We start from the raw sequence: 288358 nt of genomic DNA, 5'->3' as shown, positions 1-288358 counted from the left end.
CTCAGTCCCTCACGTTCCAAATCTGTAAAACGGAGCTAACAATCCTTCCTTTCCCCATTTAGATTTTAAGTGCTGCCGGGCACGGGACTGTCTCTCACTATGTGTACAGACAGTGCCTAGCACAATAGGCCCCAACCTTAGATATAAATAATCATAGGCACCACCTACTATCTGCAACAGCTTGGGCAAACAGGTGGGAGAGCTGAGTGACCCTGGGGGCCAAACTGAGCAGGAGCTGCCAGGAGATGAAGAAGGGATCAGGAGGACTAAGGGCCCAATCCTGCATTCCCAGTACACCCTAAAATCAGTGAGAGTTTTATAGGATAATTAATAGGCATGCAAGAAATGCAGCTCCAGGCCTTAAATGCATCCTCAGAGAACGTTCCCCTTGTAGATGTCCACCAATAACAACAGGGAACCAGCTGAAGGTACAGACTTTATTTCTTGAGACTTAAAACTCTCTGAAGTCTCCTGGAAATGGAGGCTATTCGGAGGGTTGATAGTACAATATACTGTGCTTCATTGTAGTTAATGTTCTTGTTCAACGTGTTCTCATTCTCATAGGCTTAAAACCAATGAAAAATCATAGATTCACGAAATGTAAGATCAGAATGGGCCATTATGATAGACTGATCTCATGTATATAAAGGCCAAAGATATTCACCCTGTGATCACTGCTTCAAGAGTAACTTCTTGTTCAGCAAGACCCATCTTTTAGAAAGACCCCCAGTCTTAAAATAGTCTTTCCTGTTGAGATTTGGAGGGAACCCCACTTTTCCTAATATGTATATACTGGCTTTGAAAAGTGGAAATTTTCAAGGGTTATTTTTGTTAGCTTGTATCATCTTGAAAGCTTAGTTTGTGCATCATAGGAATTATTTGAAACATTCACGTCTTTTGCAGTTAGAAGACAACCATTTAATCCATTACCCCTGTTTGTTTCTGAAGGCCTGTTTGTCCCTAGTGATTCAAGGGAGATGTTTGCATGGCGTTTTTCACAATGTCTCCTCCTTGCATCCCAAAGCTGTTAGGGCCTTACCATATTGTAATAATAACACCTACAACTTTCCACGTGTAGATCTCAAAGTGCATTACAACGGAGGTCAGTATCATATTTTTTTACTGATAGAGAAACTGAGGCACAGAGCGATGAAGTGACTTACCTACGGTGGCCCAGCAGGCCAGTAACAGGTCTAGAACTAAAACCCCAGTCTTCTGTCCACTAGGCCACACTCATGCTCATTGAGCATTATATTAATTGCCAAAATTCTGGGGCTAGGCAAGTTTATATAAAATAGAATTTTAAACAACTTCTTATTTCTGAAAAAGATGTTGCTAAAACACATCCACTCGACTCGAGTTTGGACACAAACATCAAACACAAGCGATGTCACCATGAATTGCCCTGGGGCATGAAATGTACAAACTTGGAAGCCCAGAGAAGCCTTGTGTTATCTCTGGCTGAAATGCTTCCAGTAGCATGAGAGCTGTAAACCGTCCTCAGGAGCGGAGGAAAGTAACTGCCGAGGAGCAGTGGGACTCAACCCGGAGCTGTGCTCCAGCTAGGCATAGCCCAGCATTAGGCAGGGACGTAGACCAGATAAGGGGCAAGGGAAGTGTATGCATGATTGCATGGAACCAGTGACCATAAATTCAGGGGACAGAGGTCATAGGGAGGCATAGAAAGTATAGCGCCTGTTACAAGCTGCACACTGCCAGCCATTTGGGCCCTGATCCTTCCAAACAAGTCAACGGAAATGTTGCCATTGACTCAACTGGAGAAGGATCAAGTGCTTGCAGCGAACAAGAATTTATCAATCCTAGAAAACGTATATGCTACATTTCGTTGAGCGCCATCTACCAGCCCCTTATCGATTAACAATCCCTGTATATCCAGACATCTCTTTTGCCGAGTACTCTCCTAACTCTGTGCCTCAGATTGAAATACAGCCATGCAGGGGCTGTATGGCTGTCCTGAACGCTTGTCTGGGCACTGGGAGTGAGTCTGTCCCCCAGCCTGCATGTAGTTCGCTGCAAAAACAAAGTTATTGAGCGAGGGCTGTGAAATTTACCCTCTACTTACAGCAAGGAACGGGCAGCTTTACCATTACACCTATTTTTACCCTCTCTTCCCCCACCATCGCCAAAGCTAGAGGATGCTTCGCTACCATCTCCATGAACTTCTGACAGCTGTGAAATAGAGGTACAGCGATCCCTGCTAACGGTCAGACATATCTCAGTGCCTGCAACTGGGTTAGCACTGTGAGGGCTTTTGTTTAGCCTTGCCTGAGGCCAGGCTATGGAAACACATTAAAAAATGTGAGACATTTAGCTGGCTAAATACACTAAAAGAGGGTCAACAAGCTTATTTTTGATACATGGCTCCTGCTTGTTGGATCACAAGAGCTGAAGCTACTCTAAGGGCCAAATTCTGATTTTGCCACACTGGTGTAAATCAGGGGTAATCTCATTTACTTTCACCAGCGTTACTCTGTATCTTTACTGATGCAACCTGGAACAGAATGTGGCCCTAAAAGGTCTGAGATGAACTTGTTGAATCTACATTAGTGCTCTCAGCCTTCAGAATACTCCTTGTGTGTAATGTGTTCTGGTGACTGAGTGAACTATACAATTACATTTATGGAGAGCCGTAGCCTGCGTATCGGGGAGCAGAACCTACAAGAGCATCCATAGTCATAGTCATCTGTGGTTCAAAGAACAAGGTCATTTATACACATGAAGTCTTATATGATAATGCTTTCATAAACCCAGTGAAAATGTACAATACAGCTCTCATCTTTTAAACTGCATTTCAGTTCTGTCCTATAATTCTGAGCCTGTGTGCGTAATACCTAAATAGCCCCCTAAATAAAAATACTTGAGTGCAAAACTCATTAAAGCTATCAGTCTCCATTCACAAGCCTCTACATTCAAACATCACGCTCAGCACCAAACTGAAACATGCTCAAATTCCTTATTTCCATACTAGAACACCAATCAGAATGGACACATCAAATTCCTCTGCATTACAGGCAGATGTACATCTTCCAGCTCTGACCATGTACATCTTCCAGCTCTGACCATGGCTGGATGAAGATCAATCCTCTATGGCTTTGTGTGTGTAGTATAAAATGGATAAATGGATGTGCACACAAAAAGCAGAGGCTAATGTTCCGGCTGTTGCATGTGGATGCTAGGTAGAGTGATGCAGGCAGCAGGAAAATAAATCAAATATGGCTAATTTTAAAACGTCTCCTGTGCCAAAGTTTATAAATATCTGATCAATGAGATTGGTGCCAACAGGCAAAGGGTTCACTTTTCTTCACTAGCAATTCCTGTCTCAGACCTATCAAACTCACTACACCCAATACTTACATAGGCTTGCACTTATACTTACATAGTATTCATCCACAAAGGGTAGCATGTGAGTTCTCTGTTGCAATATTGATAATCATTGTGTAATGTGTGTATGGGTAGTATTTAAGGAATAACGCAACTATATTGAAAATTATGCCTTATGTTTGTGGAGTAAAAGTTAGTCACCAGGGAATCATATGTCTCAGTGATGGGCCATTGCAGTGGGAGGGAGTTGTCACCCCTCCCTGGTCAGCCAGTGACGTAATGCAAAGTTCAATTGTCTGCCCTTGTTCCATCCCAAAACAGTCAATGGAAAACCAAAGACAACTGCAAACAGTCAAAACCACTGGGAGATAAAAAAGAAACATTATAGCAGACAGGGGATTTCCCTGCCTGTGGAGAAAGACAAAAGGCTGATTCAGTATATCACAGGGTGGAGAAACACACCCTGCATCAATTCACTGAGAAAACATCTTGTGGAGTGAGGGTGTTTCATGAAAGTTTGGCTCCTGGTCCTCGTGAAGCCAGCCAGCTCTGCAAACTAACTGAACTGTGGGGAAAACCAATTTTATTAGATAAGAAAGGTAACCATTAATAAGTGTGGGCCCTAGTTTGCATTTTATGATTTTGTTTTATATTGTAACCATCTGTTTCCCTCACTCTCTCTTGTGTTTCTAATGGAACCTCCACTCCCTCCCAAATAAAATTTCGTTTGTTTTGTTATAAGTGCTCATAAATTCTGTGCTTTATACAGGAATGGTGAACTAAGGTAAAACTGGTAAATAGGGGCACACTGCTCCTTCGGGGGCAGAGGAGCTGGGATTCCTGTGAGTAGCCAGTGTCAGGGACTCAATATCACAAGGGAAAGCTTCAAGGGGATTAAGGAACTGGGGCACACTTCTTGTTAACCCGCAAGACAAAGCCAGGGCTAGCATAGTCCACAGGAGAGTGCTTGAGTGTCTGAAAAGCTGGCAATGTTAGAGAGCTAGCACCCATCCACCACAGGCAAGACTTTCTCTCACTAGAGGCAGGGGTGATAAGGTGACTCTCAGTTCTGGGTGTCCTGAGAACTGTCACAGAGATATTATGGAAAATTCAATTGGCTCGTGAAAAGCGAGTATGTTAAAACTAGAATGCTTTAATTTGAATAGATCTGATTCTCCACTTTCTCACACTATTGTAAATCAAGTGTAATTCCATTGAAGCCAATAGTTACAGTATTGTAAAAACAGGCTGTTATAGTCTTGGCCTTCACAACATCCTCTGGCAAAGAGTTTCACAAGTTGACTGTATGTTGTGTGAAGAAATACTTCCTTTTGTTTGCTGCTGCCTATTAATTTCATTTGGTGACTGCCTAGTAGTTCTTGTGTTATGAGAAGGAGTAAAAAACACTTCCTCATCTACTTTCTCCACACCAGCCGTGATTTTATGGACCTCTATCATATCCCCCCTTAGTTGTCTCTTTTCCAAATTGAAAAGTCCCAATCTTATTAATCTCTCCTCATACGGAAGCTGTTCCATATCACACTAATCATTTTTTTTTCCCTTTTCTGAATCTTTTCCAATTCCAATATATCTTTTTTGAGATGGGGCGACCACATCTGCACGCAGTATTCAAGATGTGGGCGTACTATGGATTTATATAGAGGCAATATGATATTTTCTGTCTTATTATCTACCCCTTTCTTAATGATTCCCAACATTCTGTTTGCTTTATTTTACCCGTGAGATTATTAGTATTCAGTTTAATAAAGGTAGTGACTCCATCCATCTAAGCAGATAATCCAAGAGTGTCTATGCAAGGGTATGTGTTAATGCCTCTGTCACTCTACACAGCAATGATTATCTGTGTGGAAGTGTCATCCACTGGTGTAACTGGATGGATGCAGAATGCCCATATTCTCACATGAGTCTATGTGCTGCATGAACCTAGGAGAGGCCAAAAAAATGGCCTGCCAGAAGATTAGTTAGAGTATGAATGTTTAGTAGTTGGGATCCTATTTAAATAAACAGAATCTCTCTCTCTCTCTTCATGTAGTCAGACATTAAACAAATAGGAAGTGACTAAACTTTGTGATAGATTTGTTCCTGTGATGCATGAGATGTCATACTCTAACATGACTAGTGAATTCCTTTAGTCAATGTATTGCTCAAACAGACCAAGCTATGAACCAACATGATATTACAGAAGGCAAGTCCACTACTTTTCTGCAGTTTTGATGGTTCTTTTGCACTAAGCTAAGAGGACAAAGGTGTAAGTAAAAAAAAAATGTTTAAAAATGACATGAAGGGGTTTGGCCTTCAGAATCTATGAATAATTCTATAGGAGAGAGGATCATGTCCTTTAGCTCTTTATAGGAAAGCCGAGTACTGTAAACCTCACCCCAACTGGGTCTCATTCACCATTTTTCGTCATTGGGAAACCATTATCTTGCAGGACCTACAATTTCACCTCCTTCTGCTTCCATGACGGCTAGCAGAGCTCCATGCACAAAACTGTGAGGGCCATTCCAGCTGCATCATATTTTATGTGGTTGATTTATCTATCCATTCTCACAGACTTATTGAACTTAAATTGGCTTGCATGGTTGTGCTTCCCCCAGCCATATACTAGATTCTCCAACAGGTAATTTTTCACTTTGCGTTCTCTTGTCACACAAACATAGCTCTCCACTTGCACTTTTCTGGCTTAACTCCTTGAGTACCGATGGATGCCCGGTCATCACTCAGCGAAGTACTGCTCATACAAGCCTCCCCTATGCACTGTTCCTAAAATATATCCCCCCTTAAAGGCATAGCTTTGGGTCATGCAGTTGCCAAGGCTTTAATGTATGCCATATACATTCTTGTTTTTTCCCCCTGGAACTAAGAAGCACTGACCCCATGGTATGAACCTTGTAAAGGTTATGCCCTTTGTTGTGACTGGTTCCTGGAGCAGGATTTTATCCTTTCACAAGAGACCCTTGATTTTTGTTGCTGTTTGTAACCGAGGGCTTGGAGGGCTGGGCAGCCAAGTGGTTGGAGCGCTTGACTTCCGGCCCTCTGCTTGGTCGAGGTGCCTAAGTCTTTAAGGCAGGGGGCGGGGGGAAACCCAGGCCCTCTCACTCCACCGGGTCCCAGCCTCAGGCCCTGTGTAAGTCAACCCCTGAGTAGGGGACCTCCCAGCATAGAGTCTACTGCCCTGGGCTACTTCCTATCGTTGTCCCTCCAGTTTGGGGCATGGCCCCTATCGTCCAAGTCACTGGGGTGGCTTGTCTCTAGTAGCACCTCCTCGTGAACCTTGGGCCAGAGGCACTGGAACAAGGGGGGGCCAGAGGTCCATGGCCCCCCTCCCACTTTTGACTGATCATAAGGATGAGCGGTGGGGGGAGGGGCAGAGAGGAGCGAGCAGGGGGCAGGGCTTCAGGAGAAGGGGCAGTGCGGGGGTAGTGAGGACAGGGCCATGGTTTGGGCTCTCTCCACTTTTAGGGTGCTTCTGCCTTGGGCAGCATCCTGCTGCAATCCCAGGTTCCTCTGGGCAGGGCAGCCATACGTTTGGCGGGGTCAGAACCCCACAAGGTCTCTGTGCTTCAGTCACCTGGTTATCTCTTAGGGTGGGTGCTCCTAACTCTCTTCGTCAGTCTCCTTTAGGCAGGAGATGGTGCTTATTTCCTGGTGGCCGCCTTGGCTAGCAGGCTAGTGACCCTTCCCCTCAGGTACAAAGGCAGCTAGCTCCTGCCTCGTCACCAGTCAGCACTGACCTGAGCCAGGTTCTTCTCTCCTTTTCTCCCCCACTCCAGGCCTGGCATTGGCTGCAGGTAGCACAGTGCGGGGCTAGCTGGGCTCAAAGGCTCTCTTTAACCCCTTCCGTGCCAGTGGGTGGTTTCTCTGCTTCATCACACAGTTGCTGACTTTACTGGCAGTTTTATTTGCAACAGCAAACCATAGGCGCCGATTCTGTAGGTGCTCCAGCCCTGGAGCACCCACAGAAAAAAATTAGTGGGTGCTTAGCCCCCTCTGCCCTTCCAGTGCCTCCTACCCGCCGGCCGCCCTGCCAATCAACTCCTCCCCCTCCCTTCCAGTGTCTCCCACCCGCCCTGGATCAGCTGTTCCACGATGTGCAGGAGGCCCCGGGGAGAGGGACAGGGCATGGTCGGGGAGGGGGCAGAACTGGCCGGGAAGAGGCAGGTCAGGGGTGGAGTGGGGGTTGGAAGAGGCGGGGCATGGTTGGGAGCTTGGAGGAAAGGGTTGGGTGGGGGTGAGGTCTGGGACGGAGCTGGGGGGTTATAGGCCCCCCCCTAAAACCTATAAACCAAACCACATTCCAAAACTCCCTTCTGTAAACCACCCTTTCACTAACTAGGATACAATGCAGGCAGAAGCCCAGCAGCAGAGTGGGGGCTATCCAGTTTATTGCACCGACTGTTGCATGTATGATTACCTGCCCTGTGGGCGGGTGGCGTATGTGTGCAGTCGGTGCAAGGAGCTCCTGGCCCTCAGAGACCATGTACGGACTTTGGAGGCCAGGGTGGCGGAACTGGAGGAGCTGAGAGAGGCAGAGAGGTATGTTGATGAGGCTTTCCGGGACACTGTAGAATTGTCCCACCTCCGCTTAGACAGCACCTGTGCTGTTAAGGAGGAAGAAGGGCCCAGGGAAGTAGAGCAGTCAATGGGAGCAGAGGGAAACTTTCCCGTAGTTGGGACCCTCCTTCCAGATGGTTCTGGGCTTGCCTCTCGCACTGAGGTTGCCTCTCCGGGGGAGGGAACTCCAGTTTCTAGGAAAAGGCAGGTGTTAGTAATGGGAGATTCGATTATTAGAAATGTAGATAGCTGGGTCTGTGATGACCGGGAGAACCGTATGGTGACTTGCCTGCCTGGTGCGAAGGTTGCGGATCTCTCGAGGCATCTAGATAGACTTATGTGTAGTGCTGGGGAGGAGCCGGTGGTCGTGGTACATGTAGGTACCAATGACATAGGGAAGGGTAGGAGAGATGTCCTGGAAGCCAAATTTAGGCTGCTAGGGAAGAGACTGAAATCCAGGACCTCTATGGTGGCATTTTCAGAAATGCTCCCAGTTCCACGCGCAGGGCCAGGTAGGCAGGCAGAGCTTCAGAGTCTCAATGCGTGGATGAGACGATGGTGTAGAGAGGAGGGGTTCACGTTCATTAGGAACTGGGGAAACTTCTGGGATGGGAGGAGCCTATACAGGAGAGATGGGCTCCACCTAAACCAAAGTGGAACCAGACTGCTGGCACTAAACATTAAAATGGTTGTAGAGCAGTTTTTAAACTAGGAGATGGGGGAAAGCCGACTGCTGCAGAGGAGCGTGTGGATCGGACACAGACTTCCCTTAGGGGAGAGTCTGATGATAGAGAATCTCCAGGTTATAGTCAGGAGCAGAGGACTGAAAAGTATAATGTAAGGGCCGGATCAGATGATAAACAGCCACATAAAAAAGAATCTGGCACATCAGAAAAAGACAGGCTAATAAACAGGGACAGGTTTTTAAAGTGCTTGTACACAAATGCCAGAAGTCTAAATAATAAGATGGGTGACCTAGAGTGCCTTGTGATAAAGGAGGATATAGATATAATAGGCATCACAGAAACCTGGTGGACTGAGAGCAATCAATGGGACACAATCATTCCGGGGTACAAAATATATCGGAAGGACAGAACAGGCCGTGCAGGGGGAGGAGTGGCACTATATGTTAAAGAAAGTGTAGATTCAAATGAAGTAAAAATCTTAAGCGAATCCACAGATTCCATAGAGTCTCTATGGATAGAAATTTCATGCTCTAGTAAAAATATAACATTAGGGATCTATTATCGACCACCTGACCAGGACAGTAATAGTGATGATGAAATGCTAAGGGAAATTAGAGAGGCTATCAAAATTAAGAACCCAATAATAGTGGGGGATTTCAATTATCCCCATATTGACTGGGAACATTTCACTTCAGGACGAAATGCAGAGATAAAATTTCTCGATACTTTAAATGACTGCTTCATGGAGCAGCTAGTACGGGAACCCACAAGGGGAGAGGCGACTCTAGATTTAATCCTGAGTGGAGCGCAGGAGCTGGTCCAAGAGGTAACTATAGCGGGACCGCTTGGAAATAGTGACCATAATACAATAGCATTCAACATCCCTGTGGTGGGAAGAACACCTCAACTGCCCAACACTGTGGCCTTTAATTTCAAAAGGGGGAACTATACAAAAATGAGGGGGTTAGTTAGACAAAAGTTAAAAGGTTCAGTGACTAAAGTGAAATCCCTGCAAGTTGCGTGGGCCCTTTTTAAAGACACCATAATAGAGGCTCAACTTCAATGTGTACCCCAAATTAAGAAAAACAGTAAAAGAACTAAAAAAGAGCCACCGTGGCTTAACAACCATGTAAAAGAAGCAGTGAGAGATAAAAAGACTTCCTTTAAAAAGTGGAAGTCAAATCCTAGTGAGGCAAATAGAAAGGAGCACAAACACTGCCAACTTAAGTGCAAGAGTGTAATAAGAAAAGCCAAAGAGGAGTTTGAAGAACGGCTAGCCAAAAACTCCAAAGGTAATAACAAAATGTTTTTTAAGTACATCAGAAGCAGGAAGCCTGCTAAACAACCAGTGGGGCCCCTTGACGATGAAAATACAAAAGGAGCGCTTAAAGATGATAAAGTCATTGCGGAGAAACTAAATGGATTCTTTGCTTCAGTCTTCACGGCTGAGGATGTTAGGGAGATTCCCAAACCTGAGCTGGCTTTTGTAGGTGACAAATCTGAGGAACTGTCACAGATTGAAGTATCACTAGAGGAGGTTTTGGAATTAATTGATAAACTCAACATTAACAAGTCACCGGGACCAGATGGCATTCACCCAAGAGTTCTGAAAGAACTCAAATGTGAAGTTGCGGAACTATTAACTAAGGTTTGTAACCTGTCCTTTAAATCGGCTTCGGTACCCAATGACTGGAAGTTAGCTAATGTAACGCCAATATTTAAAAAGGGCTCTAGGGGTGATCCCGGCAATTACAGACCGGTAAGTCTAACGTCGGTACCGGGCAAATTAGTTGAAACAATAGTAAAGAACAAAATTGTCAGACACATAGAAAAACATAAACTCTTGAGCAACAGTCAACATGGTTTCTGTAAAGGGAAATCGTGTCTTACTAATCTATTAGAGTTCTTTGAAGGGGTCAACAAACATGTGGACAAGGGGGATCCGGTGGACATAGTGTACTTAGATTTCCAGAAAGCCTTTGACAAGGTCCCTCACCAAAGGCTCTTACGTAAATTAAGCTGTCATGGGATAAAAGGGAAGGTCCTTTCATGGATTGAGAACTGGTTAAAGGACAGGGAACAAAGGGTAGGAATTAATGGTAAATTCTCAGAATGGAGAGGGGTAACTAGTGGTGTTCCCCAAGGGTCAGTCCTAGGACCTATCCTATTCAATTTATTCATAAATGATCTGGAGAAAGGGGTAAACAGTGAGGTGGCAAAGTTTGCAGATGATACTAAACTACTCAAGATAGTTAAGACCAAAGCAGATTGTGAAGAACTTCAAAAAGATCTCACAAAACTAAGTGATTGGGCAACAAAATGGCAAATGAAATTTAATGTGGATAAATGTAAAGTAATGCACATTGGAAAAAATAACCCCAACTATAAATACAACATGATGGGGGCTAATTTAGCTACAACGAGTCAGGAAAAAGATCTTGGCGTCATCGTGGATAGTTCTCTAAAGATGTCCACGCAGTGTGCAGAGGCGGTCAAAAAAGCAAACAGGATGTTAGGAATCATTAAAAAGGGGATAGAGAATAAGACTGAGAATATATTATTGCCCTTATATAAATCCATGGTTCGCCCACATCTCTAATACTGTGTACAGATGTGGTCTCCTCACCTCAAAAAAGATATTCTAGCACTAGAAAAGGTTCAGAAAAGAGCAACTAAAATGATTAAGGGTTTAGAGAGGGTCCCATATGAGGAAAGATTAAAGAGGCTAGGACTCTTCAGTTTGGAAAAGAGAAGACTAAGGGGGGACATGATAGAGGTATATAAAATCATGAGTGATGTTGAGAAAGTGGATAAGGAAAAGTTATTTACTTATTCCCATAATACAAGAACTAGGGGTCACCAAATGAAATTAATAGGCAGCAGGTTTAAAACAAATAAAAGGAAGTTCTTCTTCACGCAGCGCACAGTCAACTTGTGGAACTCCTTACCTGAGGAGGTTGTGAAGGCTAGGACTATAACAATGTTTAAAAGGGGACTGGATAAATTCATGGTGGCTAAGTCCATAAATGGCTATTAGCCAGGATGGGTAAGAATGGTGTCCCTAGCCTCTGTTCGTCAGAGGATGGAGATGGATGGCAGGAGAGAGATCACTTGATCATTGCCTGTTAGGTTCACTCCCTCTGGGGCACCTGGCATTGGCCACTGTCGGTAGACAGATACTGGGCTAGATGGACCTTTGGTCTGACCCAGTACGGCCTTTCTTATGTTCTTATGTTCTTATGACCTCCGGGGCCCAGAGGAAGCCGGGGCCAGTGGATACACTGTCTGAGTAAGATACTTCTCTGTTGACCATGGCTAATGGTCGAAAAAGGCAATAAGGGAATGTTAGTTCAAATCACTACCTGCTGCAAACGGAGGCCTTTCCTTTCAGTGTTTTTCCTCTTGAATTATATGAACAGTGATAACTAGATCCATTGAAAACACCCCAGCTTGCTCTGTACCAGAAGATCTATGCCACAATTCAGTGATCCTTCATTTGGGAAAGGTTTTCAAGAACTGGGGGCAGTTCATTACTTTCATGCCACTCTAATACATACTTTGCTGGGATAAACATCTCCGTCATGGAATCTGTCCACTACTAACCTCCAACACCACTTAGCCCCAAAGGGTTTGGAGACAATGGGCCAGATCCTCAACAGGTGTAAAGTGGAAGAGTCAATGGAACGGCACTGATTTACAACAGTAGAGAATCTGGCCTGGTATGTATGCACTGGCCGTCTGTGTTATCTCGTATCTGCTTAGTAAAATATCCCTCTAGGAATTCATGCTAGGGCTCCAGCTGTCATGCCTCCATTCCTCTCATTCATCCATACAGTACTTTTTTTCAAGGTGATTTAGGAGCTCTGTTATCTCCTTTGCTTTAGCTTTCTTATTCATTCTTATCTGCCCTAGCACCAGCTGTCTCACTTCCCTCACAGTCCCTCAAGCTTTTGTTAATATAATTTAAACACTCCTCCACCCCAGCCTGTTTTCTTTCTTCAATTGCTGCCTTCCATCTTATCTCCAAAGCCTTTTAATTCCACCCTTATTTCCTTCTATAATTCATTTAGCTCAAAGCCTCAGTGTGACTGCTATTCTCAGTTCGTTCCATAGACAGTACCAATATTTTTATTCCTTCACATGTAGTGCCAGGCAATAGCTATACTTCCTCACTGCCCAACTTTATCCAGGACTTGTCATCATGTCCCATTTGATACCTTCTTTATTTCTCTTTCCCCTTCCCCTCACAACCTCCTTTTCTTTGTTAAATGCAGTTGAATGACTTCACGAAGGCACCAAACACTCCAATTTCTTTCCAAGCAAGAATCTTTGTTGTGATTTACAGCACTTTCCAGATTAAGTGCTTGATCAAAAGTGACCTGAATGCCTTTTACTGGTGAAACTCAAACACTTGAGAGTGTAAACATGCAGCTACAAGGTTTCATCCCATTCTGGGTGTTGCTGCTAAAAATACTGCAGTTGGTTCTAGGCTTTAGGGACTAGCGAACAGAATTCCAAGAATGGGTCAAAAAAGATACAAAGGGGGAATTACTAGGCCCAACGGCAAATTACACAATTTAAACCTTTTAAAAACAGGTTTGTTTAATGTATGGCTCTGAGGCAACGTATAAGTCTGATGCCGTACCCCGATTTCCTACAGAACCCTGATTGGCACTTCCCATTATTTTACAAAGGACACAGACTATAGCCACACATCAAACATTAGGGGGTTTTCATTCAAAACAAAGTTCAAAATCTTCCTTTGTACTTGTCATTTCACATTTTTTCCCTTCCAAATTTAACTCCCAAGCTACAAAGAACACTCTGATGTAGGGCTAGGAGGCTATGTGGATGTAGGACACAGAGCCGAAGTAATTCTGATGGAAGTTCTGTATAATGCCAATCTGCTTTCCTTTTCAGTAAGGCATTAACAACAACTGTTTGCTAGTTTGTTAGGCACAAAGATCGGAACATCTGGTGGTGGGATGATGAATGCTTAAATGGTAATGTGTGTTATGCTCACTGGCTTTTTGCAAACTGTATATATGACAGTAGAGCTGGGTGAATACTGCAAGAGACACCGCCATTAATATTCATTTGAATTTTTAAAACAATTTTTCTTTGATTGTGTTTGCATCCCTTTTGGGTTTGCTTTTGAGTGAATGCTCTAGTAAATGAGTTTCCTGGCAGGAATGTTTTCTTTAACGGTGAATATTATTGCAGAATATTGAGAGAAAGTGAACTTCAGGTTCATAACTGTGAACATTTGCACCAGAAACCCAATTCTAAGAGTTATGCTCATCCAATTTGGAAACAAGAACATAACGTGATCTCTGTACAATGAAAACAGCACATAATTTGAATGTCAAATATCAAATACTTGCAACTGTTCAGAAGAAATCCAGAGACAAGAAATATTTGCACACATTTTTTGGCATGAATGTTTAGTAAATTTGAGATCTGAAGAAGAGAGCTCTGTATAAACTTGAAAGCTTGTCTCTCTCACCAACAGGTGTTGGTCCAATAAAAGCTATTACCTCACCCACCTTGTCTCTAACATCCTGGGAGCAACACAGCTACAACAACACTGCAAACAGTACATTTGAGTAAAAAAATCAATCTATTCCTGGGCAATTTGCAAACAGAAAGACTGAACGTGAATAAATTACTCATGAATTCAACAAGGAGTCCTTGTGGCACTTTAGAGTCTAACAAATTTATTTGGGCATAAGCTTTCGTGGGCTAAAACCCACTTCATCAGAGGCATGGAGTGGAAAATACAGTAGGGAGGTATAAATACACAGCATATGAAAAGATGGGAATTGCCTTACCAAGTGGGGGGTCAGTGCTAAGCCAATTCAATTAAGGTGGAAATGGGCTATTCATAACAGTTGACAAGAAGGGAGGAAAAATCACTTTTGTAGTGCTAATGAATTCAATGAATCAAGGTGGCCCATTTCAAACAGTTGACAAGAAGGTGTGAGTATCAGCAGGGGGAAAATGAGTTTTTGTAGTGACCCATCCACTCCCAGTCTTTATTCAGGCCTAATTTGATGGTGTCCAGTTTGCAAATTAATTCCAGTTCTGCAGTTTCTCGTTGGAGTCTGTTTTTGAAGTTTTTTTGTTGAAGAATGGCCACTTTTAAGTCTGTTATTGAGTGTCCAGGGAGATTGAAGTGTTCTCCTACTGGTTTTTGAATGTTATAATACTTGATGTCATATTTGTGTCCATTTATTCTTTTGTGTAGAGACTGTCTGGTTTGGCCAATGTACATGGCAGAGGGGCATTGCTGGCACATGATGGCATAGATCACATTGGAATTATTTCCCTGGCCCTAGCAGATAACTACTTAGGGCTAGTCTACACTGGCAACGCTAAAGCGCTGCCGCGGCAGCATTTTCACATGGCTTGTGTAGTCACAGCCCACCTCCACGAGAGGCATAGCTCCCAGCGTAGCTCCCAGCGCGGCTCCCAGCACTGGTGCACTGTATACACTGGCGCTTTACAGCACTGAAACTTGCTGCACGCAAGGGTGTTTTTTCACACCCCTGAGTAAGAAAGTTGCAGCACTGTAAATTGCCAGTGTAGATTTTTAACATCCTACATACACACAAAAAACCCCTGAGTCAGCATTGATGTAACTAGGATATATGCTATATAATCTGCCCTTTTACTGAAAAGGCTGTGACTTGCCTTCAGTGCATGGTTTTAGACATGCTGAGCAGTGCTGCTTACAAGCTAAAACTACTGCACCCCCCTACGGACATAAACAGCGGTTTCCTAATTATAAGAAGCTTGAGAAAGAATTTGGCTTGAATGGTTTATTTGTGAAGTTAGCAAATTGGTGATTGATTTTCTTATCTGCACCAAACCCTTTCCTTCCATAAAACGTCAGTTATTTAGAAGGTCTTGAAGGCAGCAATTGTTTCATACCATAACAAAGAGCAGCACACCAGTGACTGAAGTAGTGGACATTTCCATCAAAGGGAAGAACTAGTCAGGATTTCATGGACAGCACAGAAGATGGTAACATGAGGATGTGATTTGTGGCTAGCTGAATAAATTCACAGAGAGGCATCAGTAAAGCTTTTAGCTTGCATGCTTGTGGAGCTGAAACTCCCTCTGTACATTGTAAGTGTTTAATTTTAAAGGTCCTCCAGGGGTCTGGCCTCTGGCAGCATGACTAAAATGAAATGTTCTGGTTCAGGATTAAACAGAACAGAGAGGGGGAGGGACAATAAACAAAGCACCTTAAAATTCCCTTAGGGGAGATACACCCAGTCTTTCTGACACTATTCCAGCCTGAATAACTCAGGCAACTAATTAACAGTCCACTCAAATAATTAACATCTGTGAAAACAGACTGCTTTGCCTTAGGACCATTGAGCCACAGATTCAAAGCTGAATGGGACAGTTTATAAGCTCTTGACAAATGCTCATTATCAAATGATTAAGCTCAGTTATTACACATGCGGGTATTTATTTCACCTTTGGAGGCCAGTGTGATATTTTTTTTTAATATTGTCATCAGATAAAATCTGAGGAGTTATATAGAGGATGCTAATAGGTATTTTAGACCACTAATTAATAATAGAAAGAGACGAACATTACTCTGCATTGGTTTCTGGGGCTGTCTAAACAGAACTGGATTCTGATGATCGTGTGGAAAAACAACATGCAGGAGGAGTGACCTGCAGAAAGCAAGCAAACATTGTACATAAATATTTATGTAGGAAGGTTATATAAAAGATTCCTCACTGGAGCATCTGGGACTTCACAGTGATTAAACAACAGTAATCAATATGACCCTCTTCAGAATCCAGGAGACCCACTGCTGCATTGGACTAATGCCTGAACCCACACGCTCAATATCCTGGCCGCCTCTTTTTGGACCCAATCCTGAACTCGGACAAAACTCACTCTGGGACTGGGCCTTTCACTAAGAAAAGCCTGAAAAGAAACATGCATAGCTTATGCTGTGCCAGAAGTCTGTCAAAAGTGGACTCTAGTGAATGCAGGGACAGATGGTATTTAACTCTGTTTAGTCTGCCTCGCCAAGTTACAGTGAGGAGATCCCACATACTATGCTGATGGGTGATTTAGATGTGCATCTCAATCAGAATTGGGAGTTAGATCATTCCCTCTCATAGTAAAATCCCTGGAAGGGGACAAAGCAGAAGGAAAGTCCCAGAGCTCCCATCATAGAATTCTTCCTGAATCATTCTGTCAGGGGTGAGGTTTGTCTCTCCACAAAATGAGTCCATCCCATTCCCAAACCTTGCAGATCTGTGTCACACACTCTCAAAGAAACTGCGAAACCACCTGATCAGCATCCTATACAACAAACAGGGAAAGATTAAGAATGAGCTCTCAAAACTGGATACTCTCATAAGAAACCAACCTTCCACACAAACTTCCTCATGGATAGACTTTACAAAAACTAGACAAGCCATTTACAAGACAAACTTTGCCTCTCTACAAAGGAAAAAGGACACTAAACTATCTAAACTGCTACATGCCACAAGGAGCCACAACAGTAGTTCCCTTAACCCACCCAGCAATATTGTTAACCTTTCCAGCTATACTCTTAGCCCAGCAGAAGAGTCTGTCCTATCTCGGGGCCTCTCCTTTTGTCCCTCCAGACCCACGAACATGATACAGTTCTGCGGTGACCTAGAATCCTACTTTCGACGTCTCCGACTCAAAGAATATTTCCAACATACCTCTGAACAGCATACTAACCCACAGAATCCCCCCTACCAGCACTACAAACAAAAGGATTCTGCGTGGACTCCTCCGGACGGTCGAAACAACAGACTGGATTTCTACATAGATTGCTTCCGTCAACGTGCAAAGGCTGAAATTGTGGATAAGCAACATCACTTGCCCCATAACCTCAGCCATGCTGAACACAACGCCATCTACAGCCTCAGAAACAACCCTGACATCATTATCAAAAAGGCTGACAAAGGAGGTGCTGTCGTCATCATGAATAAATTGGAATATGACCAAGAGGCTGCTAGACAGCTCTCTAACACCACATTCTACAGGCCATTATCCTCTGATCCCACTGAGGATTACCTAAAGAAATTACACCATCTGCTAAAAAAACTCCCTGACAAAGCACAGGAACAAATCTGTACAGACACATGCCTAGAACCCCGACCAGGGACATTCTATTTGCTACCCAAGATCCATAAACCTGGAAATCCTGGACGCCCCATCATCTCAGGCATTGGCACCCTAACATCAGGCTTGTCTGGTTATGTGGACTCTCTCCTCAGACCCTACGCTACCAGCACTCCTAGCTATCTTCGAGATACTACTGACTTCCTGAGGAAACTAGAATCCATCGGTGATCTTCCAGAAAACACCATCCTGGCCACTATGGACGTAGAAGCCCTCTACACCAATATTCCACACACAGATGGACTACAAGCTATCAGGAACAGTATCCCCGATAATGTCACAGCTAACCTAGTGGCTGAACTCTGTGACTTTGTCCTCACCCACAACTATTTCACATTTGGGGACAATATATACCTTCAAGTCAGCGGCACTGCTATGGGTACCCGCATGGCCCCGCAGTATGCCAACATTTTTATGGCTGACTTAGAACAACGCTTCCTTAGCTCTCGTCCCCTAACGCCCCTACTCTACTTGTGCTACATTGATGACATCTTCATCATCTGGACCCATGGAAAAGAAGCCCTTGAGGAATTCCACCATGATTTCAATAATTTCCATCCCACCATCAACCTCAGCCTAGATCAATCCACACAAGCGGTCCATTTCCTGGACACTACTGTGCTAATAAGCGATGGTCACATAAATACCACCCTGTACCGGAAACCTACTGACCGCTACACTTACCTACATGCCTCCAGCTTCCATCCAGGACACACCACACGATCCATTGTCTACAGCCAAGCTCTAAGATATAACCGCATTTGCTCCAATCCCTCAGATAGAGACAAGCACCTACAAGATCTCTATCAAGCATTCTTAAAACTACAATACCCACCTGCTGAAGTGAAAAAACAGATTGACAGAGCCAGACGAGTACCCAGAAGTCACCTCCTACAAGACAGGGCCAACAAAGAAAATAACAGAACACCACTAGCTGTCACCTTCAGCCCCCAACTAAAACCTCTCCAGCGCATCATCAGAGATCTACAACCTATCCTGAAAGATGATCCTTTACTCTCACAGATCTTGGGAGACAGACCTGTCCTCGCTTACAGACAACCCCCCAACCTAAAGCAAATACTCACCAGCAACCACACATCACTGAACAAAAACACTGACCCAGGAACCTATCCTTGTAACAAAGCCCGATGCCAACTCTGTCCACATATCTATTCAAGTGACACCATCATAGGGCCTAATCACATCAGCTATACCATCAGTGGCTCGTTCACCTGCACATCTACCAATGTGATATATGCCATCATGTGCCAGCAATGCCCCTCTGCCATGTACATTGGCCAAACCGGACAGTCTCTACGCAAAAGAATTAATGGACACAAATCTGACATCAGGAATCATAATACTCAAAAACCAGTGGGAGAACACTTTAACCTGTCTGGCCATTCTTTGACAGACCTGCGGGTGGCTATCTTAAAACAGAAAAACTTCAAAAACAGACTCCAACGAGAGACTGCTGAGCTGGAATTGATATGCAAACTAGACACAATCAACTCAGGGCTAAATAGGGATTGGGAATGGCTGAGCCATTACAAACATTGAATCTATCTCCCCTTGTAAGTATTTTCACACTTGCTTCTTATCAAACTGTCTGTACTGAACCATCTTGATTATCACTTCAAAAGTTTTTTTTCTCTTACTTAATTGGCCTCTCAGAGTTGGTAAGACAACTCCCACCTGTTCATGCTCTCTGTATGTGTGTGTATATATATCTCCTCAATATATGGTTCACTCTATATGCATCCGAAGAAGTGGGTTGTAGCCCACGAAAGCTTATGCTCTAATAAATTTGTTAGTCTCTAAGGTGCCACAAGTACTCCTGTTATTTTTGCGGATACAGACTAACACGGCTGCTACTCTGAAACCTTGCAGATCATGGAGGACTGTGGGGCTGACGGCCTAGTAACTCCATGACAATCCTGAGACCCCAGTGCCGCCCTTCACTTCCTGGCACTGTGACTCCAATGGAGGTGTGGCCCTGGTGATCTTCACAGTTCCCCACGAAGAGGCTGAGGGGCACCACGGAAATGGTTAATGTTCCCAGGACCACTCCGTGGGGTGGTGGGAAGGTGAGGTGCATGCACCCCTCCCCCAAGCACAGCTATGCTCCCTTCCCCACGTCTGCTGCATAGCTCCCAATCATGACAAGAGCACAAAGGATGTGCGTGTGGGGTTGAAACAGTGCCACAGAGCCAGCAGCCTCCTTGCCCGAAGGGTGGAATACACACCTCAAGGGCCACACATGGATCTCAGAGGCATGATCTCACCCTGGTGTCCAAAGATAGGCAGCTAAACTAGTGGCTTGTTTTTCAGTGGGGCTGAGAACCTGTAGCTCACAATGACTTGGGTGGGACTTGTGGCTACTTAGCACTTCTGGCAATTAGGCCACTTATTTGGGTGCCTAAATTAGGCTTTAAGAGGAAGGAAAGTCTTGAGGCTAAGACACTGGAAAGGATTCTGGAGAGATCTGGGTTCGGTTCCTCGTTCTGCTACAGATTTCCTACATGGCCTTAGGCAACTCACTTAGTCTCTCTGGGTACGCCCACACAGCATGGGACAGCTCATGCTCTACAGCTCTGCGGACGGATGGGCTTTAGAGCCCAAACTGCAACGTCAAAGTGCTGTCTATATCGCTCTTTGTAGAGCACTAGCCTGCCTCTGCCTTGGTTTCCCCTTAGAATCAGCCACTCACTGGCTCCCAGCTCTATTACATCACTGCAGTGACCTGGCATTCCCACTAAGTCCAAAACTCCAACCATTCTGGGATTCAAATCAAAGTCCATCGCAAGTCTTCTGCCCCAAACTCTTCCAGTGAATGCAGCCCTCCTTCTGAAGGTCTGTCCTTTTTCACATTGTCATCAGCCCTTCCTCCGGGGCTCTTGTCCTTTCTGGGCTCTAATGAGCCCCTTCTTCAGTTTGTATACAGTAGTCACTGCATCTCCTTGCAGGGTGGCTACGGGGAGAACCCACAACCACTCCCTAATAAGGGTTCCCAGCCCTTCCGTTCCCAGGGCCTCTTTATACACTCCCAGTCTGGCCTCCTCACTGTCTCTTTCCTGGCTAGGCCTCCTGCTCTTAATAGAGCATGCTCTCCTAGGTCTGGTCTCCCTGGAGTCTCCCTTTGACCCCAGCAGGCCTAAGTTTTTTATCACATGCTCTCCATCATGTGGTCCTTACACTCATTCTCTCCATCTGCAGAGCTGGGCGAACCCTGGAGCAGGATGCCACTGAGCCCCGACCCCCTGAAAGGTGTCACCTTGTAACACCAGGTCACTAATATAGACTCAGAGCCTTTAAGGCCAGAAGGGATCATCTAATCTGACCTCCTGCACATGCCAGGCCACAGAACCTCACCCCCTACTCATAGAATCATAGACTTTAAGGTCAGAAGGGACCATTATGATCATCTAGTCTGACCTCCTGCACAATGCAGGCCACAGAATCTCCTTCCCTACCCCAAATATGGCGATCAGCTAAACCCTGAGCATGTGGGCAAGACTCACCAGCCAGACACCCAGGAAAGAATTCTCTGTAGTAACTCAGATCCCACCCCATCTAACATCCCATCACAAGCCATTGGGCATATTTACCGCTAGTAGTCAAAGACGAATTAATTGCCAAAATTAGGCTATCTAACTTCAAAACATCCAGCTTTGAAAAGCAGGGCCATAATGTTTGTATAGCATTAAAACAATAGAAAAGACTATAAGTACTAGAGTCACGATTCAGACATAGTGGAGAGGGCTCCCTGGTTATAGGACATCAGGCCCTGGGACACGTTAGAGCAGAAGGATCTTTATGCTAATGGAGGGTTGGACATAGCTTCATTATGTTCTATCTCACCCTGATACATTCCCAGTCCACTCTGACACATCCCTTCTCACTGGGATGAGAGGTTCCGGCTAGAGAAAGAGGTGATTACTTGTACCTCTGCCAGTTATACACTAATGGAGTTTTCCCCTCTACCTGGAAGATTCTCCACTGAGAATTTCCAGGTGGTTTAAGGCCACTTTGTGCCGAGTAGTGGAATGGAAAATCTGGCCTACATGTTAGTGTTGCTAAAATACATGGCAATCTACAGCTGACTGGGAATGTCAATTCTAATATTCTGAAGTGTTAAGGTTACATTCTGGGCTCAGTGGAAAGATAGCCCAGTGGATTTTGCTCAAGTTGACTAGTAACCGAGAGTACATCTATGGTTGCTTTCACAGTACCATGCAAGGGTTAACGGCGGCAATTTCAGCATGTTGTTGACCTCTCCCTTCTACACACCTGAACAACTTGACAGATGGGACCTCAGGTGTTAATGGTTTAATGCTTCATGGGCAAATTTAAATAAAATTATAGCCTGGTAAAAGAGAGCGTTTAGACGGGCTGTCGGATCACGTGGAGTTATGCCATTAAGACTTTATTAATCAAAATGGATACACAGCCTTCCATGCCGTAGCCGACCCGAAAGGTCAGAGATGTGGATTCAGCACTCTGCCAATCTGTTCATCACTGTAAACACATGGCCTCCTCCTGGGCACCGTCTTGTGGTCTCAGGGCAGCCCTGCAGTTGGTCCTTTGCCTCAGTTTCCTTCTTCATTCTTCAGATCAACTCGGTACAGCCTTTGGAGAATATAAATAGCCCTTTTTATGGGGTTAATTTATTACCAAGAGTCCCACTACCATGAACCAGAATCCTCCCAGCACAGTCCAAAAAGTACATTTGTCCCAACAGTCCAACACCAAGTACAGCTCTGGCATCTCTCACCATGCCTCACCCCAGCTGCCAGGTAAGGCTCCCACATCTCTCACCATGCCTCACTCCAGCCCCTCTAGCTAGGGTGTTTTTCCACCCTGTTTCCTTCCCAGGTAAGGTTCCAGCTCTTGCCTGGAGACATCAGCGGGCCCACCCCTCCATCATTCCTAGACTTCAGCCCTCTGTGGTTTTCCAGCTCCAGCTCTCCAGCTCAGAGAGCTAGCAGGCATCTCGCTGTGCTACTATCAGTCATCTTTGGCTCTCTGGCCTGGGGAAATTTGCAGGTGACCTCCTGACTGCCTTCTGCTTTCTCTTTCTTTTCTTAATTCTGGGTTCTAAAACTCTCTCTCTCTAAGTGCTCTCTTAATTTTTCTGGATTCTGAATTCTCCTCTCAGGCTTCTGAACTCATTTATAACTCTTAGGACAGCCCCACCCTCCTCAGTACACCAAACTAGGGCACACCTGGACTGGAACAGCAGGCTTGAGCCCCATTTCATTTATGAAGCCAGCTAACCTCTTACAACCACCAAATTGTCTGGGGCGTGGGTTTTTTTTTTTTTTTTTTTGCTCTCACTCTCCACTGAGGTGGGCAAGACAACACCACTATTCTATTCTTTCATTAGGGCCTGAGGAAACTCCCACTGAAGTCAACAAGAGTCTTCCTGTTGACTTCAATGAGAATTGGACTGGACTCAAAGAGAACTCAGTTCTTCAATCTGCAAATAGATACGGGAACATCAGAGAACTTTACATTACCTTAATCCTGCCCTTTTTATTTTCAGATCTCCTCCTACTCCAGAAGATGCTCAAGAATATAAGCAACTAAAATTCTTGTGTTCAACCTTCCTGCTTGAAGCTATACATCCCTTCTGCAACTTACTGAGTCTTTGTTTAGCCTTGACAGAGAGGCTAGCACTGATATTTTTTTGCTGCATGATACAGTTTTTAACATATCAAATAATCCATTGTAAGCAAGCTTAGCAATACTTCTAGCATGTGATGTACATATAAGCTCCAGCTTTGATAGAATGTACTATATTGGCATCATTGTCTGCTTTGATATAGGATGTATGTCAAGATGCTACATCTCCTAGAATATGGTGACATTACTATAATATTTTAAAGCATTTTATGAAAACTACATCGCTCCAGTGTTTCTTCTGTTTGTATGTTGGTGTTATTTTACTTTTGACAGGAAACTGCTGGCACTTACTCCTTACCTTATCAAGTAAACACAGATCTGTGTAGCATAGGGGGAGTACATTAACCTACTGCCTTAGGGTCTTTGCTGCAAATGAATATCATTCATGCAGCATCATCTGGCACTGAGACTGCATTTATAGTGAAGAAAAAGCACATACTGTTTTGGTCTTAAAAGATTTGTCTCCAAATGTTTTGGGGAAGTTCAAAGGCAGAACTCAAAGCTAGGGCTGGTCAAATATTTGCCATCAAAACTACTGTTCAATAAAAGAACTGAGTTTTCAACTAAACAATTTTTTGGGGGTTGGGGGAGGAAGTGTCTCCTTTTTGCAGAGAATTTCAATTTTGCTTTGAAAAGAGGAACACCCAAAACCCTAAACATTTCAGCTGAAAACCAAACGATTTTGATTCTGAAATGCACCAGCAGTGCCTCATAGGTTGTTGTTTGGGGATGCCTTATGCTCCCATTTTCCTCTGCAGGCCAGGCTCCCCCACCAGACTTCCTCGCAGCTGCATTTCAGAATCAAAATATTTCTGGTTTGGGCTAAAATATTTCAGTTTTCAATGTTTGGCTCAACGTTTTCCACTGGCGGTGTTGGGTGGGAAGGAATGTTTTCCATCTGGTTCTGCTGAAAACCTCTGAACGTCTCACCATCAACAAAAAGTTGCCTTTCACAGTGGGATGCCATTGTTACACTTGTTAATATGTTATATCATCATCTTGCTTCAGCATAGCTCAGTGGTTTGAGCATTGGCCTGCTAAACCCAGGGTTGTGAGTTCAATCCTTGAGGGGGCCATTTGGGGATTTAGTTGGGGATTGGTCCTGCTTTGAGCATGGGGTTGGACTAGATGACCTCCTGAGGTCCCTTCCAACCCTGATATTCTATGATAACTACATTTTACTCTCTGATATTCAAGGTCCGCTCCCATTGGCCTCACAGGTAGCAGCATGTACATAGCAGATTGCACAATTTGATTCATAAAGCCCTGCAAAATGCAGGAATGGACCAGGTCAAAATGCCTTGATAAAGGATGTGCTGGCAGCTCTGTATCAACAAAAGAAATCTGGTTGTGAATCTTACATCCAGCATAGCTTTTAACTGAATTGAAGTTGTCAGCTTGTTGTGTTCCCTTGAGAAACAGTCAGTGGTTCAAATGTGTTAATCAGTAAACTCAGCAATTGTAATTTAAGTCAGTGGCACCACACAACATCCACTAAAATCAGTGTTGTAACTGATGGGTAGTGAAAGGCCTTTTTGGTTGACAACATTATTTTAAATCCTGTCAAATGGAGCCAACGAAATGTAAAGGATTGTGGAGATGTGTCGTAAGGCTGAAATTTGCAACCCATCCCATTGTATATGACCTATCTTATTTGGTTATATATTATTCATTACTTCTAGATTATTCTAGCCTGCTGGCATTTGGGCAAATTGTATATTTAAACCGCTGGTGCAGGAGGGTGTATTTTACACTTGTATTTTGTAAGCTTTGACGTATGAAGAGAAAATTGTATCATTTTAAGGGCTCTTGCATAATGAGACAACCAAGATGAAAAATGAGCAAGCTTGTCACGACGTAGTCAGCACATTCGTTTTTGCTATGAAAACCAATTGAGCAGCTAATTTTAAAGTAAATTGCCCTTGCTTCTGACGAGAAGATGTTTTGACATTTACACTGGCAGTTACCCACTTAGATGGGACTATTTTGGTGGTATTTGAGGGTAAACCAAACCAGGGATTTCAATGGCCTTCTAAATCTAATTTCTACTAACATGGTAGATGCCCTTTGGGCATCGAACCAGAGGTAACTCATTATTTTTGGTGTCGAGTAAGCTTCAGATACAAACATCAGCTTGTGGAGTTGCCAGAGGCAGAATGTAATGTGCATCATAAAAAATTAGGTACCGTAAGGAAAAGGGTTTTCTGCTTTGACTATAATCTTTTTTTGTTATTGACAAAAGCAGATCCTTAAACACTTCAGGGTGAATTTTCAAAAGCTCATCACTGACATAAATCTGCTCCCATTGAGGTCAATGGGGGCTTTGCCCTTGATTTAACTGGGAGCACAGTTAGTGCTTTAGAAATTCCAATCCTTCTGCTTTTATACGGCAACCCATGGGTATTGGGTGGAGACCTGAGTTCAAATGAGCTTTGACTTCTAAGTATAGAAGCTAGCATGCGGACTGACAAATAACCAAATAAAACCTTGGTGATGGCAATCGGAGTGTCATCTTCTTAGATCAAGACTGAATTTGTCCCTTAAGTTGTAAGATTCATAGTGTAACTCTGCACTCAAGAGATAGATAACTGGTTATTGTGACGGGTTGGATCACAGAAACCCCCTTGGGAGCTGCCACCCAATGCGCCAAGACTACCTCTGCTTCTGTTTTCCCTGCCAGCTCAGGACTCCAGCACCCTGTCTTGCTGAATTAGACACTCCAGTCCACTTCAGCACAGACCCAAGGTCTGAATCACTTGTCCCAAAGCTGCAAGTTTATCTGAAAACAGCTCATAGAAGTGTGCTTGTCTTTAGCACTCAGATGCCCAACTCCCAATGGGGTCTAAACCCAGATAAATCCGTTTTACCCTGCATAAAGCTTATGCAGAGCAAACTCAAATTGTTCGCCCTCTATAACACTGATAGAGAGATATGCACAGTTGTTTGCTCCCCCAGGTATTAATACACACTCTGAGTAAATTACTAAATAAAAAGTGATTTTATTAAATACAGACAGTAAGATTTAAGTGGTTCAAAGTAGTAACAGACAGAACAAAGTAAGTCACCCAGTAAAATAAAATAAAATGCGCAAATCTATGTCTAATCAAACTAAATACAGATAAGTTCCTCACCAGTTCCAGAATGCTCCCTTTTACAGGCTAATCTCCTTTTAGCCTGGGTCCAGCAATCTCTCACAACCCCTGTAGTTACCGTCCTTTGTTTCAGTTTCCTCCAAGTATCCTGGCGGGGTGGAGAGGCTCCTTCTTTAGCCAGCTGAAGACAAGATGGAGGGGTCTCCCCCAGGTTTAAATAGACTCTCTCTTGTGGGAGGAGACCCCCCTCCTCCCTCCTATGCAAAGTCCAGCTCCAAGATGGAGTTCTGGAGTCACCTGGACAAGTCACATGTCCCTGCATGACTCAGTCTTTACAGGCTGAAGCCATTGTCCACATGGTATCTTGCATGTCTCCAGGAAGACTTCTTATGTGGATTGGAGCATTCCAAGATGCATTGTTCCCCAAGTGTTTCCTGATCAGGTACTTAACCTGGCGAATTCCTTCCTAAAGAAGCTGACCAAATGCCTCCCAAAGCTTACTTAGAAACCAAGCAAGCATACAGCCCATATTCTTAACCTCAAGTAGAAAATGATATATATATGTACAAATAGGATGAATAGATATAGTAGACCATAACCTTTACGGAGATATGTTACCTGGCACAGGCAGCACAAAACATATTCCAGTTATGTCATACATACATTTATAAGCACCCCCTCCCCATAAAGCCTTATGGGGTACACTGTCACAGTTATATTAGAGGAAGGAGGGGTCTTCAGATTTTGCACTTGATTCTGCCTCATTGTCCTCTGAGGCTGTTGCTTCTGTTTTAAAAAAAGAAGTTCTTAGGTTTGTGCGGGAAATGCATGCACACAAACATCATTAACAAATGCTGTCTCCTGTGAAAGTGTTGTGAAAATGTATCTGGGAATATTATCTTATAGCTTAGCTTGGTGTCTCCTTCTCAGTGAGTATGATCTCGCTTTTTGACTCTGAAATATAACAATGGATGGAATGTTAAAGATGTTTACATGAGCTACAACTGCCAGAAAAAATCTGGTTAATATTAGATTTCTACTTCAAACAACAAGACATGTATGCAAGGCTCAAGGAAAGTAAAATGAATAGCATTCTTCACGTTCATGAGGGAGGCTGTTGGTCCACTATTTTCTTGAAGGTGATATTCAAGGCACGTTGAGGTCTGTGTCATGCTTGGCACACGTTTGCAGGATCAGGCGTGAAGCAAATCCGAAGCCGGACCAGGGCTGCTCACTCAGATACAATGACCCACTCTTCAAGCAGAGCCTGCAGTAACTCATCCCTCAGGCATGCTGCAGCAGCCTATCCCTGCGCAAGACCCAGGTCAGGTGACCCTAGACACAGGTATTTCACTCTCAGCACCAGAGCCACAAGTTAGTCTGTGCAACAGCACCACTTGGCTAGGAACCTTCCTGCAGCCTAGCGGTGTTACAGACTCCCTAGGCTTCCTGCCCTTGATCCTGTTCCTGCCCCAGTCTTTCCTGAACCTTGTCCCAGTCCGCTTCAGCCTTGTCTATACCCTATTCTGACCTCACTCCAGCCCTATTCCTTACACACTGCAGCCTTGAACTCACCTCCTGACCTCAGACCCTGGGATGGACTGCAAACCGACTTCGACCTTCAGCCTGCACCTAGGCTCCAGTTACGACCCTGATTTGCTTTTCTACGGACTCTGACCCTGGTTCTGATCCGCAGCCTGTCCCTTGACCCCAGTCCCGCAGCTATGTCCAGCTTCGACCCTTGGTACCTATTCTTGACCACTGCTCCAACCACCAGGCCTTACAGCCTAGATCCCAGAGCCTGACATCAGAGCCTTAGTATCAGGGCCGGCTCCACGTTTTTTGCCGCCCCAAGCAAAAAAATTTTCCTGTGCCCCCCCGGCCCCGGCCCCGCCCCAACTCCGTCCCTTCCCTGCCCCATTCCCCAAATCCCAGGCCGCGCCGCATTTCCCCTCCTACCTCTCCCTCCCTCCCAGGCTTGCCTGGGAGGGAGGGAGAGAAGCGGAGCGGCAGCGCACTCGGGGGAGCAGGTGGCAGTGGAGCGGAGGTGAGCTGGGGGGGGGAGCGGTTTCTCTGCCCCCCCCCGGGTTACTTCCTGCGGCCCTCCCCATGCCCCCCACCGCCGCAGCTCACCTCCACTTCGCCTGCTCCCCTGAGCATGCCGCCGCCGCTCCGCTTCTCCCCACTCCCTCCCAGGCTTGCCGCAAAACAGCTGATTCGCGCGGCAAGCCTGGGAGGGAGGGGGGAGAAGCGGAGCAGCGGCGCGCTCGGGGGAGCAGGCGGAAGTGGAGCGGAGGTGAGCTGGGGGCGGGGAGCGGTTCCTCTGCCCCCCCCAGGGTTACTTCCTGCGGCCCTCCCCACGCCCCCCCCCCCCCCACCACAGTTCACCTCTGCTCATGGCCGGCTCCCGGCTTTTTGTGCCACAAGCAAAAAAACAAAAAAAGGAGCCAGAGTGCCGCCCCTTGGAAAGTACCACCCCAAGCACATGCTTGGAGTGCTGGTGCCTACAGCCGGCCCTGCTTAGTATGCAGGACCTTTCATACTGTCCTGTTGTTAACGATTGTACAGTCCATGTACGTACATTGACCAAACCGGACAGTCTCCACGCCAGGGGTAGGCAACCTATGGCACGCATGCCAAAGGCGACACGCGAGCTGATTTTCAGTGGCACTCACACTGCCTGGGTCCTGGCCACCGGTCCGGGGGGCTCTGCATTTTAATTTAATTTTAAATGAAGCTTCCTAAACATTTTAAAAACCTTATTTACTTTACATACAACAATAGTTTAGTTATATATTATAGACTTATAGAAAGAGACTTTCTAAAAACGTTAAAATGTATGACTAGCATGCGAAACCTTGAATCATAGAATATCAGGGTTGGAAGGGACCTCAGGAGGTCATCTAGTCCAACCCCCTGCTCAAAGCAGGACCAGTTCCCAACTAAATCATCCCAGCCAGGGCTTTGTCAAGCCTGACCTTAAAAACCTCTAAGGAAGGAGATTCCACCACCTCCCTATGTAACGCATTCCAGTGCTTAAATGAGAGTGAATAAATGAAGACTCGGCACACCACTTCTGAAAGGTTGCCGACCCCTGCTCTACGCAAAAGAATAAATGGACACAAATTAGACATCAAGAATTATAACATTCAAAAACCAGTCGAACACTTCAACCTCCCTGGTCACACAATTACATACCTAAATGTCGCAATTCTCCAACAAAAAAACTTCAAAAACAGACTCCAACGAGAAACTGTAGAATTGGAATTAATTTGCAAACTGGACACCATTAAATTAGGCTTGAATAAAGACTCGGAGTGGATGGGTCATTACACAAAGTAAAAACTATTTCCCCATGCTAATTTTTCCCCCCTACTGTTACTCACACCTTCTTGTCAACTGTTGGAAATGGGCCATCCTGATTATCACTACAAAAGTTTTTTTTCTCCTGCTGATAATAGCCCACCTTAATTGAGGAGTCTCATTATAGTTGGTATGGCAACACCCATTTTTTCATGTTCTCTGTGTATATATCTTCTTACTGTATTTTCCACTGCATGCATCCGATGAAGTGGGTTTTAGCCCACAAAAGCTTATACCCAAATAAATTTGTTAGTCTCTAAGGTGCCACAAGGACTCCTCGTTCTTTTTGCTGATACAGACTAACACGGCTACCACTCTGAAACCATTCATAAAACTGTTTGTGAACAACTTGCCAGACAAGTAATATTTTTTGAAGAAATTCATACGTCAGATAATATATTATTAGTATTATTTGTATTATGATAGCACCTGGCAGCCCCATTGTGCAAACAGATGAGAGTCTCTGCTCCAGAGCTTTCATTCTAAATAGAAATGGCCGATAAAGATGGGAGAAAGGAAACACTGGCCTTATTTTACAGCTAGGGGACCGAGGCACAGTGGTTGCTCAGTCTGACCCCTAAACTTTGGGCCCAAATTGGCTTAACAAGGTAGCTTCACCAGAGTGATAACTGGGAGGTGACGTACAAAGATTCAGTCACAGTTGTGCTAGAGGAGGCAAAGGTACACGGTAACTCTAGGAGTAGCCAGATCTATCCTAGCTCAGGGCCACCCAGAGGATTCAGGGGACCTGGGGCAAAGCAATTTCGGGGGCTCCTTCCATAAAAAAAAGTTGCAATACTATAGAATACGATATTCTCGGGGGGCCCCTGCGGGGCCCGGGGCAAATTGCCCCACTTGCCCCCCCCTCTGGGCGGCCCTGTCCTAGCTGAGGAGGACAGAGTCAGGCACCAGGCCTCCAGGGGCCTGTGGCAGGAGAGCCTGAGGGAGAAACCCCTAGATGGGCCAGGAGGAAACACTGACCAATCGGGAGCCAGCAGTTTGGTTAAAAAGGCTTGCCTGCTTCTTCTTAGTGGCAGAGCTGGGGAAGACTGGGATGGACCAGGACCAGGACCTCCAGCTCAAGTGCCTCCGAGCTAGGCCCGAACCTGGTCAGGGCCTTGCCTTCAAGCTGCATTTGTAGTTTTGTTTTGTTTTTATTTTAAGGTGCAGACAGCCAAGCTCTGAGGTTGTTATTTTGTGATCTCTCTGTTTAGAGACTGACTCTGAGCTTACAGCTCAGCCCACCCTATTTCAAGCAGGCAGCCCCAAACCTACAAGACTAAGGCAGGGAATGCCTGCAGTACCAAGCTCGGTCCCAGGGGGTCACTACAGAGCAGACCCACTTGCCCCATGAGATCAAAAGGTGTGTTGCCAGAGTAAGGGAGATATGATCCATCAGTCCTGGCAAGTAACCTAACGTGGCAAAACGTGTCCATTTTGAAATTTTAAATCAGCTACTAAGCTACTAGAACAGGCAAGAATGGAAAAGCAGGAAGAGAAAGAAAAGGGGAGAAATGAACTACAAAACAGCAAGTGACCAAATGGATGACAAAATTATACTGTAAACAGCAACATCTGGCAAAGGCTAATTAATAGCTTTAGATATTGTTTTCATTTCTATAGAAGCCTTCCTTGATTTATCTTACTGGATCAAATATTTTTCAAGCTATTCTGTCTTATCAATGCTGCCCAAGGTAATCAGAATTCTTCTGGCAGAAGTACAATGTAATGAAATGGCAAATATTGCATTACGAACCCCTGTAATGGAAGTAAACATCTTTCTCTTGTGCAAGCAGAAAGCAATATCGCACAGAATTTCCCCCTAGGAATAGCTCACCCTCTTGCAATGCAAAGTGTTTTGAAAGCATTCAGTTTGATCTCAAGGGTTTTGTTGTTGCACAATATACATAAATCAGACACTTATCCGAGTTTGTGTATATGTTTAATATTGGTTATTTTAATTCATTCATAATTAAAAAAATGATTCTCACCATTTTGAAGAACACAAACCTTATTTTGTTTTAGAAAAGTAAACAGATTTGCAGCATGTTCACAAAATACATAATATGGCGTCTGATCCAGCTCCCCTTGAATTTGGTGGAAAAACTCTAATTCACTTCAATTGGAGATGGATTAGGGTAAATTTTTTGGAAGACTTTAATTGCCTAGGTCACTTTTGAAAAGGGGATGTAGGGTCCTAAATCACTTAGGAACTTTTGAAAATTATACTGGGTCCTTTAGTTTCATGATTACCATTGGCTGCCCTATAGTCAAGGGAGCTTTATTCTGTAGCCACATGTGAAATCTTTGTACCAGTCAATTAATCATCATTTTGCCTTTGGAGGTAGATAACATTGATTTAGTTGGGGATGGGTCCTGCTTTGAGCAGGGGGTTGGACTAGATGACCTCCTGAGGTCTCTTCCAACCCTGATATTCTATGATTCTATGAACATAGCAGGGATATTCCCAGTGTTTCCTACACTTAGTATAGGGGATCCCACCAGCACCACTGTAACATTTATCCCTTGTCACAACTTTACTGATGACCATTGTACAGAATTACCGGGACAATCTGTACATAAGTGGGGTCACATAGGCTTGTTACAAGTACTTACAGTAATAACTATTTCAGGCAACACCACCATGAAGTTTAATGTAAAAGTGGATGGACGGGGTCCTCATGGTTACAAAACTGAGGAAATGTCATTTTTATATGTCATATTCCAATTAGACAGAGTGATCTGTGATGTATTGACATAAATTGGAATAAGATTGTAAAAATGCTAGTTTCCCCATTTGGCTTTCTCAGAAATATGGGCTGTACCTCCTGAGAGTAAAGAGTGTTTAAAAACATTTAAATAAAATCAATAACACAACACTACAGGAGAGGGAGACAGTAAGATCTGTATTTTAACAAGATATTCGTTAGTTACCTTCTGATGTCAAGTTGCTGAACTTCCCCTTTGTAAGAGAGCCTTATTAGAGACTACTAATCTGCCAACCCTCTTAGCTTTTGGGTCATCTGCAATGTCGTTAGTATTCTACTCTTGCCTAGAAACCAAAGGAGAAATGTAATTAAAATGCAATGTGACAATGCATATCAGATAAAAAGGGTCCCTTCTGCACAAAATCTTTGCTAAACTCATGTGCATTTCTTTGCTTATCACTTACTTATGTTGCTATCTAACATTAATATTAATAAAACTAATATTTAAAAAAGGAGGTCAGAACTTTTGCAATGTGCTATGCCAATCATATTTTAATTATTTTTCTGGTCATTAATGCCCTATGCTATTGGTTGCCCCATTCTATGATTTCAATGATAAAGGAAATCATCTAGCTATTAGTTACATTTAGGGCCTGGATGCTCTGTGTAACAGCGCGCTGGTCCTGAGCACATGTGTGGCCCAGTGCACCTGTTCCTACTCGAGCCCTTTAAAGAAATTGCTGTGAAGTAAAGGAAACAGGAGTCATGGGAGTGACAGTCATTTAACCAGCCAGAGTACGTAAGGAGAGCCAGTAGCTCAGTGAAGAGAAAGACTCTGAGCGAGAGTTTCCAAGCACACGGTCTGAGGAAGGAGATGAGCAGGAGCGGCTGCTGAGACCCTGGATAGGGGGTTTATCTATTGGGGAAGCTGGAGGAAGGCTTGTAGAGCAGTGGTTGCCAACCTTTTTATGCACAAGATCACTTTTTGATGTTAAGATCAGCCCAGGATCTACCCCGCCCCTTCCCGAAGGCCCCGCCCCGCTCACTCCATTCCCCCCTCTCTCCTTCGCTTGCTCTCCCCTAGCCGCACTCTCTTTCACTGGGCTGGGGGCAGGGGGTTGGGGTGTGGGAGGGGGTGTAGGCTCTGGGGTGGGGCCGAGGGGTTCGGAGTGTGGGAGCGGGCTCCGGGCTGAGCCTGGGGCAGGGGATTGGGGTGCAGGAGTGGGGGGTGCAAGCTCTGGGAGGGAGTTTGGGTGCAGGGGTCATATGGTCACACTGCACCTAATCTCATAGAATCCACTGGACAGTTCATGAGTTTTACTTTTTATTAGTGTCATTGGTGGTTTATAGATCCAAAATCCTTCAGGGATTGTCACAAATCAGTGTCACATTCTCAACTGTGGGGTGTGCATTGGCTGAGCCTGGGGCAGGGGGTTGGGGTGCAGGAGGGGTGCGAGGTGCAGGTTACCACAGGTGGCTCCCGGTTCCTGGCCAATGGGAGCTGCGGGGAAGGTGTTGGGGGTGAGGGCACCATGTGGAGCCGCTCCCCCTCTGTCTCCGCCTAGGGGCCGAAGAAACATGCCAGCAGCCAGCCACTTCCGGGAGCGGCATGGGGCTACGGTAGGCAGGCAGCCTGCCTGAGCCCCGCTGTGCCGCTGGACTTTTAGCGGCCCAGAGATCGCGACGACTGGCAGAGGCTCCAGGATCGACCGGTCGATCACAATCGACGGATTGATAACCACTGTTGGTCCCTCTTTTTTTTGCTCGGGCTGGGGGAATTAGAACAGATGTCCTGTTGACTAGGGGATGCGGAGGGTGACTGGAGCCCAGGAGGCTGGGAGGCTGAGCCCATTGGAAGGGCAGAAGGTGCCGTGGAAGAGCCTAAGGTGAAAGATGATTTACTTGTATCTTTTGATCTGTGCACAACACTTGTGTTACCATTATTGTTGGTTTTTTTTGCTCCTGAAGAACTGATCTCTGTGGGCTAGCTGGAGAGTTAAGTCACTTCAGTGATGTAGCATGCTGAAGGCTCCTGCATAGGAGCACCAGGGGCCTATCAGCCTGGGATCAAGAGGAAAACTGAGGCAACAATAGGCTTGCTGCCCGTTGAGGTAAGTCCCTGCTGCACTCCACATGATTGGCAGAAAATCTCCTTATGCTGTCTCCATTGGAAATTCGCTGTGTTTCCATGTTTATAACTGTAAAGGATATTAATAAATGATGATGTAGCTGAGTGATCACATTTTTAAATGCTGCTCTTGCAGCTACCGTGCTGGCACTCACCAGGCCTGGGTTTGGTTCCTGGCTCTGTCAGACTCCCTTTGTGATCTTAGGATTTTCAAAGGAGTCTAAGGGAGTTATGCGAGCAACTCCCACTGAATTTCAATGGGAGTTGGGTGCCTAATTCCTTTTAAAGTCCCTGCTTTAATCTTTCTGGTCCCAACTCAAGAGAGCAGTTAAGCATGTATTTAAACCCATCCCTGTTCAACACAGCACCTGAGCTCATGTCTAACTTTCATGGAATATGAGCATGTGCTTAAATGCTGACCTGGATAGTGATGTGTCCCTGAATCAGAGCCTGAGCAATTTCTAATATGTAAAATAGGGATGATCATACTTTCCTACTTCACTGCGGAATCGTGAGGATATATTCACACATGATTGTGAGATGCTCAGATCTGGCAGTACTGGGGACCCTTACAAGTATCTAGGTTAACCTAGTTTTCTTCCTGGGGACAGATCATAGATCAAACATCTGTAGAACACTTAGAATTGGGGATTTGCCTAAATAGAAAAAGCAGAATCAGGACACTAATGTTTTGCTCTTTCCTTTAAGGGCATGATTGTTGAGAGGGATATTTCATAACAAACGGTGGAATGGTGATTACCTGTATCAGATCACAATATGCAAGGCATGGGAAGCCATAGAGGTTATAAATGATTACTGACAAGACTCCTGAACTCATGTGAGGCTTTTCAAAAACTCACAAAGACCTACCAGTTTGAACACGTCATCTCCTTGCCAAAATACCCACAGACTAATGGGATGGCAATAAGAGCAAGTAAGACAATGACTGATCTCTTAAAGACAGCACAACGTGATAAAGATTCATATCCAGACCTACTGGATATTAGAAATATACTAACAGAAGAATTGCTAATGGACCGACGGACATGAACTTTCTTTCCCAACACCTTAGAAACTCTAACCTAAGCAAATACTAGACTTAAACTTCACTGGAAGAAAGGAAAATCACAATAATATTACTAAGACAGACATAAAACTACCGTTCACACTTATAGTGTGGTAACTAGAATCCCAGAGACTAGACAACCAGCTGGAAGCCAGCAAGAGTTGTTACCACCCTAGCAGAGCCTGGATTTAGAGTGTGGAAATAGTCAGAGATACCAGAGAAATGACTGAGATTTAATTGAAACACTTGATTCCTGTTGCTACAGGTGCGAAAGGTGAAAACTCCATTAATGAAGAAGCAGACGAGGGAACAAAAGCCGTGGGATCAGTGCCAGCAGAATCATCACAGGCAATAGTGATGACCAGCACTCACCATGGGCATAGACGGACAGAACCAACAAAACCCAGGTCGCCCAAATGCAAGCCACAACACAATCACTGTCTTGGGCGGGATAGACAGACACCAGGATCTAGCATCTAATTTCCAATGGAGATATTGCTTCCTTTGAGGAGAGAAACTGGGACCTGAGGACAAAATGTCTTTGGGGTCTGCACTACCTACAAAGCTAGTTATTGTATCTGTGATGTTAATTCTCAGACAGCACATACTTACAAACCCGAAATAAAGAAGCTACAGAGGGAGATTGCAAGGATAGGGCTCCTGTTGCTAGTTTGTGCATGGCTATGCTAATGCATGTTTTGTGCCTCTGAGTGTGTTCACTATGAACAAGAGGTCTAACTTGTTGCATCCCAGCCCAGAATTTACTCCACCTCTCATACGTTCCACTCTGGGACCTGCATTGGGAGGCTGTATAGGGCTGTTTATAGCAGCTCCAGGCTGTGTCTGCACAGGAGAAGTTCTCTTCTGGCCAGGGGTGGTGTACTAATGGCTCCTATAAGCTGCTGGAGCAAGTGCCATAATCTATCCATCAGTGATTCTGGAAGCCTGGAGAGACTTCTATCTAGCTGAGTGATCATATGGTTGATTAGAAAGTGCCAGGCCTTCTCTCCTGATAAAACTGATGCCCAGTTGCTTATTAAATTTTCCAGAGAGAAGCAAGGCAGACAGTCAGCAGGCTGCATAGCAATATGTAAAATGTTTTAGGCAAAGACCCAGAGCACAGAGCAGTTTTTCTTAAATTCCAGCAAAACTGCATGGAACTCACTAATGTGTCTTGGAAGGGTGAAGTGAATACAAAAGATGAGCTGAGTAGATCCAGCTGGTATTCAAATCCATGTTTCCAGGGAGGAGAAGTGTCTCAAACACAGCACTCATGCTGCTGAGCCAGCTCTTGAGGTAGTAGCATTACTACATTAATAGCGGTGACTTAACTGTAAAAAGGAGATTGCGAACAATATGGTTAAGATTCTAGTTCTTTAACTCTTTGGGACCTGGCCATTGTATGAGCCTTACAAATGTTACCAGGAGACAAAGGACACTTTACCAAATCATAAGGATGCTTTAAAATATTACAGCTTCCTCAATTCTGAGAAATCCTAACCCAGGAACTTTGCTATCTGGCACCGTCAAACATGAGGTGTGACATGAGGATAATTTTCTTGTCCTATTGTTAACACAACCATTTATTTCTCAATCCCCTTCTCCTTGGGTCAAAGCCTGTTGAAATCAATGAGAACCTTTCTACTGACTCCAAAGGGCTTTGGATCAGGTCCTTAGTCTATGATATCCTTGAGCCATGAATTGTGCCTTCTACTCTTTAGAAAGCATCCAGCTCACTGTGGGTGTTACTGGAAATAATTAATAACCTACACAGCATACGTCAGTGCCACACTTTCGCAGTGTAGTGCTGGACATGACCCTACCTTTGTAAGTTTTCACATGGCATTTCCAAATAAATACCTTCATGATCACATATTTAACAATCAAATGTCTGCACATTTTTGTCAGGTAGATTTAGAAACTCCACAACATTAACGTCTTCCCTCAGAGCACCATCCTTGTCTCCATGGATGTCACCTTCCCATACACCAACATCCCTCACCATGACAGCATCACTGCCTGCCTCAAATACCTACAAGATAATGGACAATGCTTGGAAATCCATCCTAAACTCATCCATTTTCTCTTCACCCAAAACAACTTCACAAGTAACAACAAACACTTCGGCCAAACCATGGGAATAGCCAGGGGCACTAGGATGGCTCCCTAATATGCAAACCTCTTCCTGGCCACCTCAAGGAAGAATTTCTGGCAGAATGTGGCACAAAACCAATGATATACCTGAGATTCATCAATGATATTTTAATCCTTTGGACAGATGAGCTAAACTCCCTCATAGATTCCCACCACAACTTCAACAGCCACCCCCCATCCATCAAACTCTCTCTAGAACACTCCCACAGAACCATCAATTTATTGGACACCACAATTAGCTTCAACAATGGAACCCTACAGATGACTATATACAAGAAATCCACAAATCCACAAATCCACAAATCACCTATGATGGGGTGCCTGCCTCACACTGGGTTCTCAGGTGTTAATAGAGCCCTAAGGATACGCAGGAGGCAGCCAATCACAGAAGGGCTTATAGGAGCAGCCAATCAGGGCCAAGCAGGCCCATATAAGAAGAGCTGTAGTACAGAGCAGGGGAAGTCACTCCCTGGAGCTTGAGGAGGGATTTGCCTTGCAGCAAGCACCCTGGACAGAGCAGTGCTGCAGGCAGAGACCCAGGTTGCTAAAGGCAGCTCCTGGTGAGATGCAGGAATCTGCAGGCTGAGGTGCTGGTCTACGGGGAAGTGGCCCAGGAAGGTCTACAGAGGAGTCAGAGAGGATGCAGTAAGTGGCGGCCATCTACTGGGTCCCTGGGCCAGGACCCAAAGTAGTGGGTGGTCCTGGGTCCCTTCTGCCCCCACTCGCCATTGAGGAAATGGCTGGGCTGAGGGACAGCGATACTGTGTCATGAAGGGGACGCCGCGGTCCTGGGAGTGACAGGGGTCCCTGGAGCAGAAGTGATGGTGGCAAGACATCACCAGAAAAGGGCACGCTGGCACACAGAGATAATCCCCAGGACAGCCAGCAGGAGGCGCCACAGTGGTGAGTCAAACCCCATCACATCGCCATACTGACCTCCACAGATCCAGCAACCACCCAGATGCACCAAGAAGTCTGTTATCTACAGCTAGGAGCTCAGATACCACCGAATTTACTCTGAAGAGAAAGTCTGGGATACACACATAAACACTCTTAAAACCACCTTCACTAAACAAGGACACTCCACCAGAGAAGTAGGATCACTTTATAGAATGGTCACTCAAATAATCTGGGAGAACCTTCTTCAATACAGAAAAAAATCCACTGACTGCACACATGCCTAGTTGTCACCTCCTGTCCCACACTAGGACCCCTATGGGGTATCATCAAATAATTAAAACCCATATTTGATGGGGGGGCCACATTCTGAAAGAAACCTTCGGGCCCTCTTCTGACTTTCAAACAACCCCCTAACCTCACCCAGCTCATCAATAGAACCAAGCTCCACACAGACCAGGACATACCAACTCAAAGCAGCATCAGACCCTGTCAGAACAACAGATGCAAATCCTGAAGACATATCTTTACTGCCATGACAATCAACACCTCCCAACAACAAACCCTCAAGATATCTGAGTCCTACACATGCCTATCACAACATGTGGTATACCTCATCCAGTGCATCAAGTGTCCCAACAACAACTGTTTGAATCAAACCAGACAGTCACTATGCTCTTGAATGAACTCACACAGAAAAATGACAAAAGGCAACCTATCACCCATGGGCAAACACTTTTCACAAAGTGATCACACCATATCTGACCTCTCATCCTCAAAGGAAACCTGCACAACGCTTTCAAAAGATGATCCTGGAAACTTAAATTCACAACTCTACTAGATACTAAAAACCATGAACTTAACAGAGACACTGGTTTATGGTTCATTACAGCAATTTGTGACACATCCTACTGTTTGCTAATCCTTAATTGCCTACTTCATTATAACTGGGCTCCTACGGCATATGTGAACCTCTTATGCTTAACCATCTGTTCCACCTTGTATTTAGCTTGGACACTCTGGTACCTTCTCCAGAACTGAGGAAATGCTCTGTAAAGCTCAAAAGCTTGTCCCTTTCACCAACAGAAGTTGGTCCTATAAAATATATTTCTTTACCTACCTTGTCTCTCTCATATGTGTCAGTCAGTTTATTTCAGTGACACTGCTTAAGATAAAAAGCAACAGAGAGTCCTGTGGCACCTTTAAGACTAACAGATGTATTGGAGCATAAGCTTTCGTGGGTGAATGCCCACTTTGTCGGACGCACTGCTTAAGATAATTGCAGATGTCTGCATGTGTACTGTGTCTTATCTTTCTTGGTCATAATCACTGTGTTCTGGTTATTTAATATTTTCCAAGATGAATGGCAGGAAGTTAGGACTCTTTAGAAGTGGCATCCATAATGTTGTTGTAACCATTCATAGGTTTGTACTATGCTCCTCACAGCTGACTGCCAGGGGGTTTCATCTTGCAGAGTGCTGAGCCCTTTATCTTCCATTGTACTAAGGGAATTCTCCCATTGATCTAAGTGAACTGTTGGCAATAAAGTTCTGTGGAGGATCTCTTCTCCCTGACAGAGCAGAAATCCTTCCTCCGTCATAAGTACTGAAGGCATCTTTGTTAAATATAAGACGTAACATTAACTCTCTCTACTGCTTTTCGTAATATAGTTCAGTACGATTTTACAAACAATAGTTTTGCGGACATGAACTTGGTGTCAACATCACAAAACTCATCAATTATACACACACACACACATACACACACACACACGACTAGACATTCTGATATTATTGGGATCATGACCGTCCCAATATTAGGGGCTTTGTCTTATATAGGACTCTATTCTTTCCCACCCCCAGTCCCAATTTTTCACACTTGCTGTCTGGTCCCCCTAACACACCCCTACCTCCAGAGATTCAGCATGGAATTACACATACCAGCTGTATTTAGAATCTATGTGGATTTAGACTGTTAAGATATAGGCCAAACTCAGGAAATTACCTTGCTAACAGCTCATTGACTATTTCCATATATGGTATTTATCACTGTTGCCACAAACGAATTCATGGGAAATTTAATTAAGTTCTCAAGAAGAAACAAATGGCTTTTTATCTATTAAACACATTGGCCAAGTTTATTTCTGGCATATTTCCTTGTCGCATAAAGGTTTTCCGTACATTATTTGCCCCTGAGTAATCTTGTTACTAAATTAAGCCTGAGGTCTACATTAGCTCACTGTGTACCATAGAAAATGTTGATAACTTCAATGCACTGCACCTGCAACAAGCGATGCTTTAAATATTTAAAAGCCCTGGTTCTCAAATAACACTTGCGGAGAGATATTTATTTATTTATTTCCCCCCTGTGGATCTTCTACATCCTGAAACAGATGTATCCAAATTATGCAGTCAGCAACACGCATCTGGGCAGCTTCTCCTGCCCACGATGTATACAAACATTCTTGAAAGAAATTCCTGAAATAAAGAATGGAACAAATAACAATAACTATCAATGAGACAGGGCAAGATGAAACAATCAGTGGGCAGTAGAATGCACATTTTCCCCACATCCAACACAGCGATGTGTCAAAAGGCATCATACAAGATGCAGGATAGGATGGACCTATTTTGACAAAATATTGGCTTCTCTCTGTTGCTTGTTTAGGCAGGGATAGAACACAGCCATGAATCTAGAAGAGTTTAGTTATATGGGAAAGACAAGCAATAGTGATATCTAATGCATTTTAATAAATCTTGATGCATATGCATACAATATATAATCTGACTGGAAGAGGTAAGAGGTGAATTTAGTTTAGTAATATATATCGAGATGGCACTGTACGCACAGGAAATATTATTGCCCAGTTCCAATGTGGGCCAGCAACTTCCTGTTCCTTTGATTATACAAACTAAGCCCGAATATTGGCAGCTGTTCCACATGGGGAAAGGGCCTCCATTGATTTCACTGGAGTTCCACATGGGCCATAGGTTTCAGAGTGGTAGCCATGTTAGTCTGTATCAGCAAAAAGAACGAGGAGTACTTGTGGCACCTTAGAGACTAACAAATTTATTTGGGCATAAGCTTTCGTGGGCTAAAACCCACTTCATTGGATGCATGGAGTGGAAAATACAGTAGGAAGACATGTATACATAGTACATGAAAAGATGGTGGTTCCCTTACCAATTCTAATGAGACAATTCAATTAAACTGGGCTATTGTCAACAGGAGGAAAAATCACTTTTGTAGGGGTAATCAGGGTGGCCCTTTTCAAACAGTTGACAAGAAGGTGTGAATAACAGTAGGGTGAAAAATTAGCATGGGGAAATAGTTTTTAGTTTATGTATTGACCCATCCACTCCCAGTCTTAATTTGATGTCCAGTTTGCAAATTAATTCCAGTTCTGCAGTTTCTCGTTGGAATCTGTTTTTGAAGTTTTTTTGTTGAAGAATTGCTACTTTTAAGTCTGTAATTGAGTGTCCAGGGAGATTGAAGTGCTCTCCAACTGGTTTTTGAATGTTATAATTCTTGACATCTGATTTGTGTCCATTTATTCTTTTGCGTAGAGACTGTCCGGTTTGGCCAATGTACATGGCAGAGGGGCATTGCTGGCACATGATGGCATATATCACATTGGTAGATGTGCAGGTGAACGAGCCCCTGATGGCGTGGCTGATGTGACTAGGTCCTATGATGATCTCACTTGAATAGATATGTGGACAGAGTTGGCAATGGGCTTTGTTCCAAGGATAGGTTCCTGGGTTAGTGTTTTTGTTGTGTGGTTGCTGGTGTGTGGTTGCTGGTGAGTATTTGCTTCAGGTTTGGGGGCTGTCTGTAAGCGAGGACTGGCCTGTTTCCCAAGGTCTGTGAGAGTGAGGGATCATCCTTCAGGATAGGTAGATCCTTGATGATGCGCTGGTGAGGTTTTAGTCGGGGGCTGAAGGTCATGGCTAGTGGCGTTCTGTTACTTTCTTTGTTAGGCCTGTCCTGTAGTAGGTGACTTCTGGGTACCCTTCTGGCTCTGTCAATCTGTTTCTTCACTTCAGCAGGTGGATATTATAGTTTTAAGAATGCTTGTTAGAGATTCTGTTGGTGTTTGTCTCTGTCTGAAGGATTGGAGCAAACGCGGTTGTATCTTAGAGGCATGTAGGTAAGTATAGCGGTAAGTAGGTTTCCAGTATAGGGTGGTGTTTATGTGACCATCACTTATTTGCACTGTAGTGTCCAGGAAGTGGATCTCTTGTGTGGACTGGTCCAGGCTGAGGTTGATGGTGGGATGGAAATTGTTGAAATCCTGGTAGAATTCCTCAAGGGCTTCTTTTCCATGGGTCCAGATTTTGAAGATGTCATCAATGTAGCGCAAGTAGAGGAGGGGCGCTAGAGGACGAGAGCTGAGGAAGCGTTCTAAATCAGCCATAAAAATGTTGGCATACTGTCACACACACAGAGATCAGCTTGCTGGATTGGGGTTTACTTTAGCACATCTTTACCCACAAGTAAATGCTGTCCTGGTATATAAAGTGTTAACGTTATGGAAGGGATGGGAATTGGTCAATTTCAGGGTATGTGCTGGGAGAAGAGGCACCTGATAATACTATGTACACTGCAACTGACACCTTTGGAACTACCCAGAAACTGAAGACATGATGACTGGACAGTGTCAGATACCTGTCCCTCACAGGCATTCTTCCCTGTAACATGAAAGTGGCAGCCTGCTTGGTAAGTGGAGTATTTTGCTGCGAGTATATTAAACCAGCGTCCTATGACCTGTGTTGGTTGCTGCTGAGTTTCCAAGTGCCGTTTAAGGTGCTAGATTTGACTGATAAAGCCCTAAATGACTTAGGTCCTTACTACATGAGACCCTGTGTGAAACTGCCACAGCTGAGACTGGCAGAAGTGCTTGAGCAGAAGCCCTATTAGAGTAATAGAGGAGCTACTGGGTGGTATTTTTTTTATTATTATTTTTAGGGCCTTGATGAATTGGAATTCAGTCCCTACCCTGCACCCTTTTGGTCTAAAATAGCCCGAATCTGATGACCTTTCAGGGTCTTTGCATAGCTCATCCTTCTCCCCAGGCAGTTGAGAATGGGAGATGAAGGGGATGTCCTGCTGGACAAATGCACTGTATCATCAGGTCACATCATAATGTGATTATGTGTCAGGGGTCTTAAAATATATTTCCAAACATCTAATGTTCTGCAAGTCCCTTACTGAATTTTGGACAGCCCTATTAAATTCAGAACTATCCTATAGAATCTGAAACATGTTATTTACTGAAAGCTAAGATTCCTTTTACAAATTCAGTAGCTCTTGTTAATTCCCAGTGGATGTTCAACTGTTTTACTTCTTTGGTCTTTCTAACACAGATATGTGTTTCTGACCCATCTATTATTCATAAACCGTTGCTTTGTGTGGTGAGGACTTCATGCTGAAGGATATTGACTTGGCGTAAATCTCGTGGACATTTTAATTATTTCAGTTTGAGCTTGGATAAATTAGCCAAAAATCAGCTGTACAGCCCGTACTACAGTAGCCGCTTGATTCAGAATAAGGCCTTAAAATGAAGATAATGACACAACTAAAAAGATCAGGGCATAAAAAGGTTAATTCCTTGCAGAGCGGGAGCTCCTCTTATATTTCTGGACCATTTAAATCCTTGCTTTTTTAGGACAAAATAATCACCTATTTAAATGAGAAAGCGAACACATGGTAAAATCTCAGATTGTATCCTATGATTTGGAAAGTGCCATCCAATCCTGATTGTTAGGATAGCTCCCAGAATATTCAGTCATATGGAAGAAAATCCAACATTGTGCTGCCCACAATCTGTCATACTTAATTACCTTTATAATGACTTAGTCTGAAAATATTTTGTTTGATGTTTCCTTCTAATCATCACACTCTCCTGGTTATTTTACAGTTTGGCTGATATTTGCAAAACCATTTACTTTGAGCTCGAAAATCTTTTGGAAAGTGATTTAAATACAAAGTAAAGGGTGCAAATCTGTCAGACTTGTTTGTTTGTTTGGTTTGGTTTTCTGTTTTTTTAACATGAAACCACTTTTAGATATTGCTGATCGATTTTCTTGAGCTGTATCCTAAACTGGCAGGGTAGCCACGCTGAACTAATCTTTAGTCTGTGCTGCCCTCTGCTGCTAAGATCACCAATTGGCAATTATTTCCATGTATGTAATGTAGAAGATGGAATGTTTCTCACCTTTATATTTAGAACAGTGGTTCCTAAACTGTGGGGTGCAGCACACTTGCTGGCTGGCTACGTTGTGCTGGCTATTTCTCCTTTTTTGCATTCAAAGACAGCTAAAACTATATTAAATACTTTCCCCCTATCTGTTCCCAAGTAAACAAAGGTTGTAGCTGACATATGGATGTCATTCAGTGACCCAAGAGTCCAAGCAATCACAAATGAGAGGAAGGAGAGGTGTCTGCAGGACAATCACTCTCTTAAGTGACTGAACTATGAAAAGCTTGGAAGCCCTGGCATGGAACATATGTGGTGTTAGTAGTTAGGGGACCAGTTTTCTCTAATTTAAGGCAGTTGAAAGCTAGAGTCAAAGGCCAAATCTGGACCTTCATTTCCCATTCTGAACTGCCCGGCAGGGAGTCTGGGCTAACTAAGGACTGCAGGATTTGGACCCTGATATGCAAACTAAGTCGCAAATCCTGCAAACATTATGGGTACGTCTACACAGCACACAAAACCCCCGTGGCCGTGAGTCTCAGAGATTGGGTCAACTGAGTCAGGCTTGTGGGGCTTGCGCTGTGGGGCTAAAAATAGCCATGTGGCAGTTTTGGCTTGGACTGGAACCCATGCTCTGAAACCTGGTGAGGGGGGAAGGTCTCAGAACCCCGGATCCAGCCCCAGCGGGAACATCTACATGGCTCTTTTTAGCCATGTAGTGCAAGTCCTGAACACAAATCAGTTGGCTTGGGCTCTGAGACTCAACCACGGGTTAGTTTTTTTTGCTGTATAGATGTAGCCTTAGACAAGTTGAGCTCAGCGGAACTACTTGCCTGCTTAAAGATGAGCATGTGCATAGTGCTTTGTTGAATGGAAATAGGCTTATTTGCATGCTCAAAGCGTATGTGCACTTGGTGTGTCTTGTAGAATTGAGGCTTATCTCCCTCTATGTACTCTTTATGGCACTTTTAGGGTGTGGGTGGGGTGGGATGCGGTGTGGGGGGGAATGGCTACATTTGCTACATCTAAAGAGAGAACTCAAAACCTCAGCACTGAGCATCCTAGAAAGTAGGGAAGTTCAGACATGAACCTCTGGATTTGTTAAGCTGTGGGCCCACTACAACTGAAGCCTCTAACGGCTCTTGAAATCATTCTAAATTAGAAGAATGGCACCTTTGTATTTGAGTTGAAAGTCATTTTGAAGCCACTACACAACCCTGCTCTGCCCCATAACTGGCTGTTTTCATCCAGAAGAATAGAAAATTGAGCATTTCAATGAGGGCCAGACCCAAAGCCTATTGACTTCAAAAGCCTGATTTGACGTCACTGGGCTTCGGATCAGACCCTGTCCAGAGTAATCTGCACTTGAAATGACTGTACCCAAACCCGTCTTTCAGTAAAGATAATGGGATGCCACAGGAGTGAAATACCAATCATCTAACTATACACAGGCAATTTGGGAATGGAGCCTGCGTCTAATACCAACAAAAGCAAATGTGATGTGGAGATGTTGCCTTGGGAAAGAAATAGGGCCATTTACATGAATGAGAGCTTCAGGAGCATTGCAAATCTTAAAAACTGCAGACAGCTTTTCCCTTAAAGACCGTAAGAAGGAGAACTGTTAAAAAGGGGATGGGACGTGACAGAGATCCAAGTCCCACCTCTCCAAGAATAAACAGCGATGAATATCTGATGATGAATTGCACATGAATAGAGAGATGCTTTCTGTAAGGTTGCCAAGGTTCTCCTGCTCTCTTGCACACATTCTCTTTGATATGGATAGCCCAGCTATTTTCGATGGGAGCAGAGTGGGTGCTGTGTTTGGGTTACTCTGCTGCTACCAAACAGATGAAGTGCTTGTAGTAAACTATCTCCCTCCTCCCCGAATTGGCAGCTTGGCAGCCCCAAAGCTGGAGGCACTCAAATGCATTTGGCCCAAATCCATCTTGCATGTTGCCTGACATTGATAGTGGAGCAGATGAACATGAGTAAAGTCTCCACAAAACCCACTTGTTTCAAGTGTTTTCCTCCAAAGCTTGCTCAGCAAACACACCTGTCAGCCTGGTTATTGTTTGGTGTTGCTCTTCCCCTTGGACTGTCCAGGAACAGTCTTTCCATTGAGTCTCCCCCATGAGAGGAGGGGCTAGTCTGAAAACTCGACCATATTGGGGTCTTGTTTCCTCATCTCTCTGCAATAACTCTCATTCTAGGATTTTTTTCAGAAGCCAGTATTAGGCAGAAATGTTAGGTATATAGAGAATATTGGGAATGTACGATATCATGGGGCGTGACTTCATCAGATCCCAGAAGACAGGGTAGGTAAAGCCTACTAAATACCAGAAGAGGAAAATTCCAGCCCCCCCAGCACCCTAAGGAAAATGACGACGACAAGAAAGGGGTCTTTAAATGAGCTGTTCTTTTAACATTTAGAAAGATGTAGGAAATGAATGGCTGCGATAAAAGGATGTGAGATTAAGTGTAGAATTCTGCCCTAACCTACCCTTCCTGCAACCTCACTGATTTCAGGGCACAATTTTAGCCCATCATGTCCCCACCCCACCTCCTTCTTGATCTGTCCCAGCAGGACGGCTAGACACTCTAGCATGGGTACTCTGCCTTTCATATTTGGAAAGCTCCTAGCATATTGGGGGTGCTATCAAAAAGCTCCTAATGTACACAATCCTAAAGTTTACTTTTGTGGGCACTATAAGGAAGAGGAGCTAGTATGCTGACCTACTCTTACATCATCTTATTCAGCTTCAGCACCCAAAGCATGTGATTATTAGTAATCTGGTGAAAAATGTAACAAAGTTTGCTTAAAAATAAAAAAGGAAGTTACAATAAATAAATTGCCTGTGAAGAAGGCAATAAAATTTCTCTGGTTGGAAGCAGGACTCAGTTTAAAAACAAGTGGGTCCAAAACAGGACGTATTTAATATTTTCCTTAATACGTTGTGCCATTAAAGTTTCAACAGCTGGAGGAAAGCAAAATGATCCCAATAAAAGAGCACATCATAAGACAAGACGTCTCGACGCGTAGTGTCACCTCATTGCTTCTGCCCACACAACTTCCCTTTCTCAAGTCACAATGTTAAGAGAGATTTGTTTTCCTTTGACTTTCTCAACAGGACATGGTGAGCTCATAAACAGGAGATTTTGCTGTGACTGATTTTGAAAATTTGAACACAATCCATCTTCATTTGTGCTTTCTTCAACAGATTCCATTAAGTGAACCCCTCTTTGCTAAGCTAATCATTACCAGCTTTCACGTCTACTTACTGGAAAAGTTCTTATGCTGGGGGGCTGATCATGAAAAACACTGACCCCAGGAGTAATCCTTATTCATACGAGTAATCACACTGGCTTCACTGAATCCAAGGGAGATCAGCAGCTCACAGGATCAGGCTGAAAATTCTGAAATATTTTGTTTTGTATTGAAAATTGTGTGAAATAAGAGAAGATAATGCTAACAGCCCAGAAGGATGTTTATAGCAACAACCATATCTAACCCTGCTTAGAACCTCCTCCATTCAAATAAAATAGCCCAAGCAGAACTTTCTACATCCAGTGAAGAAATGGGAGTCAGAGACTCTATGAAGTCCACTACAAACGTTGCAATGGCCGATCTACTACCGGGAGGCAGCCCAGAGGCAGTTAGGTACAAAACCCTAAGACAGAATTTGCCAATGACAGATTATTTTAGGACAATAATTCCCCATAGAGCATGCATCGCCTCTAATTATTCTTATGTTCTTGCACCAATAGCAACCAAGTTCTTATGAAAACAAACCAGTTTCATAATAGATAACATCCTATACATGCTGACTGTGCACTATGGATTGATGTGATAAACAATGGTGCTTCCGTACCAGAGGGAAGGGGCACATTAGAAATGCCAGGATGGATAGGATATGAGTAAGGCTACGTTTATGTCACAGAGGTCATGGAAGTCACAGAATACGTGACATTCTCTGCTTCAGTCCCAGGGGCTGTGGGACTGTGGAGCTGGCAGCCAGTGGGGGTCTGACAGGGTTCCAGCGACAGGTGACAGACCCCTAAGGGGGCCCTCCTCAGGGTTCCAGCAATGGGCGACAGCCTCGCATAGGGGGAGGGGGGGACACCTCGGGTGAGCGGCTGGGGGTGTCCCATTTTCTCTTTGGGAAATATGGTCACTCTGCAGCTCCCAGCTGCTGTGGGTGGAGGGGGGCCCCCTTGCAGCTTCCAGCTGCCAAGGGCAGAGGGGGAACCTCACAGCTCCCAGGCACCACTATGGCGGGGGAAACCACGGAGCCGCAGCAGCAAAAGTCACAGACGGGTCATGGTTTCTTAGGGTGACCCGATGTCCTGATTTTATAGGGACAGTCCCGATTTTTTGGTCTCTTTCTTATATAGGCTCCTATTACCCCCCGACCCCCGTCCCGATTTTTCACACTTGCTGTCTGGTCACCCTACGGTTTCTGTGAATGTTTGTTTATTGCTCGTGATCTGTCTGTGACTTTTACTAAAAAGAACCATGACAAAATCTTAGTCTTAGATATGAAGTATCACATCACTGATGTCTCAAAGTGAAAAATGAGGGCAGTTCAGTCCAAAATATGACTAGAGAGGGAGTCAGAATAAACTTGACTCTGAAAGAAAATTCCCTAAAAGAATCTCTTAAAAACACTGGAAAACAAACAGAAATATAGAACTTCAACACAAATCAGAACACTAAAATCAGGACAATAAAACTGAACTAAGACTACCCTAAAAGAAAATGTATATTAAATGGGAGAAAATGAAAGTCAAATTAGCTAAACTGCTAAGAAAGCCAACACACAACTCATAAAAACAGAAAAAACTAACAGAGAAATATCCAAATAAAACAAGTGTCACCACCTTCGGGCTCATTCCAATGTGTACATTCATGGCTTCCCAACCCACACACCATGGTAGAAGGTTCTGAATACTAGCTTCATGATAGGCTGACCCCATTCAGTAGAAAAGTCTGCTTGCCACAGAAGACAAAGAGCTGTTTTTTAAAAAGCTCCAGTGGGGAGATGTAGGGTTGCCAAGAGATACTTATTGAATGGAGTGTCCCTGCAAGTCTTGATTCTTGGCTTCTCCATATACGGCCGCACCCACCCTCCTGACGCCATGCAGTCTGTAGGTATTATGCCAGCTCTAGGGCTGTGGGGAGAGGGTGGACTAAAAGCTCTGCAACTAATATTACAAGCCCTTATGGAGCTTGAGAGCTCAGAAACAAGTTGGGAATTTGAGAAAAGGAAAACTTAAGCTGTGATGGTAGGAAATCTTGTTCTCTATCCATTGTCCAGCAGCATCTGGAGGTGGGGAAGGTTGTGCCCTGCATTATTGTGGTGTTCTTGGCGGTTGCCAATCTCACATTACTCATGTTTGGAGGTTCTCCAGTGTTAAAATCCAGAGGGTCATCTCTCCACCCTCAATGTCCTTATTTTGGTGGGGTAAGTAACCTTTCAGAAACACAGTGTTCTAATTCCCTCTGCCTGGTCTTGAAATAGCGCCATGAACCTGTGAGGTCCCAGTACCTTTAGTTTGGGGCCCATTTAAAAATTCTTCCCAGGTTCACTGACTGTTCATCCTGCCCTTGGTGGAAGCTTCTACAGTGAGCCCCGAGAAGCCACATTTGTGAGCCCCACTGCTGCATTGGCTATGACTCCACCCCTGGGAAGTCCATTATGCTAAAGGGAAACATCTCCCCCACCCTCTAAGAATATAAAGCAGTCTCATGCAAGCCTTTAGGGACCAGAAGCTACAAGCGTGATAGAATCATAGAAATGTAGGACTGGAAGGGACCTTGAAAAGTCATCCAGTCCAGCCCCCTGCACTGTGGCAGGTCTAAGTAAACCTAGACCATCCCTGACAGGTGTTTGTCCAACTTGTTTTTAAAAGCTTCCACCCTGGGAAGCCTATTCCAGAGCTTAACTAACCTTATAGTTAGAAAGTTTTTCCTAATGTCTAATCTAAATCGCCCTGACTGCAGATTAAGCCCATCACTTCTTGTCCTGCCCTTAGTGGACATGAAGAACAACTGATCACAATCTTCTTTATAACAGCCCTTAACATATTGGAAGGCTGTTATCAAGTCACCCCTCAGTCTTCTTTTCTCAAGCCTAAACATGCCCAGTTTTTTCAACCTTTCCTCATAGGTCAGGTTTTCTAAACCTTTGATCATTTTTGTTGCTCTTCTCTGGACTCTTTCCAATTTGTCCACATCCTTCCTAAATTGTGGTGCTCAGAATTGGACACGGTGTTCCAGCTGGGGCTTCACCAGTGCTGAGTAGAGTGGGACAGTTATCTCCTGTGTCTTACATACAACACTCCTGTGTCTTACATTTCACCCTCCCTTTTCCAGCCGAGGCGAATTGGCCTCATCTCCCTGCCTGACCTCGGAATGCACTCAGATCTTCAACGAGGCACCATGAACACCTATTGGTGGGCTAGCAGGCTTGGCCCATTTACAGCATATGTTAGAATGTTCTTTACCTTCCCTAGTGGAAATTCCTATTGAACCCATCAGAATTCTTCACCTGGTCTGTTCTATGTTGCGTTAGTAGTGGAGAGAGAGTTGGCTTCCGAAACAGTAGCCCCTGGAACTGGTAGATTGATAGACCCATTCCAAAACCTAGTAGCCAACTGGATCCAACAGGAAACATGTGTTTGAATATTTTTCAAGTGGAATTTTAAGTTATCTTTACATAAATAACAAAGTAAAGGACAAGAAAACAAACAGCAATATCTGCATAGTCTTCAGGACTCTATAATATGGACAAGGCATTACAGGTTCCACCTAACATAACACGCTCCCCTCCCCTCCCCTCCCCTCCCAGTGCTTTGTCCGGAGGCGTCTTTGAATAACATGTGATCTTACATACCATATGGGCTGCAATCCCAGCAAGTAAAATTGACTGTGAAGTTCCTTGCTTCTGTGTTCTTGTACCACAGCTCTACGGGGATTTGAGGAAGTCAATGCACAGTGAAATGGGTACAGTATTCTATTGTCTATGGAAGAGACTAATGTGTCTTAAATGACTGCACGTAGGATAGACTGTAAATAACACATCCAAGCACTTACATTTAACGTGTGTTTGTTTACTATTATAATGCAATTGCTTATAAAAACCCACTCCAGATTTTAAGTGAAGAAAATTGTAGTTGTCTTTTTTCTACTGTTTGGTTATTACTAAAAAGCACTTTAATTTATCCAAATAATGCCATAGCAAGAATGGTGCATCAATGTAAGGGATACGTGGTAGAGGTGGTGGGGTGATATCTAGAGTGATCTGATACTTCTGCTGAAACAGTTTAATGTATGGTAGTTTAAAGTGCTCTGCAAGGGATAAGACATTTAAAAATAAAGCTGAAATAATGTCTCTAAAGTTCAAGCTCTAGGGCAGGGGTAGTCAATTATTTTTTGTCAAGGTCCAAATTTCTTGGTCATGGTACAGTCAAGGTCCAGACTCCAAGAAAATCATTAAAAAAATTAACAATAATAAAATAATAATAGTAATAATAATTAATAAGAAAATAAAAAGATTTCGGGGTCCATTCAAAAGCATCTGGTGGTCCGGATTTGACCCGGGGTCCACCTATTGACTGCCCCTGGTTGAGGGGGTGTATTTGATCCTATACAATTTGCTCTGATGAACTGCAGATGGAAGCACTCCAGTTCACCTTCCTTTAGAGTGACATTGCAGAACAAGCTGCTGGCGTCAACCCGTGTCACATGAATTATATTTAAACCGGGCAATATCTGGCAGTGAGGACTGCAAGCCTCCTGATCAAAAATTCAGCGTAAAAAGGAAATGCAGTGGTTTTGTTGTGTCCCGAATGTCTTTTAAAAAAAACCAGAGTCTAAGACTCAAGAACAAACTATTTCTTTAATAAGTGCTGCACAAGCTTTCCAGTGTTCACACTTTGCAATGATCTCAGAAAGAATCTCCCCTGGGCTCTTTAGTGGGGTTTAAAGTGAACTTATAGTCAGCATAGGACTATGAGCCTAATTCTGGCAAAAAACCTCCCTGACTTAAAAGGGAGCAGGACTGGCCCTATGGCTCCCATTCAGTAAAGCATTTAAGCATGTGTTTAACTGCAAAGTTCATTGAAACCACTGAAATCAATGGGACATAAGCACATGCTTAAAGTTAACCATATGCTTAATGTTTGGCTGAATAGGGATGGGCTGCTCATTTGGGGCTGATAAGAATAATAGTGTGGGCTTCCGTGATTGTTTTCATTCAGTGATTTCCAGGTCACATGTATTGAGAGATTTATTTTTTTCTGTCAGCTTCACTAAGGCGTCCTAGGATCTGAAGTCCACCAATGCGGGGCCACTTTATGCCATGGTTATTAATGAAAAATTGATAATCAGCTTTGCTGATGATTTTTGTTGGTGATGCAGGAGCCAGAAAAGAATTCTGCTCACTCATCATTAATGGCCCTAGGCGCTACAGTTATTCAAATAACTAATAAGCATAGTTTGTTTCTCCACTATCCTAAGAAAGGTGCCATTTTTACATAGTTAAATTTTCTGAATGTAACTACATTCTTAAAGGAAAATACGTGTGTGTGTGTGTGTGTGAGAGAGAGAGAGAGAGAGAGAGAGAGATCATTTTCAGGTAGAAAAGTGATGTTGCCAACACTCTTCCTCTGTGAAGGGCCCATGGAGGAATAGAGTGAAAAGTTCTGATTATTTGCTGCGTGTCTTATGACGAGTTTTTGCTACAAGTCAATTAAAATATTGAGAACACAGATGTGATACCTACATTGTTTGCTGAATACCAAGAAGTGCGAGCTGCAGCAGATTTTGCTAAGTATGGATCGTGCATAGAATTTATTTTATTTTCTACTGGTCTAAAGATTGACATAATCTCTCCAGGACCTCTTCAACAGCCTCATAAAGGAATAACCACTAAGGGTACGTCTACACTTACCTCCAGGTCCGACGGCAGGCAATCGATGTTCTGGGATCGATTTATCGCATCTTGTCTAGACGCGATAAATCGATCCCGGATCGATCCCGGAAGTGCTCGCCGTCGACGCCGGTACTCCAGCTCGGCGAGAGGAGTACGCGGCATCGACGGGGGAGCCTGCCTGCAGCGTCTGGACCCGCGGTAAGTTCGGACTAATGTACTTCGAATTCAGCTACGTTATTAATGTAGCTGAATTTGCGTACCTTAGTCCGAAGTGGGGGGGTAGTGTGGACCAGGCCTAAGTCTGTTACACACAGTGTGCACATTGGGGTGGGGAGCCTAGGCAATGAATTTGTAGTCCTGTTTCACACTGTAACTAGCTGGTAAAAGGAAAACACAAGGGTGGGAAGAGGGAGGAAAAAGGTTGCATCCGGATTCAATGTCTTATTATGGAAATGGCTGTTGTATATTTTCTATGGTCTCCAGCACTCATACACAGGGTGCTCTTTTATCCTGTCCTGCCATGTTAATGGTGCTAACATCTTGGAGAGCAGACAGCATAAACTCTAAAACTTTCTTCACTCCTGTAGCTCCTCACAGAAGAAGATAATTCATGTTATCCAACATACCCAAACAAGCTACCAAATCAAACAGTCCAGGCCATTCCAGGCATTTTGACTGTCTCATTTTCACATGCTGTCGCATCAAGAGGGGTGTGGAACGTTAAGTCATATGTGCACTTATTTATTTTATTCATTCAGCAGTTTAAAATCTTGTCTGTGATGTGCTATTCTTTAGCATGCAAAAAGAAGCCCCTTCATATCAGGGCTTATTATAATACTGCCAAAGAAAATTTGATAGTCTAAGCAAGCAGTACTGTAGATAGTTGCTGACCTGAGAATAATTGGTCATCAGGCCACCTGTTATACGTCAAGTTCATATTAACAATCTTAAAGGTAGAGACCTTTACATAATAGTGGTTAGTACGATGACAGGATAGGAAGCAGCAGCCTCATTCTCAGCACACTCAAGGGCTCTGTAGCAAAGACTGTGAAAATTAGGGTTCAAACCACAAAATTCAAACTCAGAGTTTATACATCTCAAAGCTCAGAGGGTTCAGATCAGGGAGTTGGGTTCAGAGAATTATAAGGACAGACGGGCCATTTATTAAATTTGGACCCAGGGTTGGATTTTGAATACAGCTCCAGCATTCAGGTCTGTTGAAGTCCGGGCTTTAGGTTCAGTCCAACGTCTAACTAAGATACAACTGAGTACTGTTATTATTTTTATTTATTATTATTTGTTTTGCAGTAGCCCAAGTCGTGGTCCAAGACCCTGTTGCGCTAGGCACTGTACAAATACAGAGCATAAAGACAGTCCCTGCCCTAAGGAGCTTACAATCTAAGTATAAGACAAAAGACAGCAAATGGATACAGACAGGGAAGTTCAAGGAAACAATGGGATAATACCAGTGATAGGCTGTGGTCTAGGTGCACCAGCTGCCTAGCTGTTGGCAGGTGTTTGGTAGGCACATTTTTGTACTGAACATTCAAACTCCATCACTGGAGTTTCCATTGGGAAAAGGAGTGTTCATTATTCATGGCAGTGTGAATTCTCCCACTTGTATTCCAACTGACCTAACCAGTACTGCACACCTGGATCTTAAAATGTATCCCTGACTTGTGAAACCGGTGCCCTCCTTCAAAAATCGCTGTGGGGCTGACACAAACCCACCTCTGGTATTTCAAGTAGCCTATAAGCCTCTCATTGGTTTTGTTTTGTTTTGTTTTCTTCCTGTCAAATCCTCTTGTCTTAGAAACATAACTCTTGTAAATATATAATTCCAGGTAGATAGAGGGAATTGCCACAGGCTTCACTCGCCTCTTGTCAGATCAAACAGCAGCCTGCTGAGAGAAGAGTAAAAATGTGTTAAAACTGGAAATTTTCCTGACCTAGAAATGTATTCTGAGTAAAACCACTCCCTGATCCCTTGCGAAGAATTTTGAAAATAATTCTCTGTATAGACAATTCCACTTAGAAATCTTGGGCCATGGCCTTGCCCATTGGGTACTCATTTATACCCAGGCGACGTGAATGTAAAATGCGACTAGCCTCTTCCTCTGGGTCTCATTTGCTGCTTTAAAAAAATACCCAAACATCCAGATTGTTACATTAAAAAGAGATTGTTGTAGTTTAGGATTTCTGTGGCCCTGGCTGCTTCTCTCTCATCTCAAGGCAAACTTCATTTGCAAATTCAACACCATTAATCTGGGCTTGAATAGGGACTGGGAGTGGCTGGCTCATTACAGAAGCAGCTTTTCCTCTCCTGGAATTGACACCTCCTCATCTATTATTGGGAGTGGACTACATCCACCCTGATTGAATTGGCCCTGTCAACACTGGTTCTCCACTTGCGAAGTAACTCCCTGCTCTCCATGTGTCAGTATATAATGCCTGCATCTGTAACTTTCACTCTATGCATCCGAAGAAGTGAGGTTTTTACTCACGAAAGCTTATGCCCAAATAAATCTGTTAGTCTTTAAGGTGCCACCAGACTCCTTGTTGTTTTTGTAGATACAGACTAACACGGCTACCCCCTGATACTTGACATCCCTGGGTTGTGACATCACAATGAGTTGCTGTGGAGATGTTGAAAAGGGAACAATAAACAGGATTATGATTTCAGATGGGCAATGAGGATCTTGATCCTCAACACTATTTGGGCACCTAACTCCCATTGATTTCAATGGGATGTAGGTGCCTAAATACCTTTGAGGATCTGGGCCTTAGACTTTCAGGAAGGGTTCATCTTCAATCTGTGCATGTACAGGACATTGCACAATGCTCAGTGGGGCCCTGATCCCTGACTGAACACTGTAGGTCTGCAATCTAAATAATATCATTGTTTATTATTTTGAACTTTTAAATAAACAAAGATGCTGTTTTTCTATGACTATCACCAGTAATGAAACACAAGGGATGGCGCACAGGACATATACAATCTATCCAAAGAACTGCTTCTAAGGAGAAGTCTTTTCAAAGATTTCACTGAAAACATCTTTGGTTCTTCATCCAAAACTGTTCTGGAGCAGGTCTCACCTTCTGCAAACAGATTTTCAGGTACAGATTTAGACCTAAGTGTTGTTGGTGTTAAAATGACAGAGTTTATCATGAAAGCTAAGAATAAATCATTTGAGAAAAGAACTCCATAGGGTGATTGGGATAAACCTGATTCAGCTGGCTGCTGTTGGCATGTGGCTATCAGGCAGCAGGCCAATCAGCTCTGTCATTGGAAACACTGAGTCAAGTCTTCATTCCTCTGTGCACTTTGCTCCTTGAGCTTGTTATTTGGAGTTCTTACGGCTTATGAAGGCCTCTCACCTTTTCTACTTGTACCAGTTTAACAAAATGAATTAAAAATGGGCAAGAGTGTGGCTATTTTCTTATTTAAATTCAGTCTACATAAACTGGTGCAAACACATAGTGTAGACACACGTAACCCTGTTTAACCCTTGCTTAACTTGGTCTAGCTGGCACTGCAATTTACCAATTTAAGCTAAACCAATTTAAGAAAAGGTTAAACCAGTTTAAGTGGGTCTATGCTAGACATTTGCACCAGTTTAATTTGACTGGTTTGAAATCAAGTGATAGGATAAAAATTGTGATGGCAGAGTTGTATGGCTATCTGTGTTTTATAGCCTGCAGAAGTCTCTTCTCCTCGGATAATGGCCTACAGGCAGGGGCTCTCGATATTTTCCATATCAGGATCCTCTTTTTATACTGGGAACCCTGTCCCCAAAACCCTCACCAGGATCTAGCTGGGATCTCCTTCCTTTAGACTAATGGGGAGGGCAGGGAACAAACTTAAAGCTTCTCTCTCTTTTCTGTTGTTGTTATAGTCAGAATATAGCTGTTTGTATTACTCTGGTTCTTACAGTAGACCCTCAGAGCTACGAACCCCAGAATTATGAACTGACAGTCAACTACACACCTCATTTGGAACCGGAAGTACGCAATCATCAGCAGAGACGAATCAAAAAAGCAAACACAGTACAGTACAGTGCTAAATGTAAATGACTAAAAAAAAAAAGGGAAAGTTTAAATTTTTTGTTGACGAGGTAAAGAAACTATTTCTGTGCTTGTTTCTTTTAAATTAAAATGGTTAAAAGCAGCATTTTTCTTCTGCATAATAAAGTTTCAAAGCTGTTATGAAGACAATGTTGAGTTGTAAACTTTTGAAAGAACAACCAAAATGTTTTGTTCAGAGTTACAAACATTTCAGAATTAACAAACAACCTCCATTCCCGAGGTGTTCATAACTCTGAGGTTCTACTGTACTTGTTTTAAATCAATAATCTGAGGCAAAGCAAACAATTGGCTCACTCCTGTCCATGAATCTGCTCAGGGGGATATATAAGTAAATAAAGAATTAATCCTGGCTTCAGCTAGCCTGTAGCCTTTTTGTGCAACATGGCTGCAGGAGCAGCTGCAAAGATCTATATTTTCACATATGACATTCCTTGTATATTATGCAGGATTAATATAATTCCTACAAAAAACGGAACAACGGTATGTTGATACCACTATCTATCATGCTGAGCAATGTTGTCTCATCATTTCTTTGTGCTTCCCAATCAATCTGTCTCTTTCCACTTGCCTCTTGTCTAATAGTTAGATTAGTAAGATCTTCGGAGCGGTGACTTTCTTTTTGTTTGTATGACACCTAGCACAATGGGGTCCTGATCCATAAACAGGGGTCCTAGGCACTGCTGCATTTCAGATAATACCCTAATGCCACAACAGCCTCAAAGATGCTTATATTTATTCATGCAGCAGTCGTCCCCACCTTCCCTGGACCACTGGAGAATGACGTGGTCTAGTGGGTTGACCATTGAACTAGGAGCCAGGAATGTCACAGTTCTTTATGTTGCCTCTGACACTGACTCCTTTTAATGGCTTTGGCCAATTCAATGCACTTCTGTCTTGGTTTCCCCATCAGGAAACTGCTTCACAGACCATTGTGAGAATTAATCTTTGTAACATACTTTAGCCCAAACCTGCAAACAGTTAAGCACGTTAGTTACGTGGGAGCACGCCCATTGTCTTCATGCGATTAAAATGGCACATGTTTAAGAATTTACAGGTTCAGGCCCATAGTGCAAACTCTGCATTAAGCATCAAGAGATCACTGTTTTATTCCCAGCTCTGGCACTGATTTACTGCTTGACCTTGGGCAAATCAAGTATACCCCTTGTTCCTCTATCTGTCCAGTGGGGGGCAATAATTCTTAGTTATCTTCCTAAAACATTTTGAGATTTATGGCTGATAAGCACTAAGCATTAGATTGTTATAAGTAAATCCAAATAATATGTCAATAGAGAATTTTTTGCATCTGTATCGCTACCTACTATTGTTAAAAATAATTCTATGTATTTTATGGTGATCTAACTGCAGTGTTTTCATAGTATAATTCACCTCCGGGAATCTTGTTTGTTCAGTGGTATGCTCAAGTGTAATTATCCCGCTCAGACACAGTAGAAGCATTGTGCCTTCCCCCTGAAAAGCTAACTACCAGGGAACTATAAAACAAATAACATCTGCTATACGAAGGGAACACGACTCAGCAAAACAGCATAAGATTCCTAATTATCCAGGTGCAATGAAAAATTGCCACGCGTTTGAAGGTAAAATCGAAACCAAGTGGCAGAGGAGAACGTCCTGTTTGCGCATCAGAAAATACAAGAATACGCTTCCTCTGGCATTATGATGAGTCAAATGGAGATCCTAGTGTCCTAGACAGCCCAGATTCAACAGAGGAGGATGACTTTCCATTACTAGATGAAGAAGTGGAGACAGCTGTGAAATCACTCAAGAACGGAAAGCCTACAGGTATTGACAACATCGCAGCCGAACTGATGAATTTTCCCCCCTACCATGTCAATTGGTATGGGGCCTCTTGTCCCATGGAGAAACAGTGACTTAGAAACAGTTGATAAAACGAACCAGCAGTCTCTGGGTGACTCAGGTGGTAAATATTACAAGTGGTTCAAGAGTAGGTTGAGTTTTATTTGTTGGGATTTTTTGTGTTCTTTTGCCAAAAGCATCATTAGGGATCCCAGTGTTAAATCAATGTAGGCCACCAGCCCGCTAATACAGGATTGCTCCCAGCAGGAAAGTCTTCCAATCAATTTAAATGATACATTAATTAAGTGCCTTTACTGTTGAAATCACCACTGAGGGATAGGTTCAGGCAAAATAAAATAAAATAAAAAAATAAATAAATAACAATAATCATACTTAAGGGCCTAGTCCTGAAGTCCTTACCTGGTCTCACTCAGACAAAACTCTCATTGGTTTAAATGAGCAAAAGGGTGGATTCTTCATGCTGTTATGGCCACAACATCTATCTCAAAAGGGCTGCAAACCCAGTAGAACTAGTCAGCAGTGTAAGGGAATCTCTAATTGGCTTAGGTCAAATGTTCAGAAGAACATAGGAAATCAATGGGATCTTGGGCTTCTAAGTGAAAAGTTTTGAAAACTGTAGGCACAGAGCCTATGTAGTGTCTTCTACGCCAACGCCCCTTGCAGCTCCTGGTGTAGGGAGTGTGGCCACAAAGTCTACGTTTTCTGGCTATTTCTAGCTGCCAGAACAGCTCATTGGGACCACTGCAGGGCATCACTGAGAACAGCCCTGAAGCTATTCTAACTCATTGGGGACAGAATAGGCCCACCGCTCCTCCTGCATGTCATAAGAGGCGACTAAAAGAGGGCTGCCTAGAGATGGATGGGCTCTGCCAGGTTAGAAATTTGCCCAAGACACACCATATGATGAGCAAGTCAACCAAGTCTATACCGGATTGGTCGCAGCCTGGGTTAATAATGACCGTGCCATCTGTCTCCCACCAGGGCGGACGCAACAAGTATACTACTGGTGTAACCCCAACGAAGAGAATCCGTGGAAGAGATAACATCACCATAGCCACATGGAATGTAAAGACATTGAGACGAATAGGGAGGTTGAAAGAACTCACGTACGAAATGGAACAATACACCTGGCACCTCCTAGGAATCTATGAGGTCAGATGGAAGAACTTTGGAGAGGCACTAGCGGAAGAAGGCCATGTACTCTATTACACAGGAGAGGACTAACATGTCAACTGCGTAGGATTTCTTGTGCATAAAGATATCAAGAATTCAGTATTAGGATGCCACCTAATATCCAGCAGGCTTATTTCCATCTATCTAAAAGCAGTATCATTCACTATCACAGTGGTACAAGTCTACACCCCTACAACAGACTATGACGATGAGGAAATTGAAGATTTTTATAATCAGCTCCAAGACATCACCGATAAGGTACACAAAAAAGATATCCTGATTCTACCGGGAGATTAGAATGCTAAAGTGGGTACTGAAGCACAGGCAGATTGGAGAGATTATTGTGGCCCTTTCTGTAATGCAGTAACCAATGAGAGAGGACTGAGACTTTTGGAGTTTGCCAACTATAACAATTTGGTTCTTGCAAACACACTAGGAGTGCATAAAGCATCCAGACGATCAACGTGGCATGCACCTGATGGTCTACATCACAGTCAGATCGACTACATCATGGTGCAAAACTGATTTCGTTCTGGGATCAATAGAGCTAAAACAAGGAGCTTCCCTGGTGCTGATATTGGAAGTGATCATGACCTTGTGATGCTAAACTTTTGGCTGTGGATAAGGAAAATCATCAGGCCAAAGTTGACCAGAACCAAGTTTGACTTGGAAAGACTTAGAGACCAAAGCATTGCAGAGTCGTTCCAAGCAGTGATCGGCGGAAAATTTGCCCTGCTGCTTGCTCTAGAGGAAGACATAGAAACAATGACCAACCATTTCAATACTGTAATGAATGAGGCAGCAATGGATATCCTTGGGAATCACCGTAAGAAGACAAAACCTTGGGTCACAAATGAAATACTACAAATGTGTGACATTGGAAGAGAACTCAAGAGAGACAAAAACAGCACTGAGGGAGTTGATAAATACAGAGTGACTGGCAGAAAGGTCAAGAAAGGAATGAAGGTAGCCAAAGAGATATGGATCGAAAAACAATGCTCTAAAATTGAAGTGTATCAATAATAAAAATAGCAAATGAGCCTTCCAGATTGTAAAAGATCTGATGAAGAAAAGACGGACCAAAGCGAATGCAATTCAAGACAAAGAAGGGAACAGTCTTACAGAAGAAAGGGACATCATCAACAGGTGGACAAACTACTGCTCTGATTTATACAATCACCAGACAAATCGAGGTCCTGGACAGTGTCTAGTGTTCTAGACAGCCTAGATTCAACAAAAGAGTATGACTTCCCAATACTGAGTGAAGAAGTGGAGATAGCTGTGAAATCACTCAAGAACGGAAAGGCTACAGGATTGACAACATCGCAGCCACACTGATGAAATTCAGAGGAGAAATAGTAATAGATGTACTCACCAAGATCTGCAACAAGATCTGGCAAAACAGTGAGTGGCCCTCCACTTGGACACAGTCACTAATCCATCACTCTGCCAAAGAAAGGCAACCTGCAATTGTGTCAAAATTAGCGGACCATAAGCTTAATTAGCCATTCCTGCAAAGTGATGTTGAAAGTCATATTGAACAGATGGAAGCCACAAGCGGAGAATATCATCGCTGAAGAACAGGCTGGCTTTCGTGCTGGAAGAAGTACCACAGAACAGATTTTCAATCTTCGTGTTCTATGTGAGAAGTACTTACAACACCAGCAGGACATCTACCACATCTTTGTTGACTTCAAGAAGGCGTTTGACAGAGTATGGCATGAAGCTCTCTGGGAAACCATGAAGAAGTACAATGTTGGTCGTAAGCTTATTCTTACCATTAAACAACCATATGCCACGGTCAGCAGTGCGTCAATGTCACAATAGGAGAGTGGTTTCACATCACTGTTGGGAGTCCGGCAAGGCTGCCTTCTTTCGCCCACACTGTTCAACATCTACTTGGGGCGCATAATGACAGTTGCCCTAGAAGATCACATATGCAGAGTCAGCATTGGCGGGTGAACAATCTCAAATCTTTGGTTCACTGATGACATTGACAGCCTGGCAGGCAGCGAAGATGAACTTGCGAACCTTGTGAAATGACTGGATGAAACCTCTGCAAAATATGGCATGGAAATCAGTGCAGAGAAAACCAAGCTGATGACAAATAAACATGAAGGGATCAGCTCACATATCACTGTCAGTGGACAAGGGCTGGAGACAGTGAAACAGTTCAAGTATTTGGGGGCAATCATCACTGATGAAGGATCAAAGGCAGAAAGTCTGGCAAGAACTGTGCAAACAACAGCAACAGTGGCAAAGCTAAAGCCAATATGGAGGAAGAAGATCTCCCTGGAATCCAAATGGAAATTGCTGCACGTACTGGTCATCTCCATTTTTCTGTATGCGTTGAAGACATGGATCCTTACGGCAGAACTTGAACGGAAAATACAGGTATTAGAGATGAGATGCTTCCGTAAAATCCTGGGCATCTCCTACTTTGACCACGTCACTAATGAAGAGGTCCGCAACATCATCACCCAATGCGCTCAGTCATATGAAGACCTGCTGACCATGAAGAAGCGCAAGCTGAGTGATACGGCCATGTAACAAGATCATCTGGCCTATCCAAGATCATCCTCCAAGGGACAGTACAGGAGAAGAGAAGAAGAGGTAGACAGAAGAAGAGATGGATTGACAACATAAAAGAGTGGACAGGAATGGACTTCGCAGAGACTCAAGCACTGACACACAATCATCAGGGGTGGAGACATTTGGTTGACTGCTCATCAGTGATGGTGCCCCAATGACCAATGCGGTTATGGGAGTGATGATGATGATGTATAGAATGCCTTCTATTCCAGGAACTCAAAATACTGTCCAAAAATTAAGTTAAGATTTACAACACCCTGTGAAGCAGGTAAGTGCCATATGCCCTTTGTTATAGAGGAGGAAAACATGAAGAACAGAGGAGTGAGGTTACTTACACACCCAAGGTTTCACAGTGAACCCAGATCCTGACTACATCTTGTGCTTTAACCACTCAGCCATGCATCCCAGAGGTCTGAGTCAGCCTTAATCTTCACCCAGGTCTCAAACTGAACCTGACCCACTAGTGAGATTAAGAAAAGATTATGTATACCCCAAACTTCATTTCACTTCCCTCCCTCTTCAGAAGCAGACCCGCTCAGCTCGGTGATAGGAAAGTTTCTATTGGGCCTTGCTACTTCAGCATATTTGGGTCTCAGCAGAAGCACTCCCGAGTAGCTCCAGAGTGCTGCTATGATTGATGAAAGAGTTGCAGTAGCAGGGTCCTCCGGAAATGAGACAAATTTTCCCCATCCAGAGAGAGGAGTGAGTCTTGTGGCCTTACCTTACCTCCCCAAATAGGACCTGCCGCCAGAAGTGAGTGAATCTCTCAGCCTCCCCGAAAAAGACCTACTACTGCGGGATGGGAGAATGTAGATCATGGGGATCTTCTGCTGGCGTGATGGATCATTAATGGTTGGAAGAGCCAGAGATTGTGGGAAGGAGAAAATCCTAATGTTTTTATTAATTATTATTATTAGTTATTTTATTATTATTTTATTTACTGTAGTGTATAGGAGTCCAGGTTATGGACCAGGACCCCAATTGTGCTAGGCCCTATACAGACATAGAACAAAAAGACCCTGCCCCAGAGAGCTTACAATCTAATGGCCATGGGTAGGGGCCCTCAAAGGGATCAGAGGCTACCACTTTGATAGTCAGTGAGTTAGCTGGCATTTTAATGGAAGCACCTTGTGGAGTTAATTCTGTGAGGTAGTAAAAATCCAGGTGCCTATAGCATGGTTATAAGGAGAAAGACCCCTATCACACTGGTAAAGGGAAGCCAGGTTAGAACCTTGATAGCAACAGATTGTGGCCAGACAATTTTAGCCAGGGTGTGGTAAAACCCTTAGTAAATAATTTCCCCACCCTATCAATTTGTGTGACTTTGGAAAATTGTGTACCCTGCTGTTTCTAATCCTCCAGGAGCCAACCTGCTGCATTCTCAACACTGATCCGTCCGTGAGCCATTATTGATTACATCAACAGGAAGCTCTGAGACTACCTCTACGCAGCACTTCTACGATCTTGGGAGGTGTCTCAGGGAAGCTATTCTGTTAAACATGTTTCAGAATAAGATAGAAAAAGGGAACCCAATCCCCTTTGTTTTTAGCCGCAGGGTGATTTAAAAACAAAATTAAATAGATATTTGGAAGATGACCCCCACAATAGCAGCACGATCTGAAGGTGGCTCAAATGTGAGTCTCCTCAAAGTTCTTTTTCTGGCCAGCTTTCCACTCCTAAACACGCTCTCCTACTCTTATTTTAAATTCACACATTTTAAGGTCAGAATGACCACTATGATCAACCAGTGTGACCTCCTGCATAACAGGCTCTAGAGTTACTCCAAGTGGTTCGTACAGCAAGCCCATCACTTTTGACTGAGCTAAAGCGTATCTTTCAGAAAGACATCACATCTTGATTTAAAGACTTCAAGTGATGGAGAATCCATCACATCTTTAGGTAAGTTTTTCCAATGGTTAATTACATTCACTGTAAAAAAAAAATTGCTCCTTAATTTCTAGTCTATTTAGATTGTAAGCTCTTTGGGGGCAGGGACCTTGTCTTCATTCATGTATAGCACTGGCCACACACCAATGGTGTTATATAAAACAAAATCAATCATTATGCTGGGCCTCAATAGGTTGACAGTGTAACAATACGGGGCATGAAAAAATCCACTATAAATAATTAAAACCTAGTAGTTTCCTAAATGCTTATGTAATTGTATAGCACTGCTTTTAAACCAATGGCAAGCATTGGTTTAAATCTGAACGTATGTGACATGTCATACTGGTTTTTATGAGGAATCTCTTAACTCTGTGAACTCTACCACAGGTGCCGGCTTCCTCCGGGCCCCGGGGGGGTGCTCACCCCCCCCCCCGCTCCACCCTAGGCCCCACCCCCACCCAACCCTTTCCCCCAAGCCCCCACCCCTGCCCTTCCTCTTCCCGGTCAGTTCCGTCCCCTCCCAAGTGTGCCCTGTCCCCGCTCCTCCCCCTCTCTCCCGGTGCCTCCTGGATGCTGCAGAACAGCTGATTGGTGGCGGATGGGAGGCACTGGGAGGGAGGGGGAGGAGTTGATTGACAGGGCCGCTGGTGGACGGCAGACGCTGTGGGGGAGGACGGGAGCTGGCTGCTGGTGGGTACTAAGCACCCACTAATTCTTTTCCGTGGGTGCTCGAGCCCTGGAGCATCCACAGAGTCAGTGCCTATGAACTCTACCGTTGAGGCCTATCCTGCCAATCACAAACATGCTGGGAAGGGATCACCTACACCTTGTTCTCAACCAGGGGTCTGGAGACCCCTGGGGGGCCACAAGCAGATTTCAGGGGGTCCGGCAAAATAAAGCAGAGAGCAGGGCCAGCGTTAGACTCAATGAGGCCCAGGGCAGAAAGCTGAAGTCCAGGCTGAAAGTCGAATCCTGGGCAACTTAGTCCCTGTGGTGTGGGGCCCTGGGCAACTGCCCTGCTTCCTACCCCCTAATGCAGGCCCTGCAGAAAAACAGTTGTTGTGGCGCAGGTGGGCTGTGGAATTTTTATAGCCTGGGAACCACAAAAGAGCCTTAAAACTACCTTTGCCCCGGTCTCTATTTCTTCCCTAAATGCACTTCAGTCGGAGGGCAGAACCAAGCAGCTAGCCATCACATGCTGGAATGGCCTTTTTTCCTTCGTCATTTACAATTGTTGACACTTGTGCTAGGGTGGCATTGCATGCAATGAAAGCCAACGGAAGAACTTTTGTGAGCCTAAATAAGCATTTCATTTCATTGAGCTTAACTGAACATTAACCACATTGTACTGCAATACAATGCTTTACTTGGGGTCAAGAACCCTTGCTAAACTAGCTAACTAGGTATGCACCTGACAGGGATTTTGCCTTTATCTTTATCCCATTCATTGTCTCAATGAGATCTGCTGTACTTCCTTGCCTAAAAATCCAGATAAAATATTTGAAAAAACACTGACAAGAGTTTAAAAGCCAAGAAGTTTGTGAATTAGCCTGAAGGTAGCGCGCAGGGCCTAGAAGCCAGAATTAACGATGGCCCTCGATAAAGGTTTTAACGGCACTTTTTTTCGGGATGACATAGGTAACCTCATTTGTGGTTTCACTCCTCATGACTAATGGAGGACCCCCCCAAATTCACAAGGATGTGACCTTTACGCAGCGCCAGAAGGCGCAGTCAACAGGCCAGGCGCCAGCCCCACAACATTGGCAACTTGAAACTCAAGATGTTAAGCGTTGCGTCCTCATCCTCATCATGGTTTGGCTTTGCTGCATCCTCGCGTCACAACATCGTCGCCTGGTGATGCGATGACAACCCCCGATGGCTCTTTTCTGGGGGGGGGCCCTGAAAGTGACCCGGGGGACCCCCAAACCAAAACGGAGGCAACCCCTAGGATTCTGGAAGTGGTGAATCTGGGGCCTGATGAGAGAAATTGGGGGCCCAGCCCCTCGTGTTCTCTGGGGCCCTCCCCTTGCACTGGATTTACACAGACCTCACAGGCGTTTTGGGGGGGGGGGGCTACAATTGTCCCCTGCCCACCGGCCGTGGGTGGGATCCCGGCTGGGAGAGGCGGGCTGGCACATTGCAGCCGGGGTTGAGGCGCTGGCGAAGGGACCGCCCTGGAGCTCCCCGCGCCGGGCCCAACACGTGCGGGGCTCCCGGGGGCGGGGGGCAGCCAGGGCAGGGCCCCCGCCACGGGCAGACCTGGCGCTCGGGCTCCGCACCCCGGCAGCCGCCCGCCGCTTCCTCCTGCCGGGCCTGGCGGGAGTTGTAGTGCGCAGGGCCCCGAGCCGGCCGGGCGGAGGCGGGCAGCCCGGCCCCCTGGCGGACTACAAGTCCCAGGCAGGGCGGGTGGGCGTGTGCCGGTGGCGGTGGCAGGGGCAGGCCGCGCACTCGCACACGCCGCCGGGCAGCGCCGGGGGAACGTTGCGCCTCTCGCTCGCTCGCTGCCGGAGCCGGGGACGATGCAGGCGGAGTCGGGGATCGTGGCGGACTTCGAGGTCGGCGAGGAGTTTCACGAGGAGCCCAAGACCTACTATGAGCTGAAGAGCCAGCCCCTGAAAAGCAGGTGGGTGAGGGCTGGGGGTGCTGCCAGGGCAGCGCGGTGCCCCTTCCTCTGCCCCCTGCCCCACTCCTTCTCTCTCTGCCCCCTGCCCGTGTTCATCCCTCTGCACCATTCCCCCCTCTCTGCCCCTTGCCCGTGTTCACCTCTCCCCCTGCCCCATTCCTCCTCTCTCTGCCCCCTGCCCGTGTTCATCCCTTTGGACCATTCTCCCTCTCTCTGCCCCCTGCCCGTGTTCACCTGTCTCCCTGCCCCATTCCCCCTCTCTCTGCCCCCTGCCCGTGTTCATCCCTCTGCACTATTCCCTCTCTCTCTGTTCCCTTCCCCACTCCTCTTTCTGCCCCCTGCCCGTGTTCACCTGTCTCCCTGCCCCATTCCTCTTCTCTCTGCCTCTTGCCTGTGTTCATCCCTCTTCCCCCTGGCCCATTCCCCCTTTCTCTCTCTCTCTCTCTCTCTCCCCCCCCGCCCCATTCCCCCTCTCTCTGCCCCCTGCCTGTGTTCTAGGGTGACCAGTCAGCAAATGTGAAAAATCGGGACGGGGGTGGGGGGTAATAGGAGCCTATATAAGAAAAAGACCCCAAAATCGGGACTGTCCCTATAAAATCGGGACATCTGGTCACTCTACAGTGTGTTCATCTCTCTGCCCCTTTTCCATTCCTCCTCTCAACCTGCCCTTCTGCCTCTGCCCCCTTTCCATTCCCCCTCACTCTGCCCCCTGACCCATTCCATCTCTCTGCCCCCTGACCGTGTTCACCTCTCTGCCCCCTTTCCATTCCCCCTTTATCTGCCCCCGCTCTTCTCCCTCTGCCCCCTTTCCCTCTGCCCTTTCTCTGCCCTCCTTCCTTTGTCCCCTTCTCTTCTACCTTTCCCTCTGTTCTTCTTTTATTCCTCTTCTCCTTAATCTGCCCTTCTCTCTCCCTCTTTCCTGTCTCCCATGCCTCTAGGAGAGATTCCCCCCCCCCCCCTTGGCCCAGATAGGAATGGGGAAAGGCTGCCCCTCCCCTGGCAGTGCCACTGTGGTGCTGCCTGTGCCCCGAAGCTGCAGGGCCTGTCTGCATTTGGGCGCGCTGGAGCTGGGCGCATGAATGCGTAGGCTGTCACTGACACCCAGCGTGGGACACTGTCAAAGCAGGGGAGATGTTGCAAACAGCAGCCTGCTAATTTAGGGGCGAGGCGGGTTAGTGAAGCCAGGGGGTGTCACAATCTCAGGAGGCTGTTTGTTGTGGGATGATGATGGTGGTTCGCTGGTGTTTAAACCATGTCCCTGATTGAAAAATGTTACCGAGGGAGTAATCGGGCTGCCATGTGTCTGCTGTTTGTATTCTGTGCTGCTGAATCAGCCCATTTGTAAACGTTAAACAAAATATATTGAAAGGAAACATCCTATGCTCTTGGGACCATAAAAGCAGCTATTTAGTTCGTGTTTCCTGTAATAATAGCAGTTTTGTTTGGCGTGTGTTTGGGGGAGGAGGGAGGGCCCAAGTTCTGGTGTGGTATTATGTTTGTAAAGGGTATTGTTGGGCATTATCCAGCCTTGGCCAAAGGATATCACTGTCATTCTTGGAGAGGCCCAGACTGTCACTAAAGCTTGACTGTACATAAAGGGTATAGAAGACAGAAAGTGAGAGCGAAATCTGCACGTTATCGCTCAGGGCTTGCAGTGCTCTAAACAAGTGAATACGTTGGATCGTTTGAGTGTTCCGATGAGATCACCTACATAACATTGCATTAGTTTGTGGAAGAGTGAGGGGAAAACTCCGTCAGGTAAAATAAATGATCACGTACAGCACTGAGGGAGAATCGCTGTTTGTGCTGTTTCAGAACCTGCAACATCTATTTCTATGCCATGCTAGCTTGATAAATGCTAGCTAGTCAGAACAATACACTGTTTCACACTTTTACACTGAAAACAGGTACAGAACAGAATTTGGGATCTAGTCGATGCTAAATTAAAACAGGTGTTGCAAGGCTTGTGGTTTTTTTGTTTTGGAGCAAGCCCTTGCTACTTGAAATTAACGAATGACATATCTGTTCACAAGTTTTAATTCAAGTTCTTGCAATGGTGTTTACCACAGTTATCTGCTATATTGTCATCTCGATCTGTTGTGTTATTTAGACAGAGGCTCCCGCTTGTTCAGCGTATTTCTACTCCTCTTACGCTGTATAGGGGCATTTGTTCCTTCTAGGGAAGTGCTGGAAAAAGAAAACAAATGCATCTAGCACTTCAAGTCATCTGTGCCTTGTGGGCCCTGCATGTTTTACTCTGTCAGCAATGTCTTTTTTTTTTTTTTTTCCTTCTCTGGACTGTCTTCCAAGGTGCTTTGTCAACAACAAACCTTCCATCCTCATCACAATGCTCTCTGAAGCACAGATGGCAAAAACATTCTATCTAATTTATAGACAAGCTTGTTGATAGCATATCTTTGTTTTAGTTATTTTCAGTTTTTAAGTACGATCCCTATGCCACTGTCTTTGGGCTCATGTATGGAGTTAAAATAGTGCATGGTGCATACAGCAAATATTAAATAGTCACCCCATCTTTAGTAAGTCTATAAATAAGTTCCCCAGCCCTCATCAAAAGTCTTAAGTATATAGATAGATATTGTACTGTGCCCTGCAGGCTTAAGAAAAATTGAAGCTCTTTTGAGCCAGTGAAGGCCCTGTAAAACCCCCTGGCACTAACACCCAGGCTTTCAAATCTGGGGTTGCTTGGGGCTTGTCTTCATTGCAGTTAACTTGAGTTATAACTCAAGTGTTGCCCTGTCCACATGCAAAACCGCTTAGCTCAGTGTGGTGATGCTTTTAACTCAAGTTGGCTAGCCCGTCAAGAAGTACAGATTTAAATTTTTTATTAAAGTTAATGTTTAAAATTAAATATACACAAGTGAAGAGGGAAGGTACTGTACATCTGGGGTCCGGCTTGAGTTCTGAGGGATTACAGGTATCTGTTAGAAGGATGAAGAGATACATGCATATCACATAACCAGCATAGACCCAATTGGGGTGTGGGAGTTTTTAGAGCGTCAGTGGATAAGTGGGCTCGGGTACGCCTCCCATGGAATGTATTAAAAGTCCAAGTCAGTATCGGTGTAGCTGGTGTTAGCCTAACACCCTCAGCTGCTAACTCGGCCACTGCGTGCAGCTTGTGTTATTTTGCAGCATGGCTGCTTTCGCAGAGCTAAGCTAACTTGTGAAGAGTTAGGGTGACCAGATGTCCCGATTTGATAGGGACAGTTCTGATTTTTGGGGTCTTTTTCTTACATAGGCTCCTATTACCCCTCACCCCCGTCCCAATTTTTCACACTTGTTGTCTGGTCACTGTACGAAGAGTTCACTGTGCAGTAAAGTCATACCTGTAGTGTGAGCACTATAAACCGACTGCAGTGGTGGTGCATGGGGAGAGAAGTGTTTCTCGTGTAGCTAGGACCCAAACAATATAGGGCTTCAAAGTTCAATATCCACACCTTAAATTGCACCTGGAAGCCAGTGCAACCTACAGGGTACTGGTGTTTCTTATGATTAGGGCTCCGTGTCTGTCATGGATGTCGCAGAAATCATGGCTTCTGCAGTGGCTGGTGTGGCTGACCCCAGGGTTTCCTGAGCAGCGGCCGACGCAGCTGGCCCCTGGGACCACCTGAGCACTGGTCCCGGGCTGGCGGGAGCAGTGGCAGGTGGGTGGCCCCTGGGGTGGCCGGTGCCGCTGGCTGGCCTCAGTGGCCCCCCCAGGGCAGTGCCCCCCTTCCCCCAGAGCAGCACCCTCCTTGGCCCCCAGCTACAATTTAATCATAGTTATTTTCAGTAAAAGTCATGGACCGTGAATTTTTGTGTATTACCCATGACCTGTCCATGACTTTTACTGAAAATACCCATGATTAAATCATAGCCTTACTTATGATCCGTCTCCTTGAGCAATCATGTGGCCAGTAATCCAGTCTGTTAGGCTATCAGAGCAAGGAGCTTCTAAATCAAGCTCCTAAATCAAGACAAATGGTTACCACCACCCCGTTTTGCTCCCCTCAGGCACAGATAAAAAAAGTGTTTTAGGCCTCTGGGATCTAGATGCACCCTATATTGTGAACCTCTGTGAGGGTTAAGTTGACAAACCCACGCAGGAATGATGACCATATACTCAGTGGCTTCCTGAAACCAACCAGGATTATTTCCAATGTACCTAGATTGAGCCTCAGACAGTTTGCTGTCACATAAGCACAGGTTCTTACCTCATCTGAGCCGCGCACCTGGAATGCAAACACTGGGCCCTGTCCGTGTCCAAAGAAACCGAGATCGAGTCATTAAATCATAATGGTGGTTCTGCAGTCCGGACCACATCGCCGTGTTCCCCAGCAGCCTCACGGACATATTGAGCAGCAAGGGTGACAGAATAGAAACTTGCAGTGTCTCTCACCTCCCCCACCCCCCACCCCATCCCTCCAACAAGAGAGAGCCCTCAGATGGAATAATAATTACCTAAACTGCAGTGACAGGGGAAGAGTGGACATTGTTGACATTGACACAGCTAGCCCAGCTTATACACACCACTGTATCACCAGTGTGTAGCCCTGGACGCCTGCAGTATGCAGGGAGCCCAGTCTCTGGTGAACTTCAAGTCCAGCCCAGCTAGGGTCCACAGCCAGGTTAATAAAACCTGGAGGATGATAGCAACAAAGGATGCTGCTAGAACCAGTGAACTGACCTGTTTCCATTAATAGGGGAACCAATGAGATAGCCAATGAGACCCTCTGCTGTTTCTCTGCTCTGCCCATGCCTGAAGCCTGACTGGTGGTTATCAAGGACAGCTGAGAACATCAAGAGTCCGATTCTCTTTTCTTGGTCATATTAGTGTAAATAAGGAGTAACTGCCCTGAAGTTCATGGAGTTACATTCTCTTCTCAACAACCTTACCCCAAAAGACATTTAAGGAATCGAGTGATAATGAGATGATGATGAACATCAGCGGATGGTTTGTTGAACAAGGGCCTATATGGCCACTTGGTTGAGCAGTGCGGGCACACTGCCTTTCCTTGCTAATCTCCACTAACAGGACTCAGTTTCTTCTGTTTGTTTGTTTGTTTTGTTTTTTACTAGCTCTGAGGGGCACAGAACACTTTCAACTTGTGAGCAATCTGAAGTTGCACACCTTCAGCCTCAGTCAGGGGTACATGGCATTTCTGCCCTCCAGCTCCAGACATAAATGGAATAATAATACAGTGCTTTTCATCAGTAGATTTCAAAGCTCCTTCCAAAGGAGATTATCATTATCCCCATCTTGCAGATGGGGAAAGCAAGGCACAGAGGGGGGTGTCATTTGCTCACCCTCACCCAGCAGGCCAGGAGCAGAGCCCAGGTCTCTGGAGTCCCAGTCTGGTGCTCTGTCCACTACGCAATACTGCCTGTCTTTATTCACATGGACAAAATCAATCCTGCCCAAAGATAGGGAAATCCTTGACTGAACCAACCAGTAGGCCTCTCATTTCTGCCTAAAGGGGAATTACTTTTTCTCTGTAGTCTCATTGGAATGATGAGGCAGAACCCCATTATCGACCCTCACCTCACATGGGAAATCCACCCAGCATGATATATTTAAAAAAAATCCAACTGCCCCTGCCCCAAAAGACTCACCCATAACTTCATTGCCCAATTTAACCCAGCACTTGCAGTATTGATCTCCCTCCTTCAAATTCTATTATACTGCATCTTCCACCCAATTCACCTGTCTCCCATTTTCTTCTTCTTTTCTTTTATGCACACTCCTGTTTGATAATTCAAGGTTTCAATCCAAAGCTGCAGGGGATCCTCTAATAAAATCTCTTTGCTCTAAATGCTGTACTAGGCCATGCCACAGTAGAATGCTAGAGGCCAATGAAAAATGTAAGTCCAGCAAAAAAGTCCAGTAACAAGGACTGAAAATACTATGCTGGGCTAAGATACAGTGATTCCAACCTAAAGTCCTAAGGGACCTATGAGAATTTAGCCTTTCAGACTGGGAAGTGCTAGACATGTTTAAGGGTTCTCTGGAATTGGTTGTGGTTGAGCTTAAGCCTTTGGAAACTAAACAGTTCTTACACGCACCGTAGTTTCTGCATAGTCATTTTTAGGTGTGAGAGAGAACTGGGATATGTGAATAAATCAATATGACAAGGATTTTTAATACCTTTATTTTATTTATTACTAGACTGCAGAATGTAAGATGAAATCTTGCCCTCCCTAGCACATATGCAAACCCTTTCAGTGAGCATTACACATGCAATACTGAAGGCGGATTTGACCCTTTGCTGTCACTGGGAGGCTCTGCATTTAAATTGGCTCACTTTGTGTGATGGTCTAAGCTTATTGTTAATACAGATGTGCTAAGAATAGCGAAAACTGGTTGGGTTGGTTCATTTGCTTCTCCTTTTTCCTCCCAGTAATATAAACCCATTTGGGTTATATGCTTGATATAGTGAAGGCCTGCAAATTGTCAATTATTGTAGCTGACCATTTCAATTTTACAAAAAATGCATTCACCAAGAATTACAAGCTAATTTTTTTTACTATTTATGCTACTGCACTGCTGATCTTTTTCAGCTTAAATTTAATTTCACTAATGTAAATCAGTACCTCCGATCTAGCCAGCATGCAGGTCTTCACTTATTTTATGCCATCTTGTGCTGCTCTCAGAGTTGGAGATTGACTGACTGGTTAAATTAATTTTCCTTCTCTTAGAATACTATATATTAGCAAGGGTAATATCTAATGGGGGGGGGGGGGCGGGAGGGAACAAACCCTCGGTGCACATATTTTTGCAGAGAATCCTAACTCTGAAACTGAACTGGACTGTTCTAAAGTTCTTTACTATGCATATGATCAATCTAATTTTGTAAATTAATTTTGCAATGTGATTTAGATTTTAAACTCGATTATGTTAGGATTTTCAATATTGTGTTTGTTCTTTTTTCAGATTACTGCTATTTATGGATCTTATTCAAGGGTTTTATATTCTCGTTGAGTTCTGCAGTGCAGTTTGTTCAGACTGTTTATATCTGTTCCAGTTGTGCAAGAAGTGGAAAATATCCTTTATTTAGAACAGGTCACATGTGCTTACATCAAGGAACAGAGTCTCAATGTTTTAAAAAAATGTATCTTAGAGGAACAAATTTAAAACAGTTTCTGAAAGGTTTTTCCTTCTCTAGAAGATCAACATTAGCATATTTTTAAGTAACAACAAGAAAGTATAGCAACGGAGTGTAAGTAAAGGAAAACATGCAGGGTGAAATTTTCAAAAGCACTCAGCATTGGAGTGTGGTCTCATTGATTTCAGTGGGAGCAGAGTTAGGCCAGTGCAGTGTATCTTTGAAGACTCCACCCCCCCTTTAACATTTTTGTGAGTGAATAAATTACCTGATGTTTATTCAACACCTCAAATTCACATTACTACAGAGAGAAACCTAGCCACAGATGATTACAGTACCTGAAATGTCACTTTATTATTATTATTATTTATTTTTTTTGGAAACACAACAGAAATAAATGTACCCTAATAATAATATAGTACCTAGCTTTATATAGTGCTTTTCATCAGTAGATCTCAAAATGATTTACAAAGGTGAGTGATTGTAATGGGCATGGCTCTTATATGAAAATGTAGGGAAAGCTAAACCATCCAAAATATTTCCTCTACAGGGAGCTGGTGGTGACGCTTCTATTTAGGTAACATTTTCCATTGTAAAAGATTCTTGTGCTCTTCTCTCTGCGAAGCTCTCACACCTCCATTGTTTGCTGCAGCCCTTTGATAATTGGCATGGGGGACAACCTTGGGATACAAAAGTGCCTTTTCTTTGTCCCATGAAATTCAGTTACTGCGAAGTAACTCTTAAAGATCACCATTTCATTTCTCTCGCTTGCATTTCTCAGGCAGCCTGCCAGATTAATGACAAAACATTCTCCGACCAGGCTGACACCCCTGCCACACCTGGGAGCTGCCAGAGGAGCTAGTGGGGAAGAGAAACAGGCCGGGTGTATGTATCATGTAAGAAATAGTCTTTAATTAATGCTTACATACTGTTTTTTCCCACAGATCCTTGCATCACTTAGTGTCCAAGATCAATGCACAAGTGGGCAGAATTAAGGTAGCGGAGACAGCTGTAAACCTGACATTTCCTAATTTTGAGTGCCTGACTATGCAACCTAAATAACATAGGTTACTAACCACTTGTACAGAATCTAAGTTTTCATTTAAAAAACAAACGAACATTCCCCTTTGGGTTGTGAACATAACCTTCTAAATGTGACTGAACATAAACTCACACACTGTGCAGTATGCAGACGGACAACTCTAGTGCTGCTGCGTTGTTTAGAGCTTCCTCAGCAGCCTTAGAGGTACATTGACAAAACCATGGGCAGAAGCCTGTTGGGTGCTGTGAAATTGGCAAAAATCTAGTCGATTTCATGTTGTTGCTCCTTGATTGGAATCCAAATAGAGGCTGGGAAGGGGAAGAGTAATAGAGACTTTCAGGTATGTTATTTGACTTATAAATGTCACTTCTTATCATACACTCCTGTAATTAAAACTTTAATAGGAAAAGTTAGAGATTTGTAGAGCACTGTTCAAAATATACTTGCTCTCTGGATATGAATAATATAGAGAGAAACCTATAGGTTTTGAATAGGACAGTTTGAATATACATTTTTTGGGAAAATGTTACATTTGCCCCTGCATTTCAAAGCAAACCCCCCTTCACATTTAAAACAAACAAACAAAAAACGAGCCAGTAACTTTCAGGGTTTTTTTTTTTTTTTTTTAATTCCAAAACGCTGACTTTGCATGTTGACTCAGGACAATCTTTAATTACCAGTTTGACATTTCAGTGCTAGAAGGAAAATTAGGGAGCTGCAGACAAGTTCTATCAACACTTTGTCCATAGGTGGTGGTTTTCCTATTTTAGATTCTCAGATATTTTAACGTGCAATGTAATGGCCTGATTCTATTCTCTTTGTTTACTAAAACTCATGCTGACTGAAGTAGTTTTGCCCGAATAAGGCTGCATGATTGGGTGCTGTAACAGAGTTAATTTTACATGGAAACCTGTCACCTTGCATTATATTATTATTATACTTGATTAATGACTTTTCTTACTGGTCCATGCAGTAAAACCGGAACAGTTACAGGGTAATGAATAGCATGCATACTGTTACGGCTTCCATTTTATATTTGCAGTATAGGAGCAATGCAGGTAAACTGAAAACATTTTGTTCTGCATTAATATGTATTCGTAGCATACTATTGCTTGGTTTGCATATATCCAGAGAAGGTCATTATTGATACAAGCATTTGGTTTGAAATATGTAGACTCCCTGGAACCAAAGACAAAAATCCTGGCAGGGTCAGCTCACCCTGTCATCCTTTTGAGGAGATAAAATGAGTTCTATGCAGTTTATTGTGTTAGGCGTCTTTCAGACAACTCCCTAAAGTCCAACAACCTGTTTGCTCTGTGAAGGCATTAAAGATTCCAAGGTGTCTTTGGAAGAGTAGGGCTTTGTTCATGTGTCCATGGCCAGAATTTCATCTTTTGACCCACCCCAGCGTTGTGACGTGATCTCCACCCAGAAATGTCTGCATTCAGTGGTGAAGTGATTTCTTTTACGTGTATGGACCCCAACTCTGCAAAGGGGTCCCAGCAACAACCTACTGGTGTCTCTGGGACTGCATGAGAGAGTCAGATTCTGAGTTTATAAATCACTCTTGTTTGCAGAACACTTTAGGATCTTTCAGGATGAAAGGCACTATATCTTCTAAGGAGATATATGTATCATCAATATGAACTTTGTTCCTTTCACTGTAATTGTACTGCTAGGTGTAGGAACGAATAGAACATTCTCATGTGTATCTCTAGATGCCTCAGGAGTTCAACTGCCCTTTAATATTATCACTAACTGTCTTTACTAGCTTAAGTGTTACCTCTAGTTCATATTTTATTGAACAAATGACACCTGTACTGTAACTTGTTCTATCATATTTGCATCTTTCTAACCATCTTTCTGCCAAAGATTCAACCCAAAGTCCAGTAACTTGTATTTGTTTTCATTGATTATACAGAAACCCTCTCTAAGATTTCCCCCCCGTCCCCCCCCTCCCCCCCACATCTCTAGCAGCCACTCTATAGATTGAGCTGGCAGGATGAGGGAGAGAAATGTGTTGCTTCCATATAGAATTACTTCTTCAAGCATGAACCAACAGAAATTTGTGAGGTGATAATTGTTACATTTAATGCCGTGTAAAGGAGAATAGAAGTTTATCATAGGAGTTCACGTTAGTATTTTAATACTGCAATTAACGGCCTTTAACAGTAAGATTTTTTTTTTTTTTAAACTCAATTCCTATGAAGATTTTGCTTGTACAGTATAACTAGACAATAGAGGACAAAGAGGAGTTCATGTAAGTGCATTCTGTAATACATTATGCTGGGAAAATAACACTGAGAAAAAACAAACAACTCTTTCAGGGGGAAAAAAAGAGTATCAAAGACAGTGTGGTACTATAAGATACAATTTAAAGGGTTGAGCCTACAAAACATATTCCACATAAATAGTCCCTGCTCACACGAGCAGTCGCATTCAAGTCAATGAGGCTGCTCCCTGAGTAGGGATTGCAGGATCATGTCCCGGTTTTGTAAAGCCTATCATAAATATCCATGGGCCAGGTTTACCAGTATGCTCTGGTGACACAAAGCAGCCGCAAATCTGGCTTAACCAGCTATTTAGGTTGTCTTTATGGCTACTTTGCACAGCTCTGATAATGCACATCAGCCAGAGCATGCTGGGGAATTTGGCCCTCTATCACCAATCACTCCACAGAATTAGACTAAATTACAGGGTTAATAAGTAGAACTGGAAGAGAGAAATGGAGATGTATGGGTCAGGAAGAAGGATCGTATTGGGCCAAGTGTTCAAAGGCACCTGTAGCAAGTTTTAATTGGTATGTATGCAAAGGTGCATGTACATTTTTTTTGTTTGTTTTTGGCACACACTCGCTTTCACACACAAATGATAGTTTATACACACACAAACCCTATTTGTGCAGATTTAGAGAAAGGGGCTTTCTATGTGCAAATGCAGCATTTTTGTGTGCAGGTAAACCTTGCTGACAAAACGCTGTCAGGCTTCTGTTTGGCTTGATGTCATTCAAGGACAGGTCTGTTTTAGGCTTTGCTCCCTAGGTGCCATTCATAACTCTAGGGATTAGTCAAAAATTCCTGTTTGTTCAGGTGTCAGTGGATCAAAGCTCGCCGATGAGACTTGGGATGCTGAGGCAACTTTTACCTGGTAGCCTATAACCATACACATTGCTGCACAAATAGTTGAAATCTAGTGAAGTACAATAGGGACAGTGGGGAGTTTTGGATCTGTGAGAGGGTAAGCAGAAATGGGAGCCACTCAAGTGGAGGAATGCAGCTGGAATAAAGAAATCGGACCCATTGGAGTGTTCTGGATTAAGGAGGCAATAGAGTAGGAAATGAATTATTATTTACTGTTTGATATTGTAGTAGCACCTAAAGGGCTTACCCAAGACCTGGGACCTTGTTGTGCTCGCTATTGTAAACTCCTATAGGAATGGGAACTGTTGATTCCCTCTTGGGGAGGGCGGGGAAGCACACAGTGGGAGTTGGGGTGGAACCAAAGTAAACAGGGAGTTGTTTCAGGGCAGGACGACTGAGGTAGGAGCTGGGACCATTCAGGTTCATGGGGTCAGGAGGATAGGAAAAGGGGGGCATAGGAATTGCTGGTGTTTCCAGCTAGGGAGGGAAAGCAATAGTGCTAGTGGGGAGATTGGGGTGTTGTAAATGGGAAGGCAATGGCTGAAGCAGCAGAGCCTGGCTAAACCTGTCTCCTGTATCTTTTTTATGTATTTTATTGTCTTGACTTTCCTTTCAAGATTTTTTTTTTTTTTTTTAAGTGAGGGAGGAGCATTTTTACAAGGAAAATTTCCAAAGCAAATAGCCTTGAAGCGTAGTTTAATGCAATATACAGTAGAAATTCAGAACAGAAAACAATACCACCCCCACTCTTTTGTTGTTTGAAAAGTTCAGCCTGCCCTAATCATACAGAGATATAACCTGTGAGAGAAGCAGGATGATGCTGAAATGTGGAATTCCAGAAAGAGGAAGCTGGATTGTACAGAAGAACAAAAAAAGCTTTCTTTTTGGGCTGCCCATGTGCAGCCTTCAACTCACAGGAGATCAGTGGGAACACAGTAGCCCAGTAATGTGATTCCCTGGAGATGTCACAATTATTTTATTTGGATTTCTGCTCACTCTAGAGGGCATACTTGCATTCTTTATTCATTCAGACTAGGGGATTTGCCTTTCCCAAAACCTCAGCCATACTAGGGGCATGCCCCTGCTGTCAGTTTATCTGATGAAGACATTGGCATTGTTAGGAACAGTTGCTGGGTGTTTTTTTTGCTTGTAAAGTGGAGGCTGCTGTTTGATTTTTATTGCAGCTCTGAAAAAGACAAGGTATTCATCCACTAAGCTGCTGCTTCTGTTTGTTAAACTTGTGCACAGTGGCTTTGGAATTCAGGCTAACCAGTGTGGTGTGTAACTGTTCATTTTGTTCCCTCATCTTCCCACCTGCCCAACACCTAGACTGTAAGCAAGGAGAGTCGTCTTTGTTGTTTTATCTGTACAGCTCATAGCACAAAGAGGCCCTGATCCTAGGTGCTACCAGAATGCATGTAAATAATACCAAGAAAAATTATTGTAATTGTCACCGAGACCTCGTATGCACAAGAAGAGTTTTTTTTAAGAATGAAGCAGTGCTTCCATCTCTGAATTAACTGGTGAGTCAAAAGGATATTACTTCACAATAAGAGCCCTTTTTGCAGTACAGTTTTTCCCCAGTTCAGATTGGCTGGGACCTTGGGGTTTTTTCACCTTTCTCTATAGCATGGAGTGCTGGTCACTTGCCAGAATTATCTGGGTATATCGCACGTAATCTATTGCCTTGGGCGTTGATGTACCTTGTCCCTCCTGTTCTCTGCCTGTGGCACGTAATAGTTTAGTCTCCAGTGAGCTATAATATTTTGGTTGTTGGGTTTAGTATGCTGGGTTGTTGGTTGTGGGGTGGGTTGGCAGTGGTCAGACTAGATGATCTGTTGGTCCCTTCTGATCTTAAACTCTGTGACTGTCTGTTACAAAAAGACAATTGTCCAAAACTTTGAGGACACCATCTAGGAGACGCTGTGAATTCTGGGTTCCCTCTTGAAATAAGAATTCAAATATTTGAGTGTCAAGTTTGCACAAGAATATGAGAGCCAAGATGCCTGAATTGCTACAGAGGGGGAAGGGAAGGTAAGTTGCTTTAGAGGAGGTGTGGTTTGACACACCAAATATTGGTCAATCAAAGGGTCTCTCCAGCATAGTGCACATAAATTCAGGAAGCCATCAAGAGAGGCAAGAAGATCTAGAAGCTGGTGAAGGGTGTGAATCTGCTCTTTGAGAGGACTTCATTTTAAGTGATGTGGAATGCCAGAGAGTTTGATAGAATCAGAGAGGCCGAGAATGCCCATATGTGAGTGGATTATTTCTACTGAGTTGCAGCCATTACATTACAAAGATGGGATTGAAGCACAAGAGGGTCTTAAAATAAGATTTCTGTAATTTACACAAGTTCATGCTTGACATGTGGGTGTAAAGAGCACTGTTTGCTATAGAACATCACGTTGAAATTTGTATACTGATTTGTTTGATTCTGGTTGTTGAACAAGTTACAATTTCAATTCAATTGTAAAGCTATTCTGCCAGTGATAAGCTGGTGTCTGGATAGTGTGGTGGAACCTAGATAGTGTGGCAGTGAATGCATTAGCATTGTATATAGAGCCTGATCTGTAGCTCATTGCAGTGGATGAAAGGGCTCCCATTGACTTCAGTGGGCTTTGGGTCATGGCTGTAGAGAGGCAGTTTATTTTACATTAGAAGCTATATTGTCAGAGCCCTTCATTCTGAATGACTAAAGATACATAGTGTATACTGCTGGCACAGAGCAATGACCTTCCATTTTTCATGTACATCAAACAATATGGAGGTGCATGAAACAAATCTACCTGTTGCAAAGATCCTGGGTGTGCTGAAGTAAGCCTGGTAAGGATGCTATTGTAGCAAGCTTTTGTATTAATAAGCTATAACAATCTAAAATTTGGATTCTGTTCACTAATCATAACGGATGCAAGTCACTCCACTGCAGAAGGCCAACATAATATTGGCCCCATGCACCACTTAAGTCCCATGTTAAAAACAAGATTGTCATTTGTGCGTAGGCCTGCATTTGAAAGCATAGGAAGGCTGCTCCTTGCCACCCCTTGTGTACCTACACAAGAGCCAGGCACAGTGAACGAAGGAGACCTACCTTCCTGTATATGACTGTAGCCATTCATATTCCCCACTTTCTGGTAGAGTTCCCTGTCATTCTAAGGAGTCAGTAATTACCGCTTGCTAAAGGAGACCTGTCTTGTGGATGATCCTTTTAATTATCACAGTGTCTACTATTTACCTTCCGTTTATGAGAGTTGTTCTAGAGTAGCAGTGATCTCTCAGTTCCCTCGACAGAAATTCTTTTTCTGAGATGTTTCAGTCTGGCTTTGCCACAGGCCACATCAACTCTGCAGTGGTGAGCATGGGTGGTGTGACCTCCTCTGTTGCACTGAGTCTGGCATGGTGTATGTTCTAATTTAGTTAAACCTCCAGTGACCTGGGTTTGATACTGTTGATCAAATGATCTTTAGCCTCACTTGAACCTTCCAGGTGCAGTGTTAACTGAGTCTATCAATAGACCAACCGAGAAACAGATCCAACCATCTTGTGATTCTAAATGTTATTGTGGTCGGTTCAACCTTGGAGATTGGTTTTGTGCCCCATTCACTTCAGCACCTTCAGCTTCAGAATCTCACACGCTTCGTTTTGGAAACTGTTTGGTAGATATGGGTCAAAAACAAGGCTTTGAAATCCAGATTTGTATTTTGTCCCTCCTTCCATTTTGTGCCATTTTACTTAACAAGATACTTTATTTTGTTGTTCCCCGTGTGTGGCATTGCAGACTAGTCTCAATGAAGGGAGGTTGGTGCAAGAAGATAGCTCTTGCATTGTGCCCTAACTCTGGAAGGCTGTGGCCCGAGAGGCTTCCACTGAAAAATGCCTGCGATGTGTCTTCTCCCCCCTCCTGGAAGAGTTACACCCTTGCATGCCTATTGCATTGCCGTTGTCATGGTGAGGTGTAGAGAAAGAGTCATTCTTCAAGATCCTATGTTTGATTCCTGCTATCAGTACCACATAAATTTATGGTCTTCTATGAGATAATCTGCGTGACACAGCCTTGGCTCTGTCCTTCTGGCTAGCTGAAATGCAAAGTTAAATCTGAAGCTGAAATGAACAAAATTGCCTCCATGACTTCCTAAAATCTCCTCTATTTATGAACTATTTTGATAATCAGTTTCTCTTCTGTTACCACTAAGATGGTAAACTTTATGGGCTGGGGAGGGGGAGAGGGAGAGAGGTGTGCCAGTTTAGACTGAAGGTACTAATACTATTGTTCTTTCCCTTTTCTAATCTGGTTTTTGGGTATCTGTCAATGTGAATTGAATGCTCTGCTGAGATACTTGCATTCACATCATTATCTGACCAGTACTCCCCCGCCTGTCTCTTCATGAAGGCTCACACTTCCCTGGTTTTCTGTTGAGCAATAAGATGTTTATAAAATAGCTCAGTTTATACAATTGCACTGCCCTTTTTTTGTTCTCCTTTTCTCAATGGCTTTATTTTCTCACTGTGTACCTTTTTTTAGCTCTTTTGAAATCCCAGTTCTGTAGCCTGTACTTGATCAAGGAGAATTTTGTTTTTACATAGGAGCTTTGCTTGAGTAAAGGTTACCAAACCCACAGCCTGATCCTGTAAGTACTGGGTTTACAAACTCATCCGAAGTCCATAGAATATTTATTTCCCTTGCTGTATGGTTTTGCTTAATGCAGTAAGAAATGCTTGGACTTTTGGGACTTTGAAATGGAAAATTAATTGGTAGTTGCTCTCGCTATAATTTTTTTAACGTGATGCTTTTAGGAACTGTGTGCACTTCAGTGTTCAGTTGGACTCATAACTGCAGAGCACCCTGGATGGTAGAAGGAAGGTACTAAGAAATGCAAGATTGTATTGATTGTATTGCAATTCTGTTGGAACAAAAATATAATGTGCTCAGCATTCACACTTGGGTATTGTTTTCTCCTTTATTTTGCATGTTTAGAAAATGCCATGCTCTGCAAACTGCTGACTCTGTGTTTTCTGTGGAATGAAAACCATCTGGACAACTTGACTGAATTTTATCTAAGGTCGTAGTAACAGGCTCTGTTTTGTTTTCTGGTTAGATCAAGACCAGAATTTCAACTTAAATTTATGGAGATGACTACAAATTAAACATTGCCCATTCTCTGGAGTTTTAATAGCAACTTGAACGTTTGAGGTGGTTTTTTATTTTTATTTATTTTTAAATAGACATTAAAATAACAATATTGATTTCCCCATAAGCATTTGTCTTTTGGATAGCATTTATAATTTGCTATTCTAATACAATTGGTCTGAATTGCCCCAGTTCAGCAAAGTATTTAAGCACATGCTTAAGTCTCATTGAAATTAATGGGATTTAAACACCTGCTTAAAATTAAGCAAGCACTTAAAGCCTTTGCTGGGTCAGACCCCACGGTTGGATCAGATCCCAGTTCATCAGAAGACTTAAACATGTGCTTAACTTTAAGCGTGTGAGTAGTACATTGCCTTAGCGAGACTACTCACGGGTTTAAAGTTACATTTGTGCTTAAGTATTTTGCTGGCTCGTGGCCTTAGGGCCAGATTCTGCAATGTGCTGAGCTCTCTTTCCCTGATCCAACAAAGCACTTGAGCATATACGAAACTCTTAAGCACATGAGATGTCTTCCTCGTGTGCTTAAAGTTAAGCACGTGCTTCAGTGCTTTGCTAGTCTGGGACAGGTGTGTTCAGCACTTGGCAGGATAGTGCCCTCAGTGAGGAATGCTTTTGAAGTTGATGTTTCCGACCTTATAACATTCCATTTTCAGTGATGAATTCTAATTAAAAACAATATTGTTTTTGAAAGACCATGAGATTTAAAAAAAAAAAAAATAGTGAGAAATTCTTCCAAAACCCACAAGGTGTAATCTGTTTCTAACACAGGATACAAATCTAGCAGAACTTCAGTACGGTCTGTTTTAAGGAGCAAGTGCGCTATAAACCAACTGTTCAAAAGCACCCTTTGAGCTTCAGTAGTCTTGAATGAGGAAAGTATCTTTTGCTTTGATTTGGGGGGACGGGAGGAGAGAAAGTGGTTGAGAAAGCGTCTTCTCAATATTGGAAAGTTTCATATGTTCTGGAGAAGTGTAATTAGATTTGTGCATACTTAAATTGGTAAATAATGATTCTCTGACATGTTAATGAGTGTATAAAATGGACAATGAATTAATTCTCTGTAGTCTTACGCTGAGAGGAGAGGTCACACCCAACTTCTAACTGGAAAAAAAATGTTCTTTTCAAAGTCAAAAGCTACATTATTGATAGAACATTGGGCTTGATGTTATAACGGTGCAAAGGTCAGGAAAACTCAAAATCCGGTTTTGTAACTCTGTCCCACTTTGAATATGTATTGCTATAATCTCATATAGTGGAAGACTTTATAACACAGAATGATTCAGGACATACTATTTGGCTATAGAAATACAACAGAACAGAAAGGTGTTGCTCCGTTTTCATTATTGCTCTTCCAACTAGACTGCCTAAGTAAGTTGAGCTTTGTACTGTTTCTTGTCAAAACTGCTGTCGTCGGTCTAAAAAATTTGATTTTAGCACGATATTACTCGGGCTGTTATAGGGCCGGGTTTGGGTCTTGATTTACAGACCTAGACATAGGTTGGGCAGGAGATTTTGCTCCAAGTCTGTGTCGTCTTTTCTCTCTGCGTGCAGAGATTCCCTTGTTTTTTTTGACGTTTACATATGTCTTCAAATCTCTCTGCTCCAGATGGTAGTTCAGGACTTGCCAAACTGATTAGTTGGTTGCTATAGTGTCTCACATTGTGATAGAAAGTGTCACACCGTATATACTATATGACACTTTTACCACATTGTGGAGGACATGCTCAGTGCAGAAAAGCTGTGTTTTAATAAGCAGTGCTTCAATGCTTTGTTCAACCTCTTTGCCAAACCTCATTTTTCGAGATGTTATCTTACTGCTTCGTATGTATAATAACTCAACGTTGTTGATTAAAATATTCCAGTTCTTTGATGCACCAGTGCTAACTTGTCTGTTATACATCCGTACAGGAAAGCAGAAATTACTTTTTAAAACGGCAAACATGGACTTTGGCCATTTGTGTGCTATTGTTGAAGACCAGTGATACTGGTTCAGGAGCCAAATTAGCGATTAACATTACCCAAAAGACCCACAGTAGTGTCAGTTCATTGTTTCATTTACTATTTTTATATTTTCTCATAGAAAAATGACTGACCAGGTATTATTATTTTATCAACTGCAATTGGTTATTAACATAGTAAAGGCATCCTGATTTGGTTAATAACTTAGATTGGTTAATAATTAAATCACGCAGTGTTTTAATACCATGTGCTACAAAGAGCTACAGGAGATGCATTAAAGAACTACTTGCGGCTTGTGAGTCTCAGTCCGAGGATCATTGTTCTAGACTCAGTGTTGCTGTACTGTCACCAGGACATGCCTCTTTGTAACTTGGGCAACAATTTCTAAGTCAAACGGGACCGTGTTTGACAAAGCTCCTTCAAGTTAAGCAAAATCCATTACCATAGTGCTGCAGTAGGACAGATCTTACACGTTCTTTTACAGGTGCAGGCTTCTACAGGACTTCACCGCAACTTTCTTCAGACTGAGGGTAAATTTCTAGTTTTCAGCTGTCTCAATGGGTTGTGAACTAGAGACTGTCCAGCCTGTGTTCAAAAAGGGAACACTAAAGAAGTTTGCTCAGTTACTTCTGGGGAGGCTTTCAATCTTTCTATGTAAAATAACTTGCCAGATGTTAGAAATTCAATACAGATTTCTGGTGGTTCCTCAGTTATCACTGCAATGAAAAGTCCAAAGAGACTCCATGCTAAAGCACAATCTTGTTTGATTCCATTTGATGTTAGAAATGGATATGTAAGTGGTGCCTGCAGAGGTTCTGCCTGGCATTCCATTATGCAACTCATTGATGAGCATGAACGTCTCTAAATCCTCAAGCTCTGACATGTTTTTGGTAGTCCTGGTCAGCTGACAGTGTCAGAATGTCTGGTATGGGAAACAAACATCATATACAGATCCAAGGTTTTGTTCCCTACGGTTTGCCAATAACTGTTGAAAAACAAGCAGAAAGCTAACAGTGTTTGTTTTCTTCTCTAAAGCAGTACTGTTTTGGAGAGGACTTGACTAGCTGTCGAGAAGCTCCCAGCAAGAATTGAGGACGGAGATTCTACAGTCTCTCTTCACTTCATGTTTTTAGATGATATCAGTGTTTGAGCTCCTGCTGACTGTTTTCTCCTTCCGTATGGTTTCTAAGCAGGAGCATAGCTGTGGATGGTAAGCGTGAAGCCACAATATCTGTAGGTCTTGCTGCCTATTCACAGGGGTGCTGAGCCTTGGTTGTAAGGTGCTTTGGAGATGTAAAGTACTGCTATATAAATGCTAAATATTAGTAACACAGTGCACTAATTGATGGCCACAGGGCTTCTCTTGTATCCTTCCTGCACATGATTAGATTTAATGAGGATCTTGTTTCCTCCGAGCCATGCTCCCAGTCTTTCTCCCTTTAGCCCATGGCTCAGCAATATGTATAAAGGAGATGGTGGATGAATGTTAAAACACTCTGCAAGGCCCTCAATGGTACCACCCAGGAGCACTTCACTATAAACAAAAGGTTTTGGGACTTAGGAATTCATGGGACTGTCTGGACTCAAATGCTCTCCTCTATCTAAAGGAAGTCATGAATCTATGCCGTAACTGGAGCTTGGCTGGCAGGTCTGAGGGAACATCCATCCACGTAATGTAGAGTCTCTGCGTTGCATGCATCTCTAGGCTCCAGTGCTCCTCTGAGATTCCCTACACTTTACCCTAATCCTTTGAGAGATCTTGCTCACTTTGCAAGCCGTGACCGGGCACTATCAGCACCTCATTGACCACTGACGTTGCTGCAGCCTGAAGAAGGCTGCAGGCCAAACTGGAGGCAGCCAACCTTTCTGTTGGGGGATTATGAGCACCTGGGTGGTAATCACTAGGCTAACAATGTAATTGGGAGGATATAAGAAGAAGCAGCAGGAAGCAAGGGGACCTCAGAAGGAGAGCCCCAGGGGTGAGTTTGGCTGGGGCGTGAAGGCTGCGGGGAAGCCCCCCCCCCCTTGCTGTAAGCCTGCATTGCAAGAAAAGAATAAATACACCCTTTGGTGAAAGATGATAACCTGGTGTGTGTGACTGAGGCCACACGAACTGGCGAGGCGCCCTGTGACAGGAACCTTAAAGCTGTCATGGGCACTTTAACTCTGCAGTGCTTGATTTGTCGAATTAAGATCTTAACCTTTGCATTGCTATAGGCTCTTAATAGAGTTTTGCACTCACTTTAAAATCTGATGTAGTAATTAATCTCTCTTTTATTCTGGAGTTCATAAAGTGCTAGCAAATCTAATGCCATGAGAATTAAAACATGAAAGATGTTCAGTAATGGGTGATATTGAAATAGGATCGTGCAGGAATTAGATTAAGTGTCATGAACATTGCACAGGGCTTGGATAAGGAATGTTCTGAATTAGAATGGGAATTAATAATGCAGATGAGATTGTCACTTAGGAAATTAGCTTGTCATTGCATCTCGGTTTAGTACAAATGTGTTTATGGCAGTTGGAGGTTTAGATGTGAGGGGGGAAGGGGTGTTGTTCATAGTGACCCAAAGATGAAGGAATCTGTCTGATAAATCTGTCTGATATCTACCATGAATTGAGACCCCTGGATTTAATTTAGGGCCACATGCGACTCCAGCCCAAGCGACCGAGCTGAGTGCTGGGGAGATGTACAGAAGTTTCGGGGGGGGGGGGGGGGGAAGACTGTTCCTTGTGGGCTGTGCAACTGCTCCGTGGAGGTTGAAGTAGCTGGTGCCGGACACGTATTGACCCTTCTGACTGAGAGCAGGGGTGGAGCTGCTGCTCTTCTCTGATTGCACCATTACTTGACTCTCTAGCTCGAAGAGCTCCATACTGCATAAGGCTGCGGCTCTCTTGAACAGCCTGCCTCTCATCCAGTCTTCCTCTTTGTGTGGATTAACCACACCATTCCCATTGATCAGGGGTCCTAGGTGAGCGTGGAGGTGGATTTGCACCTTCCTGTGGACATTGCCCATGAATCACACAGGAGATACAAAGGCTATATCCTTGCCTTTACATATGCATTAGTCACTAAAACAGAGGAACCAGATCCAGGAACATGAACATGAACTTGACAGAACAAGGAGTAATAGTCTCAAGTTGCAGTGGGGGAGGTTGAGGTTGGATATTAGGAAAAACTTTTCCACTAGGAGGGTGGTGAAGCACTGGAATGGGTTACCTTGGGAAGTGGTGGAATCTCCTTCCTTGGAGGTTTTTAAGGTCAGGCTTGACAAAGCCCTGGCTGGGATGATTTAGTTGGTATTGGTCCTGCTTTGAGCAGGGAGTTGGACTAGATGAACTACTGAGGTCCCTTTCAACCCTGACATTCTATGAACTCAGTGGCATTTACAGAAACTCGTTATCTGGTATGTTCTAGATTAACAGTTGTCTGGTTAAAATGCTCCCTTGCTAATGGTGTTGCATTCTATTAGACTTCACAGAGGACAAGGGTCCGTTTCACCAGTCACTCAAAGTACAGCAATATGTGTGCAGAACCAGCCCTTCTGACTTTATAGTCATTTGATTTATTTTAGAATAATTTGCACTTTACTTTGTGCCTTATTTTCTCTCATAGGCCATAACGCAGGGTGAAATTCTGCCTTGTGCAGAAGGCCAGCATAAAGCCTATATGTAATTCCCTGAAATAAGGCTGAACTGGGTCTTAAATTGTGTACAGGCCTTGTGTTGGCCCTCAGTATGGGGGTGAATTTCATCCACAGTATAGAAACAAAGAACACATTGGTAGACAGTTGGAGTCAGAGTTAACAGCCTTTACATCTATCAAGCTTACATTCAAAGATGTTTTTGTCAGGGAGATAGATTTGATGGTTTAATGTAAAGGAAATTTTAGACAATTTTTTTTTAAAAAACTCTGGACCTTTTTGTAATTAATAAGCTGTAGCTAAGCAGTCAAATAGGAATCCCTTTTGCTAGCTAGTTTCTCTATATCAACCACTTCCCAAACTTTTTAAATCCAGTGGTTCCGTGATCTAATAATCTAACTAATGGTTCCAAGTACAAATGACCGCATATTGGTCTCCAGCAGCTACTGTGTTTAAGTCTTCCAATTTATCAGTCCATTCTCCAAGCAAGATATAAAATGTAGAAGATAGGTCAAACAGGATTAAATTCTTTGAGCATGTAGCCACGGCTGATAATGGCCAGCTGTTGTGTCAGAGTTCTTTTTTGCGTTCAATACTTTTAGAAGGCATTTGTGAAACTGTTGTGCAGTTACTTACCCACTCCAGGATCTCCACATCAATTAGGAGAGGCTGCTTATTCATGCTTTTCTGAGGGTGTGCCAAAATAGCTGGTGTATTATGTCAGAGCCCATAGTCTCATCCAGAACAGTTCATCTGAATCTAAAACTTGTTTCTTCCCAGTGGCTTTGTATTTGTGCCATGGATCTCAGTATTAGGTAGTTGGAAGTTGTGCTGATTCAGGAAGACTCTCTCATGCTTGGCATGTTTGCAGGGGAATCCCTGTGAAACAGGAGGTTTTTCCCCCCCAACATGTATCAAACAACAAAGTCCCTCACAAAGTGCTTTCATTCTGCATGCTAAAGTGCTGCTCTAAAAAGCTTGGTATACTCTCCTGTCTGATCTAAATTAAATGAGCGAAGTGTCTTTATACAGTATAGTCTATTCAGTTCTTCAGCTACTGCTGCCCTGAGCATATCCCTACATCCTCATCCTTTCCCTGGCTTCCTCAGGTTGTCTATGATGAAGTCAGTGTCCAACTTGCTCCTTGGATTCCTTTTAAGCCTACTTTTCTAGCACCTCCCTTTATCTCTTTCTCTCACTCTCTGCTTCATGTCCTCTCACCTGCACCATGTTGCCCTTTGTGCTTGGATAGCCTCCCAATCCATTTGAGTTAAGCACCCTCCCTCTCCTTCAAACTCCTCTGTTCGTGATCTCTGTCAGTGTGGCTATCTGTGCAGAAGGCCTGGTGTGGTGTGACAAACTGGGAAATGAGTAAGGTGTATGCCTTGCCTCTGTGCGCCTTCTATGGCGTTGGATCAAAAGGGGCTGTTAAAGGAACCGAGCAGGAGAGGTAAAACAAGGACACAGATAAGCATCCCGGAGGAAACAATGAGGAAACGGTTTCTTGGTGCATACCCTCTACCTGGCGCCAGGCAGGCTGGGAACCATTTACTTTTCCCAAGGCGAAGTCTAGAATCAAAAGGAAGATACCAACCATTAGAAGACCCTGGCCTTAGAAAAAGGTGGGGTTGAGTGAGTGGCAAGAGACTGCCTAGGATGCGTCTGCAATAGCTGGCAGAGAGACACACAAGAGACAGAGGGAGCATGCTGTGAGCAGGGCAGTCTGCTTCTCCTAGTCACAGATGGGGGTTAGCCAGGCTAGATAAAATGTGTACCTAAGCTTGCAAGGAAAGTTGTAGGTAAGGGGGTATATGCATGTAGAGACCTTTTTTTTTTTTTTTTTTTTTTTTTTTTTTTTTACCCTTTGCTGTACCTGCTTTGTACCTTGGGGGGAGTGAATCAATATTGCTTTGTTTGGAAGGTGGTGGTTTTGAGTTGCTGTAAGCAGCGTGCTGCTCGCTGGCCCACAGAGCGAAAGGGCTGACAGGTGTCTAATGAAGTTGGGCCTGTTGTGTTAACAGGGTGGGGAACCAGAGAGGCTGCAGCCCAGAGATCTAGTCTAAGAGGGTTGGACCATGAGTGAGGTGCAGGAAGCCAAGCCTGTCACCTGAGAGACTAAAACGGGTCTGAAGTGCAGTTCACCCTGTATCTGTGGCACAGAGCAACTTGTGCTTGCACATTTGTGTGGTGTTTGCCTGTAGCTGGCTGTAAGCTTTTCAGCTTTTCTTTCCCCTGTTTGTATAATAGTTCATAGATAGAGGTCTGCAAATTTGACTAGTGCTTTACAGACCAATAAAAGACCATGGGTGAAATCCTGACTCCACTGAAGGGACTTCTGCCATTGATCCTGACTTCAACTTCCAAGGATTTCACTCCGTATCCTAAGAGCTTAAATTTTCCTGATCCTACATCATGGCAAGCCAATGGCAGTGCATGTAGGTGTAGAGATCCATGCTAGCAGCTCCTAATGCAGGAATGGGGCCTACATTAAGATGCAACATGACAAGAGACTAGTGTCCTTCGTGGTAGAGAAGAGACAAGAGTCCATTGTAATGAAGATAAAGGAGAATTTTTATGGAAACTGCTGGACATAGACAGGGCCTTTGAGCTCTCTCTGCCTCCCAAGCTATGTAAACACAACTGACTAGTGTTGCCTCACAGGGTCTCCCTGAGTCCAAAGAGAGCACAAGGCTTACAGAAATATGATCACGTTGTTTGCTCTCGTTAATGATGCACATGATTGAGGATTTTATAGTTTAAAAAAAAAGATACTGTTACTATGATAGGAAGACTAAGGTTGATGGTTTGTTTTATATGTTTTGTTCTTGCATCAGATGCTGTATGATTTTTCCTCCATCATGATAAAACAAAAAGTAATGAAAATATAATCATTTGTTCAAACCATTCTATATGTTAAGGGTTGGATTTTCAGGCATTGACCTCCATTTGGGTGTGTCTGTGGTCCAAACGCTTGCCCACGATGGAATCCCATTTTCCATCTGTAGTCCATTTGGGATGGATGGAAAGCTGGATGAAGTCAGTGAGAGCTGCAGGTGTTCATCAGCCCTCAGGATCAGGTCCTAAGAGTATAATTGAGAGAGAGAGGAACTATACAGAATGTCAGTGCTCGTACCCACACATCAGATATCATATGACATCAGAACAACAAATTTTATGAACTTTCCCCACCCACTTATTCTTTCCCAACTGGGAAATTCATGGCAAGCAGGGGTTGTATATCTTATTGGAGGACTATCAAATGTAGGATAGCTTTCAGGAAATACCTATGGCAGACGAAATGATATTCCATTGATATTAAACGTAAGCTGCAAAAAAAAAAAAAAAAAAAAAAAGCAAGAAATTTTTTGAGGGTGGGGCAGGGAGGGAGAATCCAACAGAAAACAGTACTAATTTAAAGGAAAATAGAAAACATATTGGGTTTGTTAAATACAAAAAAAAAAAAAGAGAGAAATGATGGCAAGATTTTTAGTAATTAAAAAATTAGGCTAGGATTGGACATGTATGTTAAAATATACAAAAAAACTAGAACTGACCAGATAACCTGGTTTAAGATCTTCTGATTAAAATCACTGTATAAGAGGTAGGTATCATCATCATTTTCTTGTCCACTCAGTTGGCATTTTGTATTCTGTCCCCCTCCCCACCTCCAGGTCATTTCTATATATAAAGTGTAAGTGTGTGTGTGTGTGTGTGTGTGTGTGAAGATTGGAGCAAGGGACTAAGACAGTCCATCTCTTTGTATGGTACCTAGCACAAAGGAGCTTCTTGCCAAAAGGGGCATTTTGGTGCTAGCTTAATACGAATAACAAGGAAGATAGGGCGGATTTGACACCTCTAGTTCCTTCTCATTATGCTTGTTTCAAAACCAGATCTTAAATAGCTTTTATTAGACCTTTGAACAGCTCCTCAAGGCTGGGGTAACGAATCCTAGCAAATGCTCATTATGTTGGCAAGCAACATGCCAACCTGCTTCACATTCTGTTCTCCTGCCATAAATTTACGAAACGATTGGAACAGTGCCTGCAAAATCTTTCCAAGATTTTGGGAACTGATATATAACAATCCCTCCATTTACTTGTATTAGGCTATTTGGATGGTCCTAGTTAGGAAATCCAAGACTCCATGCACTTACGCTGGTTGGGTAAATGCGCCATGTAATGCAAAGCTGATGGAAAAACGAACATTAGCTGGGACTTCTCGTTCAAAGAAATATAACTCTATTTTGAGGCCATATGAAAACTACATGATGTCTTGCTTTAGATCTGGCATTAGTCATCCTCTCTGTCATAACTGCTGGCTTTGATTTGGCATTTATCTAGGTGTTTCTCATGCCAAAATTGCCATTGATATTGGTCTTTACATGCAACAGGAGGTTTATTATTATTTAATACTTTCTATATGTTGTCAGTATTTTTTTTTTAAGCCAATTTGTATCTTCATCCAAGATTCATTCTCTTTATTTATTTGGCTCCTGAAGGTGTTTTATTTTGGATTAGATGGTTTTTGTTTTTTGTTTTTTGACCCATGTACTAACATAGAACATTTATAAAGTGCTTTTTATCCTTTTTGGGCAGGAGGAGGGGGAAATGCTGTGCTTTACAAGCACTGTCTGATCTTCTCAGTGCTCCTCTGTGGCAGAGAATGGGAGATGATATTGCTGTTTTACAGGGAGGAAACGGAGGCAGTGAGGATAGGTGACTTGGTTGATTCCACAAAGGGAATCAGTGTCAGACATGTTCTAGTCATCTGTGCCAATACTGGGAGCCAGAAACTACACAGTTATAATCACAGCTCTTTCTCTTTAGCCTTCAGTAAAGTTTTGTTAATCTAATGACTGGATTAAATCAAAGGAAAGTTAGAGAATAAACAGAACACCTCTTAAGACATTCTGAAAATGTTCCTTCGTGTCCACAATAATGTAAAAACATTCTGTGAAACAGAACATGAGGATACATTCAGAACAGGTACATAAATGCTGTTCTGATTCTTTCTGTGAATATAGTACTCCTTTGCATTTTTATGCAGCACTGTTACCCAAGACTCTCAGCCCTTTACTGACATAACCAAGTCAAAGCTCACAACCATGTGACCTTGGTATGTAACAGCATTTACACGGAGTAAAACACAGAACAGAGTGATTTAGCATAGAATCCTAAAGCAAGAACTTCCTCTCAGTACCAGGATGCACTCCCATCTTCCAAAAACATAACCTTTTCCATTGTTTCATTTTTGACAGGCTGCCTGATGGTCTGTGGTAATACTGCTTTTTTCATTTTGTGCTGTGTCAGAAAGAAAAAGGTAAATTTGTAATCCAAGTAGCACTCTAAATTTAGAAGTGTTATCTTTCGAATGTGAAAGATTTCTGATGGCTCTAAAGTTGGTTTTGTAATCAAAGGAAATGTATTGGAGATTGCCAGGATTTGCAGTCCCGCCAGAGGCTTGTGAAATAACTGTTATACCAACACATTCTGGGCTGAAATGAAGCTTGCTGACACATGCGGGTTACTGAAGGGTATTTTTGACTGTTGTCATGAGGACGGGTTAGCAGGAAAAAATATTTTCTGTTTCCCCTAATATAGAAGGATATTGGTGCCATCAGCTTTTAAACAGAACTCTACGCTGGTTGCAGTGGGGATTGTGCTTAAAAACTGATGCTGTGGTATGCAGAGATGCAGGGAAGGATATTAACATTTTCTGTTATATAAACTAATATTGGAATAGACTGTTTAATTGACTGGAAAAGTGTTTCCTCGGTTCCCTGTGACATGCAGGCTGCTACAAGCTCGGGGGGAGATCCTCTGTGTCCAAATGAGTAGGAGCTGGCCAGTTATGAGGGCCTGATTCAAAAGCCACTGAAGTCAATGAGAATTAATCATTAAAGCCAGGGACAGCCTCCTCATCACACTGGTTCTTCTCCTCCAAACCACTCCATTTTAAAGAATTAGTTACAGTGTTAGGGCAAGTTTTAAAACATTCATTAGTGACAGTGAAAGATGCTGGGTTGCTAGAACAGTAAGTTCTGTCTCTGCTCACAGAACTCCTGTTGCTTGGAGGCAGTAGCAGTGTCAGGCTTGATCTGGAGGAACCACCTGTAGGGATGAGTAGTTCACACTCGATGCCCATCCACTCCTTGACCTCTCTGATGCTGTGACTGCCAGGTGTGCTGATGCCTTTCTGATGTGGATACCTGTCTGCTATTAGACTGAGACCAGTTGATTTCATAACAGCCATCAGATGGTTTAAAAAAAAAAAAAAGTTTAGTCAGTGTAAGCTAGGTTTGAACCAGTGATCTAAATGTGACAGTCTCCTTCTTTACTACTGTGAGCTGGTTTTCATTAGGATCTTATAATGCATTGCAGATTGCCGAGTGCTGCAGGCAGCGTTCTTATTCAGTTTGGCACGACTGTTTGTACTAAATAGTTATATTATGGTAGTACCCAAAGGTCACAGTCAAGATTGGGGGCCTAATGTGCTTGGTGCTGTACAAACATAGCCCTGAAGAGCTTATAATCTAAAGAATGTGCTTTTCCTATGATGGCTGAGTCTTTAGTCCAGCCAGTGCTGCTTTATGTCACTGAAAATGCACCAGAGTGCTCTGAGGCACCCTTGGAGCGCACAGATGATAGATAGCAGAAAAAAGTTCATGAGTTTTTCCTTTCAAAAAATCTTATTCTTCTTTCTTGCCACTTTTTTCTATTTGGGGTCAGAGATTTCTTTCAAAACTCATGAGACTACACCTGGCTGTCATGCAAATTGGTCTCTCTAAGGCCCGCTAATGTCTGATTTATGTACCAAGTCTTTGGCCTCCCCTGTGGTTATCTTCCATCCATAATCCTTGCAAGGGCCATTCTACCAATGTAGCTCTCGGGTCTCTGCTGGGCATGTCCATACTAGTGTAGCCTTATCTCCCTCATCTTGTCTTCAGTTGGGGCAACCTACGTTAGGCCCCTTGCAACTTCATTTCACTTCCTATCATGGCGTGTCCGACCATTTGACCATCACAACATCTTCATTTACTGATTTATGTTCTTGTGACTGGCCTCGTCTGTGTTCCATATATTACGATGGGTCAAATTACAATTTTATATACTCTACCTTTTAACTTGATTGGCATCTTTTTATCACAGACAACTGGGATCAGTGTCCTCCATTTGCACTAGCAGCTTTGGTATGATTGGGGACATCGCTCGGGAGGGCAGCATTGTTAGCAACCACTGATTCTAGGTATTTAAATTCTTTCACTTTTCTAAGCTCTCTGCGTATAATATCCTTGATGGTAGATACTCCTCCCTCAGCTTTCAAAGCCTCAGACTTACCAATGTTCACTCTAAGTCCAAAATTGAGTTGCCACTGTTCAAAGTTGGTTGGCAGGGTCTGTGTCTTCTATACCTATCACTAAGTCGTCAGTGATCAGCAATCCAAGGCAGCTCCCTTCATATATCGCATCCATGAGGACCACAAACACAAAAGGGCTCACTGCTGACCAATGATTGAGGCCAAAGTTTAGTGGAAATTCTCTGCTGTAGCCCCATATGGCTTTTTACTAGGGTGGGCACTCCATTATATGTATATTGGTTAAGTCCAGGGGTGGGCAAACTTTTTGGCCTGAGGGCCACATCTGGGTGGGGAAATTGAATGTAGGGCTGGGGTTGGGGTGTGGGAGGGGGTGTGGTGTGCAGGAAGGGGCTCAAGGCAAGGGGTTGGGGTGCAGGAGGGGGCTCAGGGCAGGGGGTTGGGGTGCGGGGTGCAGAAGGGGTTCGGGGTGCGGGCTCTGGCCCAGCGTCGCTTACCTTGACTATCTCCCGGGTGGCAGCGGTGCAGCGGGGCTAAGACAGGCTCCCTACCTGCCCTGGCTGCGCGCCGCTTCTGGAAACGGCCGGCACCATGTCCCTGCAGCCCCTGGGGGAGGGGAGAGCAGAGGGCTCTGCGCGCTGCCCTCGCCTGCGGGTACCTCCCCCAAAGCTCCCATTGGCTGCGGTTCCCCGTTTCTGGTCAATGGGAGCTGCGGGGGGCGGTGCCTGCAGGCGAGGGCAGCACACAGAGCCCTCTACCTCCCCCTCCTCCAGGGGCTTCAGGGAGGTGGTGCTGGCCATTTCCAGGAGCGGCGCGTGGCTAGGGCAGGCAGGGAGCCTGCCTTAGCCCTGCTGCACCAGGGGGCTGGCAATCCCGCGAGCTGGATCCAAAGCCCAGATGGGCCGGATCCAGTCCGCGGGCCGTAGTTTGCCCACCCCTGATTAAGACTGATATATCCTTCTGCCATACCTGTCTGTCACAAGCTCCACAAACTAATTATCTTGGTACATCATTGTGTGCCTTCTTCAGGGCCTCAAAGACCATACCAGTTGCCATCTCTTTTTCTCTGACCTTCTCTTTGAGGCTCCATAGAACAAATATGGCATCAATTGTACTCCTTCCCAGCATAAATCCATACTGACCCTTCCAAATTTCAACAGTCCCATGCAGATACTCTTCAGTAATCTTCTGTCATACTTCCCTAGCATGCGACACCCGCTTTGTTGGGCAATAATTAGCACATAAAGGAGATTACACTATGTTTAAAAATGGGCACCACAAAGCTTTTACACCAATAAAATTCCTGAAAAATTTCCTTTCAAAAACTGCCTTCTTCAGAATATTTTATACAACAGTTGAAAGAAACTATAGCAATGAAACATTAACGGCATGCATTAAAATTATTTTATATCTAGAATGCCTGAGCTCAGGCAGCCGCTCTGCTGTGTCACTCCATTGGGCCTAAGGAAACTTCTTATCTTGTACACCAAAACATACTTAAACACAGCTGTGCTGTGTGCTATACTTTTCAGCTAAAGATTGCTAAGTACTTTACTGTTCGTTAATGAGTTTCACGTTGCCTATATTGAAGTAGTAGTAGTAGTATTATGCACATTTATACACGGAGAAATGGAGACACAGTGCAGTTGTGTGTCTCACCCAAAGACATTCCGGTTCCAATTGGGTAAAGCATTCAAGCACAATCTTAACTTTAACCAAATCTTAAATTCCCATGAAACCTAATCCCTGAAATTTTAAACATGTGCTTAAGTGCTTTGCTGACTAGGGATATACCCCTGAATCAGGGTCTCAGTGATTTAGTAACTCAATCAGCAGAAAAATTGTTGACCCCCCCGTTTCCCACTTCTGTGCCCTAACCTCTCTAGACCCTATTCCTTCCCTGCTATTGGAATGGCAAACTGTCTAAATTCAGAATTTCCTTGGTTTGGTTGTCAGTTTTCCTCTTTAATTGTATTGTTGTTTTAGTATGAAAGAATACCGAAAGGATCTCTACGTAAATCTTGAGAGAAATGCTTTGGTGACGTAAAACACGAGTCAAAATAGTATTCTTTCACAACCTTTAAAGCACATATGAGTTAGGGTACATTTTAAGTGCAGTGCCAGGGGAGTTAAACAACCAGAAACTGTTGCTAAGAATAGTTTTGTGCAGTTATCTCCCCACACAAATTTTCTCCACAAGCATTTGCTGTATGCTTATCTACCCTGCAAAAGATCACATGTCTCTTCAGTTCTTACAGGAAACAATATACAACCCTTGTGTTTTCAAGACATTTATCAAAAAACACTTAAAAAAGCTACACAGTGAGTTTAAACGGATGAACCAAACTGTTCTTCTGGGGGCGGGGCCTGATGATACGGAACAGAGCAGTGAAACTGAACAGTGTTCCTTTTATTCTTCTTCATTTTTAGCTATTCCACTGGTAAACAGCAACCCTTGCTGGCAAGAATGAGAACAACAGAATATCCATTTATTCTCCGTATTAGCTATTGTTGAACTCTAACGATGCTTTTTTGATAACCCTTTCCTTTTATGGTTAACTGCTTTCCCAACGTTGCATTGTTTGGGGGAAAACAGTTGACATTTTCAGCTGGAACCTTGTAGCCGAGCGTAAGAGAGAACTTCTCAGGAACAAGCTTCCCTGGCATGGTGAGCGTTGAGCTACAGAAAAATTTAGGGTCCGAGCTTGTTTGCTTTAACTGAGTTGACTTGTTCGATTGAAGCCCCAATGTGTAGTGTTAACATGAGTGAAGCAAGCAGGATTTGGGCATCAATAATACCTCCAAGTGCTTACAGAGCTTTTTAAAAACAACAAGAAACTGACTGAGTGGAGCATTTGAAAGTCACTGCCTATTCCATACATATTCGGGAGCAGTAGTTCTACAATCAGTTAAACACTATTAAACATACCGTATATACTCGTTCATTAGCCCGTTCGTTTATAAGCCGACCCCCCAGGATGGTTAGGTAAAAATAGCAAAAACTGTATGACCTCTTAATAAGCCGACCCTATATTTCAGGGGTTGGCAAACTTTGGCTCCCGGCCATCAGGGTGAGCCGCTGGCGGGTTGGGACGTTTTGTTTACCTGGAGCGTCTGCAGGCATGGAGCCCCTCAGCTCCCTGTAGCCGCGGTTCGCTGTTCCCAGCCAATGGGAGCTGTGGGAAGTGGCGCCATTTCCCTTAGCTCCCATTGGTTGGGAACGGCGAACCGCGGCCACAGAGAGCTGAGGGGCTGCATGCCTGCAGACGCTCCAGGTAAACAAAATGACAATGTATTAGATATTCAATTCAATGATTGCATAGAGTTTAAAATCATCAAATTTTGGTGTAGACCCGTTTATAAGCTGACCCCCGCTCTTTGATGCTTCACTTTTTTACCAAAAATATTTGGCTTATGAACGAGTATATATGGTACTTAATAGTTGTCTCATTGCTTCGTTACCCTACACACTTATTGCTCTGTTTACCATCCCTTATTTGGGCAAAACGCCCATTGACTGTAATGGTGGGAATTCTGCCTGAGTAAAGAATGATGAATAGAGCTCTGAGTATTGTTAGTCAAACAATAAAATATGAACTTTATGGATTGTGTGCTAAAAAGAGTCTTAAGCTGAACAGCGACGGGATGGATGGATCACTTGAACAAGCCAAGGAAATTCAAAGGCCAGGTGGTCACCAGGCGGACGAGTGGTTTTGGTTTGCTATACTGAACTGGGAAGAAGAGTCTCACTGAGAAGCGGAAATAAGGGTGAGAAACAGCTACGATAAAATACTTTTTTAAGGCACCTTCAGAACTTTGGTGGATCGACCCTGGCTTGCTTTGACCCATCCCTGAGTTAATTCTAGTTTCCTAGCACTCCTTCTGATAGATCCACCACTGTCGGATGCAAACAGAGACTAGAACGCAGGTGTGGCTTTCACACTTTCTTACTCTGTCAGTCTCAGTAAAAGAATATGGGAGGGACTCTCACCCCACTTAGGTAAATCTTGGTAAGTACAAGACACATTATTTAGGCCTATATGTAATACAAAAAGATCTTTGGCTACCCATTTTTAAGTAGCTAAGTCTTAAACAAACCCTAAGGTTAAAGCTCAGGAGATCCTCCGTGTAACAGTCAGCCTAAAGTACCCCTTAGTTACGAAGGGCTGGAAAAATTCTACTGATGGGGGGGGGGGGGGAATTGCCATATTCTCCAGTGAGCCCATATTTCCACAGATCACAGCCCCCTTTCAGATGTCTGGAGATCTCCCACAGATGGGATGCACAAGACGTTCTAGTACGATGGCCTTTAGCAGGCAAAGTGCTCTGTATGTTATGCTTGAAAAGTGCTCCAATTCTTCACGTGCAAATGCTGCTTAGAACAGCGGTAATTTGCTCTCTGTGGTATGCGTACTTTATGGAAGTGTAATGTATGCATCCATAGTTTTAAGAAAAACGTGGATAAACGTGTTGTGGCCCCAAAGACAGCAGAAAGCTAGAACTCCTGGATGGTGCACTTCAGCCTGGCTGGTAGCTATCGCACATGCTGAATGACCAAGGAACGTATAGATACCACAGAATGTCTGAGCATTTGGGGTTTTGATCATTGCTTTTTGGCCATCTCTGCTGTGGTTTTCAATCATGCGGATTATCAATGGATGTTATGGCATAGCTCTCTGTGTTGTGGATTTCTTTATTGCATTTTTGTCCCTCGGCAGTTTTGTTTCTTCCGTGCTATTATACAGAAGAGGATGTTGTAGCCCCATAAATCCAATTAGTCAAAGTGTGTAAATGTCTAAATACAGAAATATGAGTTAGTTTTTGGGGGCCGCACTTCCCAGCTTTCATAACTGTTTTTTATCTTTTGCTTAAATGACTTCAGCATCTAGTAATTTTCCTATTAGCTTCTATGTTATAAGGATCATTCTGGGCATGTATGTATGGTTTTTGATGACTCTGTACACAGAAGTTCAGTTTAATTGTTCAGATGAGATTCTCCCAAAAAGATCTTCAAAATACTGCAGGAATACAGAATGTTGTCTGTTGTAAGACAACTTTGAGGCAGCGACTGTCTCTGTTACATATGTATCTGGTGCCTGATGCAATGGGGCCCTGATCCTTGCTCTGCAAATAATTCATAATAAATGTGTGCTTGTACTTCTGGAATCTGGAATTTTTTTTTTGGGCAGCAAATTAAACAAGGTACATGCATTTCTTGTAATTGAAGAGAACATCTGTTGCTTAGGCAACAGTCAGAATGCTACAAAAACTTCTAAATGTCACAAACTTGCAGTTTGAGTGGGTTGTTTGAGTGCAAAAATACTTATCATTTGTATTCTTCTCTAAACAGATCATGATTTAGAAAGATGAATAAGAGGGACCATAAGATGTGCATAAAATAGTGAATGTTGCTTCTCTTGTCCTTTGTATTACAAGAAAACATAAAATAGGACACTGCATGACATTTAAAGGCAAAGTTAAAATTGATTAATCGTGCCGTATGTGAAAGTATTTTTTTAATGTGTGGACCTCACTGCTACTAGATATTGTGACCAAGAGACTAATAGGATTACACATTTAAATAGATAATGACAATGCCACAGCTACGTGAGCTAAAATAGAATATCTTTTGTAGAAAGTATGCAAACCTCACACTTGAGATATCAGTCCAACCCATATGCAATTGGGGTGCAGGGGAAGGCTGGGAAGAAGCTTCCTCTGTAGGTGGGTTACCCTATAATAGTTTACAGTACTAGGGAGTTTCTGGAACTTTTTTGAAGCATTTGATACTGGACTCTGTGTTGCCGTAGCAATTCCTATGTTCCTGTTCTAGATGTTCCATTTCCTTGGTATCAAGAAGTGCTACCAGGTTCACTTATGATGGTATTTCTATAGATTGTATTTACCAATTGATTTAAACTTAAAAAAAAAAAAAGTATAATTGCAAAGACCTCAAACAGCACTTTGGGTGCCTTGCTGGCCCCAATGAAGTCAGTAGTAAAATTGTCACCGACTTCACTGAAGCCAGAATTTTGCCCTTTTATCTTGCATTCCTGACCCTAAAATCACTTGGAATTCCCTTAGGCTGTGGATCCTCCCCTTAGGCTGGGGGGGGAGGCCCTTTAGCAGTGGGTGGGCTTCCGCCCACCCACTTCCTGGATCCCAACAGGATCTTGCATTCCGGACAGTTCTTCACATTCAAAAGAATGGCCCTTTTCTGTCCAACTGTTGTTCCATGCCATGAAATCATTTGCAGTACAATTAAAATGTCAGATAACATACAATTTTAAAAAGGAGTCTTCATTCGAGTTACTCGCAACAACTCCATAGCATGTTCAGGGGTGGGAGAGACTCCCAAAGATTGGGACCCAAATTCAATCCAGCTCTGAACATTCCCCCAAATACTGAATGTCAAATATTTAGATCTGCTCTTCGGGTTCATGTCCATCTCTTAATACATGTCACAAAGTGGTGTTTAGGAAAGTACTACTGGCTAAAGGGATAACATCTCAACCAATGCCCCCTCATAGACTTACATCAGTAGATTTAAATAGAGTTGCACATGTGTAACTGGCAGCAAAATTTGTCCCTAAAATTCTGAGGGATCTCCCCATTTGAAAGGGTAGAAGACTGTTGAGAAACACAGAAAATCTTGGGCTTTCCTGTGCTCTTGTGCCTAATTTAAACCACCAATTCAGACAGGCTAGATCAGAGAAGTTGTGTGAGACAAGGTGGGTGAGGTAATCTCTTTTAGAGTTTAGTGTCCGTCTACTGATTGAATTACAATATAGGCATTTTCTTTTCTTGTGCCAAATATTTTTAGAAGTAAATGAGATGGAAGGGCATAATGCTGCACTCTTGGAAATCTGCAAACAATCTTGCATATTTTATAAACTCCTGTAATTCTTAGGACTGCTTGCAAGACTGTATGAATGCCTTTAATTGTGCACTATATGGATTATAAATATGGAGAGTACAGAAACAATAGTTTGTCAATAACTGCATTATAGTTTGTTAGCTTCTCTTTTTATAACAGCGGTGCCTGGGTAGCATCCAGCTCTCTAGGTAATTTGATATTTTCCATCTCCAACAGAAGGCTGTTTATCTGTTTTTGTTCTGTCAGTAACTGTGGTGACACATAGTGATATTGATCTTTTGGCCTGCATGCTGTAGGTCCAAGATAATTGTTTAAAATCTTAACATTATTTCTGAAACATGACACAAATTTAATAATTTATGAAGAACAGTCCTAGATTAGCAATTCCTTGGTGAGTCATAAATTCCTCTTGCAGCTTTTTTTTTTTTTTTTTAAACATTTCATAAATATTTAGAAAGCTCATTCCTACCATATAGTTTGATTTCATGGATATGGCACATAGGGAAGCAATTTATGAAGTGGAAACAAAAAAGGCAGCTTCGTGGAACGCCTGCTGCTATGCTCTTATCAAAAGCCTAGGGCATGGGAAGAGGAGGGAGAAAAGTCTGTTCTGCCGTAGTTTCTGGCTGAAAGATTCTTTGAAAATTATAAATCTCTTTGCGTACAACATGCATTAGTTACGCGTGGCCAAAAGAGCTAGGAATAGCAGTTCTGTTGTCTGGGTAGAACGAGGACCCAGAGGCTGAAGGACACAGGGATGTGAGGTTTCAAGTAGGAAGTTTGTTGGCACAGGTGAGCTACTGGTGCTCCTCCATGCTAGACCTGGAGGAGGGGAGGGGTTGGCTTTGCAGAAGTGGAGGCTAGGCAAATAATAAGGTTGTCTAGGGCAGGAGATGAGTGGGAGGTGATTGAGAAGCGACATAAAGGAGCGTTGTCCCTTCCCTTCTTTCTTTTGTTTCCTTCCATCAGCAAACCCCTCATTTCTCTCTCTCTGCCTCATACACTCCTTCTTTTTCTGGGATCACTCCTTTGGTCCCTGTACTCCAGGGATAAATAAATGGTGTGAGAGACACCATCTCTACCTCCTTGGCTAAAAGCCAGAGGTCATGGCATGAGCTCCCCCTAGTGTCCTAACCTCCTTTAACCACTGCCTGTTTTCTGTGTGGAAACAAACCTTGTTACTTTCAGCCTTGAGCATCTGCCCTGCTCTCTCCATTTCCCGCCATTTCCCGCCACAGTACCCTCTCTTCCTTCTTTCTCTTCAGAACCCACCACTCCCCTCGGTTTACAATCCTCTCCATCTGTCTCATTGTCTGTCCTTCCTTCAGCAGCCTCTATCCCTCTCTCCTTCAGCAGTGCCTTCCTTTATTTGTTCTCTCCTTCAGTAAAGCACTTCTCACTATCATGACTTCCCTCTTTCCCACCCTTTTGGGCCACTCCTAGGGCACTGATTCAGATCTTTATGGTTGCTGTTACAACAAATCCCCCTCTTTTCCCCTCCAAAGCCGTTAGTGTGCCTGTCTGCATCTTGTTCATATCGAATAAAGAACCATTTCAGGAGAAAAGATCTCCCTTCATAAGGGCTTTATTCATGCTCTGCTTGACAAATCAGGGAATCAGTTGTGAATCTGAGGCCAGATCTTCAGCCCCTGGTCTGGCCTTTTTGTGCTATTCCAGTGGCACAAAGGAGTGGGAATGCTGCCCTAAGTGGGCACCTGGCAATTCTCCTTGTGCAGGGGAGTTCCTGTTGGTGCTCAACCAGCTCTATGCTATCTTCCTCATGTAGGAGCAGATGGGGGCTGGCATTTTTTTTTTCTTTTCCCAATGGAGATATCCTATCTCCTAGAACTGGAAGGGACCTTGAAAGGTCATAGAGTCCAGCCCCCTGCCTTCACTAGCAGGACCAAGTACTGATTTTGCCCCAGATCCCTAAATGGCCCCCTCAAGGATTGAACTCACAACCCTGGGTTTAGCAGGCCAATGCTCAAACCACTGAGCTATCCCTCCCCCAATCCAGGGTTGGTGGAACAGTCTTCAGGAAGGTGGTGGTGGAGTGTCATTGCAGCCTACATAATTTAGAGCAGTCCTGAGGCTCTTCTAACTTACACCAGCAGCCATACTGTTCTCTTACTGCTCCCAGGATTGAGGACGGGGGAGGGAAATGTAGTGCCAAGCCACTTTTACTTCTTCACCAAAGACATACTCCCCTCAGGTCCTGTGCTGAGCATAGGTCTCAGCCAGACCAAATGACCTGGCCATTAGACTTCATCACCTTAACTGAGCATTTTGTACTAGTCTCTCTTGCTTCTTCTGTTTACCATTTCGCTCTCTATTGCCTGCTTTCCTTCACTGTCTCTTCACTTTTCATTTGTCTTCTCATCATTTTTAACTTTCTGTGCCCCTTTCTATGAGTACTTGTCTCTTTCCGTCAGTCCCCCCTGTATCCCATTCATTCTCTCCATCTACCTTCATGTCTCCTCTGTTTCTTCCACAAAGTTCATATTTCCAGCAGATGAATTGGATGACGATCTCAATCAAGATAGTATTTCACAATGTAGCTCTTTCTTCGGTCAGCTTTACCTATCGATTGCCTCAAGGCGAAAGTCCTTCTGAGGAAGAGAACTTGACTCAGTGTCACTTGTCCTTTTAGACACGAACACTTTGTCTATGAAAGCCCCAGATGAGTGTGTCCCATAGTCTTTATCATGAGAAAAAAGAGGCAGCTGACTGCACAGCTGTTTAATAACTCCTGCCTTTTGGAGGTTGAAATCGCAAATTTACCACTGACTAAATTTGAAATTTGGGGATCTGCTATCTGGTATTTCTCGTGACAGCACGCTTCACCAAGGGAAGGAGACAGACATAGTAGCAATAGCAGGCCACTTGGGCTTTTGTCTACATTACCACTTTTGAGGGTAAAATTTTTGTCGGTCAGGGGTATGGAAAAAACACTCTCCTGCTGACCTAGCTAACACCGCTTGTTGGGGGTGGTTTAATTATGCCGGCAGGAGAACTCGCTCCTGCCAGCACAGAGCGGCTACACGAGAGACCTTACAGTGACACAACTGTAGCGGTACAGCTGTGCCGCTGTAAGGTTCATACTGTAAACATAGCCTTAGTTTGTTGAATAAAAATATTAGTAATACTACTACTACCTAGCACAAACTAGCATCTTAAGCAGGCCACTTAGTTTGTGCATATATGCTACGTAAGCAACAACTCCACATACAGCTTTTTAAGTAATTATTATCTGATCTCTCCTGATATACAACAAAATGTTGTGGTCCATTGACATGCCCTGTTGATTGAGCATGGTTATGTTTTTTGTTCTTTGACAATCAAAATATTTTTAAAATAATTTTTCTTTTCAGAGTGCTTTACCAACAATAAACTTCACAGCATCCATCTGGGTCAAGTACATATTGTAATCCATATGGTACAGATGGGGAGAAACAAGATAAGGGGATGTTAAATGACTTGCCAAGGACACTATGGGAGCAAGTATCCATGCAAGGAAAGGAAGTTGAGAAGTTTTCAGCTTTCAGTCCCAAGATCTGACTACTAGATCATGCCTCCTTTTGGGCAGCTTTGTCTTGTGGCGCAAGAAATAAGGCATGTATAAATACTGACTGGCTCCAAAGCTGCCAACAGCTTTTGTGATATTTCTGTGTAGCTTTGTTTACATAAGTGTGTGCTTGCTTCTGCATTTGTACAAGCATAACATGGGTTATATATGGCCAGACCCATCCACTCTACAACCAAGTGTCATCCTAGTATATATACACCTCTACCTCGATATAATGCGACCCGATATAACATGAATTCGGATATAACGCGGTAAAGCAGCGCTCCAGGGGGGCGGGGCTGCGCACTCCGGTGGATTAAAGCAAGTTCGATATAACGCGATTTCACCTATAACATGGTAAGATTTTTTTTTGGCTCCCGAGGACAGCGTTATATTGAGGTAGAGGTGTACTACAGGAATATATGCTACTGATGCTGAAAGAGAAACCAATCTGTATGTATTGGGCAAAATACGCACCAATGTAAGAGAGTATCTAAAATAAGTCCACTTCTTTCAGCAGAACTACTCCAAATTCTGTCTGGTGTAATTGAGAGCAGAATCTTACTTGTATTTAACTTTAAGTGCACTTATGCTATACAATATTTAGTTACTTGCTTCGGCATTGTTTTATTAGTGTGTCCATATTAAAAAGGGTATAAAAGGCCTGAGCTGCATACAAGCTGGCAGTGGTATGTGACTTTATCACATATAAATAATCTATTTTCAGTTTAGTGAGATTTACCTTGTTATTTTTGGGTAGGAACATTATAATAGGGATTATCTGTCAGTGACAGGTAGCAAAATACTAATGGATACTTGAATGTACTTCATCAGTCTTCGTTTGCTGGCATTAATTATAAAAACCAAAAGCAACTAGTAATCACATATTTCTTAAACTTTTCTCACCTTTAACATCACAAGATGGTTGTCATCACACATTTAAACACTCACATGCATTTCTCTCTCATAGCTGTAATAAATGAGATTTTTTTACTTTTTGTTGACAAGGCCTAAAAGCAAAAATTAGTAAAATATACTCCAGCCATAAGACCCAAATTATGGCTTCCACCACGTTACTTAGCTGTTGCATCTCTGTGGGGGAAAAAATGTATAACTTCACTTTACACCATAAATAGGAGCAGCTGTGTCAGGAAAACATATAAAGTTTCCTTGGTGGTGGTTTTCTAATAACATCTCAACTGCCTCAGTACGTTTCTAACTGAAGCTACATAGTGATTGATGAGAAAATTGAAGGTACTACAATCCATGTTTATTTTTATCATAGGTGAGTAATTGTTAGAAAGGGTGAGTGTAGTTTTCTTGGGAAGTACCTCATTAGAAACTCTGTATCATTAAGGGTGAACCGTTTTTACGTAACTAGTTTCAGTTCGAATCTGGACCAGCAATAGAAGAAACACTGCAAAGACAAATAGAACTTGCATTATAAATAAGAAGGCAAATGTCTCAGCATCTTAGACAGAGTTTTTTATAATGGTCTGTCGCTAGTGGTCTGAAATGTAAACCTCAACTACACTCCAATGGCATTATTTGCTCCAGTCCACTTCAGATGTTGGGTGAAATTCTCTACTGGTGTAGCTCCATTGTGGTAAATCAACCAATGCCAGCTTACACCATGTGAAAACTTGTCCTCTTATTTTAGACTGAAAGCTCTTCATCATACGGATCATCTTCTCTGTCTGTAAAGCACCGACCACGATGGGGCCCTGAACCTTCACTAGGTTTCCAAGGTGCTATAGCTGTACAAATACATAACGATGATAGTGGGAAAACGTTGACATATCAAGTACAACTTCAGATTTTAAGGTAATTGAAAACAGAAATCCTGTCCCCCAACATGAATTCTACTGGGTACTGAGAATATTTGGCCAGTGGGCAAATTAAATGTCTATACTAATACTAGTAAATATACCCCAAAGCCGTAGGGCTCCAAACGGCATCACCAACTCTCAGGTGAGCATGTGCATGTGTCTTAACGGCCAAAGATCCAGATCCGGTGTTGTGGGGGCAGGAGGAGAGACGCAACAAAAACAACCCCCGAAGAGAGTGACTCCTTCCCCAGTGCACTGGAATGGGAGTCTCCTGTGTCCACCTCACACACCGGTTTTCCAAGAAGCTTCGTCTCTTCCCCTCGCAGTCCCATCTGCTGAGCCTGAGAGAAAAAACTCAAGCTCATGTTTTTTTAATGCAATCCCTATGCAAGCAACAAAGCACAGTGTTTACTTTGCACCCAGGAGAGCATCAGGAGTGGGCCTGGCTTCTGTACTGGTTGCTGTTCCTCAGCCCCAAGTGGGGGTGTGATCTGTTAGCTAGCAGGCAATGCGTATGGCGAAGCCCCAAGCCAGCTAATGCATGCACTGCACTTAGCAGCCCACCCTAAGCAAAGGTGGACCCCACTGTATTTACCTTGAGCCCATCTGGAATCATTCAGTTGGTGACTTGCCCTGAATGTGCAGCCAACCCCACTATACACCTTTGCTTTTGCTGCCACTCACTGTGTGCCTCCATCAGGGGAGGGGAAGGACTCCAACCATAGTGACTCGCTTTAACCATGTTGCCATGATACAATAAAGGAAAATTTGCCAACCGAATTAGAAGCGGCAGCTTAACTACATGGAATTTTTCTTTCTTGTTAATAAAGGCTTCATTATTTTCCCTCTGAAGCAATAAGCATAACTAAGCAGAGTCTGTGTGGCTTCTAAGAGCTGGACCTTTGTAATATGTACTGAAAAACAGCCTATTAATGTTTCCATGGTTAAAATAACTGTTTAGATGAAAGCTTAATTGCTCTAGAACAGTAAGGAGTTTCTTGATTATACAGCCAGTGTAAAAATCTTATCCCTTGCACTGCTTCATCTCTTGATGTGCTACTTGAGCATGCATTTGAACATTACTCTAGATGTGGCCTACAGAAAAACTATTGCCAGTGCCACATTGGTTCTCTTTACGGTACTTACTTTTTAATTTAATTAAAAGAAAACGTCAAGTTTAGTAGGCCTAGAATGTGACCTGACTGTTTTTATGTCTTTGTAAAGCTTGTAATTGTCGAGTGCTCTCTCTCTAAGCCAAACAGTAAAGCAACAAACCAGCGTATATGTGGAAATGGAAAGAAATGTCAGGAAGGAAAAAGATTGCACTTTAGAGCTTTCAAAGGATAAATAAGTGATAATGTTGCTAGGGGAAATGATCCAGTGTATGGGGAAAATACCTTGACATGATGCCCTGTTAAAGCTGAAGGGTAGTGAGTGTGGATGTACAATGGTCATGAAATCGGTTAGTGCAACAGTAGAAACAGGAAAATCTAATAAGGTAGCATTAGTTTGTAACTTAAACTCAGGTTGGTAGCATCTGATATACTGAAGAAGCTGTTGAACTGCAATAATGCTTTAGTGCAAGAGTAATAATTCTGACTTGAGTTGAATGGTTTTGTTCTAGGGTGTCACGAACAGGGAAAACCCTTAGCTGGTGCTCTGCGAATGCATGCTGCAATCTTTTGTTCTGATCTCCCCTTGCTGGTGAGAAATATATGTCTGTCTGTAGGCTAGACCTACAATGTACATGTCTACAGCGGGGTGACGATGCTTTGAGGTTGGCTAAGGTTTTCTTCCCCTGGTGATACTGCCTATGCAGGCATATGAGACTCTTTCCTGTAACCCATATTCATTGATGTAATAACTTGACACCGTGAATCGTGTTGGAGTTGCTCTACAAAGTTCGTAATACATTAACATGGTACAATTAGAAGAAAACTCCCAGTGACCTAATTTGTGTATCGTTAGCAAAATAGTGAGCCATTATTCCTGTCGTACTTTAAACGGGCTGTACTTCAGCAACTTTTTATTTTAATGCTCATGAATGTCACAGACCCTGGATCTTGCTATACCTTATTTAGCAGTTGTTGGAGGCACCTACAGTGTGCTACTTTGCTCCATCTGAACAGAATTTCGTTTGGCCATGTCTACGTTACAAACTTTGGTCAACACAAGTGGCATTGGCGGGTATATGCCTGCCAAAGTTTGTACATCACTCAAGAGTGTGCGTGCTTGGCTACTTGCATTGGTGCTGCGTGTATTCACCAGGAGTGCTTGTGTTGATGTAAAGCGTGGTGCACCAGTGTGCCAAACATCCTTATCTGGAGCCTGCAGAGCTCCGCACTACTCTCATGAACATTGCAAATACAAGATGCAGAGTTCTCCTATATCTGCAGATGCTTAGGAAGTACCACAGCAACTGGGATCTCTTTGAGGACTGAGGATTTCTTCAAAGATAGTTTGCTGAGGGACATAATGAAAAACGATTCAAGTTTGTTGGTGGCATTCACAGAGCAGCTGTAGATAGTGGAGTGCCATTTCCGCATTCAAGAACCGAACGTGGATTCGTGAGATCACTCTAATGCAGGTTTGGGGTGACGAACAGTGGCTGCAGAACTTTTGGATGCAAAAGGCCACGTTCCTGGATCTCTGTGCTGAGCTCATCCCAGCCCTCATGCTCAGGACACCAGAATGAGAGCTACATTGACAGTGGTGATTGCACTCAAGGAAGCCTGCAATGCCAGATTGCTACTGATCAGTTGGAAATCATTTTGGAAAATCCACAGTGGGGGCTGTTGTCATGCAAGTGCGCAGGTCCATTAATTCTCTCCTGCTACACAGGACTGTGACTCTTGGCAGTATGTAGAAAATAGTTGATGGCTTAGCAGTGATGAAGCTCCCAAACCATGGTGGAACAATAAGTGCTCCCCATGCTCCGCATGTCCCTAAGCCTCTGACTGCCAGATGCTGGGACTGAATGAGGGGATGGATCACTCAAAATTGCCCTGTTTTGTTCATTTCCTCTGAAGCATCTGGCATTAGCCACTATTGGAAGACAGGATTCTGGTCTTAAATGAACCATTGGTCTGACCCAGTATGGTCATTCTTGTGTTCTTATGGTGCACACGTCCCAATTTAGGCACCAACCCATCTTACCAGAGTAAATCAATAGAAGGGGCTACTTTTCTATGGTTATGCAAGCATTGATGGATCATTAGGTACGCTTCACCAGTGTTAACGGGGGCTGATCAGGGAAGGTGGATGACACTTGCATCCTTAAGATCACAGGACTCTTCAGATAGCTGCAAGCAGGGACATTCTTTCCCGACTGGTGGATTACCATTGGTGATATTGAAATACCAGTAGTGATTCTGGGGGATGCAGTCCGTCCCTTGCTCGTGGAGCTGTACGCTGGCCATCTCAACAGGACCAAGGAAAGATTCAGCTACCAGCTCAGCAGATGCAGAATGACTGTTGGAATGTGCTTTTGGTAGACTGAAGGGATGCTGGAGCTTGTTTACTCACTAGATTGGGAGATTTCTCTCACAGAGATCCAATGGTTATAGCTGCCTGTTGTGTTCTGCATAATATCTGAGAGACAAAGGGGGAAATGCTGCCACTCGGGTGGAGGCAGAGGTGGAGCAGCTGTCTGCTGGCTCTGAACACCCAGACACGCAGGCTGTTACAGGAGCCCAACGTGGAGCTATGTGGTTGAGGGAGGCTTTGAAAAAACACTTTAAAGGTCAGCCACAGCAGTGCTGTCGGCTGGAGTCTTCTCTGGGCCTGGAGATTTGGCTGCTGCTAAGAATAGTGTAGTGCAGGGGTCGGCAACCTGTGGCACGCGAGCCGATTTTTTTTTTTTTTTTTTTTTTTTACTGGCACACTGCTGCCAACTGGGGTCCCGGCCGCCAGCCCCGCTCAGCCCGCTGCCGGCCTGGGTGAATGGAACCTACAGCCGGCAGAAGGCTAATTAGGGCCGGCGGCCGGAACCCCAGACTGGCAGCGGGCTGAGCGGCTCAGCCTGCTGCCGGTCTGGGGTTCTGGCTGCCGGCCCCTTGCCACCGGGGGTCCCGGCCATCAGCCCTGCTCAGCCTGCTGCCGGCCTGGGATACCAGCTGCCAGCCCTGCTCATCTCGCTGCTGGTCTGGGGTTCCAGCCTCCCGGCCCCCTGCCAGCCGGGGTCCGGGCCTCTGGCCCTGTTGGCCTGGGGTACCGGCAGCCAGCCCAGGGCTGTGCTCCTGGCCTGGTCCCAGCGCTCTGCAGCCCTTATCAAAAATTACACTACAGTTAGCTTAAAATCTTGAAAACTTAAAAATGTTTGTATATTACAGTAATCATTAAAACATGTATAATGTTAATAAATACATAGGTTTGATGAAACAAAGTAATTGTACTTATGTGCCTGTGCTTAATTTGTGTTTTCGATGATTTACCTTCTAAAAAAATCTTGCATGTCTCGCACCCCCAGAAAGGGAATCTCGCACCCTCAGGGGGTGCGTGCACCCTAGGTTAAGAACCACTGCACTAAACTGATAAGATCTGCATTTTAATTTAATTTTAAATGAAGCTTCTTAAACATTTTAAAAACCTTGTTTACTTTACATACAATAGTTTAGTTATATAATATAGACTTATAGAGAGAGACCTTCTAAAAACGTTAAAATGCATTACCGGCACGCAAAACCTTAAATTAGAGTGAATAAATGAAGACTCTGCACACCACTTCTGAATGGTTGCTGACCCCTGTCCTAACTCGTGGAGTCACCTGCCACCTTTCTTTCCCCCACCCCCCCACTTTTCTTCCTCCTCCTTGCTCTTCACAGCAGGGGGTCTCTGTCTTGGACTCCGCCAAGTATGGCATGTAGTTCATTGTAGAAGCACCAGGTCTCTGGTGCAGCATCAGATCTATAGTTGCGCTCCCTATCGCTGACGAAGTTCCTTTGCTTTCACAGAGGACTGCTGCCGATCCCTGTTGTACCCTTTTGCCGGCACCCCATGGAATCTCCTGGAAGATGCCTACCTTTTTACAGGTGGTCTGTAGCTTTGCTTGCACAGCCTCTTTTCCCATAGACCCAGGAGATCCAATACTTCCTGTCTACTATAGGCAGGAGCGTGTCTAGTACCTCTCTGTTCATGGAGCCGGCGTGATTGGTTTGGCAGTTGCACATGACAAGGGAGAACTGCTAAGTGTGCAATCAGGAAAAGGCATTTATGAAACGCTCAGAGTTTTAAAGTGGGGTGGGGGCTGACTTCTGGTCTCTGACCTCTAGGCAGTGCACTTTAAAAGTGTGACCAGAGCTGTCACTGTCGCAGGCAATGGGGCACCGTGGGACAGCTGCTGGAGGACTGTTAGAGTTGACACAGGTCAAGGAGTGTCTACGCTTCCACTGTGTCGACCTCAGTAGGTTGACCATGACGCTATGCTGTTCAGGGAGATGGTTTTACTGCGTCACTGTAATGGGGCACTTGTGTCGTCCAGAGACACATTTTAGTGTAGACATATGCACAAATAGGTTGACGCAAGGGGATTTATGTTGACCTAACTTTGTAGACCAGGCTTTTGCGATTTAATAATCCTTCTAAACAATTACAGCACATGTAAGTAACAAGACTATCAATGTGTTTGTGGGAAGGGGAAAGATGTTGGTGTCATTTTTACCTCAGAATTACAACTGTTGAAAATGGGGTGTTCCTGTTAAATAGGCCACCACTTTTTTAGAGACAAGGAAAATTGTAAGTGATCAAGGAAAAGATGAAGAGAAGGAAGTGGGGTAAAAAAGATCGTGACAGAGTACTGGGGATCAATAGCTGAGCCAGCAGTCTGGTCAATTAAACACCAATTAATTCCTCACTTGGTGGACCGGTTGGAGCTTAATTAGTGGATTAGAATGCGTTGGGGGAGGACTAATGAGCAAATTGACCCATTAACACAGGAGCTATAAGAAAGGACAAGAAGGAAGTGCTGGGGGGAGAGAGGCAAGCTAGCAGAGCCAGAACCAGGAAGGATCTCTGGGTAGAGAGCTCTTCCTTCTCCTCCCTTTGGCAGAGAGCTGAGGAGAAAATGTAACTGTAAATAATATGGTGTATGGATCAACAAGTGGTGAGAAGATCTAATGTAAATAACCACCCCAATGCAGTTTAACAACTGAAGGTTTCAGTCTGTGTAGACAGAGTGGAAGACGGGTGAGATGTCACCCTGTCACTTCTGACCCAACTGCGGTGTGACTTTCACAAATACCTTTTTTTCTTCCTTACTTTTCTCTTATTCCACACTCCTCCCAGCTATCTTTCATCTCCTCTATTTAAATCTTATACATGAAGCACCTCTGGCCTCCATCCACTTCTGGTGGGTGAAAATTTGTCTCCAGCTGGCACACAGTAAAACGCTGGGGGAGCAGTAATGTTAACCAGGGCCATGCAGTCAGATCCTTTCTCTTACGCCCACTTGTATGTCTGTAAAGTGGAAGGGACACTGGCTTTTTAAGGCTTCATTCAATATAACCTTGCCCCCTCCCACACATGCAAGATGCACAATTCTCATCTATCTCAATTTGGAGCTGAGTTGAGCTTGCTGGAATTTGTGAACCTGAAATTTTAGAGACACTGACAGGCTGGGATATGGTTGCACCAAATCCTGACCTCCATTTTGTATTGTAATCTCCATTTTGTGCTAGTGCTGAACACATCTAACCTTGCCCAAGGCAAGTTTGCTATGATGTATTCCAGATACACAGGTGCCTATATAGGACCATCAACTAGGTCTCTCAACTGCTTGTCCAACTTCATGGAACAATGCATTTTCTACACAGGCGTGTTCGCATGGCTGGTAGATCTGCATCTTCTCAACTTGAGCACATGGCAAAAGGAGAGAGACTGTATTTAAGGGGAGAGGGAGAGTGCTTCTTTGAGTGGGGGAGGAGGGGCAGACCATTGCCACATAAAAGTAGAATGGCTAGGAGAGAGAGAAGGCAGGAGAGCCTTTGCCTACCCTGAAATGCCGAGATGCCTCAGAGACTCAGAAGGGCTAAGATCAGACTAGTGTGTTGTGTGTGTCTCAGGACTTGTTGTTTCTCCAAAGATCAAGTAACCCTCCAGTGCTGCTTACCAGTAAAGAGACTGGTTAAGAAATCACTCTGCTAAGCCTGTGTTTCCAACTTTCCTGCCATGTTGTCCCTGAAGGGATTACATTAAAAGTCCTAGGTGTAACTCTCTGGAGGAGTGTGTATAAGCAACTAGGGAGCTGGGGAGGTCTGAGGTTGTGGTTCCAGGGGTGGCTGGATTGCAGAGTCCCACATCCCAAGGAAGGGCTCAGAGAGAAGGTTGTAACCTGGAAGTGTGCCTTACATACCAGCACTGAGAATGGTGCCCAGACCCAGTTGACTTGGAAGCATGTGGATCCATTTGCAACAGACTTGAGACCCTCCAGGTAGGGACGGGCCTAGTTGTGACAGAGACGCTAAGAAATTCGAGTCTCTGTAATGCATACACATACAAATTCTGTTGCAGTCTCTAGTGATGGACCTATTGAAAGTCCACCATTATGTGGTATCTAAAGAAGGTAATTGGTACTTGAAGTCTCTCTCTCATGTTTGAATTTATGGGATCTGTTCCAGAGAGACAAAAGAAAATGGAGTGGTTATTGTGCTGGGTATAGAATGAATGGGTGGAGTGGGGGCGTAGCTGGACTTGACGGCTGCCGTCTGTAACTTTTTTGCTTGCTGATGCCTTCATTAACAAGTGCAGCGAGAAATATCCAGTAGCAATTTTATGTGGCTCATATCATGAATGGAACTTTTCTCAAATTCCTGAATGTCAATTTTATTCTAGCAAGAGTGAAACTAATTCTTCAAAGACACAGTTTCCTAAGCCATTAGCTAGGCTCATTTTAAGAATGCTTTGAAATGTCACTCAGAATTTGATTATTTATGCTCTGAAAGACTGTGGTACCTCCCTTTTAGTATTTTCTATTGATGGAAAGGACCATGCAACCAGCCAGGCTATTCATAGATTCATAGATTCTAGGACTGGAAGGGACCTCTTCAATATCTCCAGAGATGGAGATTCTACAACCTCCCTAGGCAATTTATTCCAGTGTTTAACCACCCTGACAGTTAGGAACTTTTTCCTAATGTCCAACCTAGACCTCCCTTGCTGCAGTTTAAGCCCATTGCTTCTTGTTCTATCCTTAGAGGCTAAGGTGAACAAGTTTTCTCCCTCCTCCTTATGACACCCTTTTAGATACCTGAAAACTGCTATCATGTCCCCTCTCAGTCTTCTCTTTTCCAAACTAAACAAACCCTATGTTGGCTTATTATGATCTTTCGGATGATGTGCTTATGTTTTCTGGTAAGACACAGTCAAAATAACTGAACATAGTGTCATTACCTGCTAACCAGGTTTTGGTGCATCAGAGTGACGCTAAAAAAATGGAACGCTGCTGCAGTCACTCATAACGTGTATGCAACTTGTAAATTTAGGGGCAGAATTTTTCAGTGCTTGGTCTCTGCCTGAAGATGAGTTCTTTTGGAATGGCTGAGCCATTGAATGAAAGGACCATGTTTTGAACAGTCTTGAAGGCAAAACTGCTTCATCTTGAAAGGTGTCTTTTGGCATGGAAATACCCATCCTCGAGGAGCAATTCTTTCCTTCTTCTGCAGGGAATTTAGCTTTGTTTGACCTGAGATCTGAACCTTTGAAGATGGTGCAGTGAGCATGCAGAAGAATATGATGGCCTGTGCAGTCTTCAATTACATGATTACATACTATTTTTTCCACAGGCCCTCTGCCTCATTCAGTGTTCAGGATTGTCCTGCCTTGGGGTGAATTAGGGTTGTGTAGTGAAGGAAACTTCTTTCTTTTAATGTAGTTTTTTGAGTAATTTCCGAGCTTTAAAAAAAAAAAAACCACCCTGAAAAAACAGATACCATTATCTGGCATCTTATGACATCCTTAGTAGGATGGAACCTTTAGATCCAAAACTGAGACTTCTGTCGCTTGAGCTATTGAAGTAACTGATAGAGGATGACAAACTACTATTGCTATGTGGACTAGCACTAGAGGGGAATGAGACACTTTGCCTGTGCTCCAATAGGCACAGATTCTTTTGTCACAAGTCTGTGCTCTACTGCACCACAGTCTCCTTGTCCCAGTCCCATTGTGTTCACCTAATTAGTCTCAGTCTCTACTCATCAGTCTCCTTGTCCAGTGAGTCCTGATCTCACCCCACCAGGTTCCCAGTCTCCCTCACTCTACTCTATCCTGTGGCCCCTTATCTGCAGTCTACTTGCCCAGCTGGTCCCAGTCCTCTCCCCAATTCCTTGGTCTCTTTTTCCCCCCGCCCTCACCTGTGTTCCTTGTTACCACTGGCTCTGTCCCAGTCTCCTTCCCTGGGCTTCTCATCCCATCTCTATGTCCTCATCTCCCCCAGCTCCTTGTCTTCAGTCTCTTTTCCCAGCCAGCTTCAGTTCTACTCCACACTCGAGCTCCTTGCCAGATGTTTCCTCACTTCCACACCACCTTTCCTCTGCTCCTCTGGTTCACAGTCCCCCTATTCACCTCCCTGCCAGTCGCCAGTCTCTGCCCCTGTGGTGCGCTGCCCCCCTCCCCACCTTGTTCCATTCCAATCCCCTAATCCTCCTCTGCAATGCTGTAGGTCTAGCTTTTGTCCCTTCTGCATCTGAATCAGACTGCTTCCTCCTCCATGCAACTTGTTTGCCAGCAAGAGGGACACTGAAAGCACAGGCGAGATGGGCTCCCTGCTTTCAGTTCCAGTGCCTGACCAGCAGCCATTAGAGAAAGTCCAGCTTCATCCTAGAGCTCTGGGCTAGAGGGGACATGCTCAGTTTTTCTATGGGGATGGCACATGCACAGTTTGGTCAACCTCAGGAGCTGTAAGAGGCTCAGGCATGGTTAGTGAGGATGGAATCTTGGGAGATTTTAGCTGTTAAGATCTAGCGAGTCTCTACTGAGCAAGTGCAAACTGCGCGTTTTTCATAGGCTTGGGTGGATTTTCACAGGGACGCCAAAAGGCACAGCCCTGACACAAAGGCCACCTCTGCCCATTTGCAAGTCCCTCCTCCACAGCATGGGGGTGCTAAAGGTTTCCAAAGAAAAGGTGGCTAGAGAATGGAAAGATAAGTTGTCTTTCACTAATCTTGTTCTCAGAAATGGCTGAAGCGTTTTGACTGAAAATTTCCAGAAAAAGTCAGCCGGAGGCAGACCCATGGCATGGAAAAAATTCAGCTCAACCGGTTAACATCTGGCAGAAGTATAAGCAACTGAAAGTAGGGTCTTATAGTGGAAAGCATTGGGCAGCCTTAATAACAGGCCTGGCTATCTAAAGGATAACTAAAGACTGTAGCATACAAGCAGTCAAAGTGAATGTTGCCAATAGTTCAACATGTATTTCCAAACTTTGGAATGCTTAACTGTGCAATGTCTAGTCAATTAATTTTGTTAATGGGTCTCTAGGTTGCTGTTGTATACATGCAATAACGCTAAAACAGCAGGAGATCAATAGTTATCTTTTTCTTTGGCTTACACTTTATTTGATGGTGTGGTGAGCAGTGTCCAATGAGATGGTGAGTGCTCTTTTCAGACGTGTTGTAGAGACTTGCTGTCAAGATGGATATATTGCAGTAGTTGATCTTTTGAGTGACGTTGCCACATGCACTGTACACTCAAGTGGCTGTGACTACTGGCTGGGTAATCGCATAACTAAAGACTGAGTCACCTTTGGGATTAAGCGTGTGCGGTTGGGAGTTCATTTTTTCTTCTTTTTAGTTTCCAGATAAGACTCACTGAACTACTATTAAAATATTGCTTGTTCTTTTAATGTAATAAAACAGTTCAATGACTCTCGTCAGACGAAAACATATTGAGAAATGCTCACCTTGTGTTGTCCTCAGATTGTTTATTCATTTTTCTGCTGACACATACTAGTCAAGCCTACTCTTGAACCTAAATATGTAATTTAATACACACATTAAAGGAGCACGCTGGAGAGTGAAATGGGTTGTTTGTTTGTTTCAAAATGCTAAAGGATACACAAGGCAAGTTAGTCATCAACAAAAATAAACATGACATTACATTAGACGTGCTTGCAGTTCTGGCTCTTGCGCCTCAGATCATGTAAGCCAAATGATTAAAGCATAGACTTGCTAAGGGTATCAATAGATTACTTTCATGTTACTAAGGAAGTTTAAGAACTCAGCTTTATGCTGCTTCACTGGTTAAGTCTAGTCTTATTCATAGTCCAATCATTTCTCTTTGTTGGGGACCTTATTTTTGTCTTTGCATCTTTTCTTCTCCACCCCTAAAGCTGCCACAGAACAGGAAGACACTCCAATGCTTATGTTCACATGTGGAAAACCAAATACACACATGATCTGTTAGCACAAGTACACTCAATTAGCACCCTAAGTAGCAATATCAGAATTGCAGGGGGAGCAGGTAGTGACACCTGTATTTAGGTCACCTAACAGTTTCCACTCTAAAAGATTTTGTAGAGGTCCTAACGCCTCCATTGTCTGCAGCAGGCCTTTGAAATTCAGCAGGGTCAAAGCCCTGGGGCTAGAGATGCCTTTAATTTGTCCCAGGAAATTCCAATCAGGTTTTGCTGAGTTATAAACTGTTGAAAATCGCCATTTCCCTTCTCCTGCTTGCAGTCCTCAGGAAAGTGTTGGCAACTTGCCAAAACATTAACTGACCAGAGGCAACCTGGAGGGTGGGGGGGACATAGGGTCAAATGCCCCTGGCCAGAGTTGCTGGTTGGCTTCTACTGAGCATGCTCACATGGACAGCATGCTGTCCTAGTAGGGTTGCCAACCCTCCAGGATTGTCCTGGAGTCTCCAGGAATTCAAGATTCATATTCAATTAAATATTGTCATGTCATGAAACCTCTAGGGATACATCCAACCAGAATTGGCAACCCTATGTCCTAGTACAACCTGGTTGTTACTGGAGCAGCTATGTCAGAGATTGGTGAGTGAGGGGAGGAGCAGGTAAATCTAGGCTGCTGGGGCTGGAGCCCCCAAAAAAGGAAAATGTAAAAACCCAAGTTTTATGATGTGCAACAAGCAACAAAGAGTCCTGTGGCACCTTAAAGACTAACAGATGTATTGGAGCATGAGCTTTTGGACGAAGTGGGCATTCATCCACGAAAGCTTATGCTCCAATACATCTGTTAGTCTTTAAGGTGCCACAGTACTCTTAGTCTGGATCTGTAAAAAGCAACAAACACGGCTACCCCTCTGATACTTGACATGATGTGCAACTGTCACTTATACAGGTTTTCTGTGAATGGACATAAACTACATAGAAAGAACCTTTAGGCTGGAAAGTTAAATACCTTGAAAAAATTAGGAAATGCCCGATTTAAGGTTACCCATGAAACCTTAATTCTGACCCCTTGTACATTATAATACAGGCTTTAATTACATGATGACATTTTCCCCCCTGGACTCCTACCTCATTCATTGCACCGTGTGGATGCAGAAGGGGTCAGAATTAAGGTTATATAGGCACCTGTGTATCTGGCATATCCTAACTTGAGTTCTTGACTTTGCAAACTAAATAATGTGCTTTTAACAGATTTTTTGTGTGTATAAGGAAAAAAATTATTACATACAAACTTCTAAAAAGAATTGTGTATACATAGGCTCTATCTTGGATGGGAAACTTGTTTCTGGACCCACACCTACTAGCATGCTTCAACTCTCATTTTTATTTTACTGAAATAAACGGTTCAGATTTATTGGTCAGCATGACCTTCCTTTCTAAAACTGGACATTCTTTTTCTGCCTTCTTGAGAATAGGCCCAAGTTTGGATCTGTATTTTGCTGCAAGTACCTTTGTTGTGAAACAAATATCTTCACGAGTTATGAGAGACTGAAAATGACAGTAGGCATGCATGGTATTTAATTTAATTCTAACTTCTGCATTTGAATATGTACTGAATATATTTCTTTAGATATACTGAAACGTGGAGCCAGATGTGCAAATTTGCATCTCTGTTTCTAGTTTGTGATCAGTTTCTAGAAGAAACGTTTGAGAATGTACTTGTGAGGAAATATGAGGAATTGATGGCATTCTCTCTAGTCCCATGTTTCTTAACTAAGAAAAGTAATTTTATACAAGTCAGTCTCCTGAATTGCTTCTGGGATTTGTTTTGCAGAAATGGCTGTTGCTAGCCATCTCTCTTCCATGTTTATTCCTAACTATATCAAGAAACATCTGGCATATCTGGTCATGTGTCTAGAGGAGTTCTGGAAAAGCCCCTGCAGCACTTGGAGCATATTCTTAAATTACTGAAAAGACTCATCCAGTGTCACATTTTTGTTTCTTTGTTCCTTTCTGCACACAGGATAGCGAGCAACGCCTTCTGTGGATAGTCATTTATCTTCTGCAATAGGTTTTTAAAGTGAATTTAAAGTCATGAAAGGTGGCAGACTGATAATTGAGAAGACCATAAATCCCCCTTTTGACCCTAGAATAGGTACAGAATGGAGAGCAGCAATGTAAGACTATCCTGCCAGTGCTGATGGGATTCTATTTCCAGGGAAGCCTTGTGATAACTAGCTGCGAGGTAGATGGGGACGGAAAAGTCATTAATGTTGTTCTGGTGACCTGTATTCTTACCTACGTCGTCCCAAGCTTTCCTTTGTTCTTCAGTTGACTTCAGCGCACTTGAATATAGGTAATTCATAATAAAAGGGGCGCGACCATCTCATTACCTGATATTGCTGTGTGATACCTCTTCATAAGGAAGCTCTGTCACCTCATGTGTATGTTCCAAATCTCATTACTAGTTGGTGGGGTAGAGGTGAGAAAATTAACAGTCCTAACTGAACTGTTGAGCCTTGGGTGCTGTTTTAGGAAGTGGGCATATCTTAATGGATTACAATTATTGTACTGCAGAAGCAAGATGGGTGAAGTCAGGTGTAGTTTGGCTGAGGCTCTTCTGAAAAAAAATCCGCAACAAGTGATGTTTGAGGGCTGAATGGTCTTTGAGAGCTCCTGTGCTAAGGAAAAAACTTCAAGCAAGGACCTCAGGAACTTGCAGAGTTTGTGAGTGGGGGGGATTTGTTCTGATGATGGCCACTCTGGTCGTGGGTTTACCTTCCCAGATTGCAGGCCACCCCATCTCTGGTGGAAGGTCTGCTTTACGTTTCCTAGGTTTGCTGTAGGTTTTCTGGATCCTCGAATGTACTCTTGAGGAAACGAAAGATGCACCTTGTCAAACGAGGCCTACCTGATTAATTCAACATGGGAGAGGCCTCATTTCTTGTAAAACGGGATTAGGGAGGTAACTAGATCCGCGGGCTGAAAACGGAATGTTTGTGCTAAGAGAAGTAAATGGGTCAGTAAGCTAAAAGACAGAATGTCTGAGCTAGCGAAGATAAGAGGGGAAACACCCAGAAAACCATTTATTAAGAACAAAATAACAGTGGACAAGAGAAGTCGGAAGTGTAAACATGAGGTAAAGTGTAAAGTCAGACACAGAGTGCATGGACAGAGCGTGCTGTACAGGGACTGGTTCCTGCAAAATAACCAAGCCAATCCTCAAACATGTAATCCAATATATAGTGAATGTAACATGATATGTAGACTTATATAAAGGAAGGGGGTTTCTGTGTAACTTTAGATCTGTGATATACACTGCATCCACCCCATACGTTTGAGTCTGATCAACTCAGCATAGCGTTGCTGTATGCCAAATAAAGATCGACAGTCTGGAGTTGAACTGAGTTCTTGGGAAGCCGAGTGGAAAGAGGTCTCGAAGGGAATGCTGACACACCTGACAGAAGGTGTACAGAACTCCGGAGATACATTTAGTTTGTTAGCATGTGAGGCAGGTCTTCAGTTACCTATGGTTGTAGACTGTGGTATGTGGGGGTTTTGTTTGTTTTTTGTGTGAAAGAGAAATTACCTCCTATTTGTTAGTGATGCAGACTGGCAAAAAGAGGTTCGGAACCAATATATTTTAGTGTTTTGTTTAATGATAAATAACCACAAATATGCTGTGCAATGCAGGGTGTTCTTAAATTGGAATTACTTGTCACCAGCAGAATCTTCTTGCAAAAGAGGTGTCCCACTCTGCTTTTTCCACCTACTTCATTTCCTTGAAACTGGTAAATAATTTTGTGGTTGAGCACTGTTCCAACATAACAGGTGGGCACAATTCCCTCTTTTAACTAGTATGCTACAGAACTAGTGTATTTGAGAAGGAAAGGCTGGATTCCTGTCCAAGTACTTTGGAAACTCACTTTTGCTTAAAAGAACTTTTCAGTTACTTACCAGACTGCTAGAGCTAGGTTGGGTTTGATAATTTGTAAATAAAATGTTTATAATGAAGGTTTCTCCCTTGAGCAGCGTTCTGCAATAGGTATGCTTGGGACTTAGACAAAATCTGTCTGTAGGCCAACCGTTTTATTCTGGCTACCTTGACAAAATACAGGTTTTGATTGTCAAGTATCAGAGGGGTAGCCGTGTTAGTCTGGATCTGTAAAAAGCAACAGAGGGTCCTGTGGCACCTTTAAGACTAACAGAAGTATTGGGAGCATAAGCTTTCGTGGGTGAATGCCCACTTCGTCAGACGCATGTAATGGAAATTTCCAGAGGCAGGTATAAATATGCAGGCAAGAATCAGTCTGGAGATAACGAGGTTAGTTCAACCTCCCTGGCCACACCATAGCAGATGTAAAGGTAGCCATCTTACAGCAAAAAAACTTCAGGACCAGACTCCAAAGAGAAACTGCTGAGCTTCAGTTCATTTGCAAATTTGACACCATCAGATCAGGATTAAACAAAGACGGTGAATGGCTAGCCAATTGCAAAAGCAGTTTCTCCTCCCTTGGTGTTCACACCTCAACTGCTAGCAGAGGACCTCACCCTCCCTGATTGAACTAACCTCGTTATCTCCAGACTGATTCTTGCCTGCATATTTATACCTGCCTCTGGAAATTTCCATTAAATGTGTCTGACGAAGTGGGTATTCACCCACGAAAGCTTATGCTCCAATACATCTGTTAGTCTTAAAGGTGCCACAGGACTCTCTGTAGGTTTTGATTTTTTGTTTTTTTTAGCTGCATAGAGATTTGATACAAGGTTTAACATAGTTGACTGAGTTCCGCTAATAGGTTTTGAGTGGTGGTAAAGAAGGCCAGACCCGTGAGTCTAAAAATGATTAATACTTCTAGAGACAAGCTTAATTACAGGGAGTAAATAAGACTATTTAGCATGATGCCTGAAGGTTGGGCCATGTGAGTGACTGACTGTCATGTGCATATAATATTTGGTATCTTTGTGGCTCTAAGTCTACATACGTTGTTGACTTGCCAACATAATCTCTTTACAACTACAGGCTCTCATTGCGCATCTCGTTTATGAGTAGCTGAAGCCTTTTACATTTGGATTTATGAAATGTTCCTCTCCTGTGCTTTAGGTGAATGTACAAATAACTCAACTCAATACAGAATCACATAAAATTAGACTGAACAGACAGCCAAAACCAAACTTTCTCCAGTAGCCCAACCCATTGTACCCAATCACTTCCCCTCTTAACTCATTCTCATCTCCTTTGCAAAAACACGAGAGGACTGTGTAGTCCTTGCAGTATGGCCTGATGGTCAACAACCTTTTGGTATCTGACAGGCCAAGTGGAGAATCAAGATCCAGAGAGGAGGACCATTTAGCTTCTGATTTTATCAGAGCACTTTTCCAGTTCCCCAGGTGGTATTCTTATAACTAGGGAAAACTTGCTTGCAATCTCATCTCAGCAAATTTGATAAATCTTGGCACAGAAGGAAAATTAATTTGGCCTGTTCCCAGGAGCTGAGTTTAGGTAATATGGTTATGCTTGAGAGTGGCTAGTAATCAATCACTGCAGTGGTTTGCTTCACTTCCAAGCTCTAGTGTATCATCTGGTAACTCTGGATGCAGTGAAAAATGGGGCCGCTGCTGTATAGCCTGTAAAATACAGGGCACGTGCAACTGAGATCATACTTGGCTATGTACATGTGCAGTAAGGTTGTGTAGATTGTGCCCTTTTTAACAACTTGTATGCTATGCAGTTTTCCACATTCTTGCTTCTGGAGTTCTGTCACTGAATATTTTCCAGGACCAATTTTTTCCAGTAACACTTTTGGTTGAAAAAATTTCTTTTTTTTTTTTTTTTAATTGATGCTGAGTCAAAAATAGGAACAGTTTATTCTCCAAAGAGGAAACAGATTTCCACAAGCTATGAAAATTGAAGATTAGTTTTTCAACCCCACAGATAGCACTTTAAAGGCCTAATAGACCACACTTATGTATTTGTTTGTTTAATACAGTGGATGTCCTAGCTATATTCTGTATTTGGATTTTGGATGCATCAGAATAAACTAGCTATAAATAATGGTGACAGTGTTGGAATTTTCTTTAGATCTTGGAAACACTGCAGTGTGTATTTTGTCAGGCTTGAATCATAAAGTCTGAAGAGAGCTAATGAGATTTTTTTCTCAACCTTAAAATCAAATTGGTGGAATCGGTGTACCAACAGATTGCAGATCACAGTCTGAGACTTTGCAAAGCAGGCTACAAGCTCTACAACTAACTCTTTTTGTAATATCTCTTTGTTGGGCTGTTTCCTGTGACATTTTCTGCATTGGTTGAAGTTAATTACTTTCAAAATTAAATGCTCCAAACTGTGTAGCTGTAACAGTTGTTGGCATAAGCAACAGTTGACAAAATCTTTCCTTCCCCCCCCCCCCCCCCAAACTGCAAAAGTTTTTCCAGTGTATAAATATTATCCACCAATGCATGGTTCTTGGTTATTTCATCTAGATATCCGTTTGTGGCTGACTGTTTAATGGAGGAGTGTGTTTGTGGATAAGCAGATAGCTATTGCAATAAAACCTGCGTGTTCAGTATTGCCCTCCATTGGATGAAATTTTGGTTCCAATGAGGTCAGTGGTAAAACTCCCATTGATTTCACTGGGGCTAAGATTTCACACTGGTTTTGAAAAAGCTCCATGGAGTTGCTGTTCCTAAATTCCTCTCTGACCTTCTACCACCTACTCACCCTTATACACACTTCTTCCCAGTTTGTCTCCTGTCCATTTACTCTGTATGGGCGGCTCTTGTACTTATGCTGCCCCATATATGAAATTACCCCTGAGTCACTACACTTCTTTAAAAATCTTGCTCTGTCACCCGCCTACAGCTGAATCTGGAGCCTCAGTCCCTTGATTGTAACTAGTCTCTGAGCATTTTTACCAGCCTTTTGACTCTTGAATATGTTTCAGGTTTCTCTTTTTAATTCACTTTATCTTCATCTAGTGTCTTTTTTTTTTTTTTTTTTTTTTCCTTTCTGCCTCCAACAATCTCTGTAGTCAGCTCTCTAAAGATTCCCTCTGCTTTACATTGCCACTTTGTAAAATGTTTTCAATAGAGCTGGTCAAAAAAATGTTCAACAGAACAGCCTCAATGCAGGTTAGTAAATATCCACAATGTTTCATGGGAACATGTTGATTTTGACTGCTTTTGACTGAAAAGACAAAATATTTTGGTTAGATTTATATAAAAATATTTGTAATATATTCAGTATAAAAGCCCATTTCAAATCAATTGAAACAAAACATTGTTAGTCCTGAATGAAAACTTTTTGGAATTTTCACTTTGCAGGAAATTTCTACTTTTCAGCTTTTTGTTCTGATTGGCAACAAACAAAAACAGGAAATGTTGGAATTTCCTTCCAGTTCCTGACCAGCTCTAACTTTCACAAGCTTTGTATGGAAGGCTGCAGTTCTTTCTTTCTTTTTCTTTCTTTCTTTCTCAGAAACACTCTTCAGTTGTTTCCTAAGTTAAACTTGGGAAGCATATAAACAAAAGAAGACTCTGAATGTCAATTCAGATCTCCTGATGTCTTGTGTTTCTAAAGCATTGCACAAAACATTGAGGAAATATACTGAAAGGCACTAGATACTAAGAGAAGGATGATGGAATGTGGAAACCATCACCTAGGGATCAAGATGTTCACATTTAGCCAAGTGATCAACAGCCGTTACAATCAGACAGGTGTCTAGCCTTTGTAGAATGAGTTCAGTACATAGTGAGCAAACTGACTGGTTGAATCTCTGAGAACAACATCCTTAGGAAGAGGAATGTGTGTAATTTTATTCCGAATACTGTCATTATTCTTTGTGGTGATTTCTGTCCATTATTGTATTCATTGAATCTAAAAACTTGTTAAATCTGATTGGTCGATGGCAGTATGTTCCTCTTTCCATTTTTACATTTTATGTTGAGTTGTGATGATTCTGTTGTTATTCATATTGTTGGCTGTTCCCTTTTTTTTTTTCTTTTTTAGATGTAAATCTTTCCCAGACTAGTTCTGTTTCCAGAGTGAATAATGTAAGCGTCTCTCTTGTTAGTGATTCACTTTTAGATTCTTGCCCTATCATAGCTCTGTTTTTGTTGATCATATTTTGGTCAGTATTATTAAACATAACACCTAAATCAGATTTTTCACAGCAGAGAGAGTTATGTCTTAGTAGATTTTTTTTTAAAAAAAGAAAAGATTATTGTAATTACTACACTGCTGGTGATCCTGTATCTTCCACCTATTGTCAGCAGTCCATTCACAACGACAGTACTCAGTCTTTGGTTTTCTACAATTACTCCCATTCTGTGCTTCTTTTTACACTTGCACAGATTCCCTCTGAAACTGGAATCAAGATCAAACTGTTGTTGGTATTCTAAGATCTGAAATGAAAAAATTTAGTTTTTACAGTAACTACACTTTGATTGTATACCCAATATGTGCTTTAAGAATCTCAGCTTAGGATCTAGGTATGATATTTTGCCACTTCTGCACTCCAGTTACAAGTATCAGATAATTCGGGTCCATTTTGGAACGGCTTTCCTTTTAATACTCTTATCAGGTTTTAAAAATCAGTCCAAAGCTTTCTCACTGGCTTTAAGCTCTTTGTGCAGTAATTTTTTGGCCTGCATGTTTGTTTTTGTACATTGCAAAGCATAATGGGCCTCATGTTTGGTGCTATATATGCTAATAAACAGTGAGCTAAATCATCCCTTATGGAACTCATTCGGTTCCAGTGGAGTTACATAGGAATGAATTTGGCCCAATAATTCAGCTTCCTATTGTGCAACAGTGTTGCTATATTATCCCATTGTACTGTTAAACAATAAAAAGTACATTTACAAATTAATAAGGAACCTTTTTTCAGGGCTTTGGAGCGGAGCCTGGAGCCGGAGCGCGGAGCAGCTCTGGAGCAGTGGAGCTGCAGGTTTTCGCTTGGAGCTGGAGCACAGCTCCAAAGCCCTGCTTTTTATGCCTCAGCAGAAGTTACCTTCTGTAAAGACATGTATTTGAGCAAAATGTCATGGAGTAGAAAATGGAAATATCCATACCCTAGTGTGATGAATTGGAGCTATACCTGCACAGCTTATGCATTCTGATTGATATTGTGATGTATTATGGAAAAAAACTGCTGTATCATCTGTGCCTACAGGTATGTGGATATCCCATTGTTGACAGGCCCTGTAGTGGATACATACCAGGACAGGGACAACGGGATATGCTTAATATTAATAATGGTACTTAAATGTCATGAAAAGTTATGTTAAAACTGCTGCACCCTTAGATATATTTTTTTAGCTGTTACCTACACTCTCCCTTCAGAGGAAAGAGCAATGGAAAGTTACCAGGAGGAGAACAAAAGAGGCCAGGTTACCAGGAGAGATTTAAATGAAAAGCCATACAGGAGCTGAGGGGACCATGAAGAGGAAGCATGGGGCAAGGGAGAGAAAAGTCACAGAAGCTGAGGAAGGGAGGGAGAGGCCACATAGCAGGTAGCAGCCGCATGGGGAAGGGAGACCTGCCCACTTTCCTGAGCCCAGATGGCAACCAAAGGATGGCAGCCTCAGCCCAGAGAATGCCCTGGAGTGGTAAGATTGAGGCAGGGACATGCGGTTTGAGTGTTTATTCTTCTGTATGATTTGTACTCTCCTGTGCTTGCTTTACATGATTAAGTGTAAAAGAGCATGAAGGTGTTAGTGCAAATTGTTGCTCTGTATTTAACTGCTTCACAACTATTGCTTTCCCTTGTGACAGTTAAATTGTAAACCAGAAGCTTTGCACCCTTCAGGTGAAGTTCTGGGAGGGGGGTAGGTTTAAGTAAGTTGGGATATCTTGGGTGTTAGTGTTGAGAACCCCCATTTCCGAGAAGGGGTAACAGACTGAGAGTCAGTGCCCAGGGAATGTGCCAGAGAGGCTAAGGGAGGAACCCAAGGGATCCAGAAAACAGAGGCTTGGATTCTCCTCACAGCAGTCCTAGAGGGAGGCCAGGAGAGGGTGCTTGCTAGCATCTGCGACAACTAGTAAAAACTTAATTAACCTTTTATGAAAGATAAAGGCCAAGATGATCAATAATGACACATGAGTTTGGGTGCCCCCATTTTCAGGTGCCCAGTTTGAGACACTTTAAGTGGCCCCATTTTTCAGAAAGTGGTGAGCCATGTGTCCTCTCAAAATCAGTCCCTTTATAAAGTGTCAATTTGGGTACCCAGAATGAGTAGCTGCTCTTAATTCATCTTGCCAAGGGGCCTGTGGCAAAGCCCATTGGTGTCAGTGGGAGTCTTTCTGCTGACTTCAGGCAGCTTAGGACTGGGCCCTAAAACCTTATTGCAGTTTATTTAAATACAGGGCTGTGCTAAAAGTAGGAGCTTTATGAATAAAGTTTGATGACTGGTTAGTGTGACTGGGCTGCTCAGGGAATAGCTATGCATCCATTCCAATTCAAGAGAAATGAGTTTTGTACAGACCCGAAAGCATCTAAGTATACCCGAAGTTTTATCTGAGTAGATAGCCGTGCACCATGTTCTGTCTTTGTTCGAAAATATAGTGCAATATGTATGAAATATCTTTAATATGGACTTCCATGTCATTCATTGCATCCTAGTAAGAGTGAATTGTTGTCCATTTTTAACTCCACTGTTAAAGAACTGAATAGCAGAATGCAACCGTTCCAAGTGTGCCGTATGCAGCGCTCCCAATTCTATAACGGGTTTACAGTAACATGCTAGAAAGACCACTTGAACGGGTCCGTCCTAAACTGGGAAGATCTCCGAATCCTTCTGGATGAATCAGCTAGGTCAGTCAGGATGCAGACCTGTCAGGAAAAAGGATCACTTTTTAAGGCACATCTCTTTATTGTGGCCAGGCGTTCCTGTAACTGACTTGGGGATAATCCGTATGGGTTTAACGAAAGGTTTGTTACAATTGATGAATCATGCCCATGTTTGTGCAAGAAAGGCTTTTGCCATGGTTTCCCCACTATCATTTCACAGCTTCTCTTCTCCCCCTCCACCCCCGCGTTCCCTCCCCCACCCCCCCGACAGCTTGCTTGCTCACACAGTATAATGGTTGGAGGGTGGGTTTAGTCACTTCAGTCTCTGTTATTGTTTAGTTGGACAAGGTGGATGAGGTAATATCATTCACTGGACCAACTGATATGTTCTGGGGTGCAATCCAGACTGGTGAAAAGTTGTTACCTCTTACCTTATAACCCTTAAGTGCCTTAAAGCTTTGTTACTGTAGCGCTCTGCCTGGAATGCTCACAGTAAGTAACAAGCATACACTTTATCTCTATGTATTGGGCAGCCCTGGTCCAACTCTTTAGATCCAGGAGCCTGCCTGTAATGCCGCCTATTTCCACTGGTCTTCACTAGCCTTAGTTAACGTCTGGTAAGGTGATATTAGCTCACCCACCTCATCTGTCTGATATCTTGGGACCAACACAGTTACAAAAACACTGCATACGTTGGTTAGTTGGAGAGTTAAGTATGCCTATGATGAGCAGACTGGCGAGTCACTTACAGTAATGCCTCTACTTTCCTTTTAAAATTCATTATTACCATTTATTTGTATTATCCTAGCACCTACGAGTCCCAGACATGGTCCAGGATCCCATTGTGGTAGGCGCTATATAATCTTTTTGGGATTCCAAATACTAGAGGTGCCTGAGCTAGAAAGCTGAGATTTGGGTTTGGATTCAGACTTTTCCCCCCACAAAGTTCAGGGTTCAATAATGGATGAAACAGAGTTTAAGCACAGTCTTGTTTTTCTCTCATGTCATCCCTTTATGTGAGGAGCAACTCCTAGTCAGTGATCCAATGAATATATGTGAAGTTAAGCATACACATAACTGTTTGATGGGTCAGGGCCTAGTATGGTACAGGAAAACATTACTGGATCTGTGCAAGCAAATGTGTTTCATGCAGCATTTCAACCTCTAAACATTCTGAGTAGCAAAAGGAACAGAGCTATTATTAGTGATGATGAGTGAGGGACTTTCATAAAGCAGCAATCATTACTCATCTATTTTCATTTGCAGAAGTTTTCTAACAAAAGGCAGGCACAAATGTAATAGCAGAGGCTAGGAGGTGGATAGTAGGAGGGAAAAAGTGCTATCAGTTTCTGAAAGCTAGTGCTTAGTAAGACCTTTCTGTGTAGCTTTGGTTTTGTGGCCATCAGAGACACAGTTGACTGGGAACTCTTGCCTCGCTGGGTCAAAAAGTAAAAAATGAATTCAGAGGGTAAGTTTTGGGTTTTGTTTGTTTTGTTTGTTAGTTTAAAATATGATGCTTTTGTATCAAAAAGCTTCTGTTTTGGGGGAAGCCATTCCAGCATGGTATTGTGTTCACATGTTCCTAACTCCTTGCAGTTGGTTTGCATGAAGTGCATTAAGAACTAGAGACTGGCTTGTACTGTGTATGGAGTTCAGATAAGGAAGTTGGTATATGAACTTACTCAAAAGTAGTCTCTGAATGGAAAGATAAGGGTAATAAAACGCTTGGAGGTACTTATTGAATTGCTGGCTGTCTCTTAAGGAGTTTTATTAAATTGTAAATCTTTCCTCCCTCACCCTTTTCTAAAATGGAAAAGTCCAACAAGTTTGCACAAGATCTTTAATGATCAGCTGTTTCACTTCCATGTTTGACTAAATGTCCATTATTACTGCCTTTACTATTTAACTATGCATATTTGGAGTGATGCTGTCATGGGTTCATTTCAGGGTAGACTCTCCATTGTATTAACTGAAAATTTGCATGCTGTGCTTTTCAACATTTTTGTGTGCGCTGAAGGGCACTGGTCCACGTTAAGGAAAAGGTGAAATATTCCCATTGACTTCAGTGTACTTTGGCTTGAATCTTGAGTTGTTAGGTTATTGCTGCTCAACATACTGAAAGTTAGTCTTAAACTTCCATGGAGTTTCCAGTATACCTTGTGCAAACCCAATAAAATCAAGGAACAGCATATTCTCTTTCCCAGTAGTAAGATTAAGGCTTACTTTGCAAATTAGATTAATTCACAGGGTTATTATGCTTCTCTTAGTGAGAAATTTACTCACTTTTCATGGGCAACATGAATTGGGTGAACTAATCCTTACATATTGCTTATTGCTGGTATAAATATTCTTTATGTTCAAAATGTCTGTTTAAATTTTCGCAGCGGGGTAGGGAAACGAGCAGAGAAGTGTTAAATTAGAAAAAACAAATGGAACAGAAAAACTCTAATAGAAAAAACTCTCTAAGAACAATTGTAACAGCCTAACAGGTTGCAGTTACTAAGCTTAAAGTCTGCGTTGATGCCAAAAGTGCATTTTTTTTTCTGATAAAGGATGAGACAAAATCAACATGTAAATCAGTGGGACCACGCACACAAATTAGAAGGTCAGAATTTGGCCCCTAATTATTGTACTAAGGCCTCTTCCTGCTTCTATTGAAATAGTAACAAAACTCCTCTTGACGTTTTAATGGTGCTGGTTAAAACCCTAACTAGTTACATTTCACTTTATTGCCACTTTCTTACATTTCTAAATCTTAAATTTGCTTTGTTTTAAATAAATACATATCTAAAACTCGAGTAAACCAGACGCTTTCTCTTTAATAGCAAGCTCTTAGCATTTCAGAGTCTTGCTGTCTCCCTGCTTGTAAGCTGCAGGATGGAGAGTGATTGAGTGGTACAAATGTAACACTTTGTGATTTGCCTACATACTGGATTTAACAACCAAATAACCATTTTTTTTTTCTGTATTCACAGCATTGGCTTTATTGCACATAAAGATTTTAGTAAGTCCAGGTCAGCATAAAAAGTTCAAAATGACCTGGCACCAGAATGAACAAACAAACCTCCACCCTCTGGAAACAGGAGTCTACAGTAGAGAATTTTAATTTGCTTGTTTTTCTCTATGGCAAACATTTAATTTCTTTAGTGTTAACTCTGGTAGCGTGGCTTGTGCAAGCAGGATGTCAAATGGGGAGGGAGGGGGATTCCCAAGTAATATACTATCAATATGCTGGGGGGAGGGATAGCTCAGTGGTTTGAGCATTGGCCTCCTAAACCCTGGGTTGTGAGTTCATTCCTTGAGGGGGCAACTTCGGGACTCTGGGGCAAAATCACTACTTGGTCCTGCTAGTGAAAGCAGGGGGCTGGACTTGATGACCTTTCAGGGTCCCTTCCAGTTATATGAGATCGGTATATCTCCATATATTATTATTATTATTTTATTATATTAATTCAGTATTCCTGGGCATCACTGTTAACTTTCAGCACAACAGTGTTAATCTATTTTTCTAGATGTATTCTTCTAGTTGTGGTGGTAAATAGTTAAAATTCAACTTTCTAGTGGGTTGGACTGAGACAATTTGACTAATACTGTATCTGACGTAGGGATGGTGGCTGTTCCAGTTGGAAGAATTCAGGTGATACTTTGAGTATATTGTTTCTTTATTACTACATGCATAAAAATATTCATGTGCCTCCACGTTTGCAGGATCGAGCCCTTATTTTCTATCTTGCATTTACATTTTTGATTCATTAGTCTCAATTAAATAAATGGCATTTAGGATTTTTTTCTGACTTTTTTCAATTTAACTCAGTTTCTTTGCATTTAATCCCTCGTTCCCAAATGCTTCAATGTGCAAAAGTTTACTGCCAGTACTAATTTCCGCTCTGCTGTTAGGTAGAAAAAAACATTGCAGTATTACAGAAGAGCTCTCCAAGCCACAACTCCTTCACAGGGGAGTGTGTTTTGACTGGTATGCTATTGATCAGTGGATTCATTATTACTGTATTAATGAAGAACTGAGAAACCGGAAGATATTTGAGAAAAGTCATGATGTTTTAAAAAAAAAAAAAAAAAAAAACCCACACCTACGTTTATTATTTAAAGTTGCCTTCTGGGCCTTTAGTCTTTAGGGGATGCACTTGGTTGTGGAAAAAAAAAACTTGAAAATGTGACTCCTGATGACTAGAAACTTTTTTTAAATGAAAACTGAGAGTTCTTGCGTATCACTTGTCTCCAGGAGCTGATGATTTAAGTAAACCCAGATATCACAAGTTGGTAATGTCGCTAATATCTGTTGCCCATGTGTTTTTAAATGCGTTCCCGGAACAGCTTTTTAATTTTTTTTTTCTGTGCACATTACTCATTCAGGCTAAGTGTATGCTTAGCTTTAAGGAAATGGGCCCTGATTTTACTCTCATTTAACTTGCTAGAAAGACTCCCATTGACTGCAGTAGTAGTTGAATCAGACACAATGAGTTGTATCTCTGAACTCTGGGAGTCTGCTCACCTACATAAAGGTGTGTGCCAAAGTGCTTTCTGGCCCTAAAAGATTACATGTTCCTTATTGTAGAATGACCTTTTGTCACCTCTGTTTTACTGACGTATTCTGTTTCACTTAGCGTATAGGTGGAGAAGAATATAAAATTCCTAACGAATTAAGATAAGGTTAATGAAATGTAATCTTATTTCTAATATCAAACATTTTTAAAGAGCTGCCGTGCAATTTGTAGCAGCGCAGCTGCTATCAGAGTTTTGTATGTCTCTGTTGCTAGTACTTGCTAATGCTTCCCATGTAATTCTTTTCAAGGCCATTATCTCACCATAGACTTTGGCCCATAAAAAATGCTTTGGCATGTGAACTGTATTTTTCTGGCTGCTGCTGATGTTGCAATATCCATTTACATAGAGCTGCTGCTGCTGCCGTTTTACCTAGAGCTTTTTGCTCTTTTCTTTGTTTTGGGGGAAATTTTGCTTTCAGTATTACAGCCTTTCCAGACTTTGCATTGAATGCACAGGTTGCAGTTGTAGGAAATACTTTTCAGTTTTGTGTTTTTTAACCATCCACACATGTATGGTTTTGATTAAACATTCGGTATGCAAAATAAGGAACTAGAACATAGTTCCTGTAAGCAATTGGTTTACTTTATTTTATATTTTAAAAGCTTATGATCCATACTATTTGATATCGTTATTGCTCTAAGTGTAGTATTCTCATTTAAATACCTTTTTTAAAGGTGAATGTTATTTTTTTTCATGTGACAATGATTTTAATAGAATAATCAAAATGTCTTTACAAAGCTCTGATTCCAATAGGCAGGATTTTACAGTACAGTTTGAGAGGGGAAAAAAGCAGGTTCCGGTTTTACACTGTAGATGCTTGTTCATTAAGTAACTTTTAAGCCCTCACCTAAAGGTGCTGGAGACTAAATCTCTAAATGTCTGCAGATTGGGTATTGCACGGGCAACGAAGGCTTCCCCTTTCCACTCTACCAGTGTGTCAAAATGTGCTTTGGAGGAGCTTAAAGGTGAGAGGAGAGAAGAGCTCAGTGGCTGTGACTGCTCGGGATAGAAGGGTGCTGATCTTCTCAATTGTTGTAGTGATGTGACAGGCTGGAAGGTCTCTTCCGCTGACCCACCCTGTTAACAGGTGTTGGTGGCTTCATCCACTGTTCCAAAGTTCTGCTGTGTCTTTTGCAAGTGTGCCCTGTTAACTCCACCTGTGATAACGAAAGAAATGTGGGTTTGCTTCATGGCTCCGGAGGAAGGATGACCTTGTAGTTAAGGCCCAGGGCTGGCACTTGGGAGTTGGGTTAAATTCTTGTCTCTGCCACACATTCCATCTGACCTGAGCCAAGTCACTTGGAGGACACTTTCAAAAGCACAAATAATAGGTAGGTGCCCAACTCTCCTGTGACAGTCAGTGGGAATTGGTCATCTGCCCTTTGTGACTCTGCAAATGTCTCCTAAATCTGCCTTGGTCCACTATCTGTAAAGTGGAGATCATGCTCCCTTTCCCACACACCTATGTCTAGTCTATGTAGACAGTCAGCTGTTTGGAGCAGGGACACTCTTTCTTGCTACATGTGTGCATAGTGTCCACCACAGTGAGAACCCAGTCTTGGAGCCTCTAAAGCACTATAAGACAGATAATAAATGTACATGTCTCTGGATTGCCACGAGATCATGCAGTTTGGTGACCAGTAAAAATACCAGAAAACAGTCTTCCAGAGCCATAGATACAAATGTGCAAAAGAAGGTTGATTAGTAGTAAGACTTTTTTTTTTTTTTTTTTTTTTTTAAGGTAGACTTTTGAAGTGGCTCTACTATCTCATGGCAACTCCCAGAGAGAGCAGCTTTCCCCCAGCCCAACCAAAATCTGTTGTATGTTTGTTATACATGCATTTTCACACAGACCTGAAGAAATACAAAATCGCCAAGATTTTACAATGACTGGGTTTTTGATTTCTCCAGTTCTGGTTGTTCAGTGTGGGTTGCTTTAAAGGTCTGTGACTCTTTGGGATGGCCAGGAAGAGAAGGCACTCAGCACTTTCTGAAAATCAAGGGCCCTTTTTAAGATGTCAAGATGGACAACAAAAACAAAGGCACTAAGCTTTTGAGGGTTACCCCTCGCCCCTTATCCCTGTCCACATCCCCCTCCTCTCCCGGAGCAGGGGCCAGGAGAGGGGCCGCAGCTCTGGGGAGGGCAGGGAGACATGGGATAAGGGGACTGAGGTTGGGGCTGCAGCTCGGGGTGGGTCTGGGGCCGGGAATGGAGCCACGGCCGAGGCTGGGGATGGAGCTGCGAAACTGGGACGTGTCTGGGAGCGGGACTGGAGCAGATCTGGGGGTGGGAAGGGGCTGGGTGGTGTTCCCTCCCTGCCCCTCATGGGGGCTGACCTGGCCCCCTGTCGTGCCCCCCGCTGTATTTTCCTCCACGTCCCCCTAGGGGGGCACACCCCGCAGTTTGGGGACCGCTGCACTAAAGTCTCTGGGGACTCTAGAAAATCTTGACCTTATTTTCCTATGTTCATATATACAGTTGTTGCTAACTGCAGAGATAATCCCTGCCTGGAAAATCAGTGTCCACGTGGTCATATAGGACCCTCTGGCTTGATGGAGGAGCAGAGGATGAAAAACATATGGCAGCAGTAATTGAGGTGGAATGCAAGGCTATTTTGACAAGGGTTTTGGTGATGACATAATGAAAAGGGTTAACTTCTTTCTTTATTTTCCAAGGAAGACATAATGAAAAGGGTTAACTTCTTTCTTTATTTTCCAAGGAAGAAGCAAGACTTGGAGACTGGAGGTGTGGCGAGAAAGATGCATAGAAACTAATCTAAGGTCGCAAATTACAGTGACAGAAAGGGTAGTGTTGATGCCAGCTACAGGGGAGCATTTTTAGAGCATTAAATCCAGTGTCTTACTGCCAGAAATAGTATTGTATATGGAAATATTCAGGCATTGAACAGACCTAGAAAATGTTTTTTGGTTATTCCTAGGAGAGATTACAGAAAATATAAGAAGTTTAAAGGTGCATTTAAAAACATAATTATCTCATTGTCTAATGCTGCTCCATAGACTCTCCTTGCAGTGAGAAGACACCCCAGGTCACTTAATGGAACTTGGGAAGCTTGCTGCAACGGATAATCGTTGTGATTTGTTTCATTCAGTGTTTAACACTTCCAGATGTTTGATTTTGAACTAATACATGCACAGACAGAACACCCTAAAGACTAACAGATCCACCATCATCAAATATTGTTATTAGAGCAAATAAATATTGGTATGGTTAAAAGTGAGTGATAAACATTGTACATGGACTCATCATATGATGTACACTTACTAAGCTGTCATCAATATATATCTACCTTTACCACACTTAACTGTGTTATCTGATGTTGGACATATGCATGCATTGGAGAGAAAATGTGATGCTTCCTTATGTTCCTATTGAGCTGACCTTACATGATTGAAATTTTGCTTCAGTATCAATTTTCCAGTAAAATTAAGTTGCTCAGTGTGAATAAGATTATGTGACCAATTGAACCTCTCATGCCTCAGTAGTAATCAGGAATAGATCACAGCTTCAGAATGCATGTGTTAAGATTATTTGCCCCCCCCCTTTTTTTTTTTAAACTTGATCTGCAGATATCCCCGGGGGAATGTCGGTGAGGGATCCCCAGTTATGCGGTTTGGTTGGATTGTGCAGAGAAGTCACATGGTATTGCTTCTGTTCCCTGATTGGAAAAGGATGGAAGCATTAAATACTTGTGACAGAACTTAAAATTTGGCTTCTGCAAATATTCACCAAGGTGACTGACATGTTACTCAGTAAAACTGAGTAACATGAGAGTTTGTGGAAAGGAAATAAAAGGAAGGAATTATTTAGTAAGTAAATATTTTAAAATGTGTGTGAACATTAGCCTCTTACCTTGAAATATTTTTCTAACTCTGTTTTTCTGTCCATTCATATTCTGGCATGTCCAATGTCAACCATAAATCACTTTAATCATATGAAACTCCCATTAAGTATACTCTTAAAAATGCCAAATAGAGTCCATGTTTTAGTTCTTTGATGGAAAATAGTGTCAGTGCTCTTGTGTGGTTTAGTTCCAGATTTAATTTTTCTGGTCTTCTGACTTTATTACTCACAGTCTGAGTTTGCAGCTGCATAATATTAAAGGGACACGGAGGCTCTTGACCGAGGCAGATTTTAATACTCTAGAAAGACCAAAAAGGTCCCACTGATAATGAGAGTGGGGAGGAGGTGAAATCTAAAAATCTTAATGTGAGTGGTTTATATGAACTGAACCAGATACAGCAATAGAATTGTGGACATCTTTAGGCATGGAAAACACAGGAAGATAAAAGCAACATGTGTGCATTGCCCCCATGTGCACTGGCTAGATTTTTGTGTGTGTGCCTAAATGAGAGCTGAGCGCTCTTGAAAATCTTACCCCAAATAGTTGTCGACAAGAAATGTTCTCTCTGAAACGCTGTTGCCAATGAATACAGTGACTGTTCTCGTCTAGATTTTTCCCCCGCCCCAAACCCACATACTCAGTTCTGCATATTGTTCCCAATATAAACTCCAGAAATCTTAGGTGTACTCTTGACACAGTAAGTCAAAGAAAAGGCAGAATCAGCCAAAACCCAATAATTATTTATGAAGCAATAACTAATGGATTTACAGAAATCTAGGCACTCAAGTTATTTATAAAATGGGAAAGAACAAGGGGTCACATTGGAGGTATTTTCTTCTTTGCTGTTTCAGTTCAATGCTTTTGAACTTTGGTTCACTCAGCTGGACTAATACACAGAAGTACACGGGGCAATAAGAAAGTTGGCACAGAAAGAGAGTTCCAAGAAATTGCAATACAGTAGATGTTGACATTTATTTTCCAGACAATGTAGTGTACCAAATTCTATATAAATGTGTTTTCTTAGAATCTTTCCATATTAATATTTCTACAAGTAAATCTACATTTATTGTGCAGGAGCTTAGAGCAAAACGCTATTCAAGTGTTTCTCAGTTTTGCTCAGTTTCCAACAGGGGTGGAGTTTCACTGTACAGTAACTCCTCACTTAACGTTGTAGTTATGTTCCAGAAAAATGCAACTTTAAGTGAAATGCTGTTAAACGAATCCAGTTTATGCGGGGGGTTAGGTTCCAAGGAAATTTTTGGGGGGCAGACAAAAGGCATCATATACTGTACTGTACTGCGGTTGGGAAATGCCCATGGCTTACCCCACACAGGCACAGCCCGCTGCAGGCAAGGACACTAGGAAGCACCTTCGCGGCGGCAGCCAGGGCCGGTGCAAGGAAGTTTTGCACCCTAGGCGAAACTTCCACCTTGCGCCCCCACCCCCCTAGCCCTGCGGCAGCTCCCCGCCTCCGCCCTGAGGCGCCCCCCCGTGGCAGCTCCCCCTCCCAGGGGAGCCGTGCGGCAGCTCCCCACCCCAGCTCACCTCTGCTCTGCCTCCTCCCCGAGCACGCCACCCCCGCTCTAATTCTCCTCCCCTCCCAGGCTTGCGGCCCCAAACAGCTGATTGGCGCTGCAAGCCTGGGAGGCGGGAGAAGTGGAGCGGCCGCTGCGCTGGGAGAGGGAGTCTGAGCCGCACATGTCAGCGCGCCGCCGGCAGCCCAGCCCAGGAACGCTGTAAAAAAAAAAAATTGGGGGCACCGCTTTTTGGCGCCCCCAATTCTTGTTGCCCTAGGCAACCGCCTAGTTTCCCTTAATGGTAGCACCGGCCCTGGCGGCAGCTTCCCTGGAGAAGAACAGGCGCCGACTTTTCCAGGGGATGCTCCAGGCCCACCTCTTCCCACCCCCACTCCACCTCCTCTCCGAAGCACACCGCGTCCCCGCTCCTCCCCCCCCCCCCCGCCCCGGCCCCAAGTCCTAAGCGCTGCCGAACAGCTTTTGGCGGTGGGGGAAGTGCTGGGAGGGAGGGGGAGGAGGCGGAGAAGAGGAATTTGTGCAATGCTCCCTTGTAAAGTCGCTTCTCTTCCACAAAATCTTACAAGCAGTGGCCAGAGCAGGCAGCCAAACGACATTATAAGGGAGCATGGCACAACTTTAAAAGAGCATGTTCCCTAATTGAGCAGCGACATAACTTTGAAACAACATTAAGCGGGAGGACGTTAAGTGAGGAGTTACTGTATTGATAGCGTTAATAGATTCTAGTTTCAAATGATTGTAGCACTACAGATTTGCTATGTTAAAACGTTGTGTTTTCTGAGGGCCTAATCCAAAGCTCACTCACGTCAATGGAAATCCTTTAAAATTTCAGATAACTTTTCCTGTACCTGAATGAGCGAATATGAACCGAGTACATCATTAAATTGGAATGGGATTTCTTTACACACTGAATTTTCATGTGCAGCTTGGGTAGCATTTTGCCCGTGGTATCAGTTGGTGACTTCAGATGACTTTGAGCCCTCAAAGGGTAACAACCTGTCTATCTGACTTAGGGTACATCTGCATTCCAGCTGGACTATGAATTGGGCTTGTGTAGCTGCACCCATGCTAGCTGTCTCAAAATACAAAGAGAGGATGCCACAGTGCAAGCTTCAGCTCAGGCTGCACAAGCGAGAATGCATTCTTAGGGGTCCGATGGGATTGTGCAGCTTGCACTGACATGCCCTGCAGTGTGCTCCCATCTATTTTTAGCAAGCAAGCTAGATTGCAGCTAGCACAGGTGTGTCTACACAAGCTGCATATCATAACCCGCGCTGCAACGTGAATGTACCCTTAAAGTTTTGAGTAGGTTGCTAGAAAGATCTCATTAACAAAGAAATTAACCCTTGGTGAAGAATCAGCCTCAGTACAGTAACTTCTTGAGACATCATCCAGATTTCATGAGTCAATGTTTTCAAGTGTTGCCAGCTCTCAAACTGTTCTTAAATGTTTAATTTGTGAAACGAATCAGCTTGCTCCTTTAGGCAGTCTTCTCTGCTGTGCTTATTTCGCCTTATCTCCACACCCACTCACAGGCAGAGTATCCTGTTGCACACTGAAAAATCCTAGTGGGAGAGTGCCAACTTGCCAGAAGTTAGGTTGGCTTTGTTCTGTCACCTTCCCATTAAAATTATGAGACTCTAGTTTGCATAGAGTGAACTGTTTGGTTTGAACATAACACATTCTCTCTCCCCCCCCCCCCCCCCAACATGACTAAGGAAAGATTGATGAGATATTGTGTTAGCAATCTCGGTCAAATTCTTCATTCTTCACTTGAGCAAAATTCCCACTGACTTCAACCATAGCGTTTGGCCATAAATTATTTGGCTCTAGGTATGTAAATCAGCAGAGTCAAAAGAATCTCAAGTGACAAACGGAGGCATCATCAATCCATTAATGATGATTCTTTTTAATTGACTAGACAAGAGCAGAGGTAGCAGTGTTTGAAGGAAACCAAGGTATTAGCACTATTGAAAAATGAGACCCAGGAAATTACTAAGCTATTTAACTCATTATTGGATGAAAGATTAGAAAAAAATGTAAAAGAATTAAGATTTCTAATGTACTTAAAGGAATAGGAGAGAGATGCAAACACAAATTAATAAAACACAAGCTAACTGTAGAGTTCTCCAACATGCATTCAAACTGTGATGGCTTGTACGTGCAGTAAAGGCTAAATGAGTAGCCTTCAGTCTGGTCTGGAGATCTTAGAACACTCAGTAACTTTAAATGGGATCTGATTGATGCTATGAAGCCTACAGAACAGTGTTTCAAAAAAGACCCACCCCAGTTGAAATCCTGGCCCTACCCATGTCTATTGGCGTTTACCCAACCGACTGTCTTCATTGGGGGAGGATTTTACCCCTCACCAGCAGCGTAGTCGAGGGCAAAGTTGGGTACACTGTGTTTACCCACTTCTCATTTGGGGAATACAGAGTTTAGGTTAAGAGTTCACCCACTCTTTTTTCTTTTAGCCACTACACCAATGCCCCTCACCTCTTTTACCCTTGAAATCTAATTCCTTGTGCAAATGAATCTGAGAATAGCTAAATGAAATTTGACAGGCTAAGTGAAATAAGTGAAACAAGGCTCCATCTAGTGTATGAGAGTATGCAGTTAGACTTTGTTTTTAGTTCTTTTAGCAAAGTACGGAAAAATTCAAAACCGGCAGGTCCGCCTCTGTTTGTCGAACAAGATTAACTCTGGGCATCTAGTATGAAGCATCAGCAAGTATGTGCCCAAGCATATATTAACAGAGTGGCTTTGGCTTACGGTGCTTGCTCAGTAAGCATGAATTGTATACCATAGCACGTTTCATGTTCATTTTACATCAGTTCCACCTGTAAATAGTTCATAATAGCTTCGTTAATAAAACAAGCAAGTTCTGGTATGAGAGTTGGCACCAGGATACCAAAGATACTAACTATGGGAACAAATAGAAGGCAGAATGAAGAGTAACACTGTCTTAACAGTAGGCAGAGTTGAGTCCAAAAAAGGTAGACATATAGGCCCTTTTCTGAAGCGAGGGTGGGGGTGTATGTAATCTACACTAGAGTAAAATGTGGTGGAATGGGATTTCCTCATTTTTCTTGCGTCAATGTAATGGTGTGTGTGTTTTTTTTTTTTATTTTGCTATGCTAGGGGATGCTTGGTATTCAGGAGGAGTGTATACAAGGGGGGGGAAAGAGGTATACAAGGCGGGGAAGTTGTGGATGGTACACATACCAGCATGAGAGAGACACAGCACTCTGTCACTGTAAATGCTTTCTCGAGCAGCCAGGCGCATCCATTAGAAGCACCTCCTTGAGTAGTTCTAGTCAATAACACCAGCCGATGATGACTGTGGCGGTGTTATAGAAGCAGCTTCTCTATGAAGATGAACAATTTTTCTGATGTTTTAGGTATGGATAGGCTGTTGCGCTTCAGGCATACGTGAATTCTTGTGCCAACTCACGTTTCTTATTTCTTGAACAAATATTCATAAATTGCAAGGCCAAAAGGGACCACCGCTATGATGACCTATTCTGGCCTCCTGCATTTTTGTAGACAATTCAAGGAAATGTAATCTAATTAGGTTTAAATTCTTTGTCCCACCCACAGTATCCCATCCCAGTCATGTAATACAGGATACTGTTACGCAAACATGACTTTTCAGAAGCTCAGTGCCAAAGAGCAACTTGTGGTATTTGGTGACTGACATTCTCCAGGGTACAATCTGTGCTGTTGAACAGCTGTCCTCTCAATTCTCCAACCTGGGGTACCTTTTATGCTGCTTTGCTGTGACAGCAACCACTCCTGATCTGCTCACAGACAACCTCCAGCATGTAAATTATTGCGAGCTATACTGTGTGAGTGCTATGGCCAGCCATTCATGAATTACACCGCAGAGCAGAACCAGCAAATTTCCAGTCCCAGACTTTCTCCAAGAAACATACATACTGTACTGCCCAGCCTTCTCCTGGACAACACAAGCGCATGCAAAGTCTGTCATTTTATTCATAGAAAATGATATGCGCAAATCCTGTTACCTCAAATGGAGTTTTCCAAACACTTCAAGCACACTGTTTAGATAAAACAAATTTAATTACAGAAAGATTTTTTTTTTAAAAGCGATTCCAAGTAATGAGGCATAAAAGTCAGAATGGGCACAGATGACGTTTATCTTTCCTCTCAGAAGGAGAGGAGGCGATGGAGAAGCCATGGGGCCTTTCTGATCTCTTCATGGTAAAACTGGTGCCTGTGTTTGCACAGAAATGGAGGTGTTCCAAACCCCAGTTTGAGAGCCCCTGCAGTTGTGTGACTGCTCCTGCAGGTAATGTGCCATGGTCCTGAGTGCTAAATAAACAAGATCTAAATGTTTTAACCCAGTTAATCCTGAACTCTCACATCAAGGTTTTGTGATGAAGCCTTCAGAAGCAATGAGTCAGGCCCCCAAAATCATGAGCGGCTTAAAAATATTTTAAAAAATAATTTGAGGTTACTTTTGTTTGCTTTCTGATTTTAGTTTTTAATCTTGTTGTTAAGCTTTTCTTGGTATCCAAGAGGGCTAGAAACTTCTTGTTCTTCCCTCCCCACCCCCCTTTTTTCTTGGTGACCTGCTTGCATAATTGCTTGCCTCCAGGAAGTGGGACTTTAAGATACATACCAAATATCATGGCTAGAGTTGGCAATGCTGAGTTTGTATGTTGTATAATAAGGATCACTTTGATCTTAGAATTGTCTCTGCAACATGCAGGAGGTTGTTTTCTCCATATATGTAACATGCACTACTGTTAATAAGGTGCACACATTGATGGGAGCACAGAATTTGCACTGTGATTTTTCATTATTGTGGTTGTTTGTGATTCTTTAATCAAGTCTTACGTAAGTATTTCCTTTTCTCACTTTTAAAAGTCCTGTTTACACACACGACATCCTGGTTCGGTTGTGTTGAACAAAGAGATGAGATTTAGGGAACCTTTGAATACTTTAGAAATTATTATCAAACATAGTTGTAACAAGTTAAGTCAGTAAACACAGAATCCAGGATGAACAGAGGAATTTAGTTCCTGAATTACTACAGCACTGTAAACTTTTTTTTTTCCCTTGGAGAGGTTCTGATAAATGACAAGTGCAGAAACTGAGAACACTCAACTTGAGTTATTCCTGTTTTTGTTCAGTGGGGCTGCTCACAAGAGTGAGTTTACAGGTCCCAAGAGTCAAGCGATAATTAACACAAATCATTATTCTTTTAACTAAATGACATGAGGTCAGACTTTTAGGGCCAACCAGTTGTAAAGCTATAGTGTAGTGAAATTAACAAACGTTTTGTCTACCCCATTGGCGACAGCATTATCTTCCTATTTGTTTACCTAGATAAAGAAGGTAAATTTTACATTACAAAACTCCTAAACTGTAGAGATTATCAGGGCAGTGTTATCTGCTGGCTGCTCCATTTTACCACCTTTGGCTTTTATTGTAGCGTGTAGTCTGTTTATTGCAAACATGTTTTTTATCAGTAAGTACTGATAACAGGAAAGTAGTGTCTGAATGGCTTGGAAAAGTCTTTAACAAGGTGACTAATAAGACTTTCAAGTGAAAGGCAAATCTTTAAAGCTAGCTCATAGCAGATACCTGTGAAAGAAAAGCTTAAGTTTGGTCTCATGGTGCATGGCTTTGAAAGTTTATTGGAGAATATTAACTAAAGTCCGCTACATTTTAAAATTATTTTTTGACACCTTGCAATTGCTGGAAAGCTGGAAGTCAACCTTACCTAACAGTTTTTCTCTCTTCTGCTTGGGGATTCTGCCTCTGTGTCTTTCAAACACAGCTGAAAATAGGTTCTGTAACAGTGCTAATGGAGTCAACTAATGACATCCGTATAGCTTTGACTATAGTGTTTGTTACAGCTATATCCTTATCACCAGGAGGACCTGGTTTCCTTTTCTTAAACTTAGAAGGTGAAAATGGTTTACACTTTAAAGAAAATATATATTTAAAGGCCCTGTGTTCCCACACAAAGGCTGCATTTGCCTAAGGAGCAGTAAATTCCAAGCTTTCACACACAATGTTTCAATAAGTTGTTCTACCGGATAACAGAGTTTGTCCCATGGTGGAAGCAAGAAGGGGTTCATCTTCCAGAAGCCAGCAGAAATAGACGTCACTTACTGTTGCAGTCCCTTCTGGGCCCATCTGCTTCTCCAGGCCTCTCTGGTCTCCCGAGGAGGAGTTCAGTTCCTGTGAAAGTCCTGGTTGCTAGGGGATCCTTTGCTAGCCAGTGCTCTCCGACTGCAGAGTAAGTGAGCATTAGTGCTTGTGTGACCAGGCCATAAATTTGTGAAGGGGATAGCTGCTTTCGGTAGCATCTCTTATCTCTCTCTCCCCTCCGCCCCCCAATATCTGGCTAAAGTTTCATTAAGTCAGTGGGCCTGCGAGCACTATAGTTACTTGTGTATAGGTCTTTGCGGGATTGGGCCCTAATGCTACAAACCATGCTTTATTTCTTCAAATCATGGCACAGCATGTATATCTACTGTTCTGGGATGCTCTGATCAAATAAATAACAGGAGTACTTGTGGCACCTTAGAGACTAACAAATTTATTAGAGCATAAGCTTTCGTGGGCTACAACCCACTTCTTCGGATGCATATATCAAATACTTCATGTGCATGTGCAATAGCTTAACATGTTGTTGGTAAGAGATAAGTATATCACACCTTATGGAACCCTGACTCTGAATTTCTTCCCATTCACTTTTAAGTGAGGCTTTTCATTTTACTGTGACAAGCAGCACTTTCCCCCCAGGTAGGTGCTGGATTAAACAGGTCTGTTGATGCAGACAGACGCTAGGGCACCATTCTGGCACAGAACTCTGCTTGGATTGGAGTTGCCAGGGTCTTATCTGGAGCCACCCCTAGTGACATATCCACTGCCAGAACTTAGTTTGACTTTCACTCTTCTCCAAGGGCTTGCAGAACACCTTAAAGAGGTGGAGGGGGGGGAAGATGGACGCTCTTAGAGTTCAGATGTTCATGCCATGCTCCTTTGAAAGCTTCTATCTGTAAGTGAGACTTTATTTCAGAAACAGCACTCTGAACAAATTGTCTGATTGATTGTGGTGGAGGTTTTGTTCTGAGAGTTAAAAATACTGTGCTTGTTAACTTGTCCTCGGCACCTTGCTTGAAGCTACAACAGCTGTGTCTGGCTGGCTAAGACAGAGATAGCAACTTTCGGTAGGGGGAACCTAGAAATGCTTTAATTTGTTTTTAATGACTTTTGAAATTGTTAAACAAAACATGGTGGTTGGGCTAAAGCAGGGTTCGATATAGGATATAAATGTATTGTGCGGGTTGGGATAACATGATTAGTTGTGTTTCTGATTTATTATACTGACACTCATTTCTTAATGCATCAACACGGGGATATACATGTATGGCAAATTTTCCTTTCCTGAAAATCTTGGTTTTATCTCTAAGCTTTTTTTTTTTTTTTTTTTTTACTGACATCTCCTGGTTAAATTGAAGTATACAACATATATTAATATTAAATGATTGTATAAGTGATTATTTTTAACCAATATATTTGAAAGTCTCCTTTATGTATTTTGAACTTATAATTATCCTCTGAGCTTTTAACATACAAACTGTAAAATCCTTTATTACTATGACCTTTGCAACTTCTAGATACTGCCTCTTTACATTTACCCTGCTTAGAGATATGGTGATAAAGCTTTCTAAACAATACTGAAAGCTGTGTCCCCAAGTGAATAGGCATTCAAGCAAATCAACTTACGGCATTTTATTAAGTCAAGACTCATGCAAAAGCCACCACCAGAGTTTAATAATTATTTACTGAATGCGCTCAGGTCATGAGAGAGGTTTTCATTAAGATGGAACAGCATTATGTTCAGCAGCTTGTGAAGGTGTGTTTTAAAGACTGGTAGAAAAAAATGGAAAAATACTAAATAGTACATAACTTTTAATAGAATTTTTAATTTTAAAAAATCCGTACTTAACTGTAGGTTAGACAATTGCATCCTGTAAAGTCCATTTGTTGTTGCAACAATTAATTGCTTTATTTGTGAGACTCTTTTTTGTCTCTTTATAAAAAGTCATTTTGATTCACCTGCAGAGTCCACCCCCTTCCCCCCCCCCCCCCCCCCGAACTGGCTTTTTGAAAGATTCTTTAGTCCTGCACCTGCTGACAAAACACCCAGGTGCATCCACTGTAGAACACACCAGTTTTGCTGCATACTGTACTGAGAGTACGTCCAACTGTTTGATGGACTTTAAATGGTGTAGTTGGAGGAGAGCAGCTCAGAGCAGGTGTAGTTTGGGATGAACACAGAAACCATTGGCGGGGGGGGGGCGGGGAGGAGCGAGGGGGGGGAAATGGGGAGGAGGGGGCAAGGGGGTAGGGAGGAGGAGGTGTTCCTGTCAGCAGCGAAGCAAGGGCAATAGCAGGTAGCCTATCTCCATGAACGTATCACTTTCAAATGTGGAAAATTTCAGTTTCCTGCATCAAAGCAGCAGGAAATGTCTGGTGTGTGGACCTATATAAACCATTATAACCATTTTATCAGTTTTACTGCCCTGTCCTTGGCAGGAAAGGACGTAGCAGCGTGCCAAGACTTTTTTTTTTTTCCACATTGGTATTTAAGCCATGGCAGCCAATAGAATTGCGGAGTGAAGTGTCACTATAACCCACAATCAATTATTAAGTTTTAGGAATGAAGTACAAAGTGCTACGGGGAAACCTGTAGTAATTTGTTGTGTACAAAATCACTCTCCTAACTCAATCTTTTCTCCCTTATTATAACTTTTATAATGTGCTTCCTTATCTTTTTTCCATGGGGTAGCCTTCAGTATGGTGACTAGCAAAATCCACTGGCATTTAAGACGCAATCAGAAGTTTCACAGTTATCAATAGAGTAGGGAATGTAGTGGGGGGGTGAAGAGTCGTTGATTTGAGTGGAGGTTAAGTAGTGCAAAGTCGGTCTGAAATCTTAATTCTGGATTTTTTTCCTCTGTGTAGAGAGACTGAAACTTGAATCAATACAAATTAATTTGTGGTGCTGAAGTTTTAATTAATCAAAAACAGAAATATCAGAGCCACATGAATGGGAAAGGTTTTATCAGTTCTCTTCTGATAACACCTTTGGCTCAAACAAAATAAAACAAAAATTTCCAGATTAAAATGAATATGTTTTAAATTGAGATCCAAGGTAGAAATAACAATGTGAATATCCACTTATGTTCTGTACCGACTAGGAACACAAGTCACTCTCTCTATATAAATCAGTGTGGACTGGCTAACTGCAAGACCTTGAACGCAAGTTTTTCTAACTGTGCATTCTCTCTTACCTCTGGGCCTCATAAGGACACGCAGCTCAGTAGATTTCTTGGAATGTTTAATCTTTGTGCTTGACCATCTCTGTTGCTTCTGTTGGCTTGATTTTTTTGTACACTAAAAGTTTTGGCTAGGATGATCTCTTGACTAAACCTTTAATGCTGGACTGCTTTAAGTCATCACAGGAACATAGGGTGGCAAGTGGCCTCGCTTTTTGCTTGTGCTCTCACTCCACTTAAATAGTTGAGCTTTAGTAAGATTTTCTCAGATCCTTGGAGTTCTTGAAAGCCCTATCATCATTGTTCAGTCTTATAAAGGAGTAATAACTTCCTGGTAAGCAAGTTTTATCGGATCTTTATCCCCAAATGGCTTAATGGTAAGTCTAGTATCCTATGCTTATTTTCTGAGCTGTTGCCCTCCGCAGTCGGCTTCTCCCTTGGTAGAGTAATGTGGCAGGGATCATGTTTTAGCATTTTTAATACCTTGATTGAAAGCTCTACCCCTTCTTTTATCCAGAAGTGTGTGGAGTAACATTTCAGGATGGAAATATACTCATCTGCTCATTTTGTGGCCTTGTCATTGCCTCTTTTCTACGTAGATCTCTTAAGGTTCATATTTCTTTGTTTCTATCAATCAGTTGTTTATTTGAAGTACTGTGGACCTCTGGAAGCTCAAGAGCTAGCCCCAAATTAGCCAGCCAGTCTGGAGCTATTTACAGAACAGAGTATTGTGCAGAATAATGATTTTATCCTCTGCATTCCAAACACATCCATTTCTTGGACACTATAGCAAGAACAGGTTGTTTTCCAATTCCTTGGCTTAGAACATTTTAAGCCATGTTGATCCGAACTTTAAATAGGAAGGGATATTGTAAATGTCATCCTTGCAGGGGCTAGGGGGAGCCCTTCCAAAACTTATGCACTCTAGCTCTTTTGACACAAAACCCTCTGCTTGCTTGGCTTTGAGTTCAATTACAAACTCAAAACTCTATACCTGTTTGCCTAGTGGTTCAAGGAAACTAGTGGACCTGTTTTGAGCTCTGAACCGGCCTAGATTGATATTGTGTGGGTGGGTTCCACCCGAACCACCTAGCATTTCAACCTGGAAAAGGGGAAAAAACTTGGTGGTGTTGTGTGGGGGGAGGGCAAATCCAGAGCTAAATATAAGTATTCGTGTGTGAAACAAGTATGAGGGAAAAATTACAGCGTTCCTGTGAATTTAAACCACTGAGTTTCATACAACTCTGCTTCAGACAATTCATAGGCTCAGCAAAATAAATGAAAAAAGGAACAGTGAAGAAAGAGTTTGGGCTTGTCACTTTTCTCGCTAGTCAAAAATTGTGGGACAAACTGGAAAACAAAAGCGTGTTACCTTAATTTATCATTTTTTACCACATTCACTAGATAAAAATAAAGATTGTATAGAAACTTTAGTGGATTACTCCCGTTTTCCACAAGTTATCCAGAGGTGATGGCTGCAGCTTGGATCTCCTGTACTGTCAAAATTGTTGAATGGCTGTTACATCTGTGAAGGACGTCCTTGCATTTCTTGACAGTGTCTTCGGGAATTATACTGAATGTTTGGATTGCCACGTAGATGCTTTGGGTTATCGGTTGTGTGCCACTCTAGGCAAAAGACATCGGAGGTTTTATTTCCTATAAACATGGAGTACTAACTGAAAATGAGGACCTTATTTTTCAAGAACTTAGATTGAGTTATTTATTTGTTTGTATTTCTGTAGCGCCGAGGAGCCCTAGTCATGGACCAGGACCCCATTGTGCTAGGTGCTGTACAAATGGAAAACAATAAGAATGTCGATCCATATTTCTTTTAAACATAATTACTGTGTGTCTTCAGAAAAAGCTTTAGATGGAAGAGACATGGTTGAGTAAAACTTGGCCCATAATTTAGGTTTGTAACAATAGTTTTTTTGTAAAATCTAAGGTCTACAGGAATATTTTCATAACTCTTTTTATTAGAAATTTCTTTGGAAATGTTTTAAACAAAAGAATCCAACCTAAATTAGTCTTTGCCACCAAGACCGTTCAAAATGCTGTTGGCACTTAAGAAGCTGCAAGCCAAATTGACTGACTAGAAACTGTCTAGTCTATTTTTTGTTTGTTTGAGCTGAGACACTTATAAAGACCGAAACCAACTGCATAAATAGTGAAAGGTAAATTAGGTTCTGAAAATGTTTGGTTTTAATAATCTGATGTTAGTAACATGGTAAAGGAATTTGGGTGTTTAGACTAATGTAATTAAAAAAAAAAAAAAAGGCCAGTGACCTTTTTTTGATATAATAATGACTATCTACATTATGGGTAACATGTGTAGTCATTCAAATCTTCCAGCCATCCATACAGACAGAACACACAGTTTGGACTGTATTCATTAAAAAACTGTAATCAGTAATTTCTCTGGGGCTCAAAGTAGCAAATAAAAAGTCAGGCATTTTATGGTTCATCAAAGTAGCTTGTGGTGCTCATAAATGTATTTGTTGTACAAACCTAACTACTTGTGTTCCATACTGAAGTATGCTTGTTAGAATATTGATAACCAATTTAATGATTTGTCAATTTAAAAGATGGGTTTGTTGGTCAGTTTCAGTAGGTGGAATTTAATGACATCACCTCCTGCATTTGTAGAAAGATCCTCAATCTCATCGTTTATCAAAATAACATTTACTGTGTCACAGAGCTTTCCTACTGCAGAGTTAAACAATTCATTAGTTACACAAGGGGTTAGTCCTCATGCTGTTGGATGGGCAGCATAGAGGCCACTAAATGCATTAGGCACCTCCCTGATGTTCTGTCCTGAGCCAAATCTGGTATACTACCGGGAAGGATGTCAGTGAGGGACCAGTGTCTGATGACATCCACCCATCATGTCTTAGGTCTTGTGTGTGTGTGTGTGTGTGTGTGTGTGTGTGTGTGTGTGTGTGTGTGTGTGTGGAGGGGGCGGGGCAGGGTGTGTTGGGGTCCGGGTTGTTGTCCATCCTGCTTTTACTGAGTCAGAGTCAAAGATGATTCTCTTAAGAAGCTGGTGGGCATTCAGAGCAGATGACCGTACCACCTATTGTAATAATTAAATTGTGAGCTCACCTGTAAAAAAAAAAAAAAAAAAGTGTGAAAGTTCATAAAATCTCCTAATAACCTATAATTACAAATATTGGTTGGGAAAAGGTAGACCAATTGAATTAGTGTGAATCAATGCCTGGGCATGGTGTTATGGGCTCTGCTGTCAGATATGCAATCTGGGTGAGATTTAAAACTGAGGTTCCAAACCTTGTGTGGTTAACAATCCCATTACAAAACAAACAAACAAAAACTGAGGAGTCCTTGTGGCACCTTAGAGACTAACAAACTTATTTGGGCATAAGTTAGTCTCTTAAGGCCTGGGCTACACTAGCGGGGCGGGGGTTCGAACTAAGATACGGAACTTCAGCTACGCTATTCGTGTAGCTGAAGTCGAAGTATCTTAGTTCAACTTACCTAGCCGTCCTCACGGTGGCGAGTCGACTGCCTCGGCTCCCCCATTGACTCCGCTTACTCCTCCTGCTGAGGTGGAGTACAGGCGTCAATTCGCGGATCGATTTATCGCGTCCAGACGAGACATGATAAATCGATCCCCGATACATCGAACACTACCCGCCGATCCGGCAGGTAGTATAGATGTACCCTAAGGTGCCACAAGGACTCCTCGTTTTTTGGTTAAAACAGACTAACATGGCTACCACTGGAACCAATCCCATTACACACACTCTTCACAAGAATAAGGGTGTTTCCCCAGTGTCTTGGCTAGTTTCCATGTGGACTGCCATGTTCTGCACTAGCAGAAGCCAGTAGCTGACCTTCTGGGGTAGACCCAATCGGGGGGTGGCAGGGCGGGAGATAATCACAATTGGAAGTGGCAGTTGTGGCTCATTGTGGTGAAGTGTGTATCAAGAAGAGAAGGTTGTAATATTCCTGGTCACTGGCAGTGGGATTTCCAAAGAGGCCCTAGATTGTGAATTTCCTTGAGGGGGGATGCTGACCCTTTGCCAGGGAACGTACAACCTTTGAATTCAGTCCAAATTGAGTTTCACTCAATCCAGTCTTGTCCAGGCCTTTAGTTTGGGCAGCTGGGTCTGATGGAAGAAGACCTAGGACTGGACAGTCCATCCCACAGAGGGCACGGCAGCCCCAACGATCTTGTAATGACCACGGGTGGCCTCATGCATCATGTTGTACAAATAAAAGCGACTGAAACTAACTCACTAATAGCGAGCACTCAGGGAAGGGTTAGCAGGAAGATGCAATGCATCTATTAAAAATCCTCTTTCTCTTCGCTAGCCGCCTCATTTGCCACTTGCCTGACAGCCTTCGGCTCACGTAGGGGAACTCCCTGTTGGGGAAGGAGCAGAAGCACTTTAGGAAAGGTCCAACTTTGCCTCTTTGGGCTGATTAAGAAAAGGGGGCAAATGAGAATGTCAACTGTCACTTTTTTAAAAGCACCTCTTCCCCTTCTCCCTTGCACATGACAAGCTAGAGGGGCCAAGGCCACCCCTGTGCCATAAAGACAAGGGGCAGCTGTGCTTAGTGTCCGGACAGATGGAGCAGCTCTGTGTAGCCCCCACCAGCGGCATCTATCGCTGACCTCTCCTCCTTGCAGAAGGAAGAGCAACCGACTCCATGATGTAGTCTTTTCCTCCACATCACCTGTATGATAGCAGAAAATCAATGAAGTTCTCCTTGACCCCTGGAGCCCTGAAGGGTGAGGAGCTAATTGTAATGCAAGTACTTCATTGGCTCTTTTGCAGGACAGAGGCTGCTGCCAGAGCTTCTAGTCTGAAGACTGTAGGTTTGACCAGTTTTAGTACCTTTTATGTGAGTACATAGCTGTCAGTAGAAGAAATGCGAGGAGGGTAAGTTTGTGCACCCCCACCCCGAAAGTGTAACTTGTTTTACTAAAGCAAGTAGTAGATCCAATATGCAATATTTTTCTCATCTAAGTTTCATTTGGGCCAAGTTACTCAACTGGAAAACGGAGTCAGAGCAGAAAGTTTCTCAACTTCAGAGCTTCCATTCCAGTGTGAGCGCTATGGTGTGTGCTCACTAACGGAATCCTGTCCGTTTTAGGAGTAACCACTAAACTATATTGGCTACCTCCATTATGTAACTAGTTTGTGCATGAATAAAAACTGAGCTACACATCTGCTTAGCTCACTAAATTCTTTTGCTGCTAAATAATTTGTTTCTGGCTTCTTCGGAGTATTAAGGATGAACAGAACATTCTGTAATCTCAGGAGCGTGTTCTTCCCCTCTCATCTGGCCCCCCAAATCTGATGTTTTGGATGTGAAAAAGATCAAGCTCCGTTTGTTTTTCCTTTATGGCATTTGTGTTAGGAGTATACTCTCAGAGCTTCTATTTCCAAGTCAGTCACACACAAAACAATGTCTTTTTAGCAGCCCAGAACGTTGAAGAGACTTATAAGGTCAACAGACTTAAAATCAGAGATCGGATGAGTTTGTTGCCAGGTTATCTAAGTCCTTTCTGAGGAAGGACTGAACTTTTTTTTTTTTTTTTTTTTTAAAAGAACACAAAATCGTAGGATCATAAATCATAGGACTTGAAGGGACCTTGAGAGGTCATCTAGTCCAGTCTTCTGCACTTGTGGCAGGGAAATGTTGAAGAGTTATACAATGAATTGCCATTAAAGACAGTGGGCCTGCTCCTGCACCCATTGACATAAATGACCAAACAGAGTCCGTTTCTCCCCTCATGGCATGCTGCCATCGCTGAGAGCAGCAGAGGTCCTTGAGCTGCAGCCTCATTGGTGTAAATGAGGCGGGGTTGCTGGCAGGCCGTTCTTTGCAAAAGCCCTACAGCTTCGAAATTCACTTCCCCCTCTTTTGGTTCAAAATAGCTCTGATTTGAACTTCAGAGCGCCTCGCAAGGCTCATCTGTCCCTCCTTCCCCCCACCCTCATGACAGTTGAAAATGGGGAAGAATGGAGGGGTAAATTGTTTTGAGGAGGGATTGGAGTGGGATATCTATTTGCTAAACTTGGTATGTACTTGTAATCTCTGACACCTAGAGCGTATGGATGGGCACCCTCTCTTTAGCATGTCTATAAACCTAAATCAAATGTCCATTGACTTGAATAGGAGTGGGATCGATCCTTGTTTTTTGCAGCTGAAATGGTATTTCAGCTCTAACCTGTAGCTATTTTAGTAAGCAACCATTTAAATAGAACCTCTCTGCAGTTTGGAAATGTGTGAATGTCTTTTTAAAAGCTCTTCCAAACTTTAACAAAGTTAAAGAACACTGTGATGGGTTTAGGATGTGAGAATACTTCACTGTTAATTGAAAGGCTCTTTTTGTGAGTATCACAGTCAATGACTTGTCTTGAGCAGCTAATTAGTACGATTATTCCACAGCTGCATTAGTTTCACCACAAAGGTTTTCTCTTGTTTTATCAAAAGGATCAGTCTCTCTGGGAATGTTTCAACCTGACAGGCCTTAAATAGCAACACAGCCTCTTCTCCCCCCCCTTACCCGCCCGCCCCTTTTTAAGGAAAATTAGATTGTGCGCTCTGGAAAATCTGTGTTTAATGTTGTTTAAACAAAATAACCCCTTTCCCTTTTTATTCCTACTGTGAACAATTTAATTTTAATGTACTGGTTCTAAACATCGCTTGCCAGATTTGCTGGAGATCTCAGCTCCCACTGAGCGCAATGGGAACTATTGGGTGTTGAGCACCTGAGGATCAGATTTCTCAATGGGAGGTGTTGGGTGCTGAGCACTTCTGAAAACCTGGCCCTTTACCTATGCAATGGTGTCGCTTGACTGGAATGGCTGCACTTTAACATGTTAATGTCGTTCTTGTCATTTGAAAGCATCATACATTTTAAATGTTAATGGGCATAATACCGTTTAATTTTTGTGTGATTAATGCTGTTGATTTAACATTTAATCTAATCAGAAAAAAATGTGTTTTGCAGCTGAGATTTCTGTTGGGAGGTGTTGGGATCTGGTTCTTAATAAGAAGTCAGACATAGCAGGTGTTAGTGCTCTTTGTTTCTGACTTCAATAGAAGTTACGGCTTTTGAAAATCCCAGTCCTACTGTATGAACTCGGCATATGCTGTGGGTTTGATCCTACACCGATCAACTGCAAAGGTGAAGGTTCAAGCAACAAATTCATGTCTGTACTTGGGGGGGAGGGGTGCATACCTAACAGAGACTTCACTGTCTTGTGTGGATGCGTTCTTTCTGTTATCTGTTCTTAACTGCTGAGTAGCTTTAACCATCTACAAAATGCACTTGCCTACCTTCCATAGAGGTGCTGCTCAGTGGTTTTAAATTATTTTGGGTGGTTCTTGGATGAAAGACACCATAGAAATAATGGTTATTTTTTATTAAGGTTCCATTTTTAAAGGGTTTTTAATGAATGATTAATTGGCTATTGTAGATTGCTATAGCATGCGAGAGGTCAATATAACCACTTTAAACACCTTCTACTGATGTACTTGTAATCATCTATATACCGCATACTACTTTATATACTACTGTAAAACACACATCTGTTATTCATTTATTAACTCTTTGTAAACTACTCGTAAATAGAATCTCAATATAAAGTCTGACTGTAGTAATTATAACAAATCTAAATATACATGGCATTATACAGCGTAGTAGTTGGAAAAAATCAGCTCAAATAAAAATATTTTACAATACTGTGTGTGTGTGTGTGTGTGTGTGTGTGTGTGTGTGTGTGTGTGTGTGTGTGTGTTTTTAAAAAAGTGGCATATGTGAAATGGATCAAAATGGGAACGAACCAGAAACTTTCTTAACCTCCCAAAGTTCTCCTTGGTCAAGTATCTGTTTGATTATCGCAGCCCCTGGTAGGTGGGATATAAAATGAACAGGTTGAATAATAATATTAACCGGCACTGAGTCTTCCTTTTACACTTCAGATTGTCACGTGTTCAGGAAAAAACAAATATCATGTCCTCTTCAAATATCTTGTCTTCAACCTTTTCAGTTTCTTTTATTCTCTTTCTCTCTGTCTGCTTTTCCTGTGTCGTGTTATATGTAAAATATGGGATTTGTATTGATCATTGTGTTGTGAACAAAGAACGGGCCAGATCATTCCATCTGTGGAAAAAACGCATTGCAGAAGGCCTCTCGCAGCTACTCCCATATACCCTTCATACCCTTCACTTCCCCTCCTAGCATGGATCCATTACAAGCTATTGCTATTGGTTGCCCTACCTGCACCCACATCCCACTCCTCACTTCAGGCCTGCTAGTGCCATCAAAGTGAGTTGATACTGTCACAGGTGGTGGTCGCCCCTGAAGAGAGTGCTACTAGCAAACTCGAATGTGGTGCAAGGAGCCACTGCCCCAACCCACCCTTGAACACCAAGTTAGTATGGAGGGGTTTCCATGTGCTCTCGGGGAGGCAGGAACATGTGGTGGAACTTTAGCACCAGGCCTCAGTAGTGCTGGGAATCCTCCCCTATCCCCAATGCCTACATAAAGGGTTGTGTAAAGTTCTCTTAACCTTAAGAAGATGCTAAATACATTCATTTGATTTTTAATTAATAAAAGCATTGCCACTATAAATGGGAGTATGAAAGAATTATAGTCATACTACAACAGGGCTCAACGGGATGCTGTATTTCTATTAGATGTTAATGAGCATTAGACTTATAAAACTTAAAAATTTCCTCTTTGCTGCTAGAGATCAACATTGAAAATAATGGCTAGACGTAATCAGGTTAATTTAGCTTAATTTGGCTTCTAAGGACCTAAAGTAGATCAGCTCCAAATTCCAATTTACCCTGGGCAGCGTATCATTACTCATTCTCGTATGTGTGAGAGCCACTTTGTTTCACACTTAACGTAACTCTGCAATCACAGGAAATAATTATTCTAACCGGGGAAACTGAGATGTCTGTGGCTTTGGTCTTCCCACAGCAGTTCCGAGCATCCTGGAGCTTCCAAGCCTCCCCTAAGCTCCTCCAGTATGACATCACGGATTTTGTTACGACAGCAGCTCATGCGTGAGCAGATGCAGGAGCAAGAGCGTCGAGAGCAGCAACAGAAGCAGCAAGCAGCCCAGTTCATGCAGCAGAGAGTACCGCTCAGTCAGACACCAGCCATCAACGTCAGCGTCCCCTCTAACCTGCCCCCTCCTACCCAGGTGCCAATGGAAGTCCTCAAGGTAAGTGAGTGTGACTTTGGTTCAGTTCACTGGCTCTCATGCTTGTCTAAACATAGTCTATGTAATAGTGACATGGTTACTGATGTTCATGGCAACTAAACTTCACAAATAAGCTGCAGGGTCTGGTTTCATTTTTAGCTTTAACTCAGTGTCCCAGTACCAGAGAAGAATGAGAAGTTTTTAACTTGATCTCAGATGCAAGCGTTAGTTTGTTTGAAAATGTCTGTCTTTCACATATTTAAAGATTCCCTCTTAAAATAATTAATATTTCAAACCAGCCTTCCATTTAAAACAAATTAATTTCTGATCAATAATTGTTTTAAATACTGAATCAAAACCCATTACAAAAGATCTTCTCAAAAAGACTTAATCTGGAATACGGGTGAGTTTCCAGCCTTTTGCAACTAGCCATTGTAATCCTTTTTGCTCAAATGTTTTGACTGCTATTAGTAGCTTTGAGTTCCTTGTTAGACTAGAAACTGTAGGAGCTTGTTAGTATCTTGCTGCCGGAGACCATGTAGCTTGCTAATTACTGAGAAAAACTGTAACAAGAACAGACTTAGTTTCACACATGTTGGGTAAGTTGAGATAGAGTAGTGTAGCGTGAAATGCCTTGTTAAAAGAACATATAAAATGATAGAAAAGATAAATGAAATAATTCGACATCAAAGTAAAGCACAGTAAGTATGCAAATACTGAATTTTATCTACCACATGCAACTCCTTCTTTGTTTACTTGATATTACAATATGAAGGTTAGTAACTCTTTCTGGCCAGTAAGCAAACTGTAAACCAGTAAATCCAATTGAAGTTGGTTACAATAGAATATTTTCAGAGTATGTTGTAGTGCTGGCATTTTCGTGTGTCAACTCCATTTTAAGCTTTGTTTTAAGAATAGTGTGGTAGATTTAAAATAAATATATCTTAAAGCAAACTGTGTACACTTGGGTATCCCACAAGTTTTGTATAGGTATTTTTATTTATCGTTAATACATTATCACTTATAGCGGTGTTAGTGTTGTCATGTTAAATAAAAAGAATGGTAAAAATGCCATTATTGGAGTTCTGCAAAAAGTAAATAGGATCAGATTTGAGTACAGCATTTATATATTTTGGCCGTGAGAAGGAAGGACATTAAAGAATGTATCTGAATTTTGATTCAGGCTCTAATTTTCTGACTCTTCCCCCTAATACAGAAGTTATTAAAATGAACAAAGAATGTTTGACTGGAAAATAAATTATTTGTGATGAAGAAATGTACTGAATTTCTTGCGTAAATGCTATCGTGTAGTTTGAATGCACACCTAGCTGATAGGTGTAGACTGTAATGTGAAATATTCTCCTATTCAGAATACACTTGAATTAACAAGGAAATGATGATGCATTCAGAGTCTCAGTGAAAGAGCTTTATTTCCGAATCTCCCACTGGGTATGTGCAATGTTTTATGCCACCTTTGGCATTTAATTATAGCAACGTATTTGGCTTATTTCTGCTAAATTTGATCACTACTGGAAATATTTAATGCCCTGTTTGTTATGTGACTGCCAGAATCACAGCAGTAGTATTAGTAAGATGCTATAGATTCATTATTTTGTAGCCGCCTTCTTACATGAGAGAAGGGGCAGTCTCTTATTTTTTGATGGCGCCTGAAGTAATAGCAGAGGCTCCAATAGAAAGAAGCTGGCAGGAGGTACCTGATGGTCAGTTATTAAATAACATAAAATTTTAAGGGGGCAGGTTCTGCTTGGCCCACACACACACGCGCAATTGCGAGAGGCATGAGGATTGCTAGGCATGATGCCTAGGGATCAGGAAGAAGTGAGATCCTTGTGCTCAGAAAAGCCACCTCACTACTTCCCTAGGGAAGACCGTGCCCCAGAATTGGTGGGAGAAGGGGGCTCCATTGTTCAGCTTCCATCCTCTTCATTAGCCCAAGTGGGAGTAAGGCCCACCCTATAAAGGGGAATAGTAGTAAGTGTGCCCCCATTGTGCACAAGGAGTATTTTGCCTCCCACTGCTTCCTGTTTTTCCACGTGGTGCAGGGCATTCTGTAGCATCCCTTACTCTGGGCTGTGCCTTGAAAGTACAGTCTACCTCCAAATCCATATAGGCAATGGAGGAGGAAAACTATCTACCAGAGACACTGATCGCAGGAATCTTATGTGCCGCTCCATGGTGACTGACTGATTTACATCTTAGAGTAAAATAAATATCTGTGCTAGCACCATCTGCATCAGCAAGTGCAACCATTATGCAAACCCATGTACTCTGAGCACCATAGTTAGTGAAATGACTGACACTCTGTGGAAGGGGAGAATCCATATGACTTTATTTATTTATTTATTTATTTATTTATTTATTTATTTATTTATTTATTTATGGAAGTTGCTAGAATCTGATCATTTTTTCTGTTATTTTTAATGTGGATGAGGTTCTATACAAAAATCATAACGCACAAAAATTCCAGGCATGACATTGATTCCACAGAAGTCTATGGCAGAATTCCCAAGGATATCCATGTGACAAGAATTTCACCACAGAGGTACACGTATGTTTTAAAGAAGCCGTCAGATTTAAATGTGGAATTGATACCAGGATATCGTTAGATAAGAGAAACTGACAGCCAGCTGTATATTGAGGAACTCTTTATTTGCTACCTATCGGTTCATCAGAGTTGATTATTTTATATGTCATCTGTTTTGAGCTATGGACCAGCTTCCATAAAGACTGGACATAAGCTTTAATTATGAGTAGGTCATTATGATAGGTAAGTTTATTATCCTGATAGTCTGGGTTTAATGACTGAACAAAATGCTAGACTAAACTAGGACTTCTATGCTTTCATAAACGTTAATGTGCCAAGTGACTTTTTAAAAGCAGAGCTGCTGAAGGTTATAGCGTCAACAAATGGGATTTTGGATAGAAACTTACTTTTAAAAAATCTGATTTTTGGAAAAGAAATTGGGTATCACAAAATACATAAAAACATGAAAATGGACTTAGGAACACATGTTAAATAAATTATTGACCTTTCTGTTTTACAGTGAAGTGTTTCTTTGTCCAACTCATTTAACTCCTGTGCCGCATTCACCCAGTGTAAAAGGATAGTGATATTTCCAAGTCTGACACACAGTGCTTTGAGATGGATGATTTTTAAAAAAGCTGTGTGCTAATAAAACAATAATTAATACAAACCATATACTGTCTGTTATGAAGGTACTTAATACAGCAAAAGAAGAGTAACTCATGTTAGCCCACTTCATATAACTGTAGCACTCTCAAAATTGCATAATAAAATGTAATATGTTCTTTATGGCTACATGAATGAATATGATTTAATGTGCCTAACTATGGGCTCCTAAATGTGGGTTTGATCTCTGAAGTGGGGTAACTTAGTGTAGTAAGAAAACACCCCTCAGAATGAAATTTTCTATTGCTTGGTGAAGGGTAATTAACTGATATTCTCTGGGAGAAGGTCTAATGCAGCTGCAGCAGTATCTGTTAGGATCCTGTGTTATAATAGGATTTATTGTGGCATTCCATTATGCTCCTGCAAAGCTGAAACTGGCTGTACAGAATAGATGCAGGCTGCTTTAAATTTTCATGAGGAATGCATCCGATTAACCACATCCTGCTATCTATTTCCCATTGGCCTGAATTAACACTGAGAGCTAAGACTGCAGAGACGTCACAGAGTGACTTGAGACTGATGCAAAATGATTTAGACGTACTGTGCATCAAAAATAGGGCAAAATAATTTAAAATGTGTTAATTAAATATCTTGTTTACTGGAGGATTTTCAAGGCCCCGAATTCCATACTATGTTAATGTCAGATCTGAATCCATTTTTAAAGTGTGAAACACAAACTATTTTTATCTATATGGAGGAATTTAGCATTTTTGTAAGTAAGTCTAACTTAAAATGGTTCAATGTATTTTGGCTAAGTGATATAGACTTTTTTTTTTAACGCAGTAGCTTCTTTCATCCCAGTGTTCTTTAGTTTTGTATACTTTTTGAAAAAAATTTTGGCGGGACGGGAGGGTTGTTTAATGTTTTGTCCAACCTGAATGTTTGGTCCTTGAGTTGTTCTCCAGAGGACAAAGTTCTGAACTGGGGAACATGTGAGTTTAAGGCTTTCATTTGTATGGAATTTATTATTATTAATTAGTACTGGCACAGTTCTGTCCTAAGGCCCTTTCACTGAAGAAATTGCATCAGTTGTACTTCACACGGGTTCTCTTGAAAGTGTTTTTTTCTATTTATGTTCTATATGTAGTGAGAATGTGAAGACTCCTGGGTACCTTACAAACCAGTTACAGTAGTAAATCTTTTAAATTGTATTGGATACTAAATACTAACCTGGGTAAAGTGTCACCTTTTTACTATTGCCTTGTCTTGAAGACTACCATGCAGTCTTCTGTAAAGCAAATCCAATTATATCTCAACTCTTTGTGTATCTTTGATTCCAGTCAATTTGGATTTAGGCCTTTACTTGGTATAGAAACCACTCTGGTTGTGTTGGTGGCAGATCTCCTCCTAGTCGTGAATGACTTTGAGCATTGGTTTGAGCATTGGCCTGCTAAACCCAGGGTTGTGAGTTCAATCCTTGAGGGGGCCATTTAGGGATCTGGGGCAAAAATCTGTCTGGGGATTGGTCCTGCTTTGAGCTGGGGGTTGGACTAGATGATCTCCTGAGGTCCCTTCCAACCCTGATATTCTATGATCTTAAATGGCTTGTGACCTGAGTGGCTGTCTCTTTTCCCAGTGACATCACAGAGATTGATTGAGTTACTCAAGCTAATGTGGTGAGCTGGCCCCTGCCCTGGGCGTTCTCAACTAGGAATCACTGGCTTCAGACCTTGCTTCCTTCCTTAGCTCACAAGCATCTGAATCCGGGCTCTTTGAGGCCTCCTCCTGGTTCTTGTAGGATTTTGTTTGGCTGGCGGGTGTTGTTGGGATGATAGAGAGCAGTAGGATGGAGGCCAAGCAGATGGCTGCAAGGGTGTGTGAAATGAATATTGTGTACTTATGGCCTGAGATGGGTAAGTAATGACAATGTGAGGCAAGTGAATATAATTGTATAACATTTGTGAACAGTATTTATTTCTATCAGGTGAAGCATATGGGGGAGATACTTACTTACTTACTTTAACTTCGGACACATGGACACATTATCCTAGTTTTTATTTGTAATTCACACATTGCATGTCCAGCAGAATATGGTTTGAACAAGGACACTAGATGCCAAAGCAGAGCACAGACTTCCTGGCAGATAAAGTACTGAGGATATCATCTCATCTTCCTCCTACTCTCACTTAAACTAATTTTACCCTGATGTAACTCCAGTTAAATTCCATTGCTTTACACGAGTTGGATCCTTTATATCTCGACCTTTAACTCTCCTTTGCTATGAGTCCTCTAAAAAAACAAAAAAACAAAAAAACAACAACCAAACTTGACAGTGGTTAGGCTGCTGGTGTGCTCAAACCACTGCCTGTTGTGTTGACCAATATTGTTCCCTATTTGTCCAGTTGTATCCATCTCTTGTCTCTTGCTTATACTTCGATTATAAGCCCTTCAGGACAGGGGCTGTCTTTCTGTTCTGTGTTTGTACAGCATCTAGCAGAATGGGATTCTGGTCCATGACTTAGGCTCTTAGGCACTATGGTAATACAAACTTAATACAATTCCCAATTCAGTCAGTGAGAGCTGCTACTGCTTATGTTGGGGACAAATTTTGTTTTTGTGCTGACGTCACCGTCCAACTCCCTGGAAGTCTTAATGCATCAATTCTAGTCACGTTACCCAGATACTGATCAAAACGAGCCCCTAAAGTGAATCCAGTGGGTCTCCTGTGTCAGGAGACTGTGGTGGCTGTTCCCTGAATTACTCACTTAGACAACTGCTAATGCTACTGCTATGGCTGGCACCAGCTGCTCCCCCTTTCCAATGCAAGATTTCTGTCCAGTTTCATCTGTAGCATAGTAGTAAATCTGTGGTCTTCCTACTGCATGTTTGTCCCAATATTTATGCTCACTGTCAGGGAGTTGAGAAGGAAGTTTCCCCACTGTACCGCTGCATATATGTCTCCTGGGCATCACTAGATTCAGACTCCACATCCCAAGAAACTGGGTCCCAGGCAGTTTCGAGGGTTAACGGACTTTCTTTGCTACTTGAAGTCCCTCTGCCAAGAGTTCCAATGTTTGTTATTGATTTGTTTATACTAGGGTGACCAGATCACCACACTAAAATATCAGGACACATTGGGGTGCCATCAGCCCCACCCACAGTCCACCCCTGCTCCTCCCAGGCTCCGCCCCCACTCTGCCCCAGGTCCCGCCCGCTCTCCGCTCGGGGGCCCCCCCACCTCACCCTTCCTCATCCCCCGGCCTGCCGCTGGCTTGCTGCGTCCCTCCTCAGTCCCCTACCCACTGCTCACCTCCCCACTCGCTCGCCCGCCGCTCGCCTCTTCACCCCCCCGCCCGCCACTCACCCTACGGCGCCGACTTCCCCTTTGCCGGGTGGGTGCTCTCCCACCCCCGCCTCTTCCCTCCCCTGCACCGCCTTCACCCCGTCCCCATTCCACCCCTTTCCCACAAGTCCCTGCCCCTGCCTCTTCTCCACCTCCTCCCCTGAGCGCACCGCATCCCCGCTCCTCCCCCCTCCCTCCTGGAAAGCGCTAAGCGCCGCCAAACAGCTGTTAGGCGGTGGGAAGCGCTGGGGCGGAGGAGTGGGGACGCAGCGCGCTGGGGGGTGGAGGGGAGAAAGAGGTGAGGTGGGGGGAGCTTGGCTGCAATTTTCCCCCGTCGGTGCTCAGCACCTCCCTCCCGCTCGCCTCCTTACCTGAATATCGGGACAAATGGCGTCCCGATCATACATTGATTGGGACGCGGGACAAAGGGTTAACTATCAGGACAGTCCCAATTTTATCGGGACATCTGGTCACCCTAGTTTATACAGTGGCCTAGATCGATTTCAGGGCATTGCACAAATAGAATCCTGGTAACAAAACATAAACCTCTCCAACATCTTCATTCAGGTTGTTAAAATTGCCCCTTGTCCTTTTTCTGCCTGTTCCTAGAGAATATGAATAAACAATTCCTTTCATTTTAGAGAATATCAGCAAATCAGGTTCCTGGTTCAGCAATGTGCAAAATAAAATGGCTCTCTTTATGGCAGGTTACAGAATATCCACTCCTGCCTTGTGCTTCAGGATAGCACATGCTCTTCCTCCCCAAAGATAGCTACCCTCGAAGTGCCCCATCATTCAGACCTGCCACTAAGGGTAGGTAAGGGCTAGCCCATGCGGCTGCAGCTTCACTGGTATTGTCACTCAAGCTAGCTTGGCTACATTTGCTGCAGTCACCCCTCTGATTGCAGCGTGGAGGTATCCTGAATGAACCTCACTTGAAGGGCCCTCCCTTTTATGCTTATTGGTTTAGGCAATTACTCCAAGGTATGGCAGTAGTTTTTTCTCTTTCTTTATGGTGCCAGTCCCTGCAGCATGTAAATGTGAAAGGAAACTCCTTCATGCAAGCTATTGGAGTGTGTGTACCTCACATCCACCTTGTATGATGTCCTTTCCCTTTTTAGAAAGGGACCTAAATCAACACTTCCAGATTCCAAACACATCGGAATTTGTGCTCTTCAGAGCCCAGAGCCAAAATTTGTGGCTTGGGGCTCCTTCCCCTGGCCCCTTTTTTGCCGGCCTTGGAAACATTCACTGTTGGTCTCTGCTGATGCTGCAATAGATTAATCTGTTGCCTATCCAAGTAGAACACATGCTGTGTCCTAGTACGAACAGTTGAACAGAAAATCTCAAATAGCTGTGAAGGCTCACCGAATGCCCAGCTGCTCAGTTAATCTCATTCCTGATGCACTGCCTACAATAAATTTAGGGTTACCATACGTCTGGTTTTTCCCGGACATGTCCGGCTTTTTGGTAATCAAACCCCCGTCCGGGGGGAATTTCCAAAAACCCGAACATGTCCGGGAAAAATACTCCCTGGCTTACCTTAGAGCGGGTGCCGGGGGCTGCTGTGCTCCCTGACTCCTGGGCTCTGTAAGAGCCGAGCTGCCCGAGTGCTACCGGCTTCGGGCAGCCCCCATGCCTCTGGACCCTGCGCCCCCGGCCGGGTACTTCCCCTCCCGGGCTCCGTGGGCACAGGGTCCGGAGGCATGGGGGCTGCCCGAAGCCCGAGCGCTACCGGCTTCACGGTTTGCCGGGCAGCCTTCAGACCCTGCGCCCCCAGCTGGGCGCTTCCCCTCCCGGGCTCCAGCTGCGCTGGGGAAGCGCCAGCCGGGGGCGCAGGGTCTGGAGGCTGCCCGGCAAACCGTGAAGCCGGTAGCGCTCGGGCAGCCCTTTTTGCGTGGCTGGGAGGGAGGAGGGGGAGTTAGGGCAGAGACTTTGGGGAAGGGGCGGAGTTGGGGAAGGGGTGGAGTTGGGGCGGGGCCGGGGTGGGAAAGGGGCGGGGCCAGGGCCCTGTGGAGTGTCCTCTTTTTTTTTTTTTTTTTAAATATGGTAACCCTAATAAATTTATTATGTATCTTATAGATTTATTTTCTCTGTTGTAGTTACTTTGAAAGTAATTATTGAATCCCAGTGCACACAGTCAAATAGTTGTCCTTCCTTCTCATCTCTCATCTACCCCTAGTGTCTGCACGCCGATGCATTGTGTTGCATTTAAAAAAAAAATTGGATCAGACACCATGTCTGTCTTTGCCATTTGTAAAATGCCAGAACGCCTTTTGGGTGGTACGAATTAACTGCTATATGCAGCTGTCCAGAAATAGTCTGGTTCTCTTACTGCTCCTGCAATAATATGCCCTGCTACCAAGAAATACTGTGTGCTCTTAATATAGTCTCTCTACTTACAGTAGAACTTTGTGTCTCCAGTTAGAAACAGAGAATTGAAACTCTACATGATCTGTTTCCTTATGGGAGATGTATTTTGCAGCCCGGAAGAACGGGAACAGTGAAATTTAGCACCTGCCACAGTAGTGGTGCACTTGATTTGTGTTTCATGACTTTCTTTTCTTATTGCAGGTTGATTTAAAAGATGTATGATAGCAAGTTGATTTTGTATGTTTGAGCTCCAGTTTTTAGTAGAAGGTTAGTTAAGCAGTTGGGGCAGTAAACATAATGGACAATCTTGACTTGAAAGTGATTTTTTCTGGGGGGGGGGGGGGGGGGAGGAGGGTCAGACCAGTTAGTACTGAGATGCAAATATAACTGTTATACTGAGAGACCAGTTTCTCTCCATACTCTTAATGAATTCTAGGAAGCTTCATTATAGTAGCTTTGGGGGGATGGCGGGAGGTAGTCTTCCTGAAGATTTCTGAGATACATATAAACATCTGTGCATAAAGAATCTGCTGCAGGCTTAACTCTACGTTTTTATTTAAATAAAAGTACCTGTCTGACTAGCTGTGACCTGATATACTTGGGTTCTTGTGTCTTGGGCAGGGCCGGCTCCAGGCACCAGCTGTGCAAGCTCGTGCTTGGGGCGGCAGATTCTACGGGGCAGCATTGCGCCCAATCCTAGGGCGGCACGGCCGCTTATTTATTTATTTTTTTTGGTTCGCCGATCCGGCCGCCCTGTAGGGGGTGGTGGCACGGAGGAGGGGAGCGCCCTGCTCGGAGCGGGCTGCGCACTCTCTCTGCCCCAGCCGGTGCCAGGTCTGCAGCAAGCTCGGCAGGGCAGCCCGCGTCCTTCCCTCCCCGCCGACCGGGGCGGCGCGGAGCTCTCCTGGCAGGCGGTGTGGCGGGAGGGGCTGCGTGGCAAGCGCCCCGCTGAAGCCCTGGCCCCCCTTCTCTCTCTTCTCCCCCCCCCCCCCCCGCTCCTTCCCCTTCCCGCCTGCTAGCCGGGACATGTCTGCAGTGCAGGGAGTTCACCCTGGCTCCGGCCGCGCCGCAGGGTTTTCTTTGTTTTTTTTTTTTGCTTGGTCTTGGGTCAGAGGTCATTTAAAAATGTCCACTCAAGACTTAGAATCAGAACCTGAGGATAATCTGTAGCTTTGCTTTGGAGACTGCTTGTACTGGGAGTCCTTCGTCAAATGGCAAAGAGAAAATATAAAAATTCGGTATGGCAAAGTGGTCACTAGTGATCAAAAATACATACTACAGTTCTTGAACTTAAAGGTAAAATAATACACACAAGTTGCTGATTGCTCAAGACCTAACAGTTTTTATAATACACTTGACCTTGATCATCTTTCACTACTTCCATAGATGCTAATAGTAGGTGATAGCTGAGACACCTGCAATAAAGACTCTTTGATTAGCTGCAGTTTTAAGAAAAAGCTGGTGCTTACCCAAGGCTGAATGTCCCCATTCCAGAGTTTCAGTAGGCGTTACTTGGCAGGAAAACTCCACTTTTGGGGGGTACTAAAGGAAGGAGAAAGGGGGGGAAATCATTGGCAGGCTGTTTGCTGCTGCTGAAGGGGTTAGTGTGTTAGAATAAACCTGGGGAGAAATGGTTTAGTGGGCAGAGAGCGGATGAGGTGATTTAAAGGTGATCTGATGCTAAATGTTAACATGCCCATGCTGAGGATTAGCTGGATCTTTGCCGTACAGCCTTGCGGTTCCAAATTTACCTGTGATCCCGGAATAACATCCAGCAGTGAAAAGAGAGATTTCATGTTCTCACAAAGAATTTCAGTCATCTGGAAGGCTCATGCTGCTCAAATGCCACCATTCCGAAATTCTTGGGTTGTGCAGCCACATGGGTTAGGGATCACTCAGCGTGTTGCAGGTAATCCAGTTCTAAGCGTGATCTCAGTCAGTCCAATCACCTGTTAAATCCTTCAGGGAGAGACCAGTAATTTTGGCTCACCAGTTCTTTAAAATGTTTCTCTGGCTGTGTGAACCTCTGAGCATTCTCACTGGAGTCCGAAGCATTAGACCTTGTGGAAGGGGTGTTCCAGTTTGTCTCTGTAGCTGCGGATCTTAGAAGCATTGCAGAGCTTCCATGGCCCACCAGCGAAAGACGTTAACTATGGCTGCAACAAGCCCTTCCTCCAGTCAGCATTAATGCATATACAGCCCACTGCACTGCCCTGGCTGAGCGGAGAATGGATGCCGTGTGTTAATGTACATCGTGGCTGATGCACTGATTGCTTGCTTCAAACATGCACTTCCAGAAGAATCTGATCACAGCAGAACGCATGGATGAGGTCACAGGAGCAACAGGAGAAGGAGCACTGAGTAGAGTGGTGTTATGTGAGCAGGAAGGACCAGAAGAGGGACGAGAATGTGAGGAAAATAAGGGTGCTGGGACCTTCAAAGTAATAGAAAGTGCCTGTGGAACAAGGAGAAGAGCAGCAGGGAGGGTGTCACTGAAATGCATCGAAGCCGAGCAAAACTACAAGAAAGGGTTTTAAAGTTTAAACAGTGGGGAAAAAATACAATGCCATCCAATGAAAACAAATGTAGGCTTGAAACGTGCATCCTGCAAGTGTGTCTTTGCAAAGTAATCTAACTTGCTAGAACCTACGAACGCCTCAACGTTCCCTTGAATTGTACGTTCTCGGGCTTAGTCCATTGATAAACTCCAGTAAGCGTTGCTCATTGCTTTAGAAAGGCCTTATTAGATAGTTGGGTTAAATGTTCCGTGGGCTGGAACCAATTCATTTGTATTTGTGCTCAATAAAATGAGAGCGATTTCAACAGTGTAGTGTGTCTACAAATAGTTTGAAGCCACAGCTCGGCAAAGTAGAGCATTTTGGGAGCAGAGCTCAATGCCAGAGTTTCAACTGAAAAAAGGAAAGATTAAAATTGTAGGCTGGGCTGGCAGTGACTGGTGCATATAAATACAGTCGGCTTGAGCCACAATTATCTGTGTGCATGTAGTTTTTTAATATTGTATTCTATATAAAAATAGGCTAACCAGCTGAATTTTACATGCTTCTATGTTTTAAGACTAAAGGGACTGAGCTGGTGATCATTTAGTATTTTCTATGCAGTGATACTGAACAGTGTGTTCATGGCTCTGCCATAGATCACCTCCTTGTGTCCTAGGGCAAAATCCTGCCTTGTTTTATGCTAGTGAAGTGAGAGAAATGGAGTACAAGGAGCCTTTCCTCTCTGCTTCTGCCACCCATGCAGTAGCCAAGGAAGTATTAGGCTGGAATCTTGCTTAAGCACTAGTATAGAGAAGCAGTTAACCAGCCTGAAGTGATGGCTGGACATGCGGGTGGGCCTGCCGGTTCCTTGCTCCTTCACGGAGCAGTGATCAGACACTCAACACAGCACTTTCCCCTAGCCATCTAACTGTATATTCATTATTTGCCCACGGCTGGTAGCATGGTGTAATCACTCCCCCTAGCACCAGCACTATTCCTCTCTGGTGTGGGTTAGACCCACAAGAGCAAGATTTTGCCCGAGGTCTGCTGCTTATGATGAATGTCTCTTAAATTACGACTTGGTTTTTAAACCTTCTGTATTTAAATAAATCAACTTTCAAATTTTGGTGCTTAAAATAGGCACCTAAATATAGATTTGGGTACCTAACTTTCAGAAGCGCTGAGCATTGACAAATGCAGTCAGTCAGTGGATGTGGCTGCTCAGAAAAATCCGGCCCAAAATTAGAAGCTACTTGGTAAAATTAGGTCCCAAACTCTTCACTACCAGCCCTTTCCTTTTCTTGTTCTTGTTGACAAACATCAGTACCTTGACTCATCGCAAGTGAAGATGAAATGCACATCTCTGGTGTGCTCCATTGTGCACTATGCCAGGTTTTGGAACCAAACTCTGCCCTTGGATCTGCTCGTGAGACTCTTGCTTACTTCAGAGTTCAATCTGGAGACTAGGGTTGGTCATCAGTTAACTGCTGCTAAAGAAGGAGCCAAAGAGCACAAAAAAATAGACCTCAGAATATCGGTGGCTTAGTTCACTTTTTAATTCCTTGGCAATGAGGCAGTTGCTTTAAAAAGGGTCACCAGATGGTAACAACTTTACCGTAAAATAGATTTTAAAATGTGAAATTTAGGCCTTACTTAAGTACCTTTAGGACTTATGCAGCCCCACAAATTTGATTCTTTGCTTCAGTTACATAGCTGGTTTGGAAGCATTAATTTCTTAAACCTGAACCTGTAGAGTGAATGAATTGAAACTGACAAGCTGAAGACATTCCTGCCATTCAAGAGAGGCTTAGGGAATTTCTTACTGGCTAAATTTCAAATATGTAGCTTTTTGCCCAGCACTGCATGGCAATTTCAACCTGCCTGACCGTGACAAGATTAGTTCTTCCCCCCTTCCCCCCCCCCTTCCTAGCAGTAGTATAAAAAAATTAGATTAAGAAGTACCAGGCAGAGATGCAAAAGCCTAAAAGTAAAAACAAAAACCCCCCAAAAAACAGCCTTACCTTGAATAATTCTGTCTGTCATTTGATTGGTGCCTTAATTAGCCCCATGTCCTTTAACCTCTTGGGAAATAAGTAAGGGATAAATTTGGGGATAAAGACAAAGACGCACAGAGATTTACCACACACCACTAGGTAATTCATCAAGGAATGTTGTTAATTAGCCCTGCCTCTTTCATTTCTGGCTCATTTATTAAAACTGGTTGATTTAAAATAATGCCTGCTGGTTCATTATCAACGAGTTTCAAGTCCATAACTTGGCTCTTAAACAAAAACAATATTGTGTGGTGTCTGTAATGGGGCCTGGTGTTTTGATTGTGCTTTTTCCATTTCTGAAGAACAATTTCCAGTTTTGTCCTTTAGTGGCTAATTATTGCATTATTTTTTTTTGACGATCATCTGGCTCTTTTTTAATTTCTGATTTCTTGTGTCTCCCACTAAAGAGGGTAAGGGACAGAGAGGAGAGAAAAACCAAAAATGTTTGACTTAGTTGGAGAGTACCTGTCAGGTTTTATTAATTAAGCATGGTTTGATGGAATTTAATTGACTAATTTAGTGTAGTAATAGGCAGGTTGAGGTAATGTTTAGTCTCTTTTCTTTAACCCTTTATTATTTGGAAATTGGGTAGCAGCTACATGTGCGACTTGCAATTTTAGTCTTTCACTCTGTAAATGATGTGGTATATGTTGGAGCATACGCTTTCATGGGTGAATGCCCACTTCGTTGGATGCATGCATCCGACGAAGTGGGCATTCACCCACGAAAGCTTATGCTCCAATACATCTGTTAGTCTTAAAGGTGCCACAGGACTCTCTCTTGCTTTTTACAGATCCAGACTAACACGGCTACCCCTCTGATACGTGGTATATGTTGTTCTTCAAGTGATTGCTCATATTGATTCCAATTAGGTGTGTGCGAATAGAAGCTAGGGAAACATGGGGAGCTTGCAAAGCAAGACGCCACAGTTGCAACGACCGTCACTGGTGGTAAGAAGGAACTGAGGAGGCGCCGGGTCGTATATTGAGCGCCATGAAGATGCCACTCCAGGGGGCTCCACAGCCGACCCAACGGGTGCTGCTAGGGGAAAAACTTTCCGACGACTGTGCACGCAGCGTGCACACCTAATTGGAATGGATATGAGCAACACAGTTACAAGAAGATGAGTAACCATTTTTTAATGAATCATCTGATTCACTTAATGGAAGTTATGCCCATGCAATCAAGAAGGAATACTCACTCCATTTCATGTTCTGATAATATCCTGCATTCACATAGCACTCTTCATCTGAAGATCTCATAGTTCGTCTTGGAGATGGGCAAGTTTCCCCATCTCTTCTTACAGATGGATAAACTGAAACTCAGCTGTTAAATAATTGGGTCAAGGTCAGGGGCAGAGTTAGGATTAGAACCCAGGTGTTCTGATTCCCACTCCTTCCCTCCCCCACCTTTTTGGGGGGTCTGTGTAGTGGAGCATCAGGCCCCAAGTAGCTATCTGTAATTGTACTGACACAGATTACAGTGAGTGTAATTACTGCTCCATTTTGGGATTGCTAGAGATCTGTTAGAACCACTCCTTTCAGAGGTACATAATACTTTGAAAAATTCTCCCTTTTGGGATGGCTCTTTCTTTGACTGGTCTCAGCCCAGTTAGGGGCTCTGCAGCATCGCTTGTGGCTCTTCTAAATGTGGGTTATTGCAGATTATGTATTATATGACTTTTAAACAAACCTTTGTACTTTTGGATAATCTAATGACTACACCCAGATGTACAGACATTCTTTTCTTAACCTGTGTATTTATATAATTTTAACATTAGCTTTTAATAGCATGTGAATTTTAATGAATTTTAAGTGGGGCTGGACAGCAGTCATTCTTGGATGAGTGACCTTCAAGGAATCCCCATCACTTGAAGAACTGGTGCTGTCTGGTTCACTTGTTTAGCCTCTACCTCTCTGAAACAGTCCTGGACTTCAGTGTTGAGGAAGACACACATGCAGCAGGTTAATCTTTCAGCTGAGATGTAAAAACTGAAGTTGTGTGATGAATGTAACAGTTTGTGATTATTCGGAATTTGGCCAGGAAGAGATTTGTCTTGGGTGATTAAAGTACTTTGTCTACATAAATTTCGCATGCTGTTTTAGTTGATATTTTGTATTTCTAGGCTTGTCATAGTGTTGTGTAGTATTACTCTATACGGTTACTCTGTGCTTCACTCCAGGCATAGCTACTTTTCAATAATACATCATAATAATTGGGTGTGAAGTGCTCCCTGTGTACAAGGTTGTGTACCATTTTGTTAAGCTTTGGAATCCTTTAGTCTGAAAGGCAAATTTATAGATTTTTTTTTTTTTTTAAGGCCAGATGAGACCATCATGTTCATCTAGTCTGGCTTCCTGCAGAGCACAGACCATAGAATGTCACTAAGTGATTCCAGCAATCACACCCGTAATTTCTGACTGAGCTAGAACGTGTCTTTTAGAAAGACATTTAATATTGACTTGAAGACTTCAAGTAATGAAGAATTCACCACTTCTTGAGCCATCTTATTCCAGTGGTTAATTACCCTCACAGTTTAAAAACTTGCACCTTATTTTTAGTCTGTTTGTCATAACTTCAGCGTCCAGCCGTTGGATCTTGTTACCTGGTTGTCTGCTAGATTAAAGAGTCCTTTTTATCAAAAATCTTCTTCCTAAGTAGGTATTATAGATCACATCACCTCTTAACCTTCTGTTAGATAAAAACAAAATAGATTGTTCTTCTTTAGTCTGTGTCTCACACTCTCTCGCTGTAAGGCAGATTTTTTTCCAGTCCCTTAAATTGTTCTTTGCTCATTTTCTGAATCATTTCCAGTTTGTCAACATCCTTTTTGAAGTGTGCATAGCAGAACTGGAGGTAGTATTCTAGTAATGGTCTGTCTAATGCTGCATACATTAGTAATAGCACCTCTTTACTTCTACTTGATATTTCCCTGCTGAAATATCAAAGGAACACATTTATTCTTAATCACTGCATCACACTGGGAGCTCATGTCCGGTTGGTTATCCACCATGACCCTTCAAATTCTTTTTCATCATTACTTTCAAAATAGTTGGCCTCAACTATTATCTACATTCTTGGTTCCTACATGACCTTGGGTTTTATTTGTATTAGAATGCATGTTGTACAAGTGACGTCTGATAGTCAGTAGAATAGACCTGTTCTTTATATTTACCACTTTACCAATTTGTGTCATTTGTAAATTCTTCCAGATCATTGCTAAAGATATTAACTAGCATTTGGCCAAGAATTGATCGATTTGGCACCCTACTAGAAATGCCCCCCTTGGATGATGATTCCCTATTTGCTGTTTCTTTAAAACACGATTAACTAATAGATTATAATCTATTTAATATATGCCACATGGATTTTTATTTTTTATATCACTCAACATTTTTAATCGGATTGTTGTGGAGTACTCAGTCAAATGTCTTATAGAAATCTAAATATATTATTGTCAACACAGCTGCCTTTGCCAGCCAAACTTGTAATATCAAAATAATATCAATTTTGATTTCACCTATTTTCCTTAAAACCAGGTTGGTTTGCATTATTTATACTAGTATCCCTTAATTCATTACTAATTGCATCCCATGCCAGCTTTTACATGAATTTGCCCAAGATTGTTGTCAAGTTAACTGGACTGTAGTTACCCAGGTCATCCCGTTTACCTTATTAAATATTGACACACAATTATCTTTTTCCAGTTCTCTGGGACTTCCAGCACTGCAAGAATTGTTTAGTATCAGCATCAATGGCTGTGAGTTGCTAAACCAATTTTTCTTAAAATCTTGGGTGCAAGTTATTTGGACCTGCAGATTTAAAACTTCCAAATAAAGCATTTAAAAACAGGCTGATGTTAACCCAACACTTCTGTTAAATCATGCAACATCTTCTTGTTGCATGTGGGATGAATACATCAGAACACATATTGATGCAAATATAGCGTTGTGTTTTCGTAAGATGTCACCAGATGGCACTAGAGTTTCCAAAAGTTCTAATATATCTGCTTAATATTAATCTGCTTCTGTTGGTGCAGAGGGTATTGTGGGGCTCTTCCTTTCTCCTTAACACACAGAAATTAGAATAGTGTACCATCAGTGTCGAACGGCAATTTAGAAACTGCAGTATAAGTGTATCTCAATCAACTAAGGTCCCAAAGACACTCATGCTACTTTTTGCATGCTTGATACTCTATAAAAGTAATCGCTGATTTCATTAACACAAATTACATTAAGAAAGCTGTGAAAGGCAGTTATACAGAAACACACACACACACAACACGCAAAGGTTCCGGAGGTTGGTTTGGTGTGTGTGTTTTCCTCACCCTCCCACATTTTTGAGTGGGAGGCATGCGAAAGAAATGGCAGTGCCTTTCTGAGTCTAGAGTCCGGGTATCTGCAGACAGAGGGAAGCCAGAAGGGACCGGTGCATGGACGCATGGAGAAGCAGTAGCAGGTCATCACTCCTGGAGGAGCCATCTTGCTGTGTCTGTGGCTCTGCTGTGTGGTGTAGTTCCGACTTGGACATGGTGGCTGAGTGAATGAATGGTTACTACAGCTGGGTGGTGGTTTCCAAGGTTCTCTACTAGGGAAGAGTCTGACTAAACAAGTTCTGCAGTCCTTCCTGCACGTAGTGGTCTGTCGACTGTGGTGTGCCACTGAACAAGCTGTAGCTCAACCAGAAGTGATAGGATTGATTTCAGGAATCCCTGGGTGAAATTCTCTGGCCTGTGTTATCCAAGAGGTCGGACTAGATTATCATAATGGCCCCTTCTGCCCTTAAACTCTATGACATGGCACATGAGAATAAAGAGGTTAAAGGGTCCCTAAAATTCCTCAGGGCTAATACCATGTAATAGCGTTGTGGCTCACTGGATTCATGATCTGGCAAACCTGTCTTACAGAGAACGACTGAAGAAGTGAATCTACTTAGTTTTTATCCAATAGAAGGTTGAGGTGATGGATCTTGCTGTAGAAGTACCTATATGGGGAGAAGATGTATGGTAATAGAGGGCTCTTTAGTCTAGCAGACAAAGGCATAACAAGAGGCAATGGCTGGAAGCTGAAGCTATGACAAATTGAGACTAATAATAAGGTGTAGATTTTTACTGTGGGTGTAGTTAACCTCGGGAATAAGTTGCCTGAGGGGTGGAGAATTCTTCATCACTTGAAGTCTCCAAATCAATATTGGATGTTGTGATGCATAGCCAGAAATGGTTAAGCATCCTGCAGGATGAATGACTCAAATTCAACCCTGAAAGACATATGGGGAGATGATGTTTGTGTTTTTGTGTATTTACATATTTATGGGTAGTGGTCAACAATGTAATCAACAGTCCCTGTCTATGCTGTATTCTGTTAATTCAGAGATCAAAAGAACATCCTAGCATTGAAATGAACTGTAAACACAGGATATCAATGTATTCATCTCTTTGAAATGTATAGCCGATCATCTGCGAATGGTGAAAAACAGGCAATTGCCTTATGTTAATTTGTGTCGGTAAGTAGCGGTGATGGATCTACTTCAGAGTCGCCCTGATTGTAAGCCAAGGGACTCCGACCTGTCAAAGAAGGCTTGAAATTGTATAAAAGATCCTTGGGTCCTGATCCTGACATCTCAGATCTGCTTAAGCTTCATCAGGGGAAGTTTGTCTCGCCAGATTGAGATCCCAGTTAAGGTGGTACATCCTGAATGTGATATTGGACATTGGACTATAACCTATGGACTAAATTCCAAAAGAACTCTTTGCAACTACAAAAGCTCGCCATCTCTGCTATGAATCTTAACCTCAAGAATTGAATTCATGTCTGTCTGTATATTGATCTTTTAACCATACTCTCTCTCTTCTTTTTAAATAAATTGTAGTTTAGTTAATAAGAATTGGCTGTAAGCATGCATTTGGGTAAGATCTGGAATATTCATTAACCTGGGAGGTAATGTGTCCGATCCTTTGGGATTGGTAGAACCTTTTCTTTTATATGATGAAAAAGATTTTCAGTAATCTTCATCATTCTTGATTTGGGTTTCTAGGTGAAGGCCTGAGGCTGGGTTACTTTAAGGGAACTGTGTTGTTGGCTTCTGGGCAACCAGTGAGGTAGTAAAGAAGCTGTTTTGTGCTGGCTTGGTAAATCTAAGTATTGAAAATATCCACTAGCTTTGGGGATTGTCTGCCCCATTCTTTGCAGTTCACCCTTATTGAGTGATCTCAGCTGCCCCTCCCCCCCGGGACTCTGGTCACAGATGTTATTCTAAAAGATGTGCTCTAGCTCAATCAGAAGTCATGGGCAGGATGCCAAAATCACTTGGTGAAATTCTATGATCTTTTCAGGAGTTCAGACTAAACGAGCATGATGGTACCTTTTGGCTTTAAAATCTATGAATTTGCCTTTCAGCCGAAAGGATCCCAAAGCACTTGATAAACTGTTACACGACCTTGTATGCTGGGATCGCTTCACCCCCAACTGAAATATATCTATACTTGGGGTGAAACGCTGAATGCTGTTGAACAGCTGCTGCAATACTACAACACTATGACCAGTATAGAAATCTAGAACGTCAAACAGAAACAACGGGGGGAATTTAGGTAAACTCCATTAGATTTTTACTTCAAGAATCCTTGCACAGAATGACTTTCGGTATAGAGTGATAGCACTAAGCCCAAAGCACTGTTGAAATAACACAAGGAAAGGTTTAGCTGCTTTGCAATACTATATCCACCAGACTGATGTGTTGTGGGAGGAAAGGTTAAGTTGTTGCCAACCCATGGTTAGCTACGTTATTTTTATATAAATCCTAATAAAGACGTTAGTTTATCAGGTACATCTTTAATCTCACTTTTCTCCTTATGCTCTGTCAATATGAAATACAATCTTCTGGAAGAAAGGGTGGAGCTGCCTTAAGAGAAAATATTATTATTATTCCAGTCTTATGTGGGTTTAGGATCTTACTCGACCTTAGTCATTTACTGCTGTAAGGAAACTCACCGCTTGAAGCTTTGGCTTCTGACAGCAGAGTTTTTGTTACTGACTTGTTTGGAATCTGTGCCATGTCTTTAAAATGACTACACTGACATCAGTAGAAGTGGGTTGTGTGTTTTTTAAACAAACCAGCCTTTCAAAGAGATGCTTTTCTCCCTTGGGGCAATGTACCCAATACATATGGCTAACCTTTCCCCTTTGAATGGAGAGGGTGAAATGGCTTGTCTGCTGATGCTTCCAGGCACCTTGATGATTCTATGACTCCCTAAAGGATTAAAATGCTTAAACTAAAGCAGACTTTAGTAAATCCTTGTCATGCCCATGTTGCCTCTTCTTGTGGTGGCAGTGGTTTTGTTTTTTACTTGACTTTTGGACTAGGCGATTTTTAAAGGATGTTCTATGAACTTCTTGCAAAGGCGAATTTATCTGGTTCTATATACTAAATCCTGTGACCCAAATCCTGCAAAGAGATTGATGCAGCATTACCCTGACACTGTTGGCACTCTGCACAGCAATAAGAACCCCCTCCATGCATCAAGGTCTTATTTTGTAGTTACACATGCAAAAACATGTCGAGGTATTCTGGTGTGAGGGGTGATAAGTTCTGATATCAGTGCATTACATTATAGATAGTACCTTCCCTTTATCTGCTTTTTAGCCCATTCTGAGCAGCAACTATCTACCTATATTTGTGCAGTACGTAGTGCAATGGGATCCTGATTGAAGTCTTTTGATTCCACTATAACGTAAACAGCATTATTGGCTGCTAATTGTATTACACCAGAACAAAGAATGAACCGCTAGGGCTGATCCACCATAAATAGGTTTTTGGGGGAATGATTCATCCTTTTCTCTACAGATAAACAACCATCCTTGTCTTCTGGGTACCTTAATTAGCTCCTCAACTTGCCTTGGAAGTGAATAATTACGTTTCTCTGTTGGCATAATTAGGTTTATCTATTGGGATACTGAGTAATATCACTAAAGGGGCTAACAGCAGTTCATATTTGTAAGGCCGGGAGAAGCACGTGAGAGATCCACTGAACATTATTGAAAACTGATTCTCTTAATTGTGGAACATACAGAAGAAGCCTTCCCCTTTCTAAACGGCTCCCCGTTCTGCATGATTCAGTCTGTCTACCCCAGCTGTGTTCTGCTGTTTCTAGAACATCTTTTCTTAACAAAGTCTGGATCATGTAATGCTCTATATTCTGTATGTTAGCGGCTGCTCCTCTTGTTGTCTGACTATTAATAAAACGTTCTGCTGCTGAGACTTTAGATCACAGCTTCTTTGTTACTCTGCATTGTGTAGTGCTTACATTGTAGGAACTGGAAGACTCAGGTCATTTCTTTGCTATTTTAATCTGTTCAGAGTTTAAAAGTGAACTCTTGTCAAAGTGTTTTGAGAGGCACTACCACAATTCTTTTTCTTTCTTCCTTTCCTTTCCTTAGCATCCCATTGCTCTAGAATTAGTCTTCATTGCCTATTGGTACTAGTAATGAGGTTATCAGGTTGAATTTTGTGGAGGCGGGGCCCTAGATTTATAGGGGAGGAGGCTGTTAAATCTAGGGGATCCTGTGGTGTTTTTTTTTTTTTTTTTTTTTTTTTTACTTAGCTCAATGACTTCAGTCTAGGGAATGTTAGGGGAAATCAGTTACTCTCTTGCAATCGTGTTTGTTGTGGGCCGATTCTCTAATGTGTTTTTAGGTGATCAGCATGATGTGGAGATGAGATGGCATCCATGACTGGCAAGGGACTACAAGAAGGCAGTTCCTGGCAGCAGGAGCTGTGGAGAAGGCTCTTGGAGGAAGTGGCAAGCCTGTTGGAAGGGACAGAAGATGGAGGAGGGAGTAAAGATACAGAATATTTGAATTAGGTTGGAGCAAGTCCATGGATGGCTGTAGGGAATAAGGAGGGCAACTTCGAATTGGATGCTAAAAGAAATTGGGGAGCTAATGGAGTTGTCTGTGACTGAGGGATGTGGTCATTCATATTTATGCTGTACTGAACGTGTAAGACGGTGGAAGGAGGCAATCTACATGCTGGAGAGCTATCTACTTGTTTTCTTAAATTGCACTCGTCACTGTGATAAATGAGTGTCTGAAAGAGAAACCACAGAGAAAGGAGATAAGAGACATGGATGAGGTTTTCAGTTGGCGGGGAAGGAGTAGATGTACATGGCAGTGTTAGGAGGTTGTGGTAGGCAGACTTGTGAACAGAGGAGATGTCTGAGGGGATGTCTGAGTTCAGAACAGAAGCTGGCGCTGTGGTTACAGAAGCTGCTGGCAAACCAGGATGTTTGAGAAGAGGAGGTAATGAGGATAGACTAAATTTTTGGAAGATGCTCCCAAGAGAGGTACTTTTGTTTGTGTGTCGAGCTGAACGTAACCAACATGATGTCACACCTTTACTTATGTACAGCAGAGAGGGAGAAAGGACTCATCAAAGGGGTCAGCAGATGTGCTCTCTAAAAGCAAAAGCTATACTTAAAGGTAGAGAGAAATTGGTCAAGATGAAGATGAACCAAAAAGGAGCAGAGGCGAAGGATGTGGGACTTCCTCGTGCATGGGTCTGGTTCGGAGAAAGAAACTCCACTATAGAAAGGTATGTGAGCAGAGAGCAGAACCTTTACAGTTCCTGGGCAAATTCTCTGCTGGTGTAACTCCATTGAAATCAGTAGTTACACCACTTCAGAATTTGGCCCCTTGTCTTCTGCTTCCAAATATTTCCTAGAGGAAAGGTTCACTTTTATATCTAGTTGTGGGCAACTTCCAGGACTGGGCTGTTGTCCTCTGTGCTGTGAACTGTAAGGCAGTAATAAATTCATGAAATGCCACTTACACAATGATGACTGGTCTAATCCCATTGCAGAATGATGCTGATGTTTTTGATGTGATATGTAATTAAAAGTTTCCAGGGTGTAATGACATGACATATATTTTCACCGCAAAATGTGATCACCATTAAAATTAACAGTAACAGGCATGTTCTGGTTTTGATGCTTGATAGCATTATTTAGGCCTGTTGGATAACTTTAGCCTTTGGAGCAATAATTCACTTTTTTGCACGATGTAAAATTTTTTTTCAGTGTTGGTTTTGGCTTTTTTAGTTTACCAGCAGAAAAATAGTAGTTTAGGTACTGGATAGTTGAGTTTTCATGAAGGTGACTTGGATAATCTTACTCTTAAAATGCTTGATCATCATGTTCAGTGGTATCAAAACTGTTTTATTATAACTCAGTAGGTTTAACATAGACATAAATCTCATAGCTCATTGAGCAGAAGGATAAAATCAAGCAATTCAGTTGGAAGCCAGCCTATGTCTCCTTCATGTGAACTAAGGGTATGTCTACACAGCTGACGTTAAATTGTAGTCACGGCTTCAGCGCTGTAATAAAACCACCTCCGCGAGGGGAATAGCTACCAGCGCTGGGAGTACTATCTACACTGCCACTTTACAGTGCTGAAACTTGCATCGCTCAGGTTTTTTCACACCTCTGAGCGAAGAAAGTTTCAGCGCAGTAAGTAGCAGTGTAGACAAGGCCTTACTCAGTGACTTTTTTTTTTTTTTAAGGCTGTTTCTAATGATCATGTTAATAGCGTGATAAAATGAACGCCTTTAAATTGGTTTTTATGCTGCAGCTCATTCAACCTTCCCATATTCAGGCTGACATAAAAGCCATTATAGGCTGTAGGCAAAGTAGTATAGATTCTGGCTTACTTTTTTTTATTAACTATGACGTCTAATAGCTCTGGGCACTTAAACTGCACAGAAATATTTTGAATTAACAAAATCTTCATTCTTTGCTAAATTGTTCCCGTGGCACTTAGTATTCATTGCAAAGTATGTAGCCTGAAAACAGACATATTTTAAAACAAGTGTTCATTGTGCTGTGACCAGCGTTGGTGAAAGAGTTTTGTTAAAGTAAAATAAATGGTACTTCTAAAATAAAATAATTTTTGTATTCTACTTCAACATTTCTTTAACATGTTCACTTATCGAGGCTTTTTAAATAAATATGCCAAAACATTCCTAAGCATGTTGGGGTTTTTTTTTTTGTAGGCCTTGGGAATTCTGATTTCTGTGTTCTGTTCTGACTCAGTGTGACCTTGGGGAAAGTCTTCCAACGTGTCTGTTCCTTGTTAAACTTAATTCATTGTAAAATGTTTTCAGATCTTCAGAAAACAGTTGCAATGTAATCACAAAAAATAGCTTAATTTACTGCTAATTTCAAAGTATTGTTTTTTTGTTCACAAAAGCTTTTTTTTTTTTTTTTTTTTTTTTGCCTGCACTTGGTGTGCTTCTGCGTCGTATGCATTTGGGCCCAAATTTCCCTCCCCCCCTCCCCCCCCCCCCCAAGGGGCTGAGCAGCACTCGCAGCCCCTGTTGACTTTGATTGGCATTTTCAGTGCTCAGCACTTCTGAAAAACTTGGGTTACATACAGTAATATGGGCCCAGTCATTGAGTTGCAAAAGATTCAGAACTTAAGGACTGAGCTAGTTCCGACTGAATCCTTCTATGGGAATTGGACCAGTATCTAAAGGGGAGAGAATAAACCAGAACTTGTCTTGGGTTGGTGGGGTTTGTTTTGGTTGGTTTGTTTGTTACTCTGCCATAGATCATGTGGAAGTACTTGCATGTCTGGCTCTGCTTGTAGAGCAGGCTCTACATAAAAAGTAAATGAAAATACTTCTTAAATAATTTTAAGGGCTTGTCTACACCATTGAGGCGGCACAACTGTAGCACTTCGGTGAGGACGCTACCTACACTGATAGGAGGGGTTCTCCAGTTGCCATAGGTACCCCATCTCCCCGAGAGGTAGCTCGCCTGTCGACCTCGAGCTGTCTACATCAGGGCTTAGGTCAGTTCAACTGTGTTGCTCTGGAGTGTGGATTTTTCACACCCCTGAGCAATGTAGTTATACCAACCTAATTTTCTAGTGTAGACCAGGTAGGGTTGTCAACTCTGACTGAAGCTATTCTGGGAGATTTTTTTCCCCCAACATGACATAGGATATTTTAAGAAAATGACATTATTAAAGTCTCCCAGTTTGCTTTCAATAGTCACTGGGAGATTGATGCTGATTCTGGGAGACTCCAGGCCAGTCCTGGAGGATTGGTAACCCTAAAACCAGAGCTAAGAAAATAGCCAATATCAACAGACTTTGGGACTGATCCGAAGCCCATGGAGGTCTGAGAATATTTTCTATTGACGCCCAGAACGGTTGTTAGGACCCTGTATATGAAACTGCAAATTTACAAATAAACACATTTTAAATTTTATATATGTATTCGGGCTGTCAAGCGATTCAAAAAATTAATCACGATTAATGTTTTTGACTGCAGTTGCGTAACAAAAAAAAATCTACATTTGTAAGTTTCACTTTCAGACAGATTGCACGACAGTACTTTTGAGGTGAATTGAAAAATACTATTTCTTTTGTTTATCATTTTTACAGTGCAAATATTTATAATCAAAATATAGACTTTGATTTTAATTACAACACAGAATACAATATATATGAAAATGTAGAAAAACATCCAAAATATTTAATACATTTCAATTGGTATTCTATTGTTTAACAGTGCAATTAAAACTGTGATTAATTGCCATTAATTTTTTAATCATGATTAATTTTTTTGAGTTAATCACGATTAATCAACAGCCCAAATAAACACACACACACACACACACTTCTTAGGACTCAAGGGTATTACCCCCCGTGTGTGTGTGTGTGTGTGTGTGTGTGTGTCAGACAGACATATTTCTCAGGACTTTTTCCTTTCTCTGTGCCAAGGTCTAGGATTTCAAACACTTAGAGCAAACCAGCAAGCTTAATCCCTACCCAGCTTTGAATAGAGAGGAAGTTAAAACATGTACACCCACACATCTTTCACCTTTGCTGCTGTTTAGCCATCTTGATTCAAAATGGGATCTGTTTTTGCTAGAAAAATGAGTAAATGTTCACAAACTCCTTGGTGACAATGAATGAGCAAACCATTGCCAAGTCCTCTGTGACTGAGCCCATTTTGGTGTTCAGTCACAACGGTGATAAAAATAATCCATTTAACCTGAAACTTTGCATGCTTCTCAGTGTAATTTTGGGGTTTCTTTTTTACCCAAGCCTGTTATAGTACCCGATGTTACAGAACCAAACACATGCCTTCTTATAACGGTTTGTATGAAAGGGGCACGGTTGCTGAATGAACCTTTATTTTGTGGGTTTAAAATGTGAGCCTCAATTTTGTGAGGAAACCACGTTGGGGGATAAAAACCTCTAAACAAAACCCAAACCTCTTTTTGTATATGATGTAACAATGATTTTGTGCAGCCTCATGCCTCTGGGAGATTGGCAATGGAACGTTGTATTTCTAGAGGCCAGCGTCCTCAGACCTGGCCGAGATTGGTAGGCACTAAAATATCTTCTTATCCAAAGTTTTTGTAGGTTTCTATTAAATGAGTTGATCTCATCATTTCGAGTGAGTAGATATCCACCCCACACAGACCACCCTGAATTGGCAGGCTTGACAGAAAGAGGGTGGAGAATGAAATAGCTTTCAACCCTTAGAGTTGATCCTCAGGCCTGACCTGGAGGGCACACTGGCAGAGCATTGTGGGATGTGGCAGAGCATTGTGGGAATTTCTGTGGCTAAATTGAGGACTTCCAGGGCATTAATCCAGAATTGGTTTCTTTCATGAGTACTGAGCAGTAAATTTATTGTATTTAAAAAAAAACAAAAAAAAAACCTCTATCACTTCATGCGGTAAGAGTTGAAAAAGTCAGCAGGTGGTACAAATTCACTCCTATTGTATAATTACGGTGCAGTTGAACAAAATGAATTAAATCTTTTTTTAAAAAAAAATTGCATCTGATCAGTCAGATAAATCTGAGTAGAACTGTGGTATCGTTCTGAGTTTTTGCTATCAGGGCCGCCCAGAAGATTCAGGGGGCCTGGGGCAAAGTGGGGGAGTGGACATACTCACCGGGCGGCGCTCCAAGGCGGCGGCGGGTCCTTCAGTCGCTCCACGTCTTCGGCAGCACTGAAGGACCCGCCGCCGAAATGCCGCCGAAGACCCGGAGCGACTGAAGGGCCCCCCGCCTCCAAAATGCCGCCGAAGACCCGGACTGCCGCCGGGTAAGTAAAAAGGCGCCTCTAGCCAGGAAAGAGATTCTCGGCCAGGGCTTGCGGGGCCCCTGCAGGGCCCGGGGCCTGGGGAAAATTGCTCCACTTGCCCCCCCTAGGCCCCCCAGGTGGCCCTGCTTGCAATGGCATGCAAGGTGAGTTCATTGACTAGTTTCAGCTCTCAACCATAATAAAAGAAATACTTCAGACTTGCATCTCAGTGGGTATATTAGTGAACTACTGAGCTTTCTAAGTTCTAACAGTTCAAATCCAGGCCAACTGAATATTGAATGAAAGTTAGTTATTACCATCCAATCACTGTAGGCTTTGCATAAAATCTAAACTGTTGGTCTTAGTCCTTTCCCTAATGAATAGGTGTCCAAATCACAACTGGCACTTATGGCACCTTCTTTTGCAGCCTTAGCAGAGAGGTGAAGGACTTAATGGACTTGAAGGCTTTACTTTTTCACATCTTAAAAATGGCTCCTCCAGGTCAAGGTTGGGTTACACGTGTAGCGTGCCATGGAGAATCTTGTGTTGCCATTGCCATGCTGTAGTGGCTCTGGATATCAAAACCTCAGTATCTGGAGCTGTCAATCCCAGTACCGGTCACAAACAGCACATTGCTGAAAAGAAAGAGCTCTAAATAAAACACCGCATGTGCTTCTACTATGGATGGCATTAGGGCAGTGGTCCCCAACTCGGTGCTCGCGGGCACCATGGCACCCGCCGGGGCATCTATGTGCGCCCGCGTACTGGCCGGCGGACAAGCATCTGCCAAAATGCCGCCGAAAAGCGGCGCCACCAAGAGGCGTTGCCGCTGAAATGCCGCTGATTTTCGGCGGCATTTCGGCCGCAACGCCTCTTGACGTTGCCGCTTTTTGGCGGCATTTTGGCGGATGCTTGTCTGCTGGCCACGGTCCTCGGTGGCTCGTCGTCCGGCACCCGCCACCCGGAAAAGGTTGGGGACCAGTGCATTAGGAGAAAATCAAATGTATCCTATCCACACACTTGGTGAGATCCTGTGCAGCGCTTCTAATTCATTTAGCGCAGAAGTCTTTGCCCACATCAAGATGGCTGCAAGTCACCTTTGCAATCTCACACTCCTGTGCTGCTCTTCCCTTTGGGCCACAGTGCTGGCTGGAACCTCCATAGTGCTGTGGTCTTGCTCCAACATGCCTTCCAGGGCTTGCATAGAGGTCCTTGATACGCAGCCTTATGGCTGTCTTACAATGTCTGCAATGGGGGAATTCTCCCACCGCCTGATATGAGGCTTTTAGGGCGCTTTTACATAATGCAAAGGGGCTTGTAGCCAAGATGGGGATCTTGTCCACAGTGTACAGCCCATCTTCCTTATGGGAAGGCAGATGAGGATGGGGGACTTTTGACCCGGACTTGAGCTGCTCACAGCACTTAAGGGCTGACCTTTAGCACCAACAGTTCCACAAGGTCAAACTCTTTTGTGAGTCATTGAGTGTCCCATTGTCTTTGCCTCTTTTCAGATATAAGAGAAATGGCTAATATTGTTACCAGTTGGCCATAAATATTTATTCTAATGCAGTTTGGATGTGTAGCCTTGACAGAATAGGAAGAAACACAACAAGGGCTAGTCCAGAATATTGCATGTGGCCAAATAATCTGACTTTCCCACCAAACTACTGAAACATTTTGAAAATCTTCTTAGAAGCTCTACATAAAACAGTTTTATTTCAGTTGTTCGCTTCCTGATGTATATAGTCTCTTAATAGAAGACAGTTCAGATGGTCCTGATTTCTATTCAAGAACCATAGTTCTCTGAGCTACACCAAACCATAACTTGCTTCTGTCATGCCACTAGCTTAAAGTTTGTTTACAGTTAAAATATCCATCACTTACAGAAATCCAGCCAACATGTTTTGTCGTAATTCCTTTTGATCCTATCTTTGTGCTTGTTTAGCTGAAGCACAGATTTAATATGAATCGCAAAAGTGCTGTGCTCTTCTTAAATGTCTTTACTGTACATCTAACCTAGTCTTTTCATGAGGCCAGGGGGGAACGTGGAGGCAATCCTTGATAATGGACAAAATCATTTGCAGAACAAATGTTCATTGTACACAGAATGCCTTTTCTTTCTCATATCCATAATGGTCATGTTTGCATGGTACCAAGTTGCATCAAATGTTGATTTTTTTTCAAGCTGTTGCCTAAGCAACAAATATTAGCATAGCACTGCTAACCATAAGGGTACAAAATGCAAAGTAGGTACCTACTCCATTTGAGGTGGCATCTGAAGGTAGCCACTGGACTTGCTGGACCTCTGCAGTGGTGTTGCTGAAGTTTTAATAGCTCATTTGTATCTGCCCTGGCCCCTCTACTTGGGGAATCTTTGGATGGTGATTTATTAGCTGAAGAATTAAGTATCTGAACAGCTCCTATTTAAAATGTTAACTGATGGGTTTTCCTTGCCCTGGCTTATTGATGTGGTTGATTTTAAACTGTCCTAAAACACTATCTGTTGAGGTTTTCTTGCTTCCTAATGGCTGGTTATTCACCAGCCAGTCCATTGACATTCTTGTTCCCACGACTTTCTGACTCTCTTAACTCAGCGATCTCTGTTAATTAACTAAATTAAGAGAAAACAAATATACCCTAGAAATATGAGAAAGCAGCAAGAGATGCAAACTATATTGGAATTTGTCTGGTACTGACCATGGGATGGTTCTAGAGGGAGCAAGATTAATCAACCCCCCATGTACTCTACTGTGCTTAACTCTGAGGTTAGGCAGGCAGGTGGTTAATTCAGACCTTGGAGCTCTGGAAGGGGCTTCCCTACTAAAGAACATTGAACAGCTAAATAAAATGTTACTTCAGGCTATTAAAGTTCTATGAATACAATGTGATACTATTGCACAATGTTTGAATATTACATGTGAGAATTTCCTGGAGGATAGGTGAAGTCATTGTCCCAACATCATTTGAGTTACTCACACTATCAAACTCAGCTTGAAGATTCTTCTTGTTGTCCTGAAAGAAGAGCTCAATTTTTCTATGCAATAAGAACATGAAGGTTTAGATAACATTTAGGGTTTCTAGGACTAGCAGATGGAGCTGCAATGAATCACACGTGGAGAATTTTGTATTAGTGTTTGAAACAATGTTAGATTTGAAATCTGACACACTCTTAAAAGTAATGTGTACATTGTTTAAAATTTTCCAGTTTCAGAGTCAATTTTAGCTACTCCTATTATTACATTTTGGATATTATTTCTTTTAGATCCACTGGGAAAGCGTTCAAGTCATAGCAAACAGCAGGTCAAGAAATGACTATTAAAGTCCAGTAATTAAAAACGGTTACTAGAAAAATCCCTTAGTGGACAGTTTCTAAAGTTTTAAAACTAATCTGTGTTTGCCACCTGTCTGAGACTGAATTAACTATATAAACTTGTCTATGATACAAATGTAATTTCTTTTAACATAAGAGGCAATAGACACCAATAATTGACAATCAAGCTTGGATGCCATTTTCTCATGTGTTACTTAGTTTATACATCTTTATAATACCTCAGGCCTGAATAGTCTTTCACTGGTAGCAACAGGTGTCTGTTTTTAATCTAGGGCACAGAAACATGTTGGGTATGGGTGTTGGGTTTTCTCCCTGTTTTCCCCCTATTTCTTGTGTTGGCAATGGAAGGCTCTTGGTAGGAAGCTGTTGCAGTTCTTACATTCACTTTATTTCTAATTTTCTCAGCTTTGCAAATGCAACAACGTAGAGGGCTTTTTTAGAAGATCATAGGAGTGGGGTCAATTATGGCAAAAAGTTAATACGTATTAAAATACACTAATTGTCTGGTTACACCCTTCACGCGCCTCCCCCCCCCCCCCAAAAAAAATTGGTAAAACCTTTAGAGTTGCTAAAATCTGTCTTTGAAATCCTGTTTCCAGAATATATTGCTCCTCTGAACCTGTTTTCCAATGAAGTAGACATAACCAATGTCAGCAACTCTTTCAGTTGATGTGGGTTTGCATGGCTTATATTTTGGTATCATTAATTGTTAAATGATACAGTATTTTAACCTTTCTTTAAAATCCCATGACATTTAGCTATTTGAGTAACAAAAAGCGCTATTGAGCTGAGAAAACGAACTCAAAAGTATTTTATCCCTAATTATAATCTGCAACTCCTAGGGCAATTTAAATGGAACAAATGCTCATTTTTGTTTATTTATTTATTTTACTTCTCTTGGATAATAAATATCCTCTGAATCTCTGGTATGTTCCTGTGCCCAGCCTTGCCTCTGCTAAGCAGAGTGATTTGGTTTAGCTTTATTAGCAAGGTTCGATGACATTTTGGAAGAGGAAACTCTTTTTTCTGTGTAATGCATGGAACTCAGGTTTCTCCTTTCCTTGCTGATGTGGGCCACAAATGTAAGCCAAGACATCTATGTTGACTTGAGGCAGAAAATCACATGGCTCCTGTAACATTGTCAGTTGTCAAGGCCCAGATGAGAATCGGGGCACTCTTGTGCTAGATACTGCACAAGAGCCTTCCTACTAACCAGGAGATCCTGGCTTGGCTTCCCAGTTCTTCCTCGTTGAACCTAGCTTGTCTGTTAGGCTCCTTTTTTTTTTTTTTTTTTTTTTTTTTTTTTTTTTGTAGACATAGTCCACCCTGAAGAGCTTACAGTCTTCAAATGGTAGGTGAAACAGTTAAATGCCTATGAATGAGCTATCCTTACAGCAGGTCAGGGTTAAAATGGGAAGGGGAAAGAGGAAGACTCCATATGGGCTGGAGGTTTTGAATCCCCCAGTCCCCGGCTTATATAATTGCACTTCAACATGGAACTTCAGGGCATGTCCTGCCCTCCACTCTGTTGTGCTGCCTCTTGATTAGTTGTGGTATTGGAATATAGAGACAGTGAGGGAGAAGGAAGAGCGCAGCCAGGCAGAGAGCTTCTCTTTTCGTTTTCTATTCATGAATTGCCGTTGGAGAAACTTACCGCTTGCTTGAATATTTTTTTGCTGTTGAAATTAGTTACCACAGATTTCCCGCAAAAAAATAATAAAAAATCTTGGTTTGTATATCACTTAGGAGCTGTATGGCAGAAAATCATAGAATCGTAGGACTGGAAGGGACCTCGAGAGGTCATCTAGTCCAGTCCCCTGCACTCATGGCAGGACTAAGTACTATCCAGACCAGGGGTTCTCAAACTGGGGTTCTCACCAGTACAGAAGTTTGAGAATCACTGATCTAGACCATCCCTGACAGGTGTTTGTCTAACCTGCTCTTAAAAATCTCCAATGATGGAGATTCCACAACCTCCCTAGGCAATTTATTCCACTGCTTAACCACCCTGACAGAAAGTTTTTCCTGATGTCCAGCCTAAACTGCCCTTGCTGCACTTTAAGCCCATTGCTTCTTGTCCTATCCTCAGATGTTAAGGAGAACAATTGTTCTCCCTCCTCTTTGTAACAGCCTTTTATGTACTTAAAAACTGTTATCATGTCCCCCCTCAGTCTTCTCTTCTCCAGACTAAACAAACCCAATTTTTTCAATCTTCCCTCATAGGTCATGTTTTCTAGACCAGTGCTTCTCAAAGCCGGTCCGCCGCTTGTTTGTCTGCAAACTTTATAAGTATACTCTCTGTGCCATTATCTAAATCATTGATGAAGATATTGAACAGAACCAGACCCAGAACTGATCCCTGTGGGACTCCACTCAATAGTTTCTTCCACTTGACTGTGAACCACTAAGAGCTACTCTCTGGGAATGGTTTTCCAACCAGTTATGCATCCACCTTATAGTAGCTCCATCTAGGTTGTATTTCCCTAGTTTGTTTGAGAAAGTCACGCGACACAATATCAAAAGCCTTACTAAAGTCAAGATCTACCACTTCCCCCCCATCCACAAGGCTTGCTACCCTGTCAGAGAAAGCCATTAGGTGAGTTTGAGATGATTTGTTTTTGACAAATCCATGCTGACTGTTACTTATTACCTTATTATCTTCTAAGTGTTTGCAAATTGCTTGATTATTTGCTCCTTTATCTTTCCAGGTACTGAAGTTAAGCTGACTGGTCTATAATTCCCCAGGTTGTCCTTATTTGCCCTTTTCCAGTCCTCTGGAATCTCTCCCATCTTCCATGACTTTTCAAAGATAATCACTAATGGCTCAGATATATCCACAGTCAGCTCCTTGAGTATTCTAGGATGTATTTCATCAGGCCCTGGAGACTTGAAGACTTGTCTAATTTTTAATTTGTTCTTTCCTTAGGATCTGAGGCTAAAATATCTCATTTTCACCGGCATTCAGTATGTTAGATGTTCAATCACTACTGAACTTTTTGGTTATTGTTTTTCCCCCCTCATTGAGTAATGGACCTACCTTGTCCTTGGTCTTCCTCTTGCTTCTAATGTATTTTTAGAATGTTTTCTTGTTTAATCTCTTTTGTGCCTTGGCTTACGGATTCTTTTTATCCAAAATTGTAGCTCCATTGGTTAGTTTTGATTGGGCACATAAGTCACATGGTATTGTGGTAGTCTCTGAATGGACAAGTATAACTCATAGAACTAGGTGTCTCGGTGAATATTTGAATTCAGAATTAACTTCCTCTTTCCCTGAATATTCTTTCTGGTCAAATTTGTTTGCAAGAACATTCATGGAAAGTGAGTAAAGAAATAGTGGAAATGGATCCAAATTCAATGATTCCCTCCCCCCACCCCTCCTGAGGTTTCCATTCACCTACAAATTCAGCAAGTTTTGGGGGTTTTAATAAAGGGATCATTTGTAGCCATACTGCAGAAATCTCTTATGTTCAGGAAATTGGAAACATCTACAAAAAGAGTCTCTTAGTAGTAGCCCTAATATACACTGGCAGCAATTATGTCAGTGGTATTGAATGTAATGTAACTTGTCAAACCGTTGCAGAAAAACAGCCAGTCAGTAAAGCAACTCTAAATGACCTAAGAGTAGAATTGTGCAAATAACAAAATTTTGGGTCAGAAGCTGAAACAAAAAATGGGGGCGGAAGGGGGAAATAGTTTTGGGTTGATTCAAAACAAGTTTTTCAAACTTTTCAGAGAACCAAAAAAGTTAAAACAAACCAACAAAAACAAAACAAACAAAAAAATTGATTTCAGGTCAAACAAAATGTTTTATTTTGTTTTTGAGGGTTTTTTAACCTCTTTATTTTTTTTATTAAAATTGAAGTAAAAGTCAAACAAAAATTCATTTTGAATTGAAAAGTCAAAATATTTTGTTTCAGAACTATCATAAGAAAGCACTGATTATTTTTGGGGTGGGTGATTTTGGCTAATTTTTTTAGCAAATTCAGCACTAATTAGCAAAATGTTTTGGTTGACTTGAATCTGAATTATTTTTGGCTAAAATGGTTTTTGTCTGAAAAATTTCACCCAACTCTACTTAAGAGATGTATAGTAATAGTTTGCAGAATTTAATTTTGGAAAGTAAAATTGGACGTGCAAGGATCATTATGTAGCAGGTGGTATATTACATTTATCTTCAGTCCTATCTTGCATCATACTACATCATAAATTCAGTCATTTAATAATTCCCTATGAACAGAACATTCTGCCTAAAGAAACAAGCTACAACAAATACATAAACTAAAATAATTATGATTAATAATACAAACTGTACTAGATTTATGCCTGTAGTCTTAAAACTCTATCCCAAACATACCGAACCCATTTACGCTTTTGGCTTTGTGTAGACACCAATACCACAGTCCAACCAGTTTATAAATAAGACACTCTCTCAGCATTCTCTCCAAAATTAGACACTGGTGCGAACTAGAGTATTAATTGCAATAGGGGATAGACTTGGAGTGTCCCCAGTGGCCTCTAAGCCAATAAAAACCACAACTAATGGATGATTTAATTAACTCCATCATCTTAACTCCCAGTAACTTGTAGCCATTTAGTTGCTGGATTAAATTATTGTGCAAAACATATTTAACAAACCAGCATTTTGTCTTTCAAAGGCTGGATGCTATTTTATGAACAACTTGAATTTTGGTGAGGAAGGAATGAAGAGTGACATTCAGAAGCTATGGGGATGTCGCTTTCCTTGTTCTCTCTAGCAGATGCCCCTAGTAGCAGAGAAAATAGAATGTCTAACAAGAATACTTTAACTCAAGGCCCTTATCCAGTCTGTATGTGGGCATTTCATTCAATCCAGGTCTTCATCCTGACACTTTTCAGGCTATTACTTACATCCATGATGTCCACCAGTCTTCATGCTGTAATTCCAGCATCGCCCCCACACCCATTTATCCATGTTCCAAATTCCTCATTAATCTCTTGTAATTATTCTACTTCATTATTCTAGTAACTTTCTTATTTTAAGGTTACTACATGAAATAAATCACTCTTAGACCTGGGATGAGAGAATTTCCTCTGTCCCTATGAAAATCCATTTAGATTTGGCTGAGTTACCAGCTGATGAAAACTGCTATTACTCAGTACTAGGGTTACCATACGTCCGGATTTTCCCGGACATGTCCGGCTTTTTGGGACTCAAATCCCCGTCCGGGGGGAAATCCCAAAAAGCCGGACATGTCCGGGAAAATCCGGCGCCGCGGGGCCAGGGGCTGGCCCGGGACCAGGGGTGCTGGGCGGCCGGGCCGCCGGTGCTGGGGGTCCAGCGGTGCTGGGCGGCCGGGGGGTGCGCCGGGCTGGCGGTGCTGGGCGGCCGGGGGCCGGGCCGCCGGCGGTGCTGGGCGGCCGGGCCGTGGCCGCGCCGGGGGCCGTGGCCGCGCCGGGCCGGCGGTGCTGGGCGGCCGGGGGGTGCGCCGGGCCGGGGGCCGCGCCGGGCCGGCGGTGCTGGGCGGCCGGGGGTGCTGGGGGGCCGGGCCGCCGGGGGCCGGGGGTGCTGGGCAGCCGGCAGTGCTGGGCGGCCGGGGGGTGCGCTGGGCCGGGGGCCGGGGCCGGCGGTGCTGGGCCGCGGGCTGGGGCCGGGCCGGGGGCCGGCGGTGCTGGCCCGGGCTGGGCTGGGCTGGGCTGGGGGTGCTGGGCCGGGGGCTGGCCCGGGGCCGGCACCCCAGGGCCCGAGCCGAGCCAGGCTGGAGAGGCCGGGGCCGGCTGCCGGAGGGGGCCAGAGTGGGCCGCGTCTCCTCCCCCCCCCCCACCCACCCCCGCAGCTTACCTGCTTCCTGCTTCCGGCTTCCCGCGAATCAAATGTTCGCGGGAAGCAGGGGAGGGGGCGGAGTTGGGGCGGAGACTTTGGGGGAAGGGGTGGAGTTGGGGCGGGGCCGTGGGCGGGGCTGGGGGCGGGGCCGGGGCCCCGTGGAGTGTCCTCTTTTTGGACACTCAAAATATGGTAACCCTACTCAGTACAGGATCCTGATGCTAAAATCTCTGTGATCCTTCTGCAATGAGCATGCTGCTCAGCATCTTGCTTTACTGTGGGGAATAGAACTGAAGCCTCCAGTCAGGATACAAAATTATCTTTCTCTCAACCATGTACCTTAGAGACTGTGCACTGAACTGGGAACCAGGAGATCATAAGTTCCAGACTCATTTCTTCTAACTGGTGTTAATAATTCTGTGTCCTTCATAAACCTCATTGAATGATCAAGGCCTCAGATCCCACTGAGAGGCGTCCCAAATTGGGATTAGCAATATGGATTCTGTTACGGCACATTCAAGTTCCATCCATTTTGCCACACTGCCTCCTAGAAGGAATTGTCCAAATGTGCTCGGTTATGCAGTCTGTAAAATGAGGTTAGTCATTAAAACATAACTCAGTATGATGCCCATCCTGCATGGAAAATACCAGCCTACTCCTGCAGCCAGCTCTAGTACTTAATCCTTTATTTGGGACTGTGCTGCAGAGCTGAAGGTCAAACCCAACACTTCTTCCCCCAGGGGCTGCTGTTGTAGTACTGATAGTGACTGTTATCATAGCCTGTGCAGCCTGAGAGTATACTCAGTATACTTAACATGTAGGTAGCTCTGTGAAGCTGGGAAACACACTCAATGAATGTTCAGAAATTTTTAGGACAAGGTCTCTAACAAGCCTTATTGAGCATGTTAAAATGGCAAGTAAATACAGGGTTCCCATAACTATATTTAAAAAGAAAAACTGTTATCAATAGTATTTGCATATCCCAAAACATGCCCACAGAGAGGTATGTCAGAAAGCACATGCACATATCTATCTATACACACACACACACATACACACACACACCAAATTTAGTTAAGTTGACCTAAGCTTTTCCATTATAAGCCCCTGTTTTCAGCTGCTTATAAAAAGCATTTTCACTTTATCTGAAGTTTTCTATGCTTGTGCTCCCCTGCAGGCAGAAGTATTTTGGACAATTCAACAAACACAGTTCAGCCACTTCAGAGAATGAGGTTAGGGGAAAAGTAGATAGTTTTGATAGTTAGAAACCTTTTTCAACTATTTCACTGAGGAGCTCTAGTGTGCCCATATCTGAGAGCAGGGAACTGAGATATGATAAGGGGGTGGCTCTACAGTTAGGAAGCTGCCTTTTGCTTTTCCCAAGAAAGTCTACCTAAATTTGTTGGTTCACTTTCCATTGCCACTTTCACCTAATCCTGTATACTCTGTCCAAAGGTAGACGTTATCGATCTCCATCTGATAGCTCAAAATACTCTAACTCATCTTTTATGCCTTATGTGTAATAAAAATAACACCTGGCAAGGCAGACTTCTATCTTCCTGTAAAACTAAGGTCCCTTGTTTACGTTGAAATGAAAAACATCTGTCTTGAAATCCTTTACAAATATAGTATGCTTCACAGTTAGTTAGATAGGACTCTGAGATGTGTGTCTCTTTATGGAATCATGAATTAGTCTCTTAATAACTCTTATTATACCTTGTGTGATATGTAAGCCACGTGCAAGTAAATGGTGTTGATTCTCAGACCTAGTTTTGCTTCACACTAAGATTTGGTGAGGTGATGGAAAGTATCCAGATAAACATATCAAGCAATTTATAAGCATTGTGAAACATTTCCAACATGTACCTGCTAGAGGATTGTAACTGGTGACCCTGTAGGAGTGGGAGGTGAGCAGATGAGCCTCTCCCAGGTGTGGGGGTTGGAAATAGGATTGTAAATAACCAGGCTAGGAGCAGAAATAGAGTCTGGATAGAGAAAAGAATGTATTTATAAAATGTCTTGGGGTGGAGACTTAATAGCATGAACATATAAGGAATGAACAGGATTTACCTACAAATTCCTAAAGAGAAAACAGATGATTGCATGCAAAGGGACATCTTGTAGATTGCAACAAAATGAGCAGTTCAAAGCTTTTGGAAGTATATAGAACACAATGCACAACCAGGTTCAGAACAACCTCAGAGGGACCTCCAGCAACCTACATCAGGCTACAGATGTAGTTCCCACCTACAGTAACCAACTCTAGTACATACAGTACTCTCAGACACTTCTGCACAGTACTTGTCACCAGGATTAGCATTAGAACTCTGGACCCGCCAACCCACTTGATGGGAAGTGTCTTTGGTTCTCTAGACTGGTAGACTAATATGGAACTTCTGAGGTGTCCCTTTACTGACCTTGAGTATGGGATGTAATGGGTTTGGAGGAAACAGTTGCCAATATAGTATGCATTATGTGCTTAGAGTTAGTGTAAGCCACTAGCTAAATATTTGATGAGAAAATACCCTAGCTTTGTTAACCATTCTCGCCTAGTTATAAGGGCTGGGAAAAAATGAATCTATTAACTTTCATACATTTTCAGTTATTGTGGCCACTGCTTGTATGGTCTAGGGAATCTTGGAGCCTAATACTGATTTTACTTACACCATGGATAGTTTTAGCAGTATGCCCCTCAAATGGGTTGGGAGGGTCCTTTCGCATAACTGGTAAATAGGATCTTGCTCCGTCCATTTTAATTATGGGACCATTAACAAGCAGTCTAAATATCCAGAGACCTTTTTTTAAACCTACATGGGATACTAATGAAGTACAGAGTAATTTTTGCTAGATAGCAAAATACAGACTTAGTGTATTTGTAGGAGGAAAAATCCAAAGAAAAGGTGCGGTGTATATAGGATGACCTGGTCTCTAGCTGTTGCTCGGTTCACCATTACTGAAAATAAAACAGTGTTTCAGTGCCAATAAGCTTCTTCTATTTCTGAACTCCATATAATACTTCCGCTAATGCAGAGACATTCTAAATTCCCCCAAACATTCCATGTGACTGCACTCTTTCCTTCCATATGAGGCTCACTTTCCCCTACAGAGTCATTCGCAAGGCATTTCTTTGCTTAAACCATCTACTGCCACTTATTTCCAAGGAGGGGACATACAACAGGAAAAGGGGCAGGCAATCCATACTTGTACATCTTTCTATTACAATAAAACCCTCTTTATCAAAAGTTAATGGCTTTGTTTCAAACCTTCCTCTCATCCAGTTTTTGGTGTTATTTCCCAAGGTACATCACCTTTCATACTTTTATATTTTTTCTCTCACAAGTTGTGTGTGCATTTTGAGGCAGAAAGTGTCTTTTCCTACATGTTTGTATAGTGCGTCACATAAGTGTCCTGATCTCCTACTGCGGCCTGCCATACTGTAAGTTAACGTGTGCTAATAATGTTTACAAGTGGACAAGGAAAATTATGGATTTTTGTTGTTAGATTTCTGATTGGGGTCATAATTTTTATCTGGAAGGCTAGGAAATTTGTCATGGTATGCTTACCCAGCTCAGAATAAGTTTAGGAGCTTAAGTAACCCTTTGGAAAGGAAGATAATGCATAGCCTGCGTTCGTAGATTTCCTATTCATTGATGAAACAAATGAATTTGTGTGGAAAGGGTGTTCCTTCAAGTAACCAGCTATTTTTTCCATCTATAAAAATCCAGTTTCGCTTGGGCCATGGTTGTAGAGGAAGTTAGTTGTAAAGTTAATTTGATTTGCATTCTAAATAATGGAATTAATATAATCTCACAAATAACTGTACAAGTATCTTTGTAAATAATCTTCAAGCATAAGAGGCTTAGTCTTGGGTGTTCATGTTAGTATAGACACAGAAGCTAATTGCACATGCTACGATCTTCGTGTTTACAGAAACAGGAAAAATGTTCAACCCCAACTTTTTTTGATGAAAAATGTAGAAACATGTCAATTTTTCAGTTCAAAATGGCATTTTGTTTTCAAAATTTCCTTCTATTTTATTTTTTTCAAAGTTCAAAAATGTTTAACTGCTCAAAATCAAAATGAAACTTTCATGAGACCAAAACAATTTTTTTTTTCAGAATTGTCAGCAAATTGAAAAAAACATTATGCACACAGCTCTTTTTACAAACATTGCGTGGCATTTGGTTACAGATAGGTGTATTTCTGTTTTTAAAAACTGTGTACATAATCACAGGACACACACGTTAAAGTGGAAAACCTAGAGCTATTACTGCCACCACAGATCTGAATTATTCAAGCGCAACAAAGTATCAGGCTGGTTAATAAATTATGTTAAAATCCCACTTTCAGTGGTGATTGAACAGGAACAGTTTGACATGTTTCCTTAACAGTATGAACACAACAAACTCATTGCCCCTCCAACGAGTTTTGGATGAAGCCTTTTTTAAATTACAGATCGTAGAATTGCGTTGGGACTTTTCTGGTAATCCATATTCTACATGCCAGAAGCTAGATACTTACAATGTCAGATCAATGTTTAGGTCGTAATGCACACCCAAGTCTGATAAACTTATTATGGTATTCCCTAGGAGTTGGTGAGGAAGGATAAAGATGACACCGTGGAGAGTGGGTGTTTTGCCCTAGCCCATGTCCTCCCAATTCAGATAGGGTTAGGTAAGGTTGGAGGAGTGTGACAATATACAATAAACATGGAAGCTCAGCATAGGACTAGACAACTACATACATTTGTTCGGTGTACACCACTGCCAGTGAATACTGCATCAAACTTGTAGCATTTTCTTGCAGCTTCCGCTTCTTACTTGGGACAGACAACTCTTAACCTTACTGCTAAAGAAAACTACCATTGTCTGTTAGTATGACTGGAACTAAAGATGAATAGTGAATTGGCCTTGAGCTAACTGTCAATCTGACTTTGATAGTCCATCACTTAAAAGGTCCTTTTATGTTTATGAAAAAGCATGACGTCAAAGCTATGGAAAAAAATTAATACCAATATTTAGGGCTAAACTTGCATGGCTTCCAAGAAAAGCCCCTTGTGTGAACTGTTTATTTCTCAATGTGCGTAACTAATTAGCTTGGCTTATTATAAGCCTGAGCTGTTGTAGTAAAATTTCTTCCGCCATTTCAGAATAGCTTGTTTATGGTGCATCTGTACATGAGCCTTTGAACTGGAATAACAGAAAATAAAGGATAAATGCTAAGCCATTTCCCTGGTTAAGCTAGGAACATATAAACATGCTTGAAATGCTTGAATATAATCATTATCAGGTGAGTTATCTTATGCTCACTTTACCTGTTAAAAATGATTTGCTGTAGGGGTTGTCTATAGGTGGACCGTGGGCCAAATCCAGACAGCCAGATGCTTTTGAATGGACCCCGACATCTTTTTATTTTATTATTTATTATTAATTATTTTAGAGTCTGAACCTTGACTGTACCTTGACAACGGAATTTGGACCTTGACAAAAATAATTGGCTACCTGTGTGTGTGTGTGTGTGTATGTGTATGTATATATATATATAATGTGAAATCTTTTTAATCTGTATATTATCTGGTATATTTTATTTGTTTTGTTCCACAAAAAGTAATTAGGGAGATACGATACCTTTTTTTGTAGCTGTTCAGCAACTGAAAATAATTTTATCATAATTAACATTTGAAAGTAATGAGCTTTTTCAGTATGATGTTGTGTTTCAATTTATCCATTATTTCCTGCTGATAAAAGCAATACTGTTCAGTGTCTGATAAATACAATAATGATCAAACAGTGGTGAAAATTTTGCTTGGAAGGCTGTTGCCTTTCTTTTATTGCCTACATGGTAGCATAGGCTCATTTCAGCATGAGTGATTTCATTTAAAAATATTCTTAGTGTTAAAAGGCTGCTCTAATATAAAAGTTACTATTAATGAAAATGTCTGAGGATACTGAATAGAAAACTAATTTAACTTAGATTTTCAACACTGAAATATTTCTGTTCTGTCATCTGTTATTTCCAGCGCATGTTTTAAAGAGGCTATCCTAGTCTCGCTCAAATTATGCTAAGTATATATAAGCATTAAGTGTTCTATTTGCAAAGGAAAATGTAATTATTAATTTGCTTAATTTTGTTTACATTTGTCATTTGGACTAAAAAATATTTTACTGTTTTTTCAAAAAACTTGTCAGCTATTTCAAAAAACAGGACTCTCTTGACCACTGATCACAGGAGACCAACCTAAATAACTTAATTTTGTCACTTAAAATTAACAGAATAGTGGGAAAAACAATCAAATCTGGAATCCTGAATTAAGTTTATGAACTGCAAGTACTGGTACATTAGGAGGCAAATAGACATTTCTTCAGCTATTGTAATTTGCTGAAATGCAATTTATTTCAGTGGTGCGAACACAGATTTGCACTAGCTGAGGATCTGGCCCATGAAGTATATCTGGGATAAACATGCATCTAGAATAATGTTATAATGACTCCACAAAACAATAACGCAGTCCTTTTACCCTGTTCTTGCAGGTGCAGACTCACCTTGAAAATCCAACCAAGTACCACATTCAGCAAGCCCAACGGCAGCAGGTAAAGCAGTACCTTTCTACCACTCTAGCAAATAAACATACCAACCAAGCTCTGAGCTTGCCCTGTCCAAACCAGCCTGGTGATCATGTCATGCCACCTGGAACTGGAAGCAGCGCACCGAACAGTCCAATGGCTATGCTTACACTTAACTCCAACTGTGAAAAAGAGGTAAATAATCGTGTCTCTGCTGTGATCTTGTCTTATGCTTAATAAAATTCTGACTTATCTTCTGTGAATACGGTTAAGCCAGAGTCACTCATGATAAAGATCTCAAATTTATCTTCTGTTGTGAAGCGTTGACTTGAAAAATATAACTGTCATTTCTAATATATAAAATATGTATATATCAATATAAAATATTTGGGGTGAAAAATCTGTGGCCCAGTTCAATTTTTTTTAACCTTTGCGCTGCTGTACTCAGCTTACACATCTTATTAAAGCCTCTTTTGTGCCTGGTCAATGCACAGAACAGTGAGTAATTGACCTTTGACGAATGCAAAGCCATTTTTGTTGGTTGGTTGTAACTTTCTGGAATAATGCTTTTGTGGCTCATTCAGAGTATAAAGAGTAAAAGGCATTTTTTTTAAAAAAGAGAGAAAACCACAAACCATTGTGAGGAGAGAATTTTTGAAGTAAAATAAAACTGAAATAACTTTTCACAAAAGCGATCTGTCTATATCTGATTTGTCAGTCCTCCTTGAAGGAAACCTGCACAGTACTTTCAAAAGATAATCCTGGGACCTTAAATTCATATCTTTATTAAGATTGTGATTTTTAGTGTCTAGCAAAGTCACTGGATTTATGTCTTATTACAACAACCTGTAACCCACTTAACCCCCCTTTCTGTCCTATGACTACAGGGGTATTATCAGGCAACTTCACCTTGAATAGGCCCTTGAAGTATGTGTTAACTGCTTATGCTAAACAATCTGTTTTACCTGATATTTAGCTGGGACACTCTGAATACATTTCCCAGACTGGAGGAAGAGCTCTGTGTAAGCTCAAAAGCTTCTCTCTCTCACCAACAGAAGATGGTCCAATAAAAGATATTAGCTCACCCACCTTGTCTCTCTTTCGAGTTATGAGTTAGTTAGATAGCTTCCCAAAATATCACTGTGTTTATACCCTTTTAAAATATTACTGCTTGGGATTTCAGTCTCAGCCCTCCATTGTGCACATGCAAAATTTCACTTGCATGATGCCTAGAAGTCTTCTGCAGCAGCATTTGCAGCAACAACCTCACTGGTGCTGACGAATGTGTGCCGATGCTAATGCTTATGTACATCTGTAAGTGTAAGACTATCCAGTGCATATAAGTCGATGCGTATTTGTGCACCTGCGTAAGTCCAGTGAAGAAGACTCTCTAAAAACAAATTTATCCAGTGCTCCTACTTTGATCGTATATAATAATGCAATGTGCATGTCTTCTCAGATTTACTTTTTGCAGCGATCACTTTGCACATGCCAAGAGAGCAGGGCTTTCCCTGTTCTTTTATTCCATTGTTTACATGCTTTAAAATAAATGAAAATAAAATAGCTCCTTCCCATAATCATGATCACACCCCCATTTTGCTTTTTCTCTAGGGAGTTAAAGCTTCACATTGCTGTGTCATCAGGCACATGTGTGCATGACACTGGCTCAACCATGCCTGTCTAGAGGAGAGACTATGCCATAAATCCAGGTCCATGCTTTGCTTTCCCCCCCTTTTTTTATATTCACAGGGATTTTATAAATTTGAAGAGCAAAGCAGGGTGGAGAGCGAGTGCCCGGCTCTGAACACACACACGCGAGCGTCATGCATGCAGGTACTGGATGATACAGGAGTTGGGAGAACAGAACCCTTTATAAAGAGAACCTATGTTTACCCATGATCACCAATATGGAAACTTACCCCCTACTTTGTAGGGTGTATTTTTTTTTTTTAAGGATAAGAGTGGCAGAATTACTATATAGAAACCAAATCTGTGGTGTCCTTTTCTATGAGTTTATTTCAAAAGTGCATTAGATGTATATCTGAAAAGGGTTGACCCTTCTTCCACACGCCAATCTTAGCCTCTGCATTCTAAATAAGTCTTGGGAAGATTGTTGGAAAGAATGCTCCTGTATGTTGCTCTTTTCATAGGATTTAAGTGGGAAGGAGAAATGCATTCTAATTCTATCCTGTCATTTTATTTAGGATGCTCTAGTATGTTGAATCACCCTCTTTCTATGGAGATTACATTCAGATTTGATAATGTGAGATGAGGTAGTTTAATATTTCCTTATTAGCATAGGGATATATGGGTCAAGGATATGAATTCTCACTCCCCTGCAAAAATGGTGTCTAGTATATAGCCTGTAATTGCTACAGTGTCTCTTTGTTATTATATTTTCCTCTCTGGACTCCCTGCTCTGTTGAACTGGTTCGGAAACTGCATCTCCTATGAAAAGCAACAGAGGGTCCTGTGGCACCTTTAAAACTAACAGAAGTATTGGCGCATAAGCTTTCGTGGGTGAGTGCCCACTTCATCAGACGCAAAGCTTATGCTCCAATACTTCTGTTAGTCTTAAAGGTGCCACAGGACCCTCTGTTGCTTTTTACAGATTCAGACTAACCCTCTGATACTCATCTCCTATGAGTCGCCCATGGAAATAGCTGCCAATAGAGAAAAATCAGGGAGGTGAACCAGTTGGATTCCACCAGAGATGGAGGCAACCGTTTCAAGGACAAACTTTTGAAATCCTTGGCAATGGTGATAGGCGAGAAAGTGAAATACAAGGGTTAGGAGAGGAGAGAAGGAAAGGTGAGGAGAGGAGGTTGGAAAGAAGAAACAGATGAGGACCAGGAAGGAAGGTTCATATTAGTCCCACAACTCTTTCATAAAGTTCTATGCCAGTTTTAAAAAACTCACAGAAGCTAGTCTCAAATTATGTATGTGTTTTGCTGATAGTGTTTGAATAGACTTCTGTTTCCATCCTCCCCAGTGCACATGCCATCACAGTTTACTGCTATCTCTGATTTTATGGTACTCCAGGAAAAAAAAAAAGCTTGTGGGGCTGTCAGTTTCAAAGCTGTATTTCAAACCTCACTCTGATCAAAGTCCCTGGGAATACAAATGCTGGCCATTATACAAGAATGGACTCTCTGAAGTTGCCACCGGAAACCATTCTGAAATGTGTAGAATTGCCACGCTGGTTGGTGGCACTGGAGACAGTGCCCTTTTCTTTGCCCTACGCCTCCCAAACCCACCTACTTGTGGCACATTTGGTCTTGATATGCTTGGCAACTCAATGTTGACTCCTCCTGCTGATTAAAGAATGTCATTGATGATATCTGAAGGCAGCTTACCCGCTCCTGGGATTGGAGAGTAGTGATTATCACTGGGAGACAGAATTGGAGTATGGCAAAAATGCATAGGTTTCAGGGTCCAACAGAGACAGAACTAGTGAGGGGGGCTGTATGCATTGCTGGGTCTCTCTTTAATTTTTAAATATTACTATTGTGTACAACCCTGTTACAAACTCAGTTTCAAGTTATTTGCATTTTTCCCCATTCACCTTTCTGTTGCAGATGGATGATGTAATTGACGACATAATTAGCTTGGAATCAAGTTATAATGAAGAAATCCTTGGACTGATGGATCCTGCCATGCAAATGGCAAATACGGTACAATGGTCCTTTCTTTTCCATTATAGTGACTGCTAGGCGTCCTGTCTAGCTACATCTAAATCACCTCCGCTTTAGAATAGCTTTTAGTGTGAAATCACTGCACAGCACATTTTGCTAGCCACCGTCTCTAGTGGTTAGGTAGATGATATAATGATTATTAAGAATTTACACTGGAAAGCAACAAGGTGGAACTTGGTTTAAAAAAATTAGCAATTGCTGTGGGACAACAGTTACAAGGGGTTGGATTTTGGTATAGCCACAACCATCTGTGTTGGAGTCATATTTAGGGGGTTCCTGTGCTAGTTGCAAGGGGAGGAGTTTTTTCCCCTCACCCCTAGTGGGAGGTCATCATGGTACCTGGCCCAGTCTCCAATTAGCAAACGTTAAGCTCATTTCACCTAGTCTTGTCCTTACATTGTGAGATGGAGCTAGCCCAGGGAAGTTAAATTCAGCCTGGGGAATCAGCAGCCCAGATGTAAAGATCCCTGTGCCCCTAGATTCCTACATCCGTACATAGCTTTACATCAGGTGCAAGGTAAGCAGATAGACATATACCAGGTTTAAACCTATTTGTATCCACATGCAAAACTGCACAGGTTTAACCAAATGAGTTTAACATCACACCTTTAGTTTAAACCAATATAACTTCTATGTGTAGACAAGAGACAAGACATCTCTTTCTAGATGAGGGAGAGGTTGGCAAGAGGGTAGAAAAATAACACAAGGGAGTAAAGAAAATGACAGCTTAAGAAAGAGAGGAAAGAGAAAAGGGAGCTCAGAAAACCAGAGAGGAGAAAGGAGGGATGTGTGAGATGGAAGAGACACCAATAAATTGTTTGCCTAGGGTATCAGTGCTATTAAGTCTGACACGGTAGAACTGAGTCAGTTGATATTAGTTTGTTTTTTATTTAATTCCAGAATTAACAGCTAGCTCTCAAGGGACTTACTGGCATTAGTTGCCATCTCTTTATAATACCTGCTTGATGCTATACAGCCTAGCCCTTTCTTCCCAGAAAATCTCACACCTATCCTAGGGACACACTCTGAGCTTGTGTGCTCCACTGCAGAAGCTCTAGTTATATCCCTCATAGAAAAGTCCTCTAGATTATAAAAATAACTTTTAAATCGGTGTTTTGAGCCACAGGGATAGAATTCACTCCTAAATTTCATAGCATGATTCAAAATGCACATCTCTGCTGTGGAATTCTATAGGATGGTTTAAAAAAACAAAACAAAAACCTGTTAGGATGGTTTAAAACAAAAACCCATGGGCAGTATAATACCTCCTATTAAGGATATCCTCTTCGGTTAATTCTTGGAGTAATTTCTATAGAATCCTATTGGATTAATTCCTACTAAATCCCATAGAACCTTTCCATAAGTGATTCCTACATTTCTCCTCCCCTATGCCCTTTCACAGGGACCCCTGATGTGGGAACCTTGCACCCCGAGAAAGGCACCCAGTGCTTTTCTGTGCTACTTTAGTGGGGAACCCTTTCAGTTGCCCCGTGTGCATACATGCTCCCAGTAACAACACAATAGGCACATGTGCCAGCAGTTACAGTTCACAGCTGTAATGGAGACCTCCAAACCCTCATGCTCTCTGATCTGCCACTCACTCCCTTCTGCTCCCATGACCTTTCTCATCAGCTGGTGATTTAAATGAGACCTGTGATTTAAATGAATTGAGAGTGAACTTTAAAGTCCAATACTATTGCATTGTTCATTGTTATTTATTCAGTTTCCAGTATAAGTAGCTTTAAATAGCGTTAGGAAAAACTCTGTCCTTTGGGTTAATTTGATCAATTACTTAAAAAAAGGATGCAGGCTTTCTACACTTTGCTGTATACTGAGATATTATAATATGATTGGCAACATCTGGGCTTCTTCGTGTCATCAAAGTAAAACTGCATTGGCTAGGAAGCTTATCCCACTCTCCCCAGTAAACTTCAAGCCAGTGCTCTTCTCAAGCAACAAGAAAAACCATATCACGTATCTTGTTGCAACTACTGTTCAAATAGTTTGATCCTGCTCCTATTGAAGTAATGTGAATTTTGCCATTGTGAGCAGGATTGGGTCCTTAGAACTTACTCTGTCTTGCTGTAACATTGTAAAACATCTGTAGGCTTACTATTGATTTAACTACGAGGTGAAAGAACATGGAAAGGAAGCAGTCCTCAGAGACTCTCAATCTATAAATAGCTCCACTCAGCTTAGACCATAACAAAGGCTTTGTTGTTCTGTTAGAAACAAAAAAGAAAAGGCCCAGTTTGCCCCATGTGGTAACAGTGCAGCAAATGTGAAAAATCAGGACAGTGGGTGGGGGGTAATAGGAGCCTATATAAGAAAAAGACCCCAAAATCAGGACTGTTCCTATAAAATCGGGACATCTGGTCACCCTAAGTGCACTTGATTTTCAAAATAGAAGATCTATAGTGAGAGAGTGCTAATGGGAGGTTCAAGCACCACTTAATTGAAAAGCATCAGGCTTTTTGCAATAAATTACAGCACTAGCCCTTCGCTGCCGAAGACCTGTCTTCTCACTTGTGACCAAAACTCAAGTGTGATGTATTTGATCTGACAGTAAGAAACATAACAAAGGCCACCTCCTACTTGCAGTCTGCTTGGAAGTGACCCAGCAGCAGAATAGCTGGGGTATTGTACCTAATGCTTAGCTCTTATACAAATTAGGTTTAAAAAGCGGAGCCGGGTGGGGAAGTTTAACTGCAAACTCACCAAAACCAACGAAGCTTAAGCAAAATTCCGAAATGGAATGGAATGCTTCCTGAACGTTTAGCCTGACTTCCTTTAAAAGTAATGCTCTTTCAGATGTGGTGTTAAGTCAAGATAAGTGTCTGGAATTAGGTCGACTGTCTTCCTGCCACAATCATCCCTTAGATGGGGGTGGTTCAGAGCAATGGTTTGCATACTGTAAGAGCAGCGACATCAGAATATGTGCTAGCAGGCCTCACTTTTTCAGAGGCTTGTAACTTGGCCAAGTTTGAGTGGGGTTTCCCAGGCACAGCAGAAGGCACATCCCTGACACTAGAGACTCAACTGTCAAATTTCAAGTTTGTTCTCCAAAGCATTGAGGCACTACAGCTTATCATTACTTCTGAAACAGTTGTAAGAAGTTTTGAACATGAGCAAAGCAACCTATTTTCCCTCCAAATCTTGTACCCAAACAAATTCAGCCTGAGGCAGACACCTGGTATGGAAAATTGGAGCCTAAACAGTTATAAGCAACTGAAAACATGATCCGGTAATAGGAAATGCTCAGCAATCTTAACTCTAGGCATTGCTACCAGTGCACATATAATAAGTAGCTCCTGTTTGCCTATAATAAGCAACCTCTGCTCTATGTTCTAGCCTAACGATCTTTTGCGTGTTAACAGCGCTGCCTACAGGTTACACAGTTGTAACTGAGAGAAAATAGATAGAAATAACTAGGTATACTCCAATTCTACTTTCCTCACTCATATATATCATACTGCATGTAAAAACAGCTTGTGCATTATGTATTCCCTATGTCCCCACATTAGGGTTGCAAACTTTCTAATTGCACAAAACCGAACACCCTTGCCCCGCCCCTGCCCCGTTCCTTCTCTGAGGCCTCAGCCCCACTCACTCCACACACCCCCCTTCCTCCATCGGTCACTCTCCCCACTTTCACTCACTTTCGCTGGAGTGTGGGAGGGGGTTAAGGCTCCGGCTGGGGGTGCAGGCTCTGGGATGGGGCCAGGGATGAGGGATTTGGAGTGCAGGAGCAGGCTCAGGGCTGGGGCAGGGAGTTGGGGTGCGGGAGCGGGTCTGGGCTCTAGGGTGGGGCCAGGGATGAGTGGTTTGGGGTGCAGGAGGGGGCTCAGGACTGGGGCAGGGGGTTGGGGTGCGGGAGGGTGTGTGGGCTATGGGAGAGCGTTTGGGTGTGTTGGAGGGGGCTCAGGACTGGGGTTGGGGTGTGGGAGGGGGTGCAGCTCCAGGAGGGCGTTTGGGTGTGGGAGGGGGTTCATGGGTGGGGCAGGGGGTTGGGGTGCAGGAGGGGGTGTGGGGTATGGGCTCCAGGAGGAGGCTCAGGGCTGGGGCAGGGGGTTGGGATTCGGGCTTTGAGAGGGAGTTAAGTTGCGGGGGGGGGGGGGGTGTTTCCGACCTGGGGCAGGGGATTGGGGTGTGGGGCAGAGTTCAGGGTGCGGTGCTTACCTGAGGCAGAACCTGGTTGGCGGCACAGCAAGGCTAAGGCAGGCTCCCAGTCTGCCCTGGCTCCATGCGGCTCCCGGAAGCAGCAGCATGTCTAGTTCCTAGGCTTGGGGTGCGGGCAGCACACCCACAGGCACTGCTTCTGCAGCTCCCATTGGCTGTGGCTCACGGCCAATGGAAGCTGTGGGGGCAACATGGAGCCTCCCTGGTCCCCCCTGCGCTGCTAGGAGCCAGACATGCCGCCGCTTCCGGGAGTCGTGCGGAGCCAGGGCAGGCAGGGAGCCTGCCTTAGCCCCACCGCACCGCTGACCGGACTTTTAACGGACGCCTCATAACCGTACCCTGTATGCTTAGGGGAGTTGGATGTAGTTAGGTTAAGACTCTTGGTGTCACTTTTGACTAGATATTTCTCCAATAAGCCCCTGTGCCCCAACGTTTATCAGTTGCACAATTTGTGCAGCCTGCATCCTCTCCTGCCACATGGTGACTTCACATCATTAACATGAGGTCATGTGACCATAAGGCTCCATTTATTGCAGATTCCTCCTAGCAGGCCTTCTCAGGTACTTGGAACTCCTGAAGAATGCAATGGCACTTTAACTCCGTGATTTGAGACACCCCGGCCCATATAATGCAAAAAAGTGTGGAAACCTCCCCCACCCCCGTGTGTTTTTCATGTTAGAACAGGAAAATCCCAAATCAAGGTAGGTCTATACTATGCAGGCAGCTCTCAGGTCAACTAAATACAGTTGGCTTAAACAAGTCCACATTACATGAATGTGTAATTCATTTCTGTTAGGCAATGTCACTTCTTTAACATTTATGGGAGAGTTTGGGCTCCCTCTTATGGTTACATTTTAAACTTTAAAGGCTTTTTTTCCTTTTTCCCCCAATACAAGTATAGTCAGTTTTTTTAAACTAACTCTACAGGAACAATATCATAACATATGAAAAATCTAGTTAGTTCTTATGCAGAGGTCCTTCGTAGCCTGGAGAGTGAAGTTCCTTGGCATCCGTATGGCATTGTCTATATATTCTGTATCATCCTTTGCTTTCTGTGTCTTCTGGGATCTCGCCTTTGAGAAAGGATTGCAGAGTAGTTATTTTTCACATCCAGGCACATTTTCACTAGTGATGTTGAGCTCCCTGTTTGCGCATGGAGCCGAGAACAGTTTTCTTAGCAAATGTTGGCTTTGTTCAAGTGTTTCAGATGGGTCACAGCAAGTGACCCTTCTCCCTTTTATCTTTTCCAGTTACCCGTATCTGGCAATTTGATTGACCTTTATGGCAACCAAGGCATGCCTCCTTCAGGGCTGAACATCAGCAACTCGTGTCCAGCTAATCTTCCCAATATAAAAAGGGAGCTCACAGGTAAATGATCTTAAAACGTTATCACTTGAAATGATCTGACATGAGGGTTTCCTTTTTTAAGAGATGTTTTTGAAAATTCAGTTATGCAAAGGGAAATTTGGAGGTGCTGGATTCTCCAGTTTGCTGTACATTTCCTAGCAGGCCTGTTGGCTTCCACTACACAGCCCATGAGGGGTTAGTTTCCTTTCCGTAGATATGTAATCAGTTTGCTTTGTAACAAACAAGGACAGTACCATAATACGTGGAAATCCAAGGGTTTTCATAATCAACCTGCAGAGTAAAACCCTGCAGCATTTAAAAGATAGAAAGCTCTTTGCATCTCTTATATAGCTACTCTCTAGATTGGATCTATTAGATGCTGCTCCGGCTATAGGTGAAATAGCAACTTGAATTAACATGATGCTTCTCAAGAGACTTCACGGAGAAGAATACTGTATGTAGTGACTCTGCCAATGGGGGTGATTATTAATGATAAGAAAATAATTTGTAATACTGTGGGATCCTATAACAAGTGTCAAATTACCCCTTGCTGCTGCATTTAGGTGGTTAGGTATTGAGGAATGAATGGATATTTACTCATTTATATCCTAATAAAGGTTAAGAATCTTCCAAGAATCTCATCACCTACGTCCTAAAACAGCCTTTCCTTACATATGAACAGTGCTCTGATCCCAAACGTTTAGATGCATTAGGAAGTAACAGATGGATAAAATCACTTTCCATTGCAGCTCCAAGGGAAAGAACATATATTTAAAAAAGACATGAGTTTAAAAAAGCAATAACCCAAAAACCTATTCAACTGTTTAAAATACAAATGTATGCAGAAGCAAACTAGAGTGAAACTTTAAGACTGGGGGTGTGTTTTAGAGACGGGAAAGCTGGTATTCTTTGAGGCACCTCTCGGTGTCTTCGTTTCACTTTCATTTTGGGAATGAGGCAAAATAGCAGCTAGCCACATTTAGGGGATAGTTCAGCCCACTTATTAAGTACACCTTATGCCCATGTAAAACTGGCTTTAAGCACATGACCAGTTCCTCTTAACAAGAGACATACTCTAAGGACGATTTGGGGATGAAACCTTCAGCAAACATGCTAGAGGCATAGTTTCTTGGCTGCCTATGTTCTTACCTATTTGCTAGGTTGGCGTCCTGCAGTCTCACAAGCTCACTGAACTAAACCATAGATGTTGGGCAGCAGCGAGCTCCAATGTACTCCTTGACCAGTTCTACACGTGCTGACTCTTCTGGCGGGAGTCCTCCCTCTGTGCCAGCGCCAAGCCATTGGCACCGGCGTTTGCTTTCTGACATGTGGTCACGCCACATAAACAAAGGCTGTTGTGGCTGATAAAATGGTCGCTTGCCTTGGAAGGCCATTAGGATTGCACTAGAAGTGTAGAGATGCTTAAAAAAGGGGTGCTACTCCAAAAGCCCTTTGCGAAAGTAGTCTGATTGAAGACCATAGCAACCAGGCACAGGATGTTCCACAATGGCGGAAAGTTAGCTGAGCCTCTGGATGCAAGCTAAGCACACAGCCTGAGGGAATACATAGGAAAGCAGCCAGACTGGCAGATGCACAGTACAAGGTTGTGTAAGACTTGGGACATAGGTGCCAACTTTTCCCGGCACAGGTGGGTGCTCAGCCCGCCCTGACTCCGCCCCCCGCCCTGCCCCCATTCCAACCCCTTCCCCAAAGTCCCCGCCCCAGCTCCGCCCCCTCCCTGCCCCTATTGGACTCCTTCCCTAAATCCTCGGCCCGGCCCCACCTCTTCCCCGAGCGCGCTGCGTTCCCCCTCCCTCCCAGCGCTTGCCGCCGCGAAACAGCTGTTTCGCAGGAGCAAGCACTGGGAGCTAGGGGGAGAAGTGGGCCACGCGGCACGCTCAAGGGTGGAGGTGGAGCGGAGGTGAGCTGGGGCGGGAAGCTGCCGGGGGGTGCAGAGCACCCACCAATTTTTCCCCGTGGGTGCTCCAGCCCCGGAGCACCCATGGAGTCGGCGCCTATGACTTGGGATGTAAAGCAAAAAAAAACTGTGAATGAGTAATGCTCTTTCAAATGTGGTGTTAAGTCAAGATAAGTGACTGGAATTAGGTCGACTGTCTTCCTGCCACAATCATCCCTTAGATGGGGGTGGTTCAGAGCAATGGTTTGCATACTGTAAGAGCAGAGACATCAGAATATGTGCTAGCAGGTCATATGCAGGGACTGGCTTCCTGCGTGTGGACAGTGCCTCACATCTTATGTATGGTACCAGAATGCATATAAAAATATGGACGCATCTGAAGAATTTCCCTTTAAAAAGCAATCATCTTGATGTCGTGTGGGATGGGGGTGTATCAGTTCAAATCAGAAAGTAGTGTTTTCCTTGAGGAGATCTGTTGTTGTAAATGAGGATTTCGTTGTCCCCAGTGTGGATACAGACACAGAATTCTGATCTCTGCATCCTCAGGGTAGAAAAGCCTTTTGCTCTCCCATAACTGAGGTCTGGAAGTACGGTGATATTGAGAACATCATAATCCCTTTTCTGTGTTCAGGAAAACACATCATGATCTGCGGTAGAGCTGCTTCTTACTTGTTTTGTATTGTGTTCCCATGTGATGAGTAAAATTATTTGTGCTGCAACAGAAATATGTGTAATTGCAGATTTAGAGTGTTTTTAAGCATATTTTTCACACCACCTTTCCTTGTGGGATTTAAACCCTTTGCTTGTCTGCACACTATGGCTGAGAGGTTCAAATCCAGTGGAAGAATCTCACCCTGTTTCTAGGTGGCTATGCAGATGCCTCCTTAGAACTTTTGGGTTAACTTCTTCCCTGTTGTAACTCCAATGGAGTCAATGTATTTTACTCAGGGATGGATTTCACCTATTGCTTCTAAAGAAGTGAAATTTTTTTTTTCTATAATGCTTGGATAATTCTTGCACTGCTGTAAGCACGTTGTTGTGTCTTAGCATTGTGCTTAGGTACCTTGCTGAAATAGGTCCCTTCTCTTCTCTTAGGCTTGGCCTACACTTAAGGTTAGGTTGACCTAGCAATGTCAATCAGGGGTGTGAAAAAACACACCCCTCACTGACACAGTTATGTAGCCCTAACCCCCAATATAGGCACAGCTGTGTCAATGGAATGGTGCTTCCATCGGCGTAGTTATCATCATTGGGGAGGCGGTATTTCCACATGGATGGAAAAACCCTTTCTGTCTCTGTACGCCTCCTCTACGCCAGGGGTTCTCAAACTTTTTTTGCTGAGCCCCTCTTTGAAAATATTTCAGGCTCTGACGATCCCCCTCCCCGCCCCCCCTCCCCCAAATTACTGTACATACTCAGAGGAGCACTAAATGAAGCATGTAATCGCTATCCCTGCAGTCAAAGGCACTGAAGCCTCTCAAAAAGTGAAAAGCAACAGTATGGTATTGCCACCCTTACTTCTGGCAGCAGAACAGTCTTCAGAGCTGGGTAGCGGGAGACTGGCAGCTGCTGTACCCACCCCCCTTCCAGCTCCCCTCCCCCAGCAGTGTCCTCTATTTGGGAACTTAAGGTATGGTAACCCGAGTGAAGGATCGAAAGGTTATCCCAATATTTTTTGTGATCTGATGACCCCCATGCAATTGCTTTGTGATCCCCTTTTGGGTTGGGACCGCCAGTTTGAGGAACGCTGGATGGGGTTATGTCAGCAAAGCTACAGCGATGTAGCTGTGTTACTATGGTCTCTGTAGTGAGGCATATCCCTAGTGATAAAATAAATGACATCAGAAATATGGATGTGCTGTATAAATTGCTATGTTGTACTCCTTGAATTTCCAAAATTCTAATGACTTCATTCACGTGCACAGCGTGTATTTTTCCTACAGAGTCAGAAGCAAGGGCGATGGCTAAAGAGAGGCAGAAGAAAGACAATCACAACTTAAGTAAGTTTGATTATGCTCAGTATACAATATTTCCTTATTTTTTTAGTTGATGACCCACAGTGACGAGTAAGTTACACAGATGATTATTAAGGATTTAATTATTTTTAAAAAGGCGTTGGAATGCAGGCTGCTTAAAGCTTTGGGTGGTTTACTGTGTAGTACTTACACCACTTTATTGGTTATAGCCACAGATCGAATATCCCAAATTCGCTCATATTGATTGCTGAAACTCGCTATTGAATTGAAAACAATATTTTTTTAAAACAATTATTTGAGAACAATTTTTTAAACTTATGAGAATATGCTCCAAATTCTGAATTCAAAGGGGTTTCACCTGCACTGGTATAACTGCGAGTAGAATGTGGCCAGTTGCCTTTGACAAATACACCATACAAAATTTTACCAAAATTTGTAGTTTAAACAAAAACTTAATGTATGCAATCAATTCATGTATCTCTTCTTTAAACTTGTGTGCATATATTTTTTTATTATATATTTTTTTTAAGGAGCATACTTTTATATTTGCCAACCATGAATACACGTGTTTTACTAACTTTAAAATTCTAAAAGGACACTTTAGGATCCTTTGTTTCTTGTTTTTAGAAATGATATAATCTCATGCCTCTTGTTAGAAAGCAGAACTCCCCATTGGTTTCAATAGCAACGTCTCCTTGATGGCACAGTATGGTTTAAGATTTTTAAATTGGATCATGTAGTGTTTTGAGGAAGTATGGCAAAGTACTTAAAGAATGAGACTGGGACTCAGAACCTTAGGTCTTTTTCTGCCTTTCCACTGACAAACTGGATGTCCTTGGACAAATCACTCAGTTTCTGTGTCTTAATTTATCCAGTTGAAAAGTGGGTATAAGACTTACTTCACTTAAGCTTTATAACATACTTGTGATACAGGTATCAAATATACATGTATGTATAAAGCATAAAGTGTTTTTGAAATCTTTAAGTTAAAGGGGTTTCATTCTGTAAGCAGAAAGCATTATTTTTACTAATGTATATTTCTTTGTTATTTTCCTAAAGTTGAACGAAGGAGAAGATTTAATATTAACGATCGCATTAAAGAATTAGGCACATTGATACCAAAATCAAATGACCCGTAAGTATGGTACTGTCTCTTCGGTAATGATGATATGTGTGAATTTTTGTTTAAATGTCTTAAGTGCCTTTGTGCTCAATAGCTTACTATACTTTGGGAGTACATTAAGCTAAACCACTGAAGGGCAGTCTGGGCACCCAGTAAGAGTGTCCACGTGGACAGTTAGCGTGGATTAGTTAGTGTGCTTGAAATTCACACCCTAGTTTGTTGTGCACTAATACCCCTGTGTAGACAAACCCCTGTAAGGCCACACCACTGAGTCTCTTCACAGTAACTGAAATCTTTTAAAGATTTTGAATAATTTGTGTTTTATCCTCCTGGAAGATTGTGTAGATGGTGTATCTTAATGAACCGTATCAGGCAATGAGTTCGCCTTTGCAGAAGCACTAGTCTGGCCCGCAGGAACTTGGCAGCAGTTGTGTCAGTGAGCACCCAATGTACTGCCCCGCCCTTTCAGAAAACAGAAAAAACAAAATGTTGCTTCTTCCCGGTTCTCCACATCATTGACTACAAACTTGCCACAAGCACACCCCGGCTTGCACATCCATGCAGAAGTAGCTTTATTAAGTAATTTACTGTAGTTAATTTAGCATAGCTAGGATAAAAATATATAAGGGATATGAAACCTTCATGTTCCAGGATGAAAGCCAATCACTAAAGGCCTGAATCAGTGCCCATTGAAGTCAGTGGGCGTACTACCATTGATTTAGTGGATGTCTGATCATGTGCTTCACACTAACTGCCTTGGGTAGGAGGAAACTTTCCTCCTGGCATGTTGGCACATAACTGTTCCCCGTGGAGGTTTTATATCTTCCTCTGATACTGGCCACTATGGGATAAGATACTGGACCAAGTGGACCATTGCTCTGATTGGTCTGGCAATTCAAATGGAAAATAATACTGCTCCCAAGCGGATAGTCCTCTCGAGTCAAAAAACGGGAAACAAGGCTGGTGCTTACCTCCTGTTCTAGTACCTGAATTGGGAGTTCCTGGTCTCTGATGCAGAACCCAGAACAGGATTCCTGCTCGCTGCTGAGCTGAGCCAGATGCTTTCCATGTTCCAATGGACCTAAATCTTATCTTGACATGCTGATACTCCCACCATCCACAGAAGGGCAAACCCACATAAGTACCGTCATGATGGGCTTAGATGGGGGTTAAAATATCTGCACATTCCAGTACAATGCCTTCAAGCAATTGTCCTAATTGTCCTCTTGCGAGGACCAGGCACCAGAGGTATTAATTAGGCCTTGTCTATATGGGGGGAACTGACTGGCATAGCTGTTCTGCAAAAACTCCTCCATGTGGACACTACTCCCAAATAAAAGTGATTTTATTCCAGAATAATTACTCCACTTCAGAAGAATAGCAATTCCAGATTAGAAGTATCTCTATTCTGGATTGGGTGTCCACACAGGGAGCTATTCTGGAATAGCTATCGCAGAATAGCTTTTTCAGCAGTAGTTATACCAGTCAATTTCTCCATGTAAAGAATCCTTTATACAGTGTCTCTTGCAATTTTTAGAAGAGTATTGTGAAGTACACCCCTTACAGCAAGGACTTAATTGTGAGCACTGCCAGTGTATTCCCCTAGATCGAAGCCCTGTTCAGCAGATGGATGTGAACCTGAAGAGTAGGCATTTGCCTCAATTCCTGGTCAGCCCATTTAGAAAGAGAGGTTCTTGGGGTGTCTGCCATTCCTCAAGTAGGCTTATCCTTGCATTGAGATCGCTTGAAAAATCTACCAGCTGTACATAAAGCAAAGTTCTGACCCCTTGGGCTCATTAATGATCCCAGAGCATTTTTCATAAGGGTGAAGGTGTTAATCCTGTCTTGACTAAACTCCAGTTGGGGTGATTGAAGTGAGCATGCACTTTATCCAAGGAGCGCAGGATTTGGGCCATTTGTACTTTGAAATCTCTTCTGCTCTCCACTAGCAACAAAGCTTTAACAGTATATGCTAGTATCAAAACTGGAAAGTTCCCTCCAGAGGAAAATTGATGGAGTAACTTGATTAACCCATATTTCTTGAGATGATGACCTACATCCATTTTACATTGCCACAGAAACTCATTATACACAACAGTTCTTGATTCTTCATGAATGATCACCAAGAGGAAATCTGTCGGTTCACCTTTCACTCTGTTTACATTTTTGCTACAGAGATAGGATAATCTAGAGACCGCGCATTTGCTTTTGCTATCCTGAAAATTGAAAATAACGTTCTATGTTTCTTTCTTCGTAAGTTTCTCAGTGCCATGGAGTAAATAAATAAAGCAGGTGCTAGGTCTGGGCATTAGCTACATAAGCATTTATCAAGTGGTTTGATATATTGCTTGAAACCAATTAATCAGAAGAGCAAAGATCAGTACACTGAAGTTCGTAAAGGATGCACTGAATAGCAGGAAAATACACTTGTCTGTCTCTTTAACAGCTTAAAAAAAAAAAAAAACATTTCCTTCCAGCACTATTAATTGGTCTTTGTCTCCCACATTACACAAAATGTCTCTTCCTCCTTCCCTACTAAGGAATCCCTGGAAAATGCACCCTCGGATGCATCATTAATCAGTTGTGTTTGATTCTGTGCCGACATGTTAGATCTGAGCCTTGCTACTGTGTATACATTTTAATAGCTTGGTGGTGTGATAAGACCCTACCAGGAAAAATTGGGCCCTAATCAGTGTAAATGGGAACAGATACTTCCCAATGAAACCTTTTAATTCTAGTGTCTTGCCAGCCAAGGTAGGACTCCATAGGGGAGGCTGTTTGTGCGTGCGCTCTCCCACAAGCAAAGGAGTAGCATGCACTCCTAGCTAACACATGAATTCTGTGTGCTGGCTGGCTGGAGGGTTCACCACATCCCCTAATCAGCTGCACACCCACCTAGCATGGGTATAAATAGCCACATAGATGGTGTGGCTTAAGTGAGCCGAGTAGAACCCCCAAGGTTTATACCCTACATGGCTTTCTACACGTCCAAGCAATGCCTCCCACGTCCGTACTGCTGTTTTTGACAGTGTAGTGTCCCGCTGCCTCACTGTTGCTGGAGTCTTTCCCCGCCACAGTGAAAGGCTTTTGTAGTGGGGAAAGAGCCTGACAGCAGGGAGGTGGCAGTGAAAGTCTCTGGCCAGAGGAAAGGCCCTGCCAGAGCCTTTCCCTACTTTGTGTAGCTACACGCTGCAGTGACAAGTGTGGACGCAGCCTGCCTTCCCCTGCTGTGTGTAGCTACATGTGTAGGGCCTATACTTTACATGGTGCCGTAAATGTAGACATACCCACTCAGAGGCTATGTTAGTGGCTCAAAAGAGCCTAGGAGTCCTGCCCTGAGACTGCATAGGAGGGTGTCCAAGGCTCCCATGCCCTTTTCTCCCACTCAGTAACACGTCTTTGCAGTCCAGGACTAGAGTTGGCCATTAGTGAATGGGAGTTTAACTATGTTGTTCAAAGATCAAAGTTGAAATCCAGCATTGCTCATTCAGAGGGGGGTACGACGAGGGGTAGTCAAGCAGCCTCACAGACGTCATTGAAAGCTGAGTGAGTCCTCTCATCTTTAGCCATTCTGTCCCTTGGCACTAATGCACTAGTATGAGTTGTGTGCGAAACACGACTCCTTGAGTACTGCAATTTCCCATCCCTGCAGTTTCATTCCCATGAGAAAGCAATGGTGCGCATGTCTCCTCTTCAGTAATTTCGTGAATCCAAATCCCATACAGTAGGCTGCCTGCTAATGAGTTGCCCTCTGGCTCCCCCTAGTGTATTTCACACAGCTCTTTTCAAAGTCGATAGTTTGTAATACTGTAATTCTGATCAGGTGTGGTGTAACTTGTGTGCTGTTAAATGTTGCTGTGGTTCTGCTCTATGCTTTGGCTTGATCCATGTGCTTGGGTGAGAGAGTGATTTTCCCCCCCCCCCCCCCCCCCCAACACTACTTTTACAGGGACATGCGCTGGAATAAGGGCACTATTTTAAAAGCGTCAGTGGACTATATCCGCAAACTGCAGCGAGAACAACAACGCACAAAAGAACTTGAGAACAGGCAGAAGAAACTAGAACATGCCAACAGACATCTACTGCTCAGAATACAGGTTTGCTGATACATACATTATGAATGAATTTAACAGCTGTATGTATGTATATCATTCACATCTATTTGCTACAAGGAAACGCCAGCTTACTATGTAACTTAGAGGGAGCCATTGTGCTGGTCCTGCAATACCTATGATTAATGCTAAGTTGAACTTGTAGAGTTCTTGGTCCTCCAGTTACCAGAGGAGACAAGCTATGTTGTAGGAGGAACTTTAAAAAGTGAGATGCTTCTGGATAGCAGATAATTCTCTAGCCTTTTTGTAAAGCAGTTGTAGTTTAGTGTCTCTCTGCTCCCACTAGTGTCTCTCTGCTCTCACCACACAACTCTAAGCACTTCAAACTACACTGGGCATTATTAGGTTGTAGATGCAGATAAGGAGTCTAGTCCTGCTCTCACTGAAGGCAAAGAAAGATTTGGCATTGACTCCAATAAGAGCAGGATGAGACCCAAGGTGCCATATTCTATATGGAGCAATTGTCAATATGGTCAAGTTAGTTCAAATGCTTTTTGACTCAAGACTGCTAATGGTTTTCCACTCACATGACACTGCTTCCTAAACGGAGCAGTTGAGTAGAATGATGTTCTACCAATTCACACGGAGCGCCAACGCTAGGCACAGGCTGTCCCAGAGATCTGCAGATAGCGGGAGTCCTCCATGCAAGGTTGTCTCCCTGCCCTCTGCAAGGGAGAAGGGAATGATGCTACATTAGCCGCCTCCTCCCTGGTAGTCTGCAGGAGCCTCTCAGCTGCTGCTATGCACAGAGTGAACTCAGTGGAGCCTGGAGGCAGTGCTGAGGGTGGGAAAGGGGGGAACAGGATACCAGCCTTGTTCTGCAGCACCATCCCTTGAAAGCCACCAAGCTGGCGGCTCTTCCTCCCTGCGTTGTGCATTCCCTTTGTGTCTAGTACTGAGCTGCTGCAGGGAGAGCCAGCCAATGGCTGCATGTCTATTAAAAAATACATTGAACAGGCAATTAAGCAGTGCACTGATGCCAGCCAGAGGAAGCAATATACTATGACGGTGTCTTTTTCCTGGAGAGCTCCTCAGTTTCCCCTATGACTAGCAGGACTTTGCAATTATTACCAGTTTATTTTGGTGGCTGTATTTATGGTAGTTACGGATTTAAATAATACAAAAAGATGTAGTGTAACTGTCGTCATGGCCCGGCACTGTAAGGCTTTGCTGTGGTTGCTGTCCGCACTGCTGATCTGGATATCCCTTGAGAACTTAAGTTGCTGGTTTGCTTGAAGACATCTTAATCGTATTGCCTGTGAAATTTGTTTTTGGCAATGAGAGGGTTCTCCAGGAAAAGTCCTGCAGTGGTCTGCCACCACTGACTCTCTGCAGACTTTTAATTGAGAGAACATTATTTAAGTAGTGATTTTGGGTGGAGGAAGTTTGGGAGGGTGATAGGACAGTTATATCAAGTCCAGTTCTTGCAACAGTTGTTGCTCTCGTAGGGAGATGGGAGCTGCTGAGAGGGTGATGCAGTTTATAAGTGTCCATCAGAAATTGTACATCAAAGATATATCAAGAGCATTACACTTTATCTTTGCTTTCAGGTTTTATTTGTGTCTGTTGCCTTCTTTACAGGAACTTGAGATGCAGGCTCGAGCACACGGACTTTCCCTTGTCCCATCTACAGGCCTTTGCTCACCAGATGTGGTAAACCGGGTCATCAAGCAAGAACCGGTCATTGACAACTGCAACCAAGACGTATTGCAGCACCGCTCAGATTTATCTTGCACGACTACCCTCGATCTTACTGATGGTACCATAACTTTCAATGATAACCTAGGAACCTACAGTGTCCCCACAAAAGTGGGATCCAAACTGGAAGATATTTTGATGGACGATACTCTCTCCCCTGTAGGAGTTACTGACCCACTCCTTTCCTCAGTGTCTCCTGGAGCTTCAAAAACAAGTAGCAGAAGAAGCAGCATGAGCATGGAAGATACTGATCATGCTTGTTAGCAGATAATTGGCATGGCCTCTCATAAACTGCTTCATTTCTTAATCAGTAGATTAAATAATTTACATTTTTAGGTTTTTTGATTTTCTTTTAATATTAATCTACTTGTGCTTCATCAATAGCCCAGTATATATATTATATATATATTTTTGAATTTTGTGAAAAGACTTGTATATTCTATTTTAAAAGTACCAATGCCTCCAAAATATTGTACAACCTATGTACAGTATTTGTGAACTGGATTCGCTAAGAACTTTGAACTGGTCAAATCTACTCAAAGCAATAGAATTACAAATCAAAACAACAGTCTGTTTCTATTCAGGGGAAACTAACAAGTTATTTACTTGGAAACTAAATGTAAAGCTAAAAAAAAAAAAAAGAGAGAGAGAATGTGAAGAAACCAAAAATATCCACTTTGTAACCATGTTGTGTTGATTTAATAGTGCTGCCTTAAAGATACAGTATCCTTCAAACTTAGTTTAGTCTTTATATCACAAGATGTTTAAAATAAATCACTATTCTACTTTAATAATAATAATAATAATTAATAATAAAACTAGCATTAACACATACTGATTGTGTTGATTCCAATATGAAATGTTCCTGATGATGATGCTAGAAATGAAGGAGTGTGTGTAGGGAGGCATGAATCTGTCTCAGTTTCATGGAGTGTTGTTATTCTTACTCTCAACTGAAAGGGTTTCCCTTCTTCTTCAAGCTTTTCTTTAAAGGCTTTTATTTTGGAAAGGACACTTAGAATTGTTTATCAACAGTAAAACAGACAGGAGCACTGTAAGCTGGTATACATTTTCAGACAAAATTCAATACATTTTATCAACTGGGCACATTTTGTTGTATATTTCTAACTGGCCTTACATTTTATTTTTTTTAAGTGTTGTACAGGTTTTTCATTTGCATGGATTCTTTAGTTATCCTCATGTTTTTGTTTTGTTTTTAAATATAGCTGTATTTCATTTATAAGAATATGCCTCTTAATATTGCAACAATTTTTTGACATGTTTAAAACTCACTGGAGGTTTTCTGCATTCTTTGTAAACACTTGAAAGGAAGCTTGTATGCAGGATCCTGTGTATTGAGAGATTTTGAGAATATTTTGTATATTACAGTCTCACTTTGGAAATATTTTTAAACACAATTTAAGGTGTAGTACATATTTAGACTAGGTAATAAAACAAAGCTCTGTAGAGAAAATGAACTTACATATTTATTTTTAGTGATACAGAAAGAATAGTAATATGCTTGAAGCCTAATAACTATATAGTTAATATGCCCCTTAGAGTAATTAATTTGGTGTTTTATTTCAGCAATACGGCTGGTTTAAAAAGAGTAAATTTACTGTATCTTAAAATAACTGTTACTTTATAACCATCGTATTAATTTAACTTGCAACAATGTTGTAAAAGTAGTTTTGGTGCATTATCTACGCAAGTGTAGTCCTATGCAATAACAGTAGTTATAATCGTATTATATCAAACCTAGATGTTTTACAAAGATGACAGATGGTGTTATGAGCCAGATTGACTGGATTTCTCCGTAGCAGCCTACAGTTGAAATGTATCAGAAAAGCATCTCATTCAGAATGAAGTGCCTTAAATTGTAGTAGTAGTCTTCTTGGACTAGCACTGACTGAAGTGTGGCATAGAAGGAAGTTTTGGGGTGATATTTATAGGAAATCTGAGTGTAGCCTGGTGCCCTATTTAGAAAACAAGAGCGTCCCAGTCTCTTTGTGCTACACTGGAAAGATATGTATAATATATAAAAATTTAAATCTTGTTTAGTGATTGAGTGCCAACATGGCAGACTTGATCAAGAAAACTTGGTCATGGCGGTCTAATAGTGTTCTGAAATCAAATGTGAATATAGTGATGATGAAAGACAGAGAACAAAACGTCAGGAGTTTTAGTGGAAGGTTCATACTGATGGATGCTGCATCTTTCACATATACTTTCTATTATGAAAAATCCTTGAAACCACTGGTGCCCAGTCCTGCTCTCATGGAAGCCAATAGGAGTTTTTTGTTTGACAATGGGAGTGCATGACTGGGCCTGTTATCAGCTCTGCTGCTTTCTGTTCTGGTACTTGGGGTGGATTGGGGCTTAGAGAGGGAACTCTCCTATGTGGCCGATACGGAAGAATGGTCTAGTTTACTATGTAGTCCTGCCTTGAGTGCAGGACACCTGACCATGACCCCTCGAGGTCCCTTCCAGTTCTACGCTTCTATGATTCTATATTCTTGACATTCTTTCTTATATTTGTACAGCTCTTTCACCGGTTAGTTATGCAGTTCTTTGTTTCTGCTTGAATAGCTAACTGTATATTCGCTTTGATAATCACCAGATTTGTCACTTTTGGGAGGGGTTGGGGGGGGGGGGGGCAAGAGTCAGCTCACAGTGTTACAACAAATGCCTGTTCTTCCTAGCCTGTTTTTTGGACAGGTTTTTTTTTTTTGTATCTGTTAGACCAGTGGTTTCCAAACTGTGGCCCAGAGGCAGTGCACATGTGTCTCCAGCATTGCTTATTGCAGCCCATCGCCATACTCAGCAATGCAGTTAAGATGTTCATATATCCTGGGTGGCTCTTTGCACAGCAGCTGTGCCACAGTTTAGCAACTATGCATGCAGTCACTTGCTCCTGTTGTTGCAATACCTTAACGGTGACAGATGAAGGAAATAACAGCAAAAGAGTGGCTATAGCTCTAATGCAAGGTCATATATTCCCCTTCAGAGTAAAAGGGTGAGCAAAGGCCAGAGAGCTGCAGCAATTGGACAAAAATGGGATGCACAAGGTCATTTGGGTGTTGGAACCAGAAAAATCCATTCAAGATGGTACCCAACACGGTATCCAGTTTGGGGCTATGTAGAAGTGGGGCCTGGATGTAGGGTATGCAAATATGCATCATGCTTATTTGAGCCCTCTGTGGACTAAAATGAAACCCTGATCCCCTGCCCTCATGCGATTTGTAGATGGTCCCCGTATGCTTAGAAATTGACAAAAATATGATTCCTTACCAAGATCTGGATTTCTCTGGATGAACATTACTATGGCCCCCAGCAGCCATATTGTGCTGTCCGTAAAGGGAGCACACTGTACATAATACTCAACGTTGGCCTTTTCCTCAACTCCTCTTACGCGTCCTTGGGTCACACCCCATTTTGGGATATTGCAGCTGAAAGCACATGAGTGTTCTCATTTGGTACGCCAGTAGGAGGCATGGGCTTTTCAGGCAGTTAAGTTCTGATGCTCTTATTCTCTCTACGGTACATGCACCATGGAGCATATGGCCCTTAATGTGGAGTCAGCGGCTTGAGGCAAGACACTGCGTCAGCAAGATGGAGTAGCATCCCTAGGACAGTTATTGCCCAAAGCTTTAAGCTGTAATGACTGTATGGCCCACATGCCAACAATGTGAGCCAGGCCTGGCTTCCCTGGCCAGGTAAATGGATTACCAAACAATTCTCACTTTGCCAAAACCATGCAACAAATGTGAACGTATAGAATATAATGAAGTTCTTTATTGTTTTTAGACTCTAAAGCAATATTAACTCTGCGGCCTATAAAAGCAAATAGGAAGTGTACAAGGAAAAAAAAAAAAAAGCAAAGCACAAAATAATGCACTTACATTGATGGTTTTTTTACATAAAATGCACTGGGAAGAAGCAGACGTTGATATAAAATACCTATATTTCTTGAAAAGGTGACATTAATTACTGCCTCTTGCTATGATGCTTGGTACTGTAATGTTGTTGATATTCACCTGCTGTTGACTGCAGCAATAATTTGTGTATGGTCCGTAGCACTGTAAATTATGGATCGATAGTAATGTATCCCATGAAATACTTTGAACTGTTGTTCTTGATAGATGGATTAAAGCATTTGGTTTTTCACATCCTCTGTGTAAGCCACTTGTGTTCAGTGTAAGTGAATCTTGGTTTTAAATGTCTTTAAGACTCCCCAACAGTACATGTCATGTTTGTGACTTAGTCACTGACCGATTGTGCCAAAGTTTTTAAAGCTACAGTCATAAGTGATTTTAGTTCTTACTGTGTTGTTGCAGCCTTTGTTCTGTATTATTTATTGTATTGCGGTAGTGCCTACGTGTCCCAGTCATGGAGCAGGACCCCATTGTGCTAGGCACTGTCCAGACACAGTACAAAGACCCTTCCTCCCCAGAAGGATTTACAATTGAAGCATAAAACAAAAAACAGCTGGTCACTACAGACAAACGTCCTCCTCTTGGAATCTGACGACAGCTGTCTTTTGCCCCTCAACCCCATTCAAACTACAGCTGCTAAGATCGTCTTCCTGGCCTGTTGTTCTGACTACTTCACCCTACAATGGCTCCCTCTCGCCTGTAGTGTGAAGCACAATATCTTTATCCTAACATCCCATCCCTCCCTGAACTACTCAGCTGCATCCTATGTATCTGTCTCGTTGTGAGGTTGACTTTGCTCTAACAGTGTCAGCCTTGAGCATCCGTCATTCCCACAAGCCCCTTAGCTTGAGGGAAAGATCCCACTTGATATCTGCATCCTCTAATCATTGAAATCACTTAAAGCCACCTCAAACTGCAGAGAGATGTAATTGTCTGTGCCTAAATTTGTGAAAATTCTTAGGCTTTAGGAATAGAATGCATTGGTTTATCTAGGTATGTAATTAAAAACAACCTCTTTTATATCACCCTATTTAAAGAGCAAAAGTAAGGTTCCTTTATATCTTCTGTTACCTACACTGGCATTCTTTAGACCAGTACTTTAAGGATCCAATACAGTACTTGAACTGGATGGTGTTAGAAGCAGCCTGTCTACAATCCTTAGCCGGACCTAAACTTCTGACCTCTGATTAGAAGGGCTTTGACTTAATACCATGGAGTGCATTAACTTACAACTGAAATGTGTGATTGTCTTGAAGATTATGGGCCACTTTTTTTTTTTTTGCTGGCCTACCTCCATTGACTCCCAAGGTTTTTGCCAGCAGCAAATGTGGCCTCTAATTTTTAAGAGCAGCAGAAAGCAAGTATTATCTCTTGCACAGAAGGGTAAGTGAAGCACAGAGACGAAGCAATAGGCCTACGGTTACAAAGGAAGCCTGTGGCAGAGGTGGATCCAGCTCTTCTGAGTCCCATGCCAATGCTTTAACCGCAGGACTAGAATTCCTATCAAATGTGAGTTCATCTGTGCAACTGAAGCCTATATAAGCATTTATAGCATTATGTGATGCTTTTGTGTATAATGGGCAGAAATGCACTACCAAGCAAGACAAAGGCTGTTACTATGCGTGTGGCTTAGAGAGGATTTCAGAGTGAACACTGTGAGCTTTGGGGAAGCTTTAATCCTGATCTGAAGGGCAATGATTTGGCCTGTCTAATACGGATGGGTAGCGGGGACAATATCAGTGGTTTGCATCTCAGCACACATGCATATGACTATGTGATGACCTGAATTCCTGTTGTCTTCATTAGGAGTTTAGCATAAGACTGCACAGTGTTGTAATGGTCTTCTATAAAACTGGAGACCAGGGTCCAGTTCTTAACGTGAAAACTGGTGAAGGAGGAGTGACTACGTGACCCTTGGGGTTAGTTTGTTGTCTGTAGTTTGAGGGCTTGCTTGCTGTGTGCCTGCTTGACTGAAGTTTATAGTGTGGTCTCTGTGGGGGGCCCTGTCCTGAGCCTAGTGGCCTGATAGGCAAGGCTGAGAGCTTCTTAAAGAGGCTTTGATCCGTAATCCCTTTAGGATCAATTAACCAGGGGACAGGGATATTCAAGGAGAACGGGTTTAAAAAGCCAGCTCCTAAGCGACCAGAGGAGCTAGCAAATGGGAGTTTTGCGAAAGAGTTGAGAGGGAGGTTGAGAACCAGATAGACCCAAAAAACATTCTTTTAACTTAGGCCAAGAAATCTCCCCAAAAAACCTCCTCCCCCCATAAAAACCAAAAAGGGCGGCAGGAGTAAAAATAAAGGAGGCAGAAGTCCAGCAGCAGAGTGGGGGCTATGCAGTCTACTGCGCTGAATTCAGCATGTATGATTGCCTGCCTTGTGGACACGTGGCATATTCAGTGCAAGCACCTCCTGGCCCTCAGCAAATATGGGCTCTAGAGGTCAGAGTGGCTCAACTGGAGGAGTTAAGGGAGACAGAGAGGGATGAGACTTGCTGGGATACAGTAGAGCAGTCCCACCCTCAGTCTGACAGCTTCTGTGCTGTTGAGGAGGATGAAGGTCTCGGGGAAGGAGAACATCCAACTGGAGTGGAGGGAAACGATCCCACAGTTGGGACTCTCCTTTCAGATGATATGGTATTCCCTCACACTGAGGAAATGCCTCTAGGGGAGGGAACCCCAGTTATTAGGATGAGACTGGTAATGGCAATAGGGCAGTGGTCCCCAAACTTTTCAGGTCATGCCTCCCCCCCTTACTGCTCTCTGTTCCCCCACTCCGGAGCTGTGACTGGGAGCCGGGGCCAGGGTTCAGGGGCACCAAACGGGGTAAGGGGGCCCAGGCTGGAGCCACGGCTGGGCCGGAAGCCTGTGGGTGGGGTGGGGCTGGAACTGGGACGGAGCTTCAGAGCCACAGCCAAGCCAGGGGCTGAGGCTTGGGCCGTGGTGGGGGTCAGGGCCAGGGCCGCAGCTGGGGCCAGAGCAGAGCTGGGGGAAGAGCGGGGCTGGGTGGCGCGCTCTCCCCACCCCCGTGGAGGCTGGCCCAAGCCTCCCCAAACATTCTTCCACACCCCCTAGTTTGGGGACCACGGCACTAGGGGATTCTGTCATTAGAAATATAGATAGTTGAGTACCAGGAGAACTGCGTGGTAAATAGCTTGCCAGGTGTGAAGGTTGTGGATCTCTTGAGACATCTAGACAGACTTATGTGCAGTGCTCAGGAGGAGCCAGTGGTCATGGTACATGTAGGTACCACTGACCTAGGGAAAGGTAGGAGAGAGGTCCTGGAGGCCAAATTTAGGCCAGGACCTCCATGGTAGCATTCTTTGAAATGCTCCCAGTTCCACACCCAGGGCCAGTTAAATAGGCAGAGCTGGAGGGTCTCAATGCATGGATGAGACGATAGCATAGTGAGGAGGGGGTTAGATTGATTAGGAACTGGGGAATCCTTTTGGAAAAGGAGGAACCTATACAGGAAGGATGGGCTCCACCTAAACCAAAATAGAGCCAGATGGTTGGCATGTAAAATTAAAAAGGTCATAGAGGAGTTTTAAAACTAAGGGTTGGGGGAAAGCTGACAGATGCGGAGAAGCACATGGTTTGGACAGACACATCCCTTAGGGGAGGGTCTATTAACTGAGATTCTCTATATCTGTGCAGAGTTACAAAAAGATCTCTCAAAACTAGTTGACTCGGCAACAAAATGGCAGATGAAATTCAGTGTTGATAAATGCAAAGTAATGCACATTGGAAAACATAATCCCAACTATATATTCAAAATGATGATTCTAAATTAGCTGTTACCACTCAAGAAAGAGATCTTGGAGTCATTGTGAATAGTTCTCTGAAAATATGTGCTTAATGTGCAGTCAAAAACAAGAACAATATTAAGAACCATTCGGAAAGGGATCGATAAGACAGTAAATATCATGCCACTATATAAATCCATGGTATGCCCACACATTGAATGCTGTGTGAAGTTCTGGTTACCCTATCTCAAAAAAGATGTATTAGAATTGGGGGGAGGGGGGGAATACAGAGAAGGGCAAAAAGATGATTAGGGGTTTGGAACAGATTCCAAATGAGGAGAGGTTTAAAAGACTGGGATTGTTCAGCCTCGCAAAGCGACAACTAAGAGGGCATACGATAGAAGTTTATAAAATCATGATTGGTGTGGAGAAAGTGGATCAGAAAATGTTATTTATCCCTTCATGTAACACGCAAACCAGGAGTCACCCAATGAAATTTATAGGCAGCAGTTTTAAAACAAACATCAGGAAGTACTTCACACAATGCATGGTAAACCTGTGGAACTTGTTGCCAGGGGATGTTGTGAAGGCCGAAAGTATAACTGGGTTCAAACAAGAATTAGGTAAATTCATGGAGGGTAGGTCCATCTCTGGCTATTAGCCAAGATGGCAGAGATGCAACCCTGTGCTCTGGGTGTCTGTAAACCTCTGACTTCCAGAAGCTGGACTGAATGATGGGGTGGATCATGCGATAATTGCCCTATTTGTTCATTCCCTCTGAAGCATCTGGCATTGGCCACTAAGAAGGCAGGACACTGGGCTAGATGGACCATTGGTCTGCCCCAGTATGGCCATTCTTATGTTCTAATTTAGTGGTTTGCTTGGGATTTATTTCAGTGGTTAATATTGAGCTTTTAATTTCTGCAGTGAGCAGCCCTTGTAATCCCTACTAATGGTTCCTTGTCTTTTGATGAGCAAACGTCCAGCAGGCTGATGAATTGGGAGGAGCTGATGCTGACTTGCAGTTCTCCTTAGAAGCCTTTTTCCTTCTTAGGAAAAAATTTGGCAGGGGTACACTTAAGAAAAAACGAGACCTCTTATGACCCCTCGCTCTGCACTGAGGAGTTAACAGAGGGTGTTGTGAGCTGCCAGGTTAACTTTCTGGGCCGGTGTGAAGGCACAGATCTGTGGGAGATTACCCGCTGGAAGTGCTAGGCCAGGGGCGAGCAAACATTTTGGCCTGAGGGCCGCATCGGGTTTTTTAAATTGTATGGAGGGCTGGTTAGGGGAGGGGGTCGTGGCCCGGCCCCCATCTCCTATCTGCCCCCTCCCCGGACTCCTGCCCCATCCAACACCCCCTGTTCCCTGAGGGCCCCTCTGGGACCCCTGCCCCCATCCGCACACACCCCACTCCCTGTCCCCTGACTGCCCCTGGACCCCCGCTGCCCCATCCAACCCCTCCTCTCATTCCTGATGGCCCCCTGGGACCCTGGCCCCCATTCAACCCCCTGTTTTCCCCCCCAACCTCCATCCACACCCCTGTCCCCTGACCACCACCCCGAACTCCCCTGCCCTCTATCCAACCCCCCCTGCTCCCTGCCCCCTTACCGCGCTGCCTGGAGCACCGGTGGCTGGCGGCACTACAGCCGCACTGCCCGGCTGGAGCTGGGCCACGCCGCCGCCACCACCACACAGCCCAGAGACCAGGTCAGGCCTGGCTCTGCAGCTGCGCTGCCCCAGGAGCTCACAGCCCCACCGCCCAGAGCATTGCACCGGCTGCGGGCGAGGGGGGATGGCCGGGGGCGAGCCTCCTGGACCAGGAGCTCTGAGGCTGGGCAGGATGGTCCCGCGGGCCATAGTTTACCCACCCATGTTCTAGGCTGATGCTGTAGCAGAGCGCTTTGCTGGGTGGGGGGTGGGAGGGGTTGCTGGCTCAGCACATCTGGACACAGGTCTCCGACCCAACACCACCAGGCTGAGCAGAAGGCAGAGGCCATGTGTGATCACTGAGCTGAACGTTTCCAAACTTAGGTGGCGAGGAGCCACTCTCCCACATGCTCCCTCATTGCTATAACATCCGATGGCAGTGCTGAGTCTAAAAGCACGGAATACTAGTTTTCAAAAAGTTTTGAAGTTCAGTGTCTTTCCAATACCCTAGAAACTCACAGGCATGGTTTGAAAAAGGCCTCCTGACTTATTAACAGGGCCGGCTCCAGGCACCAGTTTAACAAACAGGTGCTTGGGGCGGCCAAGGGAGAGGGGCGGCACCTGCGGCAATTCGGGGGCAGCAGGTCCCTCACTCCCTCTGGGAGCGAAGCACCTGCCGCTGAACTGCCGCCGCCGATCACGGCTTTTTTTTTGTTTTTTGTTTTTTTGTTTTGCTTGGGACGGCAGAAATGCTGGAGCTGGCCCTGCTTATTAAAAGCAACATAGAGGCGTATACTCTCTGCTTCCCAGATTTGTTAGTCATAAAAGGATGCACCTTCCATTTATGTTCCTTTTCTTTTGCCCTCTGGTGGATTTATGCTATTACTGCAGCCGCAATCTTAATTACCTCATAGCTGGATATTGTGCACTGTTGTGATTTATGATGGCCTGATTCAGGGCACTGGACTGGGAATCAGGAGATCTGAGCCCAACTCTGCAACGCACTGGCTGGGTGACTTTAGGCAAACCCTTCCCTTCCGTGTGCCTCTATTCCCTTTCCAGTCTTTAGAATGTCACCTCTTCAGGTCCAGGACTGTCTTACGTACGTCCCTTAGTCAGTGCAATGGTGCCCTGATATCTGTGGGGTCCCTAGGTGCTACTGTAATGCAAATAATTATTGTGATTTTTACACATTTTTCCCTTACACCATGGAGTGAAAAACCCTATGGTAAATACCAGGTGATGGCATCAACACGCTGTGGGGATGTTCTATTACAGGGGTCAGCAAGCTTTCAGAAGTGGTGTGCTGAGTCTTCATTTATTCCCTCTGATTTAAGGTTTCGCATGCCAGTAATACATTTTAACATTTGTAGAAGGTCTCTTTCTATAAGTCTATAATATATAACTAAACTATTGTTGTATGTAGAGTAAACAAGGTTTTAAAAATGTTTAAGAAGCTTCATTTAAAATTAAATTAAAATGCAGAGCCCCCCGGACCGGTGGCCAGGACCCAGGCAGTGTGAGTGCCACTGAAAATCAGCTCACTTGCCACCTTTGGCATGCGTGCCATAGGTTGTCTACCCCTGTTCTAGTCTGAGTTCAACTGAAGACAGGCCAAATCAGAGCCATTTATCTCCTCCCCCTTACACTCAAATGGTTGTTTGGGTTGCACTAATTCCCGGAAGCTCCAGTCAGGGTTCAGGACACCCTTGTGCTAGGCACTGTACGAATAAATAAGGAAAAGATAATCCCTGCACCAAAGCGTGCTCTTACATATGTGGTAAGAAACAAGTGGACACAACAAAGAGATGAGAAGCACAAGGTAAGAATGAGTCGGTTATGATTAGTGTAACAAGCAATGGTCACAGCACACAAACTTGCCTAGTCATTGTTACAGGAGTGGATTGGAGAAATGAGACTGTTGGCCGCTCAAGGGGCTCGAGGGGACATCAAAGGTCCGTGGCCCGGTGTGCTTAGCACCAATAAAGACACCGAGGGGAGAAAGCAAGCCAAGTTTATTTCAGAGCTCTGAAATGGCACTAGGAGACCAGCATGTCTCAAATCCAGTGCAACAAATACAAACAACTTTTACCTTTTATACCCCAAACTGTTTCTGTGTAAGCCTTTGTCTGGCTATTCCCCCACCCCTCCCTTCCAGACAACTGTTACAATAAGCTTGTGAGAAAACTTTCCCAGTCTCTGCGACCTTGAATTAGACATCTGCAAACTAACTACCCCTGCTCCTTATCTCTATTATTTCTGCTAGTGTGAGTAAAACTGCAGCCATCTGCTAGAAACGCTGACCAATACATTTCTGCTTCAGCCTGCTACAGAGCATGTAAAGCAGTAAACACAGAAGTAGGTGAGAGTTCACAAGATGGAGTTTGGGGGTTCAGATAGGCCCAGAGCAAGAGAGTTTCATCGACACTTTGGTCTTCCGCTCTCCCGAGTTACCTGGTAGCTATGCCTAGTGGACCCCAACAAGACCAAGATCTGAATTATCCTGTGTTTTGGTTTTGCAAAATTGCAAAACTAAACCTGCTTCAGGGTGGGAGATGAACCTATTTCCAATATGGATACTTGATAAACTCGGAGCCCTCTAAACCTTAGTTTACTCTAGAGATTGGTTTGAACTAAAATCCTGGATGAAAACACCTGCAAACTTTGAGGATCACCATTCAGATATCCAAAGATTAACAATTGATATGAGAACAGTCTTAATGGACGGAGCTATTGGTTTGTTCTTGTGAGCAAATCCCAAAGACAGTCTAGCTGCCAATGGGAAAGTAATAGCTATTGCTTTTCCGCTGGTCAGTTTTCATGGCAATGCATAGCCATGAAATCTGACTCTGCAAATCAGAACATTGCTTCAAGTGATATAGACAACTGACTAGTCATGGAGGAAAGGTTGTGGTGGGTTCGGAGGTTTAGTTTTATTTTAATTCAAATATTACCTGAGAAATCTATTGATACAATGTCATTGGAAACACAATATTATTTATGTTCTCTGTATTGCAATACCTAGATCCCCTATCACGGTTTGGCCCCCCCATCGTACTAATCTGTCTGCATGCAATGAGCAGATGGTCGCCATTCCAAAGTGCTTGCAGTTTAAGGGTACGTCTACACTGCAGCTGGGAGGTGTGATTCCCAGCTCGGGGAGACATGCTGGCTACACACGAGCTAGTTCATTAACAATAGTAGGGTGGTCTTGTTGGCACGGGTGGTGGCTCAGGCTAGCTACCTGAGTACGTATGTAGGATCTTGGATGGGATTGTACTCGGGTAGGTGGCTACCCTGAGCCACCACCCATGTGGCCATGACCACGCTGCCATTTTTAGCACGCTAGCTCAAGCAGAGCTAGCGCATGTGCGTCAACCTGAGCTGGGAATTACAGCCTATTGCTTTGTCTTCACCGATCGCTTTTTTTATTCCAGGGTAAAAACGCACTTAACCCGCATTAGCTATAAAACAGAGTGGAGACGAGGCTCTTTAGTTCCGCTGTGAGGTAAACGAGATGAGGTCAAACCCAGGCAGGGGGTTGAATGCTGACCTTGCCTTGCCATATCATGGTAAACCCAGCGCCTTGTCTCCTCTTACCCAGCAAGGTAACTATGGCGTGTTTATCTTTCTTTTAAAATAAAGCACTTTTTCAAGCAGTGAAGACAAAGTATGCAATGACTCTCCTCCCCGTAAGGAGTTATCCAGTACCAAAGACTTTCCAATTCCCCTTCAGCTTGATGGCAGTGACTGTCACCAGACAAATCATTAAGAAGGGAGAAAAAACAAAACTTTATGGAGACGTAGCCTTCATTTCTGTGTGAAGCTTAATGAAAGTAAATTTCCCTTTACAGGTTGAGGCCTGTATGTCACTCTGCCATGTTTGATTTCTATTACATTCTGACACTTGCAGAATTCCTATAACAAATGCATAACTAATGTGACATCCACACACAACATTACATTAGTTCCATATGATCAGTTCTATTCCAATGAAGACCGAGTAAATTCATGTTGCTCTAATGTGAGTCATGATTTAATACCCTAATTTGTAAGTAGTTTCATCTGAATGTAGCATGTAATTTACATCCGCAGTAGCAGCTTAAGACAGACACCAAACAAACGTTTAGTAGTCTGTTACACAATACATAGGATAGTCCACATGTTCCCTATTAAAATTCCGTTGTGTTTGGTGAAATTTTACTCTCCACTTAAACATTTTAAAGAAATATCTTCTAGCATCTGCCACTGTTAAAGAAATCTGGCCTGATTCTCATTTACCCCAAGATACCTTTAACACATATAAAGTTGTTGTAATGACTCCCACTTTAAGGCCACCTTATGCTGCCTGAATTCTGTAAAGGGACCTTAATTAGAGCCCAGAATTTTTCCTCCTCATTTGGGAAGAATTTCCTGTGGTGCAGTTGCTGTTTGTAGACCAGACAGTTGGAAAAGGAGTAATTGTTTAACTCCAGCACATATACATTTCAAAACAATCTCACTCTCTTTACAGAAATAATCTAGTACAAACAAATATGTGAAGAATGTACAGCTGATTAACACCTTGATGGAGCCTACACTTCATTACGTTTTCTCTTTGGCCTAATATTTCATTGAAGGTAATCAGGAAGTGAGCTGAGATTTTAGGTCTAGTGATGATAGCCCCATTTGAGAAGCAGGAATTAAATCAAAGCTTAAAAAATGGAAAAGAATTAAATTGGGGGTAGATTTAAAAAAAACGCATTGCAAACAATGAAGAGTATTGTAAAGTAGTTGTTTTATTAATAATCCTTTCCACCTCCTTTCCTTGATTTTTTTGATGACAAGTCTGGCTGACACTAAAGCAATTGAGTTGCTGTCATGTGCCTTTCTTGATATATGTGTATTAGTCACAGAGCAGTTCCATGTTCTTTAGCATATTTTAGTATATAATTAAAAATGTCTGCTACTAAGCAACAAAGCATGGCAGAGGTTGATCGCATTCTGTCACTAAGGTAGACAGAAGGGGGAAAATAATAATCACATGTTCACCTTCTAATCTTAATTGTACTCTAGCTACTTTGATATGTTGTGATGCACACTATTTCATAAAGACAGAGGTGTAAAGGGAGGGCAAGCAATGTCTGGTGGATCACTACAGGTGATCGCACTGATGGAGTTGATATGGTATCAGTGTCTTAAAATGTCATGCATTTGGGGGCCTGATCCAAAGCCCACTGAAGTCTGTGGGCGTCTTTCCACTGTCTTCAATGAGCACTGGACCAGACCTTATAGGCAGGCTTTTCATTCCTGTGTTTCTGGCATTCTTTAAAAAAAAAAAATTTTTGTAGTTTAATTTCTGAGATATGAAGCACAATTAAGTACCCGACTCCCATTTGGCTCTCAATAGGAGTTGGGTCCCATAATGTCCGTTATGCATCTGAATATCTCCCCCTTCATGTTTAATCCTTACATATCTACTCATTTTGCATCCGCTGTGTAGTGTCTCCTGGCTCACCAACCAGCACAGGTTTTACAGTAGTTTCTTTACCAGACAGCATGAAACACATTGCATACTTTAAAGCTGAGCAATACATTTTATGGTATATAGATATGATTTTCTGTGATGGCATGAGATGTTTTTTATCAACATGAGTTTAGGATGTTCACATTAGTCATAAATGAATTCTATAAATTCATAAAAGCTCAGTATCAGAGCTGATGTCCAATCCCTCTTTGAAGCCAATCATTTGGCAAGATTCTATGACATCCTGTGGCAATGAGTTCCACAGTCTAACAAAACAAGTATTTTCTAATCTGTCAGTCATATATGTTCCAGAAAAAATATTTTACACATTTTCTATGCCAACTTTAGTACTCAGTGCAGACACAGAGACCATGAAACAGAAACGTTCTCATTCAACATACAAACAACCTTGACTCTGCCCCTGGATGTGTTAGTATTTAGGGGCTCAGTCCAAACTCCCAGCAAAGTCACTGGTATTCGTTCTTCTAGCTTAAATGGAAGTTGGCTGGACAAGGCCCTTATCTGCCTCTCAGCCATTATGAATGTGGGCATTTGAGCATAGACATCTATTTATTCTGCAGCCTGAAGTCTGAAGATTTATTGCTACACCATTAGTTCCTGTGTTTATGTAACTGACATACATTTTTTTTGTGATCTAGCCTAAGAATTGTGTTTAATCAGTGTTCACATGACAGCTTTGTCTCTCACAATATTTGTCTAATTAGAGGTATAGAGAACTCCTTTCCTGTGGGAAAAGGTTGCCATTTGGATGTGATTCTCAACTGGTTGCTATTGAGGAACCGGAGAGAGAGATTTGATTGTTAAAGTATCTTTGATTTTGTGCACTGTATGTGGTTTATGAGCAGCTTTGTGCTATCCAAATGAATTAGCAGCTTGAAAGAATGCAGACAGCTGACTTGCTGCTGGGTCACAAGCAGGCCGGGGAGGACTGCGGCAACATGTATGGAAAGGGTCAGCCTGTGGAGAGGCTTTCTCTGATCACAGGATGTGCTTGCGCTGCACATGCAGGGCCGGCTCCAGGGTTTTTGCCGCCCCAAGCTGCGGGGGGGGGGGGGGGGGAAACCCGCGATCACGATCGGCGGCAGCTCCACCGCGCCGCTTTCTTCTTCGGCGGCAATTCGGTGGCAGGTCCTTCCCTCCGAGAGGGACCGAGGGACCCGCCGCCGAAAGAGCCCAACGTGCCGCCCCTTCCCCTTGGCCACCCCAAGCACCTGCTTGCTGGGCTGGTGCCTGGAGCCGGCCCTGTGCACATGTCATAGTTCCATATACACAGAATGAACTCTCCATTATAGGGACGAGTTGAAAGTCCTTGACATGGCAGGTCTCTGGGAAGGTCAGATCCTCTGCAAAAATTCAGCCCTGCCAGTTTCACAGGAGGGGCTGCTCCTGGAGCACAGAAAACACCATGTTTCCCTCTCTGAATGTTCCTAATAATGGGGACATTCTGGATCATTTGGGCCCTTTAGTGGTTACAGGGAACATCCCCTGCTTTTCTAAATGTCTCCGAGGAACAATTAATACCATTGGTAGTGTTAGGAGATGAGTGAATCCTTGGTATGGGGTGAGTTAAATCCTCGTTCAAACCTTTGTATGTACATACCCTTCATTTAACATAGTGGTAAGAGACCGCTAAGGGCCCGCACCTAAAACAAAGCCAGAGTCTGTCCATAAACTAGCACCATGTGGGCATGGTATAGGGGGGTCCATTGGGTAGTGAGACCAGGCATGTGAGAGAACACACAAACTGAGAACAGACAAGGGGTCGGGGGGAGGCAAAAAGCAAGAAAGCCAGGCAGTAGCCTGTGAGCACAGTGTGACCCTGGGTAAGCTAGAGACCCAGTTTTGGGGTCTGTTGGCTTGGGGCTGTAAACGTTAAAAAAAAAAAAAAAAAAAAACCCTTTTTTGTTCTTGGTTCCTTCTGTGTTCAGAGAAGCAGGACTTTGTACGTTCCCTGTAAATCAACAAGATTGCATCCCAGAGAATACCAGATTGCATCAATTTTTACTTCCACCTGGAACCTCCCCTAGGGCCCTGAAATTTGACTCACTGCTCGGGTCAAAAAGGGGCCACCGTAGATTTCCCCTGTTCCATCTTAACGGGGGTGGCCCCAGATAGACTAACTTCCTGACTATCCTCAATTCTGGTGTGTCCCAGACCTCATGGGGACCTGCTGATTGCTCATTTAACATAGTTATTAAGAAAAGAGAGACTGCTCTGAGTACCAATGTCCTCCAGTGCCTCCTGTGTCTTGACCAGGGTGCAGCAATAGCATACAGACAGAGAGGCTGTAAGAATGCAGGAGCCTTAAGCCCTCTTTGTTCAGTGTTTGTACAGTGCCTAGCACAAAGTGGTCCTGTTCTTTAAGTGGGGCTCCTAGGTGCTACTATGATACAAATAAATTAAGACAAGGAGAGGCCAGGCAGCACTTTTGGGTTCCTATCTCATTCAAGTATCAGAGGGGTAACCGTGTTAGTTTGGATCTGTAAAAAGCAACAGAGTCCTGTGGCACCTTTAAGGCTAACAGATGGTTGTATATTCACCCACAAAAGCTTATGCTCCAATACATCTGTTAGTCTTAAAGGTGCCACAGGACTCTCTGTTGCTTTTTATCTCATTCAAGTGAAACACAATGTGCTATACCAAGGGGGACCTTGTTGACTTGGTTTCTCTGCTACGTGCAGAATCAGCAGAGGTGAAATGGATGTGAATATCAAAATTGTGTCATGAAATAGAAGAGCCTGGGCAAGACCTGGATTATTGGGTTTTCTTGTTAATGCTGGCATCCTTTGTGAGAAGCACCTTCCCATGGCTCGAGGATTGCTTCTTTCCAGAGCAGCCTCAGGTCAGAAGCCAGAGGAGAACCTGGTGGGCTGGGCTTTCAGTAGGGGGCAGCGTTGTTCTATTTGCATGTTTTAGGTATCAACGCTTCAAGTGTCAAGGGTCTGAGGGAACTCTGCTGGGTCAGACCTCTCCCCATCCCTCCCACAAACAAAAACCAAGGAGCAGAAAAGCAAAAGCTGAAGTAAGAGTAGGCAGGGGAAGAGGGTACTGCAAAGGCAGCATTTCAAAGGGTGATGTTAGAGTGGCTAAAGACTTCTCCAGGTAGAATGGAAGTATTAGAGAGATATCATTTGTCGATTCCATTTTTCTCTCTCTCACACACACGCGCACACACAGTTTTTCTTTACAAACTGTGTGGTTTAATGTCTTTTATTACTTCAGTAAACAATAAGAAACCAACACACCAGCAAACACTAGTATGGCATCTAAACTGATTGATTCAAAACTCTGTAAATAAAAAAGGATGTTGACTGCATTTCCCTTGCATCCACCTCCAACCAAAAGGCCCATAGCCCTTTATATTTTTCACATTCTTCATGTGATACATAACGTTTTCTGTGACTGTCAAGTTACTGAGATACGATGTTCATGCTATTTGGGGATATTAATCTTGTTTGTTTTTCCCGTTTCTAGTGCTTATTCTTCAGTGATTGTAGTTGCCTTGAATGTGAACATTTTATGAGCTCGAATGAGCCAAATTCATCCCTGGGGTAAGTAAGCATAAAGTAGCCCCCCTTGATTTCAGTGGGAGCTGCTTCTGCATATACCACGTAGACTTGTCTCTACACAATATGAAAGTGAAACAAATTGCACTTATGTGGCACACCCAAGGAATTCTGGACTTGTACAGGTTACACAGGTAAACCACCAACACCCATTTTTTGGCCAACCTAAACCCAATGTGTAACTTACATCACTATCTACATCACAGCGGAATTTGACCAAGTATGTTTTATTGATATATAATTGTAAGTACATACTTCTAGCTAGTTAAGGTAAATGTAATTAATCAGAATCATACAAGTGTTGATAGATAATTTTTTTGAGGCCAGACTGCTGCCAGTTCAGGCTTGCTCACTACTATACACTTTCTAACCTTTTGTTCAGTGTAGTTTCAAAAGTCCCAAGTTGTAGGACTTCCACAGCTACTTAGACTCTACTGTTGCCTGTTACTCATTGAAACAAAGAGATTTTGTAATCTGACACTATATAATGGTTATTGTGTTCAAAATGTATGGCTCTGTACATGATTAGAGTAAAAGCCAATATGTATTTTTGCCTCAAACATTTAAAATGGAAAGTAGCTTAAAAATGCGATCAGTGCTGCATGATGTATCATAGGCATTTTACTTTTCTTTAGCTATTTTACATAGCATATTGTTTTCTGATCAAAGAAATTTACAATACAATAGAAAAGGTTTTTTTTTCTTTTTTGCAAAAGTAACTAGTGCAATCTTATACTATAAAGACTATGTTATAAATAGGAAATGTATTTAGTTGCTACATCATCAAACCCAACTCCTTTTTATATCCCTTAAAGACCTAATACTGCCATCTTAACTCGGGAAACACTTCTATTGACTCCAGATCCATTGGTAGACAATGAAGAGTCAGCCGTCTGCAAGCTCTATTTTAGAACACCCCACAATCTGTACTAGTGTATGGAATAAAGGAAAGGGAATGGAAAATCTGCCATTGACTTCAATGGGAGCAGTGTTGTGCTCAGAATATACTATGCTACATGCATGAGAGAATTCCAGGGACTGATGTTAATTATTTCTTTTGTGCTATCCAGGCGCTGGGAGCTATATGATCAAAATGTGGCCCCTATGAGCTTCTATTACAAATTGTACAAATGTAATAGGCATAACAGATCAGATGCCTAAAAAAACCCAAACCCAACTTTTGTGCTGATTTCATAAGGTCATCTGAAATGGTTCTATTTGAAATCCAGCCCTGCTCACTACATTACAGCTCTGCATGATGCCATCCAAGGGGCAGTATTGCTTCGATCTGATTCTACAGCCTTCAGTGAATCGGAAAGTCCTCTTCCATTGCTGTCTTACATTCGCTGGCCCACAGTTTGTACGCTCTTTCCAGGGTGTCTTCGCTGATATCATTGAATATTTCTGCAAAATAAGATTTTTAGTTAGTAGAAGAAGCTTCGCTGGATGTCCAATTCACTCACAGAAAGTGAGGCAAACTCTCCCTGAGTAGCTTTACAAAGACTTATTCACAGGGCTAGATTCAGAAAGGGACTTGATCACCTAAAGATAGAGTCAGGCCCCTATGTCTAACATTTAGGCACCACTGACATTCACAAAATCACTGGTTAGTGGCTGCCTAACTCCTTCTAGTTACCTGAGTTTCCGCTGGTGGCATGCATAGCACAAAGCTGCCTAAATCCTGATGCAGCCCCCAGAGCTAAGGAGCTGCTCTGATTCCTTACTCCTGCGGGATTATCATACAAGGCGTTCCTCTGCCTAACTCCCCAGCGGGCTCCGATCCTGCAAACGTGCTTTGAGCAGGTCTAATCCTTACGGGAGCCAGCTGCGGGGGCCAACGGGATGGGGATTTTGCAGGCTGCCTGTGTCGATCCATCCCAGAATAGCCAGGAGCCCACTTGGGATGGGGGAGACCCAGACTTGAACCCCTGATTTGGAGCAGCGTCTTGAACCAAGGTCTCCTCCATGCCAGGTGAGTGTCCTAACCACCAGGCTATTGTGGGGTAGGCCTCGCTCTCCATCTCTTCTTTAGAAGCTGTTCTACTTTGTATAAATAGTTAAACATTCATTGAAGCAGGGACATGAACCTGGCTCTTCCAATTTCCTGAGAGTACCTGGGTTATTGGCTATAGTGGGGTTGTCGGGGCGGGTGGGGGAGGCTCTTTCTCTGTGGCTTTTCACGAGAAAGGGCTGACCTGACACAGGCACCTACTCTAGGCTGACCAGATAGCAAGTGTGAAAAATCGGGACAGGAGGTGGGGGGTAATATGTCCCTATGTGAGAAAAAGACCCCAAAATCGGGACTGTCCCTATAAAATCGGGACATCTGGTCATCCTAACCTACTCCAGCGGAGCGTTCAAGGCTGAGAATCCTAGGTGAAGATAGGTGCCTCCCTCCAGTCTCCGCCAGGTGTCCTCAGCCGCTGCCGTCCCCCCACTTGTCTACACCGCTGTTTTTAGCAGTGTAGAGTCTCACTGCCACCCCTCTGCCAGAGTCTTTCCCTGCAGAAAGGAAAGGCTCTGCCGGAGCCTTTCCTTGCTGCAGGGAGCTGCCAGCGCCTTTCCCTGCTGCCTCCCCTCTAGGAGAACTTTTCACCGACACATGGAACTACACACTGCAGTGTGGATGCAGCCTCCCTGTGGTGTTTAGCTACACATACCCAACATGCTGCCCCCAGAGTAGAAATGGTGCCTAAATCTCCTTTGTGAATGAAGCCCACAGAGATTCAACCAGATGGAATTATTACAAACTAGCTGTAGACTGACGTATCACAAGCTGATCCTAGGTGCTGCTTTTTATTCTGAATTTTCGTTCTATTTATATGTGTATCATCACCCTGGGCAGACATTCGTATCACTGAGGATGTATGCTATTTAGTTCTACGTATATTAATTGCATCATATACCAGCTGCCTTTTTCCAAGAGTTACTTCAAAATGTTTTCAAGCACGACAAAAGAATTTTTACTGTTACTACTTTTGTTGTTGTTGTTTAAACAAATCTAGCGCTGTATTTGGATTGTCCTGACATAATACCCAGTATGGCTTATATGTTTGCAAAGTAAATTGGCCAGCCTTAAGGCAATTTATTAGAGCTCAGTCTTTAATTAAGTTCTGGTGGTGAGATGCAGGAGCTGAATTCCCTCTCTGTCCAGGTATAATAAGATGAAAAGGTCAATTAAAGCCCTATATATATAACTGCAAATGGCAGGGCAGGCAGTTGGCATGTTATATTGTGTTCCTTAGTGGTGGTGTAACAAGGATTTTTTTTCCCTTTGGATATTGCCAGGACAAGTAAAAACAAAAAAGTTGACAAAGTTCCAAGAGAAAAGTAATTAATATCCCCAAAAGACTTTACTGTAATAACCTGATCCAAAGCTCCTTGAAGTCAATGGAAAAGCTCCCATTGAATTCAACAAGTATTTGATCCTGCTCTCAGGGCCAGATTTTAAATGGTGATACAGCACCTAAAGATATAGATGACTGCCTAGTGGAATTTCCAAAAGTGCCTCGGCACAATGAGTGTTAGGTGCCTAGGCATTTTTGAAAATCGCACTAAGCAGCCATCTACATCCAAACATCTTTAAAAATCTGGCCATTAGTGAGTGTGTCTGGGAGTTGCTCTTGTATATGTGAATGGGTGTGAAAATTCCCCCTTTCCCTTGGTTAATGTCTGTTCCTTTAGAAGCTATGTTGCAGTACCTGCCATTCCAAGTCCAGTTGGGAGAGGCATTCTCATCTGGCCTCCACAGTGTTTCAACCTTTCCACCAAGGCCTTCTTTATTAGATACATGTTGCAGTCTTCATGCCACACCGGGAGCTCCAAACCCTTCATGCACTGAATGATGTCGGCTTTTTCCTCCGTAGTTAAAAGCCCCCTTTCATAGGCCACGTAAGTCATGAATGCCATGTCTATGTTTACTGCTTCTCCATGCATCAGTGATGGCAAAACTTTCTGAAATGAAAGTAAAATTAGCTTTCCCCCCCCTTACAGTAACTAGTCCGGGTTTTCTTAATTAATCTGAGTTTGTAGATGAAAATTAGTATATGGCTCTCAGTAGTAGAACTAGAGATTTGCTGAATCTCAGCATCCTTTTTATTTCTGGGGAGTGGGGAAAATATTTTCCACATGATTAATGGTACATAAAATCTCCCACAGAGAGCTTGATTTTTGCTCCTCTTGAAGGCAAGGGCTGAACTTTGAATGAGAGGGAGGGAAGATTACTGACTGGCAAACATCTCACTTTAACCTTTTCACAGGGACTGAGTCTGTTCGTCCCCATGCCCCACTTCTGAACAGTAGTTTATCGCAGCAGTAGGGTCTGGAATCTTAAAACCCTGCAATATTTGGATAGTTATAGCTGAGATTATTGCTGCTATTTATATTACACTAATGCCTAGATATGCGTGCTCCTTTGTGCCTCTGTACAAATGGGACAATCACTGGCTCAACATTTCTAACAATCAAAATAGATAACATAGACAAAGTTGGCAGGGAAACGGAGGCGCACACAGACGGGACATGACTTGCCCACTGTTGTACATCAGATAGAGCTTGGACTAGACCCCAAGTCTCCTGACTCCCAGGCCAGTGCACTATCAACTGGGCAATGCTGCCTCACAAGTATAATACAAACCAAAACCTTCCAAGAACATTTTTACTATGATTAAAAACCTGTTGCTTTTTTCGAACAGGACATTGCAAAATAAAATTTGTGACTTACCATTTCAAGTTCTGGGCTTATAAGGTGACCAAAATCAACCAATCTGTCCAGGTCATCCTCCCAGAGGTTGGGTGCAAGCTCTTCCAGCATTGTTTCTATCGCAAGTCTGGTTGTCTTTAGTGCAGCATCACCACGATTGACCAAACCGTTGTGAGACTGGAACTTTGTGTCCAGCATGTATTTTCCATGGCTCTTGAGTAGATCAAAGAGCCCTTTGTGTTTCATGAGCGCCATCTTGAATAAAGAATGGAAAGAAGTACTTTAAAAAGATGAATTTTTATATAAGCCAATAATACACTGTAGGAAAAGTACATATTGAAATGCATACAACTAGTACTATATTATCCTAGAGCATGCATGTCAATAAAGGTTGGATTACTGGTTGCTCCTGGACCTCACCAGGATAATCCAGGCTCACCCCCCTCCCCCCAGGATTTTTTGTAAAGAGAATTGAGTGAATGGGTGTGTAGGGTGATATCGTGGGCTTGGGGTTTTGGAAGGGTTTTTAGTTTTGTGGGCAGCCATTCAAATTGCATAGGTTTTACTAATATCGCATGCATGCATTCAGGATGGATGGATTTTTAATGCATTTAAATACTTCTTAAATTGACACATTAATCCTACTTTGCACTACATGACATCGATAGATCTCAAAACTGTTTGCATATGTAAATTTAAGGGAATAACTATAGATTTACAATGAGAGCAGAATTTGGCCCAGAAAGATTGATAATACCATTGGTCAACCAATTTCAACATACACTTTCAACATTTGAGGTATGTATAAATGGCCTTGTAGAACATGTCTTTGGCTAAAAATTTAACTACCGTAACTTCCCTGTTCTTCCCCCACTCTGAAAAAACTAAAGTTTATCTTTACTCTTATTGGATGGTGATCCAAAGTACATAGAAGTAAATAGACTCCCATAGATTTGAATAAGTTTTGGATCAGGTCCATTATGAAAGAGTTTTCTTCCATCTGTTTGCTCTACGGTTGACATCTGGCTTTGTTATATGTTGTGTGTATCTTAAAAAATTACCAGGGGTCCCTAGAGGCTGGGCTAGGCACACTTTTAGATTCTTAGAAGCCAAACAACTATAAACTATGTGGGTGGGCATGATTAATAAATAATGAGATTTGGTTGTCCAACTTCTCTAGGTGGCCTTGAAAAGCCCACCCTTTGGATGTATAAAACATCTTACACAAAGCCCTAGGCTCTCACACACATTAAACTTTTTATTAATAATGAATATAGCAAAAGTACATCTGTATTCCAAAAAATGGTACCTTCAAAATTTCACCAAGACCGTTGGAGATGTGTCGTCGGGGAATAGTTTGGATGAAGGATCTGTCCAGAAAAGTAGCTACAGGAGGCGTGTAGCCTCCAAGCTTGTTTTTGCACTGAAGGAAATTTACACCGTTCTTTGCTCCCACACTGGCATCAACATAAGCCAAGAGGGTTGTTGGGACACGAATATAAGGGGTGCGTCTTCTATAAAGTGATGCTGCAAGGCCTACGATATCAAGGCAAACCCCTCCTCCAATTGCTATAATGGGCTCTTTACGCCTGTCGATGCCGAAGTTGTGAACTTCTTCCAAGATGTTGAGGACCAGATCCATAGATTTGGTTTCTTCAGTGGTGGGCAGGGAGAGGATTTTATAATGAACATTATTGGCTTCAAAGTACTTTCTCACTTTTGAGCCATAATATTCATCGACAATCTGATCAATTACAATAAAACGCCTCTGTTCTCTTTCTCTGTTAATGGCCATCTCTAATTGCTGAGGATCTATGATGTGCCCAAAAAGGAGTGTACTGTTGGCAGGATCCAGAAGACTGCATGTTTCCACCACTTTGTAGCAGAAAGAGATAGGAGCTTCAATTGTCCAGGAAATCCCAATATCTGACACACTTTTGCCTCTGTCAGGGACCACAAAACATGGTGTGAGATCAATACACTAGGTACCTTCTACGTCAAAAAGAATTTACAAATGAAGCAGCTAGCTTACGGATTGAAATACGCAATCTCTCATTAAAGTCTACTACTACACCAGAAAATAGTAGGGTTTCAAATATTGTACTGATCTTTAAAATAGGCAATAGGGGGGATTCTGGGAATTGTAGAGTAGTTGGCCTTGCTTCAGCACCAGGAAAATTGGCTGATGTGATAATTAAAAATTGAATGAGTAAACACGTAGGTGGATGATGATACAACAAAGACTAATTAGTATGGCATCTGTAAAGGCAAATTGCTCCTCTCAGATTCACTAATTTGTCTATAAGATAGTGGAGATGAGTGCTCTAATTTATTTAGACTTTCAGGAAAACCTATTACATGTGGCTATGAAAGAGAGATCAATGTCCAACATGGCAAAATTTTAACAACGAGTTACCCAAGGTTCTGTATTAAGACTGATGTTCCATATACATTTTTTAAATGAACTTGGAAGGGCAGGGAGTGAGAAGTGCTGAGACAAAACTTACAGATGACACAATTATTGATGTTAGTCAAGACTAGGGAAGATTGTGAGGCGTTTCTTCAGAGGGACCTAGCAAAGCTGTCTAGCGAGCTGGTGGGAAAGTGGGGAGGCAGGGACAATGCGTGGTGATTAGGAGCTCTAGCCCACCTAGAGGCCCTGCCCAGAGGCACCGCCCCTTCCCTGTCCCTTCCCCAAAGACCCGCCTCCCACTCACTACATTCCCCCTCTCTCAGTGGCTCACTCTCCCCCACCCTCACTCACTTTCACTGGTCTGGGGAGGGGGTTGGGGTGCAGCAGGGGGTGAGGGCTCTTACTGGGGGTGTGAGCTCTGGGGTGGGGCCAGAAATTAGAGGTTCAGGGTGCAGGAGGGGGCTCCAAGCTGGGGCAGGGAGTTGGGGTGCAGGAGGGGGTGAGGGCTCCTGCTGGGGGTGCAGACTCTGGGGTGGGGCTAGGGATGAGGGGTTTGGGGTGCAGGAGGTGGCTCCAGGCTGGGGGGTGGGGGCTATGGGTTGAGGCAGGGGGTTGGGGTGCGGGAGGGGTGAGTGCTCTGGGCTGGGGATGCTGGCTCTGGGGTGGGGCTGGGGATGAGGGGTTCAGGGTGTGGGAGGGGGCTCTGGGTTGGGGCAGGGGATTAGGGTGCAGGGGGGTGAGGGATCTGGGCTGGGGATGAGGGGTTTGGGGTGCAGGAGGGGGCTCTGGCTGTGGAGGGGGCTCAGGGCTGGAACAGGGGGTTGGGGCATGGGCTTACCTTGGGCGGCTCCTGGTCAGTGGCTCAGCCGGGGCATTAAGGCAGGCTGCCTGCCTCTTCTGGCACCCAGTGGCGCCGGAACATTTTTAGTAGTGGGTGTGTGAAAGCCAGCCCCCTCCCCCTTGTCCACCCCCTCCCCGGAGCCTGGGAGCAAGGCTGTGTCTCTGGGAGTGGGGGATCCAGACAGGGATAAGGGGGGCAAGACCACAGCTGGTGGTGCTGACCAGAGCCACCAGGGTCCCTTTTCGACCGGGTGTTCCGGTTGAAAACCGTACACCTGGTCACCCTAAGCCCACCATATAGTTGCCCCCAATAGGTCACGGGAGATGCTGAAGGAACTGAGACCAGGACCTGACACTTAGAGCATGAGCAGGTGTGGGAAGGGGCCCTGCCTTGGTGGGGAGATTGGGGTGAGACTGGAATCCATCCCCCAACTGGAACAGGGGCTCCTCCACCCGCCCCCACCCTTTCTCACTCCTGCTTGTGCTCCAAGCAGTGGATCCTGGTCTCTGCTCCTGCTGTGTCTTCCCTGGGGCTGCCGTGGGGCAGGCCCAGGCTCCTAAATGCCACTCGTTGTCAGCCCTGACCCCTTCTCCCCACTAGCCCACCAGACCAGAAGCAGCATAGTGGCCCGGCTTGGAGCTGAACCAGATGGCCAGTGCCACATGGTGAGACACATCACACCCCTTCCCCCACGCCTGCAAGCAGCTGAATTAGCTCAATACCAGGATTTTTCCAACAACGGGGATGCAGAGGTAGGCGTGCCCACTTCCGCCTCCCCACTGTTGGAAGAATCATGATATTGGGCTAATTTCATGATTTCAATGGAGTCCGTGAAATCATGATCTTCACCGGGCCTTATTTCTAATGTTTGCGAAGGGATCCTCTTAGAGGCAACACATAGTTGCGCTGTGCTTTCTCAGAGCTTGTGGTAACTCCAAAACTGAACACTCTGTCTTTAAGCCAGCCAAGTCCTTCCACGTTTAAGCAATTCTGCAGCTGAAATAGCGTTCTTACTTCTGCAACTCAGGTCCATATTCTGGCCCTAATCCCAGTCCTGTATTCTGTAATAGTAGTTTAGATCTACTGTGGAGCTTCTTGTTTTCCCTTTTGAGATAGAACTTGCCTTTCTGGGATGAAATAGCAGAGCTTTCCCAGTAGAGGTCAGTCTGCCATAGCCTATACTTGGTGATTTTTCAGGACAGAGGTCAAAACTTTTTTGCCTTAATCAAGCCTTTAGGGTTGGAAAAATTGAATTCAGGTCAAAGTCAGTGACCAGTCTCAGGTAGAAAAAGGACATTTTCATTTTCAAATAAGTCAGAATAGTTTTGACCGTTTCGAAATGAAATGATTTGACTTTTCGTTTCATAGTGACATTGGGTTTAGAAACTTAGTTGGATGCATTTTTTTAAAAATTTCATTTTGGGTTGGAAAAAACCCTGGAAATGGAACGAAATGAAAATCTGAAAAAAACTCTTTTAGGGTTTTATATTTAGTTTCATTTCAGGTGTTGTTTTTATCAGAAACAGTTTCTTCCCCCCTGTCCCCCCCATCTTGTCATTTCAGCAAGAAAACCAAAAAAAAACAACAACCCCAGGTTTGGTTTGAAACTAACCACATTTTTCCTCCCAGGTTTTTTGATTTGGCGCCCGAAGAGAAAAATCAGTCACTTGTATTATTCAGAGGCCTATGAAAGCAAACAGCTGCCTGGTGGGATTTTCAAAGGGTACGTCTACACAGCAAAAAAAAAACCCCGTGGCAGCGAGTCTCAGAGCTCAGGTCAACTGACTTGGTCTCATGCTAGGGGGCTAAAAATAGCAGTGTAAATGGTGGGGCTAAGACTGGAGCCCAAGGTCTAAAACCTGGTCTGTGTGTGGGGGAGGGGAGGGGGGTAGGTCTCTGAGCCCCGCAAGCCTCAGTCAACTGACCTGAGCTCTGAGTCTCGCTCCTGCAGTCTGTGTAGACGTACCCAAAAACACCTACACCCAGATCATCATATGTATTTAGGCACCTGCCTCCCACTGCAGTCAATGGGAGGTAGGTGCCTAAATACCTTTGGCAATCTGCCTAACTTCCACTGAAATCAATGGACATTAGGTACCTACCTGCTTTTCCTACTAGGCACCTATCTGCCTCTTTAGGGATGTAAATGCCAGTAAAAATCTGGCCCTAAGTGACTTAGGGACTTTTGAAAATTGTACTCATGATTTTTATGCTTTTCAGAGGCTGTTATTCTGTCGTTGTTTAAGCTAATACAGTAAAAAAATTATATGAATATAAAATAAGCTCAATCAAATAAATAATTTTCAGAGAAGATTATTACTGTGTGCTTTATTTTTGAAACGTTGGCCACTAAAGAGAGGGTGTGGTTCTGAATGTTAATTACAGTACAGGAATCTGTTTTAGATGTCAGAGGTAACTTTGGCCACATGGCAGATGGGCAGGTGAGGATACAGCCTGGTCTGAGTTGCAGAATGCCTATGAAGTAGAGCCCAAACCTGCCATTTGCTAATGGATATTTTACATGAGCAATTTTTTTGCGGACTGGGCCCTAAGTCAATGAATTATGTTATTGACTAAGGACCCTATCCTGAAATGAGCTCTGCGCAAGCAGACCTCTGTGCCTGGATAGAGCCCCACTGAATTCAATCCCGATCTGCCTACGCAGTGTCTGCTGCAGAAGTGGCACCTTATTTTACCTGTTCCTGCTGAAGCCAACGGCAAAACTCCTATCAAATTTATTGAGAGAAGGATCGGACCCAGTGATAATAGAATAAAGACACTGCAAATATTGGAAAACTTCTGATGTGCAAAAAACAAACAAAGCCCCACATTTGTGAGTATTCCATTAATATTTAATAGCAAAAGGAGTCTCTGTATTCTATTGAAAGGGGATCCTCCTGCAATCCAAGGTTAATTAAGGAGGGAGACATTCCTGCAGAGAGCCGTGTTTGGCCTTAAGGGAAAACATTCACCCATCTGTGACCCTTTTCTGACCTTGCCACAGATAGAGAACTTCCCCTAAAGTTTATGACAGCTGCATTCTGCTTTTTGATCATGTCAGTGATTTTTAGTATCTTTGTATTTGTTTTTCCAAGCTATGTATTTCATTACCCGAATCTGTAAATGTCTGTTACACCCCCCCTTTTATATACAATGATTTTGAATATGCACTGAATGAACCCAGTTGCAAAAATCCCCACATTCCTCTAAATACTCCTCAAACATTTTAAGAAAGCTTCCAAGCTTTATTTGATAAATACACAAAAGTGTGAAAAAATCAGAGTGGGGGATAATGATCTCTCTTTCAACTCACTCCATTTATGCCAAGGTGTATGGCGAACACATGATTTGTGTGGCAGTAGTGGCACACAAAAAGATGGGTTGAGAAATATGTTTGAGCCTTTACTTGGAATGTCTGCTTTTTGGTGGGTTTCGGTCACATTCAACACAGCGACATTAGATAACATTTTTCAGTTGTACAAGCCTAACATATCTCTAAATTTCCCCCATCTGAAAGGTAATATAACATGACTAACCCAAGCCAGATTGATGGCAAGCTCGTCATCAGATTTTATCAAGTACTCCTAGCGCAAGCTTTTATACTTACATTTTAGCCTGTGAGATGGTTATCTTATCCTCGGAGTTGCATATGGCATCCCCCTTCTTGATGCAACACCAAGTGCTCTTGACCCGCACCAGCTGAAAATCAGTCTGTCTGGGATTCTCAGGCATGACTGTTGTGGCCTTTTTGGCTAAGATCTCTTCAGACACCGGCATCTTTCCAGCAGATGAAATCTCTATCTTGAGAGATCTCACCTAAGTGAGTGCCTTCCAGCCACTTTTAAAGGCTCCAGTTTGACCATATTTTGGAAGAGGAGGTCCTGTCTACTCCTCACCTGTTGGTACTGTGTGTGTGGGTGGGTGGAGGAAATTATAAAACTAGTATTATCTAATCTGAGGACACGAGTCAGAGGTGTACAACTCACCCAGAGACACATGTAGGACCCAAGCTAGCGTTGTATAATTGGTTAGTTTTATAACGCTTAGGAAATACAATACAAATCCATAAATTAGCTTCTCACATGATGCCCTGCAGTGAAATGGGTGTTATGAAAGACAAATAATTTATATGAAACATCAATGCCATTTCAAGAATTCCTTTGTTGGGCAGGACCTTTGATTTATCTAACTGCTAGCCCCACTCTGTGTGCAAGAGGCAAAGAGGGAACACAAGCAGCAGTGGTGGGGAGATTTGTGCAGGCTATGTAGGCCCCCTGGGAGTTTTCCTTCCTGTGTTCCACTGGAAACACAAGGGGACAATCAAAATAATACCCTTTAATGCTAACAAATCACAGTTGCCCATTGTGTGGTTATTGTGAGATCATCCAAGATGTGATCCGGGCCAATCCCAATTTTCCATGGACCCTGTGAAGCATTGTTGTTATGGTGACATTACATCAAAATGAGCGGTGGCCTCAAACCATAGGATTTGGGTTTGCATCTAGCTCAGGGCATTCAGAGCCGGGGTTTTGGTTCAGCGTTCGCCTAGGTGCTGTGACGGGCATGCTGTATAACAAAAGCAGCACCTGAATACATGTAGATAGCTGTTGTATATAAAGAGAGCCATCCCTTGGCATGTAAATACGAGGTATATTGTATTGTTTATAATCTGCAGGTTCAATAAAGTTATTGTGCACTGCAAATGGCTTCTTCTGCGTAGTTCCTTGCATTGAACTTTTTACAGTTGTGATGTGATGTTCTGATCCAACGGTGTGATGTGACGTGAACAAATTAGCAAAGGAGGAGGTTGTCCTGCTGAACAAGTTTTTAAAAAGGGGTCACTATATTGTACCTTCCTTAAAAGAGAATCTCCTCTCTTCCGCGCCCCCCCCCCCCCTCAAATTGGGTCTTCAGTTCAGGGCTGGCTGGTCAGCCTGCTCATTCCTCCTAGCCTCTGGTGGCTTCAGGGAGCCGGTTGAGTGGCCTGCTCTGCTGTTCTGGAGCAGCTCACTATAACTACATGGCTTTTGATGGAGATGGGGGTAGAAACAGCAATGTCATGTTCTCCTTATTAAACCTGCCCATCAGATTTCCAGTGATGAGTACTAATGTTTGAACTAGACTTCATAACAGGACATAAAAGGTGACTAGCTGAATGCTCTAACAAGAGCAAATGATAATGTCAGAATTTGCAAAATATCTGAGGACTTCTTTTTCTTTTCTATTCTTCATAGGGTCTTGTATCATGCTCATCACCATAGAATCTGATCACCTTCCAGTAGTGCATTAAGCAACATGACTACACATCTGTCCTGTGTTTGTTCTCCCATCCTCTCCCCAGAGGGAGAAGTGTGTGCAGCAGAGTGTCTTGGTTTGGTAGTGTGTGGGTGGGGGGGACGGGATGGGCGTTGTTATTTTTTGGTTTTAATATGAATTTCCTGTTGCCATGTGTTTATATCAGAGAAGACAAGATAAAAATGCACCTTGAACTTGGAGAAGAAAGTGACAAAGTTTGTGATGGTCCTTAGTTCTGGGGGGAAGTTAATTCCACAGTCTTGGACCACCCCCACAGAAAAGTCTGCCTCCCTTCCTATTGCCAATTATGTCCTTTGATCACCACCATGCTAGGGTCATAGATTCTAAGGCTGGAAGGGATCATTGTAGTCATCTAGTCTGTATAACATAAGCCATAGACCTTCTCCAAAAGAATTCCTAGAGCAGATCTTTTAGAAAAACTTCCCATCTTGATTTAAAAATTGTCCGTGATGGAGAGTCCACCACTACCCTTGGTAAATTGTTCCAATTAATTACTCTCACTCGCTAAAAATTTACACCTTATTTCCAGTCTTAATTTGTCTAGCTTCAGCTTCCAGCCATTGGAGAGCCCATTATTAAATATTTGTTCCCCCCGTAGTACTTCTAGACAGTAATCAAGTCACCCCTTAACACTCTCTTTGTTTGCTAAATGGATTGAGCTCCTTGAGTCTATCATTATAAGGCATATTTTCTATTCCTCTGATTATTCTCTTGCCTCTTCTCTGAAACTTTTTCAGTTTGTCAACACCCTTCTTGAATTGTAGACACCAGAACTTTGCACAATATTCCAGCAGTGGTCGCATCAGTTCCAAGACAAAGGTAAAACAACCTCTCCACCCCTACTTGAGGTTCCCCTGTTTATGTATCCCAGGATCGCATTAGCTCTTTTGCCATAGTGTCACACTGGGAGTAGCTGCTTATCCACCACAACTCCCAAATCTTTCTCAGAGTCACTGCTTCCCCATCCTGTAAGTATGGCCTACATTCTTTGTTCCTAGCTGTATACATTTCCATTTAGCCATTTAAAAATGCACATTGTTTGCACCCAGTTTACCAAGTGATCCAAATGACTCTGTATCAGTGACCTGTCCTCTTCATTATTTATCACTCCCCCAATTTTTCATGTCATCTGTGAATTTTATCATTTTATGTGTTCTTCCAGATCATTGCTAAAGGTGTTAAATAGCTTAAGGCCAAGGACCAACCCTCTGGGACCCCACTGGAAACAGACCGACGATGACGATTCCCTTTTTACAGTTACATTTTGAGACCTATCAGTTAGCCAGTTTTTAATCCTTTAAAGTATGCCATGTTAATTTTATATTATTCCAGTATTTTAATCAAAATGTCATGCTGTACCAAGTCAAACACCTTACAGGAAGTGTAAGTATATTATGTCAGCACTATTAACTTTTTCAACCAAACTTGTAAACTAATAAAAAAAAAAATTGGGTTAGTTTGACAAGATCTACTTTCCATAAACCCATGTGGATTTGCATTAATTACATTACCCTCCTTTAATTCTTTATTAATCAAATTCCGTTTCAGCTGCTCCATTATCTTGCTCAGGATCAACATCAGGCTGACGGGCCTATAATTACCCTGGTTGTCTTATTTACCCTTTTTACAAATTGGCACAACATTTGCTTTCTTCCAGTCTTCTGGAACTTCCCCAGTGCTCCAAGACTTATTGAAATTCAACATTAATGATCCAGCGAGCTCCTCAGCCAGCAATTTTAAACTAAAGCCAAGTTTCAAGTCAAATTCCAGGTAGAAACAAAATCATTTAGATAGCATGGACACAAACAACATTAGAACAGCCTAGACAAAGTAAAAGTAGACTGACCAGGGGTTAAACCGCTTAAGGAAATGAACAAAATCAATGGGGAAATGACAAATAATTAGCAAAACAGAACACACTGTCTGTGTTACTGAGAGATTGTATTTTGGAGGGGAAAAAATAATGCTACTGTATAAGATAGGGGAGTTGCATAGCAACTTGAAAAACAAAGATGAAGAAAATTAAAAACATGCCTAAAACCACAGACTATAAGAACACTAGTTTTCAAGTAGCCATAAAACAAGAATTATTTAGCATCTCTAAGAATATTTACAGCTCAGTGAAGGGCTAAATGAAATTGAAAACCACTTCTGAAATTTAGACCAGCAAACTTAGCCTGGAAAAGGCTATTAAAATAGAATCAGAATTTTCCTAGGATAAAATCTTTTAAGTAAGTTTGACCTCAAGGAGAGCATTATTAATTATTATTAATAACAAGAAGACCTGGCTCTCATAACAATTTCTCAAAGTGCTTTACAAAGGAAGTTAATAGATTTATCCCTGTTTTACAGATGGTGAAACTGAAGGATGGGGAGAAAAGACATGCCCAAGGTCACCCAGCAAACCTGTGGAGAGATGATTTGTGGAATGGTTAGAGCATCAGCTCTGGTCCTAACAATACTAAAAACTTGCCTAAAACTATTAACTCCCAATCCACATGCAGGCTGCATCAGTTTCTATAGGAGCTATAAGATCTAATTTGGCTCCTAGTTTACTAAGTGACATATGGGGATAATCTTGGGTATCTAAGGGGGTTGATCTATTTAGTCTTGTCTGTTTTGATTAACAGCAGTAAGAGATTGAAGTCAGAGATATTTTATTTGCTTTTCCTTTTATGATTTTGTTCTGCACATTTTATTATTTCCCATTTATATTTTTTTCAGCTTTTTTCTGGGAGACATGATGTATCTGCTCTTTCACTTCAAATGTTGGCAAGCTAGTCTCAAATGTCGGGCTAGTTATGATGACCATCTACCACCAGGAACTTGCATTGCTTGACCTGGTACATTACCTACCGTACCAGCCTGGGCCAGCAGAATGGAAGCCTTTAGGGGCAGTGGATGTTACATAGCTATCAGTAGATTCTAATGGTTAGAGATGTTGGTTCTAAATTCAACCCCGACACTGACTCACTGGGTAGCCTTGCGCCAATCACTTAAACCGCACTGCACCTCACTTTCCCCATCTGGGAAGGGATAATTTGTACTACTGTAGCACCTAGGAGTGCCTGTCTTGGACCAGGACCCTGTGGTGCTAGGTGCTGTACAAACAGAACAAAAAAGCTGCCACAGCCCCAAGGCGCTTACCATCTAAGAATAAGACAAAAGGCAACAGATGGATGCAGACAGACAGGGGAGTACAAGTAAACAGCGAGACAGTACTGGTCAGCATGATAGGCTGTTCTCAACACACCAGTAGCCTATGTTTTGTCCATTCTTTTGCAGACATCTGGGCAAAGGAAAGTTCTCAGGAGGGATTTGAAGGTGGATATGTGGATCTTTACAGGGAGCCCCACCCAAGGGCGTAGAGAGGAATGGGAGAAGGCTTGAAGGTGCCTGTTTGGAAATTTAACAGGTGGGCAATGGGAGGCCGGCATCCTCGGGGATTGGAGGTGAGCAGCGACAGCCTGATAACAAACGAAAGATGACAGGTCTGGCCAGGACTGACTGTGCAGGGCCTTGAAAGGAAAGAGCAGCAGCTTATGTTTGATGTGCTGGAGAAGGGGGGCATCGGGATTCAAAGAGAGGGCTGACATGGCAAACCCGACCAATGCAGCTTCTAAGGTCTAGCTCTGACCCGGGTTTGGAAAGTCTGAAGATCCCACTAGCCCGTCAGAGCTCACCTGCCAGCTCCTCAATTCCCTTTCTCCAAACTAGGGTGATCCCGCACAGGCCGATACATGGCAATATCGCCAGCATCAGGCAGTGGTGTTTCAGCAGGCACTGCGTCAGAGATGCCTTCGGAACTATAGGCACCCTGACACCCTGCTTTTGTAAAGCTAGAGACCCCTTAGGAAATGTAGCGCGGGCTATGGGGCTTTCAAATTCCTCCCGACTTTGGGGCTCTGCAGAGGCGACACATAACTGTTGATAGTGGCGGGGGAGGGGGAAGGGGTCACAATTTAAAGGCTCTGGTGGTATGCAGCAGGATTCAGGGCAGGGCACAAAACCCTGGCAGAAATCTGGGGGGATGCGTGCCCCCTCACAACTCGCCTCTGGGCGTTTGGTTGGGGCGTACCTCTAGTCTTTTGTACGGTGCAGCCCTAAGGTTGTGTAACTGCCGATTTTTTCTCCCCTAGCCCCAGAACTTCCCAAACCCCAGACATGGGGCTCTGCGGCCAGCAAGCAACTTACATAAAACAAATAGATGCCAAAACTCCCCTGCCTTCTGTGTGAGGCGGTTCGCTCTCCCCAGCCCTAGTGCATCTATTGGAAATGCCTGGGGGAGGGAGTAACCCGAGCGCTGCCTGGTGCAACTGGGGCTAAGCAGCCCAGCCCAAGCCAGGGGCGAGCATTCCATAACCAGCAGCAACCACAGGCTCTGCTGCCTCTGCCCACGTGCTCCCCATCTCAGCCCTGCCCCTCACGTGGAGAGGGATGCACACTGCCAAGCTGAGCACTGCACAGCCACAGAGACAGCAGCATCCCCCGGAATCTGGCCGAACTGGAGCGTCATGCACCGCCCCACAGGTAAACCTCTCCTCCTGCTGCGGCGTTCAGTCAGGCTGCCCCTTTTGCAGAGTTTTGGGGTTCCAGGCAAGAGCAATCGGTTCCCCCTTTTCCGTTTGGGGAGGGAAGGCATTGGTGCTGGGAATGCACATTAATGATTTATTGGGGACAGGTGGTTGTCTTTTGTCTGGAGTGGCAAGCAGAGCAGGAAGAACTAGGATGCCAGTTGAATCTCTGGGTTTCCTGTTGTTCTGGGAATATCCCAGAACTCTTAGCAATGCAAACTGTCCTCAGCCGGTCTCTTCAGGGTTCCCCCTCTGTGCATCATTCTAGATTCAATTAAAACATGGACACAATCCATTTTTTCCCTCATAGGGAAATAAAAGTCACATGTTTGGCAGACGGTAAATCATATCCTCCAGCTGACCTTGCCATATAAGGAAGTGCTATCAAAGATTTAGGAGAATACTATTGACAACATAGTTTAAAAGAGCAGTGGATTCTCTCCACTTCATATAGCACTTGGTATAAACTGTCTTAGTTTCCTAGTCTGGATCATCTTTATTCTCAAAAGCACACGTGCTTTCAGGCAGAAGCTTTGCTGGTATAAATTGTTATAGCTTTGTTGAAATCACTGTCGGTGTCTGACTATTGACACCAGCTGACGATTTCCTCCCCCCCCCCCTTATTTTTTTTAGGGGCATTCTCCAGTATTATGGAAACACGTCTTTCTTAGCTAGTTGTTTTCTTCAAATAGCAAATCCTCTTCTTTATTGCCCTGAGCTAGGATATATTTCAAAATGTTTTATTTTTTTATTTATTTGAATCATTAACGTTCACTGCATAATTATACCACTTGAGTTTGGGTGTTGTAATATATAGTTTCCAAGTTTTCTTTTTACTAACCAGGAGTATACACTAGATCGATACACATTTATTGAAGCAACATACCTTATTAAGGTTCTTAAATTTTACCTTTTTTATGTTAGAAAATGGTAAATGGTGCATTTCTTATTTAATTATTGGTTAGGGACACATAAGGAAAGTGGAAATAACTTTATTAAAACCTGTTTGTGTTTAAAACTGATTTATTAAACCATATTAAACCAAGGAAGTATGAACGATAGTTATCAATTGAACTGATTATTTCTGGTCAGCAGCTCTTTTGAGGTTTTAGAACTAGGAGATCTCATCCTTTCACACCTACTTTTTATTCATAGATCAGAAGAGCAAAATGAGCTTTCCTGTTTTTTCAACTCCTTATTGGTTTCTCAACTTTGAATTAACTAGTCATGGAACTGAAGTGGTTGAATAAACTGAAACAAAGGAAATATTCTATCTGCACCTGCAGAAAAGGCTACTTCTGTCAGAAGCTGGTATAGCACTTCAACAAGCTCTGGTTCCAGGTGCCAAGTCAGTTACTTTTACCAGTTCAGTAGTTTGAATTTCTTTAAAGCTTTGGCAGCAAACCTACTGATCGAACATTATTATTTTATTTAAATTTAAAAGATTTTAGTAGATTATTATAGTAAATCTAAGCCTTAATATCGGTTGACATTATTTTCAAATAGGTTTATTTTTTAAAAAGAAAAATATATTTAAATAAAATCTGATTAAAATGAAAATTCAATTTTTAAAAAAATCATTTGTTTTTACCCATCCTGGCTTGATTCAAAGTCCACGGGGGTCAATAAACTCCCATTGATTTCTCAGGACTGTGCATCAGGTTCTCAACATAGAACATTATATATGACATTCCATTTTCATCTATGAAAATGATTTTCTTTATATTACTAGCCTTGCTATCCTGACTTCAGGACATACCTATCATAGGCAGATGAGTACGTAAGAGTTCTCAGCTCTTCAGTAACACTGCAAAGAAGGTAACAGGTAAAAGAGAAGCTATTGTCAACTTGTGTTTTCTCTTGCTTTCCTCGGTCACCTGTTGCCTCATACTAAATACCTCATGTCTGGAAATGTTTCAGTGCAAGGGTCCTCAGAGTTTTGACCCGCCTGAAGTACACAGGGACTGAGAATGTAACACTGTCTGATCCAAAGTTCACTGAAGTCGATGCGAGTCTTTTCATTGCTTTCAAAGAGGTTTGGATCGGATCCTTTGTCGAGCAACCTCTCATTTCCTCTGGCTGTTGAGTTCTGCTGAAAGCACAGGATCAGCCATTTGAAGACCACATGGTCCCTTTTGGTACTGTGGACTTTTAATATATATGGGTTCCAACTGCAAAATTTGGCCCAGAAAGTCTCAGTAGAATCCAGCTTCTCCTTTACGTCTATGATTCTATTTTTAGACTTTGGCTGATGCAAAGAAACCGTTTGAGTTTTGCTCCTGTGGTTTATGTGAACACAGATACTTGGGAAAGTGTCTCAGTGGGTGTACAGTTATGAAATCAGACCTGGTGAATGTTGCAGGGAGATGTTGCCAATGCCTGAGATGCATCACTGAGGCTGACTGCCAAAACCATCCCGAAGTGTCTGATTGAGTTAGATTGTCAAGTGCTCAGCTCGTCCCATTGTAGCATTTAGGGCCAGATTTTCAAACGGATTCAGCCCCAAACGTGCAGAGCCATTCTGCCAATCCAGACCTTACTTTGGTGACTAAATGGAGGGGAGGAGGGAAGGGCTTGTTTGGAGCTGTTTGGAAAATCTGGCCCCGATTGTGGTTATAAAATGGCCCTAGTTACTATAAGGAAGGAATAAGAGTGTGGGACATGTGAAATAGAGATGGCCCCAGAATTGGAATCATACATGCAAACCAGCCACCGCCGTATCCAATCTCTGCTCCCCTCATACCTCCGGGGTTCAGAAAAAATGGGCCCTGTGGCCAGTCATCCCTGGCTTTGTCTTTGCAAAACCCAAACTATCCCTGGCATCTGTTAGCTTGGTGCACAATCATCTCTTTGCCTTCTTCAGCATGGGTCCCTATGTACGGTACAACCTCTCTGAGTTCATCCTTACGGTCCCCACCCATCGCACATATCAGTTCCCACTTCTGCCATGCGGACTACTAAATCCCTATTTGTCTGTCCCATTTCCCCTATCATCCATCTGTTCTGAGACTCTGAGCTCCTTCAGGAACCCTTCTTTGTCTGGGAAGTGTGTGGCACGTGGTGCATGCCAGCATACACAAATGATGATGGTGGTCTCTCTATAAATCATGTATTAAACAAGGCACTGCCCTTTAAAATAGAGTATTGTGGTAAAATTCCTGAATTTAAACGATGCACATGAAATAAAAAAGTTATTGAACATAATTACTCACAAATAATAATGATTCCCTAAGTGATTGTGTGTAATTAATTAAGTTGCTTTTCTCTTCTCAGGATCCCCCATCCACTCCTCTTTCCCCTTCCTTTCCCCAGCTGTAGATCCTCACCTTGCAAAAATTTAAGAACATAACTATCTTAAGGCAAGTTCTGATGCCTGATATGCCAGATTATCACTAATAGGCATTTATTTGACAATATTTTCCCATTTCTCTTGAAGACAAGATCTCCCCCCGACCGCTACACTTAGCACTTCCCAGAACCCCCCCTCCTCTGTTTACTTGCCCAGCCTGCAAACTCTTCACCTCTTTCTACTTCACCCTCCTTCCCCTTCAATCCAGCTTCATTGTGTAACAATAAAACTGATTCACCAGGAGTTAGATAATACCCTTGGATTCCTGTTTTATTTCATATAGTAGACAGGGTCCATCTGAGCCTATAACTCAAGCCTCCCAGTGGATGCTATACAGGTCTGATCTTGCAAAGATTTAATCTTACCCACATTCTTGTGTTTTTGCTGGATCAAGCCTTCACTTGTAAGTACATAAGAACGGCCATACTGGGTCAGACAAAAGGTCCATCTAGCCCAGGATCCTGTCTTCCGACAGTGGCCAATGCCAGGTGTCCCAGAGGGAATGAACAGAACAGTTAATCATCAAGTGATCCATCCCCTGTTGCCCATTCCCAGCTTCTGGCAAACAGAGGCTAGGCACACCATCCCTGCCTATTCTGGCTAATAGCCATTGATGGATCTATCCTTCATGAATTTTTCTAGTTCTTTTTTGAACCCTGTTATAGTCTTGACCTTTATGACATGCTCTGGCAAGGAGTTCCACAGGTTGACTGTGCATTGTGTGAAAAAATACTCCCTTTTGTTTGTTTTAAACCTGCTGTCTATTAATTGTATTTGGTGGCCCCTAGTTCTTATGTTATGAGAAGGAGTAAATAACACTTCCTTATTTACTTTCTCCACACCATTCATGATTTTATAGACCTCTATCATATCCCCCCTTAGTCGTCTCTTTTCCAAGCTGAAAAGTCCCAGTCTTATTAATCTGTCCTCATATGGCAGCCGTTCCGTACCCCTAATCATTGTAGTTGCCCTTTTCTGAACCTTTTCTAAGTCCAATATATCCTTTTTGAGATGGGGTGACCACAGTTGTATGCAGTATTCAAGATGTGGGCGTACCACAGATATATAAAGGCAATATGATATCTTATTATCTATCCCTTCCTTAATGATTCCCAGCATTCTGTTCTCTTTTTTGACTGCCGCTGCACATTGAGTGGATGTTTTCAGAGAACTATCCGCAATGACGCCAAGATCTCTCTCTTGAGTGGTAATAGGTAATTTAGATCCCCTCATTTTATATGTATAGTCATTGACTCTGCACTGGAGGTGAGTGTAGGGGAAGAAGGTTGACTTGGGTCTTTCACCTTTTATCTTTCCACTCAGTGGGCAGCTGCCAGCAGCTCCAAGTAGCTTCTGCCTGCCTTGTGATTGTGGATCCTTTTCGGCTTTGGACCTGGGAGTGTTCTCCAACTTCTGGCGAGTCAGTTTCTCCCTCCCACACACACACACATTGAAATTATGTTGCTAGATTGGCTGGGGAGGGTGCAGAATGGTAGAAAGAGGGGAATGGGGTGAAGAGAAGGAAGACCGGTGTCGAAAGGAGATTGTGGGGGGATCTGCTGTCTTCAAGAGAAACTTAGGGAAGAAAAAAGAAAATGGAGTCAAATATGTGTGGTGAACACTGAAAAGGAGGGAGTTATTATTATTTGTATTGTGATAGTGCCTAGAAGCCTCAACCAGTTTGGAGTCTCTTTGTGCTTGGTGTTATACAACCAAGCAATCAAAAAATGGCAGGTCCTTCCCCAAAGCAACGAAGGAGGGGAGTGGCTGCTTCAATGTTTTCTTATCACTTACCTAGATTATGCAGAATAGAAATACTATGCTGAACTTTTAAAATTATATGTAGCCTTTGATAGGGAGCTAGCCTTTGATAGGGAGCTAGCCATGAATTGTGTCCTGATTGGACTTGTCTGGGACTTGCATAAACTAAAGCAATTCTGACCTCTGCTGTTGGGCCCAGGTATCATTAATAAGTGCAGCACTTCCTGGGGGGATTGTGTAATGCTTATGGACTTGATGTTGGCACGTAGCTCTCACCATCTCTCTCCATTTCACAATTCCTGGCACCTGAGGTTGGTGTTATAATAAAGGTGGGGTTGAGTTACAAAATCTCTTTTGATTGGCAGGCAAATGTTCTGGAGAATTAACTGAATCTGCGTCTGTTACTCAAACTAAAATCATAGACTGGAGGCAAACCCTTTTCTTTTCCTGCATTGTCAATAAAACCTTTGCTTGTTAAGAGTGAATAAGAAATGCTCTGCAAAAGATAGATCAGAGCGTCTTTTCTTCTTCCCTTGCAATACAAGAACATAATTTAATTCCATTAAATTAAAAGCTGGCAAATTCAAAACTAATATGAGGAAATAGACTGTCGCCAAACATGTAATTGGACCAGGGAACTCATGCCCACCAGAAGTTGTTGGGGCTGAGAATTTAGTAAGATTCAAAAAGGGATTAGACATTTCTGTGGATATGCAGAGTTATCATAATTAATGATAAACATTTTTGCAAGGGATATTAAACCTCATGCTTCAGGGCTTAAGCCAATTTCTACGTATTAGAGATCAGGATGAGATCTAATGTGGGGTCAGATTATCCACATCTGCCTACTGTGACAGCTACAGAACAGATCACCCTCGGCAGCGGAGAATTAGCAACTGGGCCAATGAGGCCTGTGCCCGGGGCCCCGGTCAATTGGGGGGGCCCTGGAAAAATGGCACCCCCATGCCCCGACCTGCTCCGCCCGCCCGGTGCTCCTGCTGGGGAGTGAGGTCAGTGCGCAGGGGCTTGCCTATGAGCTGTTCGTATGAACGCTCTTCAGTCATCGGGGGAGATGGAATCCTGCTGCCAGGTCATTCTGTGACCAGCTCGCCGGCTGTTGCACCTTGTCCTCATCCTCGGCTCAGGCACAGTTTGTAAGTCAGTAGGTGGAGGCATGTAGTTGCAGTTCCATTACAGACCTCCCTGTTGAGGAGACCACTCCCCACCCAAGAGTACTACGTGTGGGTGGGTGTGGCCATCCATCCCGGACTCCCTGCAGGTTGTGGTGCTGATCAGGCCCTCGGGAGCCAAGGCTGTGGCTCTTTGGTCCTTTTTGCTGCTGTGATGTTCTTTAGCAGCTTTTCTATCACAGAGAGACTAAAACATTGCCCTTCAGAAAACCGCTCCACCCCCTCCTTGTGTTAAAATGGCTTGATTTGTCCTGCCCTGAAATTGCTGTCATCAGATCCTTTCACAGCATAACATGCGTTTTGACAAATGGAGATTGGAAGAATTCTGCTAACGTGAATCAATTGTTATACTGGATCGTACTGCTGCTGTTATGGAGCGTTCCATGCTCCCCACCTCATATCCCCTGTCATTTGATTTTCACTGTACGGTGCTAGAAGCCGACAGTGAGAACCTGTGCAAAAAAGGCAGCATGAATGTCACGTGCCAAGACTTTGCAACTGGGCGCCTTGAGTAGGCTGACCAGACAGCAAGTGTGAAAAATCAGGACAGGGGTGGGGGGTAATAGGAGCCTTATAAGAAAAAGAAAAATATCGGGACTGTCCATATAAAATCGGGACATCTGGTCACCCTAGCCTTGAGTGAGCTGCTATTGGAAACGCTCTGTGCAGTGTGATGTGTGTGTCACTGCTTCTCTCTACCTGAAGAAATGTCGCTGCAAGCGTCTTATCTGATAGTGGCTGGTTCCATAGGCCCCGACTTTTACTTTTCCCTGGGGGTGCTCTGCTCCATCCCAAGGCCCCGCCCCCACTCTGCCCCTTCTCCTAAGGCCCTGCCCTCACTCTGCCTCTTTCTGACCCCTCCCTTAGGTCCCCGCTCGCTGATCTCCGCCCTCCCCCAAGCTCCTCCCCGAGTTGCCGAACAGCTGTGACTATTTTTTTTTCTGTGGGTGCTCCAGCCCCGGAGCACCCACAGAGTCGCCGCCCATGGCTGGTTCATGAAAAAGATCTGGGAGTGTTTCTTTGTCTCCTTGAAAGCCCGAGCTCCATTCTGAGCAGCAAGGTCTACACAGCTATTGTTAGTGCGTTCGCACGAGACTGCACAAGTCAGTGGAACCTGGCCTGGGAGGCTCACTCCCAGATGTAGTGCAGCTACTCTCCTTGATCATGTAGAGAGGTTTGAGAGTCTGCTCCTGTCACTAACCTACCAGAAGCGGTTCTTTAGCTCAAGTGCTTTGAAAATCAGAACCGCCACGTTCAGTCCCTGCTGATGACTTACTGCTACAGATAGAAGTCCTAATACTGCAGTGCTTAATAGCGCAGTTGCCTTAACTCAAGTGTTTTTGAAGCAGAAGGTGCTGATTTCTGTGCCTGTAGCTGAATATGGTATAGTTCAGTGACAGCAGAGTGGGGCAAGAAACGGTTTTCCCAAACGGTTTTCCCAACCTGTGAAAATGTTTGAGATTTCAGAAGTTTTTCCCGTTCATCAGTGAGACAAACCAAAGACCTTTCAAAAATTTTCACAGAATCCAACGCAGAGAAAGGGCGACCCCAGAGAAGCCAACAGCCCAGTGCTTAAGGCTGTCATGTGCTATGGGAGTGTGGGGGGAGGACACCCAGGTCAAAGTCCCTAATTTGGAGCAGGGACTTGAACCTGGTTCTCCCCCATCCCACGAGAGTGCCCTGAGCACCAAGGTGTAGAGTCAGTCTCTCCTCTCCAAAAAAAAAAAAACCTGCTTTGTCAAAAATTCTTGACCCTCGCTAATGAACAGTTTGAACCATGGACCAGTGCCAGCATGTTCATTTTAAACACCCAGGTGCTCTAAGACAAACTTTGTCTGACTGGTGGAACGTGTAATACTGTTTGCGTGCATACCACTGCCCTGTACCAGACAGAATGTCGTGTGTGTGTGTGTGCGCGCGCGCAAGAGAGAGCGACAACTCCATCTTGGCAGACACACAGGGATTGAACCAGGACCGCTGGAGCTAGAATCATAAACTGAAAAGCCGAGGTTTCCTTGCTGGGGCTATAACCGACTCTGCCCCCGTAAATCAGGCACAGAAAGGATCCTGTAACACACTCACCAGTGGTTTATGTGCACATCAAATGCCCTTTAGTGGCTGTTTCTACAGTTAATGGAGATTTTCCTTCAAGTCAGGTGAGAGGGGCCTGCATGTTTTGGAGCAGAAGGTCTTGACATCTACAAGAGCAAGTTGAAAAATTCTATGTATTTTCGATGAATATTTTCAATAAAAATGTCTGGATTTTTTTTTTTTTTTTTTACTTAGTTTGGATTTTTTATGGAATTGTTTTATTTTGTTTTCATTTTGTCAAAAAAACAAAATTTGGTTTCCAGGTTTCAAAACCAGAAAAGTTTTAATTTTGCCCCCCCACTTCTCTCCCCCACCCCCCCATTTTCCACTGGACAACCATTAAACCCTAAGCAGTCACAAAATCACTGGACCAGGTACTGCCACATTCAGTTTGAAAAGTACTTCCTTTTTTGTTTTCTCTTTCAGAAACACCAATGGGGCTCATTGCTGAGAACCTTAGGAAAGCCAGAGAAATAGCACACAGTGACTCGCGTGTTCCCGAACAGCTAAAGCATTATTTACAGAAAGCTCTGGAGGTTGCTGTTGGACTGGACCCTTACCTGGACGCAATGGCAACTGCAAAGAAGTAATGAGATTTATTTGTTACCTTGTGCATTTGTCTCATGGTCTGATCCCTAAAGCCGTAGATTTTAAGGGCCTAAGGGATCCATAATCTCAGGGCTGCCCCAAGACTGTGGAATAAACTCCTGCAGGAACAACCACCTCACCTCCTTCCACTGTAAAGTGCAAGGCACATTTCTTTAACCTTGCCTTCTCTAACACAAACACAAAGCAATGTACCTGTGTGGGGTGGGGGGCGTGTGTGCAAACACACACACATTGCTACATGTTTGTTATACATTATATATTTAAAATATAATAATAAAAAAATCCAAACCAAAACTGCACTGGGGAGAGGATGAGAAAACAAACATTATCCGGATCGGCGGGTAGTGATCGATCTATCGGGGATGTCTAGTGTAGACGCGATAAATCGATCCCCGATCGCTCTGCCATCGACTCCGGAACTCCACCACGGCAAGAGGCGGAAGCGGAGTCAACAGGGGAGTGGCGGCCATCGATCCCGCGCCGCAAGGACGCGAAGTAAGTGATTCTATGTCGATCTAAGATAAGTCAACTTCAGCTATGCTATTCTCGTAGCTGAAGTTGCGTATCTTAAATCGATTCCCCCCCCCCACACACACAGTGTAGACCAGGCCAAGACAGATGTTAGTCATGTTCCTTAATGCACCAGTGGTAGACGCTCAGATACTGTGGTGATTAACATGGTATAACAACCTGAATAGAAGAGACCTTGTGTATAACACAAGCCATAGAATGTGATCCAGTTACCAATATTGAGCCCCAGGACTTGTATTTGACTAAAGCATATCTTTCAGAAAGGCATCCAGTCTTGATTTGAAGACTTCAAGAGATGGTGAATCCACCGCTCCCCTTGGTAGATTCACCATATGCGTACCATTTAACAGTTGTCTTCTCTTTTAGAACTCGTTAAAAACCCACAGTGCAATGGTTTTTTGGACTGGTTTTAGGAGAGCCAAGAAAGAAGGGGCTTGATTCTTCTCTGTTCCTGGAAAACCAGGGAGTTTGTCTGAGGAAGGACTTGGCAAAACAATTGGTTAATAGCTGAGGCCCCAATTCTGCCGTGACCTTCACATGGACTTCACTGGGGCTCTGTCCAGGCACAGGGATCCCCCCATGTGGAGCTCATTGCAGGATCAAGACCTCAGAAAGAATGTCAGGATTTAACCACTAATAATAAGAACAAGCTGTGTTTTTAACAGTCTGCAACATTGGAGATCCTGCTCGAATGCAGCCATTGGTTTTTTTAAACACTGTTCTCTATTTGCTTCTTCTAGTTAGGAGTAAACACAGATGAACTTTCTATATAAAACATATTAGGAGCCTGAGGATTCAGCCCAGCAATAATTGCCTTTGTATGCAGTAGAGCTTTTATCTCAAAAGTGCTCTACAAATATTAATTATGCTGCTAACTAAATTATTTTAGTAACTAAACTAATTAATTAAACTAATTTTAGGTATCATTAATTCAGAAGTCCAGTTGATACCCTCATTATTCCTCTTTGAGCTGCAGCATATTACCTGGGTGTGTAGGGTCTGCTAAATAGTTCCCATCTATCAGCATAAATTCTGATCTGTGGAAAAAGCCAGTTCTTTCTGAAATTGACAATGTGTAAACTGTTCCAGTCTGTGGATTACGGGAACGCTGAGCATTAGTTCTGTTGCTGAAATAATAGCTGATAGTTGTTTGACTTGCGCTAGCTGTATGATAATAGCTATACATTATCTTATTAAAGTTGTTAAAGCATTTGTGAGGGGCAGAAAAGAGGTTATAGGAAATGTTCAGCTCGTCAAGGCTTGGATTATCTGAGTGTGTCTGATATGGGTTATGAATTCTTTCTCATTTTACTGAAGGTTGGCGGGGGGAGGAGAGTAAAAATAGCTTCCGTGGCTTAAAATTCTGGCCTGCAGAAGCGTCACGAGCCTCCTGGGATTGACAGCGGTGGCGGCTATTCTCTTCGGATGGGGGAATCTCGCCTGCCTGGTGGCTCTTGCCTCCTTTGGTATCCCATGCTGTCTTCTTTCCAAAGCAGAGCCTCACTACTCCCGGGGTCCCAGCACTCGGCTGCCAGCCCAAGCCTGAATCTTTACATAGCAGTTTTACAGCCCTGTAGCCTGAGCCCCACAAGCCCAAATCATCTGACACAGGCCAGGGTGTTTAGTTGCCGTGGAGACATACCCTTATTTAGCCCTGTTTGATTGGCATACACTGTATGCTAGTTAGGCTCTGTGGAATAATGCCTGGCGACTCCCAAGATTATCTTCAGGGAGTTTCCTGATGTCCAGTGGGTTCTTCCCGGGTTACAGGGCGGAGGTTAAATGAGCTCCATCTCCAAGGAATTGAGTCTTCTGAAGGCAGTAGCTCCGTTTTGGAGTTGCCAGCCCAGAAGAGCAGTGTTCCATGGAGGTCACAGAGATAATATACCAAGAACAGCTGGGGAGGTGCCACACATCAGCTCTCAATGAAGGATCTCCTTTTCTTTACAGCTGTTCTGTTTTATATAAATCATGACCACAGCCCACCTGATGCCTGGGGAGTTTTTGCTATCCTAGAGCTAGATTGACACTGCATTCTGTGACTTGTGGAGCATAGGAGGCTCTGGAACTTACCGCAGCAGAGCAGTCTATTCTTTTTTCTTCTTGTGATGCTACTTGCCTGCTACAGAGCCCTCTGGGGACCCTTGTCGTTCAGGGTACCAGTTGTTCTTCCGGGCCCCAATGTTCTTGCATATCATTCCATTATTTGCCGGCATGCCCTGTCTCATGTCATTGTGTATGTGTGTGTGGAGGGGGAGGGGAGGGGAGGGATTTGCAGATTTTGTACAAGACAATAACACTCAGCTGATTGTTTCCTTTTTAGAACAGACTCACTTGAAGGCTGGCAACCGAACGTCGCAGGAGTTGAAACGAAAGTTAAGCCTCATAAAGAATGCGCCTCTGGCTATCTAAAAGGCAAGTCCATCAGTCCGAGTCATATTAAATGCTACAAACTTTGAATGCCAGATACCAGTAAGACCATGATGCTCATCCCACTATATCCCATGCACCCGGAGAGAAGGTTTGATGGGTGTAGGCAGACAATGTGAAAGTGTTTGGGACAAAAAGGATTTAAATGAGAGGTTTTTCTATGGTTGGATTCTTCTTCATTTTTCTTGAAAATCTAATTTTCAAACCTGCTCTGCCTCTTTCACAAACAATAAAGAGATCAGATTAATGGGGTGAAGGGCAATTTTTTAATTAAAAATGGCAGGTTGGCAGAGGTTGTATAAGTGTGCTTGCAGTGGGGCAAGTATTGGTCCTTTCCAAACTAACGACACTTGGGGTTGTGTTCACGTGCAAAGCTATTGCACTAAATCTATTCCTGGACTCATTCTTCCCAAATGTTGCCATCTTTTCCGTGATACATCATTGCAGTGAAGCACTCTTGTAATGTATTACACTAATACATTGTTCAAAGGACAGCGCTGATGATAAATTTCTTAAATGATGGTGCTGTCTAGGGATAATGACTCTAAGAGCAAATGCAAGGTAATGTGATTTTTTTTAACCTGGTCCCAGAAAGAATACAGGAGACATCTTAAAGCCATTTTCTTCTGGGGGGAATGTTAAAATATGCAATATTTCAAGCACTATTTAACAAGCACTTAAACAATACCAGCATTGATGATAAAGATTCTACACTTAAAACCAGTACCTTTATTCTGTTGTCGTTAGCAGCATTTTAGAGGAGATGCTGTCATATTCTGTTGTTAAACTCCTATTCTAAAGTGTTTTAAGATGTGATTTAAAAAAAAAAGATGATCACTTAGAAGTTAGATTTAATTTTCATTGTGAACAATGTACAGTGTATTGTCTTTAATATGGTTATTTTTAACAGTTTGTTCTATTCTTTGAATAGGCCAAGTTCTCAGGATGTTTGTTCATATGATTGGAGCCAAGAGGATTTTATTAATTGGCAGGCTTAAAGGTTACAGTATCCTTGCTATGGTGGAGGCATTGCCAGATGATGGAAAAATAACTGCATGTGCAGTAGAGCCATATCTTGGAGTGAAAAGCCAGGAAGCGTCTGATTACTCATCTCATGTTAAACAGATAAGTGTGAAAGTGGGACCAATAGCAGACACTTTGGAGGTAAACTCACTTATTATTTGTTTATTAATTAATAATAATAATTCATTATTTGTATTATTGTAGCATCTAGGAGCCCCAGTCATGGACCAGGATCCCGTTTAACATGAGATGCTGTACAAACACAGAACAAAAAGACATTTCCTGCCCAAAGTGGTTACAATCTTAAGGAAGGGGACATTCGTTTTAGAGCTGGTTGTGGTATTGTTTGCAAATAGATTTAGTCCTATTTCCTGTCCACAGGTTGTTTGCTGATTTATCCTGATTTCTTTGTCATTTGCAAATATGCAAAAAAATGTTCAGTGCGTGGATTGTTCATGAACTGTTCATTTCAACTATTTAGTTGGGGCTATTTGTTATTCCTGGTGTGTGACTGGACCGCTAAATCACATGGTATTGTTTCTGTTTCCTATCTAGAAGCGTTGAAACTTTTTAATCAAGAGAACAATTCATCTCTAAATTCAGTGGACTTTGGATCACACCCATAGAAGTCAGTTGAAGCTTTTCCACTAACTTCAATGGGCTTTGGATCAGAGCCTATAATTCCCAAAGCAACACATGGGCAAAGTATACACGTGGCCCTCTGTGACTGACCCCACAGAGACTAGCCATCTGGTACAATTTATAAAAGATGGACCAAGTTCTGTAGCTGAAGTGGTAGAGGTCTTCGCTTTGGTGATACTCTCTAGATATCTTTCTACTGATGACACAATCAGGGAATCAGGACATAAGTTTTCCACTTCCAAAGCATTATCTAGCATGGTAGCTAGATTTGGTTTGTCTTGTCCATTGGCTGGTCCCATGGGAGAGTAAAGCCTACCACTGATACCTGCTAATGGAGGCACTCCTTTATCTGAAGTGTTAGCTACCCAAACATTTGATTCTGAAGGTTGAGGGTTCTATTTCTGCTGATAACCCATGATAGGCATCATTAAGTAAGGGACATTTCTAGTACTAATGCCAATCAATTTGAGACTGACAATGACGTCAGTTTAAAGTGTGGGCTCAGCTGTAACATTATTTGTATTAGCAGGGATTGTATTCGTTTCTAAAATTGAATGGCCAGGAGCTTTTTGACCTCTGGCTTTTGTGACCTATGCATTTGATAGGAAAGAAACAAAGAGCTTTGGCATGCATCCTGAACACGAAATGATACAGATCACCTGCAAGGAGTGGTGTTTAAAATCCTTGCTCCCTGCAGTGAGTGTGAAAATAATTGAATTGCTGTTGCTCTCTAGTGCTCATTCTGTGCAACTGACTTACTGTGACTGAATTAAAATATGTAGAGGCAGGCGGGGTACCTGCTGTGAAGAGATTAAAGAAGGGACCAGAATGGGAGCGAAGGCACGAAAATTAAATCCTTGAAACATAATGCTGCAATTGATTTTATATCTTCCTGTTGCTTCTTATCAGCAACCACCAAAAGAACATTCCAAGCACAATCCTGCAAAGAGGCTCAATGCCTTGAACTCCCATTTAAGCTAGTGGGAGTCGAAGGTGTTCGGTATTTGGTTGGAGGCGCTTATTGCCTCATGGCTGTGGATTCCTTGTTATGAAACAATTGAAGAATTACTGTATCAGCGCTTGACCCTGCACCACTGAAGTCAATGGACAATTTGTCATTGGCTTCAACAGGAGTAGGATCACTCTCTTAGGAGATGGGAATTTTGTTAGAGTAACTAAAACCTGTAGAACTCATTGCCAGGAGATGTTGTGAAGGTCAAAACAATACTGGCTTCAAAAAAGAATTAGATAAGATCATGGGGGATAGCTCCATCAATGGCTATTAGCCAAAATGGTCAGGGATGCAGCACCATGCTCTGGTGTCCCTAAGCCTCTGACTACCAAGTGCTCTGACTGGATGACAGGAGATGGATCATATTATAATTGCCCTGGTCTGTTAATTTCCTCTGAAGCACCTGGCATTTGCCACTGTCGGCAGACAGGATACTGGGCTGGATGGACCATTGGTCCGACACAGTATGGCGGTTCTTATGTTCTTTTGTACATGGGAAAAAAACTGTTTAAGGTACAGCAATAATGACAGTAACATTTTTCATGGAAAAGATATTACATTTTATAAAGAACAGGGGGTGGGTTTAGGTGCACAATTCCCTTTGAAATTGACGAGTTGTGCTTCTAACCTCCATTGGGCAGCTGTGAAAATCCCAGTGACATTTTTAGGTAAACCTGTGAAAATGAGAGCTGAAAATGTCTGTGTGCAGCTCGAGTTGATTTCTTAGAGCCAAAAGATGTTTTTAGTTATGTTCTTCTATTGAAGTGGTCAGATATCTGTGTACCTTACACAGGTGCTCAATGAGACGTGTGTTAGCCTCTTCCTTCTAACCTTAGAGCTAGAAATCGTTGTGGTGAACCGGTGCTCTGAGGTAGTATGGAAAATCCACTGTCTTAGGTGCCTGATCGGTGTGTCGTGCTCAGGGTCTAACTGACCACCAGGAATTTTCCTGTGGGTCAGATGGGCTGACAACACTGGGAGTTTTCTGTTTCCCTCTGGAGAATGGAGCATGGGTTGCCTGGTAGGATCATCAGGACATATGTCACCTAATCAGTTCCCTTCTGGTGACATTGGTGCCTAAATCTCTCTCCTATCCTCTGCCGGTGGTGCACAATAGATGAGTCTCCTGAGAGCTAAAATGCTTTAGTTTAGCAAGTCATTGGGCTCAGCATAGGATTCTCTGGGTGAAATTTAATGTCTTGATATGTGGGAGGTCAGACTAGATGATGTAATGGTCCCTTCTGGTCTTAAACTTATGAAGAGATGAAAGCTCAGCCCAAATGCTCTCTTCCATGGCAGAACCCCAATAAATTAGTTCTCTTCACAGATGCTCCACGGGGTTATGGGAGACAGAATCGTCCTGACCCCCAAGTCATAGAGTGGCAACAAAAACTCTCCTTGAGTGTTACTGTGGCCCGTAATCTGCAACAGTCTCCACAGGAACTGTGCCCACAGCTATTCAGTAAATTTGATCCATATAGGTCATATCTACTGGACATGCTTCCACAGCTTTCCTAATTCACTCCATCCCCAGAGCCCTCTCTACTGCCGTGATGGAACGTCCATGAAGCATAGCAGCAGAGCACAGAGGATACATATATCCCCCCATGCAGGCTTCCTAAAGCCTCTCCCTCTAGTTACTTAGATATATAAACGTAGCAAGTTTCTTAGTCCCTTTGTCAAAGATTACCTGCTCTGCACATCCTATTGCATGGCTTTGTTTTGTTTAGCACTGCAGGTAGAAATCAACTCTGTGAACACTGCATGCCACCAACACTGGGAAGATACATCATGCATGCCAAAATCATCTTTAATAGGACTGCCTGGCATATTTTCTGAGCACTATGTATTCCATCCATGCCTCAGAACGCTACCAGGTTGAACGGTATTTAGATTAGCATAGTACTCCCATTGAAGTTAATGGGTGTACTCATATGCTTAGAGTTGAGCACATGCTTAAGTGCTTTGCTGGAGCGGGGCCTGAGATAGACATGCCGCTTATAGTGAAAAGCTGCATGTTTGTTAATGCATTTGGACAACTTCTCCTCACCTGCAACACTTTATGTGCAGTGCAGTAAAATCTTTCCTAGAAATGTAGCTACCACTTCTGAAGGGATTCACCGGGTGTGTAGGGACCTACCTCCTGCCGGTAGCTGACATATACAAATCCGTCCACGGAAGAGGCATACTGTATAATAATAATGCAATAGCCTTTTCACATTTGAATACTTGGTTCAAATCTGCTTTAGGTGCAAGTGAAAATAGGCAGCAAAGGGCAGTGGTAGCCTAGCATGAGGTGTTCTTAATCCACTTGCTTGCATGAAAAACCAATCTCTTGGGTCCCGGATTTGGTACAGATGAATGACCAAAAATACATTTCTTTCTGAGTGAGGGAAAAAAAAGAGGCATGTTGCATACATCTATGCACAATGACGTCAATAATTTTAAACTCTTTTGAAATAAGCATGGAAGCTTCCCTTTTCTGTGTTCAGACTTCTGATGCTCACATTGACACTTCAGAGTCATTTCCAAACAAAGCCCTTTCAAAAAATACTCTGATGTGTGGTGTTCTTTCTGAATAACATGCCTTCACACATATGCAAGGGTTGTACAGAATGAGCCCAATCCTGCATACAAAACTCCCATTGACTCGTGCGGGAGTTTTTGTTGAACAAAGAATGCAGGATCAGGCCCAAGGTGAATGCAAAGTGCAGGGGAAATGATTCAAGTCTGTTGTTTTTGTTATGTCCATTTCAAAATCTAAAATACAACGTGAAAAAAATAACGTGCTTGCAGAAGATTGCGCTGATTACAGGGCATTGTGCAACCATGTAAGGTTTTTTCTCTCCCCCCCCCCCACTGCCTCTTTACCAGAGAGAATAGGTGAATAGGTTGAGTTGCAGATCTCATTTCTCCTGTTTTGCTGCTTGTGAAGTCTGCCAACAGAATCCACCTTGACAAAGTCAAGGACTCTGCGTTTAATGTTGAACTGAGTGAATAAATTATGCATGAAATTGTGTCGGAGTCTCTAGTGTGCAGAATTGCTCCTTTTGATATGAAAGGTTAATTCAGAAAGGAGTCCAAAATAGCTGGAAATTGTGGGGATAAGTGGATAGTATTCACTGTTGTGAGCTGTTATTACTAGAAATTGCATTCCCTCTCTAGCTTCCCCTGAGATTTAGCTTTGCCAGTGAATATAAACTGTACTCAATAGAATAGCATTTAGGAGTAACCAGAGTGTATGTCCACATACAGTAAAATATTCTAATGGTGTTTTAAAAGGAAGTTGAACTTTTTCATGTATATCATGTACCCTAAGGAAAAATTACTATTACATTTAGGTCAAGAACAAGGCGTATCAAAGGTAATGAGTTTGGAGTTTATCTTTATTAGAATATACTGACTATACGATCCATATCAAAGAAACTGGACAGTCATTCTGCTGAGCGAGTCTGGAGGTACTTGGAGTGAGCCATGGTTCCAGTCAAGACTACATCAGGTTTTAAATAAGATTTGGCAGAAGATTCATTCATTTGCTTATTCAGGGTGTCTTTTCTCTAATTTTTTCCTCCCATAACTAGCAATAGTTCTATGCTCTTTAACATGTTGTCTTCCAGCGTACTTTCAATACACTACACAGTTCTATGATTTTTTTTTTAAAAGAAATAGTTATTTACTGTAAGAAAAAACAATAATTGCAGGCAGCCAAGCTAACCCTGGATTAAGACAATTTGTCTTGATGCTTCTGTAGCAGAGGGATGGGGATTGCACAGAAATTGTTCCCAAGTGGGTTTCAGCCAAATGTTTTGCAGACAGATGATTTCCTTCTGGATCTCAGCCTCTCACCCGGTCCAAGATACTTGGGCTGCATCTCACTTCCTGCAAATAGTAAAGACAGGTCAGACTGCCCAAGGTGTCCTGGGTTGGGCCACAACCCTTCTCTACCCATTGCAATCCCATATTTTAAAGGTACTTCTGGGGATGGCATCGAGAAGAATTCCCCCCCCTCCAATCCTATCCGCTCCCTTACAGTACCAATATTTTATGTGCGTTGCTCCCCAAACAGAGCTTACACTTTCTCTCTGTTTAAATCCTGCCCAAATAGAGCCAGGGCTACCTTTCAGGGGATTTTAGCCACAACTGCTCCCTGCCCATAGGACTCACTCTGCCAGTGGAAGGGGGTGAGAGACCGGATGGCTTGTTGAGGCCTCTGCATCCTCTCTCCTCTCCAAAGCTTCATCAGAGACCGGCAGGGCCACAGTCTCCCCAGGCAGGAGATAATCACTAAAATCCAGGCACAGAGCCGAGGTGACACAAAAGTGAGTGTCATCCATGTATCTTTATTGCCAGCTCTTGTGTCTTCTGATCTCATGTGCAGAGATTACACCAGAGGGAAGCCTGATCATGAAGGAATTTCATGGATTCCTCTGGACTAAAGACACGAGAAAGAATAACTAGATCTGTCCCTAAGCTAGTGACCTAAATGACCTAAGCTGTTCCAGCAGGTCACTCCACATAAAAGAGATCACAAAAGCAGGTAAATTGTCAGCAGGTAACGATCTCAGACTGGTGTCTGAATCATGAAGAAATCCAGTTGATATCCAGGGCGCTAGGCAATCCCCAGATAGACCTATTTCAGTAAAAACATGCCAAAAAAGCTTTTTCTTCACTAGGGAAGCAGACCAGAAATCATTGGGATCAGATGCTCTGGCCCAGAGAGGGCCAAATCCGCTTCTGCATGTCTTCCTCCTGTAGCAAGAAGGGTAATTTGAAAAATCAAAAAGGAGGAAACAATGGTTATTCTAGTCAACCCAAACTGGCTCTGGTTGTCAGACCTAGTGGAATTTTCAAGAGACCTCCAATCCATCCTCCCAGCAAGCTCTTATTCAAAGGATTGCTCCTCCTTCCCTCCCCAGATTACCTGAACCTGACCGCTTGGCTACTGAGTAACAAGCCTAAACAAGATGAGATGCTTTCCCAAAATAACAGTGACCTTCCTAGCCTCCCACAGACCTTCCACCACTTCGGCCTACGTAGGAGTATAGTCAAAGTCTCTTATTAGTGTTGCGATAACAAGATCAGCTCCAGGAAACCAGATGACCCAGATCTGCTGGATTTATTACAAAATAGCCTAGATTTGGTCTTAAGATCTCCTGCAATTACATCTGATATCTTATATCACAACAGTAAAAAGTGTCATAAATATAGGCTCATGCATGTCTGGTAGACCTCCCAGTGCTATCTAAGTGCCTTACAGCAGTATGTCTATCCATACTAACAATCAGGCTTATCTTCCTGACCTCTGACCAGACCACGGTGCGTTGAGCTTTCATAACCCATCCATCCGCACTGGAGTGATCTAATTTCCCATATTTTCTCACCATAAATACATGCTTGATGGTCCGAATCACCTTTTTAGAAGAGTTTCTGAAACCTCTGCTAGAAGACATGAACCTTACTACATATTCCAGGAGGATAAGACAATACTTCATACTCCAAAGTCATTTGTTACTAAGGATAACTCTTCCTTTCATACATCACAGGATATCGCTCTTCCTCATTTTGCCCAAAGTCTTAACATGACAGAGAAAAAGCTGGAGATGAGAAGTGCTGTTAAGATTTACTGGGATAGAAACAATCAGTCCAGGGAAACGTCATTAGTCTCCTTTTAGTCTAAATGCCGAGGCTTAAAAGAATTTAAATCTGCTCTAGGTAGATGGGTGAAATGTTGCATTGTTGAAACACATGCAGCTGCAGATCAAATGGCCCCAGATTGAATTCTGAATGTCCCAGAGCAGCTTTCTGGGCAGAGAGGGCATCAATCACTACACAGGTAATCTATAAGGCCACCCACCTGTCACCAATCAACACCATTATATATCATAATCAGCATCAGGGTCCTCTATAACAATCGCTTATTTTAATGAAATTGCATATTTTGGGGAGCAATTTAGCTGCTTCATTCTTAAATTTCTTCATTACTTTTAGGTGTGTGCCATCCGGTCCTGAGGATTTGATTCTCTTATATTCTATATGTATAGGTGTCTCTGCTGTAACCCAGAGCAACAAAAGTTATGTGTGTGGGGTCTTCTGTTCAGGTTATTATACCCTCTGCGATTCCTCCCAGTTCTTCTGCTGGGAGGCAGAGGGATTTGCTCACCCTTGGAAGTGAGAGAGGGTTCCTTCCTAAACCCAGAAATCTCCCAAGACCTGTGTAGATCTCAGGGAGCTACTAGAGGCAAGGGCCATTACATTGTGCCTTTGAACTTCCTCTAGGCTCCATGACAGCATGGTCACTACCTCATTCAAAAAAAACATTAGAGATGCTATAAAAGGAACTGAGAGTCATGGGTGAGAGGCATAGTCCTGTCCTGGATCAGAATCTGGTTAGCAGAAAGAATCAAAGAGCTAGAAATAAATGGTCAGTGTTCAATATGGTATAAAGTTGAACAGTGAGGTGAGCGTGCATTAATAGTCTGGAAACAAGAGTAAACAGTGAGGTAGCAACATTTTGCAGATGACTCAAAATTATTTAGGTTAGTCAAGAGTATGGAAGACTGTGCCTAAGTCCAGTGGGACCTACCAGAGCTAGGTAACTGAGCAGCATGATGGCAGATGAAATCTATTGGTCACATGTGCAAGGTGATGCACATTAGAACAAATAATTTTAACTACTCTCGCACGTTGTTGCTTTCTACAAATAACTGAATACACTCAGGAAAAAAGCCAGGGGTCTTGTGGAGAGCTCAGTGCAAACATCTGCTCGGTGTACGGTGGTGATCAAAATAAAATGGTAGGATGTCTGAAGAAAAGGATAGAAAATAACGTTAAAGGTATTATAGCACTATTGTATACATCAGTTGTATGCCCTCACCTTGCATGTTGTGTTCCGCTTTGGTCAACACACCTCAAAAAGATATAGGGTAGAAATAGAAATGGTCCAGAGATACTTCCATTGAAGTATCTGGAGACCATTGGAGACAGATTGAAAATATTAGGTCTGCTTATAGAGAAGTCAAATAAGAATGTGCATGATAGACATATACAAAATAATCACTGGCACAGGAAAGAAGGAACTTCCCTGACTATATTTTAATGTGCATAGAGGGTTAAATCATGACCCTGGGACAAACTGTGCAGAAGATTAATGGGGTGAGATGCCCTCTAACTCACCTATGTGGATTACCTTTGTCATGCCCCAAAACAAGCAAGAGAGAGGCGCTCCTGACAGCCATTACACTCTCTCCCATATAGGTGAGCAGGGGGTGAGCAGGCACAAGCAGGAGTGGCTGAAGCCTTCACTCTGCTACTCCTTTACCGCGCATCGGTCCTTGCAGCTGAGCTTATGCAAAGGAGGCATTAGGGACTGAATTGTGACTCTTGGTCTACTTCCGGGACAGCACAACTGCGCACTTCCCCTTACTCTGGGCCGGTGGGAATGCCGTGATCTAGTCCTTAGGGTTGGTGAAAAGTGCTGCATTGACAGCCCTGGAGTATGAAGGCTTATATTTATCCACACATCAGGCTGTGGCAGTGCGAGCTCTCTGAACTTCCCCACCCATGGCCCTCAGTGCGTTTTTGGATGTATCGTCTCTACAGGGTGATTCGTTCTTCATGAATTCGTTCAGTTTCTTGTCCCGTTTGCTACAGTGCCAATAAGGGTGCCAATTAGTTCCACTAATGGTGGACATTTCTGTAAGAGGTCCACAAACTCACCAGGAGCTAGACTTGAGAGAGTCTACTAATCTCATAAGCCACCATGCCAGGGACATAAGCCAAGTTTGCTAACAAAAGACGTGGTGTCCCAGCAGCAATCTCCTAACCTGTCCGTTTACCAAAAACACAGATAGCGGATGCATGATGGTATGACTATATTAGAGAGAGAGAGAGCAAGGGTCACACCCATGAGAATGGCATTGTTTAGATGTTAATCAGGAATTGTAGACTTGGGCGCTTGGATGTGTTGTGGTAGACTCCCTCACTATCTTTGTGCCTTTGTTTCATGAGGTGTTTTTTTTTTTTTAATTCTCTTCAAAAATATTTTCTTTGCTGTGCATTGCTACATTCAGCATTGGCTTAACTCTGCTGCCATTGAAGTCCATAGTAAAACTCTTGTTGACTTCAATAGAGTTAAGTCAACACTGAGCATGTGTGAAAATTCCATCATATATTCCCTGCTACATGCAGCTTTATAAAATGTATTGAATATAAATGCAGGCACACCCCACAGTGAGGAGGTGCAGATGAGCCTCAAAGCCAATGCAAGAGATCTTGATCTGTATTTCCTCTGACTTGTACCGCAAGCACCCATCAACAGCTGGGAATGTGGTACTTTATGAGGTATTAAAAGATTGTGGGTTCAGTTGTTCACACAGATGTGGGCACTGGCACTGGTAGGGGGGATTTAAAGGGCTTGACCTATCTGTGTGGATAGATAGTATGTAGATAGGTAAGGCAACTTGTATACAGAAGCATCTCAACCAGTTCTACCTTGCTCGCTGTAAATCAAAAAGTTGCTTTCAAGCAGAAATGACCTTTGATTAGAAATATGACTTTTAAATAGTATTTTCTGTTAAGCGTTTTTCATGTGTTTCATATGAAGGGTGGTTCCAAGACCCTCCACCTGCATAGAAACAGTACTTTTTGACATCATTTATTTTTCTCCAGGAGTTAGTGGCTGTGGGCGAACACTTTGATATAGTTTTTATTGATGCTGATCAAAGAAATGCCGTTAACGACTACAACTTTGTCATGGATAACCACTTGCTGAGAATGGATGGAGTGATCTGTGTGGCGAATACTCTCATGAAAGGACAAGTCTACCTGGAGAACGTATCTGATGAAAATGTATTAGCTGTCAGAAACTTAAATAATGTAATTAATTCAGATCCTCGCGTTGAGCAGGTTAGTGCTATACAATTAGTTAAGAGTTATATTGGTTTTGTAAGCATCTATGAAATTGCTTCAGCAGTATTGTTTTTTAAGAGTCCTGGAAGTAGGCTGTCTCACTCTTGCTGTCTATTTCCTACAGTAGTGGCCATGCTAGAAAAAGTACTTTGGTAAGGTCCAGCAGCGTATGCAAGAGAACCAAAAGGGAGTCATTATATATTCACTCGGTGGAACACTAAGCATGATTTACTAGATCCAAATGGTTCATACTGTGCATCATCATGCTCAATTTTGTCATCAAGAACAATTGCCTTCCATTGCAGAAGAGGGTCTTTGACACTTTAACTGTCCAGGCCCTGAAATCTACTCTTAACCACTAAGTCACCCTGGTACCTAGCCTGCACATCTTACTTTCTTGTGTTTGGACAGTGGTGTCGGGTCTACAAGATGCTGTGTCATTTTCACTAAGGTATGGTTGCCATCTAGACAATGGCACCAGGTCACTAGTTCAGGCCCGCAAATCATAGTGGTGGAGCGTAAAATGTAAGTAATATACAGAAGTACACAAATAGTGGTAGGTAAGATTGTCCAGAGAATATTAAAAGTCATTATTATTTATTAAGCTCCAAGAGTGATCTTGGTACAAGTCCCAAAGAACATAAAATCTCATTAGACAATCAAAATCAGATGCACTGGAAGTCCCAGAGGCTGTCTCTTGTTTATAAAACTGGAAGACAAAATGGCATTTTTATTGATCTAGCATGTGTAAAAGTAGTGAGTCTTGAATGGGAATCTGAGGTAAGATGGAGGACTGTCAGATTGGGATAGGAAGGGACTTCCAGGTGCAGGGAGCAGCATGCAAAGAGAAAACCACCATAATACCCAGCATGGGCCTAGCTCAAAGCCCACTGAAGTCCGTGGAAGACTCTCCAACATAGTTCAGTGGGCTTTGGCTTAGGCCCAATGTCGTGTGCCCTGACGTTGTTGATTTGGACACTTGTGTTTTTCCAGGTTATTTTACCTGTGCAAAGCGGAATGAGTGTCATCCGAAGGAGCCGTGCACATGCAGATAGGGTGATTGAATCAAAGGTGTGTATTTTCTCTCCATAAGCAGTCTGGGGGAAATCCTGGCCCCGCAGAAGTCAGTGGCAAAATTCCCAGTGATTTCACTGGGGCCAGGATGTCACCCTTTGTTTTCACTGTACGCATTAGAGAGACAATCCCGTTTGAAGAATGGATCCTGCATGCATCACTTTTCCCAGTAATTGCCTAAAGAGTAAGAATCGTAAAAGAAACAAGTATCGGAGTGAGGCATATCATAAATTATAGTGTGCTGTGGGGCAGCCAGCTGTTTTCTTTATATCATTATATCATTGATTACAGTAACCCTGCCATTTCCCCCCTCCTACCCTACCCCTTTATGTGTACTCTATGCAATAGGCACCCAGTTTCCCTCCCCCACTGTTCCCTGGATTAAAGCCTCCCACCTTGCAGGTCCTAGAGCCCCACCCTGAGCCGGAACGTCTACACTGCAGTTAAACAGCTCCTCAGGCTGAGCCCCAGGAGCCCAGGTCAGCTTGCACAGGCCAGCCACAGACATACCCGTAGTGGAGGGGTTGAAGGTACATTGTGCCTTTGGAGGTGTTATGCCTTTGACATTCACGATGACCCCTGGGCACGCAAGGGAATTCATTGGGAAGTGCGCTACACGACACTTATGGAACTAGAGCATCCAGTGAAATTTTCAGCAGCAGAGCCATTCTGCCCCATTGCCTTGCCCCTCCATACCCCCTCTGGAGCTGAGAGCTCTGCTGGAATTTGGACTTCTCTGAACTGGGCGGCCTGATTTCAATCCTACCTTCTGCACCAAAGTAATGGGGCAGGAAGGAACAGCTCCCGGCACGTTCTACCCCCCACCCTAACACACCTGAGCAGTGTGCCCTTGTTGCCAAGAAGGCTAACGGCATATTGGGCTGCATTAGTAGGAGCATTGCCAGCCGATCGAGGGAAGTGATTATTCCTCTCTATTCGGCATTGGTGAGGCCACATCTGCAGTATTGCATCCAGTTTTGGGCCCCCCACTACAGACAGGATGTGGACAAATTGGAGAGAGTCCAGCGGAGGCCAACGAAAATGATTATGGGGTTGGGCCACATGACTTACGAGGAGAGGCTGAGAGAACTGGGCTTATTTAGTCTGCAGAGGAGAAGAGTGAGGGGGGATTTGATAGCAGCCTTCAACTACCTGAAAGGGGGTTCCAAAGAGGATGGAGCTAGACTGTTCTCAGTGGTGGCAGATGACAGAACAAGGAGCAATGGTCTCAAGTTGCAGTGGGGGAGGTCTAGGTTGGATATTAGGAAACACTATTTCACTAGGAGGGTGGTAAAGCACTGGAATGGGTTACCTAGGGAGGTGTTGGAATCTCCATCCTTAGAGGTTTTTAAGGCCCCGCTTGACAAAGCCCTGGCTGAGATGATTTACTTGGGGTTGGTTCTGCCTTGAGCAGGGAGTTGGACTAGATGAACTACTGAAGTCTCTTCCATCCCTAATTTTCTATGGTGTGTGTGTGTATGTGGAGGCTAATGGGTTTAACATAATTGAATTTTGACCCTCAGTACATTGTGCTGTTTTGCTACAGAAAGAATTGGTGAAAGATGATGTCTTTTGGGGCTATAACAAATGTCACATCCTTGATCGCCTGCGTTTGGATGGCAAAGTGGCCTACGTAACAGGTGGAGGCCAGGGGATAGGAAGAGCCTTTGCTCATGCATTAGGGGAAGCAGGGGCTAAGGTCGCCATTGTTGATCTGGTACTTGCAAAGGCAGAAGTGGTAGCAGAAGAGCTCAGCCTGAAAGGTAAGCAGTGTACTAATTCTCTGATTGCTCTTACACATGCACTTCTACAGTGCTCATCCCTGGAATGCCGGTGTGCTTTGTTATTTTAAACTTTCGTAGCTGGCAGCCTGTTGGAGAATATCTTGCATCGAGTTTTGATGCAGAATAAGTCAAATAGCAAAGGAAAGAATTTCCCAATAGCACACGCATGCCACCATCGCAGAGCGTGATTGCCTCACGCAGCATCTTAGCACTGCCTCTGCAAACAATAACCAATGTCACATTGCCTGCTTGTGTTACCTCGCAGAGTAAGTGCAACCAGGAAAGCAGAGTACCCCATATAAAACTCTTTATCTGGGGTACCTGAAGGAAAATGAGCCATGACTGACGGGCACAGAGAATAGCAATCTTTTATTAATAAGTGCTATATAATACACACCAATCAGCCAGAAAAAGAGGTGTTCCATACATTATATCACGTGGCAGCTAAGGCACTCAAGACGTAGCTAATAAAGGAAAGCCAGACACAGCCCATGCAGCCTTTAGTACATATCCCAACCACCACTTCTCCTTTCACACACAAAACCAATCGCACGGCCACAACACGTCATGGGTGTGTAGGGTAATATTTCTTATGGCATGAATCTGTCTCCTGTATATCTAATAATTATGGGCCAAAGTCTTTGTTCAGAACCCATTAGCTTCCGTGAGGGTTTTGCCTGAGAAAAGGCTGCAGGCATTGTGTGTGTGCCTTTACTTCCACTCGCTGCATCATAGCGTAGCCATCGTTGAGGAATGATTTGTTCACAGGGCAGAAAGCAAGGAGAGGAGCTAGGGAAGGGGCTGAAGAGAAGCAACGCTGATCATGCCTGACATTTTTAATGGGGATCCGCTTTGAGGGGTATGCCAGACATAAACATACTGGAAAAAAAAAAAAAAAGATTTTCAGGACTGCCTGATTTTGGGTGCCCAATTTGGGACCCATTGAAAGGTCCTGATTTTCAGTGCCCAGGGTAGCCAGCACTTTCTGAAAATCTGGCCTGCTAATTTTTGGGTGCCGATCTTTTTAGAGACACCCAAAATCATCAATAGTCACTTTTGAAAACATTGGCCATATTTCCTCAAAACATGCATGAGTGAAAAGCATAGAGGTCAGATATAAGTACACCTCTACCCCAATATAATGCTGTCCTCGGGAGCCAAAAAATCTTACTGTGTTATAGGTGAAACCGCATTATATCAAACTTGCTTTGATCCGCTGGAGTGCGCAGTCCCGCCCCCCCAGAGCACTGCTTTACCGCGTTTATATCCGAATTCGTGTTATATTGGGTCGCGTTATATCGGGGTAGAGGTGTACACAATACTGACATACATCACAAGTAAAGTCCCAAACAATAGGTGAAATCTTCTACAAACCACTTACATTTTGTGTTTTCATTACTAAAATAGGACATAAAATTCAATTCCTCTCCAAAGACCTTTGCAAATATGATAAAGCTAAACTATATTCATAAAAGAAACATAGACAATTGGAAATAGTGTTTTAATGAGAAAAAGAGATGAAGTAGCACTCATTTTATAATTCCTCTTGTGAAAGTACATCCAAGCCCTCTGCTACATCGGATTCTTCAATATCATCAAAGATGTAGCTTCATTCAGGAAAGTGGGATACTGCCATCTGGGTCCGTATTCTAATATTTGTGTAAACGGATAGTGCAATAGACCGTATACTACTGCAGGGAGAACCTAGGTGAGTTTTTCTGTGGTGCATTAGCTGAAGTAAAAATTTTCCTTCTAAAATGAAAATTGGTTGTGAAAAGTACATTTGCAGCATTGCAACGCAAATTTGGTGGTTCTGCAGAACAGCTACAGTGCAAGCAGTGGCAATAAAACTTCCTTCCACTGTTCTGCCATAGTGCTTCAGTCCATTTCCTGAGGGCATATCTCTGTCAGAGAGAGGAGTGGTTTAGACTCCATGGTTATACAATCCTTGGTCTCTCTGGTAAGACTAAGTTAAGTCAAGTTAAAACGG

At 43.0% G+C, this 288358-nt stretch overlaps 3 protein-coding genes across 5 annotated transcripts in view; 2 read left to right on the top strand and 1 right to left on the bottom strand.

The window, feature by feature from the left end:
- Positions 1 to 68061: 68061 nt before the first annotated feature.
- MITF (melanocyte inducing transcription factor) lies at positions 68062 to 224320 on the top strand. 3 transcript variants are annotated; one of them, XM_065408531.1, is made up of 10 exons: positions 68062 to 68214; positions 160217 to 160463; positions 203620 to 203847; positions 205402 to 205485; positions 207231 to 207326; positions 212777 to 212894; positions 216735 to 216791; positions 217827 to 217902; positions 221840 to 221987; positions 223584 to 224320. In XM_065408531.1, exons 1-10 carry the CDS (start codon positions 68111 to 68113, stop codon positions 223962 to 223964), a joined length of 1539 nt encoding a protein of 512 aa, XP_065264603.1. In that variant the 5' UTR covers positions 68062 to 68110; the 3' UTR covers positions 223965 to 224320. The 3 variants fall into 3 exon arrangements, with proteins under 3 accessions (XP_065264603.1, XP_065264602.1, XP_065264604.1); XM_065408530.1 differs by having other exon boundaries at positions 216717 to 216791; XM_065408532.1 differs by lacking the exons at positions 68062 to 68214; positions 160217 to 160463 and adding an exon at positions 202346 to 202378 and having other exon boundaries at positions 216717 to 216791.
- A 19102-nt stretch (positions 224321 to 243422) lies between these two features.
- Positions 243423 to 253852, bottom strand: LOC135881611 (2-epi-5-epi-valiolone synthase-like). The gene is made up of 5 exons (XM_065408268.1): positions 253683 to 253852; positions 248131 to 248764; positions 246843 to 247076; positions 245821 to 246073; positions 243423 to 243523 (listed from the first exon to the last, which is right to left on the bottom strand). The coding sequence occupies exons 1-5, from the start codon at positions 253850 to 253852 to the stop codon at positions 243423 to 243425; spliced, it is 1392 nt and encodes a 463-aa protein (XP_065264340.1).
- A 6053-nt stretch (positions 253853 to 259905) lies between these two features.
- The window catches only part of LOC135881610 (uncharacterized), a 48180-nt gene continuing 19727 nt past the window's right edge, over positions 259906 to 288358 (top strand). Inside the window, exons 1-7 of the mRNA XM_065408267.1 lie at positions 259906 to 259921; positions 268756 to 268942; positions 271820 to 271911; positions 272858 to 273090; positions 283271 to 283507; positions 284504 to 284561; positions 286111 to 286347. Of these exons, the coding sequence (XP_065264339.1) occupies positions 259906 to 259921; positions 268756 to 268942; positions 271820 to 271911; positions 272858 to 273090; positions 283271 to 283507; positions 284504 to 284561; positions 286111 to 286347 (1060 nt within the window). The remainder of the gene's footprint in view (positions 259922 to 268755; positions 268943 to 271819; positions 271912 to 272857; positions 273091 to 283270; positions 283508 to 284503; positions 284562 to 286110; positions 286348 to 288358) is intronic.

The sequence above is a fragment of the Emys orbicularis genome, chromosome 7, assembly GCF_028017835.1.
Source record: "Emys orbicularis isolate rEmyOrb1 chromosome 7, rEmyOrb1.hap1, whole genome shotgun sequence".
Classification (NCBI taxonomy): Eukaryota; Metazoa; Chordata; order Testudines; family Emydidae; genus Emys; species Emys orbicularis.
Note: the sequence above shows the minus strand (reverse complement) of the source record. Positions and strands in the feature narration are given on the sequence as shown.

Excerpts from the sequence above, each read along its gene's own strand:
- LOC135881611 (XM_065408268.1), bottom strand. The coding sequence starts at position 253,852 with ATGCCGGTGTCTGAAGAGATCTTAGCCAAAAAGGCCACAACAGTCATG. Across the intron at positions 247,077-248,130 it reads GTCTTGGTGAAATTTTGAAG|ATGGCGCTCATGAAACACAA; the intron begins GTACCATTTTTT and ends TCTTTATTCAAG. Across the intron at positions 246,074-246,842 it reads TAAGCCCAGAACTTGAAATG|AAAGTTTTGCCATCACTGAT; the intron begins GTAAGTCACAAA and ends CTTTCATTTCAG.
- MITF (XM_065408530.1), top strand. The coding sequence starts at position 68,111 with ATGCAGGCGGAGTCGGGGATCGTGGCGGACTTCGAGGTCGGCGAGGAG. Across the intron at positions 160,464-203,619 it reads TGCCAATGGAAGTCCTCAAG|GTGCAGACTCACCTTGAAAA; the intron begins GTAAGTGAGTGT and ends CTGTTCTTGCAG. Across the intron at positions 207,327-212,776 it reads CCATGCAAATGGCAAATACG|TTACCCGTATCTGGCAATTT; the intron begins GTACAATGGTCC and ends TATCTTTTCCAG.